This window comes from Lagenorhynchus albirostris, chromosome 11 (genome assembly GCF_949774975.1).
Source record: "Lagenorhynchus albirostris chromosome 11, mLagAlb1.1, whole genome shotgun sequence".
Classification (NCBI taxonomy): Eukaryota; Metazoa; Chordata; class Mammalia; order Artiodactyla; family Delphinidae; genus Lagenorhynchus; species Lagenorhynchus albirostris.
Window position 1 is genome coordinate 42971814 of NC_083105.1, and position 288358 is coordinate 43260171.

General features: G+C 36.3%; 1 protein-coding gene and 1 pseudogene across 1 annotated transcript; both read left to right on the forward strand.

Annotated features, from left to right (window-relative positions):
* The first annotated feature begins 658 nt into the window (after nt 1–658).
* Nucleotides 659–1665, forward strand: LOC132529930 (cyclin-G2-like; annotated as a pseudogene).
* Nucleotides 1666–24309: 22644 nt separating this feature from the next.
* KCNC2 (potassium voltage-gated channel subfamily C member 2) lies at nt 24310–207700 on the forward strand. Its single transcript, XM_060164766.1, has 5 exons — nt 24310–24416; nt 24910–25609; nt 199798–200725; nt 202787–202951; nt 207564–207700. Exons 2-5 carry the CDS (start codon nt 24929–24931, stop codon nt 207698–207700), a joined length of 1911 nt encoding a protein of 636 aa, XP_060020749.1. The 5' UTR covers nt 24310–24416; nt 24910–24928.
* The last annotated feature ends 80658 nt before the right edge of the window (nt 207701–288358 follow it).

Genomic DNA, 288358 nt, shown 5'->3' on the forward strand with positions numbered 1-288358 from the left:
TCCTAGACAGCCAGGTTGCTACCCTCCACCAACACACACCAATGCACTTATTCCAATCAGCTTCTCATTTTTACATATAAAGGGAATGCCAATAATCACTGGACATTTGAGAAAAGACAACTCAAGAGGCAGAGACAAAAACAACAAAAAAAAAACTTGGACAAAAACAATCAATTGAACAGAGAACCAAAAAAATTCATAGTTAATATAATCAAAGATAGAAGAAAAGATTATCTGTTTATGAAGCCAAAACGGGATCTTATAGAAAAGGGAAAATCAAAGAACAATTTTTAACTTTGGAAATTAAGAATATGATGAACAAGAACAGGTTTGCTTCAGCTTCTGCTGATGGCATGGCATGGCCCGAGAGCTGCTGGGAAACCAGAGTCTGCAGGAGGAGATGCTGTCAGTAGGAGGGTGGGCATGGGCAGCGGTGTGAAGCTGGGCTCTGAGGCTGCGGAGGAGGTGGCAGAGGCAGTGGAGGGTTGGATGCTTGTTGGGGGCACTGTTGAGCTGGTGGGTCACTGACCCAGGGAAGAGTCCATCGTGTTCTTCTGTGCTCAGCTCTCCCCAGGCCAGATGCTGCCTCTCCCACCTAGTGAAGGATCTGGGGGCATAGGTCTTGGCAGGCTGGAATAAGTTCAGCTCTCTGAGCTAACTCTACTTGGAATAGGAACAGAAATTCCAACCACAAAAAAGGACTGAGCTTGACGAAGGCTTCCCCTGAGAACAATAACATTGTGTGTTAAAGACAGAGACAGGTCAAGATTTAAGGGATTTAACCAACTTTTTTATTTTCAATCTTGCACATAAACTTTTATCCTGGTTGTCAATATTTTGGACTGATCCTTGGCTTTTATGAAGGTGAAACCTAAAATTTGTCTTGCACTGGAGTCTGTTGTTTTTGCTGGCTGCCAGAAGAGTTGAAGAAGAATGCAATGATTCATCTTCTCATGAAGTAGTCTGGATTAGTCAATGTAAATGCACTGCTTCTGACAGAAAATGAAGGAAAAAAATAACTTTGGAAGAAAAATTAGAACTATGAAATGGAACATACTGCTGTATTAAACTTTTTTTTTTCTTACACAAGACTATTATACTTCTTCATATTTCGGAAAGGAAAGAAATATTGAGCCTTGATAAACTGGAAGCTCAGCTGAAAGCTTGCAATTTTCTACTAGTCTTTGCAAAAGCAAAGCCATCCGTATTAACTTTGTGTCTTCTCAATCTGGAAGTAGAAACGTAATTCATTAAGTTATCGCAGTTTCTCCAGCTTGTTATAAAGTATTCAAAGATTAATGATACTGAGTCCTTTTACTGGAGGTAAGTAAATAGTTTCTAAATGACTAGCTGGATATTTTCTCTTGAATGTTGCAAGAAGTTGGTTTGGATTGTCTATAGGCAAGAGCCCAGACCCTCCAAGACAGCAACTTTGGTGTTCCTGAGTTGTCAACAATACCAGAAGATTGCTGTCTTGATGAAAGTGAAAGTGAATCCCTTGTGGATGTGAGTTTTAGAGAATGAAGTCTCAGCAGTTCTCTCGCCATCTCAGTGATCAAAGATGCACTATCTTTTTCGACTCAAAAGTGGCACACTCTCTGTGTTTTCCATTTTAGAAATCTAATTACATTGTGTCAGAATTTAAAGTATACATATAGTTTATAAGCAATAAATGGGGAAGTAGGTAGTTTTTGGTCCAGCCCCTATCTAGGTAGGAAAACAAAGACTGGAACACCTGCTGTCTATAGTTATTCAGATCAGATCTGGTTTATTTTCATATTCTAAGCTATCAAATGGGTTAGGACCTCTCAAATGATTTAAATTTTGCACTGTAGTTTTTTCTTTGAATAAAATAATTTTTAACTACTTTTCCATATGGATAATATATTTTGCTGGTAAGGATGTAGGGAGGTAAAGAGAGAACCTTTTTTTTTCCCATGATGAAATATAAAGCAGAAGACTTTGATATCTGCTGAGAATAAAAGAGTTGAGTCTGAGTGAAGATGAGGTTTGAGGGAGGGGAGTGGTGCAAGCTCTGAATGTGTTTTGAGGGGAAGGTTGGAGGGAACTAATCAAGGAAAGTAAGAGTACTGAGGTTGATGCTGAGGTCCTAGCCAGGGCTGAAAATCATGAATTTATAGTAGTGCAAAATCAAAGAATTGGAAGATTTTTATCCAGTATTCTCAACTATCAAAATGTAGAAACAAAAAAGATTAACTGTTACTGCTCCAGGATTTGGGTTTTGCAGTTGCTGAACTTCTGAGGTCCAAGCTCAGTAAGGAAGGAAGTTAGCCTAGGATGGAACCGATAAATCCAAAGAAAATGGGGAATCCAGGGACTAGAGGGTTTGTGGAAATTGTTGTGAAGATTTGGTGGGAAGGATAGTAGGAGAGAGGTGAAAAAACAAAAATTTGTTTACAAAGTATAGAATATGAAACTTTGAAATTTCTGAGTGAGCTATTAAAATGTGTTCTTTAGAGGAGCGCTGTAATGCAGAGGAGGAAAGGGTAAGGTGAAAGAGGTCTAGGGAATTTGAAACTAGGATGCCATCCTTTGTCTACATGAATGCTAAAATCTCCTAGAATTACGGCAGAAGTATGGCAGAAAAATACTGTGAGCCAGGTCTGAAGGTCTACATTCAATGAAATGAGCTTAACAGGGATGATGTACAATAAATAGCCTTAAATGAGGATGGACTTTTACAGGCAGATGGAAGAGTAAAAGTCAGGAAGAAGAATGAGGGAATCAGGAGAATGTCACCTCCACTATCTCTCCATATATCCACTTTCCTGTGGACATCGGAAAAAGAATAGCTTTCAGTAGAGAGGCTTACGGGAGTACTAAAAGTCACAATTAATCAAGGTCTGTCTTCCTGTAGCATCAATTTCCATGCTTGGCAAACAATTTCATACATCTCAGATTAATAGAAACTCAGATGCATTTTGAAGTAGGATGCTAAATTTATGTACATTAATGATAAAACAGCAAATGACAAAGAAAATTTACACTTATGAAATGCTGCTTTGGGCTAGTCCTATGGTTCCTTCCAAAGACTCTTTTCACTGTCACGTATGTGGAAAACTTTAGAATCATCTAGGAGGTAAGGGGAGGGGAAGCGGTCCTGAAAGAGAAGGACACAAGGCAGTTCATTATCCACAGAAAGGACTCTTGCATGGCAACGAATAAGGTGGAGGTTGTGTTGTTTAATAGAGAGAAAGATCAGGAAGAGACATTTGAAAACAGTAAGAGTGCAGGTGCCCAGGGAAAGAAAAGAGGAGAAAGTGTAGGATGCTGCAATTGTTCAGTGATTAAGAAAAACAAGAATGAAGATTGTTCACAGGTGATTGTTCTCAGATATTTTCCATTCTAACTTTTGCACAAGTCATTTTTGTGTGGGAAGTACTGTACCCTGCTTGTCTTAGGCATGTGGTAAGGACTATATGTGAGGAGATTTCAGCCAGTGTTAAGAGTGCTGATAAACCCAGGGTTTTTCATGGTGTTAGAAGCAGAGAGTCATTAGTTTAAGTTCCTTCCTCATAACCCTCCACGTATCTTATAATTAATTGAAATGGTGATGAGATGACTTAACTTTAGCTCAGTAACTCTTTTCTGTCAGGTCAGAGATAACCAATGAAGACCCCAAGACACGATTTCACTTTTTGAAAAAATTGGTTTTCATAATGCTTGTCTCTTCAACCTCCTTAGGAGAGACAATAAATGCATGCAAGCTGCTAACAATGAGTTTCTCAGCACGTTTAACTTGTTAAGTGCCCAAGTACCCGATCTTTTGGCCTTCTGCTCACACAGTGTCTTAAATCCCGGTTCTTTTGTTGGAACTATTTGCTTTTATCAAAAATTACAGCAACACTGGTATTTTTTTCCTCCTTAAGGGTTATTTTGTCCTCATGAGAGATCTCTAAAAATGCATCAGAGTAAAGACATAACTTCAGAACCCTTGAAGCTCTTTTCCTCTGTTGCCCAAATGATTCTGCTATTTTGAAATTATGCAGCATTTTTCAACCAGAAAGCTTCGTGAAGAATACTTCCTTCCTCAAATGTTTTTGGGTATTGAATTATAGTCCCTGTTTTCCCTGTCAGTGAAAGTGATCACATTATCTTCAGATAAACTAATTTCATGATTTATTAATAATCATATGGCAGTAATTTGACCTGGTATGGCTATGAATGGTGAACTAGACTTTTTATGAGAAACTCTGGAATTTAAAGACGTATATTTTTGATCTAGCCTGAAAGAGTGGCAGTCATTTCCAGAAGGACTGAAGGCAAGTCAGTTGAAAAATATTGTGAGTTTGGAGCCACTGATAAAAGAGAATTTTTCTAAAAAGGCAGGCAGTGGCCTCAGGAAAGGAGACTTGCTAATGGTACTGGGTACAGACAGGAAATAATAGAATTGCCAAATTGGGTTTTTGAGGATATCAGGATGAGACTTAACCTGGAATTATTGAGTTTAAGTCTAGCGAGAAAGAACAGAGTAACACCTGGGGCTGTTATCAATGGTCTGCTAGCCCGAGAGGGTAATAACAAAGTAATGCTAACCCTAGCATAAATTGTTTAATTTTTATTTTTAAGAGATACTCTTCTCACCTAGGTACAATAAAGCAACAGCTGACATCTATTAAACAAAATCCATACTTACTCAGTCATTTAAGCATCAACTGATTTACTGAATTTTTAAAAAGACTTAAAATTGTCCTAGAAAATTTCCCAACTGTATTGAGAGGTAGTGGGGATTTGTGGTGGATGTTTAAAGATGATGTGACTTAGATAATTTGAAAAAGAAAGTGTGTGACATAAGGACTAGGATGAAGAAAGGCAATAGCTAAAAACAAAACAATGGAAGTCATATTATAAATATTAGAAAGCTATTTGAATGATAGATTGTTTGTATTTTTTTCGAATGGTCACAGAAAAATACTATACATCCCCAAATAGAAAAGTAGCACTGATTTAGGAATCTTAATCAATGATGTCATGTTGGATGGGCGAGGATTATATAGACAATAGGGTGACGGTGGTGGCTATTGCAATTACATAAATACTACGTGAACCTCCCTTGCAGGGCAAGCAGTGATTATGGAAAAGTAAAGAAGGAATAGGTGTGAGAGGCTGTGGTTGTAGCTGATTGCATTTAAGCAAGCTGTTTCCACCATTGGTTTAAGATAGATGTGGTCTGTGTGATGGTGATTAGGTCTACCAGAGTCTATCCTGCCTAACTGAGGAGGCTTCTTGGATGAAAACTTGACCTCAGAGAAGAGGGAGTCAATGACTCAATCTGTAGATATTCAAACCAAAACCAGGCATTTTTCATCCTTGGGGAATAGTGATGCTGAGTACATATCATTTTTGCCAGTTAGATTTGTCTCCTCTATGGATCTATATTTTAAAGTAAAAACTAAGTTTTTAAAAAAAGTCTCTAAGATGGCAACAAGCAACTTGGCTGTGTTATCCTTTAGTAGAACATAACACAAAAAGTGGAAAGAAGCATTTTCCTCCAATTCAAAAATTTGATGCTTCTGGGATTTGAGTGCCACTATTGCAGCATCAGCAGAAATGATGGGCAAGGCTAGGAACAGTGATCGTGATCCTCCAAGGCTACATCACTAACCAGAAGACATGCTTGTATTTAATGAACAAGGCTAAGGAAGAAAAGAGGGATAACAGTACAGGTGAAACTTTAAAAAAATATGACTTGGTTTAAGTACATGCGAGGTACCTGGTGGAACTCCCAGAAGTGCTTGGAAGGAAAAGAATTTTGCATAGGATTTGTCCTAAATTATGAAATAAGGGGGAAAAAAGCAAAAAAAAAAAAAGGATGGGGGAGGTGATATTTCAACTGATTTGGATTAGATGATGTGATAGATAGAATAATGGCTCCACAAAGATGTCCAAATCCTAATCCTCAGAGACTGTGAATGTTACATGGTGAGGGGGAAATTAAGGTTGAGATTGGAATTAAGATTGCTAATCAGCTAATGCAGGAAATTATTCTGGATTTTGCAGGTGGGTTCAGTGTAATCCAAAGGGTCATCGAGGAAGAAGGAGACAGAAAAAATAGAACCAGAGAAATGGCAGCACAAAAAAGATTCAACTAGTCATTGCAGGCTTTGAAGATGGGAGGAGGCCATGAGCCAAGGAAGGTGGGTAGCCTCTAGAAGATGGAAAAGGCAAAAAAAAAAAAAAGAATTCTTCCCTAGAACTCTCATAAGGAATGCAGTCCCACTGACACATTGATTTTAGCCCATTTCAGACTTTTGTCCTCTAAAGCTGTAAGATAATAAATTGATTGCTGTTTTAAGTTGTTTTAAGCCACTAAGTTTGTAGTAATATGTTACAACAGCAATAGGAAATCAATACAGATATGAGTTTATGGGAGTTGATGTGATTGATCAGGGAAGGAAAAGAGAAAAACAAATATATGAATCTTTTTTTTTTTTTTAAATTTAAGTGGTCAATTGGGATAACAATGCATCCAGAGAAGCCAACCATAATTGGCAATGGGAGATGTTTCGGGGTAGAAGATAATGAGAGTCAACTGATTTATGTTGAGTTTGAGGTAGTAGAATGTTATGAAAGCGTAAATATCCAGATGAAAACATAGATTTGGATTTGGAAATTGACAATATAGAGAAGTACAAGAATAGAAGATTAGTCTAAAGAGTATTTTAGGCAAAAATATGGTTTAATTTTAGAGATTTTCAGATTTAGAGGTAGATCAAAATTATAAAAAATAAAATAATAGAGCAATCAGAAGTGGAAGGGGAACCAATAAAGGACAGGGATGAGTTTTAAGAGAGTTTGTGGAATGTAATTGGAGTTTGGTAAACATCTGTTGAATGAATAAAAGAGAAATATCTTACAAACTAGATAAAGGCTAAGACTGGGTTGGTTAAACATGGCCTTGATAGTCAAGAGCGGTGAAATTGCTCCTATAAAATAATATAGACTTAGAAATTGACTAGTTTATTATACATTCCAAAAAAACACAGATTAGAGTTTATGTCCTGAAAAGTATCATCTAATAGCAGTATATGTGAGTGCTTGTTTCACTATGACCTTGCCCATGTGGAATGTTATAATTTGAGAAGGAGGATCTCAAGTGCATCCAACTAAATTGAGGTATATTCCTCGGTATATTATCAGTCAGTATATGACAAATTTTTATTTTGTATTTTTATACCCTTCATCTCCCAGCACGATCCCATCCCATTATGCTTTCTTTCCTTTTGTGCTTAATTTTTGTCCTGCCAATTCATACTTCCATAAATGTCTTTACAGTGTCAAGGTAAAATATACAGTATTGCTTCATATAATGCATATATACTTATATATGTATATATAAATTACATAAGTTTCATATAAATATTAGATTCATATATTACTACATGTGTTGCATTACATTTCTTACTTTTTTCATTCAGCCCATATGGAACTGGATTAAAAAATAAATATATTGGAATTATCCTCTTTTAGTACTCACCTAGGTTATCTAGTCTTCTATTGACTGATACCTAGATTGCTTCCAATGTTTTTCTACTGTTGTACTTCAATGAGCATTTTTATTCATGCCTATTTGTGTACCTGAACAAGAGTTTCTCTAGAGCTTGTTTTTGATTCTAGGAGATGTACATACCCTTATTGAACTAACAGATTTTATTTCCAAAATGAATGCTACTGATTACATCCAAAAATAGTGCATCAGGGTTTTTGCTTCCCTGAACCTGCAACAATACTTAATATTATTTGAAGTTTTGCCAATATGATGAACATGCAGTGTAGCCATTGTTACTTTTACTTGCACTTCTGTGATTACTACTGAAGTTGGTTTCCTTTTTGTATATTTAATGGTGTTTGTGTCTATAAATTGCCTATTCCTATCCTTTCTCAATTTTTTGTGGTTTCCTTATTCTTTTTTAGTCTTTTTTAAAAAATTGAAGTATAGTTGACTTACAATATTGTGTGAGTCTCAGAAGTACAGCAAAGTGATCCAGATATATAATTTTTTTCATATTATTTTACATTATAAGTTATTACTGGTTTCCTTTTTTCTTGATAATTTTTAAGACTTCCTTGATATTCCAGATCTTAATCCTTTTGTCACTTTTGGATGTTGCAAATACCCTCTTACTGCTAACGTTATCTGAGGGGCCCTTGTCTGAGGAAATCTTTATTTTTTGGATGTAATGTTATACATGATTTTTCTTTACCTCATTAATGCCTTTTGGTCTTATTTTAAAGTCATTCTCCATAGAGAGAGAAAAGATGTTAGAGTACACTTTCCACTAATTCTGCTTTTCTTTTCACAATATGTCTTCGATCCATGGAGCTTTTTTTCTGTGAAGAGTCATAATTCCTTTGTGTTTTACATAGTATAGTGAACCAATTATTTCAACATCATTCACAAAATAATCCATACTTTATCCTCTATATAGTACTCTAGTCTTTTATCATTTTACATCCAATGTTGCTCTTTGGGAACCTCAGCTCAATGATTCAAATTTAACATTACCATTTTACCCTACAAATGTTGAGAATTTCTCTTTGTGTTTAATGTTTTTAAATATTTCTGTACTATTTATAAATATGTATTATTTTGTCTTTTCTGGTCTGCTTTGTACTCTGTGGCTTCTCACCTGAGGGCATGTATTTTTCTTTAGTTATGAAGATTTCATGACTATTATATCTTTAGTTTTTCCTCTCCATTATCTTTTCCTTTTTTAAATTTTTGGCTGCGTTGGGTCTTCGTTGCTGCGTGTGGGCTTTCTCTAGTTGTGGTGAGTGGGGACTACTCTTCACTGCGGTGAGTGGGGTTCTCATTGCGGTGGCTTCTCTTGTTTGGAGCATGGGCTCTAGGTGCACAGGCTTCAGTAGTTGTGGCGCGTGGACTCAGTAGTTGTGGCACACAGGCTTAGTTGCTCCGCGGCATACAGGATCTTCCCAGACCAGGGCTCGAACCTGGGTCCCCTGCATTGGCAGGCGGATTCTTAACCACTGCGCCACCAGGGGAGCCCCTCCTCTCCATTTTCTTATTTATTTTTTTCTTTCTGGGATTTCTATTAGATGGAAATGGATACTTCGACCTTTAGTGTTTGTATCTTGTAACTTCCATTTTTATAGAGTTGGGCTGAGGGTTTGTACAAGTACATAAAAGTCTATCTCATTCATTTAAAAGGCCATGTAGTGGGAGGACCTTCAAGATGGTGGAGGAGTAAGATGTGGAGATCACCTTCCTCTTCACAAATACATTAAAAAATACATCTACATGTGGAACAACTCCTACAGAACACCTACTGAACGCTGGCAGAGGACCTCAGACTTCACAAAAGGCAAGAAACTACCCATGTACCTGGATAGGGCAAAAGAACAAAGACAAAAGAAGAGGGATAGGACCTGCACCTCTGGGAGGGAGCTGTGAAGGAGGAAAAGTTTCCACATGCTAGGAAGCGCCTTCACTGGTGGAAACAGGGGGTGGGGGTTGGGGGAAGCTTCGGAGTCACGTAGGAGAGTGCAGCCAAAGCGGAGAGATTCCCGCACGGAGGACCGGTGCTGACCAGCACTCACCAGCCCGAGAGGCTTGTCTGCTCACCCGTCGGGACAGGTGGGGGCTGGGAGCTGAGGTTCGGATACGGTGGTCGGATCCCAGGGAGTGGACTGGGGTTGGCTGTGTGAACACAGCCTGAAGGGGGCTAGTGTGCCACAGCTAGCCGGGAGGGAGTCCAGGAAAACGTCTGGAGCTGCCTAAGAGGGAAGAGACCATTGTTTTGGGGTGCGTGAGGAGGGGGGGACTCAGAGCACCGCCTAAATAAGCTTCAGAGATGGGCGTGAGCCACGGCTATCAGCATGGACAACAGACATGGGCATGCAATGCTAAAGCTGCTGCTGCAACCACTAAGGAGCCTGTTTCCTTGAAAATGGTCAAAGGTATTCCTAATACCTAACAATTAAAACGAAAAACTATTAGCATATAAACTTGGTATATGTAGCTTTAAATGCATGCATGACTTTGACTCTTCAAAGTTAGATACATTACTAAAGAAGCAAATGTATGAATAACATTAATTTTTTCTAGAGAATGGACTTGTGTACAAACTATTTTGTAAATAGTCTTGTAGTTCTGATAAAGTTGGTTTGTTTTCTGATGTTTTCCAAATAATGCCTTGACAAATATATGAATCAACACAAGGTTATTCAAGGACAGACTGAACAATATCTACATATGTTTAAGTCACTCTTTTCTATTAAATTTGTTAATCACAAAGGGCTTTATTTTGGCATAGTAAGTTATCTGAAGACTTAAGACTTGTTCCCTATGAAGAACAATAATTATAAAATAACAAAGTATTTTTTTCCTGTTGGGTCCCTTCTTCTTGGAATCAATAATGACAAGTGATTTTAACACCTATGAAGGATGTCAACGTCAATACTTTACATTTGAAAATGTTAACACTTTTCAGTGTTCTTTTATGTATGTGATTCATTTGATTTATTTTAAAAGAAATCCTGTAAGGTAGACAGTATGGGTTTTTTAAAATCACCATTTAAAAAACTGAGGCTATTGAAGACCATCAAAGCTAAATGATATGTCTAATGAATAAAGACGTTTTTGCCATGAGTAGGCATTAGTAAAGCCAAGGCTAGAAACTTTAAAATTCTAGTCCAGTATTCTTTCAAGAATATTCTTTATTCTTTTAATAAAGTCATTTAACTTTAGGTAACTATTGCATATGCTTGAAAAAGCATAGTTACTTGCTCAATTATTTCTGTTTTCCTCCAGGGATTTTAACATTCTTATTAGGCCTTTTATAGTGTCCCATACATCTCCTATAGTCTTAATTTTTTATTCCTTTTCCTTGTATGTGTTTCAGTCCTGATATTTTCTACTAACTGGCTGAACTTCCACTTCACTAATCATTTCATCAGCTGTGTCTAATATCCTGTTACACTCATGTAATAATTTCTTAATTCCAGTAACTATATACTTCATTTCTAGAATTTCTTATATTGTAACAACTAATATAATAAAGATTAATTCAGGCAAACATTATACATGAATGCTAAAACACATAAAATGTTGGGAAAAAGAATTTTCATGTGATCTCAAAGAATCATCCCACAGATTACTAATTACCACAGTCAAATGTACCTTTACCTGAAAAGATTTGGTGGTCACTTGATTACCAAATGACAACCTTAGCATCATCAATAGTAGTATAATTGGTTATTGCATGTCTTCAGATGTGATACAATAAAAAAGTATGCTATATCATCTATTATTTCCAAAAACTGTAATTGTATCTAATAATAAGAGAACAATCAGACAAATTCGGAATATGAGACATCGTGCAAGACAAATGGCCTGGCCTCTTTGAAAACATCATGAGAAACAAAGGAAGGGCAACAAGTTCCAGATGAAAGGAGATTAAAGAGACCTAATGAACACATGCAAATGTGTAAACATGGATTAGATCCCAGGATGGGAAAAATTCAATATTGAATGTTTATTAGACATTATTGAATTATTGTTAATTTTCTTAGGTATTATGGACATATAAGAGAATGTCTTCATTTATAGGAAATACATATTGAAATATTCAGAGGTGAAATGTCAAGTCATCTACAGCTTATTTTCAATTGATTCAGCAATATACACACACATATACACATACATATGTGTGTATATTTGTATATATAATGTAAGTCCTTATACATATAAATGTAACTAAATATACATATTTAATGAACAAGTTAAATTCACTGATAATAAAATAAATATAAGGTAATAAAACAATGAAGTATTTTCCTTCTATATCAATAGAGAAGATAAATTATGCTTCTTCACACAATTTACTAAGGCAGAAAATGTGAAATACATTTTAGGTAGTTTTTCTTAAAATATTGAAAAGAAAATATATGAAATCTAAAGGAATAACTGCTACATGTCTTGAAAATGTGAACTATCAGAACATTCACCAGCTATCCTAGATATTAGAAACAAAATCTTAACATTATATGTTAAGTGCGAACTGACACTTTTTTTCTGGAAGTAAAATGTTCAAGCCCTGTGGGGTCTCTTATCTCTTCCAGGGTAACATATGTGTAGTGGACATGTTGTAGTATCATTTGACAAATTATATTTCTGGCTGTCCTTTCTGGCCAGAGTTCCATCATTCCACTTTCATTGCAAGTATTTGTGCTCCAATAAAGTAATTTTATCTTCACAGGAAGAGAGTCAAGACTTTCAGTTTGCTAGCCTGAGAATGGGGCTTCCAGGTACACTTTCTTAATGGATTATACAAAGTTACTAGCTTCACCTATGCTTTTTAGTCTAGCAATTGCACAAAGATATTTCTGTATTGCTTTTTTTCACTGTGTAATAAATTCTAGTATGATTCCCATGAGGTAGATTTTGTGGAAACATTTTCCTTACTAAGAAAAAATGCATGTGAAATTAACTTGCTTCTAAATCCTGGTGGAAGTGATGAAACTTGATGTTTAATGATGTTTCCTTGCGATTTAAAGTGCACATTTCTAAGACAGGGACAAGACTACAATTAAATTTCTAGTTTCCTCTATTGCCTAGAGGGAGAGTTCATCCAAGTTGATCCAGGCATTACTTTCTAATAATTTCTTTTGCATCTGCTATGACAACACAACACATCGTACTTTCTTATAACCACTGAAGTCAGAATTTTTCCCTGTATGTCTAATGTAATTTCCAAACTAGCAATTTCATTTGGTGTTCTATTGTTCAGATGAGAGATAGAGTTTAAGAAATAGTATTTGAATGAACAAAAATGCGTAAGCATTTGTTTTATACTGGACATTTTCTCTATCCTTCATATATTATTGCTGTTGCTCAGGGTATGGGAGTAAAACAAAACAGGAAGATGGTAATTGACACAGTTGATGGGAGGAAGGTTGAGGGGTTTTAGGGCTGAATATTCTGCTCTATCATCCCCACTTTTTAAAGCCTGGATTCTAACTTATTTCTTCTATTTATAATTACAACTTCCCCAAACCTATTAGGTGAAGGACAAGAAAAAAAGGGGTATATGATTAGACTGTGAATCACTTTGCTTTTCATAAAACCACGAAGATTCAAGGAGGGGAAAAAAAAGTCAGGAAAAAAATAAAGTCATAAGTAATTGCAGTATCTCACCGCCTGCAAAAGAGGGTTCTCTTTTTCTTTTTGACCTCTCTGCTGCACACCCTGCATCACATTAAGAAAAGTGACATGCTTCCCTGGATTCTGGGTGACTGATGCAGGAGGTAACCATGTCAAGACAATTTCCATGTGATGATGAGTCTGAGCAGAGACTTGAATGACATAAAGGGCAATCCAGGAAGAGATCCATAAAAATAGCAATTCAGGCAAAGGAAACAGTAACTGAAATGGTCTCAAGATAGGAACTAGTTTTAGTACATTATGGAATAGAAATAAAACTACTAGGACTGGAGCTTAAGGTTAGGTTTGCATCATCACAGGAATCCTTATCGTTTCTACCATGATCTATTGGATTTATTGCTTCTGAAGCCCTGAGCTTCAATGTAAAGTGTATGACTACCCTGGGCTGCCATACTGGAAAAATTACATGGAGACATCCCATGAAAAGACCCTGAGACTATGTAGATGGCAAACTCTCAGTCAGTCTCAGCAGATCCAGACCACAGTCATTTCAGTCTTCCCATCTGAGGCCTCAGATATCATGGAGCAAGGATGAGCCATCCTTTGCCATGGTACCTGACCCACAAAACCATTAGAGGTAATAATAAGATGGCTCTGGTTTTAAGCCACAAAGTTTTGGAGTAGTTTGTGATGCAGCTCTAATCAGAACAGAATTTGGTTCTGGAAGTATAGCACTGCTGCCCAAAGCATTTTCCATTGGCTTTGGGACCCAGTGGTAGACCAAAGCTGAACGGGTCTCAAGGAGACTGTTAGTGGAAGCTGGAAATAACCTTGAGGAAACCATTGGCGAGGGCTTGAAGGAAAGTGAGGAAAATGTCACTGGAGATTGCAAACAGAGGTTTCTTGTTATGTAGTGGCAGAAAGTTTGACAGTACTGTTGCCTACGGTCACATGAGAAATAGAAAGGAAACCTAAGGAACTCATAGATCTGGCAGGGGAGATTTTCAGGCAGAATGTACAAAGTGACAACTGGCTTCTTTTTGCTGCCTGTGATAAAACAGGAGAAGAAGAGATGCACCAAAGAAGAAGCCTCTAAATTTCTGAGCAGAATTTAGAGAAATTACATGAACCAGAAATTGCTGGATTTGAAAGTAAAACTGTTTCTTTGCTCACTCTTTCCCAACAAAAGAATACCAAAGTAAGAAATCAAATTAGATAGGGCTGTAGCATCCTTTGTTAAAATCCTCAAAAGATATAAGTTGGTATATCTCATAGATACTTTCAGTTAGACAAAAGCCATCTAAGGAATTTAAGGGTATGCCACATAGACCTTCCCTGTTAAAACAATAGAACTCCTAAGACTGTGAAGGGTTTTGTATCCTAGCAGCCTCACAGGGAACCCAAGATTTAGATGGGTTTTAAGAAAAAGTATATGAATGTATCTTTTGTTTAATGGAATAGATCCTAATTTGATGCACAAAGATTTAAAAAGAATTATATTAGATTGGGCTAAAAGTGGCAGGGAAAGTTCAAAATGAAAAGAGGCTTTTGGACTCTAACCTGCTTCAGATAAGAAGCAGGCTGAGAAGCATCCTTATATTTTGGAAGATTTTCTCTTCTTATTTTTTGAATATAGATGACATATTAGAATAGGACATTAATTGAAAAATAGTGTCACTAAGTTAATTTTAAAATTAGAAGGACATTGATCTATAAACTTCTGAATACCCATTAAAAACCTTTTACTTTGTAAACGTATTGTATATTATGGGTTTTGTAATTTTCCAAGGAAATAATACATTTAGAATTCTTAAGAAAAGGAAGCAGAGCTGAGAGCACTAGGATTCCACTGTGAATGAGTAAGATTGAATCATCAGAAATCCAATGGGAAAAGAATCCAATATCTAAAATTCTCGGTTGTAGAAACTCAAACTCATAAAGAGCAATTTCCTCCACATGGCTTGCAACATTCAATAAAATTCAACACAAATATTATTGAAAAAGACAACCTTTGCAGGCAAAACACCTGGATTCAAGTCTTATTTCCTCCAGTTACTAGAGGTTTGATTTCAGGCAATTTTAATAACCTTTCTATACCTACATAACTTTACCTCTAAAATGGGAATAGTCATTAACTTTAAAATGGGAATAATCATAGTACATATACTAAAGGATTGTTGTGAGAATTAAACGGAGGAATAAATGTAAATCATTTAACCCAGAATCCGGAAGATGGTAGTTACACAATAATATAATTATAATCATCAAATGCAATATAGTCAACATTGCAGTTATTTCATTATCATCATCATCTTCATTATCTTCATCATTGATCATTGTAAAGCAGGCATTAACCTGGGCATTGGGGATATAATTGTAGCCAAGAAAGCCTTGATTTCAGCCCTTATAGTCTAGCATGGGAGATAAGCAATTAAACAAGTAATTGCAATTCTGACTTCTAAGTGTCCCGATAGAGAAAATAAAGCATGCTATGTGCATATGCATAGTACTGAATCCACAGAACACAACATATTTTAGAGGTCTGAGGAAGCCTGTGAGGAGATAATAATGTTTAAACTGAGATCTGAAGGTTGAGTAGCAGTTAGACATGCGAGGAGAGATGGGAAGGTTCTAAGAAAAAGGAATGGTATCTGAGAATTATCCTGAGGTAGTTCGAAGAAGGAGAAAGCGTCAGAAAGAAATGACCCAGGTGAGATGGACAGGGACATCTTAAGGAACTTGGGTTTATCCTAATTGCAAGAAATAGCCATTGGTAATAAAATAGGGCAGGGCATCATGAGTGTCTTTATTCTCTGAAAGACCATTTTGACTGCAATAAGCAGAATAGATTTTTTTTTTTTTTTGTATCAATACTGAGGGCAGAGAGCTCTGTTAGGGAGCTGTGGATATTATGCAGATAACACATGGTGACTGCCTGGACAGTTAAGAATGGAAGGAAGTGAGCAGACATGAAAGCTGCTTAGGAGAAAGAATTTTTTGAACATGGTGACAGAGTTGATCTTGGATGTGAGATAGAAAGGGATTGAGTCATGAATGTTTATTTTCCAAGTTTTTAGCTTGAGCATATCATTGGAAAAGCTGAATTGGGGATTGAGGATAATGGATGATGAGTTTAGTTCTAGGTATTGTGTTTGCAAGGCCTTTGGGACAATTTTTTTATTTTTAGTTATTGTCTACCACTATGCTTGCTTGCTTTCTTTCTTTCTTTTTTTTTTTTTTTGCAGTACGCGGGCCTCTCACTGTTGTGGCCTCTCCCATTGCGGAGCACAGGCTCCGGACGCGCAGGCTCAGTGGCCATGGCTCACGGGCCCAGCCGCTCCGCGGCATGTGGAATCTTCCCGGACCGGGGCACGAACCCGTGTCCCCTGCATCGGCAGGCGGACTCTCAAACACTGCGCCACCCGGGAAGCCCCCACAACTATGCTTTCTAAGTTGGTTCTACTGCCTAATACTTTTTTTTTTTTGTCATTGCCTAAAAGGGGACAAAATAATTGAAATGACTACTAGTAAAAGTAGAAAGTATTGCCTTTAGGGTTAGGGAGGAGTATGTATTGTGAGTATTCTCTTGGTTTAATATTTCATTAATAAATGTGTCACCCATCACAGTAATGAAATGAAATCAACTAAAGATGCTCTTAAATCTATTTAACTAAATGTCCAAATTTAATTATGGCAATAAAAAAAGATTCAGGACATTCAGAGAATACTGGACTTTTAAAGATTATATATCATACTACGGAGTTAAAATTGATGCGTGTTTTTCTTTTTTTTTCTTGATAGAAATTTGAAACGTGTTTTATATCTCTTGGAAACAATTAACTGTGTGTTTCAGTATGGGGCATAACATTTTCTCTGAGAGGTTATTTTGTCATGCTAATTCATATGGAGTTTTAAACTATTTTTCACCTCTGTTCCCAAAATTGCATGATATTCTATGCTATCCCATAGTTCCATTTCTTTAAAAAAAATAAAAATAAATTGAAAAGCAGGTTTCCATGCTCTGGTTAAAGAAGAATTTCAATAATATTTGTCTCTGTCTGGTTCCTTTTTAGAACTGCTCCTTTGCCCTGATATTATTTTTACTTCACTCAATTCTGTTTGAAACCTGAATATGGTAGCTTTTCAGAAGCCTGTTTTCCTACCTGTCTAGTTCTATTTCTAAATAATGAAGCTAAAATGGTGTGCTTATATTTGCTTTAGTCTTATTGCAAGTCTCTTTCAGCTTTCCTCATTCTTTGAGCTCATACTTTTATTTCCTGGGGAAACCCACCAGATTATTTCCGACCTTTTGCAAAACAATATTTGTGACTCATCGTTTCCATTCTTCTCCTCTTGTATTAAATAAATCCAAACAAAGTCCTTCTTAAAAATCTGGTTTACTTCCCTACTTTGATTTCTGCTTTTTTTTCGTATGCTGTTTATTAAACAGAAGGAAGAGATACAGCTCTGAGATACTGTGATAATGGGTTTTCAATTCACTATACAATTGGTATACTTCAAATATGGTATTTATTTTTTGTTATGTCTATTTTCTTCTATTTCCTATTCAAATCATGGTTCTACATATATTCAAATCACGGCTCTACTATTTATTCTCTGACTAGGACACAAGCATTGAGATTAAATGCCTGTGTGTTTGAAAGTTACCATCTGTGTCTTATTAGTCATGTGACACTGGGCAAGTTATTTTAAAATTACGGAATCTCAGTCTCCGTATCAGTAAAATGCTGGTAAAATCATAGGTTGAGGATCAAATGAGTTACATCTAAAGCTCTTGGCCTTTTATTTTGCTCTTAAGTACTTAAAATTGTTTTGACTACTGCAGTTGCTAACAATTCTCTTTCCTTAATCACTCTGACAATCCCTGGCCTAATGTGAAGAAAATAAGTGTTTCAACACTTGCTTCTTAGACTTACTGTAATACTAATAAAATAATACATATATATGTCTATAGTTTGTCCTTAATAAATGTTATTTCTCTTCCTGCTCCAGTCCTCTCTAATATATTCTGCAGATGCAATGTTCAGCTAATTTCTTGTTACATATTTATAAACATTCACTTCCATACAGCTTCCTATGGACATTTCATAAAGTGTAGGATGCTTTTTAAAAACACAGATTTCCAACTGCAGAAACTGGTGCAGACCAAACCAACTGAATCAAAATCTCAGGGTGGAGACTTGCATTTTGAAAGGCTTCTTAGGGGAGTCTGATGCACTTTAAAGCATAGAACTCTCCAGCCCGGGGAGAGGGAGAACATATAAAGAGAGGGAGCTATAAGTGTATACAACGTAGTAGAGTAAGTCATACAGATATGAAATAATTAGCAGGAGAAGGCAGGAAAGTACTAAAAATACAGATTATAAAATTTTAATGAAATATCTTATCTAGTATCCATGACCTATTGAGGAACAACGACAATAGGAAGTAAAGTGCACTTTATTGGTATCTGCCAATAATTTAACCCTCAGCAGTAAAATAGTTGGTTACTCTAGGAGAAACTACTGCAAATTGACCCATTTGTAAGTTAAAATGACATCAAGTAGTGCAGCGTGAATAACGGGCTGTTCCATTTACCAAAGCTTACCTACCTATCTATCTATCTATCTATCTATCTATCTATCTATCTATCATCATCTATTTAAATGAATGGTTGGCGCAGAGGACTATGACCCAGAATTTTTCATAACAAGAGGCTATTTTCAACTCTTGCTTTTAATGGTCATCAGTCAACATGATCCAATATTAGTGGGAAATTTTTCTCATCCTTTCTAAATGCCTTTTCTTAGCACTCTTGCACATTAATTTTATAAGCATACAGTAAGCTCAAATTGGCTAAATGTCTATGTTGTTATGCTGAGTATTTATGCAGAGCCTCTGACTCTTGATAACCAATGCAAATATGTATTTCTTACAAATTAAACGACCAAGTTGTAAAACTAGTAATCCATTAATTCTTTGTATTTAGGTCTATCTTATCATAATTGTCACAAGTAACTATGTTGGATAGTAAAAAAAAAAGTGTATTGCATAAACTAGGTCATTAAAAGATGGTTAATACATATATTTTTAAATTAAAATAATTTGATAAGAATACAGACATATTGCAAGGATTCTAGAGTTTTGGTTTCATTACATCGTTATGGACCATTCAGTATTTGAGCTAGTTTTGACCTCTCAGCAAGGCAGTGTGCTATAACAGATAAGAGTTAGGATTGCCATCAGAAAATACGGGTTATGGTCCTGCTTCTGCCAATTAGTAACTATGTGATTTTGGGGTGAGACTTCGTCCTCATTTGACAGTGAAAGTTACTATTCATAGATGCTTAAAATATGCCAGAAACTTTTTAAGTGTTTTATTGGCCTTATGCCATTTAATTCCCATAGTAACTATAGTGTCATCTTCCTCATTCTATAGAAGAGAAAATTGAGGCTCAAGAAGATGGGTAATTTTCTCTAGGTCAGACATCTAGCGAGTGATACTCAGAAGGTAAACTCCATTTTATCTGTCTCCAAGGCCTGTGGAATCAACCACCGTAAAATATTACCTCTCAAAAAGTTATAGTTTAAGAAAATGTATATCATATATTGTTAGTTTTTTTAGAATTCACAATACATGATATAAATGTTAGTTATTGTTAAGAGGTCAGGTAAGTAGGCTCGTTTTTTACTTTTCAGATGAAGGGACCTTAGAGGATGAATCAGCTTGTATAACAAACCATTCCAAAACTTAATAGTCTCTACATAGTCTTTTCTTTAGTTCTTGATTCTGTGGGTCAGTGCATCTGGGCTTGGTTCAGCTGGACAGCTCTTCTGGACACATGTATAAGGGCAAGGCAGTTCTACTTCTGGAGATTAGCTGGGTATCCTCCAGGGGCAGAGATGAGAAGTTTTAGCTGTTGGTGCAGGGTGCTTTATATCTTTTAGGGGGTTATTTCTTTTAAATCCTTATTGTATTATGTCCTCTTACTTGTTTTCTAGTACTATTTTTCTTTGTACCAAAGAGGTGTGTGTGTGTGTGTGTGTGTGTGTGTGTGTGGGGCCGGGGGTGTGTGTGATGGTATATATGTCTCTCATCATCAAGCAGGCCAGCTAAGGCTTGTTCTTGTAGCACTAGGGTAGGGTTCCAAGAAACAGAGAGAGCAGAAGCACACAAGACCTTCTGAAGCCAAGGCTTTGAACTGGTACAAAAATCACTTGCACTTTTTCTATTGGCCAAAGCAAGTTACAAAGCCTGTATAGATTCAAGGGCTGGAGAAACAGACTTAATGGGAGAAGATGCAAAATCACATTACAAAGGGGCATACCTAAAGGAGGGGATGGGAACTTCTGGCCATCTTAAAAATTTACTGCAGAGAAATTTTGCTTATGAATATGTTGCTTTCTGAAGGTGAATAATATTTAAATAATCATTATACTGGACTTTAAAAGAGTTAATTTGTTAAAGCGTTAACATTTGACAAGTATGTCATTCTGACAGTCACAATGTGGCTTTATGAGATCAATCCACATTTCTGGTGGTGATGTAGCACAGTTTCTGAAGCCTTCTGTGATGCTGACTCAAGGATATAAAGGAAGCAGTATTTCAATTGCTTCTCTGCAAGAGGTAATGTCCATACATCTTTTAAATCCTTGCTCTACACAGACCAACAAAGGAAACCACAACTGTTTTTTCCTTCTCAGTTTTCCATTGCCATCTTTCAAAGGTTTGCTTCCCCGCCGTCCCACACACTTTTATGTGTGTTTTACAGCAGGATCAATGGAGTTAGTTAGCTGGAGGGTTTTTCTGTTCTCTCCTGTCTTATATAATGAAGCCTGGGTATTTGTCTTAGGATTTCCCCCCTTATAATGACCAGGAAAAAAAAATGCGAGACTGTTATTTCATTCACTGTTTCATTTATCAATTCTCCATTGATAAGGACATCTCATCCTTTTACCTTCCCACATTCTTATTTTCAAATTTATCCAAAATCTTCTCTAATTTCACATCTATTTCTTTATGAATCACAAGAAAATTCTGAATTCTTCTAAAAGATGATCCTTTTGCCATTGTGATTATTTCCAGAGAGCTTATATAACCTCAGACTCAACTTGATTCGTTAGATCTTTGTTTTCTCCTTTCCCCCCATGAGTCCTTTGCATTATTTTTCACTTTTCTTTTGGTTTCTATATGGAGCCTTTCTAATACGAACTTAAAATTATCAAGCTAAAAGCTTTCATTACTGATTCCTGCCATCTGTAGGAGTTATCTTTCTGGAAGTCTTGTAATTTAGTGTAAATACTTCCTCCATTTAAATTAACAGGGGTAATTTATGTAAAGCATTTTGCACATAGTAAGCTCTCACTAAATGCTATCTATAATTATAAATGCTGCTGCTACTACACTTACTATTACTAATTTATTTTAAAGCAAACCATATGCCTTTTTCTCCCTATTGAATTTACATTAAGCTATATAAGGAACTATCTAGACAATATGAGAATGCATGTTAGAATCTGAACATAATTTTTCTTTGTAAATTTTCTGGCAATGGAATTTACTATCACTGCTACTTTTAGAAATGCCTCAGTGACTGTGCAAAACTAGAATCATTCCCTCAGTATTTAAGCTTTACATTTTTTTTGTTAGTAAAATTTATATTTTCACAAGGCTAGGTAGGTTATTATTACACATTTACTGTCATATTGTTAGTAAATTTCTTATAAATGTATACTTACCATATTTTCTTGCATTAGTTTCCTAGACATTAGTGGCCTTCCAAAGACTTTGTAGTTTGTTTAGTTATTTACTGTCATAACAGGTAGTTTTCTGTAGTGAATTGTTTATATTTAATTGCCTGCCTTGCAGCCCTGTATATTGCTAAAACTTTTTCATTAGTAACTCACAACTCTTGCTCTTTCCATAATGTCAATATCAGTATCTGTTTTTCAAAGAGACGTCCTCCTACATAAAACCTGGTGTTTTACCTACTCCATGGACTTCAAGTTCAAGCCTATCAATCTATCTCCATGGACTATGGTCTCTCTCTTCCTTCCTTCCTTTCTTTTCTTTCTAGAAATACACACACAGACACAGAAACACATAATCCATTGGTGGTAAGGTCTGATATGGGCTGCTCTGTGTCTCAGCCTTCCCCTCAAACCTCCCCTCCCCCCAAAAAGAGACGTGGGAGTCCTAACCTCCAGTACCTCAGAATGCCATCTTATTTGGAGATAAGGTCTTTACAGAGGTGTCAAGTTAAAATGAAATTAATTAAGGTGGCACCTAATCCTATACGACTAGTGTTCGTATATAAAGGAGAAATTTGTTCACAGAGACAGGCATGCATAAAGGAAAAATGATGTAAAGAGACACAGAGAGAAGACAGCCATCTATAAGCCAAGGAGAAAGGCCTTGAAGAGGTCCATTTCTCACAACCCTCAGAAGGAACCAACCCCGACAACACCTTAATCTGGAACTTCTAGCTTCCAGAACTGTGAGATAATAAATTTCTGCTGTTTAAACAATCCAGTTTGTGGTGCTTTTTATGACAGCCCTAGCAAACTAATACAAGTGCAATAAAAATTTGAGAAAGGGAGAAATTGGCTAAAGAGATCATTGCTTCGTTACTTGGATATCTGTAGCTTGTCTTTTTAGCTTCTGATAAACCTGAATTTTTACTTGCTAGAGCATTATGTTCCTGGAATAAACTTTTAAAACTTGTTTTGTTTTATATAACCATGATGTGGTGACTGGAGACCTACATTTCACTGAAAAGAACAAGCCAGAGCCATGGATAAGACGCGAGAAACCGGACACACTTGTCACCTGTAAGTAGAGCTCTCTCCCTTCAGCTGCCATTAAGAAAAAAAAAATGCACTTTGTCTTAGATTTTCTCTCTCACTTGTTGGGAGGGGTGCGGCAGCGGGAAGAGAAAGGGTGTAGACAGTGGGGTGTAAATAAGGCAGACAGACGCTCCAGAGAGGGTGGGAATACAGCTTCACTGAAGAAAAATAGAGGAACCTGGTTGGTACAACAGAGCTTCCCCAGGTCCACCCACCACCCACCGTTCCCTGAGCTCTGGGCTTTGGCGGCGGGGGCTGAAGGCGAGCGGCGGGGAAGGGACAGCTCCAGCAGCGGCTGCTTAGCGGGGAGAAGCGAGACCTGCAGGTCCAAGTCGGAGCCGGGTGGTCTCACCTTCGAGTGGGTGAGCTCTCCGGACCTCGGGTCAGCTCCGCGGCAGCCAAGGCCGGCTGCCCTGCCGGCTCCCGGCTGGGTCGCGGAGCGTCGGCTGGACCCGCCCCGAGCTCCATGGTCCGCCCGGCCCCGCGCGATGGTGACTCTGGGCGCCGAGGTTGGCGCGGAGCGAGCTCACAGCAGCTCGCACAATGAGGGCGGGTGGCGCGGCGCGCGGCCGGCGGGGGCTGTCTCCGCGAGCCCAGCGCCACGGGAAGCGGCCCAGCCACCTGAACCCGAAAAACGCCAACAAGTAGTTTCTCGTTGGAGAAGGGCGGCTCGGCTGGGTGTCGGGACTCCGTCCGGCTGCCCGGAGCACCTCGTCCACTCGGACACCATAGCAGAACCACTTTTCTCTCGGTCTCGTTAAGGTACCTAGAGGCGGGAGGGCAAGGGGCTGATTTGCCGGGAAGGGCGTGCTGACCCTGCAAGGCAGGCATCCCCCCTCCGTTCCGCAGTAGGATTGGAGAGGTGAAGCCCAGGGGAGAGGTGGCTGGGAGATCGGAAACGGGGACACTGTCAGCCAGGACTCCCAGCTCGGGGATGCAGGGGGTGTGCCTCCAGCAGCTTTTCCCCGGGCCTCGCTCCTCCTAGAAAGCACCCCTCCGCCCGCAAGACGTTTGCATTTCTTGGGAAAGGGGGATGGGGTGGGATGCACTGATCACTTGTGCTCCCCAAAATGGATCCTAGTCAGTAGTTTCCTTTCCCAAGTAATAATAATTTCAACAATAGCAGTAATGTGAAAAGGAAATTGGATCAGGAAATTTGGGAGAGGTCTCCCTGGTGAAAGGCACCAGCAGGGACTTTTTTTTTGCTCTGACTTCCGCGTTCAGTCTATTTGCCTGGCCCGGGAAGGGGAGTAGAGGTCGCGCAAGGGGCACTCCCCGCGAGCCGGCAACAGCGGGATGTCCAGAGTTCACCGAGTTCAGCGTTTAGTGGGGGCTCGCCGCCCAGTCTGGGGGTCTCTCACCCAACACTGCCAAGTTGCCTGGGCAGAGAGAACTCCCTGCCTAAGGGAACAGCCTCCCGGAGAGGGTAGGAGGGAGAGGGTCTCGGACTATGAGGGAGGAAAGGGACGGGGCACTGGGAGAGGACGGGGGGTGGGGAGAGGGGGAGGGGAGGACTTAGGAGGGAAAGATAAGGGGTTTGGGGAGAGAGAGAGGGGGGAGAGTTAGGGGCTGGGAACAGGTGAGACTTGAGAGAGGACAGAGGACAGAGAAGGTGAAGGGTGAAAAGATGAAGGAGACAGAGCAGAGGGAGAAAGGTGTGAGGCGGGTAAAAGGTGTCAAGGAAGGTCAAGGAAGATTCGGACTGCTATCTCCTCAGTTCTCTAGAAACCTGGTAAAGGTATGATGCTTGAGGCGGGGACAGGGCTGGGCGCCAAACTCATCCTGGGAGGGCCCTTTGCCCCTCGCCTTTCTGTCAACCCTGCATCTTGGGACTCTCGGGCTGGGAGTGGGGGTGGGAGTCACAGCGCGGCTCCGCCGGCCGAGATCTTTAACTTGGTGCTGTGTTCGCCTCCCCCCAGTCATGTCTAAGGCACAGAGATGGGCAAGATCGAGAACAACGAGAGGGTGATCCTCAATGTCGGGGGCACCCGGCACGAAACCTACCGCAGCACCCTCAAGACCCTGCCCGGGACGCGCCTGGCCCTTCTCGCCGCCTCCGAGCCCCAGGGCGACTGCCTGAAGGCGGCGGGCGACAAGCTGCAGCCGTCGCCCCCTACGCTCTCGCCGCCGCCGCGACCGCCCCCGCTGTCCCCCGGGCCGGGCGGCTGCTTCGAGGGCGGCGCGGGCAACTGCAGCGTCCGCGGCGGCGGCGACTACCCCCGGGGCAGCCGCGAGTTCTTCTTCGACCGGCACCCGGGCGTCTTCGCCTATGTGCTCAACTACTACCGCACCGGCAAGCTGCACTGCCCCGCCGACGTGTGCGGGCCGCTGTTCGAGGAGGAGCTGGCCTTCTGGGGCATCGACGAGACCGACGTGGAGCCCTGCTGCTGGATGACTTACCGGCAACACCGCGACGCCGAAGAGGCGCTCGACATCTTCGAGACCCCCGACCTCATCGGCGGCGACCCTGGCGACGACGAGGACCTGGCGGCCAAGAGGCTTGGCATCGAGGACGCCGCGGGCCTGGGGGGCCCCGACGGCAAGTCCGGCCGCTGGAGGAGGCTGCAGCCCCGCATGTGGGCCCTCTTTGAGGACCCCTACTCGTCCAGAGCCGCCAGGGTAAGGCCAGAGTCGCCCCCTTCCCTGCTGCGCCAACTTCTCCCAACTCCTTCCGCAACTTCCTGTTTTCCGCCGAGGCCTCTGGGATGGGGGCAGGGGGAGAAGAGAACAGGGTTCCCTAACCAGGAGACGAGGGGCCCCTCCCGTGCAGGGTAAACTCAGGGACTCTGGCCCCGATCCTCCCTGCTCCCTACCCCCCGCCCCCCAGCATCCCCCTCCTCTCCTCCTCAACTGCAACTGAGATTTACTTCAGCAGATGGGACCGAAAGGGCAAATGTCGGCTACTCTGGGCGAGTCTGTCCGGACCCTTGTTCTGAAACCGCTATCACACTTTCTGTTGAGTTTCTTTTTCTAACTCTTGTTCCAACGTTTTCTTTAGCTCGGATGGCCCTTCAGGCCTTCTGGTCATCACTATTGGACCTTTACAGTGAGACCTGACACTGCTGCGCACCTGACTCCCCCAGAGCAGTGGCTCCAATTAGGGATCTAATCTGAGGACAGTAGAGGAGAAATGGAATATTTGTCCGTGGTTGGGCCGGGAGAGGGTGTGCCAGGAGGTTCATTTTGTGAAAATCTCCCGAATGTTGTTTGCGCCTGTGTCCTTCCAAGAGAGAGCAGTGCTGGGTTTACTTGTCCCCGTGAGTTGACGGGATAGCCCACCTGCACAGTGAATTTTGGAGTCTGATGCCTTTCCCCTTGTGCTGTATCTGTGTTTTCTACAGGTTGAACGCCAATTGGTCACTTTGGTGATCCTGGTTTAGTGGGAGTCTCTAAAATAAAGACTGGGTAATTTAGATTGTAGGCAACTTTATTATACTCTATAGATTGTGACCCCATCCTCAATTTTTCTTTTCAGTCTTTAGCTTGAGTGACAGTTTAAATTTAGTCCTTGATACCCACGATTAATTCTTCAAAATCCCAATGAAGAGATTATAAAAGTAACTAATAATGGTTTCTCTAGTTTTAAAGGAAAGAAAAGAAATATAAACAACCCAAAATTATACAGTATGTGAATGGTTTTTAATTATATGTGAGAACAGAGTACTGTATTTAGTTAAATCTTTGTAACTGCATGTGTCTGGTTTGCTTCTGACACCCAGAAAAGATTCCCCTTGGGCAGAATGGGAATTCTCCCAGCTTAACTTTGGCTATATCCTCATTATTGTGTTTCCCTGAATGTCAGAAGTCTCTGCATCTGAGATGTTGTGCAGCTGATAACATGTCAGAAGATGTGCTTCTGAAACCACTTTAGTAGAAGTCTGAGGATATGTTTTGTTTTCAATTTGAAATAGAATATCAAAGAGACAATTTAAAGCATTGCTACTTTATGGGATCTGGTATTTAAATGCATACATAAATTCTAGTATGCCCATGTTCTCATATTTGAATGTAGAATTACTAACTTCAACTCTGAAATCTTCCTTCTAAGACCATTCTATAAATTCAGCAAGAGTTGGCATTCAGGGGAAAAAAAGTGCATATTATTTATTTAAGTTAAATCATAGACTCATGACCCTTACCTCTGTTGTTTTGGATTTCAGCCGAGTGCTACAGTGCTCTTTCCACTTGGCAGCTAAAAAGATAATCTGCATTTGTTTTCAGACTCATCCTATAATTTTCTTATTTTATGTGGTACAAAAAAAGACAGGAAGTTTTATTATCTTTCCTCATAATAATAGAATACATTTTATTGTAGACCAGGTTGCACAGCAAAAACTTTAAGATGTTCAGTTTTTATTATTGCTATGGTAATTGATTCTATTGATTATTGGTCAATGGCTAGACTATTGAACTGAAAATAGTTTTTTTTTAAATCTTACTAAGATTTCATTGTAGTAATATTAAGGATTTGACCTGCATCCCTTTTAGGTGAGGAAAAGAACACAGATAGATTAGAGATTAGTACAAGGTCAAAGAGCCATTAGAAGCAGAATCAGCTCAGAATCATAGACCTGGAAAATTTCTTTGAGATCACCTCGTGAGGACCCTGTATTTTGTAGATGAGGAAAATGAAGACTGCAGATACTAAGTGAGGGCCAAGGTCATACAGCGAGTTATTAGCAGAGCCAAAATTATGCTGGAGGTCTCATGACATCCCCCCCAGGCCCTTTCCACCACAACCACTGATTATAACTGACTGTCTGGCTTGTGAAATCTCTGCATATAGTGTTGCTCTTGAGATTTAATGCAGCATAGGACAGTCACTAGAATTCTAACTTTGAAAGGTCATCTATGACATATGTGTGTATATATATATATATTTTTCCAGGTCTTTGGCTGTACCACCCAACATTAGAGTGCAAATATGGGATTCCAGTTTTCTTAAAATGAAGCCTGTTTTAACTTTCCATTTTTATTGACCAGTTGATATGTAATGTTTTCCTTTTTGTTCAGATTGGCTAACATTTGTGGGACTTGTCTTCAAGAAAATCCCTTTTCAAATTATTAGGGGTTGCCTGAAGAATACTCAGAAGTCACCATTCTATTTAAATGTGATTTAATATTTTTATATGGACACTTTTAGTTCAGATGATTGACAGACAATGTTATCTGACTAATTTGATAAATAGAATTACATTGGGAGGTCACTGGATGAAATTATATTTTGCATGGACATGATTCTAGGAGACATAAAATCAATTATCAAGTGGTTTGTTTTAGCTGTGGTCTTACTGTCACAAGTCTCATTCTTAATAGAAGTATTTAACTTTTATAAGCCCTCTTACTTTTCATTTTACATTAGTTCATCTTTTATTGATATACTTGAGATGAACAATTTTAACTGTCCAAATTCTATTTTCAATTTGTTACACCTGTTTCAACATTGTCCTTATCCTTTCCCAACATTGAGGAGATTGGCTCAATTTTATAATAGACATGTTTAATTTCTAACTTTTATGATCTAAAGTGGAAGACTGAAACAAGAGTGATAGGAACTGGATAATTAATTGAATTCTACAACATTGTATTTTTGCCTTTTGTTTTGGTTGGCATTTCCCCCTCCTCTATTACTTTTAATTTATGATGTAAATACATATTTGAGAGGTCTAAATTGTTCAGGTTAACTTGGTAAATAAGTTTATACTTTTCATTTATGAATTGTATCCTTAAGAATAGTATTCCAAAGTAGAAATTTATAAAAATTTAAATATAAGTTGTCATGGAAACCTGTTGTTCAGAAAATGAGATCAGGAAAGAAAAGGTGAGATTATTCCGTTGATGCCATTGAGTGATACTTACAAATAGTAAAAAACAAGGAGGCGTAGATGTTTTTGTAAAAATGTTCTGCATTGTGTATTTCCAATTTAATGTCTAAGTTTTAGAAGGAAATGAAGCTTGTATGCGCTTTCCTATGAAGGCATATAATAGTAAGTGAACAGGCACCAGGCAGAAATTCTTTAATAGAACTTCTAGATTTTTTAGAAGTTTGAAAGATAATATAAGCGCAAAATTTCCCAATATTACAGAGCTAAGAGTGGTTATATTAGATCTCCCTCTTCTTTTCACTTATTTTTTGGGGGAAGGAGGGAAAGTGATTGAATTAGGTTCTGGTCTAGAGTGTGGCCCTTCCTTGGCAGCATGTGTATCTTTGATTACCTGATAGACCATTTTTTTTTTTTTTTTTTACTCTCAAAGAGAATTTTAGAAAAGAAAAACAAAACAAAACAAAAAAACTGCCATAGAACCATATTTAAGATGTTGGCTTTTTGGTGTGGGTCTGGATCACTTCGTATATGTTCTCCAGACCTTTATCTATATACCACTATATGCAGATAATCCTGACTATACTTGGATTATGATAGTGAATCCACCATTTTTATAATCTTGAAAATATACTTTATTAGTATTTTAAATTGTTTATTTCCACAGCATTACTAAAATATACTCCTTAAAACTATTAAAATTTAAACTTAAATATCTAGAATTGGATTCAGAATTGCAAATATGTAATTTACTTTCTATGGGCCATTTTTTCCTCTACCTCAAAGCACCAAACAAAACAGGAGAGAAATTATCTAAGTAGCTATTTGCTAGCTTTAAGTGTAACGTTTAATTTTAAAAAATTATAATAAGGCAAAGACAATTTGAGTCATATATTAAGATTAAAGAAAGAAAGTGTATTAATTCTTGTTTTGTGAGCCTTGCTCCAGTTAAAAGAATTAATGGTCAAATATAGCTTGTTTATAAAATATTGCTCTTAATTATTAAAATTTTAGAATGTTTATTTAGTCAGTGAATACTGATTATGCAGTCACTGTACCAGAAACTATGTAAGCTACTGGGAATGCATGAGAAGATATAGTGCTTTGCCCTCAATAAGCTCGCCACTCTATTTATAATAAGATATCTCCTAAAACATTATCTATTCAATTAAAAATGCAACAAAATAACAACAAACAAAATTCCAGAAATATTATAGATGTTTTCCTCAAAAAAAAATCTCACATAGAAATATTGCCTAGATGTGCAGGAAAATATTCCATCTAGAAATGATGGTCTCAGAAATTCCCTGGCGACCCACTGGTTAAGACGCCCGTGCTTTCACTGCAGAGGGCCCAGGGTTCAATCCCTGGTTGGGGAACTAACATCCCACAAGCTGCAGGGGGTGACCAAAAAAAAAAAAAGAAATGATGGTCTTAAGGTATTGTTAGTCTTTATTTTATTATGTGAAAATGTTAGGCTTTTTCAATCTTGATTTTTCTGTTTTTCAAAGTGATTTATACACTCTCTTTCTGCAGCATTATTGAAGAATATGTTAAACGATGTACATATACCAAACAACTGAATTATTTGCAGTGTGGTCGAGTGTCTTCATCCCTTGCATTTTAATTACAAGTTATGACCAACCATATGACAATGCAAATCCAAACTTCAGGCCCCTAAAAAGAGTTTGGTGTAATAGTCTGGTGTGTTTGCATTTGCTGTATAAGCATCTAAGTGTCCTTTGACCTTTTCCAGGCCACTAATTGTATAGTTCATAAATTAATTTTATTCTTATATTCTGAGCATTGGATAAGATCAAAGAGTGCCTCATTCAACATATAATTTTAAAAAAACAGGTAACTCTAATAGAATTGTATTTTCAGTAGTGTATTTTATCACAAACTAGGTGATCTGATCCATTGCTGGGGCATTAGGCATGCCAAAGGTGAATAGCTGGACAGATTAGGTATGACTTTTTTCTGTTATATTTTCCCAAGAGTTCATCTGTAGAACTGAGTTAACAATACTAAATGAGAGTCAAGGAAATTTTTCTTCTCTGTCAAGAAGCTTATTTTCAAAGCAAGTGAAAACAAGGAAATGTGTAGGTTTATAAAGAAATGCAGGTCAACCTTTCCCATTAGAAATATGTATCATTACTATTTATTTTTACTACTGCAAATAAAGTAAATGCAGTTTTTAGATCTCATATATTTTTCAAATTCTGAGTCATTTATCCTTTTTATTATGGCAACCTTTAAAGTATATCTGAATGAAATAGTAAAGGACACTAAAGGACTGATAACATATAAAAACAGATCTCCATAAGGAAATATAGAGTGGCAACATAATCTAAACAATAACCATCAATATATGATATAAACTTAATTCAATTCTTTTTGAAGTATGAAGGGCTTTTCTTTTGGAAGAGCAGTCAAGATTTTTTTTTTTTTATGACAGGATAGCATTGCTTTTTTGCTTTTCTCATAGGTTGAAGGGTGGTGATTAATTTTAATACTCTGTAGTCAATATTTTCTCAGAAAGTGACTAAAATGTGGGTGTTGGGAGGAGAAGAGACTAGAAGTAGAGAATATATGGAAACAGCATTGGAAAAATGCCTGAGTTGGAATCCATGAGACCTAGGCACTAACCTTGATTTCACAACTAGCTGTGTGACCTTAAAGAATTTACTTCATCTTCTTGAGTCTTGATATCCTTCAGCCTTATTCTGAAAGAAAAAAATGGGGATGACACACTGGACTAGATAAGTATCCAAACTTCCTTCCAGCTCTAAGATTTTGAGGTTTGGAGGAAAAATAAGGATAGTGATTGCTAAAAATCCCTTGGGTGGGGGGAACAGTATGTCTGCACTGGTTTTGATTGTACTCTAGGGACCATCACCCTAATAGGGTAAACTAGTATGGATTTCTTTTGTTTTTTGCATTTTAACTTTCTGCCCTTCTTTTTCCCTACAGCTGTTGGGTAACTGCTGCTCTGGTTACCATAGAAACAGGTTAGCTCCTAGCTTCTTGTTTCCATTGAAAACAGCTTTCTCTCAACCACATATTGATCTCAGGAAGTCATTTTGCTGTGGCTCTGTCATGAAACCCATAAAGATGATCGGCTCTGTCATTTCCTAAGTCTAAGATTCAGTGCAGGTGTATACCCATCCACCCACAAGGATAACTGATTAGATAATCTCAGTTTTATTTCCATTTGAATAGAGCCTTGTCAAAGACACCAGCGTTTTCCCCTTCCCGTATCTTATACAGAAGGGAAAGTCTTACTCACTTGAGGATTTACAGGTATGCCTAACACATTGAAGTGTTTACAAAATAGTGTCAAATTATTTAGTCCTAATCTCTTTCACAGCTCACTCTATCAGAGTAAGCATAGGGAATGGTATGCTGTCTAGCACACTTCATAAGCTTGTATTTTAATGTACTCATTAATGAAGACTATTTCAAGAGAAATATATGTAGGTATTATATAGAGCACCATATTTCTCTTTTGGGAAAAAATAGTTTTTCTATTTCAGTATATACATATTTACATAAAAACATATTCACTGGCATACTGTAGATACACACTCAGGATTTGTATATGTTTATAAAATTTTTATATGGATAAATGAAGGAAGAGACTCATGGGAGTATTGCTTAAAGTTTTGATTGAGAATATTAATTTGTATGTGTGCATGTGCATATTTATATATATAATATATACTCTTTGAATGAGATTGGTATATAAAACAGACTTCTAGTGTGCATGAGACTTAGAATTGGAAGGAAACTGGTGATCACCTGACACAGTTACCTCAACTCACAGAAAAAGCAGCTGGCTTGTTCATAGCCTTGGCTAGTTAGTGACAGTAGCAGGGCTAGAATTTAGATCTTCTGACCCCTGGCGCTCTTCGCATTCAATCTTGATTGCTTAGTCTGGGTTGGGTTTAACGTTAGGTGCACAGATTTTAGCTTCTGGGAAGCAGTAAGTATGTTAGTTGGGGTAGGGTCTGTCCTCTTCCATGTCCTATTGTCACTGTTTTAGATATTCCCTCTATTTCCAGATCCCCTCCAGATGAATCCTTCCATTGCTGCCTTCTCTACCAGTTCTATATCTTACTGTTCTACTACCTTTAAAGCCTCAAAACTAACCTGCCTGTGCACTTACCTCCTATTTTTTCCCTTTATCCTTGTGTGTGTGTGTCTTTTGTAATATGTTTTTCTACTTTTATTGGACTTATTGCCTTTGGAATTTTTAAATGCAGCCCTAGTTCAACCTATTGGTGATGGTTAATGTGTTTTATAGAACATTCTTTTCTCACATGTAATTAACCAGATCATGGTTGGCTTTACACAGGAATAACTGGTAAATCAGAGTGAAAGATACTTGGAGTGGTTTTTAAGATCTGAAAATGAGATTATATATTGTTTGAGGTCAGCAAATACAGGACAGAAAAACTTTTCCTCAACCTTCTTTTAGTAGACAGTTATCCACAGGTGGTGTTTCCTTCCTTGTGGTGGGATGTAAAGCAGCATTATAATTTTTGGAATGTTTGAAAGAACGCATTTATAGGAATCAAAACAGAAGAAGTTTCTGGTAATATTGGGAAAAAAGTACTCCATAATTGCTATGGTTAGTTGATTGACCTTTTCTTCTGAAAGCTCATAATGATAGAGACATCTTTGTAATCTGACATTTCCTCAGTGTTCATGTATTAAGAAAATCCTATGCAGACACCTCAGTGTCATCTTCATTTTCTGTTTGAATACTCTGGTGGGTTTGCTGTCAGCTCTTGGAGCTTTGCCATTCTTTATGTATCTGACAACGTTGCTGATATCTTTAAAAACTGGAGCAAAGGTCAAGATAGCCCTTCTTGGCAAGTGATATGTGATTTGGTCTCAGCAATGGAAGGTGTTCTCCTTTGAGTTGTCTCCATGGAGAAAGTCCAAGTGACGAAAATATGCCACCTTTTGACCACAGACATTCTCTTATTTTACACCAATACCTTGTCCAGAATTTGAAAGTTATTCACTAAATGATAAAATGCAAATTTTTTTATAAAATAAAGTGATCCTAGATAATATTGTCATGATATCCAAATAATATTGTTAATTCTAAATTTAAGACATGTTTATGAATTATGTTTAAGCAAAAACAATTTGGATGAATATAAAATTATTCATTGAGTAGTTTGTCAGATTGGGCTTAATGAAAGGGAGAGATTATTCAGAATTTCTGTAAATTTTGTATCTGTGTTTGTAAATTATACAACAGAAATTCAGGTATAGGGTTCCTTATATTTCTGTTTATTGATTAAGGATAAAATGCCATTTGCTAAAAGTGAATATTGTGTAATAACTGTATTGGAAATAATGGCAAAGTAATCATAACAAGAGGAAGCTTCCTTACTATTGGGCTGGCCGAAAAGTTCATTCGGATTTTTCAGTAAGATGTTATGGAAAAACCCGAATGAACTTTTTGGCCAACCCAATATATTAATTTGGATAAAATTGTTATTTAGGAAAACAGAACAATGCATCATTATAGTTTGATTTACTGTTTAAATTGTCCTGTTTCTCTCTTGGGGTGAATAGCGAGAGGGCAATTATGAAAATTATTAAAATACTCTTAATGAAACCCATCTTTCATATAAATTGAGTAGGAAATGGACAGAACAGAGATTTAGCTGGCCCTTTTTTTGTGCAAATGGAATCTAAAGTAGCAAGTAGCCTTTTTTTTTTTTTTTAGCTGGAACTTTATTATCAGGCCTGAGTGACCTATGAGGGTCATATAAAATGATTAGTGGGTGCATCAAGTTGAACAACCATCATATTTGTATCATGATGGAGAAACATTTGTGAGCTTATGCTTAATTCCTAGGTTCAAAATGGTGTTGACTGTGCTTTGATATTTGGAGTACAATGCTAGAGATATAAAATTCATGCAAATTAATGAAATCAAATACATTTTAATGTACTAATAGGCTGCAATGACATTCAAAATGGATTAGTCTTAATTCAGAAACAGGATTCTTTAGTTGTTTCACCTTCTCCTGAGAGTCCAGTGCTCAGTTTTTAGTTGTAACATGTGCATACTATCAGTTCTTCAGTTTTTTTAAAATTTAGTGATTGTTTTCAATACTTATTCATTTTTCTATTTATGTATTAATCATGGATTTAATTCATCTTAAATTTCTCTATATAGGTGATTTCTTGGTAACTTTACTTTTGAGTACTTGACTTTGTGCTTCACTGCTAGGTTTCTTTGTCAACAACATTTTGTGTTTCCTCTACCTTGGCTTGCATCACTTGGTTGATGAAGTAGTGTGCCGTCACCAGGTATTAGTACATTTTTCTCAGCTAAACAAACTGGAAGCATCAAAGATGAAAGTTTTCAAATGCCTTTGAATCTCTCTGCTGACAGTTATTGAGCTTCAACTATTGGCCAAAACTAGGTTAGTACTGAGAATGCAATGGTTAAAATTTGGCATTTGCCTTCAAAATGCTTGTATTCTATTGGAAAAGAACAACTGTATGTCCATAGTTACAATATAATGCATTAACACTATAATAGAGATATTGGTATAGTGTGGACACACAGATTTGGGAAGGACCCAGTCTCCTATACAGAGGAGATGAGATTTTAGTTAACGGGCAAGAGATAAAGTTTTTCCCAGCAATCAAGGATTAGGTTAACAGAGTAGTGTGCAAACATGGAAGTTTGATAGAGAATACCATGCCATGTTATATGGGGTAATAAAAGGATCAGAAGGCAGGAAAACAAGCTTCAGAGGAAGAGAGGGCTTCTGGGCTTATAAATGAGATTTTCTAATGAGATGGATATTCAGTCCAGGGCAGGAATAAACACTGTTATCTCAGTTTATTCCAAAATAGTGGTTCTGAAACTTAGATAGGAATAATTTAAGATGATGACTAAAATTTTTACTTCCCAGGTCTCACTGCAGTAGGATTTGGATAGGAGTCAGATAAGATGAACATCTTTGGGGTTGTAGTTGGCTACTGACCCAGTACATGACAGTACTGTGATGTGACTGCTGCCAAAGCAAATACAATTTAACAGTGAATTAAGATAATAATCATGCTTGGACCAGTATCAAAGTGTGTTTTCTAGATCTGCAGCTCTTCAGGGTGTTAACAGATGTTGCCCCTCAAAAGAGTTCCATGGACAGATGAACTCAGAGACTAGTTTAAAACAAAGTTAACTAGGTTTTTATTTTTTAATTTTATTATTATTATTAATATCATTTTTACTACAGCTCTTTTTCAGGCCAAAGAGTTGAAGGACTAGCTGACAGTTGGTTTTGAGATGCGAGTGAATTAATGCGAAGTGAAGTGGTGTGAATTAAAACTCAGTTGGCTGAGTTCGAATCCTGACTGTACCACTTGCTTGCTGTATAACTTTCACAAAGTTGCTTCTTTAAGCCTCCCTCTTTTCATCTGGACTGGGGAGATAATAATTTTATCTGACTCAAGGAATCGTTAGAAGGGTGGATTGAGCATAGTCATGTTCAGAAGCCAGCATAGTGCCTGGTTCTCTAAATTTTAGCTGTAATATTATTATCATCATCGTCATCATCATCACTATTCTTTACGACAAGCATTGCTTATTTTGGGAGATAGTGTGGTTACAATAGCCCACCTTAAGGGAACTTTCTAGCATTTAGAATGTTAATAAAAAAATAAGTTGTCTGTTCCTGAGATTTTTCGTATGGGTCTTGGATTACTGTCCAGAAAATTGTAGGAGTAATTCTATCCCTAATGAATAAAGGGTGATTAATTAGAACAATATCTAATGTGTATGTATTATATACCAGGCATTTTACGAGTGGCAAGGTAAAGGCATATTTCCCGCCTTTAAGGAGTTGTGGTGTCCTGGAGGAGAACAGAAGGGAAATGATAGTGCAGTGTCAGGAGAGCTCCAGTAGAAGTTAACGTAGTCTTGCCAAGGTGGGAAAAAGACTTCCTGGAGGAAATATGCCTCTGTTGGTACCAGAAGATGAAGAGGAGGAAATAGCCAGACTTTTTAGAGAGAAGAGCTGAAACAAAGTCCTAAAAGGGAAAGAAGGCAAGGCCTGTGCAAGATACTGTAAGTAATTCAGGACAGCTACAGCGTTGCGTGAGGGATGCGGAGATAGGGCAGGAGACAGAAGCTGAGGTTGGATCCAGAGGCTTGGTAAGCTCTGTTGAGAAGGTCTGGTCTTCCTCTGGTGGTAGTGGGGAGCTTTTGAAGGATTTTAAGCAGAGCAATGGCAGGCATGTTTGTAATTGGGAATATTATTCTGAAACCTTTATACTTGAAGAGGGGATGGGGCTGGGGAAAATGAGTACAAGTTTCTCAGAAGAGCTGCAGTTTAGCATGTTATTGCAGTAATCCAGGTCAGAGATACCTGTGATCTTAATTAAAACAGTGGCCAGAGGGAGGAAGTAAAATGAACATAATTAAAGTGGAATTGTCTATTAATTACATGCAGTGAATGAGGCAGAGAGAGACGTCAAGAATGTCTCCCTAGTTTCTGTTTGCACAATGGAACAAGACAAACTTTATGACTTTTTTCTAATTCAAGAGTCAGTGGTTATATGATTTGAGAAATCAACAGTTATTCTTTCATGGGATTTAACACTGTAACATATATATATATATATATATATATATATATATATATATTTTTTTTTTTTTCCCCCGGTACGCGGGCCTCTCACTGTTGTGGCCTGTCCCGTCGCGGAGCACAGGCTCCGGGAGCTCAGGCTCAGCGGCCATGGCTCACGGGCCCAGCCGCTCCGCGGCATGTGGGATCCTCCAGGACTGGGGCACAAACCCGTGTCCCCTGCATCAGCAAGCGGACTCTCAACCACTGCGCCACCAGGGAAGCCCTATAATATTTTGTATTATGTTTTGTGGTTTATCTTTTATACTTCAGTACCAATTACTCGATTATTAATAGCTATTTCATAGATTTTATAGTTGTGAAATTAGATGCAGAGTATGCCCCTTAAATTTTTTGGTTGCAGTAATTCACCACCATAAAAAGGTGGTGAGGAGTAAGAAGTCCTCTGTACAATAAATGTCAGCTTTTTTGGTTTAAAGCCCAAGAAAATAATATTAATTTTTGCATAATTTCTATGAAATGGAACTGACTAGTTCAATATAGTAGCTCATGTAGACTCCAAAACTAGAAGCTTAAAGTGAATTGGAGATTTAAAAAATACCAAGAAGATTCTGTGGCTTTAAAATACTCTTTTAAATTGCTTTAAATAAATATTTCCTTTAGATAAAAGTCCAGGAAGGAGCAAAGGTAGTGAGGAAGAAAAGCAGAAATGAAAACAGGCACCAAAGGAGTTAAAATGGGAAGAAGATGGTGTGTTCAGATCCAAGGCAGAGTAATTCCTTCTAAAGCATTAATGTACCATGCTATTTTCTTGCTTACAACCTTGTTATCCCTTTCCTTTGGCTACATATTAAACTATATTTTCCTTAGTCTGGCTCTCCAGAATCTGCCCATCATCCATAAACATAATAATAGCTCTCACAGCTCTACCAGTCAGACTGCATGCTTTGCCATTCCTGAATAGGAGGTGCATTCACACTGTTGCACATTTGTGCACTGTTTTCACAGCCTAGAATACTTTCTTCTCCTCTATGTAACAAGTTGATTCAGTCATCTTTCAATAGCCTGTATAATTATCAAGTCTTACTTGACACCTTCTAAACTCTCTCAAAAGCAGTTCATTTCTTCCTCTGAGTTTCTCTATCACTTTGTAGATACAGTATTACAGCATTTAACTGGCTGTATTAGTTTCTCTGAGTTGTTGTAGCAAACTACCACAAACTTGATGTCTTGAAACAACAGAACTTTATTCTCTCATAGTTCTAGAGGCTAGAAGTCTGAAATCCAGGTCTCAGCAGGATTGGTTTCTTTTGAAGGTTTTGAGGGAAAAATCTGCTCCATGGCTCTCTCCTAGCTTCTGGTGGTTCCTGGCAATCTTTGGTGTTCCTCGATTTGTAGTCACGTCACTCCAATCTCTGCCACCCTTTTCACAAGCTGATCTTCCTTGTGTGTCTCTCTCAGTTTTCTCTTCTTATAAAGACACTAATTTTTGGATTATAGCCCTTACTAACCCAGTATGACCGCATCTTAATTTAACTAATTACAATACCTCTGCAAAGATGCTATTTCAAAATAAGGACATTCTGAGGTTTGGGGTGAATATGCATGTGGGTTGATACCATTTAACCCGGTACACTGACTTTTCCATTTGGGCAACATTTTTGTAGTATCCAGTAAATCATTTATTTTCTGACTTCTCCTTTTCCATTTCAGTATGTTCTCATTTAATGGATAGAGTGTCTTCAGGAATCTCTGTGAAGATACCAGTTAAATAATTTTTAAAGTTCTGTCTCGTTTCTGGTATTAACTCTGGTCCCTCTATGGGTATTTTTTTTCTATTCTTTCACCTTTGTTCTTTTTTATAGTATTTATTTTCTTGAAATATCTTTTCCTTTGAAAGAGAGTGGGGGTGATTATAGTGTTTTGTGGGTAGATAGGCAGGATCATGCAGAAACAAAGAATTCCCTTCAGGGTGTGTAGGGAGGAGCAGGTGGGCAAGCTAGGGACCCTCTCAAGGCCTAAGAAAGGAAGCTGTATTTGGGGAAAGAAATTTAGTGAATTTCAGTTAATGCAGGGTGACCTTTCTCTTTTCTTTTTCTCCATGCTCTTTGAGGAAATCTGAGGTACTAAGAAGTTTACTTTACTTTTCTCTATCACACCAACACACCTAATAGAAACTGTCTGCTCTACTGTTGAATCTCTACATAATTTAGAGAGCTATTCTTGCTGGCTATATCCTGAGGGAAAATTCTATAGCCAGCCACTAAAGTAATTCAGGAACTTCCAAGGAGTTGTCCCACAGCCAGCTCCTTGTATTAGGGCCCGTTGCCTCTGGTTCCTCTGGCTTCTGGATCTCTGTGGGAAGAATTGGACCAACTCCCAGAAAAGCTTCCTCTTGCACCTGTATTGAATTCCATTCTCCCTCTCCCCTGAATCTGCGTCTCGATTCGTTCAATTCTGTTTGCTTTATATCTTAGTATTTCTGGGTCAGTGATAGCAATGTTTCCTGTTTTCTATCCCTGTGATATTTTTTCATCACTTTTAATGAGACGTGGCCAAGGAGATGAGGTATACTATCTTCCGCTAGAATTTGATTGTATGTATATAGACTTCTTGCCCATACTCCTTACGAACTTCTGCATAGGGGCACCGTTCCATTCTTGTTGTTGTTCTCCAGAGTCATGCTCAGTGTCTGGTAGTTTTCTCAGTGGGTTTTTATTACCATATGAACAATTCCATTAGTTCTCTTATCTACAAGAATGTATTCCTCTATGATTCTTCCCTACAAAGTCATTGTTTCTTCTTACCTTCTTTGGGCCCACCTTCTTTAACTACTTTTTGTCTCTTCTGGTCCCCAAATATATATTCCTAGTGAAGAAATTCAAAGCCGACGTGTAGTGTGTGACTTTATCATTGCTATAAGAAGCTTGTTAGACTAACATTAATACAAAATCCTAGAAAATTATCACTTGGAGAACAGTGACACTTTAATTTATCATCTGTCCACTGAAAATACATTTGTAAGAACATGAACATTGATGGTTAAACAGATGTTTGTGGTACTTAAAGTTCCCCAATAAAGTAACAGCATCAAGCTGAAATAATGTTTACATATTAGTGTGCTTTAATTTTTTACACAGAGACATTGCCAGTGGGACCAAATGCTTAGTCCTTATTTTACAGAGAAACATCTGACTGACGATAATAGATGGCACTGATTGTCCTGCTTATTACATGGAAACGGGGCCATCAGTGAAGGGTGCTGTGTTCTAAGAAAAGACGCTGAAGAATGGACGTTGTAGCAGCAAGCAAATTAGACAAGGAGAACAGAAAAAAAAAAAAAGATTCTTATTCATCAGAGTATTGTTATCTCATTTCATTTAATATAATGGAAATATCCAAGGTGACTTTTTCCTCATGCTACCTAGAATACAGTTTATCAAACCAGTGCAGTAATGAAGACCATTACATCTAAAACCTAATTATGCTCAGATATTCTCTCTAAATTGTGGCAAATATGAAGACTGAGAAAGACATTTAAAGAAACATATATACATTATAGTGGTCATGCAAATAGAAGGAATTGGAAAAGCCTTCATTTATACAAATATATTGTATATATTATAGACATCAAGTAAAACTTTATTGTTTTTAGGAAAAACCATTGTGAGATAGTAGATAAAATAAAAATTATAAAATAAATCATAGTATTCAAAACAGAATAATTTTAGGACAAATTTATGTTTTTAAGATAGGGGATCATTGTAGTTTATTTATTTATTTTTTGCGGTACACGGGCCTCTCACTGTCATGGCCTCTCCCGTTGCGGAGCACAGGCTCCGGATGCTCAGGCTCAGTGGCCATGGCTCACAGGCCCAGCCGCTCCGCGGCACATGGGATCTTCCCGGACCGGGACACGAACCCATGTCCCCTGCATCGGCAGGCGAACTCTCAACCACTGCGCCACCAGGGAAGCCCTATTTTTCTTTTTAATTTATTATTTATAAATTTATTTTATTTATTTATGTTTGGCTGTGTTGGGTCTTCGCTGCTGTGCGCGGGCTTTCTCTAGTTGTGGCAAGCAGGGGCTACTCTTTGTTGCGGTGCGCGGGCTTCTCATTGCGGTGGCTTCTCTTGTTGCGGAGCATGGGCTCTAGGCACACGGGCTTCAGTAGTTGTGGCATGTGGGCTCAGTAGTTGTGGCTCGCGGGCTCTAGAGTGCAGGCTCAGTAGTTGTGGCGCACGGGCTTAGTTGCTCTGCGGCATGTGGGATCTTCCCAGACCAGGGCTCGAACCCATGTCCCCTGCATTGGCAGGCTGATTCTTAACCACTGCGCCACCGGGGAAGCCCAGGAAACCCTATTTTTAAAATACAAAGTAGTCTTAAATCATAAAAGTAAGTGTTCTTATGATGGACAATTAAGGGAGTATATAATAGACGAAAAAAGAAAATAGCCATTTTGTCCCCCAAAGGCTATTAGAAATTTACTATAATTATTTTATTTTTATTTCCTCTAAGATAATTTTAGTCATAGGGGTATAGAGAGTTTTTTTATCCAATATTTAATCTTTGTAATCAGGAACACAGTACCTTCCGATTTTATTCAAATCTGGTTTTACATCTCAAAAAAGAATTATATCGTTTACTTCATATATGTCCTATGTGTTTACTTCAAGTATTATACTATATATTTTATGTTTAGTTGGTATTGTGAATGGGATCTTGCTCTCCATTACATTTTAACTAGTTATTGATGGCATATGAGTAAGAACTACTTTTAGTATATTAATCATATGTATAGTTATCTTACTGAATCCTTATTGATAGAAATAGTATTTCAGTTTATTGTTTTAGGTTTTGTGGATATGCCATATATGTAAACAATAATTCATTTTATGATTAATATATCTTTTATTTTTTATTTTTATTATATGTATATAATTGGTAACTATATTTATTGTCATAATTTTCAGATATATTTGTACCTGTTTAAAAAATGACCACTATTACTTTCTGTCATTATTTCTCATTTTTGAGTCAATTTGGAAACACGTCTTTGTGATACGCTATATATTTTAAAATTTATTTTTTAAGAATGAGTTGAGTATGATATATTTTTGTGGGTATTCATAGATCTGAGGATATCTTTCTGTTGCATTGACCTATGAAAATTATCTTGGCTACGTTTAGAATTTTTGGATACACAATTTTGATCACTAGAATCTGCGGTTTCTGTCTCATATTTAGAAATAATGAAAGTAGAAGAAAAAAGAGAATAGGGAAATTCCCTGTGCTATAAGCACAGGCAGGAGCACTAAACAAATCTTGGCCCCAAGAAGGACATCTCTTTCTGCAAGTTCCACTTCTACTTCCACCTTTAGTCTCCAGTTTTCTTGGTATTCTGCAGCCAAGATTCAGAATTGTCCTGAATTTCCTCCTAATCCATTTATGTCCTAGCATAACCTCTCTTAAGAGGCAGCATATTGTGGTGGCTAAGAGTAGAGATCTTGGCATCAGACAGAGCTGGATTTGGATATGGCCCTACGACATATTAGTTGCATGACCTTGGATGATATAATTAACTTCTTTGAGATTTTGTCTCATTATTTGTAAAAGAACCTCCTCATAAGATGGGTATTATGAGGATTAAATGATATGAGAACTAAATGAGATAATGCATTTAATGTGTGTAGCAGAATGCCTAACATAAAGTAAGCCTTCTGTAAATGGTAACTATTATCATATGAAGCTTGAGAGCAGGCTGATGTGCAAAATCTTTAGTCTAATAATTGGTGGCATCTTTCAAATGCTTGTTGTATCCCTAGATCTTGGGACAGGAGAGCCTCTTTTCATTGGATCATAGGTAGAAAATCCAGGAGGCTGTGGGAGAGTTTCCGAGATTATTTGCATTTTTGTCAATAGCTTTTGGAGCACAGCTGACAACTTTCTATCATTGCCTTGACTATAATTCCACTAAGTTTAGACCCTGTGTTGAAATGATGTAAGATAATATTCCTGATACCATTGCATGCTTCTCTGAAAGACATGAAGGGAGTAAAGATCATGAAGCACAGGGGAGACTGAAATTACTTTAAAAAATTTTTTTTTAATTTTTATTTATTTATGGCTGCGTTGGCTCTTCGTTTCTGTGCGAGGGCTTTCTCTAGTTGTGGCAAGCAGGGGCCACTCTTCATTGCGGTGCGCAGTCCTCTCACTATCGCGGCCTTTCTTGTTGCGGAGCACAGGCTCCAGACGCGCAGGCTCAGTAATTGTGGCTTATGGGGCTAGTTGCTCCGCGCATGTGGGATCTTCCCAGACCAGGGCTCGAACCCGTGTCCCCTGCATTGGCAGGCAGATTCTCAACCACTGCGCCACCAGGGAAGCCCTGAAATCACTTTTGTTTAGTGAATTACTGATGCCTAGGACAGGCTGGTACACAGAAGGTCCTCAAAGAAGTGTTTCCTGACAGACTGGCCACTGATTATTTCATAAGTGGTGAGGTATACTTTCCAGCATGCAGTGCTCCAAAGACTTCTACTTCTTCACCTGCAAATGCATCTCTGAGGGGAGCAACTAGAAACCTTTTTTCCCGCAGCTCAGTGGCTCCCTGGGATGGTTGTCAGACAAGAAGGAACAGAGGACTCTTGAGCATTGTTACACTGCTGGTATTGGAGAACATCACACACTGGCAACTCTCTCCACTCCTGAACTATCAAATAATTGATAGTTCAGCACTAATTTTTGAAGCAGTTAGTGTTCAAATAGAGACAGATAGCTTCTCCAGCTGTCCAGTGACACCACTGCCAGAACAACAACAAAGATGGTTGGGTCCTTGCCAGAGGTGATTTCTGTGGTCCCAGAGGTGGAGAAAGGGTAAAATTTAATACCATTTTCATTCAAACGTTATTGGACCAACATATCTCTGTATTTTTTTCTCTTCTTGTTGGCTTTTATACAACTTCTGCTTGCATGTTAATAGTCTCTTCCTAGTATATTTTACTCAAGAAACGTATGATGATTGCAAAAAAGAAGACTTTTAATTATTACTAAATAATTGCTCATAAAGGCTATGTTATTTGAGGAAAACTCAGTAACTGCTAATGAGCTATATAGAGATGCATCTTATTTCAGGTGTGTTTTAAAATATATGGGTATATGCATTCCTAACTTCTGGAAATTTGATTTCTCATAATTTTATTTTATAGTCCTCAGGTTATTATATTTATGTTATTAGTTGTGCTATTTTCATGCAGGGAATAGTCCGTGGGCAATTAAACTTGAATTAAGCAGTCTGTTCCATGATGTACTTGGGGCAAAGTAGCATCTTGCCTCTGCCTTCAGTTTGGTTCCACAGTCATTCCCTTTGGCCTTCACCGTGTCTCTTCTGCAAATAACTCTCCTTGCAAGCAGAGTCAGCATGCCCCACTGTGAGTTCCGCATGGTTCAGTAAGTGAGGAATAGGCAGGTGAAGGAATACAGCCGAGAAAATAAGGACAAAGAAAGAGGTTGGAACAAAATAGCATACGCTATAACTGTAATTCAGTAAGACTGATTTTTCTGGTGTTTGGTAACTTGTCTCTTGGAGTTGGTTCCAACAGAGGATTTCTAAAAATGCTGTAAACAATGGCAATGTCATACTAAGGGCATAATCTCCCCAAGAGGAAGTATGTTCTTCAGTACACAAGTCCTTTGAGATGCTGCATCATAAAAAACAAATTCTGCTTGAGAAATGAGTCACACTGTATCTCCACCTGTCGATTCACAGTGCACATTGTGCATTAAGCCTCTGAGAAATCCCATTTAAAACAAAAAGGAAAATTGCCTATCTTCCAATTTCCTTCCCCAAAACATATAGTTTCAAGGCGTATCTTTCATAAATACTGTCCTTTGGGCACTTTTTTAAAAGGAGATGATATCATTGCTTATCTGAGTTTTGATTTGTGTGTTTTTAAAGCCATTGCTGTGGAGTCACATATTTGCAGGAAAGGTGTTAAAATGGCTAATGAAAGGAAAATGACACCTGTGATTCAGGTATCTAAGTTAAACTGCAGGACCGAAATGGGAAAATTTTATGAAATGAGGATTCGGTTCAACTCTGTGTGCCTTTGAGTTTGGCCACCATTCAAGATAACATTTGAGGGGTTTGATCACATGATTCCATAACAGAATAAGGAATCAAGAGCTAAAAAATAAAAAAAAGTAACATGAAAAGAATGTCTTCACGCTTAACAGCAGACCTTTCAAACATAGAAAAGACTAGTGAAATGCTGTCAACTTTGTAAACAACCAAGATTGTTTCTCAATCTAGTAATCTTACTTTTAGGATGAATTATAAGAAAATGTATTCAATATGAAGAAACTAATCTTTGCACAAAAGTATTCCTTGAATAATTATTTTATATTAGTGAAAAATTTGAAATAACTTTAATTTCCATCAAAGGGAGATAAAAGATGTATGTAAATTATGACAATCCACATGATGAAATATTACTGTACTGTGAAAAATAATATGTATGAAAAAATCTTAGTAATATGGAAAAATATTTATAAAATATTCTCATAGCAGGTTTAAATTCTACTTATTTCATATATTATTAGCAACTTAAATATATGGTAAAAAAATTCTGAGAATTAGTGAAAAGTTATTTATATAACTGAGCTATAGAGATTTGAGATCATTTACTTTTTCATCCTAAAAGGATTACGTGTTTCTAAGTTTTGTACAGTGGTCATTTGTTAACTTTATAAAAAATATGAATGTACCAGTTTTAAAGAGCACATTTCTAAGGTATAGCAGTGTGCACAAATGAAGCTCTTAGCACTGAAGATGTAGCAGGTCGGGAATTCCGTAAATCTTTCTGCTTTAAAGGAATAGGTAAATTATCAAAAATCTCACATCTAATGTCTAAACTCTAACGCACACCACAGAGAGAAATTATCAGTGAGAAAAATTGTGTCCAATTTAATTTTTATTTATTAATTGATTAGATATTTATTGAGCTTTATGCCTCCTAAGTGCTATTGGTACTGGAGATTATCTCTAGCCTGAAGAATCATACAGTCTAACTGGGATTTGGAGGTGCAGCAGACAGGTAAACAAATTACACAGTTTGGTAAATTCATGAGAGAGATACACAGAATGTCTTAAGAACCCATAGGATGAGCATCTAACCCAGACCTGAAAAGCAGGAGAGATTTCCTTGAGAAGGCAACACCTGAGCTGAGTCAAATGACAGGTTCAAAGTAGGCAGAAGAGTAAGAATCAATATGTTCTTCATAGAGGGGGCAACGCTGAGAATGCCTCGAGTTTGAGTGCCCCCTAAGGCAATCATTTTGGCTTGAGTAGAGTACAGATGCACAGAGGAATGGTGAGGGAGAGCCCAGTGTTTTTCCTTAAAACGCACTAGATGGTTCTAGAACTCCAAGAATCATTCTCAGAGAAGCCTAAAGAAAATTTCCAATAGTCTAGGATTTGTAGCCTCTTTTGTACTGTGACTCCACTGATATACCTCTATTTTCTTTATTGGCATTACAATGAAATTGAAATTAATAACTAAGGTAACATTTATAGGAGACTATGATAGTACTTTTATTTAGTAGATAGCAGATTTTATAGCATTCTGTTTTCAGAAATACATACAAATTGAATAAGTATGCAAACTAATAAATCACATAAACTTAGTAATGTGTTACCATTGTGCCAGTCCAAAGATGTCTTTCATAATTCTGTCCTCTATTATCTGGTTAAATATAGCATCTGTTATAGCATTCCTATAAAGGGTTACACATCCAGTCCTTTTTGTAACTCTTTTTTGGCGATACGCGGGCCTCTCACTGTTGTGGTCTCTCCCGTTGCGGAGCACAGGCTCGGGACGCGCAGGCTCAACGGCCATGGCTCACGCGCCCAGCCGCTCCGCGGCATGTGGGATCTTCCTGGACCGGGGCATGAACCCGCGTCCCCTGCATCGGCAGGTGGACTCTCAACCACTGCGCCACCAGGAAAGCCCTGTAACTCTTGATTATTCTATTTCTTCCATGAGAATTCGACAGATCTTACATCATTTCAGATGTAGAATTTGCTCTTAACATTCCAGATATGTTCTCTATATCCTTCCAGCTCTATACCTCTGTCCCTTCAGAGATAGCCTGCATTCATGTATCCATTAATGGATATTTACATACTAAAAATTTCCCATGAGAATATCAGCCCTGATTCTGAATAGTGAGGATTGGGCACATAACCACCACAAGTATTTAAACTCTGTTTTGTCTCTGTGGATTCACAGATCATTTTGCAGGCAGGCACTGAGATATGTGTGTCTCTTTAATCAATGCGTCTTACAGGACTAGATGAATATTTTGAATATAATCTTTCTTAGGTGCTGTGAGATAATTAAAAGAGATCGCTGTGAGATAATTAAAAGAGATCACTGTGCCTGGTGACTCCTACCTACATTTCCTTAATTCAGGAAAAAAATGCTGTGTGGCAGCACATTCTATCAGGTAATGTAAGGGAGTAAAAAGAAGTGCCTGGCAGAATTAGACCTGGGTTTACATATCCGCTCTGCCAATTAAATTATTGATTTCCAGGGAGTTACCTCACTTCCCTTGCTGAAAGGGGAGATGTAGTAAGGGTTAAGTGAGAAAAATATATAAATTGACTTCACATAGAAGGTACTTATCTAATGGTTGATATTATTGTTAGTGATTAAATCCAGTGCCATTAACCCAGGTTTCCTTAGCCTAGCCAGTCGACATCTGTGGAGACTCAACTAGATGATGAAGTTGGGACTACTAAGTATCTGCTCTTGAACAGTGCAAAAAATGTTCAGCTCCTACAAAAGGATGTATGATTATTAAAATTATTCATTTTGTGTTTCTACAAAATGGAAGACTCTGTGTCATTAATGGGGCTACACAAGTCCTTATAGAATTTACATTTAGAAAACATGAACCAATTATTACAAGGAAATATGATGTATTATAACAGTGTGTATACAGGGAACATATAGAAAGTGGATTTAATCAAGCCAAGGTAATCAGAGAAAACCTACAGGAATTAAACTTTATAGATTTTTTTAAACATCTTTATTGGAATATAATTGTTCTACAGTGGTGTGTTAGTTTCTGCTTTATAACAAAGTGAATCAGCTATACATATACATACGTCCCCATCTCTCCTCCCTCTTGAGTCTCCCTCCCGCCCTCCCTATCCCACCTTTCTAGGTGGTCACAAAGCACCAAGCAGATCTCCCTGTGTTATGCAGCTGCTTCCCACTAGCTATCTATTTTACATTTGGTAGTATTTATAAGTCCATGCCACTGTCTCACTTCGTCCCAGCTTATCGTTCCCCCTCCCCGTGTCCTCACGTCCATTCTCTACGTCTGTGTCTTTATTCCTTTCCTGTTCTGCCCCTAGGTTCTTCAGAACCTTTTTTTTTTTTTTTTTAGATTCCATATATATGTGTTAGCATACGGTATTTGTTTTTCTCTTTCTGACTTACTTCACTCTGTATGACAGACTCTAGGTCCATCCTTTGAAAGAAGAGTATGGATTAGGAGAAGTGGGTGTGAAGGAAATGTGTATGAGCTATGAGAGGGAAGGTGTCAGGGGGACGAGGGGTGAGTGTGATGCTCTTGAGGAAGAGAATGGAGCTGAGCAAGGCTGGAGCTCTGAGAATCTGAGAGGGACAGTGGGTGGCGAGATTGCAAAGGCAGATGGAGGTAGTGGAGAGCCTGGTAAGCCACTTAAGGATGGATAAAAGGACAAGGGCAAGAATGGAAGAACAACCAGTGAAGGAGGAATTGCACAAATCGAGGCAAGATTCTTCTGTTTGAGCATCTTAGTGTACTTCCCCTTCATGGCTAATTGTCATACAGTGTTTGCCTATAGAAGTGTACACAGTGAATAGCAAACTTGAACTACAAGTTTCTTAAAAACAAAGCAACTTTTTATTGGACAATCTGGACTTTACTTATATTTTTTTAACTGGAAAATAGTAGCAGCTTCACTTTTTTTTGATCAACAAAATATTTTAAGACAAGAATATTATTCAGTTTACTTTCACATTCCAGGTTAAAATAGATTTCTGTTACTAAAGTTGTGGGACCATCTCAAGGGGAGCTGACATTTCATATTCTTACATCTCTTTATGGTGAGAAGAAAAAGATATCATTCAGTTGGACTTGAAAAGAAGCATAATGATTATGCTGAAATTCCTAACGTGTAGCTAATATTTCAAAGACACATTAAAGCCTTACAGAAATTTCAGATGTAGTTTGCTTTTATCTCTAGGATCTTGTCGTTTCCTGGTCTTTCCAGTCACTGGTTATTTTATTCCTGAGTATGACTGATAATTTTGGTGCATTGGGCACAGTGGTTTTTGTATTTTTTTACTTTTTGGATTGGACACTGAAGAGAAAGTTTAAATATTTTTATTGTGGTGGATATCTGCTATAATAAACTACAATTTGTTTTAGAAATGATCATGGTTACAGAAGTTACTACTTAGCACAAAGGATTTGTCAAATCTAGGTTTGAGATATATGTATTAGTAGTCTGTTTGTGGGGAATATTTGAGCTAAGGTCACCAAAATCTCTGCATTATGTTACTTTATTATGAAACTTGTAAGAAAACTTCTAGTAGTGGAGTCACTCCTTTCAATTAATGCACCGTGATTTTGGAATGCCTCTGTTAACATATAAATATGTTTCCTGAGAGGGGTAACATTGTTGGGCTCTTTTTAGCCACAAACACTACAACAAATTAGTGATCAGATTGCTAAGTGTCCCATCAGAGAGGGTCTGGAAGAAGTAAGAAGCAAAAAACAATCTGTTTGGGGATAGAAGGTCCGAATAACTTCTTCATTCTGTCTCTCATGGTCTACTGTTAGACATCACATGTCCCTAGCACCCAGTACAGTGCCTGGCACAAAATAGCCCACAATATCTTGTCCTCAATTCTCAAATCCTGGGGCAGAGGGAGAAGCGCTGGAAAAAGAACATTTTTTAGTAACTGATTTGCAGTAAAACTTGTCCTGAAGTGAGGTGAGGCTATTTATAGTCTTCTTTATTTATCCCACTTAGCGTGAATGTTTTGATTGCTGCAGAAATATTAATATGCTTGATTATAGGGTGCTGCCCCAGACCCTGCTGGAGGCATTATGTAACATGTGTTAAAGGTACTGTATTGCCTTTCTAAAATCTAAAAAAAAAATCGTAATTCTGAAGGACATCTGGCCCTAAGGGTTTTGAGTAAGAGACTGAAGATCTTGGAAAGTATCACGTGCTTCCCACGAGTCAGGTGGGGCACTATGTGCTGACACACGTCACCTTTTTAATACATGAGAGGCAGCTGTTTCAGAGTGGAAAGAGCAGGGATTTGAAAACCAAACTACCTGGGTTGGAATTTCAGGTTTATTCTTTAACCCCCTGTATGCCTTTGGGTACTAGTCTTTTCCTCCCTTTACCTCAGTTTTCTCATCTCAAAATAGAGAGGTAACATTTCCCTAATAGACTTGTAATGGAGATAAAATGACTTAAGAAATGAAAAGCACTTATAACTATGCTTCAGAGAATTATTATTGTTAATCATTTTGATAAAACTGTGATGTTGGCACAATGTTCCTCATTTTATAGATGAAAAAATTGAGATATAATGAAGTTTGATAACTTGCCTGTGTTCACACAGCAGGAAAGTCATTGAGAATGGTTTGAATCCATATCTGTGATGTCATCAGATCTGCACTTTTCACTGTTGTACTCTATTGCTTCTCTGCAAAAAATGGTGCTTTAATGATGAACTGCTTGGAATGAAAGTATTGAGAGAAAGAGGCTGCTTGGAGAAGGTCAAGTGGTAGGTACTCTAGTGGGAGGCCTCAGCAGCCATGAAAAGGTGGACAGGTATACTTAAGGGAGGAGACAGAAATCAAAGGCCGAGATAAAAGTAGTAAACAGTTTTTGCTGCTCTACAGTACTGCATAGGATTGGTTGCAGCTGCATTGCTGTGGATAGGCAGGTATGTCCTGTAGACAGAAGGAGACTGGAAAAAGGGCGATTTAAGCATTGGAAAAAGTGAAAAAGTACTGTTGTTAGAAGTAGCGAACCAGTTTACTTTATGGACACAGTTCATTATTCTTAAAATAAGGGTAAGGAATTATTATTTTCTTAATTTAAATGAGGTCCTCAATCCTCGTACCTGGGATCATAACTTGGTTGCATTTTAAATGAACTGACTTTTTTTTAAACATCTTTATTGGAGTATAATTGCTTTACAATTGTGTATTAGTTTCTGCTGTATAACAAAGTGAATCAGCTTATACATATACATACATTCCCATACCTCCTCCCTCTTGCGTCTCCCTCCCACCCTCCGTATCCCACCCCCCTAGGTGGTTACAAAGCACTGAGTTGATCTCCCTGTGCAATGCAGCTGCTTCCCACTAGCTATCTATTTTACATTTGGTAGTGTATATATGTCCATGCCACTCTCTCACTTCGTCCCAGCTTACCCTTCTCCCTCCCCATGTCCTCAAGTCCATTCTCTACATCTGCGTCATTATTAAATGAGTTGACTTTTGAGTTTTGCCTTACATTTCCATGGGAATCCTGAAAACCAATTCGTCAAGTTCGTTCCTTACTTTACCTTGAGGATTGTTATCTTCAGTATTGAAGACTGTCCACAAAGGCTCTCTTTTCAAGAATTTATTGTGAAGCATTGTACTCAACAAGTTATAAGAAAAACAAAAAGTATGCAACTATGTGTGAGTAAATAAGAAAATTGTGAAGAAATTTATGTTTTTGGAAAGGCATGAATTATCAAAAACACTAACTATGGAAGACCCTGAAAATTGCCAAAAATTATACTAAGAAGGCTTGAATCTGACTAGTTTCGTAACAAGTTCTTCTAAACTTTTGAAAAATGGTAATTTTCACAATATATAATTTATTTCAGAGCATCAGAAAAGATTTTATAAAAAGATACCAAGTATAAATGTATGAAAATCTTCCAGTTTTAAATCTGACAGAGTAAACCTTATACAGCAAACTTACCTACAAGTATAGAATGCAAAATTACTAAATGGAATACTTGCAAATTGAATTTAAAGATATTAGAACATTGATCTACCACAATCAGGTTGCATTTATTATAGGCATTATAAGGGTGAAAATCTATTATTAAAACAAGTCAAATCAACACATCAAATAAGAAATAATAAACAGCTTGCATGCCTTGAAATCAAAAGAAAAAAAAACAATAAAAACTTAATTGGAATAGAGAGTGTTTAACAATAAATTGAACATACCAAATTCATTAGTTTTCCTTACACCAAGAAGTAACTTGTGATGAAATAGAACTAGGTTATACATGGACGTAACATATAAAAGAGGCTTCACATCGTTAGAAATTAATAGCACCGATTCAACTACATGGAGATGTACATGCATAAATTAACCAAAATACATTAGTAGGTCTGGGGGAAAAAATCAAATTGACTTCAAATTTTTTTTCTCGTATAATTGGAATTGATATCCAATTACATGGGATTTTTTTTTAATGCTTTGTAAATTTCTTCTTGTCCTCTGATTTAAGGAACATTTCTTTAGCTAGTTGTCATATTTCTTCTTCTATATTTTAACCAAAATAGGAAAAATAAAACTGAGATTGATAAAAATGATAAATGGTCTTTTTTCTAAGGAGCAATTATTTTCACTTTTTAAAAATTATTTGCCCTCTGAATGTTTATAGACAAGTAAAACACTGTATCATTTCCTACAGAAAGCCTAATTTTTACTAGTACTCTGATTCAGCCTTAGAACTGATTTAATTTTGTAGTAGTATATACATCAAATATTGTTGGAAAAAAAATATTGTTGGAACACATAGGTAAAATTTTTTAGAATTATGGGATTTAATTCTTACTCTTTCATTATCTTCTTTCCTTTAGTGTATTTCTGTGTATCATAATTAATCTTGAAGTGAGATTTCCTTCTGGTTTGTTTGTTTCCTATAGGGATGTAACGTTCAATCCTAAAAATAAAATATGCACTGGGTTCCTATTACCTGATCTATTAGCTCATCTGTCCCAGAACTTTACTATTCGTGACCTTTTTCCTTTTCTGAATGAGGAGGTCTGAAATGCTTGCACCTTTATGAAATGGCAGTGATACTAACTATATAATGTAATTAGTGTTAAAGAATAGATGGGTTGGATATATTCCTTAACTCTGAATTGCTTGCTTCATGCTGGCAGTTTGGATCCTTCTGTATCAAAGGCAGAAGTATCTTAGTGCTAAGCTGTGCTCCTAAATGTTTTCATTTATGCTATCCCATTTTTCTTTACTACAGTTCTGTGACAGTTTTTTTTTGGAGGGTGGTGAATTTTTGTTATTGTTATTATTCTGTTTGACTCAATTCCCATTTGAGGGTTACAGAGCTCTGAATAGTTACATGCTTACAACGTTGGTAAGCTGCGAAACCAATTTCCAAACTTGGTATATCTTGCTCCAAATCTAGGGTACTTTTTACTCTACAATGAAGTGTTTGAAAATATTTTTAACAGTCAACAAAACACAATGTCAGGAAATGAACTTTCCACACTGCCTTCACCAACATAACTCTGCTAAATGAATTTGATGTTGATTACACTAAGAGCTTCAAGAAGCATTTTGCCATCCCCGTGGATCAATTTTCCAGTTTAATTCTTACCTACCACCTGATTTCTTTTTGGGAAGGCCTAGTTTCTAGTGAGAGCTAGTAGGCCTATGCATCCACACTAATTTGTATGGTACAGTAGAACTGTATCGCTAAGCTTAGATGTAGGTTGTGGTGAAAGTAGAAGAGTGTCTTGACTACTTCATTAGTATTTCACGTCTGGGCCATGCCTTCAGTGTGTTCCTGGGGATAATTGTATTACAAAAGTTGAGAGGATTAACCAGTATTCTCATTGGGCACTCCACATTCCAGAAGATATGGGCATCAATGGTAGGCCTTGTCACTCGATTCTTGGACAAGGCTTTTACTCTGTCTGCATATCACCTTTAGTGTGTTAATATGCAACTCTGGATATCATCTTTAGTGTGTTCATATGCAGACAAGGAACATTGTTGTTTACCTCTGTCCTCCACTTTGTTCCTTTATAAAATAACTGATTTTTTTTCAGGTAGACACCATTCTCTGTATACAGCTATATGTCTCAGGTGATGTTGACTCCAACCCAGATACAGTGGTGGACCTGAATGATCCAAGAACAATCCCATTTCTCTGGTCAATGAATGGTTCAATAAAACAATGAAATTTTAGGGCAAGTCTTCAAGGAAACTTTTGGAGAAATTATCTTCCTTCTAAAGAGTTTGCCTCAAGATTAGAACTTAATTTTTCTTTTCTGTATGATATTATGTCCAGATATCATGACTGAAACAGTTGTTTGATGAAAGATGAAGTGAGTACAAGGGATCTTAGAGCAGAAAAATTGAAGGAACCTGGTCACTAGGGGAGCTGCTGAGTCAACCAACCTTGAAGCCACTCCTGGTTTGCATAAAGTTTAAGATGAATTTTCCTATATTTTAAGTCAGTTTTAGTCAGTATTTCTTGTTTGTTGCAGCTGAAAGCATTTTAATTTACACAATTCCCAAATTTCCTTCCACTTTGACAATTCTTTAAAATATATATATATATATATATAATTGATATTCCACAGTAAGCTTATAGGATTAAAAGCACATTTCCTGAACCCTGTGTCTATTCATGGAATAACATTACTTCTTCCTGGTGTTTATTCACTGCTCTTTTTGCCAGGAAGTAGGGGAAGAGATCAGATTTTATTAAATTCTCTAATGTAAGTTTATTAAAACTTCTCCTTAATTCTCACTTCATCCCATAGCAACTCCTCTTGGAAAGTAGCTCTTGTTTTTTATGTTTTTATGTTAACACTTGATTATCATATTAACACGACAAAATAATAAAAAAAAATTCAACTATAATTCCATTACTTTATGTTATGGGCTAAATTGTAGCCCTCCACAGTTCACATGTTGAAGCCCTAACCCTCAGTACCTCACAATGTGACTGCATTGGAGATAGGGACTTTAAAGAGGCAGTTAAGTTAAAATGGGGTCAATAGGGTGGACCTTAATCCAATATGATTGGTATCCTTATAAGAAGAGGAAATTAGGACACAAAGACACCAAATAGAGAAAGAACCATGTGAGGACCCAGTGAGAAGGTAGCCATCTGCAAGTCAAGGAGAGAGGTCATGGAAGAAACTGAACCTGTCAATGCCTTGATCTTGGACTTCTAGCCTCCAGAACTATGAGAAAATAAATTTCTGCTGTTAAAGTCACCCAGTCTGTGGTATTTTGTCATAGCAGCTGTAGCAAACTACTATACTGTAAAACAATTGTTTTCATTTCTTCCTGTTTTCCAATGTGTAAAGTCGAAGTGCAGTGTATAATAATTTGGAGAAATGTTTTACTTAACTTTCTTAACACTTTCATATTGATGCAGTCTTCCTCTTTAGGCTTTCTGAGAGACACACTATCCCATCAATATACTTCTTTTTTCACTATTGTGAATTAAATTATTGAGAACATTACTGAGGCATTAGTATTAAGAACATATTTGAAAATACACATTTTTTCCATTTGAATTTTTTTGACAAACTCTCAGGACTTGGACTGCTATTTCAGAGGTCACAAATATTTTTAATGCCCTTTAATAAGAACTGCGAGATTAATATCCAAAGAGATTATATAAATTTACAGTATCATTTGAAATGAATCATTCTATCTGTTTCCAAAGTCGAGATGGTAGGGATTCATTGTTAACTGAAGTGGTGGAAAAGACAGTTCAATCAGATCAATAGATCACTCTTACTGTAGTAAGGAGAATGGGTTTATAGAAATTAAGGCAAGAATGGCAGTTGGGAGGTAGATGGCTCCACTAGTGATTTATGGGGCCATGATGATTATTCAGTTAAGGCAGTGCTAGTGAATATGGAAAAGGGACTTGGATTTGAAATGTGTTAAGGACATGATCTTAACACGATGTCAAAGTGATTATGTGAAAGAGAGAGAGTCAGATAACTCCCAAGTTTTGGTCTGAGTGACAGGTGTCATTAATTAAGATTGTGAGAAAAGATGATAAATACAATTCAGACATGCTGAATTGATGTGTTTGTGGGACGTGCAGATGCATGTGTCCATCAGGCATTTGAACATATGCATGAGGCTCAGGGAGAGTAAGGGCTGGAGTATATTAGAGGGTTCAGGACAGGCATGTAGAGTAATGAGAATACCACCCCAAGAGTAGAACCCTAGGAGATGGCAACACGTAAAGAGTGGGCAGAGAAGAGTCACAAAGTAGCTTGATAAATAATGGCCATGGAGGTAAGATATCATCATCCAAGAGAGAGCCAACCATCAAACGAAGGGAGTAAAACATTTACAAAGGATTCAAACAAAGGTCAGCATGACCTGTGCAGTCTAGAAGTCCAATAATATAAGGCCTGAAACGTGCCTATCCAATTTATCAACATGGAGATTGTTGATGACTTTTGGATGAGCAGTTTCTGTGTGGGAAGCTTCCATATTCCAGTGGGATGAGAGGAAATAGTAAAGTCTAGTGTAAAATATTATTTCAAGAAGATTGTCTAAGAAAGGAAAGTAAAAGAGTTTTAGTAAGAAAGAACTGCAAATTCAGAGAACTGTGGATCTGGATTCAAGGGAGGATACTGTTTGAGGCTGGATATGACTTGAACATATTCAGAGCCAGGAGAGATCAAGAAATTGAAAAAAAGGAAAATAAATAGCTTTTGAAATGAGTCAAGGAAAAGGTAGAAAATGAAATGACTTATAGTAGACTCTCAATATTTCCTAAATGAATAAATGAGTTGATACCAGTGGAAGGATTAATGAATCACACAAGAATCACTCATCCTCTGAGAATGAAGGTAATTGCAGTGTATCAGGTTTAAATGTTGATAAAATTCTAAATGGGTCAGGAGATGAGCCAGTTTATGTCTGCGGTTTTGGTTTTTATGATGAAGGTAGCAGGTGAGAAGTTGAATAGGACATTTGAGAGGATATTAAAGGCTTGTACCATATATATTAAATTACTGAGAAAAAGAGAATTTATCAGGAGGAAAGATTACTACATAATTATATGATCTGGGTTTGGAGATTTTTCTCAGTGAAGAGAGATGAGTGTGGACAGGGGTGGAGAGGGAGATTAGGGCAAATCTCTTGATTCTCATCTTTCTCACTAAGATGACAACTAATGGGCATTGCCATGGAATATGGTATGTTGTATTATTTTTCTTCAGTGTTTAGTGTTGTTACCAGTTTTTGTATTTTTTAATGAGAGGATTTGAATTCAAAGCTGCAAAAAGTGTGAATCTGGTAGAGTACAGTACATTGGGTACAGCTTATCTGTTTTTTAAAAAAAATTACGGTAAAATATCCATAACGTAAAATTCACCATTTTAATAATTTTTGTGTGTACAGTTTTATGGTATTAAGTACATTCACACTGCTGTGCAACATTCACCACCATTTGTCTCCAAAACATTTTCATCCTCCCCAACTGAAACTCTGTACCCATTAAGCACTAACTCCCCATCTGATTTTCCCCCACCCCTGGCAACCACCATTCTACTTTCTGTCTCTATGGATTTGGCTACTCTAGGAATCTCATATAAGAGGAATAATACAATATTTGTTCTTTTGTGACTGGCTTATTGTACTTAACATACTGTTCCGAAGTTTTCATTCATGTTACAGCATGTCAAAATTTCCTCCTCTTTTTAGGCTGAATGATATTCTATTGTATGTATCACATTTCATTTATACATTCATCTATGGGTGGGCACTTGGGTTGCTTCATATTTGGCTATTGTGAATAATGCTGCTGTGGACATGGGTGTACAGTTGTCTATTCAAGTCCCTGCTTTCAATTCGTTTGGATCTGTACACAGAAGTGGAATTTCTGGATCATATGATAATTCTATGTTTAATTTAGTGAGAAATTACCATACCATTTAGCAGCTGCACACATTTACATTCCCATTGGCTATACCCAAGGTTTCCAATATCTCCATTTCCTTGCTAACACTTGTTATTTTCTGTTTCTCTGATAATAGCCATTTTAAATGAGTGTGAAGCTGGTATCTCATTGTGGTTCTGATTTTCATTTCTCTAGTGACTAGTGATGTTCAGCATCTTGTCATGTGCTTATTGGCCATTTGTATATCTTCTTTGGAGAAATGTCTATTCAAGTCCCTTGCCCATTTTTTTATCAGGTGTTTTTTGTTGTTGTTGTTGACTTGTAGGATTTCTTATGTATTCTAGATATCATTCCCATGTCAGATATATGCTTTGAAAAATATTTTCTTTCACTCTGTGGGTTGCCTTTTCATTCTGTTGACAATATCTTTGATGCACAAAAGTTTTTAATTTTGATAAAGTCTAATTTATTTAGTTTTTCATTTGTTTACTGTGCTTTTGGTGTCATATCTAAGAAATAATTGCCGTATCCAATGTCATGGTTCAATTCTCCTATATTTTTTTCTAAGACTTTTATATTACTTTACCTGTTTTAATGGTAAATCATCACACTAATTATTTTTTAATACTATGAATAAGAAAGTATAATGGCTGAAATAAAATTATAATAAATATCTAAAATTAAACTAATAAAAATGAAAGTAGCATATCTCATGGAAGAATTTCCCTACTTATTGAAAATTAGGTTACAATAAAACTGTGCTTAGGGGCTTCCCTGGTGGCGCAGTGGTTGAGAGTCCGCCTGTTGATGCAGGGGACACGGGTTCGTGCCCCGGTCCGGGAAGATCCCACATGCCGCGGAGCAGCTGGGCCCGTGAGCCATGGCCGCTGAGCCTGCACGTCCGGAGCCTGTGCTCTGCAACGGGAGAGGCCACAACAGTGAGAGGCCTGCGTACAGCAAAACAAAACAAAACAAAAACAGAAACACAAAACTGTGCTTATATTCTTGCAATAATGCAAATAGTTTGCTAAACATTGATATGGGATAGGGATGAGCAAAGTTGATTGGGACATGGTCTGCTAAGAGATAGTAGATTATGGAATTCAGTAGGTGATTAAAATAAAGCAGGAGTGCCCATAAGGCTTGAAAATTCCAACTTTCAGTGAAATCACATGGGTCTCAAACTCCACAGTTATGTTGAAAATTTTTCCGCAATTTTCTCCTTATCCAATTGATTGCTGAGTTTAAAAATGTTTATCTTACTATTACCTCTTACCTACATATTCTTCCCATTTGCACACTGCTGCTCTTTTGATATTACAGAAATAGCTTCCACAATGAACTTCCTATCTCCTCTGCATGGATTATTCATGGGAAGATTATGGCATTGGGAAAGTTGGAGCATGTATTTTTCTTAAAAAATTTTGTATTAGGTATTTACAAAATACAGTGAAATAGGCATTTGGAAAAAAAATCATAACTTTATTAGACTTCCGTACACTTACTTTATGGTTCAGGTTGTTTTCTAAAGTTATTTATTCGGGGTATGCCAACTACTCTCAACTACTCTGTTAATCTTGCTAAAGCACAACTCAGATAACATGCTTACTTACTTCAAATCATCCAAGGCTATTCTTATCTTCCACAGCACTTATGCATTCATTCATTTAAAAATATTGAGTAACTTCTATGTGCAAGTTGCTGTTTTGGGCACTGGAGATGCAGAAATGAACAAAGCAGACAAAACCTTTACTCTTGTGGATTTTACATTTTATTGGGGGAGCAGATAGAAAATAAATGAATAATTAAATGCTGTATATTATGTGGTGATAAAAGTATGGAGAAAAATATTTGACAAGAGATGAGGGCTTCAATGTCATAACTATGAAGAAGGGCTTCAGTGGAAAGAGAATATTTGAGCAGAGGCCTGAAGGAAGTAAGACAGGAAGTGGAGCAAAAATAAATTATGTGAAAAGTGTATTCAGATAAAGACAGTGAGCAAGTGCACAGGTTCCACGCTAGAAAGTATGCCTGGTGCCTTTGAGGAGCACCAGGGAGGCTGTTTGGCTGACGCAGGGATGGAAGAGAGCAGCGGTAAGTGGAGTCAGAGTGTTTGAAGGGCCTGCAGGCTATTATAAGGACTTCAGATTTTACTCTGAGCCAGACGCTATTGAAACATTTGAGCAAGAAGAGTGACATGACCTGGCTTCTGTTTAAAATGATTACTGTGGTCATTATTGTGAAACACATTGTAGGGCTGGGAGCAAGGGCTGAGTCAGGGTTAGGGGGCTATTGTAAGAATATAGGCAAGACATGGTGGCTCTCAACAGAGAGGAGGTTATAGAAGTAAGTTACAGCCCAACCTACATTTCTTGTCCCATTCCAGCTCAGATGAGAGGACGGCTGGAGTGGATGACAGTGCTTAGGGCAAGCATGTACAATAATGAGAGTAGTACCAAGGATGGAACCCTAAGAAACAGCAAAATGCAAGGGTAACTGCCATCCCAGGTACACAGTGTTTCAGTTAAGTCTGACTTCCTGATCTTTGGCCGTTCTTCTGTACTTTTTGCTCTTTGGCCCTTTACCTGAGCATTTGCTTATCTTTCCTACATGTCAAAATTCTATTAATGAGTTAAAACTCGTCACAGATCCACTGCCTTCATAAATAGGGTTGTCAAATTTAGCAAGTAAAAATATAGGAGGTCCAATTAAATTTGAATTTCAGATAAACAATGAATACTTTAAAATATAACTATGTCCCAAATACTGCACGGGACACAGTTTACTATTTTTTCATTGTTTATTAAAATTCAAATTCATCTGGGAGTCCAGAATTTTATCTGGCCAACCCTATTAATAAGCTGTACTTGAACACTGAAGTTTGTCAGGTTAGGTTTTGTTATGCCGAGGTAAAATGAAACTCCAGAGTCTTTGAGATTTTAGACAACAAAGTTTTGTTTCCTGCTTATACTACATGTACTTTATGGAGCAGCAGAGAAGCCCTGTTAATTGTAGTTCTTCAGAGACTACCATTTCAAAGTTGCTTCTTACGATGCCAGAGGAGGAAAATAGAGAGCTTTGCAGAATCTCACATGAGCAATTAAATGCTCTGGCCTGGAAGTAACAAACATAACTGCCACTTGCAACTCATTGGCCAGAAATAGTCCTTTGGGCCCATCAACTAAAGAGGAGCCAGAGTTCAATTCTATTATGTCCTGGGAAAGAGGGGGCTGGAACTATGTAGAGAAAAGCACCAAAGGTGTAATCTCTATGTACAATTCCCCATAGGTGTAATCTCCCCTTTCTTGAGCCCCGTAGGGATTTATTTGTTATTCCCTAATGATAGTTATCTTATTTTAACCACTTTCTACTTATTTAATCCTTTTGGGATAAATTATTTGAGAGGCAGAGCTTAGAATTATATTGACAGAGAGTAGAACTTCAATTCATGTGTGTTGAATTGTTCTTACCTTTTGTGCCTCATTCACCTCTCTCTAGTCCCAGCCCTGTGTGAAGGTGGGATTTCATCTGAACATTGCTGTTGAGATGTCCAGTGTTGTGGTCTTCAGTGGTCCTTCAGGTACACAGGCTTTCCTCTGCTTCTCATTTGTCTGGCTGTTTTCCTGGAAGTACTATGTAGCAGGCAGGAAGCAGATTCCTCGGCTTCTGGACACTACAGATTCTCTGCTCCTTGCACCTCTTTACTGCTGCTGTCTCCAGTTTGGAGGAATTAATCTGGTATTAATTTCTTTTTCTTAAGCTTTTTCTTTTCTGCTATCTTTTCAGTCAGGTCGGACAAACAGATGTTCACACATAAGCACATGTGTACAAAACCACAGTTAATTCAATAGAACATATAGGAAAATATGTTGACTACTCAAATGGGAAACTTCTTTTTGAATCCATTTGGGCTAAATAACCAAATTTTGGTGGATTTCTGCCAGAAATAGACTTCATTTTCTAACAACTGAGAAGACACATTTCAGTAAATACCAAGAATTGGGGAATGGAAGAAATTTGAGAGATTCAAACTCTAAGTGAAGACTGGATTTAAATGACCACTTTCATATCTGAGGAGTGGATCAGAGGCAACACATGTACTATGTCAAGGAAAATTCATTTGTATCTCAATAAGCGATTCAGACTATGCAACAGTGCTGCAAAGTTTTCATCTTTCTTGTGGTGAGAATGAGGCAAAATAAGATAGGTTTTTGCTACTCTTTATTTTATATTCACTAGGGGAATCCACGTGCCATGGAGAGCATCAAAAGTGATTAAGATAGTCATCCAATTATTATATTTCAGAACATTTGAAAAATTAGTTTTATATATCAGCACCCATTTTATGACAGTTTAGTTGTGTGTTTAATAATTTTTAAGAATTCTGATCGAGCTTAATCAATGATCTAGAATATTCAAGTTTGCTATGATTTTGATTACCAGTTAAATTAAGGAACTAGGTTGGAAAAATGTCAGAGCTATGAGGAAGAATAATATTTAACCAAAATTCAATCAAAATCTATATTAAAGAAGTTATTGTCTTTAAAATGACTGTTTTGGTTGGGAAGGATTACGTATATTATGAAGATTAAAAAAAATGAAACTCAGAAGAAGAGGAAATGAAAATACCCTGAAAGTGATTGTATTGGTTAAAATTCTTTGCAAACTGGTTTTTTACCTCGTTGCCCAGAGAAGATAAAGTACAAATGAAGTTTGGTTGGTTAAACAAATTATGTATATATTTCTTTTGATTTCACAAATTTTAAAAGAGAATTTTTATTTTGCACCCTAAATGATATTATCTTATCACTACTAATGGAACATCATTCTTCAAAGTCTTGTTGTATACATTTTGAATAATTTGTGCTATTTCATTGGTTATAATTAATTCTACTAGTTTTTTCAGAGTTGTTGCAGTCTTACGTCTATTTTGTGATAGTCAATGATTCATCCATTTATTCAAAAATATTTTTGTTCAGTGCTTACTGTGTGCCAGGCACTGTGCTATGTGCTAGTGTAGAGATTTACCTGGGAAAGACTATCAGGGCCAAAGACAAAGGCAATCCCAATTAGCTTTATGCTTGAAACAGATTATTTTAATTACTATGATTTGTTTTTGATCACATTGGTTTCTGGGTTTCAAAAATGGAGGCTACACATAGTAAATTAACTGCCTGGTGGAGAGATAACTTTGACAAAAAATGTTTGCTCTTTCCTTTCTGGCATCTATCTCAACAGAAGACTGATGATTAAGAACATCATCTTGGGCTTCCCTGGTGGCACAGTGGTTGGGAGTCCGCCTGCCGATGCGGGGGGTGCGGGTTCGTGCCCCGGTCCGGGAGGATCCCGCATGCCACGGAGCGGCTGGGCCCGTGGGCCACGGCCGCTGGGCCTGCGCGTCCGGAGCCTGTGCTCCGCGACGGGAGAGGCCATAGCAGTGAGAGGCCCGCGTACCGAAAAAAAAAAAAAAAAAACACCATCATCTACTTGACTTTTGCAAAGGAAAGCCTTTCTGTTAGTCTTATTATTTGCATTATATTTGTGAGCAAATCTTTACAAATAGTCATAGCAATGGCTAAAACCAAGTAAGAGAATCTTTAAATGAAGATTGTGTAAACTTTTCTTCCAAAAATATTGAAACAGATTTTTAATATTGATTTTGGCTGAATTAAATACATTTGGACAGATTCTAGGTTCTACCCAGTCATACATTATGTACAACCCCCACTCATACATTAAGTATACATTATTACATTATTTACAACCCCTACTTATACAGAATTATTTAGGAATAAGTATGATGAGGGAATAAACATTTTAAAAAATATTTGAGCAATTCTCCTTCTGCTGATATGGTTTTAAACAGAAAACGCGGTTGTCAAAATTAAAGAAAGTCAAATGATTATATTTATCATTTTTGAATCTCAAAACCATTGTGTTTTGGTTTCTACTTAATTATATTTTCCTAGCAAGTTTACATGAAACTTATTGTTTGTATGGAAACAATACAGTTTAAAATTATAGAGCATAGGAGTTAAACCAACTCTCTGGTTCTGCAGCCTGGTACCACCACTTTCTAGCTCCTTTATGACCTTGGGCAATCAGCTTCTCTGACTTAGTTTTCTAGTTTGAAAACAGGGCTAGTGCTCTTATTTTGCTTTAGTAAAGGACTAAACACAATACCTGGTAAATAGACAAGTGCATAATAAACAGTCCATTATTATTTCTTATCGAATATATTTACCACGTATACCTACTAGACTTACGCATAGTAAATACTCAAAAAGAGAGATATAAAAGTCATTAAAGAATTTTTTCTTCTCCAGTGCTTGATTGATTTGCCCAACATAACCATGACTTTCAGTTTTCTCAAATCATTCATTGAAAAAAACAAAAACCAGCATTCATTTTGTCAATTACAGGAGGGTAAATGATGAACAGCAAGAAGAGATTAGATTTTTGGAGACAGGTATTCCAAATCACTTGGATGTGGAACTCATTTTGGTCTTTAGCAATCTCATATAATACATTTTTAACAAAGAGTTATCATTCAAATATGGAAGATAAAATGTAGAGATTAAAGCAAAATTGGAAATGATGATTGAGGATTTAAGATAACTTTTTTTATGCATTATAGATTAAAGGCCATCAAGATGTCAGACAATCTTGAGATGCTGATTAAATTCTATATAAAATAGGAGTCATCCGAAAAGAAAGAGGATTTAAAAAGTGAAAATAATAAAAAATTTATCCTGTGGAATGCATGATTTAATAACTCAGTCTTTCTCGTGGTACTTTTAAGAAAACAGAAATGCCCAAAGTGTAGAGCTGGAAACACAATGCATCAATTACAACTCAGATCGGTGAAAGACCTCTCTGCTAAGACAACTCTAGTTATCAACCTTTGTTTATTTCTAATTTCATGTGTCTTTACATATGTTAACCTCAAGGTTATTTTGTCTGTAGAGCTTTCTCACTGTGTCATTCCAGTATTTACCTATGATTTTCTTTTCGTGTGTTATATTTATGAATGGTTCCTAGCTTGTAATTATCATTATTTCTAAAGAGGAAAATGTGACCCATTAGGAACTTTTATTTTATATTTTTGAGAAAAATGTTAGATTTTTAATCCATCAATTTACTCTTTGTAGTATTTATTAAATGAATTTTATTTTACAAATGAAAAAATTAAACAGTAAAACATGCTTGTTGCTAAATAGAAACAAAAGGAGAAAAAACAAAACAGATAATTGAGTAAAAATTCACCCATTGCCCTATGCTTGCTGATAACCACCATTATTATTTGGATGTATATTTTTTTATATTTTTCATATGTTCACATGTACATGAATGCACATACTACACTTTTATTTTACAAAAAATTAAACCATATAATATACAGTTTTGTTCTCTCTCGCTCTTTTTTTACTTTACAATATATATATACTCTCATTTCTGCCTGAATATAGATCTACATGGTAATTTTTTTTTTTGCTGTACTTGGGCCTGTCACTGTTGTGGCCTCTCCCGCTGCGGAGCACAAGCTGCGGACGCGCAGGCCCAGCGGCCATAGCTCACGGGCCCAGCCGCTCCGCGGCACGCGGGATCCTCCCGGACCGGGGCACGAACCCATGTCCCCTGCATCGGCAGGCGGACTCTCAACCACTGCACCACCAGGGAAGCCCCCACATGGTAATTTTAATGGTTACATAATATTCCTTAGAAAGCTACATTATTTAACAAATTCCCATTTTTGAACATTTAGAGCATTTATGAAAGGCAGTAATAGATGTGTAATGGTTAAGAGCATGGTCCCTAAATCTAGATTTTCTTTGTTCAAATGTCAGCTCCGCCACTAATGGATGAGTAATTTGGGGAAAGTTTTTAATAATTCTCTTGCTGGGTTTCCTCTCAGGGTTATGAGGATTTAATGGATCAATGATAAAAATCATAACATTTGTAAAATTGAGATTAATCTTGGGCAGGAAAAGCAGAGTGAAATCTTGTACACTGTCTCACTGCTGATGCAACAAAATCCTTCTAGAGGGAGAGGCCTGAAATAAACATTCTACAAGTCTCACCATTAGACATTTAACTCAGAGATGTATTGAATTGTACAGACAATGCAAAATATCCCTGATCTATTGCAGATCCTTACTGGATTAAGTATTTAACCCCTCAAACTATCTGCCTAACTGTGGAAAGGATGAAACTGCTCTGAGGAAGAGATTTTCAACTTCAGCCTATGTTTTCTTTCTTAAATATACAATTTTTGATATATAAATGAAAACTTAAAAGACAAGTGAAAAGGCAAGAAAATCAAGGGAAAATTATTAGACGGTAGAAGCAGACACACAGGTAATTCACACAGTAGGGTTAGCAGACAAGAACTTTAACTACAATGGACAGATTTAAAAAATAAAAGAAATATGAATTTTAAAAAGATGAAATTTGAAAAATGGAGAATTTTATATAGACTTTCAAACTATCAGAGAGAGTCAAGTGGATATTCTACTAATGCTAAACTTAGGAACTCATTAGGTTGGATTAAAAACAATTAGAGATATCAGAACACAGGTTTAATGAAATCAAAAGGCAGATCAATAAAAAACACATCTGGAACACAGAGGGGAAAAGAATAAAAAGAACAGAAAAAAACTTAATAGATATTTGGGGCATAATAAATGGTGTAAACTTTGGAAACTAGAGTACTAGAAAGAGAGGGGAGTGAATGAAAGAAACAGTATTTAAAGTGATAGTGGCTGAGGAGTTTCTAAAACTGGTAAAACTTAGGTTCAAAAGCACATGAAAAATGCTCAACATCACTAATTATTGGAGAAATGCAAATCAAAACTACAATGAGGTATCACCTCATACTGGTCAGAATGGTCATCAAAAATTCTACAAACAATAAATGGTGAAGAGGGTGTGGAGAAAAGGGAACACTCCTACGTTGTTGGTGGGAATGTAAATTGGTGTAGCCACTATGGAGAACCGTATGGAGGTTCCTTAAAAAACAAAAATATAGCTACCATATGATCCACCAATCCCAATCCTTGGCATATATCCAGAGAAAACCATAATTCAAAAAGATACATGTTCCCCAATGTTCACTGCAGCACTATAGCCAGGACATGGAAGCAACCTAAATGTCCATAAACAGATGAATGGATAAAGAAGATGTGGTATATATATACAAGGGAATATTACTCAGCCATAAAAAAGAAAGAAATAATGCCATTTGTAGCAACATGGATGGACCTAGAGATTGTCATACTGAGTGAAGGAAATCAAAGACAAATATCATATGATATTGCTTATATGTGGAATCTAAAAAAATTGTACAAATGAACTTATTTACAAGACAGAGTCACAGATGTAGAAAGCAAACTTATGATTACCAAGGGGGAAGGGCAGGGGGATAAATTAGGAGATTGGGATTGACATATACACACTGCTATATATAAAATAGATAACTAATAAGGACCTACTGTGTAGCACAGGGAACTTTACTCAATACTCTGTAGTGACCTATATGGGAAAAGAATCTAAAAAAGAGTGGATATATGTATATGTATAACTGATTCACTTTGCTGTACAGCAGAAACTAACACAACATTGTAAATCAACTATATTCCAATAAAAATTAATTAAAAAAAGAAGTTCAGAGAACCCTAAGTGAGAAAATTAAACACACCTAGGAATACAATATTCAAATTTCTGATAATGACAGATAAAAAGAAACAATAAATATGATTTAGCTGGATTTAGAAAAATAAAGAAATAAGACCCAACTGTATGCCAGGCACTGTTCTGTGTACTTGTGTAGCATCTAAAAAGCCATTACCTAACTCCAGACCACAGAGATTTACTCCTATGTAAATGTAAAGTTTTATAGTTTCACTCTTACACTTAGGTCTATTATCCATTTGGAGTTAAGTTTTGTATAGGGTCCAAGTTAAAGAACTAACTTCCTTCTTTGTATGTGGCTATCCCAGCACCACATGTTGAAAAGACAATCATTTCCCCCATTGTATTGTCTTAACACTCTTGTCAAAAATTAATTGACTGTAAATATAAGGGTTTATTTTTAGAATCTCAATCCTACTCCATTGATTAATATGGCTATCTTTATACTACACTCTCTTGGTTACTATAGTTTTGTAATTAAGAAGTATGAGTCCTCCAACTTTGTTCTTTCTCAGAATTATTTTGACTATCCTAGTTCCCTTGAATTTCCAAATTAATTTTAGTATCAGCTTATCAATGTCTGCAAAAAAGGCAGCTGGCATTTTGTTGAGTCTGTAGATCATTTGGGAAGTATTGCCATCTTAACAATATTAAGTCTTCTAGTCCATGAACATGGGTTATCTTTCCATTTTTTAGAAATCTTTTATTTCTTTTAAAATATTTGTAATTTTCAATGTATAAATCTTGTACTTCCTTTATTAAATTTATTCTCAAGTATTTTTGATGCTATTTTAAATGGAATTGACTTCTGAATTTTATTTTTGGTTTGTTCATTGCTGGTGTATAAAAATGCAAGTTGATTTTTGTATGTTTATCTTGTATCCTGAACACTTGCTCAAATTGTTTATGTTATAATTTTTTTCAGTGGATTCCTTATTATCATGATATGTCATCTGTAAATACTTTTCCAATTCGAACGCCTTTTATTTCTTTTTCTTGCATAATTTTTCTGGTTAGGACCTCCAGTTTAATGTTGAATAGAAGTGGCAAGAGTGGACATTCTTGTCTTGTTCCTGGTACTGGACTATTCCTGATCTTAGACTTTTGCCATTAAATATAAGAGGTTTCTTCCTTTATTTTTTTTTTTTTTCTGTGGTACGCGGGCCTCTCATCGCTGTGGCCTCTCCCGTTGCGGAGCACAGGCTCCGGACGCGCAGGCTCAGCGGCCATGGCTCAAGAGCCCAGCTGCTCCGCGGTATGTGGGATCCTCCCGGACCGGGGCACGAACCCGTGTCCCCTGCATCGGCAGGCGGACTCTCAACCACTGTGCCACCAGGGAAGCCCTATAAGGGGTTTCTTAATGCCTTTTATCAAGATGAGGAAGTTCCCTCTATTCCTAGATTTTTTTGTGTTTTTTATCATGAAAGAGTGTTGGATTTTGTCAAATGCCTTTTTCTATATTAGTTAAGATGATCATGTGGTTTTTGTCCTATATTCTATTAATAGAATGTATTACAGTGATTAATTTTTAAATTTTATTAAATTTTAATAGATTTAATCTAGCCTTGTATTGCTGGGATAAATCCACTTGGTCATGATATATAATCCTTTTTATATTTTACTCAATTCAGTTTTCTAGTATTTTGTCGAGGACTTTTTTTTTTTTTTGGGTCTATATTTTTAGGGAGTATTGTTCTGTAGTGTGTGTGTATGAGTGTGTGTGTGTGTGTGTGTGTGTGTATGTGTGTGTGATGTCTTTTTCTGGTTTGGGTATTAGGGCAATAATGGCCTCACAGAATGGATTGGAAAGTGTTCCTTTCTCTTCTATTTTTGAATAATTTGTGAGGGATTGGTATTAATTTTTTAAATGTTTGGTGGAGTTCACTAGTGAAACTATGTAGGTTGGGTTTTTTGTTTGTTTGTTTGTTTTTGTTGGGGAGATAGTTTTTTAAAATTACTACTTCAATCTCTTTACTGTTTTCAGTCCTATTGAGATTTTCCATTTAGTCCACTGATAAAATATGGGAAAAGAATCATTAAAGGATAGATATTATAAACACTTCTAATCAGACTCAAAGATAACAATGCAGACTTCATTTTATCAGTTTCCCTTAGAATTTTCATAAATGGGCCCCATGGGTTTGGGGGACACTACTAGGAAATGTACAAGTTCACTATCTTGACCTGAACAAGTTATAATCACTGAGAAATAAAATAGGAATTTAAGTATGTGTAGCAGTCATGGCTTGGCCTAAGAATAATTGTTATAACTGCAGTAGGTTGGTAGATCTTTTGGTGGTGAAGTTAGGGAAGCACATAATTGAAAACTTGACAGAGTTTTTTAAATGGGCTTTTGAAGTATTAATGAATATCCAACAAAATTTTTGAATAATTCATGCAGATGAAGATACTTTTATTTCAATCATTTCTGACCTATGAATAATACATAGAAAACTCCAGGTGCCATACTATTGGGTGTCCTCATAAATAAAAAATAGATTTGGGAGGGGAAACAAAACATTTATTACAGGTCCGTGTTTAAGGGACTCAAATTGAGTTACCCAGAGAACATTTATGTTCTTCTTGCACATGACTGGTGGTTCCATTACCCAAATTCTACCTGGTAGCTGTTTAGTCCAGAGGAATGCACTCTAGTTAAGGATCAACAGTTATGCCCAAATGCATTAAGTGAAAGCCTGCAGGGACAGTGGCTACTGGCAAAGGATGAGAAATTCGAATTGTTTCCAGGAACCAGAATATTCTCGTTAGGGCACAGTGTGAAATGTATTAGAATATGTTTGGAGCTGAGAGTATAATTTGACCTGTGATACCCCAGGATAGTCATGTGATAATATAACCAGAGTAGTCCCTAAAGTGGATGCTGATTTATTGTTCAAAATGAAGTGAATCAAATTCGGTTTAGATGGTGGTGTGTTGCATTGGGCTGAGTGAACATAAGAAGGGTCAACACACACACTAAGTCCAAACCATTTCCTCCACTGAAAATATATTTTAAAAATACAACAACAAATAGGTGTGAGGCTAATAATGTTCAGAGGCTGGGCTTGTGTTCTCCTCAAATGACCAAAGAAAAGTCGGTTATACAAGAGGGAGCTTAAGTCAGGTATTAAAGGCAATTCTTTTTGAGAGTTTTGAGAATTCCTGAGTTCAGGTATCATTCTGTTGCCCTTCTTTCATATTTTTCTTGCAAATCCCAATCAAGGAGAGTGTGAGATTTTCCCCAAGGTAGTTTTAGAATAACTGGGGTTTGCGTCACAGTAGCAGCAACAATCTTTGCAGGAAGTCTGACGGCAGTTTTGAAATGGGATCACAGTTTGGAGAAGTCGAGCAAAACTATAAGTGTTGTAATACAAACACTTAGCGTTTCAAATTTTTAGGTTTCAGGAAAATAACTCATCTTTCCTTTTACTTAATGTAATCTATATTTTTCAAATCATTGACGTTGCAGTTCTCCAAGTGTCATGGTGAGATTTTCTAAATTACATTCAAGATTATGTCAACAGGGCTTCCCTGGTGGCGCAGTGGTTGAGAGTCCACCTGCCGATGCAGGGGACACAGGTTCGTGCCCCAGTCCGGGGAGATTCCACATGCCGCAGAGCGGCTGGGCCCGTGAGCCATGGCCGCTGAGCCTGTGCGTCCGGAGCCTGTGCTCTGCAGTGGGAGAGGTCACAACAGTGAGAGGCCTGCGTACCGCAAAAAAAAAAAAAAAAAAAAAAAAAAGATTATGTCAACAGCTTTTTAAAAAACAAATGGAGCAGAAATGGTTGGAATGAGTAAGTAGCAATAGATATTTCTTATATGGGCTATATATCTATCTCACATTTTGAAGTTTAACAATCCATAGACCTATGTGTGTGCTTAATGCTATATTTAATGCTCAGAATTTTTCAACTGTAAGTGACTGGTATTAGAACAAATTATTAATGTGTAGAAACTAAATGCATCTGTTCCCAGTGAGAAGTGTTCTTTTTCTCCATCTGGTAGACTCTTGGCTTAGGTATCCCACTTGAAAAATTAGGTTTCTCCCAACAACTCTTTGTTTATTCCGGGCAGTGATTTCACAGTAACATCTCTTTTACCTGGAGATGACCTATCAATCCTTTTTACTTTGGGGTTTCTGGTCAAGGAATTGCAGACAAAAAGGAAATAAAATATCAGCTTTAGTGATTAATGGAAAAGCACAGGATGACAGCAACTCCCACTTTTCTTCTTTCACCTCCTCCTTATCCCCTCTCTCCCTCCTTGCTGGGCTTCTCAGGGAAGCTACAATATGAGCATGTTATCTTCCCCTGAAGTGAAAACAGTCTCCCATGTTCAGGCTTGCCAGCATGGGGAGAGAAAGACAGGTCTGGATCTGGAGATCCACTTTTACAATGAGTTAAATAGGTCGGCTTTGTGAGGACAAATTGTAAGCGATATCCTCCTACCTTTATTTACAGGAAATAAAGAGGAAGTAGGTTGTGGCCTCAGCCTTTTAAATCTCTAGTAAAATATACCTCCCATGTGAATGTCTTGAGATGGGGGCTGCTAAAGGAGCTGGAAATGTTTTCTTCCACTAATCTGCAAGTAGGCAGAGCGGGTGAAGTTACCTCTTCTGAAAAATGAAGCTAAAAGAAAAGGAGAAAGAGAGGTTTTCTGATGATGAGGCAACACAGATGTCATTAAGTCTGTTCTTTCTCCTCAAAATCTAACACTGCACAGGACAAGCCTCTTTTCGTAGAGTTTTAAGCAGGCTTGGTTGTGTGTAAGTGTGCATATGATTTAATAAACTTGAGCCAACCCTGGTGGCTTCAGGATGTCACGGAAAAGAGTTATCATTAGGTTGAAAGCAGCAAACCCTGATCATTTAGAAAAACTTGAAAAGCAGACCTTGGAGTCCATATAACCTAAATCTTTAATAAGTGAAGAAACTGAGGTCAAGCATTCTGTTGAAGAAGCTGTATTTAATAAATTTTAGAAAGATGTTTATAAAACATTAATTTTTTTAACAAAAGGTTTAGTTTTGAGACAGGTAAACTGGCTCAGTGGAATAGTTGGTCATACAGAGAGACTCACTATCAGAGAGAGCGAGAGGGAGGGGGTATCTAAGTCTGTTCGGACTGCTATAACAAAAATATAGCGGTGGTGGCCCATAAGTGACAGAAATTCATTTCTCACAGTTCTGGAGCCTAGGAAGTCCAAGATCAAGGTGCTGGCAGAAAGAGGTGTCTGATGAGAGTCTGCTTCCCGGTTCATAGATAGCCATCTTCTCAGTGTCCTTACATGGTGAAAGGGGCAAGGGATATCTCTGGGGTCTGTTTTATAAGGGCACTCATTCTATTAATGAGGGCTCCATTCTTATGATCTAATCACTTCCCAAAGGCCCCATCTCCAAGTACCATCACACTCAGAGTTAAGTTTCAACATACGAATTTTGCAGGGACACAGGCATTCAGTCTATAATAGAGAATGAGAACATGACTGGAATGTCTTTGTTTATTTTCTATAATCCCAAATAGAACCTCACATAGCACTCTACTCATCGTGGGTCTGGTCATTCTTGGCTGATGAATGTTGGATGGTGTACAGATTGGGAATATTATAAGCACAGAATTCACAACTTTGAAGGAATTTAGTTACTGTAAGATTTCAGTTCTATTAACGGTATCACTTCCCTTCTTAAGCATGTTTTCGTATCTCTGCCTGGATATTGCTTCTTAATTGCCAGTGCCTCTCCCCCTCTACACTTTAAGTCATAGTAATCTACTATGGGTAGGGGAACAAGGCTGTTTTTTCTTAGTAAGAAAATTTAGAGTTAAAATGTATTTACCAGTTAGAAACAGCATTACATGACTCCAGGGGGTTGCAATTCACATTCAAGTCTCTAGAATTGGGCAGCGGACAACCTCCCTGAGTGTATGTGACAGATCTGGACTGTAAAACTTGCCAGAACTATAAATTTTACCAAGGTGTTTTCTTTTCTTTTCTTTTCTTTCTTTACATTGCTGGAGGAGAAAAGGCAATAAACTTCCCTGCTGAGCAGAAATCAGGATGTGTTAACTTCATGTTGTTCAAACTTTGCAGAACTTTATTCTGTAAAAGACCCTGATGTTCGATAAAATGAAGTTTTCATTTAAGTGGTATCAGTGTGCTCCACTTGACAGATTATTTTTATTCATTTGAGCTCTTTGTTTTGGGACTACTACTTGAAAGTAGCTTCCTATATGGCTTTGGGTAAAATTAGTTCCTAATTGAGTAGATATCAGTTACATTTTAAAAGTGTGCTTGTGGGATGAATCCACAGATGTTTACAACAATAGTTTAGATTTGATACTTTGGTTTAACTCTGAAAATACAAAGTTCTACATAGTATTTATTGTTGTTGCCATCAGGCTTTTATCAAAAGCAAAAGCAGTCCTGAGTTTATACTTTAAGATATTATCTGTTAATCTCTGAAACATGAGATCTAAAACCTTTAATGATGTGGGCTTGTTAAAACCCAAATATGTAGGTTTGCCACCTCACACAACCTAGTAATAAACAGGAATGAAACTTATTCTGTTTTTAATTTTATTGTATTTCCTGTTTAAGAATAGACACAAATTCCATTAAAGTTGTTTTTGTCTCATTTGCTTTTCATGGGAGATGCAAAATTTTCAAATCAATAATGTACTTGAAAGTTATACTGCATGTTTTAAAACTGTTTCTTGTGGTTATTATCACCTACCATACATATCACTTGTGAAACTATGATAATGCATTTAACTGAGATGTTAAATGCATGTATTTCTTTTATAACTGAGATGTTAAATGCATATATTTCTTTTATATCTTAATGAAGCCTTGAGTACATTTATCTTATGATTTAGCAAATGAGGATCTGAATAGAGAAGATCTCAATGTGCATTTGACAACAATGTTATCCGAAAAGCATGCTGTTTCCGAACAAATCACCTTCATGTTTTTGCAGATTGGATCCTGCTTTAGAAGTTGGTTATAATTCTGGATTTATTAATAGAAAGAGCACATTCCATGCCATAGTACAATGGGTAAAGTGTTTGAGTTGTGAGTAAAGGTCACATTTTCACCCCATATTTCTAAGCCTTTTAAATAAGAATTTTTGTCATTCCTGTTTCATTTCTTGGGTCTGATTAGGACAAGACCAAATTAAATTTTGCCCAGTATTGACTCTATGACTTGATTATATTCAAAGTCTCAGGGGACTAAAATTAAATCTGTAGAAGATAGCCCTGCTGTTAATAAAACGCCTCTTATGTGGCCTTTGCCTTTGAAGTGTTACTAGATCCATTTTCAGATGAAGCTTCTGGGAAGGTTTTTGGGCAAAAAAAATCAAAGTAACTTTGTTGGCTGAAGCCTTGTTATGGTTTCAACATTTCACAAGACCCTGTTTCCAGTGCTTGAAAAGCCAGATTGATTTTTTTTTTTTTAAGGAAATGTCATAACCATGAAAAACCCTTGGTTTGGATTTCAAAGCACCAGGCCCTCTTGGTAAGGAAAACCAAGGCTCTACCCAATGTAAAGATCAGAGGATATAGACTGTTACTTTGTTTTTGCCATTAACTAAAAATGTATGGCTGCTTCCTTTTTTCCTCTTTGAAGCATATCTAAAAATATAATCTTCAGTGATATAGTGAATGATTTCCAAATATACGTATGGTTTACTTCTTACTAAAGGTGGGCAGCAAAGTTGTGTCAGTAACTTTTTTCCCACTTTCAATTAAGGTTAAAAGTTAGATTCTATAAGTTCAGAAAATTAGAACTACAGTTTTTTGGCTTATAAAGCAACACTATTTTATTACTGTTCCATTTCACAGCTTGGGTTTGGTGGATGACAGACTTAGATTCAGACAATAAATTGATAAACTAAAAGATTGGTAAAAACTTATGTATTCATTACCGAACCCTGTGTGAGAAAACATAAATAAGTCTCCCACTGACTTCTACTGACTTCAAATGTAAATTGTATGTTAGGTCCATAGGATCAGATTAATGACAAAGATTGGCCAAATTCAAATGTAACTTGAATCAGTGACCTGCCTGAGTGAGTTATGACTTAGATGGACTTGACATCAATAAAGCCTCCCTGTCATTTAATCTAGTCATTGTAAGAGAGAGAAGTTTCCAGAGGAGTGGATGAACCAAAGGTTTATGAAGTTTGAAGTTTCCATTGAAAATGTCTTTAAGTGATAAAGTAATTATATTGCTGATTTGCAGGACAGAGTTCAAGCTCCCAAATCAGAGATATCAATTAAGATCACCCCTGTCGGTAGTCAGCTGGCAGGGAGTCTCATTTAAAGTTCAGCATCTCAGATTCCTTTTCCCTATTTCTTTATCTTTTTCCCTCACTTTTGATGATTGGTGCTAGTAGATTACATAATATTACTCAGGCATAAATGACCAGAAGCTGATTAAAATAACTAAAGTGTAGTCTTGATATTTGGATGCCTAGACCCAAAGAAGTATGTGGATCAAAGAACTCCTTGAGGGTGGATATATTAGTTAAGATTGGATTTGGCTATAAGAAACAGAGAAACCAAAAGACAAATTAAAGGCTTTATTTTTCTGATTTACCAAAAAGTCTTGAGATAGAGCATTGCTGGTTCAGCAGCTCAAGGATGTCAAAGCCTAGGTTTCTGCAAATTTTTAAGCCTTTCTCCCATAACCACAAAATGACTGCTAGAGCTCCAGCCATGATGCCCACAGTTCAGGGAGGCGGAAGGGCACAAACTAAGAACAAAAAGCAGAAGGAGTAATCCATCCAAAAATGGATCTACTCAGTGATTCCCACTTACTTCTCATTACCACAATCACCCCTACCTTCAAAGTAAGTAGGAAAATGTAGTGCTTTGCTTTAGCTGGGCACACTGCTACCCCTACAAAACTGAAGTTCTGTCAGTGAGGAAGCAGGGAGAATGCAACCATCAGGCTCTGCACAGGGAGGAACCAGGGTAGCACCTAGGATTGTCCCTGGACCATGGTGGACTCTCAATAAATATTTCTGAAATTAAGTTGATTTATATGGAATAGGTGATACCTTACAGAACTTTAGTTTTAGCAAAACCACCGCCTGGCTCATAAACACACTGGCCATTTTCCTGGAAAAGGACCACATGGTAGACTTATTTGGGTATGATAATGATATTGAAAAATTCTAAATGGGCTTATGGAACCCATGACATATTATACAATTGGTAGGCTGTAAAGTTACATAAGGAGCTTAGACTTATCTGAGCAGGGTATCTATACTTTTTTTGAGTTTTATTATGTGCAAGATACTAGGTTAAGTGCTTTAGATAGTTTACCATTTTGTTTCACAATAAACCTTCAAGGTAGGTATCATTTAAAGATGAAGACATGAAGTTTAAAGAAATTGAGTTTAGCTAAACATAAATCAGGATTTGAATTCAAGACCCAACAACTCAGAGCAGGGATGGAAAACTTTCTCTGTAAAGGGCCAGATGGTGAAGATTTTAGACTGCAAGTGTCATAACTCTCATGTGTGCTAAAATATTATTTTTGTTTTCACATTTTTCAACCACTTAAGAATGTATAAGCCATTCTTAGCTTGTGGACTGCCCCAAAAATGGGCAGGAGTGTCAGCTTTTGTCTGTGGGTCATAGTTTGCTGACCACTGCTCTAAATCCTGTGCTTTTGACCTTGGTGCTATACCTAACCGCTATAGATATATCCAACTGGCATTTCCTAGATGTCTGCACTGTCTGTGACATCTCCAACCTCAAAAACTACAAGGAAGTAATATACAACTACTACTCTTGGTGACCTGAAATCAGACCTTTAGAACATTTTTTCTAAAAGTTGAAGCCTAACTCCACTTTTAAAATATACATAGTGCTACATCATAGGTACTTATTTTTTGTTGATGCTCCCTGATGACAACATTTTCTCCTTTTTCAGATATAAGTAGTCCCATTTCTTTGGGATTTCATATTGCCCTCTTCTGTGAATGTTACCTACCTTGAAGCCTTATTGCAAGAAGAAATGATAAACTATATCTAAAGCACTTAGCCCAGTGACTTGAACCTTCCTAACCTTGTCATTATGTAATGGTGCTCTGCTTCTCTTCAACTGCTTGGCAATGTTTAACTTATTAATTCTTCTCCTGTCTTCCTCCTTGCTAAGCACCCTTTCAAGTTAGGGTCACCTGCAGTCTTAACAAGCCCTCTCGTTTTCTATCATCAGTGGGTAAATACAGCATATGAACTCATATGCCAGGATTAGCTATAAAGCCTTGCCAACATAAACACACATTATCTTCATATAGTCCTAATTTCTCAGCTATGAACTCTAACTTTGAAGGAAATCTACATTAATTGGTTGGGACTCCATCTTTGTGCAATCATGCTGGTGCTGAGTTTATTCCCTTGAATGATGTGAGTTTATTTTTCTTTGTCTTTCTTGTCCCTGACATTTGTTTAAAACTGGATTTGAGACTAGCTTTTGGGGGAAAAAAGAATCACAGCTATTCTCAGTTTTTCTTTGTTTCTACTTTGTTCCTCTGCCCCCAAATCAGCTATTCAATAGTGAAGTGCATGAGAGAACATGGCTTCATTACAGGCACCATAGAATACAATTTCCTCAATTTATATAATCGGCCCTAACCCAATTTGTGCATTGATAGTTGTTATTGCATATTTGAACCAGGGGCTTGTGCAGGAGAGGGGAAATTTTCTTGAAAGAGAGTTGGAAGACAGGATTGAATCTAGTGTCTTTATTTGCCCTGAACTTGTGTGAGCTCCAAAGTGTTTGGTGATAGTTTTGAAACTCTCTTTATACTTATCACACAGCATGGCATATCAGTGAAAAAGTGTGTTGGAACTTGAAAAGTACTTCTTGATAGAGACAATAAAGACAGAACAATTAACAGAGGAAATATTAGTTTTTCAAAATGCTTAAAATGTGAAAGAAATATCACATAGAAGTTGCCGTGTTGTAACTATTGTAGAAAACCACAGACTTCTCTATTATCTATTTATATACTGTGTATTTAGTTTTATAGCACCAGTACCATATGATTTATAAAATGACATCAAACAAAAATAGCTCAGAATTATAAAAGCTTTAAGTGAGTTTTCCTCTCCTGCTTATTTGGGTGACCAGCTCACACATTTCATGACTCAGGACACACCATTGCCAGTCAGATTTCTTTTTTAAACCATGATTCCATCTATCTATGCAGCAGCAGTACCAGATGGGATTGGGAAATTTAGTCAGTCTGATTTATCGTCGCTTATCCTCCACACGTCACAAATGCCAGAAACTAAGAGTCCTAATGCCTTGACATTTGCCAAGGTGTAAAAGTTGCATAATATGAGAGCCCCGTAACCTCCAAGAGAGAATCAGGCTGGGAGTCTGTATATAGACAACTGTGAGGACAGGTGTGATGATCCTTGGAAAGGAGATCTCAACTAAGGCCTCCTGGATCTCAGCTGCTCTCTCCGCAACAGCCAGTTTTATCTCAAGAATACGGCTGGTTTGAGATGCCAGTCTTTCAGATGCTCCCATCTAAATCTTCCACAATTATTTCTCCTGATACGACAAATGCAGTAATTGTACGTTTTGCTAAATAATTAAATATTACGATGGACCCCAAGGAATCATCTACTTCAATGTGCTCTACCCGGTCAATTCTCTCATGAAACTACTCAATGGAATGAAAGTAAGTTTCCTTTATGAAGAGTCCTGATAGTAAAACGTTTTTATTGTGAAAAACACCATTCCTATATGAGTGTGTAAAGTTATATGCATACTTCAGGAAAAAATGAAAAAATAAACATCATTGTCACATCACTGAGACTAAGAAATGGAAAATTGCTTGTATGCTAGGAACCTCCATGACCCCTGTCCCATCACATACCACTGTATCTTCCTCAAAATGTCTATTATTCCAAGTCACAGTTCCTTTAAATGCATCTCTACAATATATGGTTTACTGTTGACCTATTGTGAACTCTAAACAAATGAAAAGTATTTCTTTTCTTTTCTTTTCTTTTTAACATCTTTATTGGAGTATAACTGCCTTACAATGGTGTGTTAGTTTCTGCTTTGTAACAAAGTGAATCAGTTATACATATGTTCCCATATCTCTTCCCTCTTGCGTCTCCCTCCCACCCTCCCTATCCCACCCCTCTAGGTGGTCACAAAGCACCGAGCTCATCTCCCTGTGCTATGCGGCTGCTTCCCACTAGCAATCTATTTTACGTTTGGTAGTGTATATATGTCCATGCCACTCTCTCACTTTGTCCCAGCTTACCCTTCCCCTCCCCATATCTTCAAGTCCATTCTCTAGTAGGTCTGTGTCTTTATTCCTGTCTTGCCCCTAGGTTCTTCATGACCATTTTTTTTTCTTAGATTCCATATATATGTGTTAGCATATGATATTTGTTTTTCTCTTTCTGACTTACTTCACTCTGTATGACAGACTCTAGGTCCATGCACCTCACTACAAATAACTCAATTTCGTTTCTTTTCATGGCTGAGTAATATTCCATTGCATATAAGTGCCACATCTTTTTTATCCATTCATCTGTTCATGGACACTTAGGTTGCTTCCATGTCCTGGCTATTGTAAATAGAGCTGCAATGAACATTGTGGTACATGACTCTTTTTGAATTATGGTTTTCTCAGGGTATATGCCCAGTAATGGGATTGTGGGGTCATATGGTAGTTCTGTTTGTAGATTTTTAAGGAACCTCCATACTGTTCTCGATAGTGGCTGTACCAATTCACATTCCCACCAGCAGTGCAAGAGGGTTCCCTTTTCTCCACACCCTCTCCAGCATTTACTCTTTCTAGATTTTTAGATGGTGGCCATTCTGACTGGGGTGAGATGATATCTCATTTTAGTTTTGATTTGCATTTCTCTAATGATTAATGATGTTGAGCATTCTTTCATGTGTGTTTTGGCAATCTGTATATCTTCTTTGGAGAAATGTCTATCTAGGTTTTTGGCCCATTTTTGGATTGGGTTGTTTGTTTTTTTGTTATTGAGCTGCATGAGCTGCTTGTAATTTTTGGAGATTAATCCTTTGTCAGTTGCTTCATTTGCAAATATTTTCTCCCATTCTGAGGGTTGTCTTTTGGTCTTGTTTATGGTTTCTTTGCTGTGCAAAACCTTTGAAGTTTCATTAGGTCCCATTTGTTTATTTTTGTTTTTATTTCCATTTCTCTAGGAGGTGAGTCAAAAAGGACCTTGCTGTGATTTATGTCCTAGAGTGTTCTGCCTATGTTTTTCTCTAAGAGTTTGATAGTTTCTGGCCTTACATTTAGGTCTTTAATCCATTTTGAGCTTATTTTTGTGTATGGTGTTAGGGAGTGTTCTAATATCATACTTTTACATGTAGCTGTCCAGTTTTCCCAGCACCACTTATTGAAGAGGCTGTCCTTTCTCCACTGTACATTCCTGTCTCCTTTATCAAAGGTAAGGTGACCGTATGTTCATGGGTTTATCTCTGGGCTTTCAATCTTGTTCCATTGATCTATAGTTCTCTTTTTGTGCCAGTACCATACTGTCTTGATTACTGTAGCTTTGTAGTGTAGTCTGAAGTCAGGGAGCCTGATTCCTCCAGCTCCATTTTTCTTTCTCAAGATTGCTTTGGCTTTTTGGGGTCTTTTGTGTTTCCATACAAATTGTGAAATTTTTTGTTCTATGTCTGTGAAAAATGCCATTGGTAGTTTGACAGGGATTGCATTGAATCTGTAGATTGCTTTGGGTAGTAGAGTCATTTTCACAATGTTGATTCTTCCAATCCAAGAACATGGTATATCTCTCCATCTATTCGAATCATCTTTAACTTCTTTCATCAGTGTCGTATAATTTCCTGCATACAGGTCTTTTGTCTCCTTAGGTAGGTTTTTCCTATATATTTTAATCTTTTTGTTGCAATGGTAAATGGGAGTGTTTTCTTAATTTTACTTTCAGATTTTTCATCATTAGTGTATAGGAATGCCAGAGATTTCTGTGCATTTATTTTGTATCCTGCTACATTACCAGATTCATTGATTAGCTCTAGTAGTATTCTGGTAGCATCTTTAGGATTCTCTATGTATAGTATCATGTCATCTGCAAACAGTGACAGTTTAACTTCTTCTTTTCCGATTTGGATTACTTTTATTTCCTTTTCTTCTCTGATTGCTGTGGCTAAAACTTCCAAAACTATGTTGAATAAGAGTGGTGCGAGTGGGCAACCTTGTCTTGTTCCTGACCTTAGTGGAAATTCTTTCAGTTTTTCACCATTGAGGACGATGTTGGCTGTGGGTTTGTCATATATGACCTTTATTATGTTGAGGAAAGTTCCCTCTATGCCTACATTCTGCAGGGTTTTTATCATAAATCGATGTTGAATTTTGTCAAAAGCTTTCTCTGCATCTATTGAGATGATCATATGGATTTTCTCCTTCAGTTTGTTAATATGGTGTATAACGTTGATTGATTTGCGTATATTGAAGGATCCTAGCATTCCTGGGACAAACCCCACTTGACCATGGTTGTATGATCCTTTTAATATGCTGTTGGATTCTGTTTGCTAGTATTTTGTTGAGGATTTTTGAACCTATGTTCATCAGTGATATTAACCTGTAGTTTTCTTTCTTTGTGACATCTTTGTCTGGTTTTGGTATCAGGGTGATGGTGGCCTCATAGAATGAGTTTGGGAGTGTTCCTCCCTCTGTTACATTTTGGAAGAGTTTGAGGAGAATAGGTGTTAGCTCTTCTCTAAATGTTTCATAGAATTCGCCTGTGAAGCCATCTGGTCCTGGGCTTTTGTTTGTTGGAAGATTGTTTGTTTGTTTTTTTTGTGGTACGCGGGCCTCTCACCATTGTGGCCTCTCCCATTGTGGAGCACAGGCTCCACACGCGCAGGCTCAGCAGCCATGGTTCACGGGCCCAGCCACTCCGTGGCATGTGGGATCTTCCCAGACTGGGGCACGAACCCGTGTCCCCTGCATCGGCAGGCGCACTCTCAACCACTGCACCACCAGGGAAGCCCTGTTGGAAGATTTTTAATCACAGTTTCAATTTCAGTGTTTGTGATTGGTCTGTTCATATTTTCCATTTCTTCCTGATTCAGTCTTGGCAGGTTGTGCATTTCTAAGAATTTGTCCATATCTTCCAGGTTGTGCATTTTGTTGGCATAGAGTTGCTTGTAGTAATCTCTCATGATCTTTTATATTTCTGCAGTGTCAGTTATTACTTCTCCTTTTTCATTTCTAATTCTATTGATTTGAGTCTTCTTCCTTTTTTTCTTGTTGAGTCTGGCTAATGGTTTATCAGTTTGTTTATCTTCTCAAAAAACCAGCTTTTAGTTTTATTGATCTTTGCTATCATTTCCTTCATTTCTTTTTCATTTATTTCTGATCTGATCTTTATGATTTCCTTCCTTCTGCTAACTTTGGGGTTTTTTTGTTCTTCTTTCTCTAATTGCTTGAGGTGCAAGGTTAGGTTGTTTATTCAAGATGTTTCCTGTTACTTAAGGTAGGATTGTATTGCTATAAACTTCCCTCTTAGAACTGCTTTTGCTGCATCACATAGGTTTTAGGTGGTCGAGTCTCCATTGTCATTTGTTTCTAGGTATTTTTTGATTTCCTCTTTGATTTCTTCAGTGATCACTTCGTTTTTAAGTAGTGTATTGTTTAGCCTCCATGTGTTTGTATTTTTTACAGATCTTTTCCTGTGATTGATATCTAGTCTCAAAGCGTTGTCGTTGGAAAAGATACTTGATACAATTTCAATTTTCTTAAATTTACCAAGGCTTGATCTGTGACCCTAGATATGATCTATCCTGGAGAATGTTCCATGAGCACTTGAGGAAAATGTGTATTCTGTTGTTTTTGAATGGAATGTCTTATAAATATCAATTAAGTCCATCTTGTTTAATGTATCATTTAAAGCTTGTGTTTCCTTATTTATTTTCATTTTGGATGATCTGTCCATTGGTGAAAGTGGGGTATTAAAGTCCCCTACTATGAATGTGTTACTGTCGATTTCCCCTTTTATGGCTGTGAGTATATGCCTTATGTATTGAGGTGCTCCTATGTTGGGTGCATAAATATTTACAATTGTTATATCTTCTTCTTGGATCGATCCCTTGATCATTATGTAGTGTCCTTCTTTGTCTCTTGTAATAGTCTTTATTTTAAAGTCTATTTTGTCTGATATGAGAATTGCTACTCCAGCTTTCTTTTGATTTCCATTTGCATGGAATATCTTTTACCATCCCCTCACTTTCAGTCTGTATGTGCCCCCTAGGTCTGAAGTGGGTCTCTTGTAGATAGCATATATATGGGTCTTGTTTTTATATCCATTCAGCCAGTCTGTGTCTTTTGGTGGGAGCATTTAATACATTTACATTTAAGGTAATTATCGATATGTATGTTCCTATTCCCATTTTCTTAATTGTTTTGGTTTTGTTATTGTAGGTCTTTTCCTTCTCTTGTGTTTCTTGCCTAGAGAACTTCCTTTAGCATTTGTTGTAAAGCTGGTTTGGTGGTGGTGAACTCTCTCAGCTTTTCCTTGTCTATAAATGTTTTAATTTGTCCATCAAATCTGAATGAGATTCTTGCTGGGTAGAGTAATCTTGGTTGTAGGTTTTTCTCCTTCATCACTTTAAATATGTCCTGCCAGTCCCTTCTGGCTTGCAGAGTTTCTGCTGAAAGATCAGCTCTTAACCTTATGTGGATGCCCTTGTGTGTTATTTATTGTTTTTCCCTTGCTGCTTTTAATATGTTTTCTTTGTATTTAATTTTTGATAGTTTGATTAATATGTGTCTTGGCGTGTTTCTCCTTGGATTTATCCTGTGTTGAACTCTCTGTGCTTCCTGCACTTGATTAACTCTTTCCTTTCCCATATTAGGGAAGTTTTCAACTATAATCTCTTCAAATATTTTCTCAGTCCCTTTCTTTTTCTCTTCTTCTTCTGGGACCCCTATAATTCGAATGTTGGTGCACTTAATGTTGTCCAAGAAGTCTCTGAGACTGTCCTCAGTTCTTTTCATTCTTTTTTCTTTATTCTGCTCTGCAGTAGTTATTTCCACTATTTTATCTTCCAGGTCACTTATCCGTTCTTCTGCCTCAGTTATTCTGCTATTGATCCCTTCTAGAGTATTTTAAATTTCATTTATTGTGTTGTTCATCGTTGCTTGTTTCATCTTTAGTTCTTCTAGGTACTTGTTAAATGTTTCCTATATTTTCTCTCTTCTATTTCCAAGATTTTGGATCATCTTTACTATCATTATTCTGAATTCTTTTTCAGGTAGACTGCCTATTTCCTCTTCATTTTTTAGGTCTGGTGGGTTTTTATCTTGCTCCTTCATCTGCTGTGTGTTTTTCTGTCTTCTCATTTTGCTTAACTCACTGTTTGGGGTCTCCTTTCGCAGGCTGCAGGTTCGTAGTTCCCGTTGTTTTTGGTGTCCGTCCCCAGTGGCTAAGGTTGGTTCAGCGGGTTGTGTAGGCTTCCTGGTGGAGGAGACTAGTGCCTGTGTTCTGGTGGATGAGGCTGGATCTTGTCTTTCTGGTGGGCAGGTCCACGTCTGGTGGTGTGTTTTGGGGTGTCTGTGTCCCTATTATGATTTTAGGCAGCCTCTCTGCTAATGGGTGGGGTTGTGTTCCTGTCTTGCTAGTTGTTTGGCATAGGGTGTCCAGCACTGTAGCTTGCTGGTCATTTAGTGAAGCCAGGTGTTGGTGTTGAGATGGAGATCTCTGGGAGATTTTTGCCATTTGATATTATGTGGAGCTGGGAGGTCTTTTGTGGACCAGTGTCCTGAAGTTGGCTCTCCCATGTCAGAGGCACAGCACTGACTCCTGGCTGCAACACCAAGTGCCTTTCATCCACACGGCTCAGAATAAAAGGGAGAAAAAGTAGAAAGAAAGAAAGAAAGAAAGAAAGAGAGAGAGAGAGAGAGAGAGAGAGAGAGAGAGAGAGAGAGAAAGGAAGGAAGGAAGGAAGGAAGGAAGGAAGGAAGGGGATAAAATAAAATAAAGTTATTAAAATAAGAAATAATTATTAAGAAAAATAATTTTTTTATTAAAAAACAAACAAAAAAACAGAAACAAACAAACAAATGGATGGATAGAACCGTAGGACAAATGGTGAAAGCAAAGCTATACAGACAAAAATCTCACACAGAAACATACACATACACACTCACAAAAAGAGGAAGAGGGGAAAACATAATATACCTTGCTCTCAAAGTCCACTTCCTCAGTTTGGGATAATTCGTTGTCTGTTCAGATATTCCACCGATGCAGGGTACAGCAAGTTGATTGTGGAGATTTAATCCGCTGCTCCTGAGGCTGCTGGGAGAAATTTCCCTTTCTCTTCTTTGATGGACAGCTACCAGGGTTCAGCTTTAGATTTGGCCCCGCCTCTGCGTGTAGGTCGCCTGAGGGCGTCTGTTCTTCGCTCAGACAGGACGGGGTTAATGGGCAGGTGCTTCGGGGTCTCTGGCTCACTCAGGCCAGGGGGAGGGAGGGGTTCAGATGCGGGGAGAGCCTGCGGTGGCAGAGGCCGGTGTGACGTTGCACCAGCCTGAGGCGCGCCGTGCGTTCTCCCGGGGAAGTTGTCCCTGGATCACGGGGCCCTGGCAGTGGCGGGCTGCACAGTCTCCCGGAAGGGGAGATGTGGATAGTGAGCTGTGCTTGCACACAGGCTTCTTGGTGGCAGCAGCAGCGGCCTTAGCATCTCATGCCCGTCTCTGGGGTCTGCACTGATAGCGGTGGCTCGTGCCCATCTGTGGAGCTCCTTTAAGCAGCGCTGTTAATCCCCTCTCCTTGAGCACCAGGAAACAAAGAGGGAAGAAAAGTCTATTGCCTCTTCGGCAGGCCCAGATTTTTTCCCGGACTCCCTCCAGGCTAGCCGTGGTGCACTATCCCCTTCAGGCTGTGTTCACGCCGCCAGTCCTCTCCCTGCGATTTGACCAAAGCCCAAGCCTCAGCCCCAGTCCCGCCCACCCCAGTGGGTGACCAGACAAGCCTTTCGGGCTGGTGAGTGCTGGTCGGCACCGACCCTCTGTGCACGAATCTCTCCGCTTTGCCCTCTGCACCCGTTTCTGCACTCTCCTCCATGGCGCCGAAGCTTACCCCCTCCACCACCCGTAGTCTCCGCCCACGAAGGGGCTTCTAGTATGTGGAAACCTTTTCTCCTTCGCGGCTCCCTCCCACTGGTGCAGGTCCCGTCCCTATTCTGTTGTCTCTGTTTATTCTTTTTTCTTTTGCCCTACCCAGGTACATGGGGAGTTTCTTGCCTTTTAGGAGGTCTGAGGTCTTCTGCCAGCGTTCAGTGGGTGTTCTGTAGGAGTTGTTCCACGTTAGATGTATTTCTGATGTATCTGTGGGGAGGAAGGTGATCTCCGCGTCTTACTCTTCTGCCATCTTCCCCCTTTCCAAGTATTTCTTTTCTTTTGACTTTATCTCAACATAATATTTTGAAATTCATCCATGTTTATTGTTGCTGTTTTCCCCGCTCTCCCTTTGCCCCACCCTCACCCCTACCCTTGCTGCAGTCTTTTGAGATAAATTGAGTTTTCAAATTTATTTTTCTTATTGTATATTTCTCCTCTAATTTTTGGAAGTTATGTGGACTATGACTTTTTCTAGTGGCTACCTTAGTACATACAGCAGGAATACTTTACTTGAGGCCTCTAAATTCTTATGCCATGTTTCTCTGCAACAAATCAAATACCTTAGAATTCCTTATCTTGAACACTCTTATAACAACTTATGTATTATTATGGCTCAGTATTTTAATTGTAGCCTATTTACCCTCCACCCCACACAAACATACAATTAGTGATTTTTACTGCTAATGTAGACAATGAATGTTTGTTTAAATTTACCCAAATATTTATTAATATGTTATCTTACCATTCTTTTTTACATCTCAAATCTCACATCTGAGATAATTTTCCTTCGGCCTGAAGGATGTAGATGAAAATTCTTTCAGTGAGGGTCTTTTGGTACTATACTTTCTCATTTATTACTTGTTTGAATATGACTTGAAATCTACAATACTGGAAATAGAACTGTGTTAACCATTGTTTGTTCTCAGTAAAGCAAGGGATCCATTTTTATCTGGATTCTATTGTTCAAAAACCAGCAATTATTTTAATAATCATTCTTTTGAAGATTGTCTCTATTTTTCTCTCTCACTGATATTAAGATCTTCCCATTCATTTTGGTACTTTTTATTTTAGCTGTATCTCTTTTTATTTTTCTGCTTAGGATTCATTGAGCTTCCTGGATCTGAGGATTGAGTCTTTAACCATAGTCTTGGAAATGTCTTCAGCATTATCTTTTTGAATAGCATTTGCTCCCCTTTCTCTTTATTGGCTATAATTATACATACATTAGATTTTCTTCCACTCCATGTCTCATATTCTCTTTATCATATTTTCCTTCTCTTTAACCCTCTGCATTATATTCTGGATAATATCTCAGGTGTTTATTGTGGTTCACTAATTTTCACTTAAACTAATGCATTTAGTTGATCTGTCCAATAAGTTTTTAATTTCTTTACTATATTTTCCATTTCTGTAAGTTCTGGTTTTTTTCAAATATTCTTGATACCTGGTCATATTATCAAACATATTTTATTTAGGATTTTAATTGCTTTAAATGTGTTAAGTAAGTATATGATAATTCCAGAATCCGTTGTCTATTTTAATTTGTGTATTATTTATTTATCTGTATATCCAACTATCTAATCTACTTTCGCTCTCCCTCCCTCCCACTCTCCTTCCCTCTTCTGTCTATCTATATATTACATTCTGCTTGTTCTCGTTTTGGCACAGGTTGTGAATTTTGACTGTGACCTATTCATTTCTCTTGGAATTTTTACCAGTGGGGATTCTTTGAGGTCTGCTTTGAAGTTGAGCTCTTCCAGAGTGATTTCATATTTGTTTCTGCGAGTCATATGGCAGTGCACCAACCCAGGACACCTTGACATTCTCTACATGAGGATCTTGGGTCTAAACAGATAGTGTGAATTCCAACTGCAGACCTGGTTGAAAACTAATCTGTGGCTACAGATCCTCAGGAGAAATTTTAATTTTTCTTCACCCACATCCAGCAGCTAGACAGTCATGTATCTTTCCAAATGGAAGGGTTTATTTCTCCTGTACTTAATCTTCTTATCAGTTTCCCTGCATCGTGAGAACCTCAGGTTTTACCACTCTTGTCCTTTTGTGCAGTAATCACAATGGAAGCTCAAAGTCTTTTGGCTTCAGGTAAAAATTGTCCAGGTAAAAATCATCTTTGGTATTTGATCATCCCCCAGAGCTCTTGCTTCCTCTTTTGTATTTTTTCCATGAGCTCAGTGATGTGTTCAAAATAACATTTATTACACACACATGCACACACACTCATATATTATTTTAATTCCTCAGTAAGGAGCATCAGGCAGGGTATATAATCCACCGTACAGATGGAACTAGATATCCTGGGTGTTAATTTAGGGACTACAAATGCATACAAGATTGATTTTACCCCTAATTTTACTGTAGGGTTTTGAAGGTTATGTTTTACATAGCTGAGTTGCTGTTATAAGGTGCATTTTATTCTTGTAACCATATGAAGACAAATTTAGTGAATGAAGTAAAATTTAGTGAAGTGTTGATATTCAGAGGGTCATAACATTAAAAGTGAATGTATAAAGTGTTGATATATTATTTATATTAAACAATATAATATATAAATAATTTATAATATAAATATATATAATTTATATATATTATTTATATATAAAATCTTTATTAGAGTAATGTGGTCATGTAATATATTTTGTTGTTGTTGAAGCCAGTATTTCATATGTATATGTGAAGATATGCTTGGCCAGTAAGACTTTACAGAATTTTTAAAACTTCTGTTAAAAATCTGGGCTTCCCTGGTGGCGCAGTGTTTGAGAGTCCGCCTGCCGATGCAGGGGACATGAGTTCGTGCCCCGGTCCGGGAAGATCCCACATGCCGTGGAGCGGCTGGGCCCGTGAGCCATGGCCGCTGAGCCTGCGTGTACAGAGCCTGTGCTCTGCAACAGGAGGGGCTACTCTTTGTTGCGGGAGAGGCCACAAAAGTGAGAGGCCCGTATACCACAAAGAAACACACACAAAAAATCCGAAAAAAAAGCAAAATCAAAGAATTGTGAGGATTACACAGTTTCATTTGTTTTCTTTTATGAATGATATGTTTATGGTGTCCATAAAAAGGCATTATTTCTATGCTTAGGTTCAGTAGTAAAAGTAGCTAACTTTTTGTTGAGCAGTTCTATGTGCTAGGGACTGTTCTATGTTTTTAAAATTTATTTACTCAGTCCTCATCATGACCCTTTGAAGAAGGTACTTTTTAATACCTGTTTTATATATGAGAAAACCGAGGTCAGAAAGTCTGAGTAGCTCACCCATATTTACACAGTTACTTGCAGCCACGTCAGATTTAGCACCCAGACAGTATGGCTTCAGAATCCAATTTTCTTAAATGACAATACATTTACTAATTTACAATGCATTTACATTACAAATATTCATTCTTTAAGTGACTTGGAAGATTGAGGATATTATTTATGTAACAATTCATTCCTTGTTTTGAAAATTATTTCTTGAATGCTAACTATGTCCCAAGAATTGCTCAAAGCACTTGGGATGTTCCTGCTTTGATGAAGCTCACAGTTAAGTAAATGGATAGCCATGCAATCAAATAACTACATACCTCGAAATACATGTACATATTAATGGTGCTTAGAGGAAGGATCAACTCAATCTGCCTGTGAGAATCAAGGAAATTTTAATAGTGGTCTTGAGGGACTTCCCTGGTGGTCCAGTGGTTAAGAATCTGCCCTCCAATGCAGGGAACACAGGTTTGATCCCTGGTAGGGGAACTAAGATCCCATATGCCGCAGGGCAACTAAGCCTGCCCGTCACAACTACTGAGCCCGCATGCCACAGCTAGAGAGCCTGCATGTCGTAACTACAGAGCCCATGTGCTCTGGAGCCCATGTGCCACAACTAGAGAGAAGCCCAAGTGCTGCAATGAAGAACGGGCACACTGCAACAAAAGGTCCTGCGTGCTGCAACTAAGACCCAATGCAGCCAAAAATAAATAAATAAATAAATTTTAAGAAAAGAATGGTCTTGATATTTTAATAGGCATTTACCAAGTTAATAAGTTGGAGATGGTGGTGATAATAGTTTATAAAAGCATAGCATTTTGTGCAGAGCAATATAATATAGAACTCTAAGCTCACTATTACTAGAGACTATACAATGTGTTAGTGTGGACGATGAGGATGTAGTGAAAAAGGAATAAACTGTTAAGCAGAGGTCATTGAAGTTATTTTATTTTTATGAATCATCTGAATAATTGAAACTGAATGATTTTCTGATTTTCTAAAAAAGTAACATAGGTAATAGCACAAAGCCAGACAGAAATAGATACTTAGCAGAAGTGAGCTCTAGTAGACTCTGGATAGAGGTGCAGTATTTTGGTTTATATTTGAGTTTGTTGTGATCAAGTGCCTTCAGGGGTCAGGCAGATAATAGGCAGTGGGTTATAGTAAGATATGAGGGCACCGTGGTCAATTAAAAAGTTTTTGCCCAACCTAAAGATATTTAAATTTAGTGTTTCAATAGCACTGTATCTGCTTGTTGAATAAAATGGGAATTCTAACTGAATTTTCTCAGTAATCCTCATTTGCACCTCTTAGTTATGATGCCCATGCTTTGAGTAAGAAGGTGTTGAGATTTTTCTGTCCAAACGTAATAAACATATGTATGTATTTTGATTTATTATCTTCCTTTTAAAACATTATTAGGTAATTAAACTTGATTTTTTATTTCTTAGCAGATAATTAAATGTCTTCCAATGAGTATTTTAAATTCTGGGACACAGGTCAAAACATAAATTAAAACAAATATTCGCTATTTCACTCACAAATGTGGAGCACTAATGAAGATTAAAGATGACTAATATGAGATTTGAGCTAGAATATCTGTGGAAAGACATGCCACAACTAGTGATTGCTTTTTTTCGTTTGTATGGCTTAGAAGACTAGTAAAGTAAAACTTCCAGAGATGTAGGTTCCATCCATTTTTAAATGGTGTACATTTTCTTGGTTTTTACCATATTACAGAATAATTTTTGGAGGAGAGGAAAATATGTGATCTTCAGAAGACTAAAAGGTAATGAGAAGTAGACAGTATACAGTCTTGATCTGTGAATGAAAATGTGTAGATGCAGGATTTGCTTATTTTCTACACAATATTATTAATACAAGGAGTAGAGTAAGTGGGAAAACCATAAAATAAAATGCATACTTCACACACACACGGTTCCTCCAACTTTTCCACACCATTACCTTTTTTAATGACTAGATAAAGATTTCCTTAAATTACATCCTTGATTCATTAAGTTACTGGAAATTGGTCATTCATCACTTGCAGTTCACATTTTAATATTCTGGTAGACAGTGATAAGATGATATCAATTTTCAATTTCCACCAAGGATCGTTTTTTTTTTTTAGTAACTCAGTTATCAAAAAGCTTTTCACACTCATTGACATCGTGAAATGCCATGAGACATAAGAAGTTTTGTAAGAAATAACGCAGCTTTAAAAATGTTTGCATTGGCAGACAGGAAATCCTCAAACAGTTGAGTTGAAATTGAGGCAAAAAAACTGAATTGGCAATGCTGATTCATTCTTTCTTCCCTAGATAGATATTAAAGAGAATTAAGCCAAAAAAGGATTTCACTGTTCTTTGAAGAATTGGACCAAAGTTTGATGAGAAACTATAAAACTACAGCAGTGTTTGCCAGTGAACTTGCATTATTTTTTTGGTAAAAACAATTAAATAATGCAATTTTATTTTACCTATAAAATGCAACATAAAACACATAAGAAATCTTTTTTCTTTTAATATGCTAAGTGGAAATATTAAAATCATAGTCACCAAGTTAATTTTTTGATTCAAATGACTATTTTTAACATTAGGAAGATATATCCAGAAGGAAAAAACAAAACACATACTCTATGTTATCCATACAACTAGGGCAAGGCAGACCTCCTGACCTAAGCATACATAGTTTAAAAGCAAGTCAAGGAGGAAAAGCATTTCCTGAGAGCTCATTTTAAGTGAATAATTGGTACAGATTGGATGTCAGCCATAGAAGAGCTCTAAAGTTTTGTCAGTTTGGATGGAGGTTATCTCATTTACTTTTTTACTAGCCATGCAAAGGATTGAATTGGGACTTTGTTAAATTTACATGTGACAATGAGTCATAGATTTGTTTCTTTTTAAGGATGTTTGGGGATAACAGCCATGTCTTTCGATAACTTGAATTCCAGAATATTTAGTTCCCTGTGGATACTAGCACATAGTAATTAAAAAACAGATGATAATTAAAAAAATAATAGTTATACTCACAGACAATACATTTGATGACTCTTATCTTTGTACAATAAAACTAATATTCTCCTTTTTTTGTTTCAGTGACAAGTAAAACTATTATAATTATTAATACAATGTCAGTCTTATAAAAATGGGTATTCACCATGAAGTGCAATGTTTTCTTAGGCAATCTTTACTCCCACACGATAATTCTTTACCTTCTGTGTCATTTTTATTATCAGATGAAAAGTATGTCTACATTCATATTAGAAAAAATATTGCTGACACTTAAATTAGTTTTATATAATTAAGACTCCCATCAAAATATATCATGCATAATAGGAGTTTTCAAGCTGACTTATGGAAACTTTGGGGAAGGTTTTTGCTACTATTTTTGCAAAAAGAAGCAAAAATCAAGGTGAAATCTACAAGAACTCACTAGACACTTTTGTTAAAGGCAGTGATGGAAAGAGAAAGGAATATAAAATAAACATGAGAACCCAAGAACAGATGGCACTGGGGAATTCTAAGCCAGAAAATCAGAGATTTCTCCTAGAACCTTCTTGGGCGTGTGAAGGTCAAGGAGAGCAGGGGATCAAGGATGGGGCCTGCTATTTCAGGGAAAGGTATGCAGAAGTGAATCTGAAGATAAATCTCTGACAAGTCAATCTACCTAAGGAGCAGGCTGCTAGGACCTCATCCAGATCAGTTACCAAACCTAGCCTCTACCATCCTAGTCATTTGGGACAGCTGAGTGACAGAGTTACATGTGATGGAAATCCTGGAAGGCAGGCTGTCCTCTGAGAGGGTTGTAGGACCAGGTACTAGGTGCCTAGTCACAGAGGTAGATTTTCAGAGGCAGACAAATTCTGTATCTGGGTGAGCACTAGAACATGAGGTATGGGACATAAGTATGGGAGAATGCATAGGTAAGGAGTTACTTTCATCATAAATCTCAGAGGTTTTGGAGGTCACCTAGATCAACAACCGTTTTACATATGAGGAAACTAAGGCCTGAAGAGTCCTTAATCATAAAACAGGATTAAGGAAACTCCTGGAATGAGATCTTGGATTGCCTGATTTCCCAGATGAGTGTTCTTTGAATAGCATGACTGCTTCTATAGGCCTGCAGGTCTGACTCTTCGCAAAGCCACTGAACTGCTTCAGCAGGGCTTTGTACATCCTCTTTACTAGAGACAGAGTTGATCTGAGAGTTGAGAGTGGGACTAAAGTTATTAATTAGGGTTAAAGGACTGTAACTTTTAAAGTAAAATGAGTGCAAGAGTTTAATTACTTTATCACTTTGACACTCCTCCCAAGAGGTGGGTGGCCATGTTTCCATCCTTTGAATATGGGCAGCCTGACTTGTGACTACAGCAAAGTGTCACTATGTGACTTCCCAGGCTAACTCTTTAAAGGTAATACCACCTCTGTGTAGTTCCTTTGGGACCCAGCTACCATGCCACGAGAGAACCCAAGCAGTCCAGGAAGGGGCTTAATATCCCTGGCTGAGGTCCCAGCTGACAGTCTGCACCTATCTTCAGGCTAAAGAACCATCTTGAAAATAGACCATCTAGCCCCTGTTCAAACCTCCAACAGCTGATGCCACATGGAACAGAAGTGGCCTGTTCATCTCAAAACTGCAGATCCATGAGCAGAATAAATGACTGCTGTTTTAAGCCACTAAGTTTTGGGGGTGGTTTGTCACGCTGGATGCCATGTGCTCGCTTACTTGACTGAAGTTGTCAGTGAGACCCTATATTCAAGAGAGCTTTAAAAACTGTTCAGCATACAGTTTTCATTATTCCTATCATTTTCTTTTCAAAACTTAAAGTTGGACTTGTGAAGGACAAGTCTACCCAGATAGCGTAACAAGAAATTTACATTTGCGGATTTGTGCTTTCTGGAACCACAGTTGTTTTAACTATTTTTTTGTTGTTGTTTTATCCTGAAGCCAGACTGCCCTGGGTTCAAATATTTAATCTGCCATTTATGGTGGATCTTGGATAAGTTATTTAACTTTTCCTTGTCTCAATCTACTCACCTACGAAATAGAGCCAATAACTCTCTTACAAGACTTTTTTGTGGCAGTTGTACAGGAAATTTATTTCAGGATTAGAAATTCAGTTTCTAGAGTCTGACCTGGACTTAATTCAAACATTGACACCTAAAAGGTATGCAACATTAGGCAAGTCACTCAGCCTATCTAAAACTGAACTTCCTCATTTGTAAAATGAGAACAGGATAAGTACCTACTACAGCATTGTAATTTTGTGAGGATAAAAGAAATAATTCATGTAAATTGTATAGCACAGTATGGTACATAGTAAATGCTCAAAACATGTTAGCTATTATTTATTGTTATTGGAATTAAATCAGATGATCCTTCAAAACATACAACTATTTTCTCCTCAGATACATAGTAACACCTGCTAAAGAGTAATGTCCTTCTTCCAACTCCTTCTCAGGACTTCAGAGCTCACTGAATCCACAACGTAAATTTACATTAGTCACAACCTTACTCAAACATGGAAAAATTGCTTTAAAAGTGAGAAGATAGATTCAAATTCTGAATGACTTTGATAATTGAGTGAATTTTTAAAAAATGGAATGCTCAAATGGGAAATCACTGATTCAGTCTGAATAAAAGTGAAGAAGAGCTAGTAGCCATAGTGGCTGAGAAGCTCCATATTAGTCGATAATATAGTACATACTGTTAGTAAAAATGCCCATACCCGAGAAGGTTTAAAGTTAATGTGCCCAGCAGCTACTATAATTACTGCTTGCTAACATATTTTATACTAGTTACTATTTAAGCTCATTCTAAGAAACTGTATCAGTTTATTTAATCCTGAAGACAATCTAAGGTTGGAGAGGTTAACTGCATTATAGTTGTCTCTGGCTAATCATAACCTAAGATGAAGCAGCCTCACTCCCTTGAGATGAATGTTGAAATTTTTGAGAGGATTTAGAAGAGTACAGTGAAAGTGATTCAAGGGTTTGAAAATAAAACATCTTGAGGAACAGTTTAGAAAACTGAAATTTAGTTTACAGAAGGGAAAAAAAAAAGAGATGTCATTAGAACAGCACTCTGGTGAATGGAGGGCTATGTGGTTGTGTGAAGGCAGTAACCAGTTTTCACGAGGATTGCCCAGACACAGGGGCAAAGCTAATAAGGGCAAGTTTTAGCATGAGTAACATAGGTTGGGTGCAAGAAATGTCTTTCCTTCACTGAGAGACTACTGAGTGGAGCTAATGGAAGAGATGGAACTTTTTCTTCACTTTTTTTTAAAGCATAGTTTTCTCTTTAGAATGGCATTAAATGGTGTTCTAGAGGAGATAAACAATCTCTTTTTTTTTTTCTCGTCTTTCTGGGTCTGTGACAATCATTCCATGATTTTTAAAGATTTATTTATTTATTTATTTATTCTTTATTTTTGGCTGCATCGGGTCTTAGTTGAGGCATGCGGGATCTTCGCTGAGTCATGCAGGATCTTTCCTTGTGGCGCACGGGCTTCTCTCCAGGTGTGGCGTGTGGGTTTTCTCTTCTCTAGTTGTGGCACGCAGGCTCCAGGGCGTGTGGGCTCTGTAGTTTGCAGCATGCAGGCTCCCTAGTTGAGGCACGCAAGCTCAGTAGTTGCAGCATGCTGGCTTAGTTGCCCCGTGACATGTGAGATCTTAGTTCCCTGTCCAGGGATCGAACCTGCGTCCCCTGCATTGTAAGGCTGATTCTTTACCACTGGACCATCAGGGAAGTCCCAATCATTCAATTTTTTAAGCAATGATAGATTATATATCTCTACTTCTAACTTTTATTTCACTGAGTTTGTGATTATTCGTTTGTCTAAGGTTTTTCTTTTTCTTTTTTGCCTATTAAGTAGCAGATATCTTTTTCTGTCTGCCTGCCTTTTGGTCCTTTATTCTTGAGCAGATATGTATTTCAAATGTGTTTCCACTGACATGTACTTCAAAGGGTATTTTTTAAATTGATGAAATTTGAATCAATCAGATTTACTGCATTGTAGGAGACAAGGTCAATGGTCAAAGGTGGATGGCATTGATAGACTTAGTCCAAGTTTACTTTTATAATTTTTTTTTACTATTTTTATTATACTTTTACTACTTTACTGTTTTGAATGTTATAATTCTTATACTCATATGATTCTTTATAGTTACTAAATAACTGTAATACATTTTTGTTAGACTGTGATAATAACTATCCCTAATGAATCACACCCCTGGCATCTACATGTTTGTACAATCCCCTCCCATAGTGACTCTAGGGCTGGTCATGTGACTTTAGCCAACTGGATATTCATCTGTGTGATGCAAGCAGAGGCTTGAGAGATGCTTGCACATTGTGACTTGCTCTTTTGGAACATACTGGAGAAGTTACATGGAGAAGAGCAAAAGTGCCCAGAACAAAAGTCCCAGTGAAACACCAGACATGTGAGTGAGACCGCTGTGGACCATCCATGCCTGACAGATCCCCCTCATGAGTGAACATAGGGGAGACGATTAGAAGACTCCATTCCAAAGCAGAATACTAAGTCAATAGACGGTTTTTGTTTAGACGCCTAAATTTCAGGGTGATTTGTTACACAGCAATAGGCAACTGATACACATATTGCTATTTGAAGCATGTGGGGATATCAACTCTGTGAAGCAGTTAGAGAAGATTTCGTTGTCTCAATTTTATACATGAGGAATCTATAAGGTTGCTATTAGGTTTTCTTCTACTATGATACTTTATTAATTCCTTCAGCAGATTTAGAAGAAAAACAAAGTCTAATAATTATGTTATAATAAGGTTCTTTAGAAATTTTTTAAAATTCTAGGACAAAATATGAATCATATTTCCAAGGTCAAAATTATTTTATTTTATATTTGAAAAAGTAGCTATATTTCTGCTAAGACATTTCTTCCTCAGTGCTGGAGAAGAGTTGTATTAGCCACCATCAGAACATACACTTAGAGGAAAAGAGAGAAAACCTGAGTGAGGGTAGTCCTTATGGATGTGGAATAGCAGTTAGAGTGGAACTAAATTTACACAGAAAGTTTTGTTCACATAAGAAAGTTTCACCCTCAGTCATGATCTCTTTTTTTGAGAGAATTTTGTGCTCTTCCTGGCTGCCAAATTGTATTTCACTTGCTGCTGTTTTTAAAGTAGAACATTGCTTACAATTTTATCAGCTTATTTCTAACCATAATTCACAGCTTCCTTTGAGGAAGAGGTAAAATTTTGGTTCATGTTTTATTCTTTTTCATTTCCTTTTCAAGGCATGGCCTTATTATTATATCTGGGCCAACTTGGATGCTTGAAGTGACTGATTTTTGTGCAGCAGAAGGAAGTGAAGTGAATTGGTTATTTTAACTCTAAAGAGAGCAAAGGCAGTCAAGCTGCTCTTAAAGATGTAGACAGTAAATAATATGATTTGTTAGGTCCCGAGGTCTCTAGGACATCATGCTAGAATGCCTTCATTGCCTTGGCTTTTTCTCAGGTGAGGAGCACAGGAAGGAATCTCCTTGAACCTTTTCTAAATAGGATCCCATTTTTTTAAAAAGTGAAACATTTTTGACAACCTCCTCTGCTTTCAATCGTTCTTTCTGATTTCTTGTTCAAAGTCAACTTAGTAAAAGCAATGAAAATATCTTGTTTTCAACTTTAGTGTGCATAAGGATGACCTGGGAAGTCTATTAAAACATAGACTCTTACTTCACTGAAAATCTTCTGACTCAGTGGATTTCCTGGGGGATCCAGGAATCTGTTTTTGTTTTGTTTTGTTTTTAGAAAAGCATCCAGGTGATTCTGAAATGGCCTAAACCTTGGTTTCATAAACTCAGATATAATTATATTTTTGTTATCTTCTAATCGGTATTGGTAAGTCACACATGTGTATAAACAATATTTTAAGACCTATGATAAAGATAGTGAGAACAATTAAGTGATAAAGTTTTTTATAGTGGATACAAGACAAGCAAATGACTAAACAGTGGATATTTTTTCCCTTGGCAAAGACAAAATGCAACAGCAAAAATTCAGGTGGTTGCTGTTCTCTCATGTCAAGAAATAGTCCAGATATGCAGTCCTCCTAAAATAAGCATTGCTTTTAAAAATGGAATTAGCAGGATTGTGTTTATGTCCATATCAGTGAGTCATTCCACATGAGGGCACAGCATGGGTCACTACTGATTAATGACAACCCATTCTAAGCAGCCACTACATTCCCATAGTGGGCTTTCAGCAATGCTCATAATCTTCATGAATTAGATTTTTCTCTTTAGAAAATGAACTCAACGCTGTATTTTCATTTCCATAGCTATTAAAATAAATGTAAACTGCTAACAGGCACATTTTTGTGTACCAAGGTTAAATCAGAGGTATTGGCACTCTGTTCCTTCCCATGCTGAAGAGGTGAGGATATTTGATGGATGGAGATGTGCTAGTGGAAATGTGAACTGAGGAAGGAAATTTAAGCTAACTTTATGTCTCAGTTATATCCTTTTTTAAAAGATCATATTGACTGTAAAGTTTTCTTCATTCAGAAATAAGAGTGATCTGTGCAGAAATGTTTCAGCATAAAGATATATGTAAAAACAGTGCACTGGGACAAAATATTAATCATAATCCTGCTATTTTTAATGGATTTGACCATGTCATCATTTCTTTTATCCATATGATTTTTTCAGAAATATGATTAGTCCAGTTTTTTCCTTGGTCTTATAAAGAATTTAGTTATGACAGATAAACAACAATAACAAAAAATATACAGACTATTCACGACTGAACACAAGATCCTGGGACTTTGGGGGGAAGCCAGGAACACACTGATGCAGTTGTAAAAAGCCGTTATTGTAGTGATGGTGGATAAAACCAGTAGGTTATATGATTCTCCAGGTGGTGCATGCAGTGTGTGAAACGAGTTGAGGACGGGATCCTTGAGAAATTAGTATTTATAAAAGACAAAAAGGAAAAAAAGCCTACTGCTGGAGACTTAAAAGGAATGATCAATGAGATAGGAAAGATCTAGGTGAGACAGTACCCTGAGGGCCAAAGAGAGAAGAAAAACCCTAAAAGAGTCCATTAGATTTAATTATTAGGTGATCACTGGTGACTTTGGCAAAGGCATTTTTGGAAGAAACTTACTGTAGTGAGTTGAAAGAAAAAAAAGGAAGGCAGCTAGAGTAAGCTATTATTTTGATGGCAGTGAAGAGAATGGTTATATATATAAAAGAGAGAAAGCATAATAGATGGAACTGAGTCCTAGATGATATGGGGAGATCTGAGTGCTTAAATTACAGATTAATCTTAACTGGAGGTGCACCTTTCCTCTTAAATTGACAGATTAATCTTAACTGGAAATTAAAGGAGCTGAAGCTAAGTTTAATGTATATAATGAAAAATGCTTAGTTTTTTCTCGATAGATTACACACGTGTCAAAGAAGAAACATGTTAAATTAGAATATCAACATGCTCAGGGTACAGGTAGGGTGCAACTATCCCTTGTACATAATTAATGACCGAAAATGGGGAATTACAATGAGCCAATTATTTTAAAGAGCTAAGCTAAGTCATTGGTCTGAGGAAATGAGTGGACAGAGATCATGTCCATTGTGATAGCCACAATTCTGTGATGTGTGGAGATGTGATGTGTTGCCACAGCCACAATTCTGTGATGTGTGGAGATGTGATGTGTTGCCACAGTACAAATGTAGAATGTCCTTACATTTCTTCCTTTGATTTTCAATAATAAGCTCTATCAAAAGTTCTGCAATTATAAAACTACTGCTGTAACATCTACAGTATTTCTTAGTTTATAAATTCTCTCTTGGACTAAAAATACTTATTTTCAGAAAGATGTCTGAAGTTTGGATATAAGCATTTGTTTGTTTAGCTAGCTATTTCTTTATCTCTCTTATTTTCTCTAGAGAGAATTTTAGGACTTTAATATGAGGAAAGTTGGACATTGAGTCTCCATGTGGTAAATGTTTGAATGTCTGATTGAAATAACACAGACCTGCCCTGTAGCAAAGAGGACACATTAATTTAACTACTGCCATTATCACATTCAAGCAGAACTGTGAGGACATAATGGTCAGGGATTCAGTGACATTTTTGCCAGAAACAAACACCTGGAATGTTGCCTAATGAACCCAGCTACTCTCCATCTGTTTTGTCCTGGACTTATTCCCATTTGCTATGTAACTAATCCCTATGTGGATAGGGATTCTAAGGAAAACAAGTATTTGTGACCCTAGGTCATAAGAATCAGTATAATTTTTACTTAGTGACTTGGACTGTGTAACATTTGAGAGAGCAAATAGGAAAATATTTTGTATTTATTTAGAGAAAAATGATCTGATATTAGTTATGAATAAGTTTACTAGAAGCCATTCTTTTTTGCGAGTGTAATTATAATTATATGAAACCCGGTTAATCAGACTAACTGGGGAGAACTCCAGTTTGAATCAGAATTTTAGAACATTTAAAGCAAATGTGATTTTGTTACTTGCAAATGAACATTGCATTTAGTATTAGACTGAAAGTGTTTTCTAAGGGTAAGCTTTAAGAAACTTCCTGTATTATAAAATGATTATAATTGTATCAATAAATTATCTGTGAATAGTTGTTTCTAGAAAGACTGATACTACTTTAAAAGAATTTATAATCTTAGTGCCTTGCAAAATCCATTCTGAGTCTAACCCAAAACATTGGATTGGTCTATGAAAGGAGAATAATAATGTCCTTTATGTCTATGGATGGGTTGGGACTGGCAATGTTATAAATATGTGCAGTACATATTTATGTACATTGCAACAGCTTCCAACAATGAACTTAGACATTGAATCATTTTTAAGTCATCACAAAGATATCCATGCTTATTTTTCTGCCATTCTAACATCATGTTTAAAAAATAATAATTTATGCCCAATAGAACTGCATTTTTCTTGTTTCAGAGAATACAGATATCAGACCTTCTGTGTTATAAAAAATTCACGTGTGTCTATTAATCATATGCTTTCATGGTATGAGTAGAAACATAATATAATTATATATTTGGAGTATCACAATACTTTATTCAACAAGTAATCTTGTTGAAGTTTACTTCAACAAGTAAACTTGATGTTTATTACAGACAGTTCATTATGCTTTAATTTTAATTATACCATTTTAAGTGGATAATGGCTGACTTGCCAGGTGACTCTGACAACTGTCCAGGCACATTTTAATCACCATTGAAGATAATAATAGACAGCTTTCATTTGTATGACAAATTTTATTTGTTTGAGGAAATTAGGATAAATATTAACAAACACCCATTATTATATGCTCTTGTAGTACTCTTGTATCCCTTCACCTCTGCCACCATTTTCCTTTTCTTTCTGTTTTTTGTTTATTACTATTATTATTATTTTAGTTGTTCATCCCAACTATTCTGCTTAAGGCAAGAGCCATGTCTGCTTGGTTTATCACTACGTCACGGCTGTCTAGCCCAGTTTCTTGCACAGGTTATAGGTTCTGTAATATTTGTTGGATGAATGTATTCCCATTTTATCAAAGAATGAATTACTGAGAAATCAAAATTTGTGCTCAAATTTATAGAGACAGAGCCAGAATCTATTTCTTATATTTCTGGGTCTTATTTCCCCCCACCCACCCCACTGGGCCATATCCATGCTGTTTGCCTAAAATGGTAACCAATAAAATTGGAGCTCCAATAGATGTGGAGCTCAGTGACTGATCTTCAATTGTTGCAGAAGTCTCACAGAAAAAAGTGATATTATTAGTCATCTCAACTGAGAGAAAATTGAGGAAAATGATTCAATTCTAGCATTGGAAATATGAAAGGGTACATAAGGAAGGTTTTCCTGGTAGTGTCTTAGTGTAAACTTTGGAATTGGTTTGAGTGGATTCTTGAAAACTTTCCTTTTATAGACATCATTAATTGCAATGAATGTTCATCTATCCTAAATGATGGGGAAGTAATGCCATTGAGCTCTGAGCTTAGCTACAAAACCCCCTACATAAACAATACTCAAGCAATATCAATACTTGGTTTATAAATCATTCTGTAACATACATCTTAATTTGTATGATGCTAGTAGCCAGATCTTGAAGACATTTTTAAGCATGAAAGACAAATACTGGACAAAATCATTTCCTCTTCTATAAACTTGTACAAGTTGTTTTATTTGAAGTTATTGAGTCTTGTACGTTCTTTAAAGCTGAAAATATTAATTTAATACTTTTTATTTCTAAAGGTAGATCCAAATAGATATTTCTTCAGTGATTGATGAAATCAGGAAGTCATTTATAACTTTTAACAAATGTTCGTACTTCTCCAGCCAGTAGGAGTTCTAGGGGGAATAAAAGCCAGTCAAATAGAAAACTACAAAAAAAAAAAAATCACTGTTGGATGGCTGTAGTACAGTATTGCTGAAATTCTCATCATTTGTTTAAATGATCATGATCTGTAAATGTATGTCTCCATGGCTCTTACCCATATTGAAAATCTCTAAAGGAGCCTTGCAGCCAGAAATGAACAGCTGATTAATCAGGGAAAGGTTTTGGCACTCCAGTCTAAATATTGGTTGAACTCATTTTCCTTTGATAAGGGACAAAAATTTAGATCAGGGCAATTTTTATGAATTATAGTCCTCATTTGATACAGGAGCTAACTTGCAGTGCCTGTTGCATTTAGAAAAGAAGATATTACAGTTTGGGGAATTATCCAACCCCTGGCACATACGCTTTATTTCCTTATTTTGCTTTTGCCCAGAATATCTTTCAAAAATCTTTTCCTGTTGGAAAAGAAGATTTTATTTTATAATTTTGTCTTAACATTGCTTTAAGAATCTGCTTGAGTAAGAGTCATCTTTTAATTTAGTTTGTTCAAAAATTCCAACACTCTCTTTAGGTATACTGACACTTCTGCCAAAACCTCACAAATAGACTCAAGGGAGATGAAAGCTGATCCACACTGGTTTCAAAGCAGAATTCTGATGCCTCCAAAATTGAATTGTGCTGCAATTAAAACAGATGATCGAAAATTGGGCAATTATTATGGTAAGGAAATTACTAATGAATGAGGCTTTAGATAAGGCTTACCAAATTCATTGCTTACCAAATTCCAACCTTTTCCCATTATATAATATAGGATAACCAAATAATATACAGTACCCACAGATGTCAAAGAGAAACATTTTGGGATTTTAATACATGTAGCTTTGTATCACATAGAGTGCCTAATAGTATATATCCTGATTTTAACTATTTAGCTTCCTCCCCTATAAAAAATATTCTTCCTTCTTTTGCATTCCTTAATGCTTTCTCTAGAATCATTATCACCAATTTTCTTAAGCTACAAAACCTCGCATGCTCATGAACTTCTTCCTTTGTGTCATTCTCCAGAGTCAAGTGGTATACTCATCAGAATAAGTATTTCTAGAGTGATTTTTAAATGCAATATTTCAACAGTTTTCACCCTGTTTTAGGCCCCAATCATAACTTTTGCCCTGTAATCCATCTATTACACTGTTACTTGGTGATTTTCTCATCACATAACTAACTGATTATGTTCCTTTTTAGGAAAAACAACACAAAACAATAAAAATAGTAGAGGTAAATTTCTTAGTATGGAATTAATGCTTTATGATTTTCTAAACACATTTTCCAAACTCTGGATTTTCTCCTAATTTAATTATATCCAGGCCACAGGGTAGTGATCCCTGAGAGAAGGAAAGTGAGTTCTACCATGGCCCCAGATGATTCCCTGGAGATAGTTTCCAGGCCACAGGCAAAGAGAAAGAATTCAAAAAGAACCCAATAATCTCTTTCAGTAGAGGATACACAGTCTAATGCGTGGGGATGTCAGGGCTGCTGTAATTTGCAGAGCAAAATATGAAAGAGGGTGTAACTGCACAGATTGTCTCAGACATATGCAAAGGAGTTTCTTTCAATTTTTGTTTGAGTACTCATTTGCATATGCAGGGAAAGAACTACTGGAAGGTGGAAGGTGGAAAAATCCCAAAGGCCACATGGGACTGGGCATAGCTCATGTTCCAACAATGAAGAATGGAAAGACCTTATACACAGGGAATTCAGTAGAATCACCAAGAGTCACAAAGAAGTAGGATAATACAGCCCAATAATCAGGGGGAAAAAATCAGTGAAACATAACAAAATAAATACAGTGAAAATTAAATCATAAGAAAGTAAAAAGGATAACCCACATATTTAAATAAAATATTTTCAAACTATATATCTGATAAGGGACTGGTATCCATGGTACATAGAGAACTCTTACAACTCAGTAACAAAAAGGATAAGTAAATTTATTGATGGGCACAGGATCTGAATAGAAATTTCTCCAAAGAAGATTTACAAATGGCCAATAAACGCACCAAAAGATGTTCAATGTCATCAGTCATTAGGGAAATACAAATCAAAACCACAATGAGATATAACCACTCTACATCTATTAGGATGTCTGTAATAGAAAAAATGGACAATAAGTAGTATTGATGAGGATACTGGAGAAATTGGAACCTTCATACATTGTTGGTGAAAATGTAAAATGTAGCCACTTTGAAAAAAGAGTTTGGTACTTCCTCAACTGGTTAAACACAGAGTTACTATATAACTTAGCAGTTTCACTCCTAGCTATATACCCAAGAGAACTGAAAACATTTGTCTACACAAAAATGGAGACATGAGTGTTTATAGCAGCATTATTCATAATAAACAAAAAGTGGAAACAACCAGATGCCCATCAACTGATGGAAGGCTAAATAAAATGTGGTATGATTTGGTCATAGAAATGAATGAAGTACTGATACGTGCTACAACATGGATGAACAGTGAACACTTTATGCTAAGTGAAAGAAGCCATATACAAAACACCAGGAGACCTTCAAGATGGTGGAGGAGTAAGACATGGAGATCACCTTCCTCCCTACAAATCATCAGAAATACATCTACACGTGGAACAACTCCCACAGAACACCTAGTGAACGCTGGCAGAAGACCTCAGACTTCCCAGAAGGCAAGAAACTCCCCTCGTACCTGGGTAGGGCAAAAGAAAAAACAAAGACAAAAGAATAGGGATGGAACCTGCACCTCTGAGAGGGAGCTGTGAAGGAGGAAAAGTTTCCACACACTAGGAAGCCCCTTCACTGGCGAAGACAGGGAGTGGGCAGGAGGGAAGCTTTGGAGCCACGGAGGAGAGCTCAGCAACAGGGGTACAGAGGGCAAAGCGGAGAGATTCCCGCACAGAGGATCGGTGCTGACCAGCACTCACCAGCCCGAGAGGCTTTTCTGCTCACCCGCTGGGGCGGTAGGGACTGGGAGCTGAGGCTCGGGCTTCGGCTTCAGAGATCAGACCCCAGGGAGAGGACTGGAATTGGCTGCGTGAACACTGCCTGAATGGGGCTAGTGCACCACAGCTAGCCGGGAGGGAGTCCGGGAAAATGTCTGGACCTGCCTAAGAGTCAAGAGACCATTGTTTCGGGGTGCTCGAGGAGACTGGATTCAGAGCACCGCCCAAACGAGCAACAGAGACAGGTACAAGCCTCAGCTATCATCACGGACCCCAAAGACGGGCATCAGACAGTAAGGCTGCTGCTGCAGCCACCAAGAAGCCTGTGTGCAAGCACAGGTCACTCTCCACACCTCCCCTCCCAGGAAGCTGTGCATCAAGCCACTGCCAGGGTCCTGTGAATCAGGAACAATTTCCCTGAGAGAACACACGGCACGCCTCAGGCTGTTGCAACGTCATGCCAGACTCTGCCGCCACAGGTTCGCCCCGCATTCTGTACCACTTCCTCCCCCGGCCTGAATGAACTGGAGCCCCATAATCAGCCGATCCTTTAACCCCGTCTTGTCTGAACGAAGAACAGACGCCCTCAGGCGACCTACACGCAGAGGCGGGGCCAAATCCAAAACTGAACCTCAGGAGCTGTGCGAACAAAGAAGAGAAAGGGAAATTTCTCCCAGCAGCCTCAGGAGCAGCGGATTAAATCTCCACAATCAACTTGATGTACCCTGCATTTGTGGAATACCTGAATAGACAACGAATCATCCCAAACTTGAGGTGGTGGACTTTGGGAGCAACTGTAGACTTGGGTTTGCTTTCGACATCCAATTTGTTTCTGGTTTTATGTTTATCTTAGTTTAGTATTTACAGTTTACTATCATTGGTAGATTTGTTCATTGATTTGTTTTCTCTCTCCCTTTTTTTTTATGTATAGATATATATTTCCTTTTTCTCCTTTTGTGAGTGTGTATGTGTATGCTTCTTTGTGTGATTTTGTCTGCATAGCTTTGCTTTTACCATTTGTCCTAGGGTTCTGTCTGTCCTTTTTTTTTGGATAGTTTTTAGCTCTTGTTATCATTGGTGGATTTGGTTTTTGGTTTGATTGCTCTCTTCTTTCTTTTTTTATTACTTTTGATTTTTTTAATTTTTAATAATTTTTTTAATTTTCATTATCTTATTTTGCTTTATTTATTTTATTTACTTTTTTCTTTCTTTCTTTCTCCGTTTTCTTCTGGCCGTGTGGCTGACAGGATCTTGGTGCACTGGCTGGATGTCAGGACTGAGGCTCTGAGGTGGGAGAGCCGAGTTCAGGACATTGGTCCACCAGAGACCTCCTGACTCCAAGTAATATCAAACAGCGAAAGCTCTACCAGACATCTCCATCTCAACAATAAGACCCAGCTCTACTCAACGACCAGCAAGCTACAGTGCTGGACGCCCTATGCCAAACAACTAGCAAGACAGGAGGGCAACCCCACCCATTAGAAGAGAGGCTGCCTAAAATCATAATAAGGTCACAGACAACCCAAAACACATCACCAGACATGGTCCTACCCACCAGAAAGACAAGATCCAGCCTCATCCACCAGAACACAGGCACCAGTCCCCTCCACCAGGAAGCCTACACAACCCTCTGAACCAACCTTACCCACTGTGGGCAGACACCTAAAACAACGGGAACTATGAACCTGCAGCCTGCAAAAATGAGACCCAAACACAGTAAGTTAAGCAAAATTAGAAGACAGAGAAATAAACAGCAGATGAAGGAACAAGGTAGAAACCCACCAGACCAAACAAATGAATAGGAAATAGGCAGTCTACCTGAAGAAGAATTCAGAGTAATGATAGTAAAGATGATCCAAAATCTTAGAAATAGAATGGAGAAAATACAAGAAACCTTTAACAAGGACCTAAAAGAACTAAAGAGCAAACAAACAATGATAAACAACACAATAAATGAAATTAAAAATTCTCTAGAAGGAATCAATAGCAGAATAACTGAGGTAGAAGAACGGATAAGTGACCTGGAAGATAAATAGTGGAAATAACTACTGCAGAGGAGAATAAAGAAAAAAGAATGAAAAGGATTGAGGAAAATCTCAGAGATTTCTGGGACAACATTAAACGCACCAACATTCGCATTATAGGGGTCCCAGAAGAAGAGAAAATAAAAGGACCAAGAAAACATGTGAAGAAATTACAGTTGAAAACTTCTCTAATATGAGAAAGGAAATAGTCAATCAAGTCTAGGAAGTGCAGAGAGTCCCATACAGGATAAACCCAAGGAGAAACATGCAAAGACACATATTAATCAAACTATCAAAAATTAAATACAAAGAAAAAATATTAAAGGCAGCAAGGTAAAAGCAACAAATAACATACAAAGGAATCCCATAAGATTAACAGTTGATCTTTCAGCAGAGACTCTGCAAGCCAGAAGGGAGTGGCAGGACATATTTAAAGTGCTGAAAGGGAAAAAGCCACAACCAAGATTATTCTACCCACCAAGGATCTCATTCAGATTCGACAGAGAAATTAAAACCTTTACAGTCAAGCAAAAGCTAAGAGAATTCAGCACCACCAAACCAGCTTTACAACAAATGCTAAAGGAACTTCACTAGGCAGGAAAAACAAGTGAAGGAAAAGACCTACAATAACAAACCCAAAACAATTAAGAAAATGGGAATAGGAACATACATATCGATAAATACCTTAAATGTAAATGGATTAAATGCTCCCACCAAAAGACACAGACAGCTGAATGGATACAAAAACAAGACCCATATATATGCTGTCTACAAGAGACCCACTTCAGACCTAGAGACACATACACACTGAAAGTGAGGGGCTGGAAAAAGGTATTCCATGCAAATGGAAATCAAAAGAAAGCTGGAGTAGCAATTCTCATATCAGAGAAAATAGACTTTAAAATAAACACTATTACAGGAGACAAAGAAGGACACTACATAATGATCAAGGGATCAATCCAAGGAGAAGATATAACAACTGTAAATATTTATGCACTCAACATAGGAGCACCTCAATACCTAAGAGAAATGCTAACAGCCACGAAAGGGGAAATCGACAGTAACACAATCATAGTAGGGGACTTTAACACCCCACTTTCACCAATGGACAGATCATCCAAAATGAAAATAAATAAGGAAACAAAAGCTGTAAATGACACATTAAAAACGATGGACTTATTTGATATTTAAAGAACATTCCATCCAAAACAACAGAATACACTTTCTTTTCAAGTGCTCATGGAACATTCTCTAGGATAGATCCTATCTTGGGTCACAAATCAAGCCTTGGTAAATTTAATAAAATTGAAATCATATCAAGGACCTTTTCCAATCACTACGCTATGAGACTAGATATCAATTACAGGAAAAAAACTTTAAGGAACACAAACACATGGAGGCTAAACATTACACTACTAAATAACCAAGAGATCACTGAAGAAGTCAAAGAGGAAATTTAAAAATACCTAGAGGGCTTCCCGGGTGGCGCACTGGTTGAGAGTCCACCTGTTGATGCAGGGGACACAGGTTCGTGCCCTGGTCCGGGAGGATCCCACATGCCGCGGAGCGGCTGGGCCTGTGAGTCATGGCCGCTGAGCCTGCATGTCCAGAGCCTGTGCTCTGCAACGGGAGAGGCTACAGCAGTGAGAGGACCGTGTACTGCAAAAAAAAAAAAAAAAAAAAAAATACCTAGAAACAAATGACAATGAAAATATGACCCAAAACCTATAGAATGCAGCAAAAGCAGTGCTAAGAGAGAAGTTTATAGCAATACAATCCTACCTCAAGAAACAACACACATCTCAAATAAACAACATAACCTTACACCTAAAGCATTTAGAGAAAGAAGAACTAAAAAAATCCCAAAGTTAGCAGAAGGAAAGAAATCATAAAAATCAGACCAGAAATAAATGGAAAAGAAATGAAGAAAACAATAGCAAATATCAATAAAACTAAAAGCTAGTTCTTTGAGAAGATAAACAAACTTGGTAAACCATTAACCTGAGTTATCAAGAAAAAAAGGGAGAAGACTCAAATCAATAGAATTAGAAATGAAAAAGGAGAAGTAATAACTGACACTGCAGAAATACTAGGGATCATGAGAGATTACTAAAAGCAACTATATGCCAATAAAATGGACAACCTGGAAGAAATGGACAAATTTTTAGAAAAGCATGACCTTCGGAGACTGAACCAGGAAGAAATAGAAAATATAAACAGTCCAATCACAAGCACTGAAATCGAAACTGTGGTTAAAAATTTTCCAACAAACAAAAGCCCGGGACCAGATGGCTTCACAGGTGAATTCTACCAAACATTTAGAGAACCACAGCCAACATCATTCTCAATGGTGAAAAACTGAAACCGTTTCCCCTACGATCAGGAACAAGACAAGGTTGCTCACACTCACCACTATTATTCAACATAGTTTTGGAAGTTTTCACCACAGCAATCAGAGAAGAAAAAGAAAAAAAGTAATCCAAATTGGAAAAGAAGAAGTAAAACTGTCACTGTTTGTAGATGACCTGATACTATACATAGAGAATCCTAAAGATGCTACCAGAAAACTACTAGAACTAATCAATGAATTTGGTAAAAGAGCAGGATACAAAATTAATGCATAGAAATCTCTTGCATTCCTATACACTAATGGTGAAAAATCTGAAAGAGAAATTAAAGAAACACTCCCATTTACCACTGCAACATAAAGAATAAAATACCTAGGAATAAACCTACCCAAAGAGGGAAAAACCCTGTATGCAGAAAACTATAAGACACTGATGAAAAAAATTAAAGATGATACAAACAGATGGAGAGATATATACCATGTTCTTGGATTGGAGGAATCAACATTGTGAAAATGATTATACTACCGAAAGCAATCTACAGATTCAATGCAATCCCTATCAAGCTACCAATGGCATTTTTCACAGAACTAGAAAAAAAATTTAACAATTTGTATGGAAACGCAAAAGACCCGAATAGCCAAAGCAATCTTGAGAAAGAAGAACGAATCAGGCTCTCTGACATCAGACTATACTACAAAGCTACAGTAATCAAGACAGTATGGTACTGGCACAAAAACAGAAATATAGACAAATGGAACAGGATAGAAAGCCCAGAGATAAACCCACGCACATATGGTCACCTTGTTTTTGATAAAGGAGGCAAGAATATACAGTGGAGAAAAGACAGCCTCTTCAATAAGTGGTGCTGGGAAAACTGGACAGCTACATGTAAAAGAATGAAATTAGAACACTCCCTAACACCATACACAAAAATAAACTCAAAATGGATTAAAGACCTAAATGTAAGGCCAGACACTATAAAACTTTTAGAGGAAAACATAGGCTGAACACTGTATGATGAAAATCACAGCAAGATCATTTTTGACCCACCTCCTAGAGAAATGGAAATAAAAACAAAAATATACCAATGGACCTGATGAAACTTAAAAGCTTTTACACGGCAAAGGAAACTATAAACAAGATGAAAAGACAACCCTCAGAATGGGAGAAAATATTTGCAAATGAAGTAACTGACAAAGGATTAATCTCCAAAATTTACAAACAGCTCTTGCAGCTCAATATCAAAAAAACAAACAACCCAATCCAAAAATGGACAGAAGACCTAAATAGACATATCTCCAAAGAAGATATGCAGATCGCCAACAAACACATGAAAGGATGCTCAACCTCAATAATCATTAGGGAAATAAAATCAAAACTACAATGAGGTATCTCCTCACACCAGTCAGAATGACCATCATCAAAAAAATCTACAAATAGTAAATGCTGGAGCAGATGTGGAGAAAAGGGAACACTCTTGCACTGTTGGTGGGAATGTAAATTGATACAGCCACCTGGACAACAGTATGGAGGTTCCTTAAAGAACTAAAAATAAACTACTATATGACCTAGCAATCCTAATACTGGGCATATACCCTGAGAAAACCATAGTTCAAAAAGAGTCATGTACAACAATGTTCATTGCAGCCCTATTTACAATAGCCAAGACATGGAAGCATGCATGGACATGTAAGTGCCCATCGACATATGAATGGATAAAGAAGATGTGGCACATATATACAATGGAATAGTACTCAGCCATAAAAGGAAACAAAATTGAGTTATTTGTAATGAGGTGGGTCGACCTAGCGTCTGTCATACAGAGTGAAGTAAGTCAGAAAGAGAAAAACACAGTATGCTTACACATATATATGGAATGCAAAAAAAAGAAAATGGTTCTGAAGAACCTAGGGGCAGGACAGGATTGACATAGAGAATGGAGTTGAGGACACAGAGAGGGAGAAGGGTAAGCTGGGACGAAGTGGGAGAGTGGCATGGACATATATACACACTACCAAATGTAAAATAGATAGCTAGTGAGAAGCAGCTGCATAGCACAGGGACATCAGCTCAGGACTTTTGACCACCTAGAGGGGTGGGATAGGGAGGTTGGGAGGGAGACTCAAGAGGGAGCATATGGGGAGATATATATATATATATATATATATATGTATATGTTATGCTGATTTACTTTGTATATGTTATGCTGATTTACTTTGTTATAAAGCAGAAACTAACACACCATTGTTAAGCAATTATACTCCAATAAAGATGTTAAATAAAAAGCAAACACCATAAATATATTGTATGATCCATTTATATAAAATATCCCAAATAGGTAAAGCCATAGAGACAAAAATTAGATTAGTAGTTGTCATCTGACTGAGCGGAAGATGAAATGGGAAATGTTTGCTAATGAGTATGGAATTTCTTTGTGGAGTGATAAAAATGTCCTAAAATTAGATAATGGTTATGGTTGCACACTGTGTAAATATACTGAATACTATTGAACTGTACACTTCAAATGGTGAATTGTATTAGATGTGAATTATTTACATAAAATTATCATTAAAATAAATTTATAGTATGAATAGCCCAAAATTTATTAAAGAAATTAAATTTATACCTAAAAATAATCTTTCTATCAAAACATACCAGACTCAGATACCCTCACTGATAGAGACTATAAATCATTTTAGGAAGAAATAATATCAGTTCTTCAAGAACGTTTCTGGAAAATAGAAGAGGAGGCAATGTTCCCCACTTCATTTTATGAGGCCAGTTTAATGCAGATTCAAAATAAAAGAAATTACAAACTAAGAAAACTACAGATCAATATCTCTGGTGAACAATCATTATCAAATATCGGAAAATTGGATTTAACAGTATATTAAAAATATATATCCTGACCAACTGATATTTACCCCAAGAATGCGAAGTAGTTTTAACATTTGAAAATGAAACAATGTAATTCACCTTATTAACAAACTGACAAAAGAAAATGATATAATTTTCACAATAGATGAAAAAAAAAGCAATGACAATTCATGATAAAGATTTTCCACAAATTAGGGATAAAAGAAAATATACTCAATCAGTTAAAGTGCATATAAGAAAATTTTACAGCTAATATCACTCTTTCTGGTAAAAACATGAATGCTTTCCATTCAGATGGGGAACAGATCCTTTTTACCATTTCAGTTCAATATTTTACCACTTTGGGAGAGGGCTGAGTATTGAACCACTTGACTTAGCCTCTGGGGGAGAGCAGTAGAGAGCTCTACTGCCATGTTTTGCTTCCTTCTTAATATTTTTGCTCATCCCTCTCTTATGTACTATTTAAAAGAATGAGTCATTTTGGGCAATTAGAAACATGTAGGATATCTTTGTTTGCCTCTCAGGTCCTCTTCCCCACCTCCCTCTCCTAGAGATGTCTTCAGTGGGCTCCTTCCTTGCTCTTTGTATCCCAGTAGGTTTCAGCCAGTTGGAAGTATTGACAAGAGACCAGAGGAAGGCCAGAAGGCTCCGTATTTCCCTCCTTGCTGGACCTTAATTTGGTAATAGCTGTATCCCTTGACCAAAGGTTTCTCCCCTGTAGCTGCAGCTCTCCCTGACACTGTCCCTTCATTGGTCTTCAGGCCTAGGGATAGTAACCACTTTCTGCTGTTGCCAACTTCAGGTGATTCAGCATCCTTCACGAATTTCCTGAACCTTTCCTACAACTGTATAAATAGCCCCCCATTCCTGCATTAAATGATCCTCAATTATCCAATTTTGAATGGTCCATCTAACTGATACTGAGAGAAATTAAGCTATCACCTAGTTCAAATGCAGAGGTACTAATTATAATTCAAATACATCTGGCTCTGTTGTTAGCTTTGCTACTATTCATGCGAAAATGTGACTAAAGAGAGGACGATCACTGGTATGTTTATCTCATGGCTTTCCCCAACTCACTGGCTGAAGGTGTTTCTGGGGTCAGTACTCTCTTAGGGTTCTGCTTTTCCCCTTGCCCTCCCTACTTATTTACTATTTGTAGAATTAATGTTCCTGAGCTAGGAATAGAGCTGATTCACTTGGCTTCTATGTGCTATCTTTCTACATACAGAATGATTACTGAGTCGGTCCTAATGGTCCCTGTACAAGTGAAATGTGGTTTTAACTAGGAGTACATTTGAAAAATTGAACAGCATCTGCATTCAGTTTTTAGCAGCTAGGTTATTTTTGCTCATTATGATCAAGTTGAACTTCATAGAATCAATGGGTTTCCTTAACAGTACTTTAATTATGATGAAATATATTGTCCTTGGGGTTAAAATTTGTCTTTACATTTTAGCTGATTGTGGGAATGTATATTTTAAAGAAAATCTAATGAATAATCAATCATAATCACTGTAATATAAACACTAGAAATATCCTTTCCCCCATTTATCTGGGACAGCAACTAATTTATTAGTTGATGAATTAGAAAAATGTCAATTTAAATTAGTTTTCTCCACATGTATCTTGAAAGGAGTACACATTATCTTTTTTTCTATGTTATACTAGAACTAGGTCTACTGAGTATTATTCTGAAGATTATTGATAGGAACCAGGTGACTATCAAATCCAGTGCTTATACTTTTTCATCTTGACTTGCTTTTGCAGTCTGGTGTTGTACTCATTTATTTATCAATTCTTATAGTATCCAGAACATGCATTACATAGACTGAATTTTGTAATTATCACTTGATTATTAAAGCCTATAAACTTTATCCTAACTTTCCAGGTTTAGTATCCATTTCACTCATATATAAGGCCTAGACTATATTTTTTGGTACTAAATTTCAAAATTATATCAGAGTTAGTAAAATCTGAAAGGAAAAATTTGCCATTTTATATAAGAATACTCATATGAAAAGCCAACTGCTAAATGGTAGAAATTTTGTATACAGTCTGCACATGAGTGGTAGGGGTCATGCTAAGATATTTACAATTTCAGAACCCTTAACCAAACCATCTATAATAAATGAAAATAAAAATCTTTGGTTACAGGTAGCTAACTATCAAAAGAAGAATTATTAAGCTTTTTGGTGTCTGGATAAAAGTGAGGTGTATAATACATTTGATAAAGACTACAGTCAATCTTGTAGTAACTTTATTAATTTTTCTTTAATAATTCAGAATTTACAGTGATTCAGGATTCAAAACAACCTCACATGTTAATTCAGCAACTAGAGATTCAATGTGAGAGGGAGTCAGTAAGGAATTAATGAGAGCAATGCTGAGCAGCAGTGATAATGCAGTGACAGGAAGCATGGATTAGCAGGGGAGCTGTCATTAAATTTATGTTACATTTCTTCAGCAGTGTTGCAGAATCATTTAATTTGATTTAATAAGCCTATTTTAGAACATTCAATGTGTCACTTCACTTTGTGAAGAATTATTGTATAATAAAAATATACCATATAACACTTTTATTTTGCATTGAGAATTTGCTTCCCTTTTATCATATGATTCTCTTAACATCTCAGAGACAGATAGGGCAGAGAGAAAAAGCAAGGGTGAAAACGAAGGTTTCTTCTCAAAACTTGTAATTTTGCTAATAATAACAACTATCTGTTTCACCTTAACATAGGATGTTTTCTTGGTCAAACGCCACTGGCAGAATTTTGTTTTGTTCCGATGCTTTTGTAATAAAAATTGCCAAGCATAAAAAAATTGAAGCAATTTCACAGTGAGCATCCATGTATCCACCACCTCCCTTCTGCGATTAACAACATATTATACTTGGTTTGTCACATATCTATCCATTTATCCAACCCAATGTCTATCCATCAATCTGCTTATTTTTGATACATTTCAAGGTAAATTACAGACACTTACACAGCCGGCTAAATATTTCAGTTGCATTTGATTTTAAATAGAAATAGCTGATATTTGTTGAGCATATATTTTAGACCAAGCACTAGGCTAACAATGTTACTTGCAGTATCTCAACGGTACTCCCAACAAAGCTATGAGGAAGGTATTGCTTTTATTAAATTAACTTTCCAGGTGAAAATACAGAGCCTTAGCATGGAGACATAATTTTCCTAATGTTATGCTTAGTTGTAGAGGCTGATTGACTTGCAAGGTTGATTAGAAAACTTATACAAGTTGATTAGTAAATTTTCTGAGATTATATCTTTGTGGTAGGGCTGGAATTTGAACATATAGAGTCTTGGCTCCAGAGCCAGGGCTTCTGTATTAGTTTTTTATTGCTGCTGTAACAACTGACCACAATCCTAGCAATCTTAAAACAACATCTATTTATTATCTCACAGATTCATGTGTCAGAAATCTGTGTAGAGCATACCTCATCTGGGTCCATTGTTCAAGATCTCTCAAGGCTGAAAACAAAATGTCACCTGGGCTGGTTACTTATCTGGAGGCTCTGCAGAAGATTCTGTCTCATTCATGTGTTGGCCAAATTAAGTTCCATGCAGTTGTAGAACAGAGGTTTTCCTTTCTTTACTGGCTGTCAGTCAGGGGACCATTTTTGCTCCTAGAGGCTGGCTGACTTCCTTAAACTTTCTATATAGCCCCACTCCAGCAATGATGAGTTGAGTTTCTTTCATGCTTTGAATATCTCTAACTTTTCTTCTACTTCATCTCTCTACCTCCAGCCAGAGAAAGCTTTCTGCTTTTAATGACTCATCTGATTAGTTTGGATCCACTCAGATAATCCAGAATAATCTCTGTATTTTAGTGTCTATAATCTTAATTACATTTGCAAAATCCTTGTTGTTATGTAAGGTAACATATTCACAACTCTGAAGACACTGAGGAGTTCATTCTACCTGCTACAATCACAGTTACATGCCATTGCTTTCAGAAGTCCTCTATTTTGAAAAAGAGATCCTGATTATCCAAAAATTTTACTAAGAGTGAACTATAAAGAATGTAATTAATATTTGAGGATAAGATCTGTGAGAAATTATCATAATGTTTACATTTACCTTTTGATTTCTGCATATATGTTGAAAACCAAATATACCAAGATATCAATAAAAATTTTAGTCATCTTCCTTGTGAAACATTCCCTTCCATAGGCTGTGAGTCATTTTGTATTTATTTGAGGCATTCTAGCTGACTTGTTGCATTGCACATCTGAAAATTTATAATCATCTAGTCTTGTTTATTTTGGTGGAAACATACAAAGTACCCCAACTGCTCTGAAGCTTTAGGTCTTTTCTCAACATACGTTTATTCTAGCTATATCCTGAAGGGTATTCTACACATAATTGCATTGGTGCATCCAAGCAGCAATAATTTAGAAGGCACAACAGATGGAAATGATTTTATCTGTGAATGGATGATATTGGTCGTTCATTCAGAATTGCCAATGAACTAAAGTGGATTCTAGGGCAAACTAAATCTGAGCTTCCCTATGTGGCTTTCCTACCTAACTTTACCTGTCCAGCATATGCATTGTTTTTTATTAGTAGGAGATCTTTCACAAGATATGAAAATCCCTATATGATTTTAAAAGTGAAAGTATCCAAGTCAAATAAAAATTCTCGCCCTCACAAATATGGATGGCATATGCTTTCAATATCCACATCGATGCAGATGAATTAGTTCTTCCCACATCCTTACAATAATTTCTTGTTGATGGTTTTATCGCTTTCTATGTTATAATAATCTCTGTAAGCTCATTTAAGTCATGACTTACATGGCTTCATATTTATAGCCCTAACATTTCCTAATACTGATTCTAATACAAAATATGTGCTCAATTTTGATTACTTAATCACATCATTCATTTTTGCATAGAGCTATTGTGGGCCTATGTTATTTATGTTAGTCACTGTTAAGTCCTGGGATGAGAGAGATACACTGGAAAAAGATACTTTAAAAATTTGTGGAGTAGCAGAAAAGAACAACATATAAATAAATTATTATAATACAATAATGAGTGCTATGATCAAGAGTATTAAATAAACGTGGAGGAGAAAGACCTAACTGAGGTTAAAGACTTGAAAGATACAAATATTTTTGTGGTGTTTGCACTTTAATACAGGTATACGAACTAAGACTGAAAATGTGTTATAAGCACCTCAGAACTGTTTAGGACCATTCCCATACTTTTGAAAATTAAGCCTACTGGCATATCATGGATACTACACAGAACTTAAATAGTGTTATATAGACTTAATGATTTTAGGACTATGCATGAGATTTATTTCTGCATATGTCTTTAGGTAAGTTATTTACCCAGTCAAGCAAATATGTAATCAAATTCCTATTCTGCCATAATTTTTTCAGCCTTCTAAAATATATTAAAGTACAGTAAGCTCTTAGGCATCATAGCATTCTACAGATATCTTATTAGTATAATGATTATCAGGACCATTCAGAATGTTCTGTTTCTAGCAAACACTTCCTATCCCCACTTTTTCTGCATGATTTCCATATAGTGGTACAGATTACAGAAAATCATTTTATTTCTTCTCTCAGTGCCTTTTCTGTTTTCTCTATTCACTTTCCTTTATTTCAAGGTGTATATATTAAACACTTCTTGTGCATCAAGCAGTGTGGTATACATTGAAAAGGGAGCCAAAACAGCGAGAACACAGTCTTGCCCTTAAGGAAATTAGAATGTGGGCAAGAGTCAAAATATAAACATCAATGAAAGCACAATGCTCTCTATTATTTAATATTCGGCACTTAGTAAACTGAGTGGTAGGGAAAAGTGAGCTCAATGTAAGCCACTTTATCCATGAAAACTATCAGTGGATATATGTGCTGACTTGTTACTGAGGCTAACTGGCAACTATGGCAGAGTTATAGTGGGACTCTTTCATAGAATGTTAGTGCCCTGACTCCCTGGCTGAAGCATATGTTCCAAGAGGAGTTGTTCATCCCATGGTGTTGATGTGCTTGTTTGTGCTGATCTGACACTATTTTCCCATTTTCCTTTGAGATCCATAGCCTGCATTTATAAGACAGTAGTTTTGCGAGAGTTATGGGTGAAGTATATAACCATGAGAGAGAGCAAGTATAACTAGCTTTTGAGAATTTCAAGTTGACATCTTGGCAACCTCAGTGTGATTCATGCTTTAAATGGTTTTCTCCCTACTTATATCAATGGGCAGATTATTCAGACAGAAAATCAGTAAGGAAACACTGGTCTTACATAACAAATTAGACCAGGTAGAGTTAATAGATATATACAGAAAATTTCATCCAAAAAGAGCAGAATACACATTTTTTTCAAGTGCATGTAGAAAATTCTCCAGAATAGATTACATGCTAAGCAACAAATAAGCCTCAATAAATTTAAGAAGATTGAAATCATGTCAACCATCTTTTCTGACCACAATGCTATGAGACTAGAAATCAACTACAAGAAGAAAACGGCAAACACTGCAAACATGTGGAGTCTAAACAACATGCTACCAAACAACCTATAGGTCACTGAAAAAATCAAAGAAGAAATTGAAAAATACCTGGAATCAAATGAAAATGGAAACAGGACAATCCAAAATGTAAAGGATGCAGCAGAAATGGTTTTAAGAGGGAAGTTTATAGTGATACAAGCCTGCCTCAGGAATCAAGAAAAGCTGTGACAAAGCGAGAGAGAGGCATGGACATATATACACTACCAAATGTAAGGTAGATAGCTAGTGGGAAGCAGCCGCATAGCACAGGGAGATCAGCTAGGTGCTTTGTGACTGCCTGGAGGGGTGGGATAGGGAGGGTGGGAGGCAGGGAGATGCAAGAGGGAAGAGATATGGGAACATATCTATATGTATAACTGATTCATTTTGTTATAATGCAGAAACTAACACACCATTGTAAAGCAATTATACTCCAATAAAGATGTAAAAAAAAAAAATCTAAATTTACACCTAAAGGAACTAGCAAAAAGAAGAACAAACAAAACCCAAAGTTAGTAGAAGGAAAGAAATAATGAAGATCAAAGCAAAAATAATGAAATAGAGACAAAAAAAAAAAGAATAAGTCAATGAAACTAAGAGCTAGTTCTTTGAAAAGATAAACAAAATTGATAAACCTTTAGCCAGTCTCAGCAGGAAAAAAAAGAGATGGCCTAGATAAATAAAATTAGAAACAAAAGAGAATATACAACTGACACTGCAGAAATACCAAGGATTGTAAGAGATTACTGTGTACAGCTATATGCCAATAAAATGGATAACCTAGAAAAAATGGATAAATTCCTAGAAATGTACAATCTCCCAAGACTAAATCAGGAAGAAATATAAAATATGAACAGACAGATTACCAGTAGTGAAATTGAAACATTAATGAAAGAGAAAGAAAACTCCCAACAAACAAGTTCAGAACCAGACTGTTTCACAGGTGAATTAAAAAAAATATATTTAAAGAAGAGTTAACACATACCTTCTTAAACAATTCCAAAAAATTGAAGAGGAAGGAATGCTTCTGAACTCATTCTATGAAGCCAGCTTCATCCTGATACTAAAACCAGACAAACTACAACAATAAAATTACAGACCAATATCACTAATCAGCAGAGATGCAAAAATCCTTAACAAAATATTAGCAAACTGAATTCAACAACACATTAAAAGGATCATGCACCATGATTAACTGGGATTTATACCACAGATGCAAGGATGAGTTAATATTTGCAAATCAATCAGTGTAATAGACTACATTAATAAATTGAAAAATAAAAATCATATGATTATCTCAAGAGACGCAGAAAAAACTTTTGACACAATTCTACATCCTCTTATAATAAAAGCTCTCAGCAAAGTGGGTATAGAGAGAACATACCTCAATATAATAAAGACTCTATATGACAAACCCATAGCCAACATCATACTTAACAATGTAAAGCTAAAAACATTTTGTCTAAGAACAGGAACAAGGCAAGGATGCCCACTCATGCCACTTTTATTCAACATAGTATTGGAAGTCCTAGGCACAGCAATCAGATTGAAAAATAAAAGGAATCCACACTGGAAAGAAAGAAGTAAAACTGTTTTCAGATGACATGATACCACATATAGAAAATCCTAAAGATACTACCAAAAAACTATTAGAGCTAATAAATGAATTCAGTAAAGTTTCAGGATACAAAATTAATATACAGAAATCTTTTGTCTTTCCATACACTAATAACAAACTATCAAAAATAGAAATTAAGGCTTCCCTGGTGGTGCTGTGGTTGAGAGTCCGCCTGCCGATGCAGGGGACACGGATTCGTGCCCCGGTCCGGGAAAATCCCACATGCCGCGGAGCAGCTGAGCCCGTAAGCCATGGCCACTGAGCCTGCGCATCCGGAGCCTGTGCTCCACAACGGGAGAGGCCACAACAGTGAGAAGCCCTCGTACGGCAAAAAAAAAAAAAGAAATTAAGAAAACAATTCAGTTTACAATTGCATCAAAAATAATAAAATACCTAGGAATAAATCTAACCAAAAAGGTCAAATCTGAAAACTATAAGACATTGATAAGAAAATTGAAGACAATACAAATGGAAAGATGTCATGCTCATAGATTGGAAGAATTAATATTGTTAAAATGACCATACTATGCAAAGCAATCTACAGATTCAATGCAGTCTTATACCAAAGGCATTTTTTCACAGAACTGTAACAAATAATTCTAAAATTTTTATGGAAACACAAAAGACCCCAAATAGCAAAAGTAATCTTGAGAAAGAAGAACAAGCTGGAGGGGTCATGCTCCCTTATCTCAAACTAAACTACAAAGCTACACTTATCAAAACAATATGATACTGACACATAAACAGACACATAGGTCAATGGAACAGAATAGAGAGCCCAGAAATACTTACATTTATATGGTCAATTAATCTGTGACAAAGGAGGCAAAAATATACAACGGAGGGAAAAACAGCCTCTTCTACAAATGGTGTTGGGAAAAATAGATAGGTACATACAAAAGAATCAAACTGGACTATCTTCACACCATATACAAAAATAAAGTCAAAATAGGTTAAAGACTTAAATGTAAAACCTGATACTCTAAAACTTCTGGAAATAAAGATAGTAAACTCTTTGAAATAGGTCCTAGCAATATTTGTTTAGATCTGCCTCCTCAGGCAAGAGAAACAAAAGCAAAAATAAACAAATGGGACTACACCATACTAAAAAGCTTTTGTACAGTGATGGAAACTATCAACAAAAGGAAAAGGCAGCCTACTGAATAGAAGATATTAGCAAACAATATATCCAATAAGGGGTTAATATCCAAAACACACGAAGAACTCTTACAACTCAACATCAAAAAAATTCAATTAAAAAATGAGCAAAGGGCCTGACTAGACATTTTTCCAAAGAAGACGTACAGATGGCCAACAGACACATGGAAAAATGCTCAACATCATAAATCATTGGGTAATGCAAATCAAAACCACAATGAGATACACCTCACACTTGTTGGAATGGTTATCTTCAAAAAGAAAAAAAGTAATAAGTGTTGGAGAGGATGTGGAGAAAAAGGAACCTTTGTGCACTGTTGGTGGGATTGTAAATTGGTGCAACCACTATGGAAAACAGTCTGGAGGTTCCTCAAAACATTAAATGTAGAACTGCAATCCATAAATTTAACTTATGGGTATTTATCTGAAGAAAACAAAAACACTAATTCAAAAATATAAATGCACCCCAATGTTCATTGCAGCATTATTTATAATAGCCAAGATATGGAAGCAACATAAGTGCCCACTGATCAATGAATGGATTAAGTGTAGTATATATATGTGTGTGTGTGGTGTATATGTGAATATTTATACATAATGGAATATTACTCAGCCATAAAAAAGAATTAAATATTGCTATTTGCAACAATATGGATGATCTAGATGGTATTAGGCTAAGTGAAATAAGTCAGACAGAGAAAGGCAAATACCGTATGATCTCACTTATATGTGGAACCTGAAAAACAAAACAAAGAAACAAAACCAAAACCAAAACAGACATATAGATACAGAGAACAAACAAGTGGTCGCCAGAGGGTGAGAGGGAGAAATAGGTGAGAGGATTAAGAGGTACAATCCTCCAGTTATAAAATAAATAAGCCACAGGGATATAATATACAATATAGGAATATTGTCAGTAATGTTGTAATTACTTTGCATGGAGACATGTTTATTAGACTTACCATGGTGATTATTTTCTAATGTATGTAAATGTCGAATCACTGTGTGGTATACCTGAAACTAGCATTATATTGTACGTCAACCATAGTTTAATAAAAAAATAAAATATCTCCTATGACTCTTCAGGTTTTCTTTAAAAAAAAAAAAGCTATTTCTGCTACCTGGATAATAATTTCACTTGTAGAAGTCATTGAAGAGGATTTTCAAGTTGGTGACAATCTGACCTTAGTTTCATGAATCTATAAATGGAAATGCCGAGAGGCATGAAGCCACACATTTGATTAGCAGGTGAGAGGCTAATTGCATCTTCTCCAGAGAAAACATGGAAATAAATAAAGCATGAATCAATAGACAATGGGACTCACCACTGGTGATTATCTGATTGTATGCATTTCTCTTTGCCTCCTATATGAAATTAATTAGTTTAAAGCTTAACATTCTTTTTGAATAACATCACCAGGGTCTGAAAACCCTCTTGAGGCTTGAATATCTATTATTTTTCTCTTGTAGGATTTGAAAGAAAAAACCCTAGATAGGTTTTCTTTTCCTATTAACAAAGAAGACTGGTATTGAGTATGCATAAATGTTAAAGTCTAAAATTCCTGAAGTGCAAATATGAACTACTCTTTTTGGTAACAACATTTTCTTTGAGTCTGTAAATGGGGAGAGTAGGTGCTTACACTTAAAAGTACAAGGGACTTTCATTCTCTGAGCATTAATTGATTTAAACAACACCTATTTAATGGTAGAGTTTGTTGACTTGCTGTTTTAACTGATTTTGTAAACTAGGTGTTGGGATCATGAAATTGTGAGGAACTTTGAAAGGTCCACTACCCTGGCATGTTTGAAAGTATGCTGAATATGAAGCTGGCTTGTAAGAATTTATTTACACCCTTCAGTCCTCACATTGTTTTGATCACTGATAGTGTTCTGCAGAAATAGGCTTAGATAATTACATGCATTTGTCTTTTTCTATGTTGAATATATTTCTACTTATGAATGAGTATAATAGAACAGATTTCCAACATGGGCCACAGAGGACTGAACATCTTTTATTGACTAATTTTATGGTTATTATGCTGAAGATTTTCCTTTATCATTCCAATGCCCATTTAAAAATCTAAATTGTAAATATTTGGGGGCTAAAGATATTATAATAAGAAAAGTAGACTAATTATGAGAAAATAATAGAAAATAGACCGTAGAGTGTACTCTGTAATACGAATTTTCTGTGAAATTGTGTTTGAAGCTGGGACATCCTATTATATTACTAGACATTTTCATTGCTATACCACTTTAATATTGAGAAATTTTTCATCATTATGTCCTTTATTAATGAAATAATAATGGTTGTGGCTTGACATGTTTCTGTCTTAGTTTAGAGAAAAGTCATATCCATATATTTTTAGATGATTATAGTCTTCGTTCCTCTCCAGGTAAATGCCATGAAAAATTTTTAATATTTTACTTAAAGATAAGAAAGGAATTCCATTAGCAATTCCATAATTGATAATTTATTTGAAAAGGTACATTGAGTTGTGAGATAGAAATATTCCCTTGAGGTTTTTTTTTTAATGGACTCAACTTTCTTCTCATTATATTTGTCTTCCAAACATGCTCACATCTGCATTTTTTTTCAAATGTTAAATTCTGTCTTTTTCACTTGCCTCCTTTTTTTAGACAAATATGGTTTGCTCTCCCTTTTTTTTTTACTTCTCCATCATTTCTAGTCTTTATTATTTTCATTCCTAAGGGCAATGTGTATATTTGCCTCATCATCCTCTTTTTTTTTTTTTTTTTTTTTTTTTGCTGCACGCGGGCCTCTCACAGTTGTGGCCTCTCCCGTTGCGGAGCACAGGCTCCGGACGCGTAGGCTCAGCGGCCATGGCTCACGGGCCCAGCTGCTCCGTGGCATGTGGGATCTTCCCGGACCGGGGCACGAACCCGTGTCCCCTGCATCAACAGGCGGACTCAACCACTGCGCCACCAGGGAAGCCCTCATCATCCTTTTTAAAGCTTTCCAGTTTGGGAATGAGAATCTATGTGTTTTGATTACTCAATAAAGGACTAGTTTTTTTCCCTATGCTTTTTCTTTATATTTTCCAACTGACATGTTCAATTATTATTTCCAAACCATCACAAAACAAATAAAACAGACCACTGAGACTACCAGTTTTCTCCATGGTTCTATAAAGACATAGGCAATTTTCCTTAAATATCAAGCTCCTTTTTCTTTTCCTGTCAGCAGTTGGAGAACTGACCTTTTTCTCTGAAAGCAAGTGACAGATCCTATAATTTTCTATATTGTTTGAATTTAATCCAGCTACATTTTCAACTAGTGCTGTTATGTAGCTACTAATTCTCACTTTGTTAAAGTGTGGCTTTCACTAGAACAGTAAGATTGTTACTACCTGTTTTCTGTAATTTCCATGGTGAGTTCTCATTTATAATTCTTTGAGACAAGTGCCAAACCCAAAACATTAACTGAGACAAACTAGAAAGCAAAAGTCTTTAACAATATACAGTACATACAATATACAGTATAATATACAGTGGTATACTGTAGAGTAGGGAATGCTTAATACAGCAGTGTTTTAGTAGGCATGATGGAAAGTTTGTAGAAATGTTTGGTTATTATACATGAGTTTTTCTTTTAATATATCTGGGTAATTTTGAAGAATTGACTCTCGACCATGTGATTTAAGAACACTGGGAAATCCTTCCTGCCCCCAAATGCTTCTCCAAAGGCGTATTTATAATCTTCCTACTGCTAGAGTAATCTTTTTTGTAACAAAATCCTTATCCTGAACTTTCTTGTTTATAATCCTTTGATGTCCCCATAGGATTCCAGATAAAGTTCAGAAACTTCAGCTTTAGCCCATGACCATGACCCTTCATTTTAAACCTCTACATTGAGCCTTGCGCATCATCTAGAGCCATTTTGAATGGCTTGTGATTCCTTCCTTGTCTCAGGCTGTTTCACACCTGTGCCTTCTTCACGCAGTCCTAAGTGTCTGGAGCATCCTCCCTCTCATATCACCAACTTCCTAACCCTACAAAACTCAGCTCATTTGTCACATTACACATGAAACCTTTGTAGAATGTTTTTTCCAAACTCCTTTTGTTTCCATGGCATCCTGTGTAAACCTCATGTATTATATATCACTCCACTGTAATCAGTGGTGTTTAATTTTCTATATCCCCTGACATAAAATACTTAGAGATGTAAAAATAGCCTATTCAAGTTGTACCCTAACAGCTTATACAGTGACTGGCACATTGTACAGTGTTCAGTAAGGGTTTGTTGAATGAGTGTGTGAATGAATAAATTAATGCTGATATTTCAACATTGGAAATTCATTTTCCTGTTTTAAGGACTTAATTTACCAAGCTATTTTCTTTTAAAATGCAAATTATTATAAGTGAGATGACACACTAACTCAGTTTGACCTCCTTCAATGCAACAAATATTCTTTAAAACTAGTTCATGTAACACTGGGCTAGGCTATAAAGATTAATTTCCTTACTATTTTGTGTAGTAGTAAGGTCTTGAGTTTGAGAGAAGAGGGACTTGGGTTTCAGTTTCAGGTTCACAGCTTGCTAGATATCCATCTCTTGGCCTTATTTCCCTTATCATTTAAAAGGAAGAGAATGATTGCCATGTTTCGGTATTATTATAAGGAGCAAAATGAAATGTCTCTCTCCATGTCTATATCTATCTATCTATCTATGTATCTATCTATCTGTCTCGTTTCCTAAGGGTAATATTCAAGTAGAAATTTTATTTGAACACTTTATTTTCCAATGCATGTTTCTAGGAAAGGGAGAATTCTGATGAGGAATGAGAAAAATAAGTGAATTTAGTTTGAGGGTGCTAGCCGGTAGCCTGAGTATGTATAAGTTTGATAACACTGCATACAAAAGGGTTAAAGGAGTACAGAAGGGGTGTTTGGTGCACCAAATGGCAATGACATAAAATTTCTCTCTGTAAAAATTCTTCCCATGACTGACCCTACACATTCTAATAGTCTTGGTTAAATACCTTACAAAAGGTGATATTGAAACTGAAGCTATGGTTCATATTCAGAATGATTATTTTCTGGTTGCACCATTTCATAAGGATATGCAAATAGTGCAGCTAAGAAGCATCTGCTCCTCTTTTCTTCACTTAGTTTGGTTCTTCTGCTGAGAAACACAGTTGATTACTCTTGATTGTAACTATATTGGTAAGTTTCTGTTAAGAAGAATAACAGTATAATCATGGAACCCTAAACTGTTGGTTGATTGGCTAAAATAGGTTGGTCTGATTTTGGCTCAAGTTCAAGACTTCAAAATTATTTTCCAAAACATTCAATTTAGATGTGTACTTTTGCATGCTTTGTTAATCTGTTTATCACCCACACTGTGAAAAACTTGCTGCAGGAGAATGGTAGCCTCATGAGTTTGACAAATGGCATAGTTATTCCCGCCATGGTGGACTATACACCAATCATATGAACCTCTTTGATGTTCTTTGCCAGCTTGGTCATCATATTTGCCCACAACATTTGATGCATTTTGATTAATGTCTCCTCAATAGGAATAGTAACAAAGATATCAAGGATGGTAAATTTCAGTGGGAAGATTATGAACTTCTTCACAGAATGTTGCAAAATATTTTTTATTTTTAAAGTTTTATGAACCCGGTAGGAGATAAGAGATTTAACCACAATATATGCAAATTCTACATCTTTAATCCTTCTTTGATATGTAGAAAACATCTTTATCTTCAAAGACTCAACTGTGTCATGGCCCATTTCTATAGAATCATAGCTCTGCAAAGGATCCCCAGAGCTCATTTTTTTGTCTCTATGTATGATTAAATATTTAAACTATCCCCGATAATTAATTCTTTTTTTTTTTTTTTTTTGCGGTACGCGGGCCTCTCACTGCTGTGGCCTCTCCCACTGTGGAGCCCAGGCTCCGGGCGCGCAGGCTCAGCGGCCATGGCTCACGGGCCCAGCCGCTCTGCGGCATGTGGGATCTCCCCAGACCGTAGCACGAACCCGCGTCCCCTGCATCTGCAGGCGGACTCTCAACCACTGCACCACCAGGGAAGCCCAGATAATTAATTCTTAATCACTTATTAAAGCATCTTAAAAGCCTCCTCTACCATCAATTCATATTTATATCTCATAAAAACCTTCTCATTGAAATCTAAACTCTTGTTCTGGCCTCAGTGAAGCTATAAAACTTCTATATAGTAAATCCTCATAGAGCTAAAGATTATGATCAAGTAAACTTGCAGACTTTTAACTTAAAAAATTATAGTGTAAAGGCATTTTGGGGTGTTTAACTCCCTTGGATATGTTTTGTGAAGTATGAATAGTCATACCTTCGGGTTTTTTTGAAGCATAAAAATTGATCAGTAGAGGACAGATTGTTTTCTCTTCTGGAGTTATACACAAGGTGAAATTTGATTCAGGGGAATGAGGATGATTTAAGTTCATACAGAACCCAATCCTGTATACAGAAGGTAATCAAATTTCATGTAGCAAGAATTGAAAAGTTTGGACTCTTAGTGGAATTTTGTACTTGCTTCCTTTAGCGACCTTAGGTGAAATTTTATTCCCTTCACTAGATGAATGGGGAACATATAAGACTTTAGAGAGTGTAGTGTTTACTGAAGGATAGCTCCACCGTGTTGCAAAAGTGGTATTCAGTTTGGGGTTTTGACAAGTAGCCTTTGCAACCTCCTCTGGTCAGCTTCCTCTAGATCCAGTGTTCCAAATGCTGCTGATTCTGAAGTTTCTCCTGATTTCTATGTGATTCTGAGAGGTGCTCATTGATTCCTGGGGTTTCTAAGACCATCAGATCCCTAAGGGTTTCACCATGGTAAGAAAGAATTGAAGGAGAAAGAAGTGTGGAGGGGTGCATACCCCAGAGGAAGAACTGTACTCAGATTGTATTGGACTGACATGCAGGTCAGGGAATCTGGTACCTTTTAACCCTTGACTTAATTGGTCTAGAATCAAGACCTTAAACTGTGTCCTCAGATAAAATCGTGTTGTTCCCACATGAAAGGAAGGAGGGGACGTTGCTGTATTGGTTTCCTTTGCATTCATTCCTAATGAATGATTAGGGAAGAGAACCTCAGGTAGAAGTAAGGATTACAAACTCACTGACTATTCAGCCCCAAAAGAGGCACTTGGGAATTCTCCCTTTTGGGATTCATAGAGAAGCTTAGAATGGTGGGTGGATACCAATCTGTTTGTTTTGCTCTTCTCATGAAGTGTATTTTTAAAAAATTTAATTAGAAGAAAAGTATTTCATTGTATCTATTTTAGTACTATTAAGAATAGAATTGGTTTCAAATGATACTCTAAGATTTATATGTCATTGATTCTGCGCCAATTAAAATAAACTTAATGTTTAGGCTTAATACGCAGTAAAAACTGCCTTAAAAAAAGAATATTTTGTCATGTGTGTTTCTCTTATACCCAAATTTGAAGCTGAAATCTTATGCAACTGCTTTCATTTTTGTCCTAAAGTGGTACCTTAAGTTTATATAATGATGTTAGAGAAACATTCATCCTTTAAAAATGAGCAAGACCTATATACCAATCTTCACTTTTTTCTACAAAATTTGTACTTGCTTTTGAAGAAATATATTTAATTTAATATAATTATCTGATCTAGTTAGGTAGGGATTTTATTTCGTCGAGGATTTGCTAAACACTCAATTTAAAAAATATAATACTTGATAAAATATCTTTATAAATTATCAAGGCAGATTGGCCTAAGACCTGAATTAAAATATCCTCTGATTAATATAAAGCTGAGTTTCAAAGATTAACTTTCTTTTAGTAAAACTATGACCTACAGCACTATCTGATATTTTTCCAGCTTTCTGGTTTTAACTAGTATCTGATATTTCATTATACAATATTAGCAAATGTTAGAAGATAATGAATATTCCATAGATGAACAAAAGAATGTTTGTACTTCCTGGTTTACTTTGATGCCTTTTAATTGTATTAGTGCTTATTTGGCCTAACAGTTCAAATAAGAACATTCAGTCCTTGAATTTTTCTGTTTTACTTACCAAAAAATATACCTAATAGATTTTCCTGTTTCGGCAGTGATTTACTTTGATACTGAAGCCATGTGGAAGAGGTGAATCCTATTTTCCTTATCTTAAATATAGGATTAGTGATCAGTTCATAAGGATTAAATGAATGTCGTACATCACACAGCCACAGATGGGAAGAACTGGGACTTGAACTTTGGTCTTTGGATTCTGAATCTGTCATCTACTTATTACAGGCTGTTCTTCTGTTTTGCTTTAAGGATGTGTGAGCTAAGTTTTCTAGAAGGTTGAGATTTAAGCAACGGAATACAAAGTTTAAAGACCCTTAGGATATGTACTGTAGAACTGAGATTTTATTGAAAATGTGTCATGATGTATGCTCAGTTAGCTGAGCTCTTTCAAAGTCACTTAACACAGCTTCAAGAAACAATTTCACTCATGTGAATATAGACTATAAAGATAGCTAACATTTCCTGAGTGTGTGCCAGACATTGAGTCAAGAAATAAGTCTACATCATTCAATACAATACTTGAAAAAGTCCTAATAGAAACATACAGTTATTGACCTGAGTTTATAGGTGACAAAATGTCTAATGAGCAGCAGAGCCAGGATAAAAACCCAAGTATGTTGAAGGTCAGAACCTTCAGCTTTGAAGTTCTGTTTCCTGTTCTTCTGACTTTTTAAAAGCAAAACTTTCTGTTGATAAGTCAACATACAAAAAAGGGCACTCATCAAGGAAATTTAACGGAAAATAGTACATATATTACAACAAACTTAACTCTTTAAATTCATACCCTATTTTTCAACATTGGTAGGTGTAATGGGAAATGTGGCAGCTTTGGATTCCCACCTATGTGGGTACTAAAATGAGTGCTGTTTTTCTCCACCACATAAATGGCTCTGGGACTCAGTTTCCGCATCTGTAAAACAAGATTTCATATCCTATAGGCTTGCTATAAGACTTGGATGATGATTTTTGTAGGGTGGTCATGACTGTATAAAATAGCTCCTATTTCTCATCTCCCTTCACACTAACAAATGAACTCTACTGTCCATGAGTCTAGGGAGGGCAGAGATAGCTCCATTTTTCTGGCAAGAAGACTAATGTCCTTGCCTTGATGGGGGTGGAACATGGCTATTATTTCCCCAGATGCTCCTTCTCTTTCAGTGTACCATCCTTCTAAGTACTTTGGTTGGGGCCAAAGTACTTAGTGTGACTCGAGCAGTGTCCGCAGCAGCCTCCATGTGATGCTTCTGGTCACTCACTTTTTTACTAGCACGTATCACAACTTTCATTCTCTGGTTATATGTGTGATTACTGGCTTAGCATCCTCTCTTTCCTGAGGGCAGGAATCATGTCTATTTTTCACTGCTGTGTTCTTAGCATCTCACCTTATGCCTGGCCCTGCGCTCAGTAGCTAATTGTAAAATGAGAAAAAGGACTTGTAAGCAAATTGTCCTAAATCAGCTGACTCAGTAGAGAGAATACTTGGCTTGTCTATGAAACCCAAAAGGGAGAATTTTGAAAACAAAGCAGGTATAATAAGTAGGAAATCCATTGAAATCAGCTCTGTATTTAAGAACCAAATGGGGAAGTCAACAGCACTGGTTATAGAAGTGTGTAGTATTAGGAACTAGGGGTGAGATGAATTAAGAACTGGAAACATCATAAAGGCTAGGAATAGAAAAATAGAAGGTATCCATGGCCAGTCTTGGCACTGTGGGTCATGTGGCCCAGAGAGAGGTGTACACAGAGGACTAGAGTAGAAAGAAACCTGCACTGTACAGTAGGCTGCTGTTGGTGAAGTTCCATATTAACTCAGAGAAGGGGATAAAATACAGCATCACCTACTGTTGAAAAATACATAAAGTAATTCTTTTGTGGTTTTATAATCAGAGCTAGTGTTTAAGGAAAAAAATGTTACAATGATTAAAAGGAAATGAAAAGATGTATGCAGCTAAGAAATGAGAGCATAATCTCAAAGTCTTCTGAAAAGACATACATGGAGCCCCTCTCAGGTAATTCCCACAATTCCTCTTAAAGAGACGCTTTCTGAGGACCACCAAGTGACTGCCTTTCCTGGGAGCGTAATTAATAACAAATGCCAAGGAAGGTTTTGTAAAAGACTCTCCTTGTTGCCAGAGTCTTTCATCAAATTTAGCACTTTTGTATTTGGGGATTGGGACATTCCTTTGACGGCTTTGGCCTCATTTGTGGCTTCAGTCCATGCAGCTTCAGAAGCTTAAAAGGGTGCCATTCCCTAAGACATAAGATATAGCATATGAATTTGTTCCAGCTGTGAAAAGAACTGGCTGGGCTCAAGGCATGGCATTATAAAGAAGTGCCGCTGCATGGAATCCCAGCTGTAAATCCTGCTTGATTTAGAATATGGGGTCAAAGGAGGCCAGCACGGGGGAGGCTAAGGCTCCTGGTGGGAGGCCAGGTTAGGGTACTGTGTCTGCCAAGCCTGACTGCCAGAATGCCCAGGAACCTATGGTCTGTGCTCCCACATAAATCAATCCTGGATATTGACGAAACACTGCTGCCATATTGTGGAGTCTCTGCAACTGTTAAAATGATAGAATATTTGGGGTTAATGGGAAGTGAGTTATTCTGAACATCTCGTAAATGCAGATGGCTGGAACTATTCAACTGAAGCTCATAAGAGACTAAATTGGAAACATTTAGACACAGAGAGGTTGCAGATGATGTAGAAGAGTCGGCTTATAGATCCCTGGAGGTACATCTGACCTCAGAGCCTGTGTTCTTACCCCCCAGCACTAAGCAGCTTTCTGGGGAAAGACAACGTTTTCTAAATGCAAGCTTGAGTAGAGTGATGGAACTAGCATGACCTTGAACGACAGAAGAACTGGCTTCAAGTTCTGACCTAGTTGACCAGTTACTAGCTGAGTATTCTTGGTTAAGTCACTAACTTCTCGGAACTTGTTTATTCATCTCTGTATTAGAGATAATAATAATTATTATTATCCTACATCACAGTGATTGTTTGAGGATCATATGAGGCACTGTATGGAAAAGCACTTTACAAATAGTGAAGTGACATATAATATTAGTTATCTTTAACCAAACTCTTTTCACTATCTCTATTAGAGATAGAGGATATCTATCTCCCTAGTTGTGACTTGGTTTGGTCAAAGCCACTTTTTAAAGGAAACCTAAATTTTGAAGTTATTTGTGAAATGGCTCATTTGGCAGTCTCTGCAACGAGTTTTTGTTGTATTCCTGAAAACAAATGTGAGCAGCTTCAAGATCCACCCTGCCGTTACTAAGTTGTGCATTTAATATTAATCTATTCAAAAGGGCCATCGAGTGAAATGAAAAGGCCTGAAAGGATACAGTGGGAGGGGATATCCAGCAAACACATTCCACATAACATTTCAGTGTAATTGGTGCATTGCTTTGTTCTTTGTAATTTCAGTGTCTCACTGTGATTTAGCTGGGCTCTTGTAAGGCCTGGTAACTTAGAGTGAACTTGTTAAAAAGTAAGGTGCAGGTCACATTTGGCTTGTAAGGAAATTCCTGTGCCTGTAAGGCATAGAATTTGGGCTATCATATTCATTCAGTACATTCTGTCTAGTTAGAAGTTCTTTCTCTCACTGTGGTAGAAAGGGATGTAATGCAAAACATAATCTCTTTCCTGGATTACTGTACTGGGCCCTTAACTGAACTTTTAGCCCTTTTCTTACCTTATTTTCTATATATTAGCTTGAGTACATTTTCTAAAGTTTAAATTGTATCCCACTGCTTCCCTGCTTAAAACCATCTAATGGATTTCCAATGTAACCAGAATAAAGTCTCCCCTCTTGACCATGACTTATAATGCCCAGCCTTTCCTTCTGCCTTCTTCCTAAAATCTCCTGCTTACTCACAATATTCCAGCCATTCTGGGTTTCTTATTACTCCTTGCCAGCTTGTTTCAGGTCTTGATCCTTGATCTCCTTCTGCTTGGGTTGCTTTCTCCAGGGCAGCCTTCTCAGCATTGAGGTTGAAATGCAAAGGTCACCTCTTCCAACAGGGCAGGTTGTAAACCTGCCAACCAACCCACTCTAGACCCTACCACCCCACCTTATTCTTTTTTCTTATCAGTAGTATTGAAGTTCTTTTGTTTGCTTACACGCTCATCATCTGTTTCTCCCCAGTGGAATGTTAGCTACTATACGGTAACAGTTATGTGTTATCCTTGGCTGTGCCCTTGGAATCTGGCACACCACAGTATTCAGAAATGGTGCTTTGTAAATGACCAATGATCATTTAACTGAAAGTTCCTAATTCACTTATCCTTTCTGAGATTTGGCTTCTTGATTTATCTACAGAAAATAATAATTATCTGCTCTAATTCCCAGGGATTTTGTAACACTCTCTGAAAATGTTAGCATTCACCTTTTAAGGCCTTGTGTTAGGGCTGAGGTACAAGGATGAAGGATAGGGCCTGTTTTGAAGAGAGCACCATGCAGTGAGGTAGGCAAGGACATAGACAAATAACTTTGACACATGTTGATCACTGTGCAGGATCACTGCTTTGTACAACTCCAGGGGTGCCATTCAGTTTGTGGTATGTAATACCCAGCTTCATTGCCCTAAATTATGTAATGCATTGTTTTAAACACTTTTAAGCATTAACTCATATGATATTCATAAAAAACTGCTGAGGGTGATAGTTAAATGTCCATATTAACAGTTCACTATAATATAAGAGAATGTATATATGCTATTCTTACATGTGTTATTACTATTTAGGTATTGCATGAATTTAAAATTTGATTATTTACCTCTCTGCTTTATCTTTGCAAACCTAGAAGCTCTAATTTTTAGTTTGTTCTCAATTATTGCTGATTTCCTTGTTTTTTTAAAAAAATTCCCTGAACCCTCTTCAGTATTACCTTGGTTAAAGAATAATGATTAAAACTGTAGTCTGCAGTGCTTGGTTATGTAGAAAAATAGCATTTGACCATAAAAGTAATTTGGACATTCTGAGACTATCCGTGATTCTAACAATTACCACAAAAGAAAAAAGTCAGCATTACAGTTCTTTTGGAGGGCGGGGGAGGGTGAACAGTTGTTATGGGTAGATTATATAAATTGTCTGCTGTCTTTTTGGAGGCTGCAGTCAAGATAATAAAAGCAATACAGGGCCAGCCTGTTGACAGGGCAGCCTGTATCTTGTGCAGATTTTCTCCTTTGTATATTTTGAAAGGAGCAGGCAAAATGAATTCAAAACAAAACCTTCTCAGAGCATTAGAAAGAACGAAAAACATTAAGCTTTTACACCAAGAAACTTCTCAATGTATGGAGGTAAATGTGTAATTAAATCTGGAAGTCATTCCTTTCTTTTTGTTTTCCCTCTCTTCTTCTTTATTTAAAAACTGCCATGCAAAACAAACAAACAAACAAACAAACCTCAATTACCAGTGATAATGAGAGTCAGGGAGTAACTGTGCCCAAAACAGAAGAAAAATTGTTTTGCTATGTGAATGGAATTTTAGGGAGAGCAATTGTAAAGGAAAGTTTTCTTATGCTAAGCTGGGAATTATAGCTGAAGCAAGTGAGATACCACCCTTTACTGCTAGATAATTAAGGCAAATCCGGTTTTTTTGGAGGTAGATGGGCTGCAGGGAAAAAGTTGTATCAACCGTGAGTTGGAGACATGTCTATGGGGGTCAGTCTGTGGAGTCTACTAAGGAAAGTGGGTGCAGCATATGGGCTGACGTTGCCAAGACAGAGGATGTTAGGAAAGGGGCCATCTTGCAGCTCAACATTTCCTACATTTATTACTGTTTTGTTCCACTTTTAAATATTGTTTTGTTATCTAGTGACCTGAATTTCAGGATAAAATATGGTGCTTTGTCTCTTATTCCTACTGTTCTTATTTGGCTATTTTTAAACGTTGGTTTGTTCTTGCAGTATTTTCCTCTGCTGGAATATGTACAGTCGGCCAGTTCCCTCAGAATGTTCATTTCACTTGAATCTGAATAAGAAGATGATACTATGTGAATTGGAAGAATTCCTAACAGTGATTCTTAGTAACTGCCTTTATAGTCTTCTTTTTGAAATCTAATAATATTTCCCTTTGCTTTATTTTTGTTATTATTTTATAATGAGCAAGTCCAAAAATATAACCAGGTGGAAATATTCATCTGATACTCTCTTTGAGGAAGGGAGTGTGAGTCCCACTTGAGCCCATCTATCCCTCCTTCTGTATGTCTACAGAATCTGGATTTACATGCTTAAGAGGAATGTCTGAAGGGAAATGGAGGGATAGATGGGCATACAGATGGCCAAGAGGCACATGAAAAGATGCTCAACATCACTAATTATTAGAGAAATGCAAATCAAAACTACAATGAAGCATCACCTCATACAGGTCAGAATGGCCATCATCAAAAAATCTACAAGCAATAAGTGCTGGAGAGGGTGTGGAGAAAAGGGAACCCTCCTACACTGTTGGCGGGAATGTAAATTGGTACAGCCACTATGGAGAACAGTATGGAGGTTCCTTAAGAAACTAAAAATAGAGCTACCATATGATCCTGCAATCTCACTCCTGGGCATATACCCAGAGAAAACCATAATTCAAAAAGAAACATGCACCCCAGTGTTCACTGAAGCACTATTTACAATAGCCAGGACATAGAAGCAACATAAATGTCCATCGACAGATGAATGGATAAAGAAGCTGTGCTATATATACGAGGGAATATTGCTTAGCCATAAAAAAGAAAGAAACAATGCCATATACAGCAATGTGGATGGACCCAGAGATTGTCATACTGAGTGAAGTAAGTCAGACAGAGAAAGATAAATATCATATGATATCACTTATATGTGGAATCTAGAAAAAATGGTACAAATGAACCTATTTACAAAAGAGAAATAGAGTCACGGATGTAGAAAACAAACTTATGGTTACCAAGAGGGAAAGAGAGTGTGGGAGGGATAAATTGGGAGATTGGCATTGACATATACACACTACTATATAGAGAATAGATAACTAATAAGAACCTACTGTATAGCACAGGGAACTCTACTCAATACTCTGCAATGACCTATGTGGGAATAGAATCTAAAAAAAAGTGGTTCTATGTATATGTATAACTGATTCACTTTGCAGTACAGCAGAAACTAACACAACATTGTAAATCAACTATACTCCAATAAAAATTAATTTTAAAAAAAAAGGGGAAAAAAATCTAGATTCTGCAGCCAGGTTCAGAATTCACAGCTCAATGACCTCAAAACGGTAGGGTTGAACTCTATTGTGCTCCCTTTTTAAAGTTACAATCCCCTGATCTTTGGGTTCTGCAAAATGCATCCAACTTTCTTATTTTGCAAACTGGAATTAGATGAGTTTATGCTGAAAACCTATCACTTTGCATAATCCAAAGCACAAGATTCTTTGACAGGCAAGTCACTTAGTATATTTGTTCAGCACTGTACCAGGCACTGCAGGGAGCTCAAGAGAAAATAAATCATAGCTGCTGTTCTCAAGGAATAGGTAATTTTCTTGGGTAGTTTAAATAGATGCATTCAGAGCAAGGAGTCCAGGGATGAGTTTCAGGTATGCACAATTGTAATTGTAATGTAATTGTATTCATTATTTTTCTGGGGAGAGTGTCTAGAGCTTGCTTTAGATTCTTAAATAATTTTGTTTAGAAAAAGGATTAAGAATCACACAAGTAAGGAAAGAAACAGGTTCCAATCTGTGCAATTTTGATTCCAAGTGTACCTTAACTAATTTGGAAAGGCATTGTATCATGCTGAGCCCTGAAGAATTTAATACGTAGAGGAGAAACCTAACAGAATTCCAGGCAAAAGCACTGAAAATCATCTAACTCCTTAACTTGGAAAAAAGACATGGGACAAACTGTTTTGATGGAGGAGTACAAATAAATAAATAAATAAAATTAAATATATGAAATTGTATAAAACTGGGTATGGATTTTGGCTTTGCCATTTAATAGCTGTGTGGTCAGAATCTCTCAGAAGGTCAGTTCCCTCATCTGTAAAACTGAATAGTAATACCTACCTTATAGAAGCATCATGAATATTTAGTGAGATAATACATAAAAGGCTATGGGCAGGGATCCTGGTTCATATTAGAAGTTCTATAAGTATCACTTCTTTTCTCTTTTAGATTCTAAGTTCAATGACATTTGGTGCAGATCACAGTACGTGGGATAGCTGGCCATGAAAGACAGAAGTTGAGTATTGACTGGAGTTTTTTGAGACAGGGTCATGGAAGCATGCAAGAAACTGATTGGATTCTAAAAAGCAGCAAAAAGGGTGGTGGGCATTTTAGAGAGGGAACAATACAAGCAAATGTACAGATAAAGGAAACAGAAGATGTAAGTAACTCTAGATACAGAGAGGATTCCAGGTCCTTTGAACATACCTGGAGGAAGGCTCAGTTCCACACATCACTTACACTTTGATCGAATGTTACCTCTATGGGTTGTAATCCCCAATCTGAAATATTATCCTCTAACATTTTCTTGTCCTGATATAATTTTCTTGATCGTGCTTATACCAATAGCAGCAGTACATTATAAAACACAGGCTCAAGAGGGCAAGACTTAGTCTATTTTGCTCACTACTATGTATTTGCTGCTAAAACAGTATCTGGTATTTATTAAATACTCTCTCTATATTCATTAACTAAATTAATAACGCCTGCAAGATACTTAGGAAAAAGAACCCACCATATTTGCTGACAAGTTGGCTATAGGGTACAAAAAAGGGGAAAGATCGAAGCTGGCAACTATCTACAATTTTATCTTAACCTTTTGGATTTATTTGTTTAGTGATATCTGTTCATAGCTGGTTTTGACTCTCTGAACTCTCATTTTGGTTGATTGCTTTACATATTATTCCATCAGATTTCATAAGTCTTTCATTCTGCTTCAAATTAAAAATTTAGCTGAATGAAGTTCAAATGTGAGTTAGAGTAATTAAACTGTCTGATTTTTCTTTTGATTTATGTATGAAATTAAACTTTCATACACAAGTATGTGTGTGGCGGGGAGTTACATTGGGTAAGGAAAACTAGATTTAAAATAACTAAGCCAGGGCTTCCCTGGTGGCACAGCGGTTGAGAATCTGCCTGCTAATGCAGGGGACACGGTTTCGAGCCCTGGTCTGGGAGGATCCCACATGCCGCGGAGCAACTAGGCCCGTGAGCCACGACTACTGAGCCTGCGTGTCTGGAGCCTGTGCTCCACAACAAGAGAGGCCGTGATAGTGAGAGGCCCGTGCACCGCAATGAAGAGTGGCCCCCACTTGCTACAACTGGAGAAAGCCCTCGCACAGAAACGAAGACCCAACACAGCAAAAATAAATTAATAAACTCCTACCCCCAACATCTTCTTTAAAAAAAAAAAAAGAAATTTGTACAATACAATATTTTGAGAAAGATAGAGAGACCACATTCACATAACTTTTATACCTGTAGATTGTTATAATTGTCCTATTTTATTATTTATTATTGTTGCTCATCTCTTATCATGATTAATTTATAAATTAAACTTTTTCATAAGAAAAAGCATAGTGAATATAGGGTTTGATACTGTCTTCAGTTCAGGCATCTACTGTGAATCTTGGAATGTATCCCCCACAGATAAGGGGGACTACTGTGCAGGGGAAATAGTGGGTTTAATATTCGGTTGATCACAGACTGCATATCCAAATGACTAATACATTTGGGATCAAGTTTGGGAATTCAACCTTCAAGAGATAATGCTGAGATCTTTTCTTATGAAAATTAAGTACATTCACCTTACTGCTCCAAATCCCATGGTATGGAAATTTTGATTAGTGTCAGTACATTGATTTTAAAGCAATTAAATTCATCAAGTAGCAGGCACTGTCATATGTAATACTCACTTTGAACATTCCAGATGTTCAAATATTGGTATATATATAATTATAAGCATCCTTTTCTACCATATAACGTGCTTCTTAATTTTGGTGTCTTCTGAACTACGGATGGTTACTTATTGCTTATCTTTTGACATAAATAGTAAAATGAATACAGGTTTCCTACTTACACTAACTTGATTCTGCTTTGTGTAGATTTGAGAATTTTCTATAGCATTTCAATTTCCTATTATTTGAATATCAAGGCAATGCTGATTGTTAAGGAAAGAACTAATACTTGTATACTCTAGGCATTTTTTAGCAGTATCTCCCACGTTTTCAAATTTTTAGTTTTGCCATGGTGACTTTTTATCAGTATTCATCTTTTGTATTGTTACAATTAATTCAAAAGTTATGTACTTAAGATTTCTATTAGACTGTTGGTCTCCTTATGCTTAATTTTACGGCTGCTATGTAGTTTGGTGGCTTCTTATGTTTTGTGGTACTTGTGCTATGCCCACTTCTGGGCAATATTGTCCATTAACAAAGTTCAGGCTTGCATTGATTGTACATTCCAATTGTACAAGTAAGTGGAGAAAATACGTGGGAACTTGCAGTTGAGGACGAAAAGAAGATGATATTGGCTCAAAGAGAAGTAAAAAACGGAGAAAACGGGGGAAAAAGTAGAACATAGTAGAATTTTTAAATGAGATAGAATTAACACGGAATGGCCAGACTTGAGGTAGTAATAAAACACATGGGGACAGGCCGATTGTAGGAAGGGTTAACAAGAAAAGCATAAAAAATTGGAAAATGTAAAAAATCTTTTGGTTCTTAGAAGTTCTATTAAACTAAATGTAATCTTCAGTAGTCATTGCTATCAAGGAGGCATTAATTCAGAAAACTTCTGTTGAAATATTGTTCTTTTCTTAATATATGATAGTTGGAGAATAATTTGTGAATTATGAATAATTTTCATAAGCAAAGAATAGAATTGGATACTCTTTTTTAAGATATTAGCAATCTTTTGTGGTAGTTCATTTTTTTTCATGTTACATAAAGTTATAAATAAACTTAATCAAAAAGAAATTATAACACTGTATAGCACAGAGAACTCTGCTCAATATTCTGTAATAACCTAAATGGTAAAAGAATTTGAAAAAGAATAGGTACATATATATGTATAACTGAATCACTTTGCTGTATGCCTGAAACTAATACAACATTGTTAATCAACTATACTCCAATACAAAATAAAATTTTTTAAAAAATTTATAAAAGAAATTATAACAGACATTTTGTATTTTAATAGAAAAGGTTTCTAAAAATTAAAGATGCAAAATCTAGTGTGAATTGGATGGAGAATTCAATATTTTCATAATTTCATCTTGTCTATAGATTGTTTATTTTTTAAACGATGAGAGTATTTTAAAAGTGTCTAATTTTTCACACAACACTGATGGGGTAGTTTGTCGAGGAACTTTAAAAATGAAATCGCTGTGTTTCCTGTTTATGTGTTTGCTCTAATACTCTAGGGAACATTAGATTTTGGCTGTAAGGAAGAGGGTGATTAACAAGTCACCCATGGACTGACTTTAGCTGTAGATCTGTTTTATTGGGCCAACCAGTTTTAGTTCACATAGCATAGTTCCTCACTGTATTTAAAATTTTTTTAGTTAGTTTCCAAGTAATTTCACGTAAAAGCAAAACAAAATAAAACAAAATTGAGTTAATAGGCATCTTCTGAAAAGTTGGAAGATATGCTGCACTGGCCCACACTCCCACATGGCAGTGTTTCCCTGAAGCACTGTGATCAGCCTGTGTGTTCCAATTCACAGCAGTGCACATCTTTCCCTACTATACCCCAACCTGTCTTGATGTACTTAATTATGTCAGTTACCTGAATTCTTTAGGCATTTGCATTTGTGACCTGTTCTAGTGAACTAATGTAACAATGATGAATTATGACCATCTCTCTAAAAACTCCAGGCTCTTTATTATTATGAGTGTTATGGTAGTTAACTGTAAAATGTGATTAAAGGACAATGATGATAAAGGCAGCTAGAATGAAATACTAAAAGACAGTTTGGAAAGTAGAAGTTCCTTTTTTATTTTGTATTTCTTTTATTTTAGTGTAGTCATCCCTCAGTATTGGATTGGTTCCAGGACCCCCACAGATACCAAAATCTGCAGATGCCCAAGTTCCTTATATAAAATTGTGTAGTATTTGCATACAACCAATGCACATCTTCCTGTATACTTTAAATCATCTCTAGATTACTTATAATACCTTATAATACTATGTAAATAGTTGCAAATACAAGTAAATGCTAAGTAAATAGTTGCTGGCTTGTAGCAAATTCAAGTTTTGCTTTTTGGAACTTTCTGGAATTTTATATTTTTGGATACTTTTAATCTGTAGTTGGTTGAATCTGCAGATACAGAACCCGCAGATATGGAGGGCCAACTGTATTTACCTGTATTCAATTACATCTTCTTACTTTACTGGTTTATTCATTCATTTACTTTTTTACCTTCCAGTTTCTTAAGATGAGCACTAAGTTATTTTTTTCAGTTCCTACTTATTCATAATGATGATACTCAAGTCTATCAGATTTCCTCTGAGTAGATCTTTAGCTCTTTCTAAAATAAATCTTTATAAAAATACTTTTTTTTTTTTTTTCCACGGTACGCGGGCCTCTCACTGTTGTGGCCTCTCCCGTTGTGGAGCACACGCTCCGGACGCGCAGGATAAGCGTCCATGGCTCACGGGCCCAGGCGCTCTGCGGCATGTGGAATCCTCGCGGACCGGGGCACGAACCCGTGTCCCCTGCATCAGCAGGCGGACTCTCAACCACTGCACCACCAGGGAAGCCCTTAAAATACATTTTGTAAATTTAGTTTTGGTTATTTCTTTGACTCAAGGGTTAAGAAAACATTTAGAAAATGCCATTGTAGTAAGATTTTTAGTTGTCTTTCTATCATTTCTAAGTTTATTGGTTGATTCCTATTATTTGAATATCAAGGCAAGGCTGATTGTCAAGAAAAGACTGAATATCTGTATACCATAGGCATTTGTTAGCAATATCTCTCACATTTTCAAATTTTTAGCTTTTGGCATGGTGACTTTTATCAGTATTCATTCTTTGTATGGTTACAATTAATTCATTGCTAAGTTTATTGGTTGATTGATTAATAATAGACATTCATATATTTTCTATTTTGTGGCCTTTTATTTGAAGAATAAGTACATATTTTTCTTGATCAGTTGGATGCAATTGTAAGGAAAAATTACTCTATTGATTTTATCGTTTCTAAGTTTACTGGTTGATTTATTCTTTGTAAAGTATACTGAATATTTTTAATTCCTAAGTACATGATGCATTTTTGTAAATATTCCTTGGTCATAAGACATGCAAAGAATTTCAGTGCTTACAGTATAAGACATAATTAGATAGATACAGAGATGGATAGAAAATATAAATCAACATAACTGAGATTTTTGGTCATATTTTTCAGACCCCTCATTCCCTAACAAATGTTTTTGCTCTGTATTCTGTTCTATTCAGAAAGATGTAAATTAGCATCTCACACTATAATTGTTTATCAAGGTCACCTTGTACTTTGAGTAAGTTCGAGTTTTTATATTTAACTGCAGAGTTTATAGAAGAACTTTGTAAGTTGCGTCTTTATGATTATATTACATGCCTCTTGTCCTATTTGATGCTTTGACTTTAAATTCTACTTTACTGATATTGTCACTTCTGCTTTGCTTCTATTTGCATTTGTCTAATAGCTGACCCTCATTTTATTTTTAGACTTTTTGTTTTATGTGTACTTTTAAAGAAAAAACAACAGAGGGGGTTTTTTGTGCTTTTTTTTCGGCCCCTCTTCTGTAATAGGGAAAGCAGCACTCAAGTCAGTCACGTTTAATGTAACTAATGATAGCTTTATTGCATGATTTTTAATTCTGCTCTCTGAATTTTTCTAGTTATCTTCATTCTTATTTCTTATTTTATAAACTGATAGGGAATTTCTTCTGTCTAAATTGATAAATTTAGAGCTTTTAATATATCTTTCATTTCTGCTGGTGCTTACATTCCCATTCTAATCATTAGTTTTGGGGTTTTTTTTTTTTTTTTTTTTTTTTTTTTTTTTGCGGTACGCGGGCCTCTCACTGTTGTGGCCTCTCCCGTTGCGGAGCACAGGCTCCGGACGCGCAGGCTCAGCGGCCATGGCTCACGGGCCCAGCCGCTCCGCGGCACGTGGGATCTTCCCGGACCGGGGCACGAACCCACGTCCTCTGCATCAGCAGGTGGACTCTCAACCACTGCGCCACCAGGGAAGCCCTAATCATTAGTTTTTGTATTCATATTTTGTGATTATTATTTAAAAAATGAAACAAGTATAATGTGCCTCTGTCCACAAAATGCATATTTAAATGCACATATTTTAAAAATGCATATATTTCCCATCTTTCCCTAAATCACTTCAAGTCTCTAGATTTTGAGGAGATAGCTTAATATTCTTAATTCCAGACTTAATAAGTTTTCTCTTTCAATGTGTCACTAGCTTTTAAGACTCATTACTTAGTGACAATGCCAAATCTTGACAACTTTCAGTGAAAACTCATACACTACTGGTGACAATGAAATTGGCATTACCTTGTAGAACATATATTTATTAATATACAAAAAATTGATATATTTATCTTGGTATTTTTCTAGAGAAACTATTGCACCAGGAAATATAAATAGAATTGCTTATATCAACGCTGTTTGTAACTGCTGACGACCAGGTTTCTCCAACAAAAAAAATAGACAAACTGTGCAGTAGGTTCATGCAGTGGATTATATCCTGCAGTGAAAGCAGATCATCTACATAAAAATATTCATGGACTTAATGAGCATATTACTGCATAAAAAGTAAGGTCTAGAAAGTTGCATAGTCTGACACCAGTTTTTATAAATCTTAAAAACAAGAAAAGCAAAGAATGTATCATATAGAAATATACATATATATTTTTTAAAACATAAACTCAAAAAAGCAAGAAAATGATAGTGGTCTCTGCTGATACAGTAAGGCAGAGGTATTGTAGCCTACAATCAAGGTATTGGAGCAGTTAGGTGTTTGGTTCATGAATATTCTTTATAGCTTTTATATATGTAACATACTTTATAACTAAAAACATTACATTAAAATATTTCCAAAAAAGAATGCATATTTACAACATAACATATCAATCATCAGCCTTATCGTGGCTATCATCTCTGTTGACTTATCTGTGTGCTTTACAAGGTTCCTGTCTTCCCATTCTTCCCTTCACCTTTTCTGATCCCAAGGTCTCCAGTCTTGCTCAGTTGATATTTGGTACCTTCTCGTATTTTCTGCAAATGGGAATACGTGAGTGACATAAGCTCAGATTCCCTGTGTATCCAGAGATATACTTCTTTTCTTTTCCCAGGTGACAGGTGTCTCATCTGGGTATGGGTTATTGATTACAGTCCTTTCTCAGGGGCCTGTGAATATGAACTTCTTTTACCTTCTGGGATTTCAGATGAGTTTGAATGCTACTCTGATTCTTTTTATTGTGAAAGTTACTTTGTATGGAAGCTTAAAAGAATTTACCTCATTTTAGGAATTTGGGATAATTTACCAGAGTACTTATAAAAATATGGTTTTTTCATTAGTCTTTTCTGAGACGTGGTGAATCTTTTCAATCTGCAGTTCAAATGTTTCTTCAGTTGATAAAACGTTTTGTCTATTGTTGGCTTGATTATTCTCCCTCCTCCAACTGTTCCTTTTCCTTCATCTGAAATTCTTTTTCTTTTTTTTTAAGAAGCAATTCTCCCAGGTGTGGGATAAGGAGGGTGGGAGGGAGGGAGATGCAAGAGGGAAGGGATATGGGGATATATGTATATGTATAGCTGATTCACTTTGTTATAAAGCAGAAACTAACACACCATTGTAAAGCAATTATACTCCATTAAAGATGTTTTAAAAAAAATGAGCAATTTTCCATACTTTTGTTTTTTTTGCTGTGTTGGCTCTTCGTTACTGTGCATGGGCTTTCTCTAGTTGTGGCGAGCAGGGACTGCTCTTCCTTGCGGTGTGCGGGCTTCTCATTGCAGTGGCTTCTCTTGCTGCGGAGCACGGCGTCTAGGCGCTCAAGCTCAGTAGTTGTGGTTCGTGGGTCTAGAGTGCAGGCTCAGTAGTTGTGACGCACGGGTTTAGTTTTTCTGCGGCATGGGAGATCTTCCCGAACCAGGGCTCAAACCTGTGTCCCCTGCATTGGCAGGTAGATTCCTAACCACTGCACCACCAGGGAAGCCCTTAAATTCTTATTACTTGCATAACAAACCTCCTGTATTTTTCCTTCAGACTCTTAACTGTTCTCCCATGACTTTTTATATTCTAGTATCATTTTTTGTATGTTTTGAGATATTCCTGTTCATTGATCTTTCCCTAAACGTTGTCATCTTCTCTCTCATTTCCTTTACTGAATGTTTTTAAAATTCCAGAAGAATCTTTAAATAATGTCTTCTTTATAATCTTCGTGTTCATCGAGTCAGAAGCTTTTCTGTATGACCCTCAAACAAAGAAAATATATGTCTACAATTTTTAGTTGCAAAGGATATAGCAGGAGTACAGAATCACACTAATAAAGCTATGATCGAGAATGACTGATAAACAGCTGGGCAAGCAGCTGGGTCTTTCATGGACAAAACAAAGCAAAATGTACAAAAATTGAACTTTATTTGACTTTGGACTAAATTCAACTCCAAAATCCCTGGATGCCTTGTACAGTTGCGCGTTTGTGTGTGAAATATTCAATTTGTTTCTCTCATTTGAATCTTAGAAATAGAAAGTAAATTTATCTCAGCACAAATGGCACCTTGCATATGTGCCAGCCCTCTAGACACTACTGGTAATTTTTCGAATTAATACATTCCAGTTTTCTTATCACATTTTGCATAAATAATAATAATGCTTTGCATTTCTTAGCAATATTTCTGCTTCAGATTTGTATCATAAGGTAAGGTTATTAATTCATAAGTTGTCATTAAAGAATGTAGAACATGTTGACACCTTTTGCTCGTTTTCTTCCCGTAGCGAGGAAGAGTTCTTGAGAGAGGTCAAACAATGAATCAGCAGGACACTGAGAACAGAATCTGCCCAAGTTCTCTGAGGGCAAAGCCCCACTCTGGATCAACAGCTCTCTTATTCTTTCTCAGACCACGCTTGGCTTATGGTTTTGTATAGCTTCAGAATTCTTCCAGTATGATTTCTGAGAAATAATTCCTTGTACCAGACCAACACAATTTAAGAATTCCACAGAGAAAGCAGATTTAAGATAGTTTTAGAATGTTCGAAAAGCTTCTCTGTAGTTCTCCATGGAAATAAAACCTGAATCAACCAACCGAAGTAATGTGAAATAAATACTTTACAAATAGCAACAGATTGCACAGTAATATAAGCGCCCAGTAAAACATGTAAGTACTTAAAGGGCTTCTCATACTTCTTATTAGGAAGAACAGAAGCAAACTTCTCTTCTATTAAATGCTGGCGATTTTTTTTTTTTTTTTTTTTTTTGCGGTACGTGGGTCTCTTACTGTTGTGGGCTCTCCCATTGCGGAGCGCAGGCTCCGGACGCGCAGGCTCAGCGGCCATGGCTCACGGGCCCAGCCGCTCCGCGGCATGTGGGATCTTCCCGGACCGGGGCACGAACCCGTGTCCCCTGCATCGGCAGGCGGACTCTCAACCACTGCGCCACCAGGGAAGCCCATGGTGATGTGTTTTAATATGAAATATTCAGTAAGATAATCATGTCCTTAAGTTGCCCTTATCTGGATGAGAACTGCCTCTACTTAATGAAGTTCAGATTGGAGCCTTATTGCTATAAATTCACCACTTCTTTAAGGCTTGAAAATGAGCAAGACTTCTGAATTGCACATATTCATAATAATGTAAATAATAAGCTTTCCTACTACAAAATTTGAATAGGCAGAAGGTAGTAATTTAAACCAGTGGTTCAAACTGAACCATTTCATAACTTGATGCTGCTTTTATTTCCAAAAGAACAAATAAAAGGACATTACTAGTTTTTTGAATATTTCATATTGAGAAAAAACAAAAGGAGGGAAATAGGTACAAATATCACCTCTATTTTGTAAATGATGAAACTTAGTTTTTGAGAGGTTGAAACTTTTTTTTCCCAAGGTCAAACAGGTGGTAAACAGCAAAGCTTCAATTGAAATGCTAGTTGAGCTCTCTTCAAAGTCCTTGTTGTTAAAAATCATGCTATATATAGGCTTCTAATGCTTTTTTTATAAGGTAGAATTACTTCATTACTGTACTTTTATTTTCTCTTCTCATTTTTACGGGCCTTAAAAATAGACTTTATTTATCTTTGAGCAGTTTAGGTTTTCAGAAAAATTGAGCAGAAAGTACAGAGAGTTCCCATATGCTTCTCCCCTCCTCTCTTCCCATTTCCACATCTTGCATTAAAGTGGTACATTTGTTACAATTGATGGGCCAATATTGATACATTATTATTATTTAAAGTCCTCAGTTCACACTTGCTCTTTGTGTTGTACATTCTACAGTTTTGACAAATATATGATGACATATATCCACCATTATAATATCACACAGAGTATATTCACTGTGCTAAAAATCCCCTATGCTCCATCTATTCATCCTTCCCTCCCTCCCCCTAACTCCTGGGACTATTGATATTTTTACTCTCTATATAGTTTGGCCTTTTAGCAATTTGCATTTAAGTTTCTTCCATGTCTTTTTCTGGTTTGATAGCTCATTTTAAAAATCATTGAATAATATTCCATCGTACGCATGTACCACAGTTTATCCATTCACTTATTGAAGGATATCTTGGTAATTTCCAAGTTTAGAAATAAAATAAAAGTTGATATAGGCATTCATGTACAGGCTTTTGCATGAACATATCTCATTCTTTCTTTATTTAGTTTCTTTTTTTAACTTTAGCCCTCCTGATGGATGTGAAGTACTATCTCGTGTTTTTGTTTTCTTGGGTTTTTTAATTAATTGATTAATTTTTTGGCTGCGTTGGGTCTTTGTTGGTGGGCTTTCTCTAGTTGCGGCAAGTGAGGGCTACTTTCTTGTGGTGCACGGGATTATTGTGGCGGCTTCTTTTGTTGCAGAGCATGGGCTCTAGGCACGCAGGTGTCAGTAATTGTGGCACGTGGGCTCAGTAGTTGTGATGCAGGGGCTTAGTTGTTCCGCATCATGTGGGATATTCCTGGACCAGGGCTTGAACCCATGTCCCCTGCATTGGCAGGCAGATTCTTAACCACTGAGCCACCAGGGAAGTCCCTAGCTACTTATTTTTATTGAAGTACAGTGGATGTAAAATATTATATAAGTTCAGGTGTTTAATATAATGATTCACAATTTTTGAAGTTATACTCTATTTAGTTATTATAAAATATTGGCCATACTCCCTGTGTTGTACAATATGTCCTTGTAACTTATATTATACACAATGGTTTATACCTCTTAATCCCTTACCCCTACATTGCTCCTGTCCCGTTCCTCTGCCCACTGGTAACCACTAGTTTGTTCTCTATATCTGTGACTCTGTTTCTTTTTTGTTATATTCATTAGTTTGTTGCATTTTTTGGATTTTACATATCAGTGATATCATACAATATTTGTCTTTCTGTCTGACTTATTTCACTAAGCATAATACCCTCCAAATCCATCCATGTTGTTGCAAATGGCCAAATTTCATTCTTTAGTATTCCATTGTAGGTATATGTATATATATATATTATATATCATACATATTATATATAATATATATATAAAAGACATACATACATCACATCTTCTTTATCCATTCATGTGTTTATGGACACTTAGGTTCCATCCATATCTTGGCAATTGTAAATAATGCTGCTACGAACATTGGGGCATATGTATCTTCAAATTAGTGTTTTTGTTTTTTTGAGATATATACCCAGGAGTGGAATTGCTTGGTCAAAAGGTAGTTCTATTTTTAGTTTTATATTTATATAAATTAAATTATTCTCTATAATATTAAAGTGGAAATTCCTTAAAGGCCTGAAACTAATGAGGATATTATTTATGCACTAAACATTATGAGTTACATTTGATTTTAAATTCATCTCTCAATCTATGAATTGCAGAATTTTTTCAAATTCCTAAATCTGGGTAAACCCATTTCCTATGTGCTTAAGGATAGTAGGTTAATGATAGTAGGGATGAATATGTGCTTCTGCTACTTTTTCTTATTCTTTTGTTGTTTACTACTCATCCTTTTTCTCCTGTAATTACATAATCACTTGCCTGTTGTCATTCAGTCTTTCTTCTGAAGAAATATACCATTTCTTTCTTTGATAAAGATCCTTTGAGTAACAAATTGACCATATGCTTTTTTCCCATACTCAACAAAAATATTTTATTTAATCACTTAGAACTGTAAGTGGACTTAGACAATTTTTAGCAGAAGAATATCTTAAATGTTATGAGAAAACGCAATGAATAAGGAAGATAAATACAGAGTTGCTCTGGTAGAAAGTGGGGAATTCACTGGGATTCTTTCCTATTTTCTCCACTTCCCCAAGTGGAGAAAATCTGTTCTTAAAATATTTTCTAAAGTCTGTTCCTAAAATATTTTCATGAAATATTAAATAATGTAAATAATAAGCTTTCCTACTACAGAACTTGAGTAGGCAGAAGGTAGTAATTTAAACCAGTGGTTCAGACTGGTTTGAACTTCCCCAAGTCTGTTCCTAAAATATTTTCATGAAATCAACAATATTAGAAAACATTAATCTAATTCATTCTTCTCAGTTTGAATCTCCTATAAGCATGGGAAATGAAAGTTTATCTTTATTTCTAAAGGAAAATAAAATTGAGCTGAGCTGTTTGTGTTTGATTTGGTTGGAAGTGGTGTAACAGGAGTGCAAATTGTGGGATTTGTCCATTATGGTATATGGAGAAAATTAAGGACTTCAGCCAAGCTGTAGATGGCCTGTTGTAGGGAGAGGGTGAAATCTGAATTCTATAGAGTCATCCATAACTTTACTATTTTACCAAAAGCCATTCTAAATTACTTTCTCAAGTAAATTATTTGAGCACCCCAATATTACTTGAAATAGATTCCTGTACCCATCCACATTACTATCTAATGGAATAAGAATAAAATATCATAATTATGGTAAGGAAGTAAAAATTAGGAAATTTTTTAAAAATTAAGGTTACTTGGTAGATTAAGCAAACAAATATTTAAGAACATGATTAGCTTCACTCATTCATTCCTTCAACAAATATTTATTAAGTGATTGCGGTTGAGGTCTTTGAGGGACTCTTATAAACAACATTGAAAATTTTTTTGTCCCAAAAAAATAAGACAAAGAATGAATAGACAGAGATCCCAACATATTACCTCTAGTAGTATTAAAGGTGGAAATGGGGAATGTAGCTCATGTGCAAGGGCAAAATGGGTTTCCTAATACTGCCTTCCAGAATTAGGCAGATTTACTGTCCTGTCATGGGATTGACTAGACCAGGCATTAAGTAGGAGTCATGTTCCCTGTGGGTTAGGTGGCTTTAGATAAAATAAAGAAACATTCATTCAGTGTAACAGGAGGAGACCCACGTTTATATGTGTATAGATGTAGCTAGGTTGCTGAATATGGTTGCATGAGGAGGTGGAATTTCTCTTTTGATTGCTTTCATTTTCTTTTTAGTAAAATAATATACCCAAACCATCAAACTGAGAGCAAGAAAGGAGAAGACACTGGAATAATAAAAGGAAGCAATAATAATTATTTGCAAAAGTAGAGGAATATAAGAGAGATTTGACTAGAGACTGCACAGGCAACACAAAATGTCAGAGTCCTGTTAAATTATTAAAAAATTCAAGACAGTGATAGCTATGCATAAAACCAAGCATGGTTCCTAAGTGTGGGCCTTGTGCAAATACACCCATGCATTTTAAGGTGGCTAAAAGATTACAGTAGAATTTCCTGCCAGCACTGAGGAACAACTTAATGATTAAAATCATAAATTGGACATGAGAGCGGAAAGTATGGTTGTGTAATTTTCTTTGTTAATGATCAGCTATAAATCATTCTCCATCCTTATATTTCTCCTTTACACTTCTTCTGTTATCTATAAATCAGAGATGAATAAACACAGATCTTCCTTCAGTATATAAATGTGCTGACAATGTATAGTCCACTCTATGTGAAGCATGATGCCTTTAAGACTTTGTTCTATCAAGGGGACATTAGGTGTTATTAATTTCTGGTTTTACCCATTGTTACTTTTAAAAGAGCTAGATGTTCCTAGACTGCATTGGTCTGTTTCCAAGCACAGCAGGTCACTTATCCTCTATCTCATTGTAACTTCATTTTCTGTAATGTCTTTGCAGTGGGGATTTGCATTTGAGATAGAGAGATGCAGTAAGTCTTTATCACTGACCATTTCTGTTGACAGAGTTTTTATTTGATTATTGTTCCCACATCAGGGCTGTCATGAGGACAGATGTAGCTAATTAATCTTTATCAGTTCTGATTCAATTAAAACTTCCTGGAAACTTCTCAATGTCTGCTTGAATTGCCCTTATGGAAACCTTGCTGTTAGAAAGGTGAAAGTTCTTGCTGAACAGGAACAAGGATTTTATGAGTCAGACATTTCCCTGGATAAGAGAAGGGTTATATATATAATTGATTTAAATGAGAAGGCAAAATATTACTGAACATAATTATGAAGGGGTGGAGGAGACTTTTGCTATTCAGGTTCAACTTTTAAGCTAAGACAATATGAGAATAGGTTTATTTCTTTTTAAGCAGACAAGAGGAGACTAATTCTGCTATATCACCTTTAACAAATAGGCTATTACTTCACTCAACTTGAGAATGACAATTCATTCAACTATGTATTATCTTGGTAGCAATGTGTTTTGGCGGCCCATTCATAAAATATTAGTTGACGGAATATTTGATGTTAGTATAGATGGAATAGATAACTTTTTATTTTTAATATGAAATTTCTGTATGTTTAAATTTTATTTAATTAAAAAATCAAAAGACAACTTTAAAAGAAAAATCATATTTAACTTTACTTTTAACAAGCAGAAAGTTGTACCCACCCCACCCAAACTGTGAACTAGTCACTAAATGTAAGCAGGACTGGTATTCTGAAACTTAACCCAATTGGGGGGCAAGAGTTTGCTTTTTTGTGAACTGGAAAATAACTAAAATTTTAAAAGGAGGACCTAATAAAACACTACACTGAGATTATGCACTATTATACATTCAAAATGTACTAAACTGCACTCTTAAAGTGGAACCTTCTAGTAAAGCAGCCTCACATTATCGGTTTCTTGCTGGTCAGTACATATATGTTTACTAACTGGAAATAATAAGGATTATAAATTAATCTTTTTCAGAAAAGCTTGAATCTTTTATGGGTAACCATGGGTCTTAGTTGCCACTGGTCATTTAAATTAAAGCAAAATTAGTGCAATAAGCTCTAGTCAATGTCAAGTTGTGCTGGGTTCTCCATACCTAGGAGGCCGCACTGTAAATTAAGTATCTTTGACAACTTCATTAGCCCTTTTAATTTAAGAATAATTTACTTTTATTATGTTATTGTCTGTACTTCTAGATGAAATTAGTGCTTCTATCCCTGAGTAAACTAAAAAAGAGCTTCAAGTTTTTTAATCTTCCACAAATCCATGGGTGACCAATCAGTGGTAAAAAGGTCTAAAGAATAGATGTTGCATCTGGAGAAATCAGGCTTGTTGGGCCATTAGCTTCTTACAGAGATTGATTGTTCACAAACACATGAGAGAAGGAACATATTTTAATATAATTTTTTCTTTTTGTGGACATAAACTGATCCTGTAACATATGCAGCGTTGACACTACTGAGACAATTGTTATGGTGAAAAAAGAGAACAAATTTTAAAAGAAGACTTTCCTGAATTTCGTTTAATTTATGAATTGCTGTCATTCCATCCGAATATACACATTTCTTTTTATGTATGGTTGCCAAAGTATTTTGGATCTATGAATTCATAAAATGATATAAAGGAACAATTTCAATTGCTGTATTGGTTTCTTTCCACTCCCTATCCTAATTTTTTTAGAGGTTTCAAGTATAGGGGACAGATAGCTATTCAACCAATTAAAAAAACTGAAGGTCAAATTACAACCACATACTGGATTCATGACCTTTTAAAGTTAGTGTCATTCTTGTGATAAAGATATGTGATGAACTGATTGAACAATATATGCAAGAATGACTTCTGGCATATGATAAGCTTATCCACATATTAGGTTTAATTGTGAGCATAGCTATTAATTTGTGCCTTTTATTCAAAGAATGTTTTCTTCAGGACTAAATGTAACATTTGATATGTGTTTCCTTTAGAGACTGTGACAGAAATATGAAGAGGTAAGGGAAGGGAAGATTGACAATTATTCTTTTATTTTCCTTAACCATACTATTTTAATTTTTTTATCATTATTGTTTAGAGTTTTGTGCAACTGATTATCATAATCATCACTTTCCCAAGGGAGAGTCTCATTTTTCAGGAATAGATATCTTTGTTCAATTTGCCTTGAAGATATTTATACAAGTTGTCATCAATGAATTTTAATGCAAACCTGAGTAAAATATATTTGAATATGTTTGCAAGGCAATGAAAAGTAAGCTTTCCCTCCAGAGAAGTGCTACGCTTACACTGATTAAGATATTTTACAAATAAATTTACGTTGGATATATAAGCAACCGTCTGTTTTCCTATTTAAACTATCAAAACTTTGTCAAGAAAATTTGAAAACCAGATCTGTTATGCTACAGGGTAATTATGCATGCTGAATATATCCTAAAGTAAGGACTTCCAATTGTTCAGTGTGATTTAGAGGAGAGGATGGAGATGGGCCACGTGGCCTTTCGTCTGCCTTTAGCTTTGTCATTTAATTTCTTTCACTCTAAAAAATATAGTGCGGTGTTTTTAAATTTTGAATACCTAGGAGTTATCTGAGGAGATTGTTAAAATGCAGATCAGGCACTGCCTCCAGAATTCAAATTCTCCAAGGCATTTGTATTTCAAACAAGCATTTCAGGTGGATCTGATACAGTTGATCCAAGGAGCACATTTTGAGGCACATGATATAACGAAATAATGTTGGTATTTGAGGGAAATCATACAAAAGTGCAACATGTACATTATTTCCCTCAATTAGCTAGTAACCACAATTGAGTTGTTGAACATTTGCCATAAATGACAAAATAATTGAGATCTTATAAGTTCTGTCTTATAACCAAAGTGGATAGTATTTGCATATATCTTTTTTTTTTTTTTGCGGTATGCAGGCCTCTCACTGTTGTGGCCTCTCCCGTTGCGGAGCACAGGCTCCGGACGCGCAGGCTCAGCGGCCATGGCTCACAGGCTCAGCCGCTCCGCGGCATGCGGGATCCTCCCGGACCGGGGCACGAACCCGTGTGCCCTGCATCGGCAGGCGGACTCCCAACCACTGCACCACCAGGGAAGCCCGGCATATATCTTTAAAAAAATTTTTTTTAAACATCTTTATTGGAGTATAATTGCTTTACAATGATGTGTTAGTTTCTGCTGTGTAACAAAGTGAATCAGCTATACATATACATATATCCCCATATCCCCTCCCTCTTGCGCCTCCCTCCCACCCTCCCCATCCTAGGTGGTCACAAAGCACTGATCTTACCTCCCTGTGCCATGCAGCTGCTTCCCACTAGCTATCTGTTTTACATCTGGTAGTGTATATATGTTCATGCCACTCTCTCACTTTGTCCCAGCTTACCCTTCCCTCTCCCTGTGTCAAGTCCATTCTCTACGTCTGCATCTTTATTTCTGTCCTGCTCCTAGGTTCTTCAGAACCTTTTTTTTTTTTTTTTAGATTCCATATATATGTGTTAGCATACGGTATCTGTTTTTCTCTTTCTGACTTACATCACTCTGTATGACAGACTCTAGGTCCATCCACCTCACTACAAATAACTCAATTTTGTTTCTTTTTATGGCTGAGTAATAAAGGACACAACTTTATATTTACCTACAGTCCTTATGGCATTCTGTTCTGTTATGATTCTCAAAAATAACCATAAATATTTTTACCACCAGTGAGAGAGGATTCTCCACATATTCTAAAAACTTCTAAACTTTGTTTCAAAAACAAAATGAAACAAACACAAACACATAGTTTGCATTATAGAAACTGAAGACCTTTTAATTAGAGTAACTTAATACTTGACTTTACACCTATTTTTTATGAAGATAAAAGTTCTATTTTAAGGACCTCTTATTTTATAAATTGCTTTTTAAGCATTTTTTAATGTTTTTTCAAAATAAGACTGTTGTGTGAGGAAAGCTGAGATTCAAGAGGATTCACTTGCTAGGACAGCCTCACAAAGATGTTACGATCTTTCAGGAAATTTGATGCTTTTGTTAATAACAAGTTGCCTTTATTAAATCAAAAGGCAGCTATTTTATTAATGACTGTTCCTAAATTGTTGCTGCATGAAGAGCTAAAAAAAAAATAAACTCAAAGAATTAAAAAGCTCAAATGAAAGCGAAGAATGAAAATTGGTGAAGGTTGTCAAAAGGTACAAACTTCCAGTTATAAGAAAAATAAGTACTAAGGATGTAATGTACAACACACGATTAATATAATTAACACTGCTGTATATTATATATGAAAGTTAAGAGAGTAAATCCTAAGAGTTTTCATCACAAGGAAACAATATTATTTTCTATTTTTTTAATGTGTCTATATGAGATGATGGTGTTCACTATACTCATTGTGGTATCATTTCATGATGTATATAAGTCAAACCATTATGCTGTGCGCCTGAAACTTCTATAGTGCTGTATGTCAATTTTATCTCAATAAAACTGGAAGAAACAGAAAAGAATGAAGATTTAGATAAGCCTTATAGTAACAATATTCCAGTCATTTTTATTTAGTAGTAATGTGGTAACATTACCAACTGGATAGACTCGGTATTGTAATGTGTCTGAGCACATGCAGGCTTCAGATGCAATCTTTGCATCAAGAGGTAGATGAAGTACAATGAAAATTTTTGCACTAAATTCAGAAGTCTTATAAAAACAATTTAAAGTCATTTATAGCATTAGGCTTCAACAGCCTTTGAGTAACTTTTAGTAGTAATGAGAAGGTCATTGGTATCCTGAGGCTACACCCTAGTGATACGATTGGTCATGGCAAGTGCATGGTGCCTTGTCTGACCTATTTTTCTTCACCAGTGAAATGAAACATAGGGATCTTTAGCAATTCGTCTATGCAGACTTCTTCGAAAATGCAACCAGAAATGTGGAGGTTAGAGCCAAATGAATGATGATGTTGAAGAAGATGATGATGATATAAACAGCAGCAATTTATTACGTGGCTTAATTTTAAGCTCTAAATTATCCCTAATTTTAAGCTCTAAATTATCCCTGAAAGTAAATATTGTTTTTTTTAAAAAAATATTTATTTATTTATTGACTGCGTCGGGTCTTAGTTGTGGCACCCGGGATCTTTTGTTGCGGTGTGTGGGCTTCTCTCTAGCTTTGGTGCACCGGCTCCAGAGCACGTGGGCTCCATAGTTGTGGTGTGCGGGCTTAGTTACCCCGCGGTATGTGGGATCTTAGCTCCCCAACCAGGGATGGAACTGGCGTCCCCTACATTGCAAGACCAATTCTTAACCACTGGACCACCAGGGAAGTCCTGTAAATATTCTTTCCCTCACTTTATGACAGAAGAACTGAGGGTCACAAAGATTAAAGACCTTGAACTTATTTTCAGGTATTTGGAAAAGGTTTCAAAATATGCCAACAGGGGTCACCAAGCCATTGTCAGGGGCAGCAGTAGCATGTGTAAGGGTTTATGAAGTTCCTTAAAGCTATTCTCAGGAGTTTGCCTTTCATTTTGTAGTTGGATCTGTCATATTATCTGTGTTCTAGTAAGGCTGCTGGGGCTTTTGTTTGGAAGATAGATTAAAGTGAGAAAAAGGTTGATAATAGTGCATGAGGGTAGAGAGGAGGAAAAGACAAAAAAGAATTACGTGATTGAAGAAATAGCGCTGTGACCATTTTAGAGGTATGAGGAGAGGAAGAGTAAGAAATCAGAGACATGATTTTGAAGATTATGTTGACATGGCTTTGGAGATGGTGGTACCATAAACATAAATAGAGGAAGAAGGGAAACAGAAACCTTGGAGAACTGTGTATGGCAGATAAGTAGAGTTTCCAAAAGCAATGAGTTTGAGGATATTTAGAAACTTCTGGCAGATATGTCAGGCTATTGAAATGAGGATTTGGAGCTCCTTATAAGGTAGTATTCAAAACCTCCCTGGTTTATTAATAATAATGACACTATATTATTTAAAAAATCCATTCTCATTTATTAGAAAGTCACAAACTGGACTTTTATGCATGGAAAAGTGAAAGCTAAAAATAGTTTGATTCTAAAACCTATTTAGTGGCTCTCCAATAGCTGTTTCATATCTGCACTTCCCTATATGGCAGCCACTAAGCACATGTATTTACTGACTACTTGAAACATGGCTGGTGAGAGTGAATTTTATGTAATATATTAAATATCTTATTTATAAATTTAGATATTTATAATTTATATTCATAATGTATAAATCTAGAAATTTTATCCATATTTTAAGCACATATTTAAATCTAAAACAGAGTGCATTATTAACAATTTGTAGACCACAATTCCATTTGCAATTTTCCACCAAATTCATCACTGATAAGGAAAACGGAAAAAAGTGCCCAGTTAAATGTAAAATTGTTAAATGTTGCATGTTCTTTTAGCTGCACATCTCCCATTGACATTAATGAAACCTGTAGGTAAAACAGTGTTCAATGTTTTAAAATTCATAAATTGTACTTTAAATCTACCTAGGTTGCATTTTTATTTCCCTAGTTTCACTATAATTAAGATAATCTTTCAAAGCAGAGCCCAATTCAATTACTGATGCAACTAGAGTCTATTTTATGGTTATATTACATAGAGCTCTAATAGAAGATACCAATTTAGGAGTATGACATAGTGAATGTTGAGAATACAATGGCAGTTTCTTATTTAACATAAAAGTTTATGCGTTGATGGACTGCAGATTAAATATATTCCTTTAGTGTGTTACAGCAGAATTATATAGGCACTTAATTTTCAGTAGAATATTAACAGAGAAAATAAATCACCAGGATGTACCCAATCTCTGTTCACTTTTTCCTTTTGCAATTAAAAATATCTGTATCTATGTCTATATCAATGGAATGCTGACATAGAGCATAAAGATGTATCCTTAACTTATAATCAGTTAAGTAGTCAGTCTTCCAGAATTAGCAAATTAAGCTCTTTGGGCTTCCATTCGAAAGATATCACATTTTTTTGCTTGCTCTAGCCTTTACATACTGTATCTTCGTTATGGGGTGGCAGAAGCTATTATCTAGCTACTGAGAGCAAAGTGTTCTGTTTCAGACACATTTAGGTTTGTGATTCAGCACTGTTGTTTACTAGTGGACTTAGACAAATTATTTCCTTGCAAGGTTATTTTGAGGTATAATGGAAACGTATGTATGAATCCAGTGACACATTTCACATTTTCTTTTTTTCATTCTCTACAGTTTTTACTTTGAATTTCTGTGAATGAGAGCAAGCACTTAAACTTGGGAAGTAATGAGTGTGGGAGCGTCTACATTTTCAAAAACTCTCTAGTCCCCCTTCCTGATCTTTCTTTTCCTCTCTCATGTCCAATGCTGTAGAATTTTTCATTAGTTTTTGTAGATTTTTAATTAAATTATATTTAATTCCATAGCATCTTCATCAGTCTTTATAAAATTTAATTGAATTATGAATTTACAATAATAAGGAAAATTTGCAAAAACAGCACTGCAGACTAATGCAGAGAGTACTTGGAGAGCATACAAATTTTCTGGCGTGTATGGAGGGCATGGGTGTACTTGTAGAGTAGGCATGTAATTTATCCATGCCTAGAAGCTTTTGAGAGTAAAAGAAAATATAAATTATGACAGTCCTGGACAAACTGAGGCCTATGATTACCATAGTTAGAGGGTGTGTCACTAGCCATGCTGTTTGGATCCTTTGGACATCAGCTCATATGTTTTACACAAAGAACAGAATTTTTGGTTAATCTAGGCTATTAATTAATTAGAGGTTAAGAGAGCTTCCACTTTAACTTTATGCTGTGCAATATATTAAGAGTTCACATTTACTGAGCTCATATTATAGACCTGACACCAGGTGAAATGCTCTCATGCATTACCTCATTAAATTCTCAAAGCTTATGGGATAAATTATTTTTACTTACATTTCACAGATGTGGAAATTGAAACTTAGAACTTCATCTTTGTACAATTTGCTAAATTCCATTGATTTCACTATATGCCAGACAGTGTGCTAAACACTTATGTTCATTGCCTCATTTAATCCTCATAATTATCCTATTGGATCAATAGTGTTTTAACCTCCAGTTCACAGGTGAGAGATAAAAATGTTGCCCAATGTTATACAGCTGATAAGTGTCATAGACTGGATATAAACCCAGATCCACCAAATAAAAAGTCTGTCACTCAAGTATTAGGCTAATTTCTGTTACCATGAAACTTTTGGTTCTGTCACTTGGGGCAATCAAGAGCTTAAGGAAAAAGGAAGAGGATGGTACTGGTGGCCAAAGGGTTTCATTTGAAACACTTTAGTCAGATTATTGGGGGAAGACGCAGCTTTCCACAGGCCTATCTTCACGTTCTCATGCCTGGCCCACTCCCAGCCTGTGCCCAGGCTTTGCATTATTATACTCCATGGTAACATGTGCCCATGGATGGGGATCTGCAAAGTAACTAGCAGTGCTGGCCTGGGTTTCCCCAAGATTTAAGTTGAAAGAGTTTAATGTGGACAAGTGGAACTAAGGTCATGGGCATCAAAAAGAAAAACCAAATGGTAATTTCCTTGAGTGATAAAGGTCACGAACCTCAAAATAATGAAAGTACGACAAAATATTAATTAATCAAAAAATGTATAATGTCTTTACACAATTATTAGAGGTTTAAAAATTATTGAAATGACCAATTGTAGGAACAATTGCTTATAAAATGATGCTGAGACCACCAGCTAATATTACTTTACATATCTAAAATAATAGCCAAAGGGTTTATAAATCTAAACCTCTAGAATATTATTTTTACTAACAGGAAGACAGGGAGTGTACTAATGCTAAGGTGAATGTTACAGATGAAAAGTCTCATCATGATTTTGCTTTCAGTTAGCTCTTAGGCCTTAGAAGAATCCTGCTACACCTCCAAACGCCAATGCTACCTTTAATATGGGGATGCAAACATTAACTATTTTAACTCAAGGTTACTGTGAAGATAAGTGGTTCAACACTTTGAACATTCTTTCATATGGTGCTTCTCACATAGAATAATAATGATTTGTTATGTGTTTTCCTTCTCAAACTCCAAAGCTTTGTAAGCGCAAAGACTAACACAGCGTCATTTATCCTTGCATCCCCAATACATAGCAAAGAACTTGGTACAGAAGAAGTATTTTGACGGTTTCCTTTTTGTTGAGCCGTGTGTGGCTCAAAATCATGGCACAAAATCATGCCTTCTAATGACCAGGTTTCTCACCCATTGCCCCCTCCACTCTTTCTCCCACCCCACCCAACACGCACGCCAGCAAAAGCCCTTCCCAGTAGTTTTAGAGCAAAATGATGGCTTCTTGAATTTTGGGGTAGAGAAATTTTACAGTCACGATTGATACTTCTTGCACCCTAAATCTTTCCTAGAATATGAATGGAGCATACTGAAGGTGGAAAATATATTTATCTAAAAAAGCTGAATTATATTAAAATTATAAATTTTAGAACCAGCATGGGCATGAGTTAGGCTGATACCTTCAGCAGAAAAGGAATTTCACCAAGAAATGTTTAGAGAGTGGGAAATCAGGTCTTTTGAATCTTAATGTAATATTCTTCCATCACAACCATTGCATTAATGGCACAACTTTAAGTTCATCTTTAATTTTCTAATTTTCTTGTTATTTGTATTTCGAGATATGAGAATTTAGGAAGTTACTAGATAAGTGATCATAATCAGTTAAAAGGAATCTATCTTTAGGAGTACTAGTGTGAGAGACTGGTAATAAAGACCTTTTATTGGACCAATAAACTTCCTAGAGACACTTATTATTTGAAAAATGACTCTTAAAGACACTAAGATATATGTGACCTAAGAGAGTTAATGGAATTTTCAAATATCTCTGTAGATGGTAAGAGTGTAGGCTCTGACTTCTGATGACGAATGTTTGAATCCTAGCTCCGCCACTACCTAATTGTAAGAGCATAGGGGTGGTAATTATTTTAATCATCTAAAAATACTAGAACTAGGACGAGGTCTTATTTTTATGAATTCTTATGGTATTTGGGGGGGGCTTAAAATCCTACTGTTTCTCATATTTAACTGGTGTATTTATGTGTGTATTTTATTTATTAGATAGCCAGATAGATAGATATAGATATAAAATCAATTAGATTATGAACTCTTGGAGAGCAAGGTTTCCTTTTCGTATTGTATTTGGTAAAGAAGATGCTCCTTAGATACTTTTGGGTGAATTACTTTCATGTCCACATTTTCCAACTTTCTTTGTGAACACACTTGAAGTGGTTTAATTCTAGGATACTTCAAGAGAAGTATGAAACACTCAAATCAAAAATTAAACAGAGGATTCTAATTAAAAGGGTGTATCCAATTAGGAATATCAGTGCTTACATATTCCACTTGGTTTGAGAATACAGTATAGAGGGAATAAAAATGAATTAAATTCATTGAATTTAACTAAATGTCATTTTATTTTATATGTCTTGATGTTTCTGAATTTTTACTAATTGCAGTACAGAACATTTCTAGTCTATAAAAAAAGAGTAAGAAAAACATTAGTAAATCATGTATTTATTATAGTAAAATATCTTCTTAAAGGGTTAAAAATGCTAAATTTAAATATTTTGTACTGATTAACAGACACCACAATTAACTCACATTGTAATTTTCCTGGTTTATTTTTAAATAGTAATAATCACACTGATTGTAATACTTATATAAACTTTCTTAGATTTTATGTGTACTGCCAGAGTCAGTATTTACATATATCTGTTAAGGTAGAAGGGCAGTTATTTTTAGCCCAATTTTATAAATGAAGTAAATGAGGTGTAGAAATTTTTAGGAAATATTTCAAGGCTTTGTGCCTAGTGAATAACGAAGTAGGATTGTAGCTCTTATTTTCATGCCTTTTAATTTATTATTCTCTTTTGGCTTTAACATGTACCCTTATTAATTTTATCAAGTTAACTACTAACTAACTACATTCCCCACACATTGACCAGTTAAATGCACCCAGGGTGGTTGTCTCTAAGGATTTTTTTTGCGAACCTGAAAAATTTTAAATATGATGCTAATTAATCACCGATAAAATTAACAAACAGAAATAAGTTGTGATTGGAGAAGTCTAAAAGGGTATTGATTTTTTTCTGCTCTCTATGAATTAAAACAGCTAACAGAAAACAACAATGATACTCTTCTTGGTAAGATGATGCTGACCTTTATTCATAATTTTTTTGTCTTTACAAATGACTTTTTTAAAGAAAATATTACATATTAATTTTTTTAATTCTAAATTTTTAAGCAAAATAAGACAGATAAGCAGAAGAAAAAAATCTAATCCCCACTACCTATAGATAACCACTTCTAAACTCTTGCTGTATATAGATATAGGTATGCATATAAATATATATGCATACCTATGTCTATGTATTTCTGAATCTGTAATTTTATCCCTATAAATATATTTTACTACTCTGTGTAGATATCTCTATCTTTATTTTACTTCCATGTCCATCTTTGTAGGTATATCTGTCTCTGTCTCTCTCATTTTCTCTCTGGTTCTATCTCTATTGTACAGATGTCTTTCTATCTCTCTATATAGATATCTCTATCTCTGGATGCAAAAATGAAAGGTATGCTGTCTTTATATAAACAAAATAGAATCATCCTCAATACTAATTTGTACACTGAGTTTTTTTTCAGTTAATTTGTGAGCATTTTTTTCATATCATTAAGTATTTTTCCAGAATACCGTTTTAATTGGTTACAAAGAAGTTCAATATATGAATGCCCCAGGATTTACCTAAATTATTCTTTATTTATTACCTTTACTGAGGTAGTGTCCATATTTTTACTATGAAAAGCAGCACCGCAATGAATATTCTCATAGCAAAAAACTTTGACACATTGAAGCTTAATTCCTTTAGTTGATTTTCTAAAAGAATTTCTGGATCAAATAGAAATTAAATTTTTAAGATTTGGGGCTTATATTATAGATTACATTAAAATCTTCTGAAATGTTGTACCAGTTTATACTCCAACCGGAGGAATAAACATCCCTGAATTTTATAAACATTGGCTCAAAAATGTATTTGATTGGCAGCAAATATTGTTTGAATTGCATTGTTTTAGTATAAGTGAAGCTAAACATTAAAAAACACACATGGAATTTGTATTTCTTCTCTGTTAATTCACTGATTGTGTTCTTTGACTCATATTTCACCTTAAAAAATTGTATAATTAATTTAAAAAGTAGAGTTTTTCACATATTAAGTATGCTAATCGATGTCACATATGTTGCAAATGTCATTTTCTTCTTAGGTTGTTAATTGTCTTTTCATTTCACATGTGATATTAACAATCTGAATTGTCTTTCTACATAGTGGTAGTGACAACTAAATTTTAATTATGTACCTACACATAGGGCAGTATCTACCTGCACACAGGTGATAACCACTCCCTCATAAGGAAGTGTCTACTCATATACAGAGCAATCTCTCTAATTTTAGAAGTTTAAATTCTCATTAAATGGTAGAAATACTTAATGACCATTAAAAATAAATACTCACAACATGTTGAAATGCAAAGAGCAGAAGACCTGGTTGGAAATCCTAGCTCTGGTAGTTAAAAGCTGTTTGATTTGAGCACATTATTGAACATGCTTGAGACTGTTTCATCACCTCTGAAATAATTAAAACTATACCCATTTACATTAAGGATTGTTGTAAGTCTCAAATGAGATTACTACGTAAAAACAACTGGCAAAGTATCTGGTATATAATATAGTGCTTAATAAATAATGTTGTCTGTCCTTCCTTCATCTGTGTGATAAGAGTGCTATTCATTGTATTTTTCTAGAGGTTGTTATCTATGAAAGTTTTTTCTTTTACACAAAAAACTGGTGTTGGTGGTAGTGGCAGGGTCAGGTGTAGAAATCTCACTTCCATTGTCATTCTGTAATTTTAAGTAAAATTATTATTATTTCATGAATTTATAGATGATTACAATGCCTTCTGATGTATCATTTGTTTCCAGGATTTAAAACTTCCCTAAGATAATTTCTTACTCCTCAAAATTGTAATACCTGTGTTTATATAGCACTTTTCAAAGTTGTCAGCAAACAGTGCTTTTAATTAATCTTCACACCACTGAGGTAATAGTAAGAAATAAGTATTATTGTGCCTCTTTCACACATTCTGAAAATACTTAGCAAAAAGGCAACTTCTTCAAGCTTGAGCAGAAATTAAGTGGTTCTCAAGAGATTCTATGGAAATGCATACGTCCAAGAAACTGGAATCAACTTAGTTTTGTAACGTAATCATTTTGAAGATGCGTGTGAGTAGAAACCAGTAAAAAGGTCCGGTCCACATGGTATTGGCTTTGGGTCCAGCACAGGCTTCTAGGTACTGAACAATTATATCAAAGGATGTCTACTAACATGGGTTATATTTGTTTTCTAAACTTAGCAGATATGCGTCATGATTTTCAATTTGTGTGTTTCCACTGAAGCATTTATGCTTTTCTTTTCTTAGGTATAAATAGTTCTCATAGTCTTTTTATATTTTTCAAACAATTATATAGGCATGACTCCGTTACCTGCAATGGAAATTTTTATTGCTAGCATTTTCCAAGATAGCTGAGGACATTTATTTCAAGAAGTGAATCAGGCTGTTTGTAGATAAAATATTTAGCAAACTATCCCCAGCAACCAAATTATTATAAGAAAGCTGTAAATCTATAGAAAAAAAGTATTTTGAGGTTGGTCAAGTCAGTCTCAGGTCGTATTATTATACTTTACTATCTTTATAAATCTTGTCTTCTGCCGAAGGGGCTTCTAAGGTCAAAATAAGTGTGTTGACGTACCCGAGTCGTGATGTGAAAAAAAAAAAATCTCTGGGATGGGACTTGGTTTAGTTTGAATGCTGTTCCAGGAAGTTTAGAGATTATTGGGGAAAACTTGTTAAAGTTACACTTCTGATAGAATGGATACTGAAGACAGTGTGTAGAGTTACAGGGAGGCTATAGAATATAATTACAGACAAGAGAAAGGCATTCTGAAAACCACTGATTTTACCCCGTGCTAGCATATCTTCTTTCAGGGAGGAATTTGCCATGAGAAGATTGAGAAGCCATAATGGACCCATCAATTTTTGTCAGTTAATGTGACTCAGCCCTGCACTATGTGCTGAGGGTTATGCCATCATGGGGGTGGTCAAATACAAACTCAAACAACTATCTAGGAATGAAATTCTAGTATAGGCACATATCTCAGTGCTCTGCCTGTGTGTGTGGGAGTGGGGGCCTGGCACACAGCCGGAGAACAGAGGGTTAGAGAGAGGCTCTGCGTGTGAAAGGGGCCAGGGGAAGCTTCAGTGTAGAGCTGTTGCTTGAGTTTGTTGACCTTGAAAAAACAAAAGAGCCAGTTATTTTACCAGCAAAATGAGTTTATTTGGGAAGATCAGAGGAATTGCCATTTGGGCCATGCAAACTATGGTGAACCATAAGCAAGTTCGAGGAGACAAATGGGAGGTCAGCCTTCAACAGGTATTAGGAGGAAACTGGGGAGGCTGGGATGGCTCTTCATCAGCTGCAGGTGGTGGGAAGCTTGTTGTTGCTGGGTCAGAAGGGAATCTTTCTTCCTGCTGGGGTCGGTAAGCTGTGGTGAGTGATGTGTGTGTGAGAGTTCCCCCTCAGAGCTTCCTGACTTTAATTTAAATTTTTTTCTTCTAGTTTTATGGAGATATAATTGACATACAGCACTGTACAAGTTTAAGGTATACAGCACAATGATTTGACCTACATACACACGAAATGATTACCACAATAAGTACAGTGAACATCCATTATCTTATACAGATACAACATTAAAGAAATACAAAAAAGATATTTTGATGAGAACTCTTAGGATTTACTGTCTTAACAACTTTCATATATAACATGCAGCTGTATTAATCATATTTATCATGTTCTACAGTACATCCCTAGTACTTATTTATCTTATAACTGGAATTTTGTAACTTTTGACTACCTTCATCCAATGCCTCCTTCCCTCCACACCCCCTGACTATGGTAACCATGTATCTGACCTCTTTTTCTATGAATTTGTTTGTTTTTGAAGTGTTAGTTGATCTACAACATTATGTTAGTTTCTGGTACGTAATATACTGATTCCATATTTCTATACATTTCAAAATGATCACTGTGTTAAGTCTAGTTGTCATCTGTCACCGTACAAAGATATATAATTATTGACTATATTTCCCATACTATACATTTCACATATGTGACTCATTTATTTTGTAGCTCGAAGTTTGTACCTGTTAATCTCCCTCACCTATTTCTCTCCTCTCTCCACCCTCTCCCCTCTGGTAACTACCTGTTTGTTCTCTATATCTATGTCTCTGTTTCTGTTTAGTTATGTTTGTTCATTTGTTTTTAAATGAGGTTTCCTTTATTTATTTTCACAATATATTTCTTCAAGGATAATCGTATCTTAAAAATTGATCTGTTATGTGTAATTTAGTACGATTCTAGCCCAGTATAACATTTCCATTTATAGAGATGTTATATGTGTTCAAAAATGCCTTTTGCTTTTGTTGTAAATCTGAAGCTCTAAAGTTGGAATGAACTCTGTGTTCCCTTTATGCATGGCTATTTGGTTTATATCAAGAGACAACTTGAGTAGTTTCTTAATGTTTTGCTTTTTCTTCTATATTACCACTCTAAGTGGAGCTTATGCATGATGGTGAATACACACATTCCCTTGCTCACATATTCAAGACAAGATAGTTTCTAATCCTCAATCTTGGTGCACAATGCCACAGATAAAGGATTATTTGCACAGTGCATCTTTTTCTGTCTTAGCATGTTATTTAATTACTTTTTCTACATTTTTGATTTTTAAAAATTATTTTCAGTGAAATTCTTAAGTTGTTTTGGACGAGTAATTCATTGCCAACAGTATTGATCCTGAGATTGAGCAAGAAAATAGAAAGAACAGAGCAATATATTTTTAAATTAAAAAAGGAAAAATTTCATGTAAAATTAAACTGATTGGAAGAAAGTCTCTACTGAAGAACAATTACAGTCATTGACCCAGCCTCCTTCTCTTACAGTCACTGCCAAATCTAGCATCTCATTTATTCCTCTTTATTCTCATTGCTGATGAAATGCAGAAAGTCTTCAGAGACAAGAACAGGAAAACACATTGTCCCCGGTAAAAGAGTTGCATCAACGAAAGAAATGCTTTGTATCAAAGAGGGATGCTATACTTTTCCCCTCTCTCTATCTCTAAAATGTTAAAAAATATGTCAGAGAATTATCTTAACTTTTGATTATTTGGTTATCTTATATTGAGAAACTCTAAGAGCTGTAAAATTCAGCTAGCCATTTAGATGCTTAGATTTATTCCAGATTTTGATGTTCAGTAACTGAGTGTTTGTTTTATTTCTGTTAGAATTCTGGCCTTTTGTAGACTGCTTATTTTTATGATGCATGATAAGATTTACCTTGCAGTTATTTATGGTGATCAGTTTATAAGTGTCTATACACTCATACAAACATACCCATTTTAAACACATAGATATACTACCAAAGGGGTTCAGTATACATTTATTCATTCACTCATTCATTTAGTCAACAAAATATTCCTTCATATGTGTTATATGCCAATTACAATAAATATAACGATTCTTAAGATCTTGAGACCTTAGATTGTTTTTCACAGTTGAACTTTTTTTCCTTTTGAAATTGAAATTTTACATATAATCTTTCTATTCAGGGATGAAGACAATTGCATTCCCTAAGGTAGGGCACTGGAGAATTTCTGGGGAATCATGGAGAAATTGTAGCTCTAAGGCATTTGGAAATGTGTCCATAGGAAAGATCAAAGCTTTGATCTTTCTTCATGTTTAACAGTGGAAGAGGCACAGACCATAAATATGGTTTAACATATTCCTATATACTCTTACCCACAACACCACAAACATTTTCTCTAAGTTGCAAACACCATTTGGTGTTATGTATTTTAGGATCTATGTAAAACATATAATTCTAGTTTTCTCTGCTCTCCTAGTCTAATTTCAGCTTCTCATGGTAAAATATGAAGCTTTTATGTTTAGTACATGTTTATCTCAGTGAAGTAAGAAAATACACTTTAATAAACTTCTCTGTGCTCTTACATTAAACCTGGGTATAGACAGAATCTACAGAAATTTATGCTACCATTACTTAGGTATTCTCTAGTCATACCCAAGTTAATTAACTTGTGGTATTCAAAGACCACCTTAAGTGAAGACCGCTGAAACTCTAATATAGCAGGGATGTAAGTTATGTTAAAAGTATCCTCACTATACCTTCACGTCATTCCTTTTGCTTACCAGATTTACTCTCCTGGTTAATATAGAAGCTGACTGACTAGATTGGAATCCCAGCCCTACCTATGTGAATTTGCACAAGTGAATGTCTATGTGCTTCACTCATTTATAGAATGAAGGATTTCCTCGAGGATTACAGGGGTTGACACATGTACAGAACTTAGAACCGTGCTTGTTATGTAGTAAGAGCTTTCCATATGTGTTGACTATTATGATGATGAAGACTGATTGCACTGAAGGAAATTGCTATCACCATTCAACAAATCATTCTGTATTCTCTATGCCAGTATCACATTTTCTTGAAAGTCATTACAATGATAGAATATAGGTTTATTTGGAAATGTTGAACTGAATGTTCAAAAGCATAAGTTTGAGCGAAGCCAGAAGTTTGTATTTATATGTCCTGAAAACAAGTTATAATAAAGTGCCCTCCAACCAGGGTTGGTCTCCCACTACCCACTACTCTGGTTTTCTGAGCCTGTGAAATCTTTATTCAGACTACTTTTTCCTAGCACTTATTCACAGTTTATGGTTTCTTATTCTTGACCATTCTGCCTAATGAATATTATATACAAGCTACCTAAGATGGGCTGAATGTATTTTGTGTTATTAACTATAGTCACCCAAAAATGGAAGTAACAACACAAAGTATGAATACAAGTGACAAGAATAATACAGCCAGAGAGCTTGAGTTCTGAAGTAGAAAGGGGAATGTAATAATAAGGATAATCAGGGGTCTCCTCTTATAATTCAGAGAGTAACTGAACATGTACTATCTTTTTGCAACACCAGCCTCCTACTGGGATACCTGGGTACTATGTATTTCTGCTCTTAAATGTTCTACTCTCCATCCTGCTTTCCTTTCAGAAGTACCAGAGGAAGTGGGGTTTCAACTCATTTGCCCCTTTACTTGTAAATTTGTGTAATACATTTTGGAGGTCTTACTGTGTCATTACTTAGATAGTCTAACAAAGGACATTGCCTAAATAAACCTAGACTTCCCTTCTAAAATTCTAATGGTTACCATATGAATAAATATAAGACAGCTGACACATCCGTGGTTACAAATTAAGGTGTCTCTTGGAATGCTTTACAAGAGAGGAAATTTTTCTCCTTCAAGGTTAAAATGGACTAAACAATAAAAGAACAAATGAGTACTGCCAAGAAGTTGATTTGCATCAGAAACCTTACCTTGTTTTCTCATTTAAAGTTACTAGGAGCCATGGAATATCCCATTAGGAAACAAACAAATTTGGTCAGACAGCATGTGATGAGATATTACCAAAATGACCATGTGTGGAAAGTAACTATTGTATGAGTCATTTAGATCCGTAAAAATAAGAATTTATTAAGTCTTAGAAAATTGACTTTAATGGGGTTTATCATAGAGATATGGTTGCCTTTTCACTTAAATAATGAGGACAAAAGTGATTTTTTTCTCAGCAAATACTAATGAAACTAGCACTGGCATTAGCAAGGTGTACTATTGATGTAATAAATCTATTATTAAAAGTTGGTGAAACTAAAATTTTTATGAATTGACTTGGTTTTTTCATTGATTAGATTAAATTTGGAGCTATTTCAAACCACAAAAAATCTTACTCTTAAGCTTTATTGGAACTCAATAATGCTTGTGATATATTTGGCTAGGTAGAGAGAAATAGATATAGATAGCTGGAAAATAAGATATTAAAATAAACTTGTAAAAGGATGTGGAAAAAGACTCTATACTGTACCTCTTCCTAGGTATACTTCTTAAGTTATTAATGTAAGTAATGGTATATAGTTTATTTTATTTAGAGCATGAATGCAGCCATAATTCCATCAATTTTTTAAAATTATGAAGTCAGGAGTTTCAACATTTAGGTCAAAACTTTAACATTTTGGAAACCAATAATACAATCATAGCTGTCATCTGCCTTCTACTCAACCCCAACAGATTCCAGACTGGCTATGTGTTTTTCTTCTAAAGAGGCTTCCATTAATTCCCTTTCAGTCTTCAGATTAGAAGGTATACATGCTGAGGAACTTTTGCATTTTGTTCTCCTGAGACTTGTATTTAATGTTTGGAAACATTCACCTTTCCTACAGAGAGATTAAGGAGATTATTCAGATCCTGAAGGGGTGTTTTCTTCTGAAGGGATAATGTGAGGAGGAATCATAGCATCTCTTGACCAGAGCAGAGTTTAACCACCAACATTGGCCTGGTGGGGTGGGGTTTAGGATAAATAGATAAAACAAGAGAACAAAACAAAACAAAACAAAGATTTTGGTTACTTCACATTTTAATCAGAGTATAGAAGATCTATCACTGTCTTGCACAGACCTTCAATATTGTTTTGGGCTTAGAGTTCAAAGTCTGTAGATTCAATTTAGGTTCCTAAATTATTTCTTTTTTGTCTGATCTTTCTAGACTCACATTCTTCTGCTCCTCCACATAAAACTGTCACTCAATAATACTACATATGTTGCTTTCTAACATTTCTATTCCTTCTCTTTCTTGATCCAGGAACACCTTTCCCTCCTTCAGTGATCTGGACTTTGGTTCAAGCGAACCTTCCCTGTCCTCCTGAGTTAGGCCTCCTTCTGTGCTTCTATAGGCACACGGTGTTTCTCAAACACACTTATACCTTTACAATAAGTATTATCTTACCCATCTCACTTGTTTAGCACTTCAGTCTCTTTGAGGTAGAGAATGTATCATATACATCTTTGTGGTATCAGTATCTCATATCTAATGTTTGCAAAAATGTAGGTCTATAATTAATGTTTATGAAATGAATAAGAGCTGAGCGAGGCTCAGTTCTTAGACCAGGTGGATACTTTTGAACTTGAAAGTGGTCTCCAAGATCATATCCAAATCCTGAATTACACACAGGACCCAAGAGGTCAGGACTTCAGTGACAGACTGAGACCAAAACTCTAAATGAGGCTGAAACTAAAAGTGTTAATGCAGTTATTGCCTTGAGACAACTTGATTTGATGTTAAGTTTCCAGAAGGGCGAGGAAAGCAGAATTGGTGAAGTAGTAGCAACTTCATAAAGATTTTGGTATCAGAGAGAGCATTCTAGAGAGAGAAACCAGGCTATGTATGACTCTCCCCTCTTCCCCTCCTCCCTGTCGTTGGCCTCAAATCTGTCTGTGGGACCGCCCTACACTTTCTACCCTGGAAGCTGGCCACTGATGAGTTTTGCAGAATTTCAACAGTGACTTTACGTAAATGGCAAAAGGAACATCCGTGAGCCAGCTTTGGTTAGCCTCCCTTTCCCAACTTGCTGATTCCCTACTTAATTTCTCTTATAACTAATAAAGTAACAGATTTTCTTTTTTATTTAAATAGATTCTTATGAAAATCCTAAAACCAAACCACTATCTTCAACTCTAAATCTGTTTTTCTGTTGGCTGTTATTTTTTATGAGCCACGTTTCCTCTCAAAATGCTTACAATTTCAATAGGCAGACAAAAAATAAAAGTGCTACTATATGTGAAATTGACATAGGGAAAAGTCACTTGTCCAGAATGTTTAGGAAGAACTACAATACAAAATGGCAACTTTAATTAGGTTAAGTACCTCTAGTTTTATTTGGATTTATTGAGTTAAAGATCATCAGTTGAGAGGCATAGCAACATCTTAAGGATAATTACTACCTAGATCTAGGTAGCCTGTAAATTTATATGCTCTCTGGAATTTTAAATCATTTCCATGGTTTATTTAATAGAGGCATTCGAAAGTCGTCTATTTCCGTATTTATGGAATTGTATATTCTTCCTTCTCTAAAGAGATATCTTAGTTGCATATAGTTTATATGAATAATTCACAGTCTCCTAAATTTAGGTGCAGCATTTCTAATTGTGCATTAAGCAAAGAAACAAACAAAATACTCAAAATAAGATCATTTGTACCTACTTGAAGTTAATGTAATATTACATGTATAGAGGGAAAAAAAAAAAAAGAAAGGAGCCTGGACTCAAGCAGGTTAGATCAGACTTGTTTTTCTTCAACATAAACTGTCATTTTTGTAATGAGGGATGTATTTCTATTCCTTTGAATGGGCACCATTCTGCCCACATCAGTAGAAACTGTCTTATCGAAAGATCCTAAATCCCCTAATAGTCTACAAGTTATATTTATTTGACAGTTTTGACAGATTTGTGTTTTAAAATCATGTCAGATCAAAGCCATTCCAAGATCTTTGGTTCAAAACCCTTTACTGAAATAGCATTAAAGGTCTGATTGAAACTGACAAGCAAAAGAAAATTGCAAGCTAAGGTTGTCATTCCCAGGCATTCAGCAAGTTCCAGAGAAATTTTTGTGTTCTATAAAAGAGTTCCTGAAATGCTAATCATAAAATGACCTTTTGTATATAGGACTTACTTGATTTTTCTATTGGTTTTCCCTTTTAAATATCCTGATGTTTCATATCTTTGGGTTTCCCAGATGTTACCCATTTTTAAAACTTCAGCTATGTGGGGAGATTAAGCATCTTAACACATGCACTTAATAGGATTTCCTGAAGGACCTCAAGAAGGATCTTCTTGAAGATATATTTCTGAAGTATTTTTTTGTAATTATAGAAGAATAAATTTCTTTCCTTTTTACCATTATTTGGTTTTATTTCCATAAATATCAGTTTGAATCATCTATGTTGAATCTATTTACCAGTGATTAGCATAATTTTAAACCTTAATTGAATCAAATTAGATATCACATTGTCTTGCCACAGTGCCCACAAATGTCAAGGTCACTTTAATTCTTCTCCCTTTTGATGACATGATGTCTAGTAACAGCTATGAACAGTTAGGTAACAGGGGCATCAACAGAAAGACAAAGAGAGCAATATGCAACTTCACAACCAGCTCCATGACATATTAATTCTATATCAGCTATGTTACATATATCAAGTTGACATTATTTTAAGGAATACCCCTACTGAGCTTTCATTTGAAAGAGATTTATATAAACAAAATCTCTGTATCTGGCATTCTGTTAACCAGCACCTTAGCTAACTCTCACTTGGATAGAGGGTTAATTGTTTTCATGATGACAGTCCTGAGGAATTATCAATAGAGTATTCTTAAGTGTCTGCTGAAGGACAAAAGAGGTTTATCTGGTGGAGTACACTTTTAGTAGGAAGCATAGTTCATTGTTTTCTAATTCTTTGAGGCACATATGTGCATGAGGCACATAGGATAACTTCCAATAAGAATAAGTTATGAACCTAACCATTTAAGATAACAAAGAATGTGTTGGGTTTCCTTTTGAAGTGTTTATATTAAAAACATAAATTTTTAAAAAGTGTACCAATATTTTTAGCATACTTCTTTATTCATAAACCTGGTGTGTCTAGGAAGAAGAGGGGAATGAAACATAATATTTATTAAGTACCTCCTTAGTAAATGTTAAGGACTCTGATTTAGGTTTTGCAGGTTGTGCTGCATGTAATGGCTCCTGTCATGGGGTATAAGTGGGGATCTGAAATCCCCTCTCTCAGTTCCTTAAACCATGAGACTTTGGTGAAGCACGGAAGCATTTTTAGAAATTAGTCTGCCCAGAGCCAATGTTTATTTAAATTGTTTTCAAGACATCTTATGCTAGCAGAGACCCTGGCATTATGCAGTGCCTTTTACATAGATCAGATAATTTTGAAGCTCAAATAGTAACTATATAAAGAGTTTATTATCTCTCTTCTTCAAGTGGGACACTAATGGCCAGAGTTACACAGATAGTAAATGGTGAAGATATGATTCTACTCCAGTCCTATAAAATTTATTTTCTATTATACCATGAAAGTGTGGTTAGGTACAGGAAAACCATGAGAAAGATGAAAATAAAGAACTTAGCAAAATAAATATAAGAATTAGTTTGAAAAATACATCTGTTGCTAATAAAATAGACTATTAATTTTAAAGCTTGTATTTTTAAAATGTAATTTTCTCCCTCTACATTTATATGTCCTATGAGTATATTTTAGCACCTTAGTCTGAAAAATAAGTTTTTCAGAATACTTGTACTCTCCATTTATTTCCCACAAATGCTGTTTTAATCAGTATTTATAATTTATAAAGTTATTTTCTTTTTTTTTTCTTTTTTTTTTGCGATACGCGGGTCTCTCACTGTTGTGGCCTCTCCCATTGCGGAGCACAGGCTCCAGACACGCAGGCTCAGCAGCCATGGCTTACGGGCCCAGGCGCTCCGCGGCATGTGGGATCTTCCCGGACCGGGGCATGAACCCGTGTCCCCTGCATCGGCAGGTGGACTGTCAACCACTGCGCCACCAGGGAAGCCCTCATTTTCTTTTAAACTAAATAAATACACAGACATCTTATAAAGGGTACATATAAATTAAATGTATTATAAATGCATTTACACATTTGTATATTATCATTTTATAATTCTGTATTTAAGAATATGTAAAGGATTTTTTTAAGTCCTATTTGTGAATATCACCTTGAGGATTGAGATAAAATGGCAATGTAGGTATCAGACTGTGTGGGAATTTTTCTCTGAAAATATTTAATTCTCCTTGAAAGAATTTGCCTTTGCAATTTTTAATATTATGCAAGTTAAAGAGTGACTATTCTTTGTCTAAAAATGTATCATAAAATATTTCTTATACTAGCAAGAAGAATAATCTTATTTATTAATATTCTTTTATTGATTAAGTGCATTTTCTTAAGTTAGCTCATAGAGCTTAGCTAATGATTGTTAACAGCCACAGTTCTATACATGAATAAAGGAGCCAGAGAGAGAAGTCTCCCACTTGTGAAATTTGTTGCAGAGGAGTCACTTAGATCCTGTTTATTGTTTTCTTGATGTATAGTGGGGGCTACTGAAGTTGACTTTACAGCCTCAAAAATTGATCCTCTGAGGCCCACCTGTACTCCTCTGGGTCTCCCTGAAATAGGAAAGATGCAGACAGTTTAGCTGAGGCATAGAGAAAATAACTCCTTATGGTCTTGAAGCTTCGTTTATCCCCTAGGTCTGCAAGAAGCTTCTACCCAGAGGCTGAAGGTGGAAAGGAATGCTTTCCTTTTCTTGTTATACCCAATAAAGGGACTTCCTTTCCCCTTTTTTCAGTATTTGGTAATAAAGAATTGTTAATTAAGCCCAGTTATGATCAGATTGGAAGAACAGAAATAAGATCTTTGTAAACCACTGAAATTTGTCCACAGTAGTCATTGTGCAACAGCCATATTGTATAGTGAAATTTTGGCCCACTGGAATCATTCAACAGAAACAGTACACTAAGCCTGAGGTGAAAATCATTTTGATTTTTAGATTATATAAAAGTGAAGCTATGTTTTAGTTATTTTGACATGTTTCAATGGTCCTTTATTTTAATTCTTGAAGATATTTTCACAGAGAAGTGTGCTTACTCCTGTATATTCAAGCTCTTCCTTTCCACTGATTTCTTTCTTTCTGCCTATTTTGAGTATTCATACTCAAAATATCTTCTAAAAGAAGAGCAAAAACCAAGCAAAGACAAACAGGCCTTCCTTTAACTCTTCCTCCCCTTCAGCGTTTTGCTTTCCTGTTATGGTGAGTTTTGTGAAGAAGAGTTAGCCCTTCTTTCTTCTATGCCAGTCTTTCCTAAACCTAGTTTGCTTCTGGGCCCAATACTCCCTTGAAAAGATTCCCATTCTGGTCACTGATTACCTCCCATTGCGGAAGTCCAAAGACCCATCTTAAGTTTTCTTTTATTTCTCCCTGATATTTGTAACTGTTAATAACACTCTACTCCTCAAATTTTATTCCTCCTTTGGGTTTTTGAAAATTAAACTTATCAGTACAAATATAATCATTCTGACAGTAGACAATTCCCATAGGAGTAAAGCACACTTAATTTGTCTGGATAGCTTCACCTCTTATAATTTCTAACTTCTGCTTTCTACAAATTGACCTCATTAAATAATTCCTAACAAAATGTATCTGGACATTTTGTTTGTTTCACCTCAGACATATATCTTGAACCTATTTCCTTACTCCATCCTGATGGCTGCTGCTATGGCTTTAACCCATGCCCTTGTCTTCTCTTGCTTAGTTGATTAGAATATACTCTATTTAGTTTTTATTCTCCAAATTCCTTCCTTCTTATTAATTAAAATTCATTAAAAAATAAAGATTGATTATGTCACTACCGTGCTTAAAACTTTCCTTGGATACCTGTGGTGAACAGAAGAACACACAATGTTTATTATGGCATCTAAGACCATTCCCTATTTAGATCCAACTAAATATTATGGCATCCAACCATTCCCTATTTAGATCCAACCCATCATTTACTTCACAAGTAACATGCCCCCACTTTCCATACCATGGTTTACCCCTCCAAGTATGCATAATTGACTAAACTCTACCTCAGGCTTAGTAGAGTCTGTTTTTTTTTTGCGGTACGCGGGCCTCTCACTGTCGTGGCCTGTCCCGTCGCGGAGCACAGGCTCCGGACGCGCAGGCTCAGCGGCCATGGCTCACGGGCCCAGCCGCTCCGCGGCATGTGGGATCTTCCCAGACCGGGGCACGAACCCGTGTTCCCTGCATCGGCAGGCGGACTGTCAACCACTGCGCCACCAGGGAAGCCCTTAGTAGAGTCTTTTAAAACTCTGTACCTCTTCCACATTTTTTCCTTCCCTGGGAAGTCATTTTCCAGCTTCTTTGCTTAAGAGGTAAACACTGTGATCATCCCATTAGACCCAGTTTACTTTAGTTTAACAGAAGTTTTGTAGGGGCTCTCTATGTGCATAAGACTGAGAATATAAAGAAAAAATGATTTCCTCTGCTCCGAAAGAGTTCACAGTCTGTAAGGAGAATGTGAGAGATATTGACTGATAGAATATCATGGAAACCCAGCAAGGGAGTAGCTAATCAATGACACAGGGAGTTACAGTGATAGTAGCTACTACTTTTGAATATATTCTCCATAGTGATGCTTTTTCAGATCTTTATATATTTAGAGCAGGTAGCTAAAGATTAGAATCTATTTTCAGTGCTGCCATAGGATTTGGGGTATGATTCTTCTTCTAACACAACTAGCCATGCAGAAGAGAGTCAGGGAAAGCTTTTTAAAGAAGTAGGTGGAGTCTAATATTTTCTCCACAGTGAAGCCTTTCCATATTCCCCCAGGAAGAATTTACCTTTTCTGTCTCTCCATTCCCATAGAACTCCATTTATATCTGTCATGTTATATCACGTTATATCTGATCATGTTATATCTGATCTATCATGGGTCTTACCTATTGTAGGTGTTCAAAAAGTATTGGTTAAATGCACATATAATGAATTTCTCAAATAGGACATAATATACTACATTGTTTTATAATTTATCTGTTTACTTGTGTGTAAAATTTAAAAAATAACTGTATGTAAATACCTTGGTGAGTTAGAGACTTTGCCATAAACTATCTAGGTGACTCTGGACGTGAGACCTAACTTCTTAGGCTTTTTTCATCCATAAATTGAAGAGGTTAGACAAAAAGCTTTTAAAGTCTAAAATTTCCTTTTCTATCAATTTGTAACAGATAAAAACTAATTGGAATATATTTCCTTGGTATATTTAAGGTAACAATATCACTTTTAAACCACATCTTGTTAAATTTGGAAATCTTTATTTTCAATTAACTAGTAAGAACAAGAATACATAGGTCAATTCCAGGTCCCAAATATGTTAGATTTATTGAAATTAATATTTTAAGCTTATTTATTAAATGGTGAATGATTACTTAAGGAGAAAGAACACATGGCTTAAAATCAGGTCCATGTAATATAACTACATCATTCAAGTAGTAACAGAGTGCTGTTTATTTCAGTAACATTAATTGAAGTTAAGTGAGTTATTTGATTTGGATATTATCCAAATCTTTCATTTTTATATGCAAATGAATTATTTCAACTGAGTAGCATTATAGTCCAAAGGCTTAAATTATCTAGGAAATTTTAATTTAGACAAAGGTTGTGACATTCGTATAATCCAACTTATAAGTGATCTTGCTCTGTTGAAAAAAAAAATTACTATTTCTTCCAATGGTGTGAGGAGCACATTATAGTTTAAGCTTTGTCTTGTAGGAAAATATTAATCTTTACTGTATTAGACATCATATAAAAACAAAATTTATAACATAACCTAAGGTAAACTATACGTTTTATTGTGACACATTAGACATTGGCTAACTATAAAAAATAGTGCCAAATAAATGGTAAAGAAATCAAAAAATGATAAAGATGGCTGAAAAGAAAATATTACTATAAAGTTAGGTCTTCTTGAATTATTCTTATATTTCTATAAAAGAAGAATAATGTCTTATTTTTAATAGATATTTGATATTGTGTTTTAAGATAAGATTTTGATAATATATTTCACATTTTTAAAAAATTGGTGCAAATGGGATCAATAGCAAATTGAAAAGATGAACATGATTTTACTTAAGAAAGTCACGAGAAGCCTGATCAAATGCTGTTTTTGAGCAGTTATAAAAATAAAATTTAGAGAAAATGAATAACTGGCAATATCATACATATTTATAATATTATAAAATTTATAAAAACTATAAATAATTAAATTTAAGTAAAATCACATGGTTATCAATTTCTAAAAAGTTAGAATTAGGTCAGACTGGGGCTTCACTGAGGCATACCAACACACTGAATGACTACATTTGCACTGCTGTTGGGGTCCTTTGAAGAAACTGAGCCAAAAAAATATTGATTGTTACTGTTTGCATCCCTACTAGGGATTCTTTGAATACCAGTGATTCAGTCTTGCGTTACCACTGAAATCCATTTTTCAAGTACTGATAATTATATTTAATTTTCTATTTTATAATGTAAATGCTAGCTAATAAGAAAATCAAATTAGTGAATAAAGATTATTAGATGTTCAGATGGTGAAGAAATTCACTGATATTAGTTTCTCTTTTCCACCTATCTAGTTGCCTATGTTATTTGGGGAAATATACACACAATTTCATAAGTTTTATATAACTTTTGTATGATATTTGTTGGTCCTATGCTACACACACATGTGTATATAATGGAGTGTATACACTCACAATCTAAATAATGCATACCAAAACGTTTTGCCTGGTGTAAAAGTTGTAAATGGCATACTTCAATGGAGGGTTAAGTCTACAAAATTCAAGCATGCAACTTCAAAATTTAAAACAAGAGAACATTTTCTGATCGGTTAAATTCAAAGTTAAAAGGCTATACACCCTGTCATAAGAAATAACTTGGAAATGACATTTTTGAGCATAATTTCTATTGTCATTTCTAAGTCCACTTTTCAAAACATCTACCTTATTGAAAAACAATTGCCACTGCTGACAACAGCGAGCAAAAATTCAATGGAAAGAAATTGTAATCTAATAAACACAGTAACAAAAAATTAGGCATCATTTCTGTATCTCCTCTATAATGCATATATTTAGAGAAATATTTATTGTCTTCCTAATACAATTATGTGAAACACTTAATATATACTTCTTGATCAGAAGAATTTAGTGTACTCAAGGTTTTTTCCAGGAAATGAAAAGTTATAATTGTTTCAAGAAAAATTGGGACACCTTATTAAAATAGTCACAGCCATAACATGGAGCTGCATCGTGAAAGATAAAGGTATTATGGGGAGGTGATATTGCTTATCCAATGTGGTTTTTTTTTTGGTTTTACAATCTTTTAGAATCCAAAAAGAGACATTGCATGTAGCACCTTAGAGTAGTAACGTAATGGAATAAAGGAACAAAGGAGCTAATGAAATTATTCCAAAATGGAATTTAAGAGAGATTAAGTGACATACATATCAATTTTTGCTTCTTGGTATTTATCTATCTTGGAATCAGTCTAGTTTTAATAATTTAATAAAAGTGTCAAACATGATGGGAAGATTTTTTATTATATCCCCATGTTAGGAACTTATAATTAAGAAATCACTTTTATAACACCAAGAAAGTGAAAACTATGTAATTTTAGTTGTAGTGTTTCAAAGTTCATCCAAATTATTATGAATCATTTGTTGGGAAAAATAATAATTGACTGTGAAAATTAATACATTGGCAAGCTAAGGAAGTGTAGACATACTTGATTAGTCTTGCTTCTGCATCTAATTTTTCTCATCCAGCTTCTCACATGCCTGAACATGTTTATCATAAATTGTGAAAGGATTTGTCCTGTCTCTGGTCCATATGCATGTTCTGCCAAAATGTATAAAAAGAAACTTAAGGATCTCAAACATTTTCTTGAATTACCACCAATGACTCAATGATTGTTTATTGAATGAAGTATTTGAGGTGATTTAGTTCATGACATGACAAGTTACGGCTTATTCAGCTCTGCTCCCCCTTCCATCCTCAACCTGTTGCTAACACACTCCTATCAAGTTCCTCCTTCTTTCATTCTGGGTTTTGAAAATCATTTTTGTGTGCAGAATAATTGCCCTTCCAGTATCAGAAAAGGCAGGTGGGTGCTCTGAGAAGGCTGATAATTTGGCACCAATTCAAGCCTAATTTCTAATATATAAATTGAACATTGAATAACTTCTAATTTCCAACTTCTCATAATACTCACTTAATATAGAGTTTTCTCCATCTCATTGCACTGCCTGCAATTTTTTCTTGCTTCGAGAACAACACCCCACTATTCCTCAGTTACCCCCCACTCCTGAATCTGACTCTGCGTCCTTGCTTTCAGATCTCCTTCCCCATTGTACGTTTCCACCTTCTTAGCATCTATTCTAACTCCTTCCTGTGCCTACAGCAACCTGGACCATGATGTTCTTCTCTTCTTTCACCTGGTCCCAAGAAACCCACAGTCCATTTTGAGTATAAATTAACTAATTCAGTATTATGGACTGAATTGTGTCTCTTGCTCACCCTGCAAATTCATATGTTGAAGTCCTAACTGTCAATTTGACTGTATTTGGAGACACAGCCTTTAAGGGAGTAATTAAGGTTAAATGAGGCCATAAGGGTGGGGCCCTAGTCCAATAAGGCTGATACCTTATTATAAGAAGAGGAAGAAATACCAGGAATGAGCACACATAAAAGAAAGACCACGTAAGGACACAGGGAGAAGGTAGCTATCTACAAGCCAGGAAGAGTGGTCTTACCAGAAACAACCTGCCTTAATCTTGGACTTAGCCTCCAGAACTGCAAGGAAATAAATTTCTGTTATTTTATTTAAGTCAGTGGTTCCCAACCTTTTTGGCACCAGGGACCGGTTTCGTGGAAGACAATTTTTCCAGGGACTGGGTCGGGGGATGGGGGGTTGGGACGCTTCAGGCAGTAATGAGAACGATGTAGGGGATGGTTCAGGTAGTAATGTGAGCAATGGGGAGCGGCAGAAGAAGCTTTGCTTGCTGGCCTGCCGCTCACCTCCTGCTGTGTGGCCCGGTTCTTAACAGGCTACGGTCTGCAGCCCGGGGGTTGGGGGCCCCTAGTTTAAGTTACCTAGCCTGTGGTATTCTGTTATGGCAGCTAGACCAGACTAATAAACCCAGATTATAGTTCATTTTCCTATCATTCTTCTACCTCCTTGCCTAAGTGAAACCTAACTTTTCCTGAGATTGCTTTTAATTAGCAGTGCCTGCTTTTGCCATGCCTTGAAAAGTACTTTTCACTTTCCTCCCTGCTGCCAAGTTCATACCATGTTTTGAAGCTTTCCTTATTTGAAGTAAAGTTGGCCCCTGTAGTTTATGCATTTAGGCCATCCCTTTTCACTGAAATTACCCACAGAATTTTTGAACCTCTTCCAATCCCTCTTGTCAACATTAGACTTTTTCACCTAGATTTCTTTTAGTAAATGCTATTCTCTGAATCAATATCTGCAGAAACTCACAGTTCTTGAATTAATCATTTTCAGAACCCTTTAATTCCACTCTCCATATGTTATTTGATGGCCTTGGAGCTGTTTTATGTAGAGGCCCTGCACTCTGGGCAAAGGAAGGCTGTGGTACTTTTAAAATATTCCTCTAATTCTTGATATTTCTCCCTTCAAAAGGCAGTGTTTGATTTCTCCCTTTTGAATGTGGGCTGGATTTAGTGATTTGTTTCTGACAAATAGAATGTGGAGAAAGTGATGGTATATAAAGTAACTTCTGAGACTAGGTCATAAAAGACATCACCTTTCCTTCCTTGTTCTTTCTGTCTCTTGGATTCCTCACTCTGGTGTGGGCAGCTGACACGTTGTGATGTTATGAAGGCACTCAAGGAGCCCTATGGAAAGGCCCACATGGTAAGAAACTGGGGCCTTCTCTCAATAGACAGTAGGAACTTAGGTCTCCTACCAACAGACTGTGAGTGTGCTACCTTAGAAATAGATCTGCCAGCCCCAGTTAAACCTTAGGTGACCACAGCTGCTGGCTGAAATCTTGACTACAACCTCATGAGAGGCTCTGAGTCAGAACCCACCCAGACCCACCCTGACTGTTGAAATTGGGATAATAAATATCTGTTGTTTTAAGTTGCTGAGTTTCGGGGTAATATTCACATAGCAGTAGATAATTATGACTTTCATGTCTGGAAGCATGGGAGCAAGGAGATTAATTAGAAGGCTGTAGTGATTTCTCAAAGAGATGATTGTCACTTGGATTCCAGTGTGTTAGTGAATTAGACTCTGAAGTGAGGAGGAAAGGGAGGCGCCAAGATGACCTCTCAGTTTTGACTTGTGTTCCATCTACTGAGATAAAGAAGATGAAGGGAAGAACAGATTTGAGGGGAAAGAAATTTTAAAATTTGGTGAACCTACTTGACACCATGTCCAGTGACAATGACAAGAAAGCAACTGAGCAAGAATGCAGTCTAGAGCTCAGCGAGGTCAGGGCTGGGAATATAAATTTGGAACCAGAAGCAAATGGATGTAGGTTTTAATCACTGGACCATATCAGGTCGCCTAAATATAGAAAGGGATCTGGAGCCAAGTTGTATGTTGTTCTATCATTTGGAGATCAAGTGGAAGAGAGGAAGTAGCAAAGAAAACTGAGAGTATTGTCCAGAGAAGTAGGGTGAAAATCAGAAGAACGTGGAAAATCATTTAGTGAGAGTGTCTCAAAGGGAGAGGACCTTTAGTGTTTACTGATTCTGAGAGTGAGAACATAAAAATATCCATTGGAATTGGCCACTGACTTGCAACTGATGACCTCTACAAGAGCCGGCTGCTGTAATTGGAGAAATATGAATGGAAGACAGACTGAAGTGAGTGGATGGCTGACTTTTAAACATTTTGTCTCTTTCTTATTGAATGAACAATTTCTACCTTTATTTGAGGCATTTGTTTCTTTTTATCTTTCCCCCCAAATAGATTAATGCTCTTTGTACATAAGAACTTGTGGTTTCTCCAGAATCTCAGGGCAGAGAGCCTTCAACTTAATAGTTGAACAAGAAATATTTATTGAATTGAATTAGACTCTTGCACAACCAACAAAATTATAGAACAGACAAGAAAGAAAACTGTAGGTCATTAAAAACATCCCATGAAGGATTACTATAACCATTTGAGACGGACTTTTAGGTACGGGGGGTCCTTCTCCAGTCCTAGTTCTTTCAAAAGCTTATCCTGTCTTAAAGAAATTTTCACATTTGCAAAATCAAAATCAACAAAGCCTGTTGGATATGCAAAAACTGTTAAATGGCATTAGATGGCTGATTTGCTTAGTATTCCTAAAATGTGTCCCTGATGCAAACAAAACAAAACAAAAATGACAAAGCAGAACAAAATAAAACAAAACCTAGATAAAATTTGGGCTGTTGCCAGATGGTTGAAGTTCTAAAAAGAAGAAATAAGGTAATAAAAAATGGGATGTTAACAAAAACCTAAAGCACAGTCACAGTTCTCTTTTCCTGATTGACTAAAACTTTTAGCACATATTTTAAAAGAAATGTTTTACCTTTAAGAATGAAAGCAATTCAAGTTGTGAGTGTCATTTTAGGGCTTACAGCATTTTTAAGATTCTACAGTGTGGAAAAGAGATACTTTGGGTTTCTTTCTAAGTCAGCATTGTGCAAGCTCAAGAGAATATTAACTGTAGGATTTTCTAGCTCTATTAAATATTCAGAAGCTTCCCTTCTGTTGTCTCTGTATCAAGGGCAAATCCTGTAAACCTTGCTTTGGAAGCTCTGAAATGAGCTAAATAATCTGTGAAAACCACCATTTCTTTCTCTAGCTAGAAGATATATTTTTTAAAAGTATGTAAAGGAGGGCTTCCCTGGTGGCGCAGTGGTTGAGAGTCCGCCTGCCGATGCAGGGGACGCGGGTTCATAACCCGGTCCGGGAAGATCCCACATGCCGCGGAGCAGCTGGGCCTGTGAGCCATGGCCACTGAGCCTGCGCGTCCGGAGCTTGTGCTCCACAACGGGAGAGGCCCCAACAGTGAGAGGCCCGCGTACCGCAAAAAAAAAGTATGTAAAGGAGGAGAACCCAGCTCATACATGTCCATTCATGCAAGTTTCAGACATTTTTAGATACTTTAGGAACAAAATGTATAGTTGACTTTGTCCAAGTAATGAACGCACAATTGCTTTCTATCCTGACACCTGTTTTCTTAGTTATTTTTGCTTATGTAGAATCAGCATTTGGTTATTATATCAGTTATTTTATAAGGACCTTGAAAAAGTACTATATATAAAGATCCATAAGATAAATCAGGAATAAAGCTTAGGAATTTCATTTTCCTGGCTTTGCTGCTTTTGCACTATTCTTGAAAAAAGTTTAGCATGTGTGCGTGCATGAGTGTCTGCATGCATATATGTGTATAAAATGCTATTTATTGGAATACTGTAATATTTATTTTCTAAATATTTGTGTTCAGTAGGGTTTAAGATTCTTGTGTTGAAAAAAAGGTGAATTCAGAGAAGCAATATATGTTACAAAACAGAGAGCTTTGACCTTAGTCTCTACACCTCAGTTCACTTTTCTTTAAAATGGGTTAGTGGAATCCACTGTGCAATATGTTTGCAGGATTAGAAGAGATGCAAATTATTTTTTTAGGACAGATGCCCTCACTGAATTTTACCTGTTAATATTATTATTGCTTTGGTTTTAGATTGTTATTTTTATTATTTTTTGGTTGCTATTTTTAAATGACAAAGGCAGTGTTGCTTTTGGCATCTTAAAACTATCCCTAGTTTTTTAAAGTATCACTTATTAATCATATAAACTGTCATTGGTGGCATAGCCTGGAATTTCTTAGTTTCCTGATGTCTCTGAGGACAACGGACACCGAATTAGATTTGGGAGGTAGAATTAGTTAAAAACAGTATAAAACAATTGTGTAGTTACCATATTTTGCTGATTGGTTATGGATAGAAAATGTCTATGATTTAGACAGTTTTATAGTACTTGGGAATGTTTGGTATTAGCTTTCATTACTAAGCTCTTATCTTCACAATTTCAGTATTATGGTCTGGTGCTGTATTAGCTGAATAACTTTTTATATTTTCTAGAATTGGCCCATTTTGTTTATTCTTATAGCACATAAAGCCAAAAAATTAAAAATTGGTAATGATCTCTATGAATAAAACTGGCTTACCCTTGTGAATGCAGTAATGTGTGTGTGTATGTGTGTGTGTGTGTGTGTGTGTGTGTTTGCGACTCGTACTTTTCAGCACCCACTAGTTTGTTAATCCCTTGCAATCTGGATTCTCTCCTATTTCTTCACTAAAAGTGTTTAATCAAGGGAAACTAAGGATGGCCTAATTATCTCATTCAAAAGTCCTTTCTCCATTTTTATCTTCTTTGAACTCTGCAGAAATTGGCATTGTTAATCCCTCTTCCTTGAAGCATTATCTTTCTTTTCTTCTCTCTGACATTGTCCTGCTCTTGTCACTCAAACTGACAATCTGTTCCCTTATTAGTTCCCTTATTAGTCCCTTATTAGTCTTAGTTTATACTTTTCTTCCTAATCTATTATGTTTGTTGTTTTCATAAGCCTTCTTAAACATCCATTTGGGGGAAGTGGTTGGGTGTAAATAAGTGAACCAAAGTTGTGTTAAACTTTGTTTGGCGTGGCCATAGTCTGCTATTGTCAATATTTATTAAGCACTACTCAGTACCATTGACATAAAATAGGAATAAAAATTCCTGCTGTCACAAGCTTGTGTTCAACCAAAGGAGAAAAAATAAAACATTACAGAAATGAGGGAAGTGCTATAGTAGAGATATGAATAGGAACCTAACAAGAAAGTGCTTAATTTTGCCTTAGATTTCAGGGATTTCTTTCAAAGACTAAGTGATCTCTGAGTTGAGTCTTGAATGTTAAGTAGTTCTTTGCCAGTCACACAAAGCAAAGAGGTGTATTTCAGACAGAAGAACTGCATGTACAAAGGCATCGTACATCATAGAAGATGGTGAGGTTCACAGCAGAAAGGTGTGTAAGGTCCACATAAAGAAATTTCTTGAATGACATACTAAGAACGTTGTGTGTTATCCTGTAATTGGGAGCCATTAAATTATTTTAAGCAGATGAGTGACATAATCACATTTGTTCCCTTAAAGGAGCGCTTATTCCTAGTAATCCAAGACAAGCTAATTAAAGGAAAATTAAAAGATAAGCCACTGACATTGGGAATGGAGAGAAGGGAGAAGAATACTAACTAGAGGTATTTCAAGTCTGAGAATCTACACAATTCAGTGATTCAACAGCCAAAGGTGTTGGGAATATAAATAAGGAATCTAGGTACCAAGCTGGTTAATGGGTAAATGATGGTCAAAGTAACAGAAAATAGGGCTTCCCTGGTGGTGCAGTGGTTGAGAGTCCGCCTGCCGATGCAGGGGACGCAGGTTCGTGCCCTGGTCCGGGAAGATCCCACGTGCCGCAGAGCGGCTGGGCCCGTGAGCCATGGCTGCTGAGCCTGTGCGTCCGGAGCCTGTGCTCCGCAACGGGAGATGCCGCAACAGTGAGAGGGCCGCGTACCACACACACACAAAAATAATAATAACAGAAAATATAAGGGAACAGGAAGATCAGATTTGAGCAGTATATTAGGCAGGTAAAGTTTGAAGTTCCTTTAAAATCTTCAATAATAAAATGTATAATAGTGTGATGGTTAATTTCATGTGTCAGTTTGACTGGGCTAGGGATGCCCTGATAACTGGTAAAACATTATTTCTGGATGTGTCTATGAGGGTTTCTGGAAGAGATTAGCATTTGAGTCCGTCCACTTGAGTAAAGATCCCCTCACCAGTGAGGGTGGGCATCATCCACTCTGCTGAGGGCCAAAAAAACAGAAGGGTGAATTAGTTCTCTCTGCTTGAGCAGAGGCGTTTATCTTCTCCTGCCCCCGAACATTGGCACTCCTGGTTCTTGGACCATCAGACTCAGACTGGGACTTACATCATTGGCTGCCCTGGTTCTGAGGCCATCAAGCTTGGACTGGGACTACACCACTGGCTTTTCTAAGCCTTCAGGGGGCAGACAGTAGATCATGGGACTTCTCAACCTCTGTAATCTTGTGAGCCAATCCCTCATAATAAATCCCTTTTTATATACTATAAATATCCTATTGATTCTGTTTCTCTGGAGAACCTGGACTAATAGAGCCATTGTTTTGATTACCTCCATATTATTTGTTAATTTACTGAGACTGAAGAACTGTATGGATTTGGAGAATTATGATTATAAATCACAAAGAAAAGGTATAACCTGAAGATTGACATTTCATGCATTGATGGCAGTTGGAATTGTGGAAGTAGATGAGATTACCAGATTTCCAGAGATTTCAATATTTAAACTGTGGACGCAGATATTTCTGATTATTCCAGATTTCTGTAAATGCCGAGAATTCCTTTGGTTAGAGTTCAGTTCATTCATGACAGCTTTAAAAGTGTTAATATGACAAATGCATGGTTTTTTATCTAGTAAAGCAGCTAATTGTATTGAAAATCACATTGGAGACCTTGTGATCTTGTATAGAGTCACTGTTGGGTCCTATTAGCTATATATAGAAGGGTCAGGAGATACCTATTTTCCTGGATTAGGATGTAACTCAGTGATGTGAGCAAATGTATTTTTAATAAAAAATAAATTTTTAAAAAGAATAGCATCTCTGAAAGAGAAAAAATAAAGTGAGAAGAGTGGCATTGTTTTACATTTTTGCAAATCTCTTTCATGTCTGACTTAATAGAAGATGGCTGGATTCTCATATCTCCTTGTGCATTCAGTCTGTTGTAATACTACATGTCATGTAGCTTCTGGAAAACTTCCCTGTAAACTGGTGTGACAATGAGAAAGGCAAAAATCATTTTAATATCATTACAAAGCTAATTTTGATTTTGTAGACCCAAACAAGGTTCTGAGGACCGCTAGAAGTCCCCAGGCCACACTTTGATAGCTGTTGATATAGTTAAATCGCTAAGGCAAGCAGCATTAAGGTCGACCCTACTGGGTTTCCAATTACACAGCCAATCAATCCCCTCCCGATTTTAAATATGGTTTTCTGCGTCTCGTAACGAAATTACAAGTTACACATAGGCTTTTGTTTTGTGGAATATAGAAAATTTGCCTCTGCCCTCTGGGAAGAATTTGAACTATTTGCAAGATGCCCAAGATCTTCAGGTAGAGGAGGAATTGAAACTCTAGTGTCCTCTATCCACATAGGGATACCTGTGGAGGTAGACTAGAGTGGACTGGAAGGTCCTGACACAGGCTTTGTAGCAAGGAAGAGCAGATGTCCACTAAAAAAAAAATCATCTTGAGGAGGAGGGAATACTAAAGCCCTAACAAATATGTTAATCTGTTTGTGGAACGGCCAGATCCATTGGAGCTATGCCTGGGCTTGGAAGACTCTCAGGACCCAGTTACCTTGGCACAGGTCCCGTTTATAGAAAGAATTACTGAGCAAGCAGATATGGCAAAAAGAGAACAATGTATTTGAGACCGAAGCTTGGGACACTCTGTGGTGTACAGCAGAGGTGACACTGCAGGGTAGACAGCCATTCATGTCACTGGGTAGAGTGTGTTTTAACCACAGCACCATAGTGTTGAAAGAAACAGATTTATGAGTCAGTGAATCTTTGGCAGGTGTTTGAAAGCTAGTCACCTCCCTTCACCTTCAACTAATCCTCCCTTAATCTCTCTCACTTTCAACTGAGTAAAATCAAGGATCCTTAAATAATTCATTTTGGAAAGTAATTGTTAGTCTAAAGAAAGATATACTGGGGTACATAAGGCTTAAAATATGCCCCCTTATGTAAAATCCTAGATCATGGTGGTGTACATCATATCATTTCAAGACAAACTGAATCATTTAAAAAATAAATTTAAGACAAATTACTATATGCTAAAGATGGAAAATTTGGTTTGGGGAGAGTTTTCAATAATTAGAATTTAGGGTATACAATTCATGTTTATGTTGTGAAATGACTATATATAATCTGTTATTCTTATGACTCAAAAGGTATAGAATTTTTCTTCAGTCTAATGAAACGGTTATAAAAATTATTTTCATGAAGTATGTTAATTGTACACTTTACATTTCATTGTGAGACTTAGAGAAGTAAATGATATTGTATATTCATATTTGATGACTTTTAATTCTAGTTCCCTAACTTTGAATATAACAATCCATTATGATAAAACTAATATTATGTACAGGCCTCTCTTGCCTGTATCCTGGAAAATTATACTTGGGTGTGAGTGGATAGGCCTTGACTGTAAACAAACAACTAAAATTTCAATGAAATCAGTCTGTGGCATAGAAAAAAAAAATGTAAGAGAATGGTATATATATTGGATAAAGGTACCAAAAAACATGATTGAAGATATTTATTAGGGGCCACATAAGTCTCAGTAGCCAAAGGAAATATTGGGGTATAGTTTCTTGATTTACAGAATCTAAATCTTATATTGTTCTATGTCTTTTGGGTTTTTTGTCTGTTTCTATGCCTATCTATATAATATATTTGTGTCTATATTTAATCTATACCTACTGTGTATAATACACATATATCCATACATATAACACATTTTATATGTAGATATAGACATAAAACATATAACTTGTTATAAACACACACATGATTATGTACAGTTACCTGTAGCTTAATCTTCTTCACTGATTTCTGAGTTTAGTAACCATGTATGTGATCAGCTTTCTTCAATCTAATTCACTACAATAAATGCAGTTAAGTTTGTGGAACTGCTTTTAAATGGTGAAACTTGGATGAAGAGAAATTGATTTTACCAGCTTCAAAAGAAGTCAAAGTAATTGTCAACTCTGCATGGAACCAGCAGACACTGGTCTCTAGTTTTCCCTGTTTGGTTGGCCTTTGAGGATAGACTTACTAATGAAAGAGACTTTTTCTCTCTCTAGAGACCACATTTCTGTAAACACCACCACACTTGTTAATTACGGCAAAAGTAGAACAAGGGCCTTGAATATGTACATAATTAAGAGCATCTGCTGAGTTTCAGGTGCTGTAGAAAAGAAGAAAATTTGCAAATGTATAATTTCTATGGACAAATAAAATCAGCTTAATGGTCATTGAGAATGAAGATCCAGGTTTAATCCTCTCTTGGTCATTACTTTCTTTGAATTTTGTTTTAAAATTAAACTTAAAATACATGATCAAAATTTTGTGAAAAATGTAAACTTTGCAGGCATTTATAAAATCAGTTATGATTCTCCATTAGCAACACACTCACCTGAGGCCACTCTTATACCCAGACATCACCACTGCTGAGAATATAGTGTTTCTATTTATTTGCATACACTAGTTGTACATAAAGAAAGAAATGGGATTGGACTCTGTGTATTGTTGTGCCACAGCCATTTAGAATAGAATCAGATACTTAGTATTTACTATGAGCCACTTGTTGTTTAATATGTTTCATTAGTGATCATTCTGTGTCAGTATGTATTGAACTACATCATTCTTTGTGATGCGATTTTATGACAATACAATGACTAGGAATATTTACATTTTTCTGGGTCTTTTCGGGTACAAGTAATGCTTAAATTAATGCCCTACATATATCCTTGTACTTTTATATACATATTTTACCCGAGCAAATTTCTAAAAGTGGAGGTTTTGGATCAGGAGGCACTATGCGCGCTGATACTTCATCATTGGAAGTCCTTGCTCTTCTCGTGTATTGATTTCATTTAAGCTCTCGAAATACAAACTAAAAACAGATGTACCTCATGTGGGATTGTGAAAACAAATTCCTTAGCATATATTTAAGTAACTTGTCTTAAAAATATTCTCATAGTTTATTTCCAAGTATTAAATTATCTCATTGACTTTCATTAAAAAATAGAGGTGAATTTAATTTTTCTTCAGATTTTTTCTCCCTTTAAGTTTTGCAATGAAGGTCCATATTTCTGACTGTGAATTAATAAGAAGTGACTTTTAAAGACAGATTCCGTGTTGTGGCCAACAGAATTTTTACATAACAAATAAATATTTTTAAAAGTGCTGCTTTACTAATTTCATAAGAACTGAGCACCTACTTCTTGTCATGGGTTAGGCCTTGTCCTTGGCTCTAAGGATAGATGTTAAATCCTTCTCTTTGAGTGTGTGAAAATTGCTACAGTATCATCAGTGATCCTGGGCTAGGGAAGCATGGAGAAGGGTCACTTAATGAGTCTTGTTCTCATTATGTTTTTAAGTTCTGGAGCTTTTGAATTAGTTATTAAGTTCAATTTTATTTATTTAGCTAGCTGGTTATTTAATATTGAAGTATAGTTGCTGTACAATATTATATAAGTTACAGGTGTACAATATAGTGATTCACACTTTTTTAAGTTTATACCCATTTACAATTATTATAAAATATTGCCTATATTCCCTGTATTATACAGTATACCTTTGTTGCTTATTTTATACCTAATAGTTTGTATTTCTTGATCCCTACCCCTATATATTGCCCCTCCCCCCTTCCTCTCCCCACTGGTAACCACTAGTCTGTTCTTTATATCTGTGAGTCTGCTTCTGTTTTTTTATATTCACTAGCTGCATTTTTTAGATTTGACATATAAGTGGTATCATATAGTATTTGTCTTTCTCTGTTTTACTTATTTCACTTAGCATAATGCCCTATAAGACCACCCATGTTGTTGCAAATGGCAAAATTTTATTCTTTTTTATGGCTGTGTAGTATTCTATTGTGTGTGTGTGTGTGTGTGTGTGTCTCTCTACACCACATCTTCTTTATCCATTCATCTGTTGATGGACACTTAGGTTGCTTCCATATCTTGGCAATGGTAAATAATGCTGCTATGAACATTGGGGTGCATGTATCTTTTTGAATTAATGCTTTGGGTTTTCTTTTTTTTGGATATATATCCAGGAATGGAATTGCTGAGTCATATGATAGTTCTATTTTTAGTTTTTTGAGAAACCTCCACTGTTTTCCACTGCAGCTGCACCCATTTACATTCCCAACAACAACATACAAGGGTTCCCTTTTCTCCACATCCTTGCCAACACTTGTTATTTGTGTTTTGATGGTAGCCATTCTGACAGGTGTGAGGTGATATTTCATGTGGTTTTGATTTGCATTTCCCTGATGATTAGTGATGTTGATCATCTTTTCATGTGCCTGTTACCCATCTGCATTTCCTCTTTGGAAAAATGTCTATTCAGTTTTTCTGCCCATTTTTTAATTGAGTTGTTTGTTTTTTCTATGTTGAGTTGTAGGAGTTGTTTATATATGTAAGATATTAATCCTTTATTGTTCATATCATTTGTAAGTACGTTCTCCCATTCATTAGGTCATCTTTTTGTTTTGTCAATGGTTTCCTTTGCTGTGCAAAAGCTTTTAAGTTTAATTAGGTCCCATTTGTTTATTTATGCTTTTATTTCCTTTACATTAGCATATGGATCCAAAAAAATATTGCAGTGATTTATGTCAAAGAGTGTTCTTCAATTATATCTCAATAAAACTAGAAGAAAAAAGAATAGTTCTAATAAAAAAATAAAATGTTCTGCCTATGTTTTCCTCTAGGAGTTTCATAGTATCTGGCCTTACATTTAGGTTTTTAATCCATTCTGAGTTTATTTTTGTGTATGGTGTTAGAGAATGTTAGTTGTTGAGTTCAGTTACATATATTTTAATGCTAACCTGAAACAGAAAATGATGAAACATAAAAATATACCACACTTTCCCCCTGTTTCTCTCAGCCTATTATATATACCTGGAGATTCTACTTGAATGTTTGCTTCGAGGTTGATTGACCTAATACCTTCTATGTAGAATCTGGACTCTGAGGACTTCTACTCCATAATTGCTAATTGGAAAAAAAAAGGGAGAGAGAGAGAGTTTGGGGCACTCTATGTTGCTAAGCATGGGCACTGAGCTTATGGAGAAAAAGTAACTACTCACTGGACGCACAAGCCAATATTTTAGTAGGATATTCCCAGCCTGAAACTGCCTTGGGTGAAATATCAGTTCTGTGAATTCAGTCAACATGCTACATTTTGTCTGGAAAGCTTTCTAACATTTTAATTAGTATTTAACATGCCTCTTTTTATTTTCATTTAATGCTTGTAGGAGTCTGTGGTCTTATCACAGGGGAAAAGGAAGAGAAAGATGGCAGTATAAGTTTCTTCCCCAACTCCCTGGTAAGATACAAACTTCATTAACAGAATGAATGGAAGCTAACATTGGCAACATTTGGACCTGTAAGCCAATTCAGTTTGCTTCAGCTGTAAATTTGGCTTTTTTGCTTCAATATGCGGACTTTCATTTTTCATTTCTGTTATTTCCTTTTTTCACATCATTTTTATCCTCACTAGAATATAGTCTACCTTATTTTGTTAATTTATTCATTCTTTATTAATTTTTCCATCCTTCTATTCATCGATCCAGCCATACTAAATACTAACTACTGTGACAGAAGCAGGAGGTACAGAAATGAATATGACATCATTCCAGTCCTTAAACAGTTCCCAGTTCAGTGAAGAGGAAAAACAAATAAAACCTTCTTTTTCCCCATTTATTTCCTTCTTAATTTTTAAAAAATATTATTCAATCTAACCTCATATTTACCATTCTCGGCTTAACTCAGTGAGTCAGGAACAAAAGAAGACATTTTCTATATCCAAGACTCTTAGATTTAAGTTCAGGTAAAGTGCACAAGTTCCTTGCTAAAGGAATCCAAATGTGGCCTCTGGATAATTCTAGATCTTCAAGGTTTCTGGAGTCACCCTTTCATTTGATACTCCAACTAAGTTCCTAATAAACTGAGACCCTATTCTTCATTCCATGGGAAGCTCTGTCTCCCAATATCTCCAAGGACTTTATTGGGAGCTGCATTTCTCCTTATTACGTTTTACTTTTATTTGTTACTCTCTTATGGTTTTGAATCTCAGTACGTATTTTGCCTCTCGTGGTTGACTGATGTCCTCTTTTTTTCTCCCATGGTCCAATGCCTTCATTACTCAAAGCACCTTCAACACCAAGCTGTTTTGTACAACCACCTTTTGCTGAAGGCCTAACAGAGCAAGCATCATCTTAGAATTTAATATTCTCCATTGGTCTCCCAAAGTTCTGCTGCTGTACCTGTGGGGGGATTTCTCAATTGTTTGTGCTCATATTATGGGCCTCTCCTCCTTCACTTTAGAGACATTTTCCACTTCCTTCTCTTCAGAATTCAACTTCCTTCCAAGGTCCTCACTTGCAGGCTGATAGAGGCCAACTTCCAATTTCCTACCATGTTATTATGAAGCATACTTTGGTTCTCAGTTACAACTCTTGTTCTAGACCATACCTAGTGTCCTTAGCCTTTATAAATAAAAAATGACCTATCAAGCTGATTTTTAAGCAAAATAATGAGGTACTTCTAAGATGAATGTTGTATATTTCCAGGAATATCAAAGTTTGTTTCCATTCTTTATACTCTTTTTAGTTTCCGATTATAGTACTATCACACTCCAGCAGATTTACATAGTCTTTAAAAGCTAAAGATATACTGAGTTATAAAGATTACAATGAAGAATAATACAAATACAAAAATCATCATGTAGTTCTTTAAATTATGCTAATAAAAATATTTATAAATGCAAGTTCCAATGACATAAAAACAGACAATTTTTGGTTTCTAAAGTTTTGTGTCTTAGAATTGTGTATATTTAGAAACTATTCCGTTGCTTTGTTTATTCACAGGTATTTGTGTAGTTCTTTAAAGCAGATAATCTCAGGCCAAAATTTTTTTTTTTTTTTTTTAGTCTTTTTGTGTATCTCATGTATTTGGCGAGATCTGTATATCTCGTCCATTGAAGATCAACCAGGGGCAAAAAAAGAGGTGGTTTCAATCTCTTCTTGAAACTTAGATCTTTTCAGTGTCATGGTTGAGATGCAGGATATTAGGGAAGAGCTTTGGGTTTGGGATATACCCTATTATTTCTAAATAATGGTCTCCCTCCACTTGACTGATGACCTCCTCCTGCTGAATAATTCATTTGTTTAGACATTCAAGGAATAGTCTCTTGGTATTCATTAAGCATGCTCAATCTAAGAGCATTATCAGAGAGCACCAGAAATCTGCCAGCTTCTTTGAAAGCCTCTGGTGCTGACAAATGGCAACAGTGCCATTTACTAAAACAACTGGGTTTCAAGTTTTCAGATCTTTAATATTAAGAAGTATGTGATACCAAGAAAAATAAAGGTTTCAACATATTTGTATTCTACATTTGAGAGTTTGGTAGTTATGGGAACAGAATTGGGGGCAAAACTTACCAAGTTAGTGTCTCAGGTCTATCACTTTGTAATCTTATGACTTTGGAGAAGTGACAAACTCTGTGACTGTAAAAGGTGATGGTGTAGTGTTGTTATGAGTGTTGACGTGAGTTAATTACGTAAATTGCTTTGAAGACTGTCTGGCGCTAGTAAGAACTATATAAGTGAGAGCTTTTATTATTATTCTGTATTAGTAGGTGTGTATTCATATATTATTGACCAAAGAAATGTTGAATTTAAAAAAAATCCTGCAACTTTATAACATATTACTTTAACATTTGGAGTTCTTTTTCAGGACAGGAAGAAGACTGCCTTTTAATTTGTTCCTTAACTCTTTCTCTCTCTTCAGTCTCGATGCCTCCTCTTCCTAGATTTGCTTTTTTGGACAAGACTCTGCCTTAAGTTGATATAATATAAATGGTAACATAGCTCAAATTTTTTTTTTTCATGTTCATACCTCATGACAATCTGAACATTATAGAAGAAACCTACAGTTAAATATGGGTGGCTACCAAATTTCTATCAGTGTGGACTGTACCTTTTATTTATGGTTGTAAATCTTGATCTAATATGTGAAGATCTCTAGGATGGTAAAAAATATCTGGAGCCATTGTCTACATTTATTTTTTTTTCAGCCTGTTGCCCTTTAACATTCTTTTGCAAGGATTTTTATGCTCTTTTCACAGGTATAGTGTCTTACACAAAAGAGTCAAATTATTTTCCAACATAAATCAAAACTTTTTGCCTATATAAGCTGAAAACAGAACTTGAAACATATCATCAGTGCAACTCTAATGAATGTTCCCTACACGTCTTCTTACACTTGAGAAACATGCCAAGTGAAATCTTCAAATATATGTTTATACTTTTTCTACTACAGGAATTGATACATTTAGATTTGGATTGAAATATATTATGTTTAGATCACTCTGTGTTTCTTCTTTTATTTCTTTTTTTTTTTTTTCTCTACAGTTTATTGCTTTTGCTTCTTTATTCTTCATCCTGGTTTCAATCACAACTTTTTGCCTGGAGACACACGAAGCTTTCAATATTGTTAAAAACAAGACAGAACCAGTCATCAATGGCACAAGTGTCGTTCTACAGTATGAAATCGAAACAGATCCTGCCTTGACGTATGTAGAAGGAGTGTGCGTGGTATGGTTTACTTTTGAATTTTTAGTCCGTATTGTTTTTTCCCCCAATAAACTTGAATTCATCAAAAACCTCTTGAATATCATTGACTTTGTGGCCATCCTACCCTTCTACTTAGAGGTGGGACTCAGTGGGCTGTCATCCAAAGCTGCTAAAGATGTACTTGGCTTCCTCAGGGTGGTCAGGTTTGTCAGGATCCTGAGAATCTTCAAGCTCACCCGCCATTTTGTAGGTCTGAGGGTGCTTGGACACACGCTTCGAGCAAGTACTAATGAATTTTTGCTGCTGATCATCTTCCTGGCTCTAGGAGTTTTGATATTTGCTACTATGATCTACTATGCGGAGAGAGTAGGAGCTCAACCCAATGACCCTTCAGCTAGTGAGCACACGCAGTTCAAAAACATTCCTATTGGGTTCTGGTGGGCTGTAGTGACCATGACTACCTTGGGCTATGGAGATATGTACCCCCAAACGTGGTCAGGGATGCTTGTGGGAGCCCTGTGTGCTCTGGCTGGAGTACTGACAATAGCCATGCCGGTGCCTGTCATTGTCAACAATTTTGGAATGTACTACTCCTTGGCAATGGCGAAGCAGAAACTTCCAAGAAAAAGAAAGAAGCACATCCCTCCTGCCCCTCAGGCAACCTCGCCTACATTTTGCAAGACAGAATTAAATATGGCCTGTAATAGCACACAGGGTGACACGTGTCTGGGCAAAGACAATCGGCTTCCGGAACATAACAGATCAGGTAAGGCACGATTTCAAATGCATGCCATTAAATACTTTATAGACCAGTATGTCCCTGAAATAGAAGACAAGCATTCTCATTTTCCGCAAATTTTCATGAGTTTTCCGTTCTACCCCTTCACAAAAAATTTGTTTGTGTCAGGCTTGTAGATAGCTAGATTATAGCTTTTCTAAATGAATCCTAAGTAGAAGTCTGCATAGCTGGCTATAGAGCTCTCCTGCTTTAGTGGGAATGCCCTTTGCTGATGGTACCAATATTTTCTTTTGCCTGTTTGTTGCTTTTGTGCCGATGTTTCTTTGTTTCCCTGCACGATGTGATGGTACGATACTGGACATTTTCCATCCTTCATTCTCAAAATGTTGATCTCCATACCATTTGGCTTGGCGTGTTTGTCTCAGTTTTATCTCTGCCACATGGGGCCATGCATTTTAACCTAATTCGTAAGAAGAATGGACGTTTACATTTCAAAGGCCTAAACACCAAAGAGGTGATATGTAAGATGTCCCTTTTCAAAGTAAATAGCTTCCTCAGTAATATTACGGAGGGTTCATTAAGTTTTCATTATTCTTAAATTAGGATATTTCAATATAATCGCTTTGGATTGGGTAAGGTGCTATGTAATATAATCAGCCCAACATTATTCAGGGGCTAGATGATCTGCTTTGGCTAATCAATGGCAAGGTTGAATTTCTCTGTGGATTTCCTTTTTTATGCACTCTGCATTGGGCTTTGTTCCCTCCCAGAACTCAGTTTTGGATGATTTACTGCTTGAATTAGTTGAATTGCTACTCCTCTCTATTGTCATAAATAATCTAGGGTTGATTGTAAGCTGACATTCAGTTTGCCAAACTGATAGTCAATAGTGTCATCTCTAGTCTATTATGTCTACTACAGATGAAATATTTTGTAGTTTACACAATTTAGGTTTTGTCCACTATGAAAAGTTAAGGTATATGCATTCCCTATAACTTAGATAGGTTTGATCTTTTTCTTGTAGAAAAATGACTTACTAGAATCCCATGTGAATAATTTTGCATTATTTAGAAATAACAACAATTAAACAAAGCAAGCAAGGAAACAAACAAACAGAAAAGGCAAGTGACATTTTCACAGGTTCCCTCCTTAGCTTCCAAAAGTTATTATGGGGTACATGGAAAAAAAAAAACTGGCTGGAACTGAATTGCTTTTTCAAAGATTTTATTCGCAGTCCTTATGTTTATTTAGTAGATTGTTTTGCAAATTCTGTCAATATGTATCTGAGAATTGTTATGCCAGGAATGTCTTTATGAAAGATGAAATTTAGTTGGTGTTACTGCTCTCATTAGACTGCTCTCACGTACTTGCGCAGAGCCCTTATGAAGGGCATGGAAATGAGGACACACTCTCAGCCTGAGCAAACATTGTTATAAGTTAGTATCTAGGCTGATAGGATGTGAAAGTCTTTGGCAAAAACATATAGAAGTAAACAGTGGTTTCAAGGGCATTTGAGAAGTTGATCTTTTTCCACTGGTATGCTCAAAAATATTATGTCACCTCAAAATAGAGAACTTGGACATGAAGTTTGTGAACTTCAGGATTATTTTCATTACAATTTATTGGGGAAAATTACTTTCAGAAAATAATAAAAGCATGCGTCTTAAAGCACTGCAAAGACAAATATTTACTTAGGAGTTTTTCCTTCAGTAGGCTCCACTTTCAAAGATGTCTATTTGCATTAACTAGATAACATGTCAAAAATGGAAAGATATTAACTTGTGTGCTACTTCATTATCACACTTATTTTGAATTCACATTAATTTTGTAAAAGTTATTGTCCTATTAGATAAAATCCAAAATGAAGTTAAAATTTCCCAAACAACATTTCTCTCCTTTTCAGTACATTTCCATTTTGCTCCACATAAATTTTTGTAATGAGTGATGAAAATTCTTTTTCTTATCATGATGTGATTATTGTGTTTTGTATATCGAGTGACTGTACTATGGACATTCGGCGTAAACTCTTTGTACTGTCTCATTTCCTCATCCATCACTGTCTGTCAATGGGCATGGTGCTGTGACCAGTGTTATCAGGTGACGACAGTACAGGAAGTGAGCCGCCATTATCACCCCCAGAAAGGCTCCCCATCAGACGCTCTAGTACCAGAGACAAACACAGAAGAGGGGAAACATGTTTCCTACTGACGACAGGTGATTACACGTGTGCTTCTGATGGAGGGATCAGGAAAGGTAGGCATGCATTTAATCAGATCCTAACAGGTGACTTAGCAATTAAATGCTGCAAATATATGGAGTGCTGTAAAATGCTCTTTCATCATTTTCTAGGAGCAACTGTGCAATCATGGTGCTCTTTTCCTCATCATATCTTCTCTCTTTATAAACATTTAAAAATACATATCATAACAGCCAACTTGATTGTCATATCTAAAAGGCATTTCACCCTTCTTTTTTTTTTTACATTTTGTTTCTTCATTTGTCTATGGGCAGAATTGTAATGAAGTATTTAAAAATTAAGTCACTCGTCTAATTACTTTAATACAATGGATTCAGCAGTCTTTAAAAGTTATCTTTTTTCCTACAATGAATTAAACTCACTAATTGACACTATGCATATATTTGATAAATAATTAATAATTTAAAACAATAATAAAGCTTTTTTCAAAGTAAAACATTAAATGTACTCTAGTTGTCTCTTATCCAGTATTTGGGCAACTTTTCCTAGTGGTTTACCTGAATGTCAGAAGGTTGCTAAGGTACAAGATCCTCAGCCATGTAGAACAATATACCCAATCACTGGAAAGGCTACTTGTGTACTTACAAAATGTATTGATGGAATTTTTCTTCAGGGCAGTAATAATTCTAAGTTTTTTATTTTTTTAATTGACACTGAACAGTGCGTGGCACATAGAAGATACTTAATAAATATTTGTTGAATGAATACATTGTATCGGACAGACATCTTTGTTAAGGAATATAACAGGATACTGAAGCTCCACTCCAGCACAGTTTCATTTCCCTAGATTGTGCCAGGTGCCTATGACTATTCCTTAGGTGCTAGTTTTTGTCTTTGTTTTTGTTTTAGTAAATTTTACGAACCAACAATTGGACCCTTTTCTTCTCCTTAAGAAATAGTTTTGTGACACTTATAACCCACCATTGTCAAAGTGCTGGTATGCTCTTAGATTACCTCCTACTTTGAGAATTCCAGTGGCTTTAGTGTCATGGTTATTTTTCTCTGTTTACTGACAGAATAGAGGAAGAACTATTAATTTCTTATGAAGAAATAATAATTTCTTATGCAGTTGACTGAATTTGAACGAAAAGCCACTCCAAAACTTTCACGTTAGCGCAAGTGCATTTTTAAAATATTGTGCTTATTTGCTATTCATTGCAGTTTCTTCCTATTGAATACTTTACCATTTTAAGCCTAAAATATTTATTTTGTGATGACTACTTTCTTTGAAATAGCTCATTACCCATGTTGTGCTTCTCTTTCATTTCTTCTGAGCACTTTACATTGTTCTTTCTGTCTCCATACCTGTGAGTCGTGAAAGAGAAGACAAAGGACTCTTCTTTTGTTTCTTTAATATGTAATATTTTAAATCCTTCTTCATTCTAAGAACTTTCAATCTCTACCTCTATCCCTTGCACCAAAATGTATTTCAATCATCTTAATAGATTTATTTAAGTTTTTGCTATTTTACATTTAAATATCATGTTACAACAATTTTTAAATATTTTATAAAGATAGTTAATATTCTGTCATAGTATTTGAGCAAAATATATGTACATATATTAAATAATAATATCTAACTAATAATATAGAACATAGTATTTTAAGTGCATTGTAATCTTAAATCACTATACGTGTATATACATATATACTTATATATGTATATATGTATTTTTATGTAATATGTGGTTAGATTTATGTGCATTTTGAGCATCATTCAATAAAGTATCACATGCAATATTTATACTAGGGTTACATGTTTAAGGATCTAGATAGAATTTTTTTTTCTAGGTTAGAAAATATTTTGAATTTTAAACTGTCAAAGGGGATCACATTTGAAAAAAGACTGCAAATTATAAAGCACTATATAAATATAGTTTTTCCATAAAGTAGCAAACTTTCATGAGCAAAGCAATTCATAAGATATTCAGTTTATATGAGAAAACTATACATTCAATCTTATTTCACAAATACAAATTCTATCAGTGAGAACATCTTTGAAAACTCATCTATGAGCTTTTTATTCTTTGTCATTTCTCACCATAATCAACTTCATTTTCATTCTTGCCCAATTCTTTTGCAGATTTGTGTTCTTTTCCTAGGTCTGATAACATTTCTGGCTAATTTCACTTAATCTTCTCAGTGTCTTATTTTGTCATGTCTATTAGAAATTCATTCATTTCTTCTCCTTTTTCCTTTATGTAGATTAGAGATGTCTCCTATTACTCCTACTCAGATATTTATTTCCTATATGATTTCTTCCTTGCCTTTCAAATTGGTTTCTACCTTAACCTGATTTTAGAGTTATGAAAATTCTCCCCTATGTACATGAGATAAATGACTGCATTCCCATTGTATTATTTTTCTATCAACAAATGTAAATGTAGTTGGGCATACATTAAGAAAACATGTGGATTCCCTAAAAGAGTAAACTCCCAAAACTTAGAACCTGTGTTTTTATTTATATAGTAGTTTTATGAAATCATTTTACATGAACACAAACATACCCATTGATAGTACATGAATAGGAAGTTTCAATACTCTCCCAAACTAATATGTGCTCTTAAAAGCTGTATAAAGTGTATACCATGTATTGGGTTCAACATTGTTTATTCTCATGAATTATATTTTTAGTCATTCCATTCAGTAGAAGTTTGATAAGGCAAAATTTTATCAAATTTTGTGTTCATAAATGAACCTCCAGAATAAAGGAACAATATATTTATATGAATAACTTATAATTTTACTAATTAAATACTTGTTACTAAATTATAAGGGAAGCCTTCTCAAATGGACATTGAAATCATAGTTATTAAAAATAAAAGACCTATAAATAGAATAAATAATATTTATGTTAATAACTATAATTCAGAAAAGTAAACATTGAGAATGGCAACCAAGATTTACATGTAACTAGCATGATTAATGTAAATTGTCAAACAGATTTTTTACCTTTTTGGAAGTCTTATAGAGAACACAGTGACAGTGAGGACGAAAGGTACATTTTTATAAGGATGAATTTTAGTTATTAACAACCTCTTTGTTTCATACATATTCACTAGTTTGCTTTTAATCAAAACCAATCAATGTTTATAGTCTAGTTTACATTTTTCGGTTACACTAAAAATCCAAGTCAACTTGTATAAATTTCTTTCTACAATTTTCAGTTATATTTCCAATCGCATTACAGAAGAGTAGTGATAACTAGCCCTCCAGGCACGTGAAGATCCCTATGTAAGAAAAAATGACTTGCAATTCCTTTTTAATTATTTAAGACATTCTCCCATTAATTACTCCATTAGCTACCAAAGGAGAATGAAATATATACCACCTCCCATGCTTTATAGCTCAAAATACTCACAAAATATATAGGCAGATAATTAGCAGAAATTATGTCCTAGAGAACTTCATTGTAGTTAATGGAGGACATAAATTTCCATCTACAAAATATCAAAGAAGACATCTAATCTGCTGAAAGTTTGTGGGTGTATATGTAGGGAGAGGTTCCTATTATTCCAATCTTACCCCACAGTAGAGCTATTTAGTTTTCCTATCTACAACACTTTTTTCAGTGGAGCTGTCAGAACATTTATTTGCTAAGCTGTATAATATAACTACTTTTTCAGTTAATAGTTGCCTGGCTTTTAAGACAATTTTACTTCTAACTTTATACTAGGTACTCCCTTCCTCATTTACCTGGCTCTAATCTTTCCTAATAAAAAATACTGCAATATATGAATCCTTCCAAAGGTGACCTTGATGGGATGTTGCTTGAGTAGTTAAGGCAAATCAATAGGTTAGAGCTTGCGGGAAGTATCTTTCATTCTGTAAATTCATGATGATCATGAACAAAAGATTAGAATGCACAATAATAGAAAGAAAAGGTGGATTAAGATCAAATTGTTCTCAATTCCTGGCAGGGGAGAGTCAGCTGAAAATATATAATCAAAATCAGACTTTAATTTACTAAAATTATGACTCAATTTATATTCATTTCTTTTCTTTTTTTTTTTTACTTTTTTTTTTAAATACAAGGGATTAGAAATGGGCATTCATTCTACATCATCTAGATAATGGCATTAAAAACCATTATTTAGGAATCATCCTTTTAACCCCATAAGGCTGGAAGATTAAATATGCTGGAAAAGAGTTGTCCACTTAAAGTTAAGCATGCTTTATTAGCTTAGTAATAATAAAAAGTGAAAAGAGAAAAAATAGCTCATTTTTTTTTAAGGAACATATTCTGAAATTTAAAAATATTTGCCAAATTTATATCTTACTTAAGTTGCTTTGCCTAATTCTTAAAAGCTTTCTGATATTTTGTATGCCAAAATTACATCAATACAGACTGTAATCTGCGAACGAATAGATTTTGAAGTATTGCAACAGTAATTTGTGATAGCTGGTTTAATCTTTTGGAAGTGACAACTACAGTGAGCTTCATTTTTTTTTTTTTTTTAGAGTTGTAAATTGTCTCAATATTGAATTCTTTGTAAACAAATTCTTTGAGCTCAAAAATAGCACTTTTGATTACCCTGCATGATATTGTTTGTCTTTGTCTATTTTCTGGTTGAATTCAACTGATGTCTGTGCATTTTTTCATAAAAGGATATGAAAAATCCCGAAGCTTAAACAACATAGCGGGCTTGGCAGGCAATGCTCTGAGGCTCTCTCCAGTAACATCACCCTACAACTCTCCTTGTCCTCTGAGGCGCTCTCGATCTCCCATCCCATCTATCTTGTAAACCAAACTGCATCAGTCGGCTTAATTGTCTTAATTCAAGTACTGTTTACCCCATAATGGAAATAATTAAACATAGACTTACTCCAAGCTCCATTAATACAGTACCAATCCTGCATGATACTACTATCTGAAGTCAGAAATGCCATTTGGGTAGCCAACAAATCTTATCCTGGCTTTAAATGAATCTTATCCTGGTAGTGCTACTACTTCTCCTTATTAATTGCCCTGATCTCCTTTTGCAATAAAATTACAGATAGCATCAGATATTGGCCAGTACCCTAATACATAAACATATCTTCAGGGAGATATATTTAAACCAGTGTGCTTCCAAATGCCAACCACTTCATGGGAACTTCATTTCTTGTGACTCTCTAAACCATTCTGAAGATGTCTGGGATTCTATTTTGATTGCTCACAACATGACTTTGGTCAGCTCATTTGCATGGACCATCTTGTCTCTATCACCTGAAAGCAATGTCACAAAGTTCGGGGACCATGGATGGCTCGGGATATGTGTACTTGCATTGAACCATCCTGCTGATGTGAAAGTACTGGTCGACTGTTCTGCATGTTGAATTGTGGGGCATGGAGGGCGAGTTTCTCCCTGACATATTTTTTTTCTTATTCATTGAAAAAAATATTTGTTTTAAAGATTTAATTTCTTGATTGATTTACTTTTGTTCCAAAATGCTGTATTGGAGTTCTGAATATCTCTGGTTGTTTGCACACAGATAACTGCAAAGAGGTTGTCATTACTGGTTACACGCAAGCTGAGGCCAGATCTCTTACTTAATGGCTTGGGGAAGGCACAAAACATGAGAGAAAGGTAACTGCCAGCCAGGCTTGCATTGTTTAGATAGGAATTGCTGCTTGGTACTAGAGTCATATATTTTTTTTAAATCCCAGAATTTGTCATCATTTTCAGAGGCAGAGTGCCAAATATCATTCAAAGCTCTTGTCATTTTTACCCCCTTCCTTTATTTAAATTATTAATTTTTTTGCAAACAACAAGGAGCATTGTTGTTCACAGGAAGCTTTCTTGACCAGCCTTAAATTTCTGACTCACAGGATTAATCAGATTTTCAGGCAGTATTTAATCAGGTGCTTTGTCCTGTATGTTGTTCTGTCCGTTTGTCTTAGCTCCCTGTCTTAAGTGTATATGCCATCTGTCTCCATGAAGCACAGAAATGCCTTGATAAGGTGTTCACGATTTTAGTACTGGGTCTTCTCCCCTGCCCCTTGCCTTCTTTGGTTACTTGGAACAAGCCTCTCTGCTTGTTCACTCCAATGAAACCCCCAGGGTGTCTTATTCAGTCCAAGTGGAAGAAATTCTGTTTACACATCCCTACAAATGCAATAGCAGTAGTGTGTCTGGTGTACTGGGCATGAGAGGGAGGAAAAATGTCATACTATAAATTGAGAGATAAACAATATTTCTGAGGCATTTAGGATCCTAGAGACTGCTAATTCCTAATGCTCATGTTTATTTTCAGTTAGGAAGATAATTGTCACTTTTATGATTGGCCACATAACAAGTACTACTTTATATTCCTAAGTCCTAGAGCATGATCTGCATGTCAAAGACCTTGTACAGCAATGTATTTACTCAGACATAAACATCTGATATTTAGAGATTCAGTGATGCTTTTGATAACACCACACATAGAAAGTTATAATTACACACAGCTTTATGGTAAAGAAATTAATATACTGTCTGGTGCTGCTGTTATTGACTGCAGTGTTGTACAGAATTTATCATGGATTTTTGACTGCTGAAAAAGGGACTGTGGAATTTAGCCATACCAAGGACTGTACTGGAAACAGATTTCTGCTGCTGAATGTGCCCTGATGTGACCAGGTTGCACTTGGAAGAGACCCTCCCGTCTTCATGAGGCATTAAAAGTTCGTAAAAGAACTGTGGATGGAACTCATTTGGTGCTCCCCATATGAGTGGTCTGCTTGTGGACTGGCCAGCGTCCATGAAACAACTGTAAATACCAGCGCGTGTGCATGGATCAACAGCTTTGGCCATCTCACGTCAAAGGAAGCCAAATTCATGATCAACATCTCTGGAGCTTCAAGTAAGGCCCGTACCTCTGTGAATTACCACCTCATGGAGTCGCAGTAGATTGTGCTGTGAATCATAAAAGCAGTGATATTGGTGTAGTATAGGTCTGTCTTAATTTCCCTTATTTCTCCTTTGTTGGTTGGATCCACAAACACTAACTGTATCATTTTTTTAATAAACCACTTATATGATCAGCTTGTCAGATTACGTTGTGAAATTTTCAGTGCCTATTTATCAAAACTGACCTATTTTGAATCCCACATTTGTTTAAGTTCTGAAAAATTGTTTGACTTAAAAAACTCACTAATATTACTTATAGTTTAAGTGTTTTGTCATTGTTACCTCAATTATTAATATTACAAAAAATAAAATTCTGGCAATGAGAGTATTTTTTTATTAAATGATCAAGGAACAATGTCAGTATATAGTAGAATATTAATTGAATTATATCCTAAAATGTATATTTTGCATAAAAGAGATATTCTTCAATCAACTACTTTTTTGTGTTTTGTGGCAAATTAAGCTTGTACTTGTCTTTAAATCTGTTGTAGTTGAAACTGTATAAGAGTTCTTCATCTTGCTTAATCAGTATTTCCAGAATCTATTAGTTCCCCTGGGATTCTGAATATAACATATAACCTAATTATGAACCTCTGTATCGTGGACCTTTTGTGAACATCTCAAGGTGCATGCACATCCTTGTTGATAATTGATGGAAATGTAAATAACTGAAATGAAGAATAAAAGGCAAATAAGCTGGGGATAAACTTGAATCCTATCTGATTAAATTCTTCATACTCTTTTCTTGGCTTTTCTCTTTGTTTTGGAGTTTTCAACAGGCTTTACTATTTTTATGCATCATGATACCAAACCTAATACTCATACATTATAAAAAAATTTGAGATGAAAGGATTTATAAACATACATAGCTCACATTTTCATTTAAGTCTTAGGCATGTGTCTTCCTTTTCTAAGTGCTTTTTTCTCTTATGATTCAGAAGTGGTAAAATTATGAATTATTATGGTATTTGATTTTTATATGGCATTTTATGACTAATACTGAATTTTCACTTACACTTTCCAACTTAATCATCACAGAGATTCTGGAGGTAAATATTTTTTGTTTTCATTTTATTGGTGGTGAAGTGAAGGATCACAGAGGCAAAACTGTGTCACAGATAATTTCCCCTGTCATAGTTTATTATGGTTTAAATATTTACTGAGCCTCTTGTTGTAAATACTTACCTTCCAAAGATGGCTTCTGTCTCACTTTTGGGTAATGGACCACTGTTTCAGCAGCGCACCACACATAGCTGACATTCCATTTGTATTGGGGGGTTATGTGTAAATTTATCCTGTAAATTCTATGATGCCAACAGGATTAGAGGAAAGGTAAAATGGAAAAGAGAAATAAGGTTGGGTAATCCAACACTTTCCCATAATGCATCAACAGAATCTTTTCTAGGTCTAAAAGTGCTCAGTGTTGATTATTAAGAGACTATTAAGAAACTGAGATTCAGAAAAGGAAATCTGTCTAAATATAATTACTGATAAAAAGTTTTTAATGATTGTGTCAGGATGTAGGATTTACTGTAAAAAGGGAAAATATGTAGGATGGGGAAAGAATACATTTTAATAGATAATTGACATCAAATTTTGATTAAAAAATCAAGGTTAAATAGCCATGAATGAAAAGTGAAGATATTCATTTTATCTTTGAAATAAATCACAAGACAGATGAATTGAATAGCAACAGTGAACTTAACTTGGAAAGAGACAATGAATATATTAAAAGGCTATAGTACCAAGCAGGGACTTTGGAGGATTTATAACATGCTTGAAGACATTTAGAGCTAAATGAATCTGTTAAAAAATTGAAATCCTTAGCAGTTTATGATGATTAAAATATGTGGTTTAAAATTTTCCTTACTGAAAAAAATTGTCACCCTTCCTTCCAATTTCCCCTGCCAAAATTTAATGAATTGTTTAAATATTTGGACACTATTAAACTATAGATTTATACAAATTTTCTCTAACATGGTTGCTGTGTCATTAATATTCATCTTAAATTTTGTTACTTCCTGTTCTCCCCTAAAATAATTGTTTTCATTATTGTCTAAAAATTAAATAATTTAATTGAATTAGTATTACATGATTTCTTTTTTTACTTATCAAACCGTCACGTCAAAGTGACAGATCACTGAATATGCATTTTGAACATTAAAATGTTCAAAGACTATGGATTTTCCATTGAGGATCCCAGGTACCTAGCATTCAATTTTTAAGAAATGAACTATATTTTAGAGCCGTTTTAGATTCACAGCAAAATTAAGCAAAAGGTACAGCGTTCCCATTTATCCCCTGCCCCCCACCACGCACAACATCCCCGACTATCTGCATCCTACACCAGTGATATTTGTTACAAGTGATGAACCTGCATTGATGCATCATTATCCAAAGTCCATAGTTTACATTAGAGTTCATTCTTTTTTTTTTTTCGGTACGCGGGCCTCTGACTGTTGTGGCCTCTCCCGTTGCGGAGCACAGGCTCCGGACGCGCAGGCTCAGTGCCCATGGCTCACGGGCCCAGCCGCTCTGCGGCATGTGGGATCTACCCGGACCGGGACACGAACCCGTATCCCCTGCGTTGGCAGGCGGACTCTCAACCACTGCGCCAACAGGGAAGCCCAAGAGTTCATTCTTGGTGTTGTACATTCTATGGAACTTGATAAATGTCTAATGACAGGAATCAATTATTGAAGAATAATTTCACTGCCCTAGAAATCCTCTGTGCTCTAACTATTTACCCCTCCCCTCATCTTGGCAACCACTAATCTTTTTATTGTCTTCCTGGTTTTGTCTTTTCTAGATGTCATACAGTTATAATCATATAGGATGTAGTCTTAGATTGGCTTCTTTCTCTCAGTGGTACGCACTTAAGGTTGCTCCATGTTTTTTCATGGCCTGATAGCTTATTTCTTTTTAGTGCTGAATAATATTCCATTGTCTGGATGTACCATAGTTTATCCAGTCACCTACTGAAGTTGCTGGGTTGCTTCCAAGTTTTGGCAATTATGAATAAAGCTGTTACAAACATTTGTGTTCAGGTTTTGTGTGGGCATATGTTTTCAATTCATCTGGGTAAATACCAAGGTGCACAGCTGCTGGTATTTACACTCATTTTTTTTTTTATTTGGTCCCCTGACACATTTATCAGAACTACTTTTCTCCTAACTCATCTTCTTACTGTCAATCATGTGAACCACACAGGAGTTATTTATAAATCTGTCACTTCACTTCAAGCTGTAAATATGTTGATTGATTATCCACCAACAGATTTTTCTCTGTAAAAGTAATTTTTTTTACAAAAAATAGTAAAAGCTCTTATAGAAATCAAAAAAGTTTAAAAAATTAATTATAATTCCATAATTTTCCACTCAACAAATCAAATGTTTTTGTTTTATCAATTTGCCTTTTTTCCCTTTTGTTATTTTTACTTTATAATACTAATGTGTGTGTTCGTGTGTGTGTGTGTGTATGTGTGTGTGTGTGTGTATTTAACCTATCATTCAAGTCATGCTGCAATTTGGCCTACTACCTTTCTAGCCTCTGTTCATTCTCTCTCATGTATGGTGTTCTAACTATGTGCATGTTCATGGAAACATCCCAGGGCAACACAGATGAGTAAGACATCATTCCTAGCATTGAAAACTTCATCTACTATGTTGATCTCTAATTCTGGCTCTGCATCAGAAAAACTGTTGGTGTCCTTTAAAAAAACTAATGCCAGCGCTCAACTCTAAACTTCTGAAATTATATCTGGAGATGAGTCCTAGACATACACTGTTTCTAAAAAAGACTTAGCATATATATTATTAACAAATGTAACAGAACAAACAAAAAATTAGCATGAATTAAGCTATTATAGATTTTAGAAATATCATGCCCCTATTTACTGTATAGCTAGTCTTTTACTAGCAGACCAACCAAGTACTTCATTAGGAAATTCTTTTTTTTTTTTCCATAGTCCTTAAATGTGATTCCAAATTTGAGGAGCCATTTAAAAAAATTTTTGTGCATGTATTATAAATCCATAGAGTTTAAATCTTCATTTCTCAGTATATTTCTTATAATAAAAAATGATATAAGGACATACCATGTAACTCAAGATCAAGTAACTTATTTTTGAGGGAAACTCAATTTTTTTGATTTTTGTTATAAATTTGATAAACACTTAGACTTTTGTCTATGAGCCAGGAAGTGTTGTCGTCACACCAAAATGATTAAAATTTCTTTGGCATTAGTGAAAAATTCACATTTATCTTAGGAGTGGTGAATAGTGACATGAAACAGCTAGCATATGAAAGGATTCTTAATGTAATTTGAAGGTGGTAGTTTCTGAAACCTTTGATTAAACCTTTCTTTAATCAATGGGCTCAGTGTTTTTATTTCCTTTTGAGATCTGTTAGCAATGAACTGAACTCTTATTTAAAACCAATTCTTTCTTAATGGCCAAGAGAAAGTATATTACTTAAAGATATGCCTAATTTTCTGATCAAAAATAAAACAAAACAAAACCTGTAATTTTATTGCAAAGGATTAAGCATGAAGGCAGTACCTAAGGACTGAATGTATATTTCTTTATTTTTTTCTTTTTTTCCCTGAGAGCTCACATTTTACCAGTAATTTGGTCTCTCTGGAAACAAAGGGCACCAGTTTAAACACTCTACAATGATGTTTACTCCTGTTGCAGTAGCTGTTCCTTATCACACTGGGTGCTGGCAGGAAGATTAAAAAAATCATGGGAATTCTGGACAGATGGCTGATAGAGAGCATCAGAATCTAAGATAGTAATGATTAAAACACACACGTATATACCGCTGGATATTCAGAGACAAAGAAAAGCCAAAGATAGAGCAGCAAACGCTGAATATTGCCTGAAGCAAGGTCATTTAGTGTGAAATAAACAAAAGGACAAGTCAAAGGTAAAGGAATAATTATATAATTCTGCTTCATAAGCCATGTTAGAATAAATTCTGCACAAAAGGACCAGACATTCTTTTCACTGGAGACCTTGAAAGGTTTGCATTACATCACAGGGGGCTAGAGAAGAGACCATCAATTTTCACATTCCCTAATGAAGAATGAATTTAGACAATTTTCTCTTAGATGCTCTGTTTTTATTTGCTTCTTTCAGTTTTGACAAAGAAATATCCTTTCTTTACTTTTACATTAATGTTAAGGTTAAATGTTTTCAGAACCAACTGATGACTGTCAAAATATAAAATACCACTAGCTTTATATTTGTTTTGATTTGTGTAAAATGTATTTGTACAAGTTTTTAAAAATTTATTATAAGAGCACCACATGACAGAGTACTACTGAGAACACACTGCCTTTTAATGTGAAACTCCTTAATGACACAAATGAGATTCCTAGAAAAAATATCATTATAAGGTTTATTTTCCAAAATTAAATTTCTTCAGGCTCAGATCTACCTACTTGTTTTTTAGAACTGATAATGCATAACAACCATAACATTGAGTGTCAAAATATTAAGGGGAAATAAGATTATTTGCCTTTAATATCATCTTTTCTTGGCACTAAGTGTTCTTGTGTTGACATGCGGTGTGTTGGACCTGTGGAAAAAGGACACACAGAATTACTCCTTAGAAAGCATCTTCTGACCTAAGTGGTTCACTTGAGATCCATAGGCAGTAACTTCTACAGCCTCACACCATTGAATAATCCTTCATCCAACTAAACTAGGTTTAACTATGAGACTGTTTCATGACACGAATGTTATCTTTTGAATTGCCAACTGATGGTTATGACCAAGATGCCTTAACATTCCCCTCAAGTCCACAAAACATGTTTCTTCCTGTCCATCGGCCCCTGACAACCCTTTTCTTAGAGCATTTACTTTTGAAAACTTGCTAGTGTAAATTCTTTCTCTGTCCCTTGGAAGTGTAAGTCTTCTCCTAGCTCTTGCCAGTTCTACAACCCAGGAATATCTTTCTCAAGGGCCTGGGAGCCATTTCTCTGAAATGTAATAATCATGAAAGATAGCACCTCTAACTCCTAGTCTCTGTGGGAAGGTAGGAGCCTAACTTTCTTAAGTGCCAATTAGCAAACACAGATGGCCGAATCACATTAACCAAACTCCCCTCTAATGTCCTCTGGTACTTTTCACTAGCTCACTCCGGGGCTTAAAATCTCTACCACTTTTGTTTCAGTGTAGTTGAGTTCCATCTCTTTCCTTTATTGCAGTAGTCTTAAATAAAATCTTCCCCGCCTAACTAGTACCACGCAATTTGTCTTTAACAGTTCCTTGGTAGATATTATAAGTTGTGGTGAATCACAGAAAAAAAGAAAAAAAAACTTTGAGGACTTACATGGGTTGGGTAGGAGTGGGGAGGAATTCCAACCACTCTGTTAGTCACTTTAATTTTGAAATAAATCTTTAGAAGACTTTAATAATATCATAAATATAATTTGAAAATGAATAAAAATCAGCTCCTTTCCTTTTTTGAAACAGTTAAGTTTCCTTTTTTGAAAGGATTAAATTGAAAGGCAGCTGTAAGTAAACTGATAAGTTGCTGCCATTCATGTCTTTTCATTTTACTGCCAAAAATATGATAAAATGATCTAATTAGATCTGCTCTTTTTCTGGACACTGTCCCTTGGAGTCTCCCAGCAGGCATTCATCACTCTATTTCTACTGCTTGGCACACTACCAGACTCACTGAAGAATCTCAATACATATTTATTAAATTGAACTGTTATGGGCTTCCCTGGTGGTGCAGTGGTTGAGAGTCCGCCTGCCGATGCAGGGGACACGGGTTCGTGCCCCAGTCCGGGAAGATCCCACATGCCGCGGAGCGGCTGGGCCCGTGAGCCATGGCCGCTGAGCCTGCGCGTCCGGAGCCTGTGCTCCACAACGGGAGAGGCCACAAGAGTCAGAGGCCCGCGTACTGCAAAAAAACAAACAAACAAAAACAATTGAACTGTTACTAAGACTCATTTTTCTGAAATGTGTATCTCACTATGTTCTTTCCTAGTTGTACATCTATCAACATCAGAGTAAAATGCAAACTTTTAAGCTTGCCATTCAAGACATTTTATCATTTGGCTTCTTTTTACCTCTCTATAGTCAACAATTTATTCTTTTCTTTGGTTCCTTTGTTCAGTATCTCCAGGGCCTCACAGAGTCTCTAGGATATGGTAGACACAGTGTTCACCATTGTCCCTGGACCTCTTGCAGCCCTGCCTCACCTATTGGTCTGGACCTTCTTGGACACTAATAACTATCTGGATTAAACTTCAATTTGCCACAGATTCTATGGTTACTCTATTTTAAACCTCTTTTATATTTATCTAAACTTTTTCAACAGCAATGCCAGAATTAACTCCCAGGATCAGAAATTCACTTTACAGATCTCCTCTGGTGCCCTCTCCCCTTAATTAGCACAAGTAATTAAGTCCTATTGTGCTTTGTAGATAAACCTACTTAACCTATGGTAAATCAAATGGTATTTAGAGTCAAAGTAAATTTGAGTTGGAATCTTGTTCTCATCCTTTACTAGCTATATGATTTAGGACAAGTAATTTAAACTATAAATTTCATAGAAACTTGTAAACTTCTGAGAATAATATCTACAACATAATTTTGTCATGAATTTTGAATGAGAAAATGCATGTAATATGCTTAGCACAGTATTGTATCCAGAGATTCTGCTCAGTAAATGTGAACTGCAATTATGATTATAATTATTATTACTTTTTTTTTTTACAAAGAATTTTTATAGTGTAGTAACTTGTAATTTTTTCTCTAGTGTTGATGTTTTTGTGTGTGATAGACATGGGACAAAATTTTGACAACAGTTTCTAAACCCATTTCCAATTGCCTTTAAAGATAATGAAATCTTCCTTTCAAATTCATCCTGGCATCAACATGAACATACTTTCAATGGTTTTTAAAAAATTGTTTACAGACTAAATCTCAGAGATGGAGGTATTTACATTTTATAACAGCAAATAGAAGTCGGCAGAATCTCTTTGGTAATTTAAAGTTTCAATATGATTGGTAAGTCTTAGCATATTTCCTGAATAATATAAAAATATTATATTTATATATAATTTCTATTTAATTCTGCAAAGTAGGCTTAAGAGATTCCAAGATTACCCCCAGGTCACACTAAGACCACCCAAAATTAGACATGATCTTTGGGTGGTGTTGGTACTTCCCTAGTCTATTAAGAATTCTTTAGAAAATACCAAATCCACAAAAGTGGAATTGTCTGTTTATTTTTCACATTAGGAGGAAGTTTTATTCTGAACTGGTTCAAGTAATGGTTTTAATAACATGGTTATTCTCTTAGTCATTTCTCACAATACTGTGAAAATGGAAAACAATGCCCTCATTTAGCTTGGGAAGGGGGGAAGCAGTTGCCAATGTTGTTAACAACAGCAGTAACACAAGACTTTGGGTTTGTTCTTTTCTGAGATATCAGAATGGTGATCATGTCCTACTTAACAAAGAAACGACATACTAGATAAGCGAACTCTTCCAATATTTGTGACTGAATAAACCTACATGAAATATATTTCTTTAGCATTTTTCCAACACATTCATATATATAAACTATTAAAAAAAACCCTCAACACTATAAAAATAAAATTTGTTGCTAATGGAGGAATGAAATATTCTAAGGAATGGAATAATTTAATTATGCAACTTCTCTCTTTACATTACCACGTTACTAATAAAACATGCACTCACTCTCTTTTACCTAGGATTATGTTATATATATTCATATGAATAAACTCTGGGCTTACAAAGCAGTATCTAGAGTTTCTGTATTAAATATCAATGATAAAAAGGGTATAATTTTTAGGCATGCATTTTTTAAAGGACCGTTTTAGTTTTCAATTTGCAGTTTATTCTCAAGTCTTGGTATCTTTATTCTGAAACAAAACAAAAGACATGACAGAACCAGATGCCTTAGTTTGTGTAATTTTCTTTGAGAAAGCAATATTCACTAAAGAATCAGAGCTATCATTTTCTTGACATGGGCAAGGATGGGGGTGGGGTGGGAATGGCAGGTGTAAACCTAAGCCAGAAGCAAAATCCCTCCTATATCCAAAGTGTGCAACATAAGACGTTCAAGTACATTGTTTTTATAAATGGAAGTACCCTCAAAGGCAAAATTTAAAGACCTTTATCTTTTGAGATTTCAACTTTAGAAAACTGTCTCTCTTGATTTGAATTGCTGAGATAATTATAAATCTATTGCTCTTTAAGATGCATAGCTTGAACTTAAAATAAAATTGAGAAGTAATTTGAATGTAATATTGAACGCATATTGTAATATTATAATTTGAATTTCTGATATCTGACACCAAAAAGAAAAAAGTTAGAAAAACAAATTATTCCCAAATGTTCATTATATTCTTATTAAATAAAATACACTTTATTTACATAAATCTGAATATAATAAACAAATATTGGTAGGTTAATGTCCAAAGATCAGAGAGATGACTATTTTCTGCAAATTCTGTTGAGTATGTGGTGACTTTAGTTCAGGGTATGGTAAAAATATTTACTGATTGCTAAATATTTTACAGGTACTCTCCTAAGTGCTTTGGTGTCAGTGAACAAAACAGATTAAAGACTGTTTCCTTCGTGAAGCTGATGCTCTAGAACACAACTATTTAAAAACATTAATCACTTTAATAAAATTTAAATAAAACCTTAATATTTAAAAAATTTTAAAAACTCTCAAATTGGCTGTTAAAAAAAGCAACACAAATCAACAGCTCCTTGGTCTTCTCCCAAAGCACTGATTTTTGTATTACAATTAATTGACAGAACAACCCAAAATAACTGCTAATGTTCTCACCTGTTCATGAAAAGAATATAACATAGAGCCAACATGAAATATTTAAAGATCATATTCTAGGCCTTTTTTTCACTTTAAGTAGATTTATACTGTTGGAGCATAATTGAATAAAAGTTGGATCTTTTTTATGCCATGATTTAACAATGCAATTTTTAGATCCAAATTAGTCTTATTTTTCCTAATGTTCCTTAAATCCTTCTCTGGTTTGGAGGCTACAGAAATGTATGGTAGTAGCCAAAAGGGAAATTTCCCCAAATTTGTAGTTGATTATGTAACCCAGAAGCAAATTTGTTTTATAATCCTGTGGGCAATATATCAATACCATATTTGGCATTAGTGGTCTTTCCCTTCAAGAGTATGAGTTCTCAAAAATGAAATTAATATTCTAGCTATTGAAGTTATTTAAATTTCAAAGGATTTAGGGCCATTCAATTCTGTAAGTGAAAACGTAAGAAGCTACATTTACCCCTAAGGTGGACACAAATAATTTTATTTCCAAATTGCAATAGGAAACTTTGAGTAATAATGAAACATTGCTTACATTGTGTGGCATATATGAAGCTTCATAAAAAAATGAAGGAATCTTGACTACTGAAATAATATGGTATAAAGACAGATAATATGCTTATTTTCTAAAAACTCTTTATCTCAAGTGTTGTTTAATGTTTAACTGTTTAATGACTCAGAATGGCAAAATTGTGAGCCTTATATGAGCTCCATTTTTACAAACAGAATATAAAGGATATTGGTTTACGTGGCAGTTCAGATGAGGTCACGGGGCATCAAATATTCCTCTTGAAAAGTTTATTTAGGCACAATGGGTATCTATACATAGGTAAAAAGACCTGACTTTTGGACATTTTTATTTAAACCATCAAACTGCCACAACCCAGTTCCACACAGGCACAGTATTCACCTGTGTTTCTCTCTCTTTCTCTCTCTCTCCCTCCCTCCCTCTCTCTCTCTGTCTTTCTCTCTCTCATGTTTGGCCATAAGGGTAAGGCTATCAGTAAAACAGTACAATGTTTACTTAAAATAATGAAAAACAAGTCATTTTACTTTTCAATATTTTTCAATGTGTAACTATTGTAAGTGGATAGCTGTTTTCCACAAATAGAATAAAGCTAATATTATTTGCTTGAACTTTCCAGAAGAAAGGGTAATAAGAGAAGATTCAGAATATTTTTGCTAGGCTTTGTTGTTTTTCCATTTGATCTGGGTTTATTTCATCCTGACTTGACAACCTGATGGATTCTTTCAAAGGCTACCAGCCCAGAAGAAAATATCTCTTAAAATATTGTGAAATTGTGTTTCTCAGAAAGACCTTTTCTTTTTTAACCTTTTTAAAAATGTTAAAAAAAGTTAACCTTTTAAAAAGGTTCATCATCAATCTGAGGACTATAGCCCATATTTGGTGGCAAGAATTGCTTGCTTGCTTATTTATTTATTTTGGTGTTGGTTTCATTATCCCTCATGTTTCCTGTAAACTATGGCATGGCATTTCCTTTTCACCAAAAGGACATTCCAAAACCATGCATTTTCTAATTGGATCATCAATATATTAATCCTTCCAAATAGATTTTGAAAGTATACTCTGAGGTACACAATCAGGGTAATGGTTTTCATGATAGTCCTTCAAGGTAATCTGTTTATTTTATCCTTGTTTTCTAATTAAAACATTCTGCCTGTGAATTTGGGGCTTTTGAGTTGAAAGGTGAAAAAATTGATTACTATGTTTATTTCTACTGCTAATTTTTAAAGAATGCATCTCTCAAACCCCTATCCATGTTCCATAATGCAGCGCTTTTGCCTACAGATGCTAGAGCATAGTAATAAAACTGTCACTCTTTGCAGATGATATGATATTATATATAGAAAATCCTAAAGATGTCACCGATAACTACTAAAACTCATCAATGAAATTGGTAAGGTTGCAGGATACAAAATGAATGCACAGAAATCTCTTGCATTCCTATACCCTAATGATGAAAAATCTGAAAGAGAAATTAAGGAAACAATCCCATTTACAATTGCAACAACAAGAATAAAGTACCTAGGAATAAACCTATGTAAGGAGGTGAAACACTTGCATTCAGAAAACTATAAAATACTACTGAAAGAAATGAAAGATGACATAAACAGATGGAGAAATATACCACGTTCTTGGATTGGAAGAATCAATATTGTGAAAATGACTATACTACCCAAAGCAATCTGCAGATTCAATGCAATCCCTATTGAACTACCAATGGCATTCTTCACAGAATTAGAACAAAATATTTTACAATTCATATGGAAACAAAAAAGACCCTAAATATTCAAAGCAATCTTGAGAAATAAAAATGGAGCTGGATGAATCAGGCTCCCTGACTTCAGACTATACTGCAAACTATAATCAAGACAGTATGGTACTGGCACAAAAACAGAAATATAGATAATTGGTACAGGACAGAAAGCCCAGAGGTAAACCCATGCACATATGGTGACCTAACTTATGACAAAAGAGGCAAGAACATACAATGGAGGAAAGACAGACTCTTCAATAAGTGGTGCTACGAAAACTGGACAGCTACATGTAAAAGAATGAAATTAGAACACTTCCTAACACCACACACAAAAATAAAATCCAAATGGATTAAAGACCTAAATGTAAGACTGGACACTATAAAACTCTTAGAGGAAAATATAGGAAAAACACTCTTTGACATAAACCACAGCAAGATCTTTTTTGACCCACCTTCTAGAGAAATGGAAATAAAAACAAAAATAAACAAATGGGACTTAATGAAACTTAAAAGCCTTTGCACAGCAAAAGAAACCATAAACAAGATGAAAAGACAACCCTCAGAATGGGAGAAAATATTTGCAACTGAAACAACAGACAAAGGATTAATCTCCAAAATATGCAAACAGCACATGGAGCTCAATATCAAAAAAACATACAATCCAATTAAAAAATGGGTGGAAGACCTAAATAGACATTTCACCAAAGAAGACATGCAGATGGTCAAGAGGCACATGAAAAGATGCTAAACATCACTAATTATTAGAGAAATACAAATCAAAACTACAATGAGATATCACCTCACAACTGTCAGAATGGCCATCATCAAAAAAATCTACAAACAATAAATGTTGGAGAGGGTGTGGAGGAAAGGGAACCCTCCTGCACAGTTGGTGAGAATGTAAATTGATACAACTACTATGGAGAACAGTATGGAGGTTGCTTAAAAATCTAGAAATAGAACTACCATATGACCCAACAATCCCACTACTGGGCATATACCCTGAGAAAACCATAATTCAAAAAGAGTCATGTACCACAATGTTCATTGCAGCTCTATTTACAATAGCCAGGACATGGAAGCAACCTAAATGTCCATCGACAGATGAATGGATAAAGAAGATGTGGCACATACGTACAATGCAATATTACTCAGCCCTAAAAAGAAATGAAATTGAGTTATTCTTAGTGAGGTGGATGGACCTAGATTCTGTCATACAGAGTGAAGTAAGTCAGAAAGAGAAAAACAAATACCGTATGGTAACACATATATATGGAATCTAAAAAAAAAAAATGATACTGATGAACATAGTGGCAGGACAGGAATAATGAAGTAGACATAAAGAATGGACTTGAGGACATGGGGTGGGAGGGCGAAGCTGGGGTGAAGTGAGAGTAGCATCGACATATATACACTACCAAATGTAAAATAATTAACTAGTAGGAAACAGCAGCATAGCACAGGTAGATCAGCTGGGTGCTTTACAACGACATAGAGAGTGGGATAGGGAGGGTGGGAGGGAGGCGCAAGAGGGAGGGAATTAAAAAAAAAACCAAAAAACAAAAATCTACAGATGTAGACAAGTATGTTTACTATGTACTACATACATCAGTTTCATAAATAAAAACCCAACCAATTGGTTGTTCATTAACTTATAAATTGCCATCTCTGGGCACACAAACTTAATTTTCTACTTTCTCAGAAAGAAAAAAAATGATGAGAAAATGAGTAACATTCCAGAAGGATATTCAACTTTTTCTTTTTTTTAGGAGGACAAGCTATTTTTTTCACACTAGAAGCATCTATAAGCATAGAAACATTGATAGGTTGCTCATAACCTTGACATCATTTTAAGAAAAATAGTTCAGTACTTGAGAGCTGCAACATAATTAGGTCAATGATACAAATTTAAAACTTTATCCTTTAGAAATATCATATCATTCAGATTTTCTCATCTTCAGACTAGTCTTTTCCATCTTTTTAACACTCAGGACTAGTCAGGACCAATAATTCAGATTATTATTAGAAATAATTGGAAGTTATATGCCTTTGGGAAATTGTTATTTATTTAGACAAATTAGTTAGATGACCAATGTATCTCCTCCAATTAGTTGTGAACTACCTAGGAGGAAGAGATACTTCACGAGCTGTTTTAATTAGCAACAACAATAAGGGATATTACAGTCCTAGGATGAATCCTAGATACAGACTTTGGGGCACACATATAGGTACATTCAAATGGGTTTGACTCTGGATCTGGTAAGCACTAAGAGAAGAGGATCTGGGAATATGGGAAAAACAGCCCTGTAGATGAGAAAGCCTGGTGAGTGATATGAGCAGAGGTTAAGCAAAGTGATCCTTCACTGCAGCTTTACTGGAAGCTCTGTCATCTCTAATGCTGGGTTTTCCAATGTTTCCTTTATGGGAGTGCTTTTATTTCAGGATATTGCCACTGAGTAATGGAAAACCCTAACTACTGTGCAGTAAACTAACTGGTGTGGATTTGATAACAATGCCAGTCACTGATGTGGGTGGAGAATCTGTGCAAGTTGTTAATGAAGGTGAGAATTCAGAAGCTGAAAATTGCTGACAGACACATAAGTAAAAGCTTGTGTAGTAGTTTACCTTTACACTGTAACAAATTTTCACAAATGCAGTGATTTAAAAAACACAAACTTATATTACAGTTCTGGAGATCAGAAGTTTAAAGTGGGACTTTCGGGGCTACAGTCAAGGTGCTGGCAGGGCTGTGTTCCTTCTAAGGTGTCTAGAAGGAAATTTGTTTCTTTGCCTTTTATAGCTTCTAGAGGCCACCTGTATTCCTTGGCTCAAAGCCCCTTCCTGCATCCTCAAATCAAGCAGTGTAGCATCACTAAATATCTCTGACTCTGACACTTTTCTGCCTCCTTTACTTCGAAGGACCTTCGCAATTACATTGGGATAATCTAGATTAATCTCTCTACTTTAAAATCAGATGATTAGTAAATGTAATTCCATTTATAACTTTAATTCCCTTTGCCATGTATTATAACATATTCATAGGTTCCTGGAATTATCACATATGTATCTATGGGGGGACATTATTCTACTACAACTTGAAAAACAATGGTGGAATGAGATCAATCATTGTATCTTCCCTTTGGGGCAGGAAAGCATTTGCAAAATTAAAGAGTCATTTTGGGAAATATCATAAAGTAAAGACTGCATGGAAACAATGATATAGCCAGGAGACCGATAGAGACAAATTTGAGGGTGCAAATTGGGAGTGAATGCGGATTATGTTTTAAAGTCAGGAACAAAGGTGAAAGTGTGTGCACAGTGTTAGGTAAAAATGATAGAATTTGGTAAATAAAGGTAAAAATGATAGAATTTGGTAAATAAATTCAGTAGAATAACATTAAAAACAAATTGAAATTTAATTAATAGAACTCTTCAAATTAGAGTTTTGAGTATTAAAATTTTGCTTCCTACTTACTTTGTAGTTACACTATTTTAGATGCTGCCTATGGTTCATTTTACAATGATAGGGTCTTTATTAGAGATTCTTACCTAGATCATACTGTGCATCTAACCAGCATCTTAATCTGGGACCTGAAAATTCAGCACTGAAATTTTCTTAGGGAAAGTCTGGATAACCAGTGCCTTTAAAAAACAAACAAAAAGCAACTATTACATTATTCTTAAGGCTTTCCCTTGGCCTGCCCTCCATAATTCTTGAAAGCAGTTGACAGCAGCTGTAGTTCTTTCAAGTGAGCTTCAGGTAGAGGGAAAAGCCCTAGCTTCCATTTTAAAGCTGGATCTCTGAGAATGATTAAAGTTTCAAGTGAATATCACAACTCATGAAAAAATCGCTGGCTGGAAAACAGGATCTGGAAAAAGCAACCACAGTAAAAGTAGGTATGCTCTAGAGAGTATATCATTAAATTATTAGTACATCATTAAATTATTCAACATCTTAATTACATTTCCTTTCTCTATCCAAGACCTACTAGGAAATATCTTGTGACTGTTGTCACTGCTTCTTAATGATCAAAACTGTCAAAATAGATATTTTTCTGTGCTATATTTTCTGGGCTTTTTTGTGTGTGTGATAATGAGAGACAAGGATGTAATATCAGCTAAAATGTGAAATATCCAAAAGCACTAGGTTCTTATGTACAAATATTTGGCACTGAAATCAAAAACTGAGACACCCCAAAGTGTTTATTGTGATAATGTTTTTAAAGTTCCTGGAACAGAATATGCTCTAGTTTCTTTGATATTCTTAAGCAAGGAAATAGTATGCAAGTCAAGTCTTTGTGTTTTTATTTGCATAACAATTCATTCTTTCTCTTCATCATTGCTTTGAGGGCATGGAATGTTCAACATGCAGCTCCCCAGCTCTTTGACCTCACTACCAATGAGTTTCCTTTCCACTCCACCACCTCATTCATTCTGAGGGGGCATCTTGCTGCCACCTGTAACTATTTCATTTTCAGTCAGAATTAAAGCGCATCACACTCTGATCTCAAAACTTCTCCCATTCTAGCTGCTTTGATCTATGACTTCATTGGTCTCTCAAGGCCACTGATCCCCTGTACTTCTTCCCTGACTTCAAATATCTCCAATTTCATTAGAGTCTACTATCCATATTTCAACACACTCTTGATAATACTCTCAATTCCTTGGCCTCTTTGGCTGTTTTGTCACATGCATCAAACAAACCTCCAACTGAGAATAAGTTCAACCACTTGCTTTCTCAGTAAATGCACTTCACCAGTCACATACTGTTGAGACTAGTGTTGCAGCAAAAATAGAAATGAGGTTTTTCCTCTCCTGATAACCAGGAAAATAAAGGGAACAGTGAACAGGCTAGAGAAGAAACATAAACTGGCCTGAGTTAATCAGTCCTAGTTTTATTTTAACTGTTACAAATCTGTTGTGTCTGTAGTTAGATTTGTCCTTCACAAAGCTAATCTGTCACCCCTAACCCTGTGTAATTTAAATAATTTACATCCTGTACCTGGTATTTACTCTTTACTCTCCCTATAAACTCTTGTAGCAAATCACCCATGTAGCTGTTTACATTTCAGAGGGGAGGTCGTAGACCGATAACCCAGAGGCTAAGGGACCCAATTACCGGGTTGCCTGACTCCAGCGATGACTATTTTAAAATAATGCAAGAAGAAGAATGCAAGACCTTCACCATTTTGACCCTTATCAGTCACTTTGGACTGCAAACTCCCCATTAAGAATCCCTGTAATTCCCCAGGAAGGTGGGGCACAGTTCTTGAGGCTCTAGCCTACTGTGTCTTCCCTTTGCCTGGCAAAGAAAATAAAAAGCCTCTCTATTTCTTATCTTCCAATTCTCTGTCTCCGTATTTTGATTTGGCATTGGTGCACAGGGAGCCAGATTTGGCAACACTAGCCACATTGTACCACAACACAGCAAAGTGATCACCAAATTAAAACAGGTCTGAATGCAATTCAACCATTCTACTATCGAACATATGCAAATCACTGAGAAATTTATATCATCCTGAAATTTCTGAACTCCAGAAATATATTTCCAACTAGGGTTCCAATATCCTTAATTGGATGCCTCAAAGGCACCTGTAAGTCAACATCTATGAACTCACTATTGTCCCCCTAAGTTGGATCTCTTCCACTGTTTCCAACATAAATTTCCATTGCCCTCTCCTTTCCTCCAATGTAGAAGTCAGCACTGTGAATAGATTTTACGTCCTAAATATTTCTCAAATCAGTCTTCTCTCTGTCTCCACTGCCATTGCCCTAGTCAACACAGTATTGTCTCCTTCCTACTGCAATTGTCCCCAAAACCAGTGTTGCATCATTAAATTTCTTCTTCACACTGAAGCCACATGCTGTATGGTATGTAAACTTAGACATATGATCTCTTGTTTTAAAACTTCAAATGTTCCAACATATTTGGCAGGGCCCATAAACAAGGCCTTCCAGACCTGACCTTACCTTCACAGCTTCATTTTTCTCCATTTTTCCCTTTGCTATCAGAACTCTAGCCTTACTTAACATTTTTTTTGATTATTTGTTTGTTTGTTTGAAGTATAGTTGACTTTAATATATTAATATCAGTAGTATAACATAGTGATTTGACATTTTTACAGATTACACACCATTCAAAGTTATTATAGATTATCATACTAAGTGAGTAAGCAAGACAGAGAAAGACAAATATCATATGATATCGCTTATATGTGGAATCTAAAAAAAGATACAAATGAACTTATACAACAGAAATACACCCACAGACATAGAAAGCAAATTTATGGTTACCAAAGAGAAAAAGTGGGGGGACGGATAAATTAGGAGTTTGGGATTAACATATGCACACTACTATATATAAAATAGATAACCAACAAGGACCTACAGTATAGCACAGGGAACTATACTCAATATTTTATAATAACCTGTAAGGTAAAAGAATATGAAAAATAACATATATATATATAAATATATATATATATACACATAACTAAATCACGTTGCTGTATATCTAAAACTAAAACAACATTGTAAATAAACTATACTTCAATAATATAAATATATTAAATACATAAAATAAATAAAGTGCAAGGATATAGCATACAAAAAAACCCAAAGTTATTATAATATTGTTGACTGTATTCCCTGTGCTGTACCTTACATATCTGTGACTTATTTATAACTGGTTTGTACCTTTTAATCCTCTTCACATATTTTGCTCATCACCGACATGCCCCTCCCCTCTGGCAACCACTAATTTCTTATCTCTATTTGTGAGTTTGTTTCTATTTTTTTTAACATCTTTGTTGGAGTATAATTGCTTTACAATGGTGTATTAATTTCTGCTTCATAACAAAGTGAATCAGTTATACATATACATATGTCCCCATATCTCTTCCCTCTTGCGTCTCCCTCCCTCCCACCCGCCCTGTCCCACCCCTCTAGGTGGTCACAAAGCACTGAGCTCATCTCCCTGTGCTATGTGGCTGCTTCCCACTAGCTATCTATTTTACGTTTGGTAGTGTATACATGTCCATGCCACTCTCTCACTTTGTCCCAGCTTACCCTTCCCCCTCCCCGTATCCTCAACTCCATGCTTTAGTAGGTATGCATCTTTATTCCCATCTTGCCCCTAGGTTATTCATGACCAATTTTTTTTTAAATTCCATATATATGTGTTAGCATATGGTATTTGTTTTTCTCTTTCTGACTTACTTCACTCTGTATGACAGTCGCTAGGTCCATCCACCACACTACAAATAACTCAGTTTCGTTCCTTTTTATGGCTGAGTAATATTCCATTGTATATATGTGCCACATCTTCTTTATCCATTCTCTGTTGATGGACACTTTGGTTGCTTCCATGTCCTGGCTATTGTAAATAGAGCTGCAATGAACATTTTGGTACATGACTCTTTTTGAATTATGGTTTTTCTCAGGGTATATGCCCAGTAGTGGGATTGCTGGGTCGTATGGTAGTTCTATCTTTAGTTTTTTAAGGAATGTCCCTACTGTTCTCCATAGTGGTTGTATCAATTTACATTCCCACCAACAGTGCAAGAGGGTTCCCTTTTCTCCACAACCTTTCCAACATTTATTGTTTGTAGATAGTTTGATGATGGCCATTCTGACCGGTGTGAGATGATATCTCATTGTAGTTTTGATTTGTATTTCTCTAATGATTAATGATGTTGAGCATTCTTTCATGTGTCTGTTGGCAATCTGCGTATCTTCTTTGGAGAAATGTCTATATAGGTCTTCTGTCCATTTTTGGTCTGGGTTGTTTGTTTTTTTAATATTGAGCTGCATGAGCTGCTTGTAAATTTTGGAGATTAATCCTGTGTCAGTTGCTTCGTTTGCAAATATTTTCTCCCATTCTGAGGGTTGTCTTTTCATCTTCTTTATGGTTTCCTTTGCTGTGCAAAAGATTTTAAGTTTCATTAGGTCCCATTTGTTTATTTTTGTGTTTATTTCCATTTCTCTAGGAGGTGGGTCAAAAAGGATCTTGCTGTGATTTATGTCATAGCGTGTTCTGCCTATGTTTTCCTCTAAGAGTTTGATGGTGTCTGGCCTTATATTTAGTTCTTTAATCCATTTTGAGTTTATTTTTGTGTATGGGGTTAGGGTGTGTTCTAATTTCATTTTTTTACATGTAGCTGTCCAGTTTTCCCAACACCACTTATTGAAGAGGCTATGTTTTATCCACTGTATATTCTTGCCTCCTTGATCAAAGATAAGGTGACCATATGTGCGTGGGTTTATCTCTGGGCTTTCTATCCTTTTCCTTGATCTATATTTCTGTTTCTGTGCCAGTACTGTGTTGTCTTGATTACTGTAGCTTTGTAGTGTAGTCTAAAGTCAGGGAGCCTGATTCCTCCAGCTCCGTTTTTCTTTCTCAAGGTTGCTTTGGTTATTCGGGTTCTTTTGTGTTTCCATACACACTGCGAAATTTTTTGTTCTAGTTCTGTGAAAAATGCCATGGGTAGTTTGATAGGGATTGCATTGAATCTATAGATTGCTTTGGGTAGTAGAGTCATTTTCAAAATGTTGATTCTTCCAATCCAAGAACATGGTATATCTCTCCAACTATTTGCATCATCTTTAATTTCTTTCATCAGTGTCGTACAATTTCCTGCATACAGGTCTTTTTTCTCCTTAGGTAGGTTTATTCCTAGATATTTTATTCTTTTTGTTGCAGTGGTAAATGGGAGTGTTTCCTTAATTTCACTTTCAGATTTTTCATCATTAGTGTAAAGGAATACAAGAGATTTCTGTGCATTAATTTTGTATCCTGCTACTTTACCAAATTCATTGATTAGCTCTAGTAGTTTTCTGGTAGCATCTTTAGGATTCTCTATGTATAGTATCATGTCATCTGCAAACAGTGACAGCTTTACTTCTTCTTTTCCAATTTGGATTCCTTTTATTTATTTTTCTTTGATTGCTGTAGCTAAAACTTCCAAAACTATATTGAATAATAGTGGTGAGAGTGGGCACCTTGTCTTGTTCCTGATCTTTTTTTTTTTTTAATATATTTATTTGTTTTTGGCTGTGTTGGGTCTTCGTTTCTGTGTGAGGGCTTTCTCTAGTTGTGGCAAGCAGGGGCTACTCTTCACCACGGTGCATGGGCCTCTCACTGTCGCGGCCTCTCCTGTTGTGGAGCACAGGCTCCAGACGCGAAGGCTCAGTAGTTGTGGCTCACGGGCCCAGTTGCCCCGCGGCATGTGGGATCTTCCCTGACCAGGGCTCGAACCTATGTCCCCTGCATTGGGAGGCAGATTCTCAACCACTGCGCCATCAGGGCAACCCGTTCAACATTTCTTATATTTTCTCCATTCTATTTCCAAGATTTTGGATCATCTTTACTGTCATTATTCTCAATTCTTTTTCAGGTAGACTGCCTATTTCCTCTTCATTTGTTAGGTCTGGTGGATTTTTGTCTTGCTCCTTCATCCGCTGTGTGTTTCTTTGTCTTCTCATTTTGCTTAACTTACTGTGTTTGGGATCTCCTTTTCGCAGGCTGCAGGTTCGTAGTTCCCGTTGTTTTTGGTGTCTGTCCCCAGTGGCTAAGGTTGGTTCAGTGGGTTGTGTAGGCTTCCTGGTGGAGGGGACTAGTGCCTGTGTTCTGGTTGATGAGGCTGGATCTTGTCTTTCTGGTGGGCAGGTCCACATCTGGTGTTGTGGTTTGGGGTATCTGTGGCCTTATTATGATTTTAGTCAGCCTCTGTGCTAATGGGTGGGGCTGTGTTCCTATCTTGCTAGTTGTTTTGCATAGGGTGTCCAGCACTGTAGCTTGCTCGTTGTTGAGTGGAGCTGGGTCTTGGCGTTGAGATGGAGATCTCTGGGAGTTTTTCGCCGCTTAGTATTATGTGGAGCTGCGAGGTCTTTTGTGGACCAGTGTCCTGAACGTGGCTCTCCCACCTCAGTGGCACTGCCCTGATGCCTGGGTGTAGTACAAAGAGCCTGTCCTCCACATGGCTGAGAATAAAAGGGAGGAAAAAAAGAAAAAAAGAAAGAAAGAAGAAGATAAAATAAAATAAAGTAAAATAAAATAGTTATTAAAATAAAAATAATTATAAAGAAAAAAAATTTTTAATAAAAAAATAAAAAACAGGCCGACAGAACCCTAGGACAAATGGTAAAGGCAAAGCTATACAGACAAAATCACACACAGAAGCATACACATACACACTCACAAAAAGAGAAAAAGGGAAAAAAAAATATATCGTTGCTCCCAAGTCCACCTCCTCAATTTGGGATGATTCGTTGTCTATTCAGGTATTCCACAGATGCAGGGTACATCAAGTTGATTGTGGAGATTTAATCCGTTGCTTCTGAGGCTGCTGGGAGAGATTTCACTTTCTCTTCTTTGTTCACACAGCTCCCGGGTTTCAGTTTTGGATACGGCCCCGCCTCTGCGTGTAGGTTGCCTGAAGGCGTCTGTTCTTCGCTCAGACAGGACGGGGTTAAAGGAGCAGCTGCTTCAGGAGCTCTGGCTCACTCAGGCCGCGAGGAGGGAGGGGTACGGAGGCGGGGCGAGCCTGCGCCGGCAGAGGCCAGCGTGACGTTGCACCAGCCTGAGGCGCGCCGTGCGTTCTCCGGCGGAAGTGGTCCCTGGATCACATGACCCTGGAAGTGGCACGCTGCACAGGCTTCCGGGCGGGGAGTTGTGGCTGGAGACCTGTGCTTGCACACAGGCTTCTTGGTGGCGGCAGCAGCAGGCTTAGCATCTCATGGCCGTCTCTGGGGTCCGCGCTGATAGCCGCGGCTCGCGCCCGTCTCTGGAACTCCTTTAAGCAGCGTTCTTAATCCCCTCTCCTCGCGCACCAGGAAACAAAGAGGTAAGAAAAAGTCTCTTGCCTCTTCGGCAGCTCTAGACGTTTTTCCGGACTCCCTCCCGGCTAGCCGTGGCGCACTAACCCCCTGCAGGCTGTGTTCACGCCGCCAACCCCAGTCCTCTCCCGGCTCCCGGCATCCGACCTCCGAAGCCCGAGCCTCAGCTCCCAGCCCCTGCCCGCCCCGGCGGGTGAGCAGACAAGCCTCTCGGGCTGGTGAGTGCTGGTCGGCACCAATTCTCTGTGCGGGTATCTCCCCGCTTTGCCCTCCGCACCCCTCTTGCTGTGCTTTCCTCCGTGGCTCTGAAGCTTTCCCCCTTCGCCATCCGCAGTCTCCGCCCGCGAAGGGGCTTCCTAGTGTGTGGAAACATTTCCTCCTTCACGGCTCCCTCCCCCTGGTGCGGGTCCCGTCCCTATTCTTTGTGTCTGTTTTTTCTTTTGCCCTACCCAGGTACGTGGGGAGTTTCTTGCCTTTTGGGAGGTCTGAGGTCTTCTGCCAGCGTTCAGTAGGTGTTCTGTAGGAGTTGTTCCACATGTATATGTATTTCTGATGTATTTGTGGGGAGGAAGGTGATCTCCGCGTCTTACTCCTCCGCCATTTTGAAGCTCCTTTCCCCCTGTTTCTATTATTTTATTCCTTGTTTTGTTTTTTAGATTTCACATATAAGTGAAAAAATGTAGCGTTTGTCTTTCCCTGTTTAACTTATTTCACTAGGTGTAATATCCTCCAGGCCCATTCATGTTCTTGCAAATGGAGAGATTTCATTTTTTTTTTATGGTTGAGTAATATCTATTTACCACATCTTCTTAATCCATTAATCTGTCACTGAACACTTAGATTGCTTCCATATCTTGGCTGTTGTCAATAATGCCGCAATGAACACTGGGGTGCATATATCATTTCAAATTAATGTTTTCATTTTTTTGGATAAATACCCGAGTGAAATTGCAGGATCATATGGTAGCTCTTTTTTAGGTTTTTGAGGAACCTCCATACTGCTTCCCATAGTGGCACCAATTTATATTCCCCCCAGCAGTGTTCTAGAGTTCCCTTTTCTCCACACCCTCCCCAACACTTGTAATTTCCTGCCTTTGATGACAGCCATTCTGACAGATGTGAGGTGATATCTCATTATGGTTTTGAGCTGCATTTCCTTGATGATTAGTGATGTTGAGCATCGTGTCATGTGCCTGTTGGCCATCAGTATATCTTCTTTGGAAAAATGTCTATTCAAGTCCACTGCCCATTTTTTATCACAGTGTTTGTTTTTTCGATGTTGAGTTGTACGAGTTCTTTATTGGCTATTAACCTCTTATCAGACATATCATTTGCAAATAAGGTAACTATCAACAAAACACAAAGGCTGCCTATACTGAATGGGAGAAGATATTTACCTTTGAAGAGGTTATACTGTTCCTCTGTTTGAATGCTTCCTGCCGATTTCATCTTCCCCACCACTTAATTTCTTTTTTCTTCATATTTTAATTGGGTTATTACTTGCTTAGGGAAATTTCCCTGGCATATACAAGCAAGTAAATGCCCAATTTAGAAGTTTAATAGTATCACCAGCTTTTTGACATAGCTTTTATCACAGGTTTAATTTTACAGCCTTGTATGCTGCTTAGATTGATTTCTCATTGAATACAAGGTGAGCTCTCTAAAGATACAAAATACAATGGAGTTGCATGAAACTCCTCTAATACTAGTAGATTAGCCTATTAATGCCATCCTTGGTCTCATCCTGAAATATATGCAAGTAGCAGCCTAAATTTTGAGAGTGTGGCTGGTAAGAAGTAAAGAGATTCTTTTGGCCATTGCTACATGACCAAAAGTCAAATCTGCCTTGTGGTTTGTCCAACAGAGATTTTAGCTATATTGTTTAACCACTGCAATATACTACTTTAAACAACCCAAACAAACAAAACTCCTTTTCCATTTTCTTTCTTGTTGATTAACCAATCATTCTAATAATTGGATCTTTTCCAATCAACTTTAATGTTATCATGACTAGATTGAAATTTTATTGTGAGATTACATGAATGCCAGCTGCTTATCTGCTTGCCTTGACTGCTACCAAATGCATAGCTCTTAGCTCTTTGTTGATTTATTTGCTCCATTTCTACTTAGATAGATTACCTGAATTTTGTATACTGATTGAAAATTTAGGTTAGAATCACAACCACCACCACTGTATTATTTATTTGTTCACGTACTATCTGCTGCTTTCTCACATGGAATTTCCTGGTTTTGAACTTATTCTCAAAATTACTTTGTTCTGATTATTCACCATTCAAATATCTAACTCTGGCCTCTTTCTCATGTATTCAAAACTGTATTTTGACTCTGCATAATTCCACCGGTCAGTCAGTACACTCAACTCCCATACTGTGTGGTGATGGAAGGAATTTTCTGCTATTGAGGTATAGGGAAGTCATTATGAATTATACATGCTTTAACCTAAAGTTTTTGCAACTAGAACAACCTGTTTTGTAGCCTGTTAAACATTCATTGTGTATCTGTTTTAACTATTAAAGAAAAGAATGCATTTAAAAATCAAAATGGAGTAACTTGTTCAGGCATTCAGAATGGAGCTGGGTGGCCATTGTGGATATGGTTTCAGACATGTTCCTGCATCACTGAGAACATGAATTTTCTGAACTATATCAAACTCAAAGACACGGCAAGGCATTCTTAAAACAATATTGCTAGCAGCTGCTAGCGGCAAGGCATTCTTAAAACAATATTGCTAGCAGCTGCTAGCTGCAAGCTTATGCTCTCAAGTTCACCCCTTGTAACTATGCAACCATTTCGGACCCCAACCAATCCTTGTTTAACAAGCACCCTTACTTCTTGCCAGCTCCAATCCTAATTCTTGAAAAATAGTCTACGTAATTTTGCAGGTTTTGCCTTTTATAAGCCTCCCTCATTTTGTAGTCCAGAGTTTCTTGAATCTGTGTCTTCCTGGCTAATTGTCCTCAGTTTGGTTCAAATAAAACTCTTTCCTATTCCTATTATAGTTTGTTTATTGATTATTTCCATCAACAATGGCTTGTCCTGTGGCTAGGCAAGAATTAATGGTGCCAAGTATGAGGCTCTAGCAATCATTATTCATGCTTAGCAATTATACCATGACATTTGTGTAGTGTTTAAAAGTTTGCAAATCTCTTCACTTAAAATATTTTATTTGATCCTCTCAATTACTCTTAATGAGTGGTAGGATTATAATTATCATACTACCTGGATAGGAAAATTAAATTCAGAAAAGGTAGTCAACCAAAGTTTTATCATTATTAACTAACAAAACTGGAAGCCATTTTTTAAAAAATAAATTTATTTATTTATTTATTTATTTTTGGCTGCATTTGGTCTTAGTTACTGCATGCGGGCTTTCTCTAGTTGCTGCGAGTGGGGGCTGCTCTTCATTGTGGTACGCGGTCTCCTCATTGAGGTGGCTTCTCTTGTTGCAGAGCACAGGCTGTAGGCGTGCAGGCTTCAGTAGTTGTGGCACGTGGGCTCAGTAGTTGTGGCTCATGGGCTTAGTTGCTCCGCGGCATGTGGGCTTTTTCCAGACTAGGGCTTGAACCTGTGTCTCCTGCATTGGCAGGCAGATTATTAACCACTGTGCCAACAGGGAAGTCCCTGGAAGCCAAATTTTGATGTTCTCATTTGAAGTTCAATGCTTCTTCAGTAATAATTTCACTTTCTGCTAATTCTTTTCAATTTATATACAAAAATATCATTCCATTTGGGGGACATTTATAAAAGATCCCAAATCTACATTTTTTCTACTTGGAAATCATTTTGAGAATATCTGACCAGCATGCAGTGAGCCATTAAAGAAAATGAAAGAAAAATGAATGTGTACCAAAAGAGGCCAGTCTTTTGCGGCATAAAGCCACAAAGGATAACTGACTTGCCTAAGCATGGTTAAATGTAGTCTTAAAATCTTGCACATCAAAGTAATGTAGTCTCCTAGAAATTACATGGAGACTCAGGTTGCGGCGGACTATATAGCTATGTATCAGGTGAAACTATTAAGATAATAGTCTCTAGTTTTCCATATAGTTTCTCACAACAAGCTTTATTTCCAGAGGCATTAAAGTGTAATTTTATAAGGTAAAGACACTTAGCCTCAGAAAAATAAGTTTATACATAAAATCAAGAGGTTCTCAAGTGCAACAGAAGATAAGGCTAGCCCTCCAGGAAAACTAATGTATAATATAGCACCACAGATAATATTATTATAATTGCTATTGCAGGTAACTATGGAATGAGAGTTTGGAGCTTTTTATTTTTTTGGTGGTTGTTTGTGCTTAAGGATGAATAAAGTAGACACACAAGTTACTCTTAGTTGATTCTGTTGCTTCTGAGAATTAAGAGTAATTTTTACTATATATAATTTTATATTTCATATAACTGTGCCATGTACATTATTAGACCTATGTATTTGAGGTAACATTTTGAGTTGTGTCATCCTTCACTGCTTATTTGTTAATATACTTCACTAAGATTTCACTAGGAGAAGGTCTGGAAACAAGAGAATGTAACACCCAGTGCCTGTTCTCGAAAAATAAACAAAGCAGTTTTAGAAAGATACGAAGTAGCTAAAGAAATGTTTCCAAATGTGGTTCCATTCCCAAATGACTGGTATAGGCATTAAGAATGCTACAAGAATTCAGAAAAGGGAGCAAATACTAAAGAGTAAACTAGTCTAGTAGTGAAGATTTCACTTTGTTGAGTTTGAGGGAAATACAGGCCTCAGAAGGATGTAACAGAAGCATACCCTGTATGGCAGGGCTATGTTTCAGCAAAACTGTAATGAAATACAGAAAATCTAAGAGCTATTTAGAGATATGCATGATCCAGAAGAAAAATGGAAAAAAAGTCTTTTGGGGCACATTTATAAGAAAGGATGATCTGAATGTTATTCCAACAGCTTGCATGGGAACATGCATTCTTGAAAGTAGCCTGAGAGTCAAACAACAAAATTAATAAGGCATCTATACTATGGTGCTCATTTGGCTAAGGCAAGGAGTATCATGCCTGTATCACACCTCTATTACATGAACTTTGGGAGGCAAATACATATATTATGTTTGAATAAAGTGGGTTAATGTAAGAAGAAAGGAAGTGGTTGAGCATGTGGCTAACTGGAGAGTATATTAAAATGTCTTCTAAATCAAACTTTAAATAAACTGTGCTAACCAACAAAATATATCTGTGGCCCACAAGGAGCCGAGCCTACAACCCTTTCTGCACTATACCTGTCTTGAAGGTACAGGAGGTGCTTTATGTATCTCAGTATCCTCCACCTTGGTATAATATTTGAAATATATCAGTGTGGCTTGAGTGAGTAAATGAATGAATAAATCTCACTTAAAAATCAGCCCCTCTTCTGAGCATGCCAGTGAAGCAATTCACTGCTTATGAGAGACTTTTGGTTTCTACTCATATACACAAGTCATCCCTAGGTAATATAATAGCTAGTTTTTTTACCTTGTTTAATTTACTTTTAATAACCCATGATATAGTCAGAATTGGGATTGTTCTTTCCACTTTATAGAAGGAAGAAAATGAAACTCAGAGGAGTTTTGTGAGATGGCTAAGGTTATTTAGCTAAAATGAAAATCTTAAGTAGCAAAGATGAAATTCAAAATTTTGTGTATTTATATGTGTTTGCCAATTTCTTCTGGCAATAAACCAATTACGAATTTTACTGAGACCTAACCTACATGCTTAGTGCCTTATCATATAAAAACATAATGTATATACAGCAGCAGAATTTTCAGGAATTACTAGATGTTTTACTGGAATATTTTCCACTAGCTTCTGAGACAGCGGTCTATGAAGAAAATAGAATGGCTTTTGGTTTGAGGCTGCATTGCAGTGTTGTATGTCACAGGATTTTTGAGATCTGTGAACATTTTTCTTCAACAAGGTCTATTTTACAGATGGCACAGTTAATAGAGTTACCTGCTTGCTTAGAGTGACTTGCTTAAGGCCTCTGATTCTCATCCAGTCAATACCCCATTGCCTACCGCCTTAGAGACACACTGATCTAAGAGGGTAGTCCGGAAGTCTCAAGAATGCTGAAATCTGCTAAGATTGGAGGTGAGATCATTTTAGGGTAAAGCAACCTCCTTTGTGTCCCATTTATTTCAAGGAGCATTTTAGAGACTTATGCACTATCCATTTGCAGAAATGCATCGCCCTTCTCCTTCAAATTTACAATCTATGTCCTCAAAGAATTCACATCAATATGATGACCAAGTGACTCATCTCCCTATGTCTTACTCACTTGTAACTGTCACTTTGAGAAACACTTACCTCATTCCACCTTCCTAATATATCCTGGATCCCCTGTGGTACAAATACTGCTAAAAATTCTTTAAAATACCTTTAAATAGAACAGTAGAAACGGAAAAGCCAGTCTATTAGACTTTCCAAATACCAGGTTGCTTTAATCTACCTAAAAAAATAACAATTTATAACAAGTGAGCAAAGTGAACACAGCTCTAGAAGCTAGAGGAATTTTTAAAAAAATCACTTGTGTGTTTTCTATTATGATTTTTGTGAAAAAGTTCTCTTAAAAGTTACCCCATTTTCAAAATTCATCAACTACAGCTGAAGTTTTAAGGTAGTCTTGGTTTAATTGTCTCAGAAGTTGGGGAGGGAGGAAGAGTCAGAGCAGAGCCAAACTCAATGGAGAATGGCAAAAACATTGGCTTTGCTGTATGTACTTGATCAATGGACAGCAAAGAAATGATAAAAATGACAACAGCATTCATATGAAAATATTAATGGAAATATTTCAATGAAGATAGATTGCACATTTTATTATAAGTAAAATCATTTAAAAACACTATCTGATTTTTTTTAATTCCTATTTTTCTCTTTTTTTTCTTGTTCTTTTTTAAAAAAATTTTTCACGTGGAGGGAGATGCAAGAGGGAGGAGGTATGGGGATATATGTATATGTATAGCTGATTCACTTTGTTATACAGCAGAAACTAACACACCATTGTAAAGCAATATTCCAATAAAGATGTTAAAAAATAAAATATGTAAAATTTAAAAATTAGAAAAATGAAAACACTATTTGAGAAATTTATAAAGGTCTTGGATAAATGACATTTATTTTGTTAAGTGTGTTTGGAACAATTTGTTTTAATTCAGCATAAGAGAATCCATATAACAATTATTCTAAAAATATTCTTTGATAATTTTTCTTATGGATCATGAATATCATATATAAGTACTGCCAAGAAAATCATTACCTTTTTACATTAAGAGCAGTTTTTTAAAAAAACTGAATAGGAAAGTAAGAACAAACACAGTAAACAACTTTATCACCTAGCAGGTGTTATCTAACTTCTCAGGGCCAAAACATCTACATTTTTCTCCTACATATTCATTTTAATACTCATAGTGCAATAGGCTGTCCAGTATCTATACTGCACCATCATGGTTTTAATCTCCTTTTCTTTGGGACCACTTTTCAGCTTGTAACATCAGAGAGTCTGTTTTTAAAGATCAGTATAAGACAACCAAGATATTGAGAACTGGAGACGAGTTAAGCAGCATCACTTGAAATGTGCCATCAGAAACCTTAAACTGTCTTCCTTTCTGTAGACAGGAAAATGTTTTGAAGCCAATCAAGGAGCTGTGGCATTATGTACATTGATTGTAGCTGGGGAAGATGCCAGATTGAACATCTGCCTCTGACAGAAATTGAAAAGGGCAGTTGGTAAATGAAATGATATCAATAAATCTCAATGATAAGATGATGATAGGGGATGTCTGTGAGGAACTCCAGGAAAGGTGGAAATGGACTCATAAGTAGAAATTTAAGGTGTTAAATTATAAAATTAGGTATCTACATTATTTATTGAATCTCAGTGCCTTTAGGAAGACGATAATACCAGTGCTGGAATTTTTAGCAGTGGGGAGAAAACACTGGAGTAATAAGATTAAATAGTAGGATTAAAGGAAAGCTGGCAACCAGTGGAAAGATTGGATTTGTTGTTAGTAACCTTGGGCTAGCATTCTGATTCAGTCAGTTACTGAGAGCCTTGTGGTCTTGGTGACCCACGCTATTTCTCTTCTCTGCCATTCTAACCCCTCACCATAACTTATCTCCAGTGTTTAAGGCTTGAGAGTCACATTTTGATCAACAGACAGCAAGTACTAATAGCTAGAACAAGCAGGCATTAAATGTCTCAAAATACAAAGAAATTCATATTCTTAAATATTAAAATTAAGAAACTTTTATTGAATGTTTACTGGAAAACAGGTCTCTTTCTATAAGCATATTAAAAAAAAAAAAAGCAAAACTCCATTCTCAAGTGGCACAAAGTCCAGGAGGGGAAAGAGACAATCAAAGAGGCAATGGCCAAACATTGAACAACTATTAGAAAAATGTGCTCCATGTTCAAGTGCACAGAGATGGAAGCCAGTTAAAGAGATAACTCAGCAGAAGATGTTACCTGAGTTGAATCTTAGAGGACAGGTAGGCACTGGTCAGATGGAGAAGATGGAAAGGTTATTCCAGAAAAAGGGAACAATATTTACAAAGAAACAAAGAAAAAATGGTGTTCCATCTTAGATATAGCAAACAGTTCAGTAGGGCTGGAATGGAGCATTTGATATTATGCTTAAAAAATAAGTATAGAGGTCAATCATGATAGATTCAATATATTTTTATTGTGGATCGTGATTTTTTTCTATAAAGCAGGTAACATATGTTAACTGAAGAGGCTTTGTGAATTGCAGCTGCTCTTCATTTCACCTCAGTCCAGAGGTGCACTGATAAATGTTTAACAACTGGTCTCCAAGGTTGGCTAAAGAACCTGACCGTTCAAGCTACCAGCAAGGTGCCATTGAACTTGAAATTTGGAAGAGATGTGCATACTCTTTCTCTTGAGCCAGAACTAGCCAGCTCCAGCATACCACTGCCTCAGTCTTACCTTCGTATACCAGAAAGGAGTCCTGACCTGACAGTCATTTGATTATTTAGGAGTGATGAGGACTGTGGTAGACTGGAGAATATTTTATTATCTAAAGTGGCTACTACAAAGCACAAACTGTAATCACCCAGTGTTGCCACAACTTCCAATTTTTCAAGAAATGTAGACTTACACATTTTGTTTGTGAAGTATCCCAAAACCAAATCGTAACTGTTGATAAACCATAGTTTTAAAATACTATGAAGGCTAATAGTGAATAGACCTAAGAAAACATGTCTGTCAGATACACCCAGTCTGAAGGCCTTGAGTTGGTATAAGCAATGCAAGCTTCTCCAGGTTTTAAGCTAAGTGAGTGACACAGTTCCATTGGGTGAAATTAGCTCCCAGAAGCATCCAGAGTGGCCATCTTTGTTTCATGTGGCTTTTCCCCATACCTGACCTGCTTCCAGACAAGCAGGTTTTCTGGCTCCATGTTTTCCATATGCCTTTCTTTTCACCTCTTCCTTTAAAGAGCTGACTCAGCTTTACGTTTTCAGCACTGAGTGTAGCAGAGAGGGGTGCAAAGGCTTGACTGAATAAGGCAAATAGAGAATATTGCTTGCTCTACGTTCCTCGTAGGCAAGCCCTGTAGTCCACAGCTAGTCATAAACCAGATCATGAAGCTGAATTAAATCAAGAATTAACTGTACCTGAGCTAGAAAATAAATTCTGTGCTACAGTGGTTTAGGATCCTTTCTTCAGGTCTGTCTCTGAGACCTTTCCTTATTAGTGATAAGCAGTGATAAGCTAGGCAACGATTCCAAGCCTAGACCCCTACTGCTTCCTACATCCGAACTAGAGAAACAAATTACATTCCAATTTAAAAGCCAAGATTTTATCTTCTTCACCACGGTAGTTAAGCATGTTAGCTAAAACGAATGTAACTTTTGTTTTATTTAATCTTTCTGTCTTGGGAATAGCATTCATTCATTCAAGTATGCATGCATTGATGCAACAAATATGCGTTTATTAAGTACCTATTCTAAATCAGGCTCTAGAACATAAAGATATTTAAAAATATACCCCTACCTGAAGAACGCTCACAATATAGTGGGGGAAATGCTGAGAAAACACACATACACACACATACATGCACACAGTATAACAAATGAATGGAAGAGATAAAAGCAGGTGCATTTATATTATGTTTGCTCTCAATTTCTACGCTTATTTTAGGGTCTTTTCTAACTGCTCCAATGATAATAAATAAGATAAAGGTATGCAAATATTCTTTATCTAAAAATAACCCATATTCTCTGCCAACCTCTTCACTATCCTGATCTCTGTGATATTTCAAAGTCTGTGTCCTTTCTTTTAAGAAGCTAAAAATTGGTGTGGGACTTAGAACTCTAAGAAAACCCCTTCTTCCTTTCCCTGCCCTGACTGAGTTAAGGTAGGGCTTTTTTTAATGCCAGTGATGTCAGGTTCAAGGGGACATTATTTCCTGAGTCCAAACCTAGGGCACGCACATCAACAACAGAAAATTTTAATTTGGCACTGACTCAGAAAATCCAGGATTATGTGACTGTTCTATGTCTCAAAGCTGAGATTATATGTATCAAATAACTCAAAAGATAGAGCAATATTTCTTTATTCAAAGACTGAATTCTCCCAAAGGATCTGAATCATCCTTGGAATCTTTGGCAACAGGCTCTGTTTCATGTAACTGGAGATGGTGACACCTTGGTTGTTTACTGTTCCCTGGCTAGATCTCAGGAACCTGGGCTGTTCCTTCTTGGGTTGCTTTCTTTTTTTTTTTTTTTCCTGTAGTACGCGGGCCTCTCACTGTTGTGGCCTCTCTCTCCGCGGAGCGCAGACTCAGCGGCCATGGCTCACGGCCCCAGCCGCCCCGCGGCATATGGGATCGTCCCGGACCGGGTCACGAACCTGTGTCCCCTGCATCGGCAGGTGGACTGCCAACCACTGCGCCACCAGGGAAGCCCCTAAGTTGCTTTCTTTAATCACCTTTCCTTTCCATTAACTTCAAGAAAGCTGTTTTCTTTATACTATTCTCTTATTCATAGAGAGAAGCAGACAAGACTCAACACATAGCTCAGTCCTGACATTTCCAATCCAGGAATAGAAAACCAGAATGCCAACTGGGAGTCTATCCCAGTAATTTTATTTCACATGACCTGGAATATTGATTTTTAAAAAGAGAAATCGCAGGAAGTTTTATATGTATCCTGGATAATACATATAACATAATTTCTTCATTCAACCCTGACACTTACTGTACCACTTGTTGCCCTTCACATCTAATTGAAGCATTAAAAAATACGGAAGAATTTTGAAGTTCCAGAACCAAGCACCATAGATCACCACATTTATCCTGGTCTCTCCCACGTTGTTTTTACACATATGAGCTAGAGCTAGCTAGTTACAAGATATTGAATCAAAAATTTACCTTTGTATTTTTATTTTATTTCAGCCTCTCCTGCGGTCATCACTTTTCTTGATCTGCCCCTTAACTTCAGTGATGAATGTCTTCACTCACTTATCTTGAGTCTGTTATTTCTTTTCTTTTCTTTTTAGGACAGAATTCTTCTAAGACCTTTTTAATATTCTTAAAAAAAAAATTTAATCCCATAATCATTGACAATATTCATCTTCTTTTAAGTTTTATTTTTATTTGTTTGTTTGTTTATTTATTTATTTAATTTTGGCTGCGTTGGGTCTTCGTCGCTGCCCTCGTGCTTTCTCCAGTTGTGGCCAGCGGAGGCTACTCTTCGTTGTGGTACACGGGCTTCTCATTGTGGTGGCTTCTCTTGTTGCAGAGAACGGGCTCTAGGCGCGTGGTCTTCAGTAGGTGTGGCGTGCAGGCTTCAGTAGCTGTGGCTCGCAGGCTCTAGAGCGTAGGCTCAGTACTTGTGGTGCATGGGCTTAGTTGCTCTGCAGCCTGTGGGATCTTCCTGGACCAGGGCTCAAATCCGTGTCCCCTGCATTGGCAGGCGGATTCTTAACCACTGCATCACCAGGGAAGTCCCAGTATTCATCTCTTGCCTATTTATCATATTCAAGGAGCTGGTAGCTTTGACAACTCATTTTTCATGAAATCTTGAGCGTACGTATTAGAGCTGGGGCTAGGGACATTTTTGAACAGGTAAGAGAACTAACCTGGTTTAACATAAGACCTCCGTCGGCTCTAGTGGCAAGGAATTTATGATACCAGACAGAATGTGTCAGTTCTTAAGACCACATGAATGAACGTAAAGAGGTTCCTGCCTTTCCTCTGCCCTCTGCAGCACAAACCTTTTCGATGGGTTGAACAGCTTTGCTTCTGAATTGCTCTGTTGCTTCAGCAATTAAATTTTGTAATAAGAATTCCCAAGATGACTATGCCATAAATGAGAACAAAAATTAAGGTTATAGAGATAGTTAGACCAGAGTCTGAATTACTGTTTTCATAGAACCTATAAAACTTTACTGTGCAGTGCTACAGTGAAACATCAAAAGGAACATTTAACCCATACGTTAAGCTTTCCAGTTCCTTCTGGGCTACATGTTGTTCAGTGAAATGAAGTACAATGCACAAGTGCTAGATCTGTGAATGTAGTGGTAAACAAAGTCACTGATCTCATGGAGGTTAAACATTGTGACGTGATGCAAACTATATCAATTAGCATTATGATTCATAATTCACCACTGCATCTAAATCTCTTATCTACTTACCTGATTGAGATATGTTTCCACAAATATTTGTCAACTGAGTCTTTTGTGTGATGCTCAGGAATAGTTTTCTCAGTTATTTTGAAAGGTGTTCTGCTGAATTATTTTAGCTAATATACTTGTTTGTTTTTTTAATTGATTTGCAGCCAACAATATTAATTAACCAGGCTGCCGTGAAATAAGCATTTTTAGTAGAGAAATTGTTCATTTGATTACTACTATTATTCAGTCCCTATAATTTTGCCTTTGCTATTAGCTGCTTGAAGTTATCTTCCACAGATTATTACCTCAATAATTGCTTCCTATTATTGAAGATCGTCATTGTTTTAAATTTTAATTTTTGTTATTATGAACCACTTTGGAATGTATGTTGAAGAGAGAGCCTTAGTAAACACATTTTTTAAATGGTTCAATATCCTAAAATTTCATATTGGAGAAACTCTGTTAATGTCCTTCAGGGAGAGATTTACATATGTATTTTTATGAGATGTATACATCTTTTAGATATTAACTTCATATGCCTAAGCACTTAACACATTTCTACAGAGCATTGGTGGTGGTCATCACAGTGCACGTCTGTGACTTAATGTGACCAAAATGGAGGTTAATAACACCTGCGCATTTTACTTTTTGAAGTATGTTAGTAAATCGTGCAACTATTTTTATTGGCAGTGATATGTATCTATCAATGTAGGTAATCTCCAGCATTTTTATATTGTTCTGTAGCAAGATTCAGAGGTATTTGTAAATAGATTTATTCTACATTTGTATATATATGTATGTTTTTGTAAATATATGTATACACACATAAATAGACATAGATTATATACACAAATAATACTTGTGAATATTTTAACAACTTATGCGATACTTGCTCCAAACCATTTGTTTAAAAGAACAGGTGGAGACCATGGCTTTATTTATCTAAAAATTTACTGTCATTGAGCAAGAAATAATATTCTTTGAGGCTTCATAGCACAAAAGTGTTCCTGACATTTTTGTAGTAACTAAGGCTTTAACTAATGTGTGTATTTTATTAACAAAATAAAAGTCCTCTCATCATCATCATGCTAATTCCAAGGATGTAGATCTAATTATATACATATGCAACATCTGTTGAAGAAAGTTGATCTACTTGAAAGAAATATATTTTCTCGTTCAGGCATTCATAAGATGGCTTTTGGAGTTGCCAGCAGCAATTCAGGGCATTGTTTATTCATGGTACTTACTCTAAACTCTAAGAAATCTAAATCAATAGAAATTTTATCTCTACAATTGTCAGTTTTAGTAGTAGCTTGGCTTTTTTTTTTTTTTTCCCTAGAAGATGGCTGTCTTGTACTGAGCTGAAAGTTACTTTGATTTATCCTTTTGTACTCCCTTGGGTATTCTATATGAAATGTTCTAAACGAAAATGCTCGGCATTTCTGCTTGAAATATGTGTTAGCATCTTCCTCCACTTCTGCCATTTTCCTCCCTCTCTCCCTCCTCCTTTCTTTTCTTTCTTTTTCCTCTCTCCCTTCCCCCTTCTTTCCTTTCCTCCACCCCCTTCCTTCCTTCTTTTTATCTTTGAAATACTTAGTACATTAGCAACTTACCTGAACTGAAACTGTTGTTTGTATTTATTTTTGCCAGTTAATTATATAGAATATTTAGTGAAATAAAACTATGCTTCATAGTCATAGAATCACAGGTTATCCTTCTGGCTTTGCCTTCGTATTTATGTGATATTGGACAAGTTACACAGGTTTTATTTCATCATGTGTAAAACAGGAATATTAATTCCCACTTCTTTGGGTTGTGGTAGAGATAAGTATTTCTCAAATGATTAGTTCCCTGAAGATGCATTGTAGGTACTCAGTAAATGTTAATTCCCTTTTCATCTTGCATGAGATAGATGATACCACAGTAAGAAAGGTACATTCTCTGCTTGTGCCTGACCAATGAAGATGAGCTGAGCACAAAAGTAATATAAACACAGACCATGTGTATAAGAGTTTCTTACAATGTATCATGAGGTTCAAAAAAGAGGCTATTATTTTTGTCAAGGAGAATTAAGAAAGGCTCCATGGAGGAAGTCACTTTTGAAACAGACCTCAAATAATAGATAGGTTTGGGCTAAGAGGAGACATTTAAAGGTTGTTGAGCTAGTGAAATTTTCATTCTAGGTAGTGAGAATATCAAGACGTGCTGAGAAAGTATAACCAATAAAAACAATACGGAAGGCATGAACTCTCTGTAACGTGTTGGGAAATGGCGAGGAATAACTCTAGAAAATTAGTTTGAGGCCATGTTGTGAAAAGACTTGAGTTTTGGTTTTCAAAATTTGCAAATTAATTCCTGTCTTAATTTTTCTTTTTACTTTTCCTCCACTTAAAATAGCCTGACCAAGTCCATGAAGTCAGATTTTGCTTGGTTGTTTCTGATATTGAAACTTGCATATTTTAAACTAAACACTCTCTTTCCAGTTTCCACTTAATGATAAACTTTTGTGGTGAATGTGTAAAATAGCAGATGTTTTATTATCTTTTAAATAAATTATAAAACAAGTAACGAAAGTCTTATTTTTAATTTACCATTTTTGGAATTCTAAATTTTTTTGGTGTAGATCTGATCTTTTATCTGGGATTATTTTCCTTCAGCCAGAAGACTTCCTTTTAGCACACCTTGTAGTGCAAGGCTGTTGGCGATTAATTCCCTCATCTTTCGTTTTTTCTGAAAATGTCTCTGTATCACCTTTATTTCTTAAAAGTATTTTTGCTGGATATTAAATTTTAATTTAATGTTGTTTTCATTCAGCATTATAAATCTATTCCATTTTCTTCTGGTTTGCATTATATCTAAAAAGAAGTCGATAGAAATCTAATCCTCTGAATGTAAACTTATTATTTCTTCAAATATTTTCACCATCGAATCTCCTTCCTCTCCTTCTGTGATTCGAACCACAGAATTTTAGACTGCTTGATATTTTTCTACATGCCACTTAGGCTTTTTTTACTTTTTCAACCTTTTTTTTCTTTATGTTTACCTTTGGAGAGTCTTTTATTGTTTTCTACAGCGTCTAATCTGATATTAAACCCATCCAGTAAATTTTTTTTCAGGTATTTTTCCATCTCTAAAAGTTCCATTTGGTTTTATAAATATATTTTGTTTCTCATTATATTCATATTTTTCTTTAAGTTCTTAAACATAACTATGATAGTTTTTTAAAACTATCTGTTAATTCTACCATTATTGTCACGTCTGTGTCTATTTCTAATGATTGGTCATTCTCCTGGTTATTGCTCACATTTTCCTGCTTTTTGCCTTGTCTAATAAGGTTCTATTGTATGCTGAGTATTGTAAATATTAAATTGTCTGATGTCTGGATTTGGTTGTTCTTCTTTAAAGATTTTGGGCATTTTGTTTTGTTTTACAATAATTTAAGTTAATCTTGGGTCAACTTGCTTTTTTGAAGATTTTAACATTTGTTAGGATGCATTTAGAATAGCTGTAACCCCTAACACCATCTTAGCCCTTTTACTAAAGTATGACCTTCTTGGGTCTCTAATGAATGCTTGGTTACTCACTAAAGTTCCTCTACTCGGTTTGGAATTTGAGTATCTCTCTGTCCTGTGAGAGCCTTGGGAATGGCTAAGTTTACAGCTCCATGGTATTCTTTGATGAGCCTTATGGAGCTTAAACCTGGTCATGCACAGCTTAGTGTTCATCCAAAGACTCAAGGCAACCTCTGTTCATATTTCTGAAGCTCTTCTCAGCCTTCCCAAACTAGATTCTCTATCTCCTAAATTCGGTGATACAACTATGCTCTGCTTGGATTCCCTTTGCCTTCACGTGGTCTGGAATGTGGTTGTAGGCAGAAAGACAGGGTGACCATAGCGATCATCTCATTTGTTTCTCTTAGCTCAAGGATTAGAGTTCTGAGTTGCATTTTGTCCAGTGTCTGAAAAAAGTTGTTTCATATATCTTGTCCAGTTCCTAGCTCCTATTATTGGATAATTGACACAGTTTCTTGGAGGAATTGTTTTTTCATTCCTGTGTGGATAACTTCATTTTTATTTTTGCAAGAATATTTGGAAGGTGGGCTCGAGTTCAAAGGCATTGCTGTAGGCTTCAGCACAGCTATAAGGGCACAGATTTCCCAGCATGCTGAGAATTGCAAGATCCTAGTTTTATTTTTCTTATTTAAAAAAATTTCTTCATATCATTTTCTATCTATGTCTTTATTTATCTATCTTCACCAAAAAGATAAAGCTTTATGGAAGTATTCCTCTTGGGAAGGTTCTTCATTTTGAAATAAATCAGACCTCTGTTCATACTATTGTTTTGGAAGAAAATGTTTCAGAATCTAGATGTAATATGCTCTCCTCAACACTATTATGAGAAAACTTTTGTACCCGTATACTGGGTTCATAGGACTGGACAATTAGAATTATTGCCATTATTTCATATTTGTCCATATAATTACACAGTAAATGATTCTACCTTAAGCACCATATTTTAAAAATTGTTTATATTGACTGAAACATGCTTTTTTACTAAGGAATTTTGGAATTGAATAATTACAAAAGCTTCAAGTTTGCCCATAGAAGCTATTCTGCAGCGCTAGGCCAGGAAAAGAGAAATTCATCTTCTTAGTAGTCTGAAGGGAATCATGTACTGGCAAGTATTTCCTAGAAAGAATATGAAAGTTGTGAAAGTCAATAAGAATGTATAATAAGTCCATGATAATTAATTACCCAAAAGTGAAAATTTTGGTAATTTAAAAAATAGATAATCAAAATTCTTTGGGACTTTTTGGATTTATTGTATTTTTTTATACTATTCACAAATTATAAATAACTAAATGGTGCTATAAGAGTTTATATAAATTTTATATAATAGTGAAAGTTTAATCTACTGTTGAAACACACGGGCTCATGTGTCACACTGTCTGAGGTGAAAAAATCTTTCATTGATTTATTACAGATTTCTTTCTAGTTTGAATATTAGATTTATACTGGAACCTTTATTGCCATTATAATGAAGTGTCTCTTAATAATACTGAACAATTATTCTAAATTAGTGAATGAAGAGATACATTACTTCTAAGTAATGATGGCATTTTCCTTTCTGCCCTCTTAGAAGGTAGAATACAGATAATGCAGAACATTTCCATTTAGAATATAAAGATTACCAAATCAATATTCAAAATGAAGCAAAGAGTGACATTAGCATCGCATTTCTTTGGGGTGAAATTTTGTCAAATAAAAACTGTGCCAGGACTTTAGAATTAGGGCTGGTTAAACTTTAAAGAAAAGCATTACATAATATTACATGGTTTTCTATTAATAGTGACAGTTTTAGGTTTGTTAAAAAGAGAAATAAAGCAGATTAATTAAAAATCTAAGACTGTTATTGGATGCTTTGACAGTGTTTTGGAGGAATTGCTTTTTCCTTTCCTGTGTTAGGTAACTATCATTTTTATTTTTGCAAGAATATTTGGAAGGTGGGCTTGAGTTAGCCTACAGTTAGCATTGCTGTAGGCTTCAGCACAGCTCTAATTTATAAGGCACTTGCCAAGCTTCATGTCTATGGCCTCGATCTGTCATAAAATAAGTGCATGACAAAATCTGACTACTTCTGACATGTCCAGCGTACATTTTAAGCAAACAACCTTACTCAGTTTTCTCTGAATAGGGACCAAACAATCCTTAAATAATATAACAGGACATTTGCATTGTAAAGGGCAGGACTGGGCAGAAAGACCTGGCTCCTGATCCAGGTATATTTGAGATTTGTCTTGGAAGATTCTCTATACAAAAGTTCCTTGCTTAAGACCTTTCATAAATACATACTTCATTGCCCTCTATATGCCATACCCAGTGTGAAATTCAGCCTAGAATTCTGCACTACTTAGCAAATATTATTGTAGTATGAAGTTCCTGAAATACTAAAAATAAGAACTTTTGATCTTAGAGCAAAAAAAGATGATTAATATTTTATGAATTTACACATACTCAGTCTTAGTTACTTTACATACACTTTTAGAAAATGCATTCTGCCTCTTTCTACTAGACAGTAAGCCTCTTGAGGAAAAGGATCTTATTTGTTTTATAATTCTAGCACCCAGCGGTGCCTGGCAAATGCTTCAATGTTCGTTTGTTTTTTTTTTCGGTACGCGGGCCTCTCACTGTTGTGGCCTCTCCCGTTGCGGAGCACAGGCTCCGGACGCGCAGGCTCAGCGGCCATGGCCCACGAGCCCAGCCGCTCCGCGGCATATGGGACCCTCCCGGGCCAAGGCACGAACCCGCGTCCCCTGCATCGGCAGGCAGACTCCCAACCACTGCGCCACCAGGGAAGCCCTGAGATAATTTTATTTTTATGCTTTATGTGAAGGTTTTATAATAACTTCTATTTAGAACCTAATCAAAGTCAATTATAACCCATTCTTACAAACTCATTCTTTTACACTTATTGAATCTCCTTCTCCACTTCTCATTCATCCCAAGCCCTCTTAAAGTGCCTCAGACACTTGAGTTCCTAGGGAACTGTGTTCCCTTCATTTTTCAGTCTCATTGCAGAACAGACCGCTGCTTCTTGCTATAAATAAAATATGCTGGTTCCCAGAATACATGACCCCTTCAGCCATATCAAGTTGAAGATCCATGCTCCACTAACAGCTATGTACTATAGAAATGCCAGGTAAGGTGGTATTCTCCCAGCTCACATTTTATATTTCCAGTTGATCACTCATCCATCTTCACCATCATATAATGAACCCTTATGCTAATTACCTATGGCACATTCTATTGGTTAACATCTTTGATTATCTTCTATTGTTATCACATCACGTACACCTGCCTCTCATCCTTTCTCCCTTCTGAGTCCTGATATCCTCTCTCACTTCAATGTCACTTTGTATGTCCCATCAAAGTTCTTTGACCTCCTCAGATACAATGAATTCTACCTCGACTTCACTTCAAGTAACCACACCATGGACACACTGTAAATATATGACCTCCAAAAGCATTGAGATCAATCTTGTATCTTTAACTTTATGAATTTATTTTGTCCACCAGATCTGCTAGTTCATCAAGGTTTCTAATCATTTTACTCCATCTTCTAACAATTTATCAGCCCCTTTCTTATCACTTCCCTACTCAAAATTGTCCAATAGGTTCCTATTATATTTAAAATAAAAATCCAGCTTCTTACGTTGACCTACAAGATCCAGCATGATCTGTTCACTGCCTAACTTTGTGATTTCGTTCCCCTCTGTTCACTACCTTGTTCTTCATACTCTAGACTCATTGGTTGTGTTTCTAACCCTCCAGGATAGAAAATTCACTCCTATCTCAGAACCTTTTGTAATTTTTTTTCACCAAGCTGGATGATACTCCGGTTAGATTTTAACATGACTATAATCATTCGTCTCAACTTAAATGCTGCCTCATCAGACTCCTCTAAATAAAGCAGGTTTCCCCTTCCACACCTCACTGTATCTGCTTGTCCTCTACCATATTACTCTGTAGAATTAATATCTGAAATATATATTAACTCACTGTGTTTTATATCATTCTCTTACCGCCTCAGAACAAAGACCTTTTCTGTCTTATACATTGCTATATATTCAGTGCTTTGAAGACCCTCAGTAAATATTTGTTGATCAGTTGACAGACATATACACCACAAGTTAGACTCCTAGAGGAATAGCAATCTTGTATTTTCCAGGACCCTCTGATGTATTTGGCACAAGTGGATGATGACAAACATTGGTTGGAAGAATAAATCTTCAGACAAAGGAATGCAAATGGAAAGTAAACATATAAAATTTAAACTCAATTCAATATGGATATAAAAACCATTCAATTACCATTATTGTATGTTAAAATGGCAAAATTAAAACACAAATATCCTGTACTGATCCAAAGTTGCATAGAAAGGCCTCAAAATATCAGTCTGATGTATTCTACTTCTAGGAATTATCTTTGGCATTCAAGATTTGTGTACAAATATTCATCATAACATTACTTGGTTTAGTAAGTAATTGGAAATGACCTTTATGTCAACAGCAGGAAATTGGTTGAAATATTTCTAATATGGAATAAGAGTCATTTCAAATGACAGAAGGATATACATCAAGATGTTTTCTCTTGTCCAGAGGTGAGAGAAAGATTATCCTTTATCCTGTTAAATATATTCTATTCAACAGGATCTTATTTTTAGTTCAAATAAAAATTCTACCTCTTTATACTGTGAAAGCTTTTCCTAAGTTCCTGGGAGCCTGTGGTTCTGTGTTAGGAGACATTGAAAGAGATATTATAGACTCATAACACAGAATCTAGGATAAGGGAGTTTTAAAGAATTTTTTTTTTGACATCACGAAACATTTAAATTCTAACAGCCAAATCAACCTCAAAAAATATACCTATCATGGAATTTTGATAAAGCAGCAATGTTATACTCAGTATACGCTATTCTAGGATAAAGATGAGTATGTAGCATAAAGATCGGAGAAGATAGCAGAACTAAATTAAGATCTATTGTCCTCACAGAAAATAACCAGCAATTCCACTGATTACCGGTCCACAGCACCCTATGCAGCTGTGTTTTTCTTCCTCCATGTTTTCTAATTGTGAGAGTCTAGTTTCTAAAGAGGTTTCTGCAGACTTAGTCAAGCATTTACTTCTAAAAAGGGAGTCTTAGCTTATGGCAGAGAAACCCTTGAGGCCTTGGTGTGCAAGTATCTGAAGAAAACACCTTTCCTCCCAACTAAACCCTCAGGGATTTGGCAGAATATACTACTCAAACTATGGATCTAAGGATCCATTATTTTGTATAAGAAATATGTTTAACTGCTCACCTTAAGTGAACTAAGGTAAACTAAGGCCTGTGGGCCAAATCCATCTGGTTCACCACTTGCTTTTGTAAATAAGGTTTTATTATAATATTGCTACACCTATGCATCTATGTATTTTCTTCAGTTAGCTATGGCTGAATTCAGTAGTTGCAACAGAGACAGATGGCCCACAGAGCCTAAAATATTTACCATCTGGCCCCGTAAAGAAAAAAGTTCATATACCTCTAACCTAGAGCATTCTTTTCATCTATACTTCATATTAACTTAAAAAAAGTATTGCTTAATATTTTTTCCATGGTGTATTATTGTCGTTAATACCTTGACACCATAATAAATTTTTATTAGAAAATTCCTCTCTTTTGTAAGTAAAAAAGAGAACAGTGAATTAAGTCTTCATAGCTCCTAACTGCAGTTTTTTAATATTTGCATTAATATTCTAATATTCTGTTGAATATGGTAATCCATATTAGACATATTATCAATGAATCCCTTACTGACATGGAATTCTGGAATTATAATTAAAGTCATGTCCTATTTGGAAACTGGATATAGCTATCTTATATGTGTGTCATATAAAACTAGAAACCTATTAGGCTATGTTCAATAAAATAAATACAAATATTTGAAACCCCAGGTTTTTCAATAAGGATCCGTGTGAAATGTATTCATTAATTCAATTTGTGAGTAGGTCATTTAATTATTGTACTTAAGAAGAGTTTTTATTCATATTTAGACATTTTTAATCACATCATGATTTTTTTCTTAGACTAGTTGTTTCTGAAAGGAGTCTACATTAAGCACTGACTAAAATTTTCCCTCTACATTTTATCCAGATTTATTTTCATAACATTGAAAATGTTTTTCTAGACTCCTTTCAGAAACAACTAGTTCACATTCTACATATAAATGATGTCATATGGTATTTGTCTTTCTCTGTCTGACTTACTTCACTTAGTATGATAATCTCTAGGTCCATCCATGTCACTGCAAATGGCATTATTTCATTCTTTTTTATGGCTGAGTAGTATTCCATTGTATATATGCACCACATCTTCTTTATCCATTCATCTGTTGATGGATACTTAAGTTGCTTCCACATCTTGGCTATTGTAAATAATGCTACTATGAACCTTGGGGTGCATGTATCTTTTTGAATTAGAGTTCCTCCAGATATATGCCCAGAGGGGAATTGTTGGATCATATGCTCACTCTATTTTTAGTTTTTTAAGGAAAATCCGTACTGTCTTCCATAGTGGCTGCACAAAACAGAAACAGACTCACAGACATAGAAAACAAACTTATGGTTACCAAAGGGCAAAGGGGGTGGGGAGGGATAAATTATGAGTTTGAGATAAGCAGATACAAGCTACTATATAAAAATAGACAACAGGGTCCTACTGTATAGCATGTGGAGCTATATTCAATATCTGTAATAAACCATAATAAAAAAGAATATGAAAAATTATATATATATATAAAAAAAACTGAATCACTTTGTCATATGCCAGAAACCAACACAACATTGTAAATCAACCATACCTCAACAAAAAATTTAAAAAAATTTTTTAAATGCCCCCAAACAAAAGACAACAAATGTTGGTAAAGACATAGAGAAATTGGAAACCTGGTACACTGTTTGTGGGAATGTAAAATGGTGCAGCCACTGTGGAATACAGTATAGAGGTTCCTCAAAAAAATGAAAAATAAAACTACCACATGATCCAGCAATCCCACTCCTGGGTATTTATCCAAAAGAATTGGCATCAATATCTCAAAGAAATATCTGCACTGTCATATTTATTGCAGCATTATTCACAATAGTTAAGATATAGAAACAAGCTAAATGTCCACTGACCGATGAATGGATAAAGAAACTGTGGTAGACACATACAATGTAATATTCTTCAGCTTTATATTTATTTACAGTAGTTCCTTGTTGGTTATCTATTTTAAATATAGCAGTATGTACATGTCAATTCCAAACTCCCAGTCTATCCCTCCCTGCTACCCCTCCCCTTGGTAACCATAAGTTCATTCTCTAAGTCTGTGAGTCTGTTTCTGTTTAATAAATAAATTCATTCTGTATTTTTTTTCAGATTCCACATATACGTGATATCATATGATATTTGTCTTTCTCTGTGTGACTTACTTCACTTAGTATGATAATCTCCAGGTCCATCCATGTTGCTGCAAATGGCATTATTTCATTCTTTTTAATGGCTGAGTAATATTCCATTGTATATATGTACCACATCTTTATCCATTCATCTGTCAATGGACATTTAGGTTGTTTCCATGCCTTGGTTATTATAAACAGTGTTGCAATGAACATTGGGGTCATGTATCCTTCTGAACCACATTTTTCTCTGGATATATGCCCAGGAGTGGGATTGCTGGATCATATGGTAGTTCCGTTTTTAGTTTTTTAAAGCAGGGGTCACCAACCCCTAGGCCATAGACCGGTACCGGTCCACAGCCTGTTAAGAACCAGGCTGCACAGCAGGAGGTGAGCAGTGGGCGAGCGAGAGAAGCTTCATTACCCACTTCCCATCACTCCCCATCACTCACATTACCACCTGAACCATCCCTCCTCCCCCCGGTCTGTGAAAAAATTGTCTTCCAAGAAACCAGTCCCTGGTGCCAATAAGGTTGGGGACCACTGTTTTAAAGAACCTCCATACTGTTCTCCGTAGTGGCTGGGTGAATTTGCATTCCCACCAACAGTGCAAGAGGATTCCCTTTTCTCCACACCCTCTGCAACATTTATTGTTTGTAGATTTTTTGATGATGGCCATTCTGACTGGTGTGAGGTGATACCTCATTGCAGTTTTTTGATTTGCATTTCTCTAATAATTAGTGATGTTGAGCATCTTTTCACGTCCCTCTTGGCCTTCTGTATGTCTTCTTTGGAGAAATGTCTATTTAGGTCTTCTGCCCATTTTTTTGATTGGGTTGTTTGTTTTTTGGATATTGAGACACATGAGCTGTTTGTAATTTTTGGAGACTAATCCCTCGTCAGTCTCATCGTTTGTGAATATTTTCTCCCATTCTGTGGGTTGTCTTCTCATTTTGTTTGTGGTTTCCTTTGCTGTGCAAAAGCTTTTGAGTTTCATTATGTTCCATTTGTTTTTATTCCCATCACTCTGGGAGAAGGATCAAAAAAGACATTGCTGCGCTTTATGTCAAAGAGGGTTCTGCCTATGTTTTCCTCTAAGAGTTTTGTAGTATCTGGTCTTACATTTAGGTCTTTAATCCATTTTGAGTTTCATTTTTGTGTATGGTGTTAGAATGTTCTAGTTTCATTTCTTTTACATGTAGCTATCCAGTTTTCCCAGCACCATTTATTGAAGAAGCTGTCTTTTCTCTGTTGTATAGTCTTGCCCCCTTGGTCATGGATCAATTGATCATAGGCGAGTGGGTTTATTTCTGGGCTTTCTATCTTGTTCCATTGATCTATATTTCTGCTTTTGTGACAGCACCATACTGTTTTGATGACTGTAGCTTTGTAGTATAGTCTGAAATCAGGGAGCCTGATTTCTCCAGCTCAGTTTTTCTTTCTCAAGATTGCTTTGGCTATTTGAGGTCTTTTGTGTGTCCATATAAATTTTAAGATTTTTTGATCTAGTTATGTGAAAAATGCCATTGGTAATTTGATAGGGATTGTGTTGAATCTGTAGATTGCCTTGGGTAGTATAGTCACTTTAGCAATATTGATTCTTCCAATCCAAGTACATGGTATATCTTTCCATCTGTTTGTGTAGTCTTTGATTTCTTTCATCAGCGTCTTATAGTTTTCAGAGTACAGGTCTTTTGTCTCTTTGGGTAGGTTTATTCCTAGGTATTTTATTCTTTTTGATGTGGTGGTAAATGGGATTGTTTCTTTAATTTCTATTTCTGGTATTTTGTTGTTAGTGTATAGAAATGCAACAGATTTCTGTGTATTAACTTTGTATCCTGCAACTTTACCAAATTCATTGATTAGCTCTAGTAGTTTCCTGGTAGCATCTTTAGGATTTTCTATGTATAGTATCATGTCATCTGCAAATAGTGAGAGTTTTACTTCTTCTTTTCCAATTTGGATTCCTTTTATTTCTTTTTCTTCTCTGATTGCCATGGCTAGGACTTCCATAACTATGTTGAATAAAAGTGGAGAGAGTTGACATCCTTGTCTTGTTCCTAAACTTAGAGGAAATGCTTTCAGCATTTCACCATAGATTATGATGTTAGCTGTAGGTTTGTCATATATGGCCTTTATTATGTTGAGGTATGTACCCTCTATGCCCACTTTCTAGAGAGTATTTTTTAATCAGAAATAGGTGTTGAATTTTGTCAAAAGCTTTTTCTGCATCAATTGAGATAATCATATGGTTTTTATTCTTCAATTTGTTGATGTGGTGTACACACTGATTGATTTGCCAATATTGAAAAATCCTTGCACCCCTGTGATAAATCCCACTTGATCATGGTGTATGATTCTTTTAGTGTATTGTTGGATTCAGATTGCTAGTATTTTTGTTGAGGATTTTTGTGTCTATGTTCATCAGTGATATTGGCCTGTAATTTTCTTTTTTTGGTGATATCATTGTCTGGTTTTGGTATCAGGGTGATGGTGGCCTCATAGAATGAGGTTGGGAGTATTCCTTCCTCTGCAATTTTTTGGAATAGTTTGAGAAGAATAGGTGTTAACTCTTCTCTAAGTGTTTGATAGAATTCACCTGTGAAGCCATCTGGTCCTGGACTTCTGTTTGTTGGGAGTTTTTTTTAAATCACAGTTTCAGTTTCAATGCTTGTGATTGGTCTGTTCATATTTTCTGTTTCTTCCTGGTTCAGTGTTGGGAGAGTGTACCTTTCTAAGAATTTGTCCATTTCTTCCAGGTTATCCATTTTATTGGCATATAGTAGTCTCTGATGATCCTTTGTATTTCTGTGATGTCTGTTGTAACTTCTCCTTTTTCATTTCTAATTTTATTGATTTGAGCCCTCTCCATCTTTTTCTTGATGAGTCTCAATAAAGATTTATCAATTTTGTTTATCTTGTCAAAGAACCAGCAAAGAGGAAATCAAAAAATACCTAGAGACAAATGCAAGTGAAAGTACAATGATCCAAAACCTATGGAATGCAGCAAAGGCATTTCTAAGAGGTAAGTCTTAGAAAGTCAATACGGTCTTACTCAGGAAACAAGAAAAATCACAAATAAGCAACTTAACCTTACACTTAAAGCAACTAAACAAAGAAGAACAAACAAAACCCAAAGTTAGCAGAAGGAAAGAAATTGTAAATATCAGAGCAGAAATAAATGGCATAGAGACCAAGAAAACAATAGAAAAAATCAATGAAAATATTCTTCAGCTTTAAAAAAGAAGGAAATTCTACCATTTGTGACAACACGGATGGACTTGGAAGACGTTACTCTAACGTGAAATAACAGTCATAGAAAGATAATACTTCATGATTTCACTTATATGAAGTACATAAAATAATCAAGCTCATAGAAATAGAGAGTAGACGGGTGGTTGTCAGGGGTTGGATGTAGGGGGCAGTAGGGACTTGTTGTTCAGTGGGTCTGAAATCACAGTTATACAAGATGAATAAGTTCAAAAGATTTGCTATAAAACTGTGCCTATAATTAATACAATGTTGTGCATTCTAACACTCAAGAGGGTAGACATCATATTAGGTGTTATTAATCTTTTGGAGGTACCAGATGTATTTATTACCTTGATTTTGGTGATGATATAACAGGTGTATGCATATGTCCAAACTCATGAAAATGGATACATTAAATATATGCAGTTTTTGTATATTTGCTACACCTCAAAAAAGCTGGGGAAAAAAAGGTGTAGATTAATTCATTGTTTAGGACTGACATTTGTTTTTGAATTCTCAATTTTAGTAGCTCTGGTAGTATTTGAATAGTTTATCTAAAAGTGAGTGAACAACAGGAATGAGGGGACAGTGAAAGGCACATTTTTCACTTATGAAAACTAACGATGATGGACTCAGCTGAAGTAAGTCTCTTTGGACTCAACAGAAAACTACTAGGTACAGTTGACCTGGTTTCTAAAAATTCGGATTCAAATAGAAAACACTTTGATTATGTGCAATTCTATTTGTATTTTAGACTCAGGGTCATATTTCTGTAATTGTAACCCAGCCATTTCAAGGCTCTTAGCAATTCCTTCTACATTAATCATCTTGTTTCTGGCATAACAACAATTTTTTAGTTAAATAAGAGGATGATTTTTCATATAAATTATTTTAGATAATTACTAGGCAGGAACTATGTTTAAATTTCATATAGTGTTCATTAGCCAGTGTATTGTGAATGTTTCATAGAATTAGAGGGAACACATGTCTAGTAATGGAAAGAATTCCCTTATAATATTCCTAACGTTATCATCTGATTTCTGCTTGACAGTGTCCATGTTTAATCTCTTTTTTCTATTAAATAAATAATTTTATTATGTAACTTAAGTTTTAAAATATCAGTTAAAAGGATTACATTATTACTAATTGTCAATAGGAGCATTCATTCTAATTGACAGATACTACAAATAAAACCCCTCAAAATTATTAGTCCATTTTCATTGCTTAGCATTTCATTTGTTAAATAGTAGACTCCTGTATTTCAATATCTCAATGACAGCTAAATTTTCTATATACCCCATATAGAATTAGACTAATTAAAAAAAAATACCACAGAAAGGTAGCAAGTCACAGCCTATGTAAGAAAATTTAATAATATAAATTTTCTTTTAATATTCTTTTTACTTTACCTAAAATTTTCTATTTTCTGCTTCATGCTGATGTGATTTTTGTGGTTGTGGAAGCTATGTACACACACTAAAAATATTCTTGAAATATAAGAATTACATTGTTTTAATGGCTCTTTCATGGTTTGGAAATAAATGATACACATTATTCCTAAAGTCCACATCTCATAATTAAATTTTCAATAATAAATAAATTGTGAAATGAGTTTTATGATACAAAATGTATATATTAAATTTATACGATAACTGGAATTTCATCAGAAAGTTACTTTTCTTTTAGGCAAATGTCTTTAGTTACAAATTATGCAAACCATAGGAATCCACACTATTAAATTTGAAAATAAAAAGCAAGGAAGCAATTCAGACTTGTTTATGCATGATCAAATTGTCTGTTTATAAAAATGAATTTATGCTGGAGGAAGAATATTACAGTTTTTCAATATCAATCCAGTGGATATCATAGAGCTTTAACTTGTACCTATGAAACTATGCACCTTATCATCGAGAAATATATCCATTTCTGCAAAGTCATACAGTGTCTAGATTAATGTTATTCATGTCTTTTTTTTTTTTTTTGCTGTACGCGGGTCTCTAACTGTTGTGGCCCCTCCCGTTGTGGAGCACAGGCTCCGGACGCGCAGGCTCAGCGGCCATGGCTCACGGGCCTAGCCGCTCCGTGGCATGTGGGATCTTCCTGGACTGGGGCACAAACCCGTGTCCCCTGCATCGGCAGGCAGACTCTCAACCACTGCGCCACCAGGGAAGCCCAATGTTATTCATGTCTTATTGCCATTTACCAAAAGTAAAAAGCCTTAGGAGTTTGACCAATTAATTATTGAGTTCTTACTATGTGTGAAGTACCACAATAATAAGTCCTGTAGAAAATAGAATAAAATAAATATGTAGGCTCTCTATTCTTTAACTGTAGATACTAAAGTGTAAAAAAATACTTGGACTCATTTATACCTAAAATCACTGTAATGTAAGAAGACTGTAATAAAAAAGAAAAGAACTGTGCATAAGCCAACACAATGTATTAGACCCAAATAATTATTAGTATTTGAGTATTTTCAGAAGCTCCTTCTCTCGTGCCCTTATTCAATGATGCTATATTTGCTGGGTTCTCAATGTCCTCAAATAAACCCATCCATTACTACTCCATACTCCCTAGAAATGGAGCATGAAGGATTCTATTTCTGTTATGATACTGGCATTGACAAAATAAAATTTTACTTTCCCTTTTTCTCCATCCTCAGATCACACTTATGATACCCAAACTACACACATTAACCACAACTAACTCTAATTTAGGGAAGGGAAAGTGGGCAATTTACAATCTAGTTTATACCAGGAACTGTGTTAGGCAATTTACTTGTTTTATCTCATTTAATTGTCAAAACACCCCAGTCATATATATTTATTACAGATGACAAAAATGGATCAGGGAAGGAGACGTGAATTGCTTAGTAGATTTGTTACAAAGATACTAAGTTAGTAATGGGTAGAACCATCAATTATGTACACTATTTCATTCCCTTGTCATATTAGTACAGTGAGTAGTACATAGTAGGTTCTTAATTTTTAAAAGAAGTTTAAAAATATTCATTAAGTCAGGAATCCATACTAATAGTGAAACAGGCAGAATGGAGGGAAAAGTTGCAGGAAATAAGGTATGGCAGTTTTAACAACGCACTTTGAACAACTTCTCCATTGAGAGGGGTGGTCTATATCACCTCCATTGAATATAAGTGAGCCCTATGACTTCTTTGACCAACAGACTAGAGCAGAAGTCTCACCAGTTTCTAGATTCAGGCTTTAATAATCTGCTATGTTTTACTTCTTGTCCCTTGAAATGATCTCTTTAGGGGAAAATGGACACCACATTAGAAGTCCAATTACCTGGGCTTCCCTGGTGGCGCAGTGGTTAAGAATCCACCTGCCAATGCAGGGGACACGGGTTCAAGCCCTGGTCTGGGAAGATCCCACATGCTGCGGAGCAACTAAGTCCATGCGCAACAACTACCGAGCTGGTGCTCTGTTGAGCCTGCGAGCCACAACTACTGAACCTGAGTGCCACAACTACTGAAGCCCATGCCCCTAGAGCCAGTGCTCCACAACAAGAGAAGCTGCTGCAATGAGAAGCCACGCACCGCAACAAAGAGTAGCCCCTGCTCTCTGCAACTAGAGAAAAACCCGTGTGCCCCAACGCAGCCGAAAATAAAATAAATAATAAAAATAAATTTAAAAAAAAAAGAAGTCCAATTACCTGAGACCATCTTGGTGAGGAATTCCAAAATGGTCATGTGGAGAGGATATACAAAAAGAAAGCAATACTGGTTATTTGCCAGTTGTTCTGCCGCCTAAGTCCAGATACCAGTAATGAGCGTGAGGTAGTCATCCTGGACTTCCCAGACCCAGAACATACCACGTGGGAAAGAACTGAAGTCCAAGACATGTGGCTCTCTCAGCCATATCCTGACATTTGTGCTACCTAGATGAAACCTAGATACCATGGTACAGAAACAGGCCATACTGACTGTACCCTGCCCAAATTCTTGTTCCCCAGAATTGGGAGCCAGAACATAGAGTTCAAGGGATAGGCTTGGGCAAGACTGACTGTGTCTCCCTACCCTCACAGACATAGGGACATTGTCAGTGTAAAACAGGAAAAATGGAAAAGAAAGACTATCCTATTCCCTTTCTTCTCTCTTTAGAGAAGGGAGGGAAAGTTGAGGGAGTAATATATGTATTTTTTAACTTGTGACAACCATTATCCAAAAGTGTTTGGCTTGTGTTGGATTATGAGTCTTCCCTTCTTAGATGAGAATTTCTATATGCAGACTTAATAATCACCCCAGCAGAGTCTGTCCACAATAGCTAAACATTCTCTAGTCTCTTTTCAAACATCTCCTTCTTCAGTGTCATGGTTGTGCCTGTGTGACCCATAGTGGCAACCTCAGTTCCTGGTGCCCTTTGTCTCTAGCGTTTCAGGATAAAGCAATTTGTGGAGGCTAAACAAAGCATGAAAATGGAAAATCTGTCCAGGAGTTTGGGAGGCAGCATGGTATAGGTGATTTGGAGCTAGGCAGACTTGAGTTCAAATGCCAATAATGTGACCTCTGGACAATTCTCTGATGTCACTGTTTCCATCTGCAGAGAAAGGATACACTAAATCATGGAGGTACTGTTGGGATTAGGTAAAATGGCCAATGAAAAGCACCCAGCGTATAACACAGTAGTTGCTCAATGTCAATCCATTTCCCTTCTCTTACCCTTTGAGGCTAAATAAACAAGCATCAGGAGTGAGCCTGTCTCTGTCTACTTAAGTGAGAAACTCAATGTTTCATTTGTTATGACAACTTCAAAGCATCTGTGGAAAATATGTGGTCACTGGACCATGATAATTGATATTTTTATGCAGATTGGCCAGATGAACTGCAGAGCCATTTTCCGAGGTGATGCCTAGCAGTTTTGACCAGTGAGCAGGAACTCAATATAAACATGTGGTTCATACATACAAATGTCAGTGTGTGCACCAAGATATTACCAAGAGATATGTTTCCTCTCCTTTTACAAATAAGATTGAACACATATAATCTCCCTTAATCTAAGTTATGTGATCTTGTCCCACATCTTTATTGTTTTAAGCTTACTTTTTTTCTCCCTTTCCTTAAAATGTATTCTCAGTAAGGTAATTTAAATGATTTGGGGATCTTAAAATACATTTCTGTAGATTATAATGAAGGCTGATAACTTCTGTTAGAGTTAGACCTATTTGGCTTCAAGGGACTGACACTCACGTTACTTTAAATATTGGAAAGTTATTTCAACGATCAGTCAGGAGGCAGGGAATTTAGGAAACGTGAGGGAGATTGAAGTGAGAGGGTCGTATGGAGACTAAAACTAGACCCAAAGCTGAGACCTTCTTTCTTTTCTTCTGCCTTTGGCTCAGCAGTTACTTTTTCTGACACTGCTTCTCTTTTGCCTCACCCTCAACTTGGTATCTACACAGAGATTTTACCAACATCCATTGTGTATTTTCTTACAATCTCAGATTACTTATGTCTTCTATTCTCTCTCTTGGCCTTTCTCTGGGCAGCTTTTCAAACTGCCAACTGTTTTACTTTTTAAAGAGCAGTGACAAGATTGACGTCTCATTGTTATTGTAGAGGCCACCCTGCCAGGCCAGGGCAGAGGCCACAGTGGAGTCCAGAAAATGGGTGCACTTGGGCCACAGCTGTAGCTTTGACAAATGGATTGGGGTGGTTTCTCTTAAAAGACCCTGTCGTTGTAACAAGCACCACAATTGGCATGTTTAACACAATTTGAGATTTTTAGGGATATTCTTATCTACTTATTAATCAGACTTTTAATTAGCTTCTCATTTGTTATGATTCTTCTAGCCATTATGTACACCAAGAAAACTTTCCTTACCCATTCATGCCAAGATTAATTTTTCCTAGGTGCTGTCACAGCACATGTCAGGTGGCCTTGTAATTGCCTGGGTGTCCCCTCCTTTGGGATATAAATTAATTTAGAACAGAGAGTATGTTATATTTATTACTAAACTCCTATTGTATGTCTACCATATGGAAAGTAATATATACATATATGAATAATATATATAATTATATAATATATATATATAACCTTGAATGTGTACAGAGGATAAAACGTATTTGATTTGTCCATATCCATGAAGTAACTATTTAGAAAACACATCGATTTGCTATGTAATTTCATATGTTTAAAAACTTCAACTCATTATCTGCCACAAAGGGTAAGAAGCAGTATTAATTAAACACTATCATTAGGGCACACACCCCTTATGAATCTATACTGAATGACTTTAATGTAAATGGCTGTTTTAAATGATTATTTAAAGGTAATTGATTTTCTGCAAACCTCTCCTGTATACTTTTAGATGTTCAGAACATTTTCTCTATTATTTAAAAATGTGGAGCTTTTTATTATTCGCTGGTTCTGTCATTTCTTCTAGCTAAATATTTGACAGAAAAATGTTTCCTCAAGTTGGCATATTTTTCCCAGTTCAAAAATGTTCCAGTGACATTTTAGGCTAATTTTATTTTTACCAGTCAAAAAATTGTCCTTTTCACTGAGAAGGTTTTATTGCCAAGGAAGATTAACAGGTGGTGTCAAGAATAAGAAAACATGTCAGACTTTTGTACTTTTTCTGTCAATGGGTCATTCATTTATTCAGTCATTCACAAGGTTAGTTCATTCTTTTAGAAGCAGTAGAGTCCTAGTTTACATTTTTCATATATTTAAATGATCTAATTACTGAGAGAACAGCCAGATAATATAAAACTCAGCCTGGTGTAATGGCAAATGTGGAAGCAAAACATGACAGTTCTTTCTTTAAAACTGTCTAGGGTTCCTGATATGAATACCCAAGATGCACTGGAGCTATTTATGAAAAATCAGAAGTTTCTCCTGCTGCCAAAGGCAGATATTTGTTGCTTTACTCTACTCGGGTATTGCCATTTGTGGGGAACTCTCTGCTATGGCTGTAATCTTCAACCTGATTAGAATATTCATGAAAGGGAACTCTGCTATTCAAAGTGCAGAAAATAAAGAAATAAGATCTGCCAGAAAACATAAATAACACTTTTATTTCTGTCTAAATTCTTAAGAATAATATATTTCCCTGTAGAAGCTGTTGGAAAACAATATCTTATTTGACATTACACTAAATGTTCTTGTCAGGCTGATAATCATGTCATAGAGCCTGTTTTCCCCAAAGGGAAGGGCCTGAATTCTAATTCTTCCACAGAAGCCTAGCCAGGCTCTGACATCCCTGAGCCTGGATGGCTTGGGGGCAGGAAGAGGTAGCTAAGCCCATAGAAGAAGCCTAGACTTTACCTTCTTTAGGTGTGTCATTTTCTTGCTTTCATACTCCTTCCTCTAATATCTTTCCATCATAGTATTAGTAATTATCACATCATCACATACACTTTGAAAATATTTAAAAAGAACCTGTTGGGAGAATGTTCCCAGAAGGAGAGGTTGATTCCTCTGCTTCTTTCTAAGCTTTGTTGTATTTCTTCCATTAAATTCTCAGGAGCTATGACCAGGGACTTTTATGAAAATCCAATAGCCTACAGTCTGTTTCTTATGCATGTTGAGGACATGCTAAGAATGGCTATATTGTCTCCTTATAATCCTAACCTTTGTTCTGAGGTCAGTTCTACTTTGAGTCATATTTCCAGTAAATGAAGAACTCCAGGAAGCTATTCCTTGGAAAATCAAGTCTTCTAAAAGTAATAGTAGACATATTAATTAAAAGGTTAATGGAATAATAATATAATGATAACATCTTTTATGTACATACTAAGTGCTGGCAAATACTGTTCTAAGTGCTTTCTAAGCAATAACTCATTTTTAGATGAAGAAAATAAGGTACAGAACAGTTAAATAACTTGTCTAAATACGGACGAGAAGTAGCTGAGTCAAGTGAGGCACTTTACTCTCGTGAAAAATGTAATAATGCCTACAAACCCAATAATCTACATTAATAATATTTAAAGCAATGAATTAAAAATCAAAAAATAAATCCATGATAAGCAAAATATCCAAATTTAAAATAAAGACAGGTTGTGTTTGTCTTATGACCCAGTGTGATTGTACAGATTGTACAACCAGAGCAGGTGTTTCCAATCAATTCCCTGAGTGTGCGTGGTTGTCATGTCCTCTTGCTGGGCACGTTCATGAAGGTTGACAGTGGTGTTCAAATGGATTTGGTAATTCAGAGATATATCTCTATGTATCTATCGTCTATCTATACACATACACACATACACACGTGTATATATATATATAAACTCATATATACAGTATATCTATAAGACCTATGTGTGTGTATACATATAAAAGCTGTATTAACTTTCTCTGCTTGGTTCAAAATAGGGAGGAATATTTAGATACATGTACATAGAGACATTTTCATTTTTGTCTGACTCCAGCATGGCTTGGCAGGCCCTGTGCCTAAGACTCTACAGCCAGTATCTGGCAGAGCCAGGATTTAAACCCAGGTGGTCTGGCATCAGAGTGCTCATTTTAATCTACAGACTGTCTCTCTACTGATAAGAAATGTGCAGAGTTGGCATAAAAACACAGATTTTATTCCAGGGTCTCTTAATCTTCAAGTCAAGAAACTGAGGCCTTGGCTGATATTTACAGACTATTGATTATTCAGAATTTTTCGCTGATGTTTGTTACTTGCATATCCTTTGTTGAAACGTGGCCGCTTGCATAGTTTTCCTTCTTTCCTTGGACTAGTGTATCTCCCCAAATTCAATTTCAATTTCGTTAATGAAAAGTTTGTATGAAGAACAAGAAATATATAATTTTAAATATTAAAAGTGCAATTATCATCTGAACTTTTAAAATATTTAACTCTTGAAATCAATAATATGCAACCTGAAATAATGTAATAATCATACTACTATATTGATAGCAATTTCTCAAAGAAACACACCTCTGTGTAATATATGAAATGTACTGTTGGGTGCTCATTTTAAGGAATGTTTTAAACAAAATAAATATTGGATAATAATTTATATCAGCTGTGTGTGAATATCACATGAAATTATTACCATATTTTCTTTACATTGATGTGATCTTTCATAGTCTCATCTCTAAAATGAAGAGTAATTGGAAAATCTGTTTCTTCTAAAATCGTTATACAATTTGGAATTATTTCTACTCATGGCAGTGCTTCCTTTTCCTCTTCTTTCTTTACTTTAATTAGTGAAGGTTTACTGTATTAATGTTTTCAGTGGTTCATAGATATGTTCCATTGTTAGCATAGTTGAAAAGTAAATACTGCTTCAGCCGAAAGAGTTCATGCAAGTGAGGATTTTTTTTTTTCTTTTCTAATTTTCACTGTGTTTTTCAGTAAGTCTTTACCAGGAACTTCACATTTGTACAAAATTGAACACATATATATGTGAAATATTTAATTTTCATTTTCTATTGATTGGATTGAACATTTGATAGTCTATATACTCCCCAAATTTTATTCTGAATTGTGGGATTCTGAGACTTTTTCTTTCTTTTGGCACCTTATTTTAAACTGAGAACATTTTTACGTTAATATAAGAGTGATGGGGTGGGGATGGATTTCTCTCTTAGGCAATTCTCTTTACTAATCTGGAAAGTAATTAGTTTGGAGAGCTGAGAGACGGGCATAGTTATTATCAAAACAGTACTGGTATGTGAATTTGGGTTGGGCTTTAACTTAGGGTCATTCTCACCTGCAGAGTACTTCAGGGAAGTTTCATCTCCCTCCACTTAATTCGTTGAGAGCTACACTTGCATTTTTGTGAATAACAACTTTATACACTAACAACAAAAAAAAGCAAGAATATCACAACCTCTCTTTCTGGATGGTAAGAAAATTTCCCCTATCTCTTTAACTAGGTTGTTTTTAGGTTCATATAAATAACTTGTGAGAAGAATCAGTATTTGTAATTAATGAACCTTATTTATGCAAGGGGCATACAGGCCACTTTTTTCAAATTGACATTTGCAAATCACTCTTCCTGATAAATCTGTCCATAGTTCTGGTTGTAGTAGACTGTTGAGTTTGTACAGAATTGATGCTATTACTCTGGAATATTCAGTCTTTCCTTTTCTTCTCATTTTTCCACATTTACTTGCATTGCTTCACTCTCTGGCAAAGTACCAAGCTATTTTCAGACCTTTCAGTCTCCTTTGTTGCATCCCTTCTTATCCTTTCCTTTGGACAGAATGAAAACTTTCCAAAATAAGCTTATGAACCAAGGTTTTGCCAGGTGCTGCGTAATCAGCTGACCTATTTCAGATGCAGTCATTTTTTCTCTCCACATTTCCTGCACTCACATGTGGATATTTTCATACAGAGATATCTGTATGCAGTGCCCAAGCAGTTATTTTCATTTCCTGATTTATAGAAGGCACATACATATTTATGGATGTCATTTAGTCTCTTCATTTTTCAACTTCTCTAGGGCTATGTTTCCTTTAGGTTAGCTTCTTGTTATTTTTCTGAATGTGGTCCATGATTCTTTCACACCTCTGTGATTTTATTTGTACCAGTTTCTTCTCCTAAACACGAGATTCTTTTGGCATGCCTACTACAATGTTCATTAATCCTTTCCCAATCTATTCATCACTAAATTCAGATGCTTCTGAGATGTTTACCAGGAGACTCGTCCTTTTCCTTCTCTGGACTCTCTGGCACGTTGTTGGCATTTTCTATATTCAGTAGTACATAAATATTCTCTCTCTACATGGCCTCTCTCTTTACAGGATATCACCTAAGGAAAGCTAACCATGTCATCTCTGTATCCCTTAGAGTACGAAACACAGCTTTCATTTCATGATACAACTAGTCCATATCAGAAATAAAGATGAAGATTTTATAAACTGTTAACCAAATGTCAAAGAAGACTGAACCTTTAGGCATTGTAATTCACAGGGTCAGTGAAGACAATTTCTTCCTAAATCCGAGGCTTGAAACCTGGCTGCCTTTGTGTAGCACACATCTAATGGGAGGTTCTGAAAATTGAAAAGAGACTCTTCCATTTTCTAGTCATGTTTCAAATAGTTCTTTTTGAGAGGCGCATGTATTCTATTTTAGAGAATGTATAGGACATTGTGTTTGCCAAATTTACACAAATTCTGTTTTTTACAGTATCATTGAATAAACACAAAGATTTCTAAGGGCTAAAGAACAGGATAGGTATATTACCTGTTCTTACTCTATATATTAAATTTGGTTTCTATTTTTAAAATATTCACTTTATATCTGGGCCTTCTTTTGCAAACAGAGTACTAACATTGTGAATAAGCCCCCATCTTGAATGCTTAACAGTGAGAAAAATGTCTGACTCGCCTACTTGCATTCCACTGAGTGGTAACATTTCACCAAAATTGCTTAGAAAGATTTTTGCACAAAGTACTCAAAGAGAATTTTTAGATAGTTATAGTAGGTCAAGACTGAGGATTAAACTGCACAGCTTCAAAGAATCTATTAAAACCATGCAAAACTTTATGAATAATATGATTAATTCATAAAACCAATATTACCTGTGGAATGGCCAATGAATATAGCTGAGTAGGCACAACCTAAGAAAAAACTTAAATTTAAAAAATTACAATAAAAAGTGTGAGCATCTGTTGATGAAAAGCTAGGCATGTAGGATATCTTTAAGCTGAGTTCACCCATATGGAAAATACATATATTGAATTTAAACAGTGTATAGTATCCCTGGAGTACAGGAGGCAAATGGAGTATGATGAGTTCGTTTATTCAGCTAAGCGCCAGGTGCTGTTCTAGGCACAGGGAATATCGCTGTGAAATTTTCTCTCTTTTACTTCATGGATCTCTAGTGATTCTTTCATATGTGGTTTATTGATGCTATTGCTAGTCATGCGTTCCAGCATGAAGAGAGATAAATGCATAACACTGCAAAGAAATGAAATATGAGATACATCTGAAAAGAAAAAAGGACTTAATTTTCAAACAGTAATGTGGTATTCAAGAAACTTTCTATAAACAATACAGTGTTCCTGGACAAGTATAATTGGGCTGTGATTAAAAGTGTTCATTTGTACTTTTCTTTATTCCCTTGAGTCATGAAGTCTCTTTATGCTCAGATACCCAAGTAATAGATCATTAATTGTAACCACCCATGTTTGTTCCTTTTCAATGCAATTCTATTTTAAGCATGAAAGAGAATCAAATGGCACATTACCAAAGGGTAAAAATTAGTGCAGATGAAGGATTTTAGGACAGTGTGAAAAGCTACTTTGCATCATCAAGATTTCTGCTAAATATTTAGAGATAGAGATGGGGGTGGAAACATTTCACCATTTTTCTCAATGAATATAGCGTCACCTCTACATCATGTTAGGGACATGCTTTTAATCAGAAAGAACTCTTTACAAGGTGGAAAGAATATTTACTTAGGTTATTGAGTAGATTTGAGTTTGTATAAACATCAAGAAACATGGCAATCCAGCTCTCAACTTTTGTCAATTGATGGGAATCTGATAAAATACCGCTGGGAAGTGTCTCTAGTGAACATGGCTTAGAGACCACATAAACAGCATCTTAGGAGTTTCAGCATCTTCAAATATCTCCATTTGACACAGCTCCCCTCTGCATAAGGAATTCAGATTTAGTCCCAGACCAGCAAGTTTAGAACCTAAATTAGACATAACACAATCAGGGCTATATATATACTCTGTAGAAAGGTGAATAATGGGATAGAGGATGAACTCTTGAGATTCAGTGAAGCACTGAATCAATATCAGTAGACTGCCAGGAAAAAGAAAATCTTTAGGATGTTTTCTCCTTAATTACATGGGGAAATCTGACTGTTTTATAGATCTGTGACTTGTAAATGGCAGTAACCTCACATTCTGTTTCTTTTTATTCTCACACTTAGTGAAGTACTCTAATTCCTCTGCATACAAATACATGTTGTTGACCAATTATTAGGGAAAAGCATAAAATCAGAAGACATGAGTTTTTTTGCTATAGATCTAGAATATTAAAAGCTGAAATAGACATGAGGTTGAGAGAGACATTATGGTTATAACCAGTAAAATCAGCCTGAATTAAAAAAAATTTGCCATTCAACAGCCTGGGGACCAGATTCTCAAAATATTTCTCCTAAATATTTATAAAACCAAGGCTTCATTGCATAATATATCTATGTTCACTTGCAATTAAACACATGCACAGTAGGACAAATGGCACAGCCATCCCCATCTCTACCAGTAGTACCAAGTAACGTGGTTGTGGAAGATGTGATAGTTATTTTTTAAGACAAAAATTTCAAAGAAATTTGGGAACGTATTTCAAATTTCCATACATTTTTCTTGCTAATCTGATAGTGAATAAAAATATCTAAATTAATCTGATTCATTTTTGTTTTAAAACCATATAGCTCTGTGAAATAATTATTCATTCATATATTCAAAATAGAAAAAATACATAATGCTTGGAAAAATACTTTTTGAGAATATACTTAGGATTTTTTAAAAAAAGGAATATGGGACTTCCTGGTGGCACAGTTGTTAAGAGTCCGCCTACCAATTCAGGGGACATGGGTTTGATCCCTGGTCCAGGAAGATCCCACATGCTGGGGAGCAACTAAGCCCGTGCGCCATAACTAGTGAGCCTGTGCTCCAGAGGCGGCGAGCCACAACTACTGAACCCCGCATGCCCTAGAGCCCGCATGCTGCAACTACTGAGCCCATGCACTGCAATTACTGAAGCCCATGCTCCGTAGCAAGAGAAGCTACCGCAATGAGAAGCCTGCGCACTGCAACTAAGAGTAGCCCCCGCTTGCCACAACTAGAGAAAGCCCATGTGCAGCAACGAAGACCCAACGCAGCCAAAAATTTAAAAAATAAAAAAAATTAAGGAAAGGAATACATGTATACCTTATTGGGAACATATTATTCTCCACTAAGGATTTAACTAAAGACTTTTTATACGAAGTTTTCTGTATTTTAAAATAGCTTTCAAATTTTTTCTTTCAAATATACAAACCAGCCAGCAGTAAACTTAAATCTTAATCTAAGAAAATTGAATCCAGCCAAAAAACCACAAATAGCAATTATTTCAAAACAATGTTAGGTATTTAAAAAGCAGTTGCGCTTTCAAAGTATCTTTGCATATGTAATCTCATTTCATATTCCAGAAACCATATGAGACATTTTAATTTCTGCAAATGAGAAATCTAAGCCCCCTAGAAATCTAAGGCTCACCTTTTTTACATAGTCACTAAGAACTAGAGCCAGAATTTGGATTAAAGTCACCTGATTGGTTATCCAGTGCACTTTGGATGATACCGTATTGCTTTGAATTAGTCATGCAAATATTCAGAAATGAGTAATTTTTATAATTTGGTTAGTCGAGTAATTTTCATTATTTTTATATAAAACTATATATGAATTATAGACTTTTAACAATAGAGAAGCAAAATGAATTTCGTAAAATTCTCCAGTTACATCACACCTCTTAGCAATAAATAACATGTTAACACCTAGGTGAATTTTCTTACAGACTTGGTAACACACTTATACATATATTAAAAAAAACAGGATCAGAATTCACACACCGCTTTATAATCTCCTTATTTTTTCCACTTAGTAATATATCAGGACCTCTTTTCCATATTATCACATATCCCACAGAATCATTTATAGAATATTTCCTGTATGGTTTTTTTCTCATTGTGTTTAGTAATGTCATATTAAAAAGGGATCTTCTCCATCCTGTGGTGAGAAATAGTCTATATGAATAACCCTCTCCATTGCCTAAATAAAAATTAGAAGCACAAAAGCCCTTGAATTTTCACTTCTTGCTGAGTTTTCCGGGAGCTTTAAAATGAACATACTGTTTCGTTGTTTCTCACAGGAGGTAGGAAGAGGTGATCAAGATGGAACATTTCAGAAGGCAAAGTCAGTAACATTTAATGAAGCTCATTCCTCAATCAGATGTGATAAATGGCAGATACATTTGTCTGAATGCTAGCTATTCCACTGATAACTTGTATGGATATTTTCAGGGCAGGGTACATGCACAGAGATTTTGTGAAGAAAAATTAAAATTTCCTAGGTTACCAAGTGAGGGATTCACTAAATATTTGAGTATTTATATAATTAGATGTTGCAATACACCAAATTACAAAAGGAGATCTCAAAAAAGTAAATAATTTGACTTGAAAAGCATTAGAACAGGTAAGATTGATGAGCACTATTTCATATTCATTACACCTTAAAATATTAGTTATTAATATTTATAGATATATTTAGTGTGTTTTTCCATAGCAGAAACCATAGTTTCTAAAAATACATATCATCCTACTTCAAGGATGATCAGAGCCCCAGTTTTTGTGGGACTAAGGGTTTTGCAAGAGGTGGGACTATGAGGGTTACATCAGGGAGTGTTTGGAACAAACCAGATAGTTGGTCACCTTACCTGCTTTGGTCTCACAGTCCTGCCTGTCCACAGGGAAATAACTGTAATATTGTTGGAAGTGTAAACATAAAGGTCTGTAGGAAAATTAAAACTCTAAACTAACAAACTATCAAGATAATAAGACCCACAGGCAAAGGCTGGCTGCTGATCAGTCTAGGAAATAATTTCCTCGAAAGTTTTGTTACCTAGAGTTTCGTGGGGGATCTTAATTGGCCAAGAGATGATAGTCTACTTGGGTCTTAAAGGCACAGTCCTTTATACTTAGCATATGATATTCGTGGCAAATTGAAAACTGTTCAGGGAATCCATTTAATATACATTTTCTGATTTTTGGCATAAAATGCTTCATAATACCCTTTCATTGGTTGGTTTGTTTAATATCTGAAAAACCTGTAGCAATGTTTGCTTTGTCTCTTCTGACTTTGGTCATTTAAACCTTCTCTCACATTCTTACTGTTCACTCCTACCAGAATTATCTCATTTTAATTAGATATTTCAAAATATGAATTTTGTTTATCCTTACCATTGTTTCTTTTTTATTTTATAAGTAAGTGTCATCTCTATGATTTTCTCCCCTCAACATTCTCCAGGTGTATCTGCTATTTTTCTGAATTCTGGCAGCTAAGTTCTTTAATTTCCAAATTTTTTACTTTTTCTAATATGTATATTTTTAATTAATTCCACAATTTTATTGTATATTATTTTTATTAACATTCCATTTAAATTAATTAATTTAAAAATTTGTTACTTTTTTCTTTGCTTTCAGATTGATTGTATATTTTTTACCATTATACCCCACTTCTCCACATATTAATTTAGAAGTATATACTGTTTTTATTCTTTTTTTTTTTTTTTTTTTTTTTTTGCGGTACGCGGGCCTCTCACTGTGTGGCCTCTCCCGTTGCGGAGCACAGGCTCCGGACGCACAGGCTCAGCGGCCATGGCTCACGGGCCCAGCCGCTCTGCGGCATGTGGGATCTTCCCGGACCGGGGCATGAACCTGTGTCCTCTGCATCGGCAGGCGGACTCTCAACCACTGTACCACCAGGGAAGCCCTGTTTTTATTCTTTTAAAGTTTACCCCAGTACTTAGAACATGCATAACTTCCTATACACTCCTGCTCATTCTGATCACATCATTAATATGTTTACACACTCTCAGTTGTGCCTAATATGAATCTAGAACCATTTGCTTGATTTTAAACTTCTGATCTGGCTGACTTTTTCAGTCTTATCTACCACAAATTTCTTTAAATTCTCCATCATTCTAGATTGAACTCTTCACTGTTACTCCCTCTTTGCTCTGTTTTCCACTCTTGGTTCCACCTGTAATATTCTTCTTTAATATTAAAAAAATGTAGTAATCTTATAATCTTCAGTCCCCAGTTAACATAATGTCAATTTCTGATAGGTTCCCCTGGCCTCTTCAATCAAAAACTTAGTTTCCCTTCCTTTCAACTTCTTGGCACTACATATGTAACTCAGTTTCAATCTTAAATTACCTTTATTTCAGTACATATACTGGGTGTGCCAAAAGGTTCGTTCAGTTTTTTTCCGTAAGATGGCTCTAGTAGCACTTCGTTGTCTTTAACTTCATATGAAACAATTTTGTTAGATTGTGTGTGACAGCTGTCATATCAGCGTGCATTTTAAAAAGACATCAAAATTGGTGAATTTTTGTGTAGTCATTTTAATACTGAAGATGGAAGAAAACAACATTTTTGGCATATTATGCTTCATTATTTCAAGAAAGGTAAAAACGCAACTGAAACACACAAAAAGATTTGTGCACTGTATGGAGAAGGTGTGTAACTGATTGAACGTGTCAAAAGTGGTTTGCGAAGTTTTGTTCTGGAGATTTCTTGCTGGACGATGCTCCATGGTCGGGTAGACCAGTTGAAGTTGATAGCAATCAAATCGAAACAATAATTGCAAACAATCAACGTTATACCACGCAGGAGATAGCTGACATACGCAAAGTATCCAAATCAAGCATTGAAAATCATTTGCACCAGCTTGGTTATGTGAATCGCTTTGACATTTGGGTTCCACATAAGTTAAGCGAGAAGAACCTTCTTGAGCACATTTCGGCATGCGATTCTCTACTGAAATGTAATGAAAACATTCTGTTTTTAAAACAAATTGTGATGGGTGATGAAAAGTGGATACTCTACAACAATGTGGAATGGAAGAGATCATGGGGCAAGTGAAATGAACCACCACCAACCACACCAAAGGCTGGTCTTCATCCAAAAAAGGTGATGTGTATATGGTTGGATTGGAGGGGAGACCTCTATTAGGAGCTCCTTCCAGAAAACCAAATGATTAATTCCAACAAGTACTGCTCCCAATTAGACCAACTGAAAGTGGCACTCAGTGAAAAGCGTCCAGAATTAGTCAACAGAAAATGCATAATCTTCCATCAGGATAATGCAAGACCGCATGTTTCTTTGATGACCAGGCAAAACCTTACAGCTTGGCTGGGATGTTCTGATTCATCCGCCGTATTCACCAGACATTTCACCTTTGGATTTCCATTAACTTTGGTCTTTCCAAAATTCTCTTAATGGAAAAAATTTCAATTCCCTGGAAGACTGTAAAAGGCACCTGGAATAGTTCTTTGCTCAAAAAAGATAAAAAGTTTTGGGAAGTTGCCTGAAAAATGGCAGAAGGTAGTGGAACAAAAGGGTGAATATGTTGTTCAATAAAGTTCTTGGTGAAAATGAAAAATGTGTCTTTTATTTTTACTTACAAAACCAAAGGCACTTTTTGGCCCACCCAATATTTCAACTCTCCTAGAGAATACACATGAGTTTAAATGACAACGCTTTTATCATCTTTGCATTTCCTATCATGCTTGGCCAATTGCTTTGTCTGTAAATGGGTGCAATAGAAATGTAGAAGGTTGATTGAACAAATGAATAAATGAATGAATGAACCAGTTGGCATAGGATAATGCCACATTGTCCTAGGCTGATTGGAAATTGGCATCCATTCAGTGAGACTCTCTAAATTGTTTCCACAACAAAGTTGCATGCTTCATAGAGTAGATAGTCAGTGATTGATCCTATTAAATTGGAACAGCACCTGTTTCTCTTTTTAATGTATTTTCGGTGCATATCAAGCATGCTTGATAATGCGGGCTTTAATTGTTCTAAATTGGATTGAGTCTACTGAAATAATAAATGAGGCAATTTTGTCTTCAAAGACAATGGACTTTAATGAGAATATTTCTGTATCTGGCAGTTTGCAGTCATAATTTATTTATATCAGGGCTCATGATTCATCATTACAATTTCTTTCAAATTTTATAAGAAAAATCATCTCTATGAGTACAAGTGTCTTATTCTGGCAGCTGTTCTTCACTAGCTGATATTTTCTGCAAGCTCTAAACTTAACATTAGCAGCTTTCAGCATTTTTCTTTGTTTACATTTGGAATATGTTCACCATATAAAAACAGTCTCATCATAAGAATGCAAGGAAGATATAACCGTAGTTGTAACAGGGCTTGCTAGCAAACTCTAGTCTTCCTTCATCCCAGGTGAGCATGATGGTAGCAGAAATCATCCCTTCCCCATGGTGAGAATCTATAAAAAGAAACTGGATCAAATTATTTTTTCCAAAAGTCTCATTGTACCCCAAGGTTTCTCTAGAAACATTTGCTTTGTGAAGATTTAGCTACTTCCCAAAGGTTCTAAAGCATGATATTTATTTTTTATTGTTTTTTCAAGCAACTGTAATCTCTGGTTGCTGGGGAAGGAATGGGTTGACACTATTACAGCATTATAGTAGTATTTTTAACCAATTTTAATCTCTATTTATTAATTTCATTCTATTTGTGTTCATTTTGTGACAGATCCATCCAGAATCTGTAAAGCAATTCAGAGGCTGGGGAATACCTAGGTAAAGGCCGACTACCTGAAACTTTATAGCTGCTTTCAAAATCACCAGGGGGATAATAAAAGGTCCTGGAATAAAAGCAGGAGGTAGAAGAAGAGGGTGGCTGCTTAATTTGCTGCTTCTTCTTGCAAAAATATTTGGCTAAACTGATGTCCAGTATATGCAGGTCATATTAATTCCTTTATCAGTTTGTTTTGACATTACTGTAATTATTTACACACACACACACACACACTCATTTGTCTCATTTGTATTGAAATTAATTTCTATAAATGTTAAACAGAAAAGTCAGGAACTGATGCTGAGAAGAGGCATTCCAAACCAAAGATTTAGAGGTTGGAGCTTTAACCTCAGATTAAAACAGTCAAACACATAAACATGCAAACATGAGACATGAGGCAATGATGCTTTGCGTGACGTATGTCTATCTGACCACAAACAAGAAATAAATATACCTTATTCCTTGAGATAACTTCCTCATAGATAGACAAACTAGAGTAGTGGGAATAAAACGTACTTTGGAGTTGGACAAAATCACCTGTTGCAGATACGTCACTTACTAGTGTTGACAAATCACTTAACCTCTCTGAACTTCAGCTTCTTATTTTGTTAAATGGAGTTAATTTAATCTATATCATAAGCCAATGAGAGAGTTAGTGGAAATGACATGTAGAAAGTGCGTGGCATATAGAAGGCATTCAGGTAATATTAGTTCCATCTCCTGGTTATAATTGTTTAGTTTCCCATTAGAAAATATAGAACTCAATTGCATTGAGAAATGCTTGAATATAGGCTGGTTTCAGCCCTCAATATGGACTGTCTTGAACTAAATTTTAAGACCCACCACCACTGTACTATAGTCCATCCATACAAGAAGCAATCTGAGCTGTTTCTTGTCTACATCCTTGGTTTTAATGATTCACTGCCTCATCAAAACCTGGCTCCATTATTAACTTTCAACTTCCTGGCCCTGTGTTTAAAGTACAAATTTAGACTGGGTTCTACATTTCAATCTGACAATGGTGTGTTCACTTTTTCACTGGCTCCTTGTTGAGATACACCTATTTCTACTTTCCTCACTGCCAGCCCTTAAGGATCCCTGGATTTCTCCAGGTTAAGATATATTTTTATAATCAGATATGGCAAATTTCAGTACCCTTGGTGGTAGACAGTGACCTCAGCTTCAATTTGAAGAGTATAATTCTCCCATATCTTTAAATTCATCATTAGGGTAAACATAATTGAAAGTCAAGGAATTGATGGACATTGTGAGGGAAATGTCCAGGTAGAACTTTTGAAGACATATGAAATAAAGTGAATGTTCCTGAACATTAATGCATTTTGAGGCCAGTCATTGAGAAAGTAGAGCCTGAGTGGGTCCTAGAAGAAAGGCAAGCATCACCGGTTGTGAATAAGAAGATGAAGGAAGATAGAGTAATTGTGAGCAGATGAAACATCATGATCCTTAGCTTCAAAGTGGAAATGACTATTGCATGTGCTAGGGAGAAGACAACTTGTCTTTGGGTGGCTATCCTACTGAGAGTAGTTCACACAGGTCCTTGATTCTTTAAGATAATAGCCCCCCCTTTTTTTTTAACGTCTTTATTGGGGTATAATTGCTTTACAATGGTGTGTTAGATTCTGCTATATAGCAAAGTGAATCAGCTATATGTATACATATATCCCCATATCCCCTCCCTCTTGCGTCTCCCTCCCACCCTCCCCATCCCATCCTTCTAGGTGGTCACAAAGCACTGAGTTGATCTCCCTGTGCTCTGCGGCTGCTTCCCACTAGATATCTATTTTATATTTGGTAGTATATATAAGTCCATGCCACACTCTCAGTTCGTCCCAGCTTACCCTTCTCCCTCCGCAGGTCCACAAGTCCATTCTCTATGTCTGCGTCTTTATTCCTGCCCTGCCCCTAGGTTCCTCAGAACAATTTTTTTTCTTTTTTTTTTAGTTTCCATATACATGTGTTACCATATGGTATTTGTTTTTTTCTTTCTGACTTCACTCTGTATGACGGATGCTAAGTCCATCCACCTCACTACAAATAACTCAATTTCGTTTCTTTTTATGGCTGACTAATATTCCATTGGATATATGTGCCACATCTTCTTTATCCATTCATCTATTGTTGGACACTTAGGTTGCTTCAATATCCTGGCTATGGTAAATAGTGCTGCAATGGATATTGTGGTACATGACTCTCTGAATTATGGTTTTTCTCAGGGTATATGCCCAGTAGTGGGATTGCTGGGTCATATGGTAGTTCTATTTTTAGTTTTTTAAGGAACCTCCATACTGTTCTCCATAGTGGCTGTATCAATTTACATTCCACCAACAGTGCAAGAGGGTTCCCTTTTCTCCATACCCTCTCCAGCATTTATTGTTTGTAGATTTTTTGATGATGACCATTCTGACTGGTGTGAGGTGATACCTCATTGTAGTTTTGATTTGCATTTCGCTAATGTTTAGTGATGTTGATCATTCTTTCATGTGTTTGTTGGCAATCTGTATATCTTCTTTGGAGAAATGTCTATTTAGGCCTTCTGCCCATTTTTGGATTGGGTTGTTTGTTTTTTGGATATTGAGCTCCATGAGGTGCTTGTATATTTTGGAGATTAATCCTTTGTCAGCTGCTTCCTTTGCAAATACTTTCTTCCATTCTGAGGGTTGTCTTTTCATCTTGTTTATGGTTTCCTTTGCTGTGCAAAAGCTTTAAATTTTCATTCAGTCCCATTTGTTTATTTTTGTGTTTATTTCCATTTCTCTAGGAGGTGGGTCAAAAAGGATCTTGCTGTGATTTATGTCATAGAGTGTTCTGCCTATGTTTTCCTCTAAGAGTTTGATAATGTCTGGCCTTACATTTAGTTCTTTAATCCATTTTGAGTTAATTTTTGTGTATGGTGTTAGGGAGTGTTCTAATTTCATTCTTTTACATGTAGCTGTCCAGTTTTCCCAGCACCACTTATTGAAGAGGCTGTCTTTTGTCCATTTTATATTCTTGCCTCCCTTATCAAAAATAAGGTGACCATATGTGCGTGGGTTTATCTCTGGGCTTTCTATCCTGTTCCATTGATCTATATTTCTGTTTTTGTGCCAGTACCATATTGTCTTGATTACTGTAGCTTTTTAGTATAGTCTGAAGTCTGGGAACATGATTATCCCAGCTCCGTTTTGCTTTCTCAAGATTGCTTTGGCTATTCGGGGTCTTTTGTGTTTCTATACAAATTGTAACATTTTCTGTTGTAGTTCTGTGAAAAATGCCATGGGTATTTTGATAGGGATTGCATTGAATCTATAGATTGCTTTGGGTAGTATAGTCATTTTCACAATATTGAGTCTTCCAATCCAAGAACATGGTATATCTCTCCATCTGTTTGTATCATCTTTAATTTCTTTCATCACTGTCTTATAGTTTTCTGCATACAGGTCTTTTGTCTCCTTAGGTAGGTTTATTACTAGGTACTTTATTCTTTTTGTTGCAATGATAAATGGGAGTGTTTCCTTAATTTCTCTTTCAGATTTTTCATCAGTGTATAGGAATGCAAGAGATTTCTGTGCATTAATTTTGTATCCTGCTACTTTACCAGATTCATTGATTAGCTCTAGTAGTTTTCTGGTAGCATCTTCAGGATTCTCTATGTATAGTACCATGTCATCTGCAAACAGAGGTAAAGACAGCTTTAATTATTCTTTTCTGATTTGGATTCCTTTTATTTCTTTTTCTTCTCTGATTGCTGTAGCTAAAACTTCCAAAACTATGTTGAATAATAGTGATGAGAATGGACAACCTTGTCTTGTTCCTGATCTTAGTGGAAAAGGTTTCAGCTTTTCACCATTGAGAAAGATATTGGCTGTGGGTTTATCATATATGGCATTTATTATGTTATGGTATGTTCCCTCTATGCATACTTTCTGGAGGATTGTATCATAAATCGGTGTTGAATTTTGACAAAAGCTTTTTCTGCATCTTTTGAGATGATCATATGGTTTTTCACCTTCAGTTTGTTAACGTGATTTATCACATTGATTGATTTGCATATATTGAAGAATCCTTGCATTCCTGGGATAAACCCCACTTGATCATGGTGCATGATTCTTTTAATGTATTGTTGTATTCTGTTTGCTAGTGTTTTGTTGAGGATTTTTGCATCTATGTTCATCGGTGATATTGGCCTATAGTTTTCATTTTTTGTGACATCTTTTTCTGGTTTTGGTATCAGGGTGCTGGTGGCCTCGTAGAATGAGTTTGCGAGTGTTCCTCTCTCTGCTATATTTTGGAAGAGTTTGAGAAGGATAGGTGTTAGTTCTTCTCTAAATATTTGATAGAATTCGCATGTGAAGCCATCTGGACCTGGGCTTTTGTTTGTTGGAAGACTTTTAATCACAGTTTCAATTTCAGTGCTTGTGATTGGTCTGCTTATATTTTCTGTTTCTTCCTGACTCAGTCTCAGAAGGTTGTCCTTTTCTATGAAATTGTGTATTTCTTCAAGGTTGTCCATTTTATTGTCATATAGTTGCTTGTAGTAATCTCTCTTGATCTTTTGCATTTCTGCAGTGTCAGTTGTTGCTTCTCCTTTTTTATTTCTAATTCTATTGATTTGAGTCTTCCCCCTTTTTGTCTTGATGAGTCTGGCTAATGGTTTATCAATTTTGTTTATCTTCTCAAAGAACCAGCTTTTAGTTTTATTGATCTTTGCTATTGTTTTCTTCATTTCTTTTTTATTTATTTCTGATCTGATCTTTATGATATCTTTCCTTCTGCTATCGTTGGGGTTTTTTTTTTGTTCTTCTTTGTCTAATTGCTTTAGATGTAAGGTTAGGTTGTTTATTTGAGATGTTTCTTATTTCTTGAGGTAGAATGGTATTGGTATAAACTTCCTTCTTAGAACTGCTTTTGCTGAAGCCGATAGGTTTTGGGTTGTCGTGTTTTCATTGTCATTTGTTTCTACATATTTTTTGATTTCCTCTTTGATTTCTTTAGTGATCTCTTGGTTATTATGTAGTGTAGTGTTTAGCCTCCATGTGTTTGAATTTTTTACAGATTTTTTCTTGTAATTGATATCTAGTCTCATAGTGTTGTGGTTTGAAAAGATACTTGATATGATTTCAGTTTTCTTAAATTTACCAAGGCTTGCTTTGTGACCCTAGATATGATCTATCCTGGAGAATGTTCCATGAGCACTTGAGGAGAAAGTGTATTCTGTTATTTTTGGATGGAATGTCCCATAAATATCAATTAACTCCATCTTGTTTAATGTATCATTTAAAGCTTGTGTTTCCTTATTTTTTTTATTTTTGATGATCTGTCCATTGTGAAAATGAGGTGTTATGGTCCCCTACTATGAGTGTGTTACTGTCGATTTCCCCTTTTATGGCTCTTAGCATTTGCCTTATGTATTGAGGTGCTCCTATGTTGGGTGCATAAATATTTACAATTGTTATATCTTCTTCGTAGATTGATCCCTTGATGATTATGTTGTGTCCTTCTTTGTCTCTTGTAATAGTCTTTATTTCAAAGTCTATTTTGTCTGATACGAGAATTCCTACTCCAGCTTTCTTTTGATTTCCATTTACATGGAATATCTTTTTCCATCCCCTCACATTCAGTCTGTATGTGTTCCTAGGACTGACGTGGGTCTCTTGTAGGCAGCATATATATGGGTCTTGTTTTTGTATCCATTCAGCCAGTCTATGTCTTTTGGTTGAAGCATTTAATCCATTTACATTTAAGGTGATTATCGATATGTGTGTTACTATTACCATTTTCTTAATTGTTTTGGGTTTGTTATTGTAGGTCTTTCCCTTCTCTTGTGTTTCCTGCCTAGAGAAGTTCCTTTAGCATTTTTTTATAAAGCTGGTTTAGTGATGCTGAATTGTTCTAGCTTTTGCTTGTCTGTAAAGGCTTTAATTTCTCCGTCAAATCTGAATGCCATCTTTGCTGATTAGAGCAATTTTTATTGTAGATTCTTCCCTTTCATCACTTTAAATATGTCCTGCCACTCCCTTGTGGCTTGCAGGGTTTCTGCTGAAAGATCAGCTGTTAACCTTATGGGGATTCTCTTGTATGTTATTTGTTGCTTTTTCCTAGCTGCTTTTAATATTTTTTCTTTGTATTTAATTTTTGATAGTTTGATTAATATGTGTCTTGGCATGTTTCTCCTTGGATTTATCCTGTATGGGACTCTCTGTGCTTCCTGGACCTCATTGACTGTTTCCTTTCCCATATTAGGGAATTTTTCAACTATAATCTCTTCAAATATTTTCTCAGACCCTTTCTCTTCTCTTCTCCTTCTGGGACCCCTATAATTCGAATGTTGTTGCGTTTAGTGTTGTCCCAGAGGTCTCTGAGACTGTCCTCAATTCTTTTCATTCTTTTTTCTTTATTCTACTCTGTGGTAGTTAGTTCCACTCTTTTATCTTCCAAGTCACTTATCCGTTCTTCTGCCTCAGTTATTCTGCTATTGATTCCTTCTAGAGAAATTTTAATTTCATTTATTGTGTTGTTCATCATTGTTTTATTGCTCTTTAGTTCTTCTAGGTCCTTGTTAAACATTTCTTGTATTTTCTCTATTCTACTTACAAGATTTTGTATTATCTTTACTATCAGTACTGCAAAATCCTTTTCAGGTAGACTGCCTATTTCTTCTTCATTTGTTTGGTCTGGTGGGTTTTTGCCTTGCTCCTTCATCTGCTGTGTATTTCTCTGTCTTCTCATTTTGCTTAATTTACCATGTTTGGGGTCTACTTTTTGCAGGCTGTTTTCGATGTCTGCTCCAACTGGCTAAGCTTGGTTCAGTGGGCTGTGTAGGCTTCCAGGTGGAGGGGACTAGTGCCTGTGTTCTAGTGGATGAGGCTGGATCTTGTCTTTCTGGTGGGCAGGTGCACATCCGGTGGTGTGGTTTGGGGTGTCTGTGACCTTTTTATAATTTTAGGCAGCCTCTCTGCTAATGGGTAGGGTTGTGTTCCTGTCTTGCTAGTTGTTTGGGATTGGGTGTCCAGCACTGTTGCTTGCTTGTCGTTGAGTGGAGCTGGGTCTTAGCATTGAGATGCAGATGTCTGCGAGACCTTTTGTCGTTTGATATTACATTTTGCCTGGAGGTCTCTGTTGGACCAATGCCCTGAACTTGGCTCTCCCACCTCAGAGGCACAGGCTTGACACCCGACCAGAGCACCAAGACCCTGTCAGCCACACAGCTCAGAAGAAAAGGGAGAAAAAAATTTAAAAAAATAAATAAAATAAAATATTTAAAATAAAAAAGATTATTAAAAATAAAAAAATTGAAAGTAATAAAAAAAACAAAAAAAGAAAGAACAAAAGAAGAGAGCAACCATACCAAAAAACAAATCCACCAATGATAAGAAGCGCTAAAAACTGTAGTAAAACAACAACAACAACAAATACGGACTCTCAGAATGCTAGGACAAATGGTAAAATCAAAGCTATACAGACAAAGTCACACAAAGAAGCCGACACATACACACTCACAGAAATAGAAAAAGGAAAAAACAAAATATATATCTATACATAAAAAAAAGGAGCAACCATATCAATAAAGAAATCTACTAATGATAATAAACTCTAAATACTAAACCAAGATAAACATAGAACCAAAAGAAATTAGATGCAGAAAGCAAACCCCAAGTCTACAGTTGCTCCCAAAGTCTACCGCCTCAATTTTGGGATGATTCGTTGTCTATTCAGGTATTCCACAGATGCAGGGTACATCAAGTTGATTGTGGAGATTTAATCTGCTGCTCTTGAGGCTGATGGGAGAAGTTTCCCTTTCTCTTCTTTGTTTGCACATCTCCTGGGGTTCAACTTTGGATTTGGCCCTGCCTCTGCTTGTAGGTTGCCTGAGGACCTCTGTTCCCACCCAGACAGGAGGGAGCAGCTGATTAAGGGAGCAGCTGGTTAGGGGGCTCTGGCTCACTCAGGCTGGGGGGAGGGAGGGGTACGGAATGCGGGGCGAGCCTGCACTGGCACAGGCTGGCATGACGTTGCAACAGCCTGAGGTGCGCCATGTGTTCTCCTGGGGAAGTTGTCCCTGGATCATGGGACCCCGGCAGTGGCGGGCTGCACAGGCTGCTGGGAGGGGAGGTGTGGACAGTGACCTGTGCTGGCACACAGGCTTCTTGGTGGCGGCAGCAGCAGCCTTAGCGTCTCATGCCCGTATCTGGTGTCTGCACTGATAGCTGTGACTTGTGCCCATCTCTGGAGCTTGTTTAGGTGGTGCTCTGAATCTCCTGTCCTCGCAAACCCCGAAACAATGGTCTCTTGCTTCTTAGGGAGGTCCATACTTTTCCCTGGACTCCCTCCCAGCTAACTGTGGCACACTAGCCCCCTTCAGGCTGTGTTCACACAGCGAACCCCAGTCCTCTTCCTGGGATCTGAACTCGGAAGCCAGAGCCTTAGCTCCCAGCCCCCAGCCATCCAGACAAGCCTCTCAGGCTGGTGAGTGATGATCAGCACTAATCCTCTGTATGGGAATCTCTCCACTTTGCCCTCTGCACCCCTGTTGCTGCTTTCTCCTCCGTGGTTCCGAAGCTTCTCCCCACCATCCCCGTCTCCGCCAGTGAAGGGCCTTCCTAGTGTGTGGAAATTTTTCCTCCTTCACAGCTCCCTCCCAGTAGTGCATGTCCCATCCTTATTCTTTTTTCTCTGTTTTTCCTTTTTTCTTTTGCCCTACCCAGGTAGTGGGGAGTTTCTTGCCTTTTGGAAAGTCTGAGGTCTTCTGCCAGCGTTCAGCAGGTGTTTTGTAGGATTTGTTCCTCATGTAGATGTATTTCTGATGTATTTGTGAGAAGGAAGGTGATCTCCACATCTTACTCCTCAGCCATCTGGAAGGTCTCCTCTAAGATAGCCCCTTTAACATGTACATTTTCCTGGAATGTTTTGCAATGGATTGACACTCCAAATTATTAAATTTTCAGCTTATGCAAAGCAGACACTGTCATACCACTATTACTGGGATGGAAATTAAGATGGTATAAAGACAATTTAAGAGGTAAACGTCATTGATGTCTATGCAAATTAAAGGACGTGTACTTTTTGAAATGACCAATGATGCAGCAGGGAACTGGTCGTATTTAAATAATTTTACATGCGGATATCCAGTTTTCTAACATCATTTGTTGAAGAGACTCTCATTTCCCTATTGTGTATTTTTCATACGCTTGCCAAAGATCAGTTGACAGTGTAACCATGGGTTTATTTCTGAGTTCTCTATTCTGTTCCATTGGTGTAGACGTCTGTTTTTATGCCAGTACAATACTGTTGTAATTACTGTAGGTTTGTAATATATTTTGAAATCAGAAAATATGTCTCCAGCTTTGTTCTTTCTCAATATTGCTTAAGCTATTTCAGG

Bases quoted from the DNA above. Each gene is read 5' to 3' on its own strand.
- KCNC2 (XM_060164766.1), top strand. From the start codon at position 24,929: ATGGGCAAGATCGAGAACAACGAGAGGGTGATCCTCAATGTCGGGGGC. The intron at 25,610-199,797 runs GTAAGGCCAGAG...TTTTCTCTACAG, and splicing joins ACTCGTCCAGAGCCGCCAGG to TTTATTGCTTTTGCTTCTTT. The intron at 202,952-207,563 runs GTAGGCATGCAT...TTTTCATAAAAG, and splicing joins TGATGGAGGGATCAGGAAAG to GATATGAAAAATCCCGAAGC.